We start from the raw sequence: 247,500 nt of genomic DNA, 5'->3' as shown, positions 1-247,500 counted from the left end.
TATTTTGCATTAGGCTCTTCACTTGGACGGGGGAGAAGAAACCTTGTCTAAGGCAGGCAGCGGCCAAGATGGGCCCACTACCAACCTGGGCACCCAATGTGTATATAAAGGGCTTTAGTATGGCTCAAGTTCAAACAAGCATTGGGGGTGGTTTTGAAACAGAAATTCATGGAGGCAACAAAAGAGCCGGGGTTGACCTTTGTGCTTGCAAAGTTTGATGGCATATTTGGGCTTGGATTCAAGGAAATCGCAGTGGATGATGTCACTCCTGTTTGGTAAGATCTTGTGTCACTCGCATAAAATTTTCAGATTGAAGGGGTAGGTTGCTGAAACTATGATATTTTTTCTTTGGATTCTAGGTACAATATGCTGGACCAGGAGCTTGTTTCCGAGCCTGTGTTCTCATTTTGGTTGAACAGAAATGCTGATGATGACATGGGAGGGGAATTGATATTTGGAGGGATGGATGCCAATCATTACATTGGGGAACATACCTATGTTCCAGTCACTCGCAAGGGTTATTGGCAGGTTGTGCCGTCAACTTTTGAATCATATTTTCTCAAAGCTTAGAGAGTTTTATCCTGACACTTGTGTGTGTTCATTTTGCAGTTTGACATGGGAGATTTCCTCATTGATGGGGAGACCACAGGTATTGTCTGCAGATTTCTAGGTTTACATTGCCTCAGGCATAGGACTTCATTTGTACAATATGAGCTACACGAATGCTATGCACATGAACATGACACATACGAGCGCACACTGCACATGGCATCCATGCACACCTACCCACAATCAACCATGCACATGCATGCACATATCGTGCAGGAACACATCCACCTACATCCATAGGCACACCCGTGCGTGCACACATGCACTCCCTACACGCCCTCAATGTGTGCACTCCACACGCGCCCTCGGATAGGCCCACATGCATGCACACACACCTGGACCCAGTGCTCATGCCATAGCAACAAGAAATTGTTGTTTCCTGGTCAAAAAAACTTGAAGATGCCGTTTCTCTTGAGTCACCATTGTTTTGGGTTCTGGTCTCTTGCCTTATCTTCTTGCTAATACACCTTGCATTAATTCTCTCCTCGCACTCATTTTCTCCTCACCGTCTCCTTTAAAGTATGATCTACCTCCAGCAAGCAAGAGAGAGAGAGAGAGAGAGAGAGAGAGAGAGAGCCCTGCGTCTGCTTTAAAGTATGATCTACCTCCAGCAAGCGAGAGAGAGAGAGAGAGAGAGAGAGAGAGAGAGAGAGAGCCCTGCGTCTGCTGCCCACCCCACCTGCCCTCTACGCCTGCTGCCCAGCCCCCGCCTCCCTTTGCGCCTTCTTCCCCAGCCTTGCGAGCCTAGCGTGCAGCTGCTCCAGCCCTCCCCTCTTCATCGCCATTCGCCCAGCCCCCCTTCCCCTGCCTTCTTCGCCTTGCCCTTCTTGTGCGCTTCTTTCCTCCAGCCATCCCCTCCTCCTTGTGGTGCCCTGCCGGCCCTCCTGGCTGCCTGCCCACCCCTCCACCCATAGTTGTCACGGTACGAAAATACGATACCTCATGGGAATCTTTGGTACGATATGAAATTTTTGGATACCGTATGATAAAATACGGTTTTTTTTAAACACTTACAAACTATGGAGCTTCAAGCTTGAATGTGAGGGAAGGTTGGGGGGGGGGGTGGAAGGAGTCTACAGTGCTTGAGGAACTAGAACATGGAGATGTGTCTCTCCGAGTTGGATCTCCCAATTGTCTCCAAAAAAGAACTGGCATGGGTAATGCAATACCAAAGGTCTCTCAGTGTAGCGTTTATGACTAGAATCGTCCTTGCACAATTACGAGCAGTGTATCTAGGGTGATAGGTTTAGGGACTCCTCTCTAGATCAAAATGGCCATGTCCAAATCTTCTCCTTCGTACATAACTTGAGGATCTGACTGTTTAGCTTACCTATACCAGGGGTCTCCAAGTGATGTAGCAAGATTTTCTCATCCTACCAATCATGTGTACACTACCAATCTACCTTACCAGATTTTTTAGGTCTCTCAGCAACCCCATATGGAATACTAAGTGGACACAAAAGTTGCGGAGTATTGTGGGCATTTGGGATCTTTGTTAAGCAAGATTTCTATATTTTTTTCTCAAGGTGGGGGGGTTTTAAAAAAAAATTCGTATCGTACGATACCATACGGTACGAATGGGTTCGTACCGGTTCGAGAAACAACTATGCCTCCACCTCCTCTTGCCATTGCTCAAGGAGTGAGCCCCCCCCCCTCCCCCCAAAAAAAACCGGCCTTCACAGACTTGACGGGCGGTGAGCACAACGTAATCACACTTAAAACTCTTAATGAACTGGAATAATAAACTTTGCAAGAGGAAAAGAAAAAGAGATGGAGCTAGAGTGCTCCTGAACAAGAGTCCAATAGGCCCCAAAGCGTGGCGCCCCCGTAGGTATTTATTTATCTTTTGAGGCCTTCACAGACTTGAGGGGCGGTGAGCACAACTTAATCACACTTAAAACTCTTAATGAACTGGAATAATAAACTTTGCAAGAGGAAAAGAAAAAGAGATGGAGCTAGAGCGCTCCTGCACAAGAGTCCAATAGGCCCCAAAGTGTGGCGCCCCCGTGGGTATTTATTTATCTCTTGAAGTTGGCGTAGCCTTTGTACAACTTCCGGGAAGAGAACTCCTTGTTTAACGTAGAGGGAGTCTCTTCGAAGCTTTCACCCAATTTTTCACGTGGGGTACAATGGGCCTTGGCCCCCTTTTTATACAAATTCTGGCTAAAAAGCCCAGTTTTTTTATATATGAAATCTCATTGGACACTTTTATTTTATTGAAAAGCACACACACGGGAGATTTTTCACGCTGCTTTTCTCTTTCTGCATTTTGGGCGCTGCTCTCTCTGCGTTTAGGTTTCAGCGCTGCTCTCTCTCTGCGTTTTAGATCTCAGCGCTGCTCTCTCTCTACGTTTTAAGTTTTAGCGCTGCTCTCTCTCTCTCTCTCTCTCTCTCCTTTTCTGCTGTAGCCTGGCGCCCCTTCCACGTGGTAGGGCCACGTCATCCGGACGGGCTACCTGGCCTGTTGGGCTGCACTGCAGGGCTGCCCTTTCTGTTGCATCATCAAGCTGCTCTCTAACCGCTGCCCTTGGCCACCCCAATGCTACCCCGCCAGGCTGCCCCTTAACTGCTCCTCATGCAGTCCTTTGGGTTGCCCTTGGGCTGCTTTTTGGGTGGCCCTAGGATAGCCCCTTGGGCTGCCCTTGACTGTACAACAAGAGAGAGATGGTCTCGGCTGCACCTGCAAAACAGTAAGAAAAACATACCAAAATACATACATACACATACACACACACATGTACATGTATATACATATGAGCATGCACACACGTGTGCACACACACCAAGCATGTATCTGCACCCACACACGTGTACAAACTTACTCATGCACATACAGAGTAAAACATGATCAGTGAATGTTAACATGCTTAAACATAATCACAGTGCTTAAGAAAAGAGGTAAAATACTCAGTCCTGTAACAACCCCCCCCCCCCCCCCCCCCTTCTTGCGCAGCAGAGGTTCCCTGGTTCTCTTGCTTCATTCGTGTAAAAGGCCTCCGAGGCCTGTCTAACCAAGATCTACTTAACACAGCCCAACACAAGATTAGAGAAAACCAAATAAAAGGGGTGCAGGCAAGCTCACCACCCAACAGTAGGATCAGTTCTTTGATCCACCTCGAGACATGGGCTAAGGTTCCACTTTACAGATACATGCCAGTTAGCATTGGCATTCCATACCACGAGTGCATGTCCCAAGGGCCCTCGGCAAGACTATCTCCGAGCACCTGCGGACACACTTGGATTCTCCGTTCTCTGACATGGAGCTAGTAGCCGCATTGAGGCCTTTGCACGTAGGAAGTGCCGAGGAGAGGATGGTCTGCAGGTTTCCCTCTTCCTTTACCGTTGGGACCTCATGGAAGCAGGCTTTTGGCCTGCTTTCATTGAGGTTATGTAGACATGCCTACTTAGCGAGCGCATGTCCGAGGGTATGATATGCCTTATCTTGAATGAGGGTGGTGATCGCTTGGAGATCTGACAGTGGAGACCCATCACCCTAGAATATAAGATCTTAGCCAAGGCAATCAGGCTATGCCTTCAGCCTCACCCTGAGAGGAGCTTCCATTATGATCCTCCGCGACATGGACTTTACCATCCCACCGGATTGGCTTCTTCATCCCCCCCCACCCCCCTCCCCCCGGCGGGACCCCCGATATCCCATGGATGGCCGCTTTCACCCGTGCCGGAGTTCCCCTGGCACTTTTTGGTTTTGCACAGGGCAGCCTCATCAGCACTCACAAGGTCGGACCTGGCGGCCTCTTGACAGCTTCCGAGTGGCAGATTGGCGATGACCTTCCCTCCTCCCCTCAGCGGGTCCCCATGGTGGCCCGGAGGAAGTGGGTGACATATCCCTCTCCTCTTGAGGTTAGAGGCGTCACATCTTGGCGCTTATGGCTTTGAGAGAAGAGTCCACTGGTGGGGCCCCAAAGGGTGGCAGTGTAGAGATCCATTGATTCAGGATCCCGAGGAGATCATCCCATTCTTTGATTAATCTGCTCGGCTTGGCGGTCGGATCCTCTTTGAGACCACAGATGGCACCCGGGCCCCAGCAGCGCAGCAGTATTGGCAGGCACAGGGAGACCCATCAAGTTTCCTCGAGAATTTCTGGTAGAGACTGAGGATTTCTGGCAGAGACTTTGGTGCATCTTCCATCCCTGGAAGATCTCTTTCTTTCTCTGGCTCTAGCCTCTTAGCCCAGCAGAGCTTGGCTGTGGGGCATGTTTGCAGGCAGACCAGGGAGCTGCTGCTGCTGCTTCGGCAACCCTGAGGAGAGCCAGAGACATTGCCTGTGGGACTGCCCCAAGGCACAGCAGGTTTGGCAGCGCATTTTCTGCCTAGTCACGTCCAATCCAAGCACTGCCCGTACTGTCACATGGGGGGCAGTAGTTTGGGTTGGAGAGGCGGGTGAGGCCTTACTTTACAAGGATGATGGATGCAGGCTTGCTTTGAGTCTCATTCACATGCGCATCTCTGACGATTGTAGCGGCATCTCCGATACGGCCCTCAAATCCGGAGTCACACACTAGCTCGCAATGGGAGATCATCAGCAGCACAGTAGCTTGGCAGATATGGCGAGCCCCATGCAGCGAGGCCATTGATGGCTTGATTATTTACCACCCCCCCCCCCCCCCCCCCCCCCGCAGCCCCTCCCCTTTTCTCCCTCCCTCCTCAAACAAAAAAAGCAGAGATCAGCCGTTCCATTTGTGGTTGATCTCATAATAAAACTCTCTGGGGCTGTTTTAACTTTTGAGCTCTTGACCGGTGATTCAGAGCGCATGCAGCAGCGATGTGAGGCTTTCTTCCATGTGTGGACCCCCGGACTCTTTCTATCCAGGGAGAACGGTGGAGCCACTTGGCACTACAGGGCCCAATGTAGATTTTCTCCCCATCTCCAGTTGAGTAAGTCAGCACACACGTGCCCCCTCGCACCCCTGTGCACTCTCACTCATGCACTGCTGACACAACTGAGCACACTTGCCCACATACATGCACACCACACCTGCGCACATGCAGGCTGACTGTTACAGGTATTTTGGTACAGCAAACCTCATTTGGAGGACTTTACTTGTGTTCAGGTTTCTGTGCGGGTGGCTGTGCGGCTATTGCAGACTCGGGAACTTCTTTGATGGCTGGTCCAACGGTAACTTCCTCCTAGGCGAGGATGCTATTTTTGTTGCGTTTAGTCACATGTAGTATACTAATTTATGCACTTTTTACATTTGCTGAATAATGTCTACCACTGCTGATGGCATGCATTGGTACATGTGATAATCAGATGTAGCGTACTAATGCATGCATTTTCTGCAATATGCTTGCAGCCTACATGAAGTAGTCAAGTGGGACGGTTTTTGGATATAGCATGCAGGCTGTATTGAGTTGTCAAGGACTGTTCTTGGATATAAACTTCGTGTAATGTTGGTGACAGGGAATAGTAACAGCCATCAATGAGGCGATCGGTGCAACAGGATTAATGAGCTGGGAGTGCAAGGCTATTGTGAGCCAGTATAGTGATACTATCATTGAAATGCTTCTACAACAGGTTTGATGTTAGTCGTTCAGCACCCTTCAAAGTATGTTGTCTCAGGAGAGGTGTGTCCTTTGTTACAAAGCTTGAAGTGTCGTTTGTTGCCTTGCTTACAGATGAGCCCACTGAAAATATGTACACAAATTGGAATGTGCTCCCACATGAAGCAGTTCAGGTGAGTTCATATGTGCACGGGATGGGGTTCGAAATTGCTTTCCATGTCCAACTACCCCCACTGGTGGTCAGATTGTAAGACCAGCACCACTTTTGGGGAAGATGTGTAAAATCGCCCAAGTCTATGATATACAAACCTTTTCGTCTCAAATGTGGGCTTTTGTTGTGCGGCCATGTTTGAAAGTTTTGACAGTGACGTTAAGTGTCATGATGCCCGATATGGTTTTTTTGGTGGCCAGCTCAAATCTAGCAAGTGTGGTTGATGGAGCCCGTGAAGGTGCCCATGGTTTCAGAGATGCTGGGTGCTCAATTTGTGAGATGGCTGTGATCTGGGCACAAAATCAACTGATGAACAATCAATCTTCCGAATATATCAAATCTTACCTCAACAATGTAAGGCAACGCGCACAATTTGTTGGTGACAGCCATGATGTTTCAGTCTCTCCATACCAAGTCTGCCACTGTGAGTCCGTTCCTTAATTTATTGAAATCAGCTTCCATTTGAGGTCTAACAAGTCAAACACTTGGTCAGATGTGCGAACACCTGCCTAATCCAAATGGAGAAGCTGTGGTGGATTGTGACAAAATTGCTTCCATGCCGGACGTCACATTCACTATTGGAGGAATGCAGTTCAATCTCACTGCAGAACAGGTTATTACTCCACTTTTGCTCTTGGTAAATTTTATTTGGGCCATCATGGAAGGGGGGGGGGGTGTGTGGGATGAGTGGGCTGGGGGGGCATGTGCAGGGTGTTGGGATGGGCATGGATGCATGTTTGCTTTTTTTGTTAGTATGTTTAACATCTGTTTTATGGCAGTACGTTTTGAAAGTTGGAGAAGGGGAACAAACACAGTGCATCAGTGGCTTTATGGGACTCGACATACCTTCCGGACCTCTCTGGTATGATTTCAGACTAAACCTGTGACTTAGTAGTAGAGGAGTTATTTCGGGGCTATAGGTGTAACACTGTAGTTTTAGTATCTCATCTCAATTTCAATTTCTGTCAGGATTCTGGGAGATGTGTTCATGGGAGCCTACCACACGGTCTTTGATTATGGAAACACTCAGGTCGGGTTTGCAAAGGCAGCATAAAGAAGTCTTTGCACTCGACAGCTATTACAAAACTCTAATATTGAAAACACCCCTATGTTCAAAATGCTGTACACAGGCTTCACTCTTTTGTACATAGAATCAACAATAATGATTGCTGTAGTATATAATAGTATACAGATGAATGTGTAAAGAATCATACTTGCATGTCATATTTATGCTTTCTTTATGACTTTTGAAATCCATTGTTTCTTGAATGGGGTATGTAGATGGTGCTTTCCATTTCCAAAGCAACTGTTGAAAAACAAGGGGGTGAGTTTCCTGCTGGTGAGTGGAAACATTTCGCATGTGGTGTGGCCTTCCTGCCTGCCCTTGGTGTTTGTTAAGTTTGGGAAATAACCTGAACTTTGGTATATCTTTCTGCTGCAGTAGCGGGAATGCATCTAAAGCAGTGCAGTTGTCCAACCCGCTACTGTTGTCTTTATCCATGCGCTTAACGCATGCTTGTTGTGAGGGTGGGCCATGAGGGTGTGCCTTTGTGCCCTAGTGCTAGCCTTCATCTTGACCGAACCTTCTTGAGAGCGTTTTTCTATGAAGATATGTCTAGCCTTCATCATTAGCTCTGAGGCTGCCTGGTAGAAACTCAGATGCTTATCTATGAACGTTTGTCTACTATGGAGACATGTCCTTGCATGATGGCTATGTACGAATATTTGTCCTTATGAGTGAACCTGCACACACTTATTCTTGGGTGCTGGTGACGTGTTGTAGTATTTAGTCTATGCTGTGCACTGATGATTTGAAGCTTTGTGAGACGACTCTCATGAAGTCAAGACCGCACTTTGGTTTTTGTCAAGTTTAGGAAATGACCTGAACTTTGCATGGGCATTTAATCTTTCCTGGCTTCCTGCTTGCCCAAGTCTACCAAAGCAATTTTTCGTCTAGGAAAAATAGTATTTTTCAGTCCCCCCCTCTTACTTTTTCCAACATTTCGATAGGAGTGCAGTTCAATGCCAAACCTGTACCACACACACACACATATGTATGTATGTATGTATGTGTATGTGTATGTATATGTATCTACATATACACATGCGCACACAGGCATATGTATACATGCATACATAGATATATGTACACAGAGATATATATTTATATTTGTATATAATTATATGTATGTATTATGAATTATATGTATGTATAATACGCACACGGGATATATATATATATATATGTATAACATGGAGTCTCTAAACCCGAGACATCCCCTCCACGAGGCCTCTGACCCTAAGCCCCCGTCTTACATGCGTGTGTGTGTGTGTGTGTGTGTGTGTGTGTGTGTGTGTGATACGCATGTGCTATTCTTGCACTTGATGCCATGTGGACATATCTTTACATAAAATGTAGTGATAATTAGCCCTTTTTGTGAGCTTTTGTTAGGTATAAGTTAGTCTACTGTAGAGGGTGTAGAGGTGTACTGGGCATTTTATTAGGCTTCCAGTCGGACGCACATGCATCAATGTAGCGTCATGAGACATGATTGGAAGAGCAAACCAAGGGCCACTAGGATCTACCTAAAAAGAGAAGATCTTGAGTAAAGGCATGGGATCCATAGAAATACCATTTTTAGACACGATGTGTCCTAATATAACTCTATTCTTCACTCAAAATTTGAATTTCAATGGATTTAGGGATATTCCATATAATCAATACCTTGAAATACCTTTCTTAAGCAAGCCGGATGTGGTCCCTCCACTTGGAATGAGCAAACAAATTAGCAATGAACACTTCAAATCATCAATGAACACTTTCAACTACTTTTGTAGGTAGCCCTTGAATTTGTGCACATAAGCCCTTTGAATGTTACGGTGGGAAGTCAGTAAATTTAAGAACTGCATGTTAAACAAGGAAACAACTTGCCTCATAACCTTAGAGCAAGGATAGTAACGCTTCAAGATCCATCCAAAATTCTAATCAATCAATTAGGACATTACTATGAGGATGATGACACAAATGCTACCATTTCTATTTATCATAACAGATATCAGGCAATTGCAATCCTAGGTGGCGGAGCAAGAGTGCATCATTACGGAAAAATGAAAAAAAATTATCTTGGAATAAAAGGATCTTATCATAAAGATGGTTGATGGAACAGTAGCAAGACCCATGGGAGTCTTACAAATGGCTCAAACTGAAAATGTTTTCATTCCGATATTATCACACATTCGTAGATTTGTACTATGTCATACTTAGCAGAACTTTCATGAGGGAAGCCAACTTATGCATGATTGGGCCGCCTTAGACCATTACAAAAAGATGTCCTTGGAAGTTCTAAAGGTAGACCTACAAACGTGGAAGACTCGTATGTCGACATTTCACAATCAAAGTTGTCAACAAGTTCAGATACCAAAGTATTACCAAAGGGAAGCACATTTGAAGATGGTTAAAGTGAAAGTGTTATTAGGGAGGACGTAACAACTTCTTGTGGAGTAAATTGACAGATGTCCCCACCATTGGCTAATATAGTCGAGGCCATAAAGGTGTGCACAAAGAGTTCTCCAAGAATTGGAGCAAGGAACTAGAGAGTCATTATCCTTGGTAAAACACAACGTAAGATCTAGAGCAGGTTGAGCCACAACTTTCTAGATCGGAAAGGCGCAACAGATATAGAGCTTTGGCAAAAGTTGAATGAAAAGCCAAGAGGATTGCACAAATAGAGGCAAAAGAGGATGATGGAATGGACCTAAGACCATCCTATGAACACTGTAAATTGTATATAGTGGATGACTAGACAATTATTTGCCTTAGAGCACAATGATCTTAGGAGGGTCAGGAAGGCGTTTCATATTACAAACCCACAGAGGTCAAGGAAGTAGACTTAGCCAAGCCTGGGAAGGAGCCCAAACCAATATTCATTGTTAAGGATCTGACCTCGAAAGAGAAAAGGAAGTTGGTGGACCTGTTAAAGAAGTTTAAGAATTACTTTGTCTAGAAATATACATATGAAGGGAATACCGCTTGAGGTGGTACAACACACGATTCCTATTATTGAAGGATCAAGACCAACAAGGCAAAGACCCTACCAAATAAATCCCAAATATTCAGCCATTATACAAGAGGAGATTGATTATTGCTATAGGATTCATTTATAATATCACCCATAGTCATTGAGCCGTATCAAGCGAAGGCTTGTTGTGGGACTAACGAGAGTTGTCACTCTCCACTTGAAGGGACAATCTTTGTTGAGAGTAAGAGCAACCATTTTGAGCAGGCACTCCACTAGTTGGTGAGGTCCTTGACAATGATAACATTGCAATGGGGCCCTTTGAGCAATTGCATCTATTTCTCTCCCCTTCCATTGAACAGAGCTTTAAAATAATGGCACTAGCGTAGCTCCTTGCATAATGTAAAAGCCAGGCACAATATCTTGTGGCTTCTCATAATAGTCATGGTTTAGTTTTGACTCATGAGGATACTCACTTTCCTCTAGTATTTCTTCAACCATAACTTGATTTATTAGAATTATGTTTAGTGGTTGAGGTGGTAGGATCAGTGATAGTAAAAGGGTACGTTGGGTACCCTATACATTCTCCATACAAAACTTTGTCCTTGTGTTTGCAATGGTCTAATATTACCATCGTGTTGGACCTGATTGATTGGTGTTATCTGCGATGGAGGTGGTAGGACAGGTGGTAGTAAGGGTACATCGAGTACCCTATCAATTCCCCATGTAAAACTTTATCCTTGTGTTTGTGGTGGTCCAGTATTACCATTGTGTTGGACTGGTGGTGCTAGTAAAGCTAGAGTTGTCTAGCTACTGGTAATTGCACTAGCAGTTGAGCATCATATCTACACATGGATGTATCATGGTTCCCCAAGCGTTTGCAATGGGCACCATTTCTACACATGGATGTATCGTGGTTCCCCAATCATATGCAATGGGCACCATTTCTACACATGGATGTATCGTGGTTCCCCAATCATATGCAATGTGCACCATATCTATAGATGGATGTGTCACGATTCCCCAAGCGTATGTAATGTGCACTATATCTACACATGGATGTATCATGGTTTCCCAATCGTTTGCAATGTGCACAATAGCGTAGTGGTCTAGTTTGCATATGAGGGCACTCTGTGCTACTATGGTTCTATTTGTATATCAAACACCAAACTAGCTCTCTCTTTGGATAGAGATGTGCATTGTTCAGAGATTCCCTTACCTCATTTAGCTTGACCTTCTTGAGGATGGCCAAGGTCAATTCATCGGTCATTATGTTTTCTACTTGCCTTTCCCTAGTTTTGAGTCATGCTGACTTGACACCCGGGACGTTGCAGCAGCTGAAGATGGAGTCTTATTTTCTTCAGGCTGGGGTAATTTCAGCATGTTACCTTCGAATTCAATGGCCATCTTGGAGCATGCATTCAATGTAGCTGGTCATAAGGTAGATAGTCATGCATTCAATGTAGCTGGTCATAAGGTAGATAGTCATGCATTCAATGTAGCTGGTCATAAGGTAGATAGTCATGCATTCTTAGATCTCGTACTTCCTTTTAAAAGCACGACAATAATTGTTCATCAATCAACCTCTCCCAAAACTTACACTGAGAGCTCAAATGTTTGAGACGACAGACATAATGTCTCATAGACTCATGCTCTTGTTGTTTGATATTGCAGAGCTGTGCCACTTGGCTCCAATTATCATCATCGCTTCTTGTGAATCTTGGCACAAATACATTCTTAAGTCAAGTAAAATTGACCTTATCCTCCACGTTTAGACTTCTATACCATTAGTGTGCCTGCCCTCCTAACGTTAGGGAGAATGAATGGGTCTTTGTGAGCTCTTCAATGGATCCACATGATTCACAAATGGACTCAAAGATTTCCACATGCTAGATGGGGTCACCATCTCCATTGAAGCTTCACATAAGTTTTGCAATGTGGTATAGCTTCATGGGGTTTCGCCTTGGGGCATGAACTTGAGATGTCCCCAACTCTCTTGCCACCCCTACCTATTTATGTTGCTATTCTTAACAAATTAGTCGTAGTTTCGCTGTGGTTAAGACTAGAGCTAGCTCATAAGTTGGTCTTATGGGGTGTGTTACTCCTCTTCCTCTTCCCCTTTCTCGGTGGTACTCGTCTCTACCCAAGGTCGTGGAAAAAGCTGGGAATTTCATGTTCAATGAATGGAACCCTTTTCCCTTGTGTAACAACATCGATTGCATGTAAGTGAGGAAATCAGGATCAATCATCATTTTATTGATGTCCTCCTTTGTAAAGAGTTGTTCCGTAGGCTCTACTTCCTTTTCTAGGTTGGGTCTTACTAGTTGTTCCCATTATCCTTGGAATCTTCCTTGATTAGCTCTAAGGTTAGCAAGGACTTGGGCTTCTACCCGTAGTCTCCATTCTAGGTGTATGAGTCTAGAGATGGCATCCTTTAAGATTTGTCTATTCTTAAAGGATTTGGATTTGCCTCTGGGCCTCTCTAAATTTTATTTCTACCTCCATCTCCTCACTCATGGGAAAAAAGATATCTTCGATCCTTGAGATGCCTTTTGTGTCTCTTAATAATAGGAGCGAAATAAATTTGGCCGTTTAGTTGTGAAGGTTTTCCTTTGCACAAATATTTGTAAGGGAGGTGCTTGCGTAACCCCTTTTCCTATTGAGAACTTTTGGATATTGCTCATTGCACGGCTAGCTGAGTGAGTCTCTTGATCCGTATCCAGCAGTAATACAAATAGATGTTCAAAATATTGCCATATATTATGGAGGAGTCTGCGACCAGATCCAACACTTCTCTGATGTGAAGATCCTTGGTAGTTTGATGCACTATCCTCTAGAGAAATTTCAACTCCCATTATTTTTTCAGATCTCAAGTGTATTGAAATGTTTCAGTAGGCCAAATCCCACTATCTAGACCCAATTTTTTTTGTTTATTAGTCTTAGGTTAAATCCATCATTAATATATATATATATATATATTTGGGGGGATGGATGTTATGGACTACCACATTCACACTTGGGCGCACAAAACTTACTAACTAAGGCCTTGGATGGCCAGTATCTTAAAATGTATAACTTTTATGGCGCCCTTACACGACACTTATTAATGTCCTCAATTGGAGGAGCATCTTTGTTAATCCAAAATGGGATTTGCATCCCATTTTGGAGGAGCATCTTTGTTAATCCAAAATGGGATTTGCATTCCCCCTACTTGATGTAGGTTCTGTCCTCAAAACCTTTATCTAGGTCGAAAGCCCTGGTTGCCAAACTTGCTATAGAAGTTACAACAGGAATGAAGCTTTTTAAGGGTTCTTTAGAATGCTAAGTGGGAAGTCCAGAACTCGGTGGTGTCGACCATGTCTTCGAACGTGACATGGATGTATCCTGGAAGACACCTTAGGCGATGATAATAAAGCATAATGCCTCTTTTAGTTGGCCCTCTATTCATGTCAAAGCAAAGCTGCTCTGCGTCAAATCCATCATGTCTAGTTGATTGATGAGGACTACAATCAACTTCAAGAATCTCGTAGTAGCTACTATATATGGATCTAGGATTCCACATCATGCTCTTATCCATGTGAGCAATTGTTGTCTTTGACTTGTTATATATTGGAATGTTGATGGCGAGGAATGTGGGAAGTTGAGAATCCCGTTTCTTTGCCTCTTGGAATTGTGGTGGAGTTAGGCGCCTTTTGAGTGGCATGAGTTTATGTCTTTACCTTTCCATTGTACTGTGTTTTGGAACACTAGCACTGGCATGTTATTATGTAAGACATAAAACTCTGGTGCAATCTCCGCAGCCTCCTCTAGTAATCATTATTGATTTCTATCCCGCGCATGACTTCACCCTTGTCCAAGGGTTCCTCAATAACACCTGGTTGATTTTAGCATGTGGAGGTTGTGGTGGCGGTAGAACAGGTGGCGGCAAAGACGATGTGTCCTTTATCCGAAACATCCCTCTTGGTAAGTAGGCTGGGTTTGGCTCCATAGTGGTTTGCGCTAGTAGGCTGGTAAGGCTAGCGGCACTCTGGGTGTGCCAACAGTTGTGCTACAGGTTGGACCCTCGGATACCTGCACATGGAAGTGTCATGGTTCCATAATCTCACACAATGAGCATAATAGAGTAAAGTAACTGCCTTACTTAGTTGAGGGCATTTGGTAGTGGTGTGATTCAGTCTGCAAAGGGAGCACCAAACTAGATCTCTCTCCGGGGGTAGAGATGAGCATGCCTTGATGCTTCTCTCTCCCATCCGCGACTTTTAATTTATCCAGTATAGCATTACTGAGCTCATCCACAATCATATTTCCAACTTGCTTGCTTCGGGTTCTTATGTCGTCCTGGTGACGAGACTCGCAATGTTGCTACTGAAGCTACCTCCTTGGCATCTTTAGGTTGTGGAAATTCAAGAATATTGTCTTCATATTCTATTTCTAGCTTATAGCATGCATCTAAGGTAGCTGGTAGGGCTAATACTAGATAATCATGCATTTATGATCTTAGACTCCTCTTCGAAAGCAAGGCAATAACTGAATTGGTTAGCCTCTCCCATAACTTGCATCTCTTGAATTCAAGTGCTTGAGATGAGATACATAATCTCGCATGGACTCATTTTCTTTTTGCTTGATATTATGAAGTTGAGCCACATGACTCCATTTGTCACCACTTTAAGAAAAGCTTGGTTTGAACACATTCTTGATCCGAGTGAAGTTGATTTTATCCTTTGGCTTTAAGGTTCGATACCATTGATTAGCCTTTCCCTCTAGGGTCAATGAAAAAGCATGGATCATGGTCACATCACTCACTGGCCCACAGGTTTCACAGGTTGACTCAGAGATCTCAAAATGTTGGATCGGGTCCCCATCCCCCGAGAACTTTTGTAAAAGCTTGGAAATGATGTGTGGCTTCATGGTCTGGATTCTAGAGTGGTGCCTAGCTCCGTAACCATTCCTCGGCCCATTCCCGCGACCATATTTAGCAGATCCGCACTTCTGACCGCTTTAAGATTTGCATTTGGATCCACAATTGGTCTTTGAGGAGCTACTACCTCCCCTACCTAGACCTCTTCCTCTTCCTGCATTGGTTCTTTATGTAATTCGGGTCTATGGCTAGGTCCGGCCAACTCCTCATGGCCTAGCTCATTATTAGCGGCCTCAGGTTACCTCTATTGGATTAAGAGCTCCATGCCCTGCAAGAATGTGGGATCATTGATCATTTCTTGTATGTCTTCCCTTAAACAAAGGCGATCCTCATCTTCTCTGCAGATTCCCTAGGTAAATTTTCCTCCTCATTTTGCGTATCACGGCTTTCCTCCACCCTTGACTCTTCATTGATGGGTTCTAGAGTTGGTATTGCTCCTTCAGTCATGCCCATCCACATGCTATCCGTGGCATTTCTAGATGTTTCTTGTTCCTTGCCACGTGATTGAAATGGATTTACATTCTCCATTTCCTTCTGTTTTTCCCTTGTTCATTGAGTATCGAGCTCTTTTTTTCTTAAGCTCAATAATCGTAGTTGTCGCTCCGCCTTAACCCTCTTCAAGTCTATTTCTATTTCCTCCAATGTGGGGAAGAAGACTTGACCTGTCCTGGCCACACTTTCCTTATCTCTCCTAACCCTGGACGTTCTTCCATTGATCGTCATAGTATTAGGCGGCATGGAACCCGAAGGTTGGGTTGGTAATTCTGGTCTTAGATAGTGTCCACCGCTGGTTGATGGGCCCGTGCTCTTCGCAGATTGCAGATTGCGTGTCATCTTCTGTGTTGTGTTGGAGACCAAAAAATCTGCTGGCTATATCAAAGAATCCATTGGATCTTGTTGGGGAAGATGGTTTTTCTTCCTCTCCAAAGAGAGTCATAGCCCTTCCTCCATAGATTCTTCACTACTTATATCAAAAGTGGTCAGATTCCTTTGGGCTCAAACACTCAATTGAGTGCTCGCCAAATGGCTTGAACCAACACTCTTTTGTTGATAGAAAGATCCTGGGTGATTGGATGCACTATCGTCAGGAGTAATATCATCTCCAATATGTTTCCCTAACCTTAATTGCATGAAAATGTGATTTGACAGGCTAAATCCCTACCCCAATTTGTTTTTTCATAATTTTCTGCCGAATTGAGTTTTTGGGTCATGAAACTGTAGACTGCGGTGAACTGTCAGAAACTACAGACTGTAGAGGATAGTTCACGTCTTAAAACCAGAAAATGGTTCACGTTGTGAAGTGCTGAAGGGTTCACGCCATGAAGTAGTCAATGATTCACGCCGTGAAACAGGTTGTGTTTCACGTCGTGAAACAACTTTCTGCTATTTCACGGCTTTCCTCCACCCTTGACTCTTCATTGATGGGTTCTAGAGTTGGTATTGCTCCTTCAATCATGCCCATCCACCGTGGCATTTCTAGATGTTTCTTGTTCCTTGCCACGTGATTGAAATAGATTTACATTCTCCGTTTCCTTCTGCTTTTCCCTTGTTTATTGAGTATCGAGCTCTTTTTTTCTTAAGCTCAATAATCGTAGTTGTCGCTCCGCCTCAACCCTCTTCAAGTCTATTTCTATTTCCTCCAATGTGGGGAAGAAGACTTGACCTGTCCTGGCCACACTCTCCTTATCTCTCCTAACCCTGGGCGTTGTTCCATTGATCGTCATAGTATTAGGCGGCATGGAACCCGAAGGTTGGGGAAGAAGACTTGACCTGTCCTGGCCACACTCTCCTTATCTCTCCTAACCCTGGGCGTTGTTCCATTGATCGTCATAGTATTAGGCGGCATGGAACCCGAAGGTTGGGGAAGAAGACTTGACCTGTCCTGGCCACACTCAACCCTCTTCAAGTCTATTTCTATTTCCTCCAATGTGGGGAAGAAGACTTGACCTGTCCTGGCCACACTCTCCTTATCTCTCCTAACCCTGGGCGTTGTTCCATTGATCGTCATAGTATTAGGCGGCATGGAACCCGAAGGTTGGGTTGGTAATTTTGGTCTTAGATAGTGTCCACCGCTGGTTGATGGGCCCGTGCTCTTTGCAGATTGCGTGTCATCTTCTGTGTTGTGTTGGAGACCAAAAAATCCGCTGGCTATATCAAAGAATCCATTGGATCTTGTTGGGGAAGATGGTTTTTCTTCCTCTCCAAAGTTAGAGAGTCATAGCCCTTCCTCCATAGATTCTTCACTACTTATATCAAAAGTGGTCAGATTCCTTTGGGCTCAAACACTCAATTGAGTGCTCGCCAAATGGCTTGAACCAACACTCTTTTGATAGAAAGATCCTGGGTGATTGGATGCACTATCGTTAGGAGTAATATCATCTCCAATATGTTTCCCTAACCTTAATTGCATGAGAATGTGATTTGATAGGCTAAATCCCTACCCCAATTCGTTTTTTCATAATTTTTTGCCAAATTGAGTTTTTGGGTCATGAAACTACAGACTGCAGTGAACTGTCAGAAACGACAAACTGTAGAGGACAGTTCACGTCTTAAAACTAGAAAATGGTTCACGTTGTGAAGTGCTCAAGGGTTCACGCCATGAAGTAGTCAATGATTCACGTCGTGAAACAACTTTCTGCTATTTCATGGCTTTCCTCCACCCTTGACTCTTGACTCTTCATTGATGGGTTCTAGAGTTGGTATTGCTCCTTCAGTCATGCCCATCCACATGCTATCCGTGGCATTTCTAGATGTTTCTTGTTCCTTGCCACGTGATTGAAATGGATTTACATTCTCCATTTCCTTCTGTTTTTTCCTTGTTCATTGAGTATCGAGCTCTTTTTTTCTTAAGCTCAATAATTGTAGTTGTCGCTCTGCCTCAACCCTCTTCAAGTCTATTTCTATTTCCTCCAATGTAGGGAAGAAGACTTGACCTGTCCTGGCCACACTTTCCTTATCTCTCCTAACCCTGGGCGTTGTTCCATTGATCGTCATAGTATTAGGCGGCATGGAACCCGAAGGTTGGGTTGGTAATTCTGGTCTTAGATAGTGTCCACCGCCGCTGGTTGATGGGCCCGTGCTCTTCGTAGATTGCGTGTCATCTTCTGTGTTGTGTTGGAGACCAAAAAATCCACTGGCTATATCAAAGAATCCATTGGATCTTGTTGGGGAAGATGGTTTTTCTTCCTCTCCAAAGTTAGAGAGTCATAGCCCTTCCTCCATAGATTCTTCACTACTTATATCAAAAGTGGTCAGATTCCTTTGGGCTCAAACACTCAATTGAGTGCTCGCCAAATGGCTTGAACCAACACTCTTTTGTTGATAGAAAGATCCTGGGTGATTGGATGCACTATCCTCAGGAGTAATATCATCTCCAATATGTTTCCCTAACCTTAATTGGATGAGAATGTGATTTGACAGGCTAAATCCCTACCCCAATTTGTTTTTTCATAATTTTCTGCCAAACTGAGTTTTTGGGTCATGAAACTACAGAGTGCGATGAACTGTCAGAAATTACAGACTACAGAGGACAGTTCACATCTTAAAACCAGAAAATGGTTCACGTTGTGAAGTGCTGAAGGGTTCACGCCATGAAGTGGTCAATGATTCACGTCGTGAAACAGGTTGTGTTTCACGTTGTGAAACAACTTTCTGCTATTTCACGGCTTTCCTCCACCCTTGACTCTTCATTGATGGGTTCTAGAGTTGGTATTGCTCCTTCAGTCATGCCCATCCACATGCTATCCGTGGCATTTCTAGATGTTTCTTGTTCCTTGCCACATGATTGAAATGGATTTACATTCTCCATTTCCTTCAGTTTTTCCCTTGTTCATTGAGTATCGAGCTCTTTTTTTCTTAAGCTCAATAATCGTAGTTGTCACTTTGCCTCAACCCTCTTCAAGTCTATTTCTATTTCCTCCAATGTGGGGAAGAAGACTTGACCTGTCCTGGCCACACTTTCCCTGGGCGTTGTTCCATTGATCGTCATAGTATTAGGCGGCATGGAACCCGAAGGTTGGGTTGGTAATTCTGGTCTTAGATAGTGTCCACCGCTAGTTGATGGGCCCGTGCTCTTCGCAGATTGCGTGTCATCTTCTGTGTTGTGTTGGAGACCAAAAAATCCACTGGCTATATCAAAGAATCCATTGGATCTTGTTGGGGAAGATGGTTTTTCTTCCTCTCCAAAGTTAGAGAGTCATAGCCCTTCCTCCATAGATTCTTCACTACTTATATCAAAAGTGGTCAGATTCCTTTGGGCTCAAACACTCAATTGAGTGCTCGCCAAATGGCTTGAACCAACACTCTTTTGATAGAAAGATCCTGGGTGATTGGATGCACTATACTCAGGAGTAATATCATCTCCAATATGTTTCCCTAACCTTAATTGCATGAGAATGTGATTTGACAGGCTAAATCCCTACCCCAATTCGTTTTTCATAATTTTCTGCCAAACTGAGTTTTTGGGTCATGAAACTACAGACTGCGGTGAACTGTCAGAAACTACAGACTGTAGAGGACAGTTCACGTCTTAAAACCAGAAAATGGTTCACATTGTGAAGTGCTGAAGGGTTCACACCATGAAGTGGTCAATGATTCACGTCGTGAAACAGGTTGTGTTTCACGTCGTGAAACAACTTTCTGCTATTTCATGGCTTTCCTCCACCCTTGACTCTTCATTGATGGGTTCTAGAGTTGGTATTGCTCCTTCAGTCATGCCCATCCACATGCTATCCACATGCTATCATTGATGGGTTCTAGAGTTGGTATTGCTCCTTCAGTCATGCCCATCCACATGCTAGATGTTTCTTGTTCCTTGCCACGTGATTGAAATGGATTTACATTCTCCATTTCCTTCTGTTTTTCCCTTGTTCATTGAGTATCGAGCTCTTTTTTTCTTAAGCTCAATAATCGTAGTTGTCGCTCCGCCTTAACCCTCTTCAAGTCTATTTCTATTTCCTCCACCAATGTGGGGAAGAAGACTTGACCTGTCCTGGCCACACTTTCCTTATCTCTCCTAACCCTGGGCGTTGTTCCATTGATCGTCATAGTATTAGGCGGCATGGAACCTGAAGGTTGGGTTGGTAATTCTGGTCTTAGATAGTGTCCACCGCTGGTTGATGGGCCCGTGCTCTTTGCAGATTGCGTGTCATCTTCTGTGTTGTGTTGGAGACCAAAAAATCCGCTGGCTATATCAAAGAATCCATTGGATCTTGTTGGGGAAGATGGTTTTTCTTCCTCTCCAAAGTTAGAGAGTCATAGCCCTTCCTCCATAGATTCTTCACTACTTATATCAAAAGTGGTCAGATTCCTTTGGGCTCAAACACTCAATTGAGTGCTCGCCAAATGGCTTGAACCAACACTCTTTTGATAGAAAGACCCTGGGTGATTGGATGCACTATCGTCAGGAGTAATATCATCTCCAATATGTTTTCCTAACCTTAATTGCATGAGAATGTGATTTGACAAGCTAAATCCCTACCCCAATTCGTTTTTGCCAAACTGAGTTTTTGGGTCATGAAACTACAGACATCGGTGAACTGTCATGAAACTACAGACTGCAGAGGACAGTTCACGTCTTAAAACCAGAAAATGGTTCACGTTGTGAAGTGCTGAAGGGTTCACGCCATGAAGTGGTCAATGATTCACGTCATGAAACAGGTTGTGTTTCGTCTCATGAAACAACTTTCTGCTATTTCATGGGATAAGATTCCTTCAGTTTTGTTGTGTAAGAGGTGTCAGGATAAGGTACCCTAATTTTGGCAAGGTAATCTCAAAATTTGGGGCACTGAATGCGCGGAAGGTGGTTCACGCCGTGAAGTAGTAGGAAATGGTTCATGCCATGAACCGTTTTTTGCACTTTCAAGTGTTTAGCCTCCATCAGGAAGGGGGATGTTAATCCCATTTTGGATTAACAAACATGATCCTCAATTGAGGACATTAATAAGTGTCATGAAACAGCACTATAAAAGTTATACATTATGAGATATTGGCCACCCAAGGCCTCATAAGTGAGTTTTGGACGCCCAAGTGTGAATAAGGGCCAAATGTATATATAAGGCCTTTTCTCATAATGAAAAGACACAATCTCCTTTGTGCTATATTGAGAGCACTCCCTTGTGTCTTGAGAGAGATTGGAGTGAGACCATTCTAGCATTGTGCCTCTTTCATGCTTGTGTGAGAGAGAGAGAGAGAGAGAGAGAGAGAGAGAGAGAGAGAGAGAGAGAGAGAGAGTTTTTGCCCTATGTGAAGTTGTGAGCAACTCCACGGTGACAGTGTGGAGGTGGAGCTTGGCATTTGAGCTTAACGAGCGAGCTTGGAGGCCTCAAAGGACTCAAGATCGAAGCATTGGTAAGCAGTAAGCACCCTACGACAGTTGTGATCTATTGCTCATCCATTAGGTGAATGTGTAGAGTTCCCTCTTGGAGGCCTCAAAGGACTCAAGATCGAAGCATTGGTAAGCACCCTACGACAGTTGTGATCTATTGCTCATCCATTAGGTGAATGTGTAGAGTTCCCTCTTGGAGGTGTGGTAGCCCATAACAACTATCTTTCCCTATTGTCATAGCCCCATATTCTACTAGCCTTAGCCAATCTTCGAGCCACTTGATCCATAAAATTGTAATTTCTCCTTAGTCCCGCATTCTACTAACCTTCCCTCATCTTTCAGTCACTCGATCCATAAAATTGAGCATTTTAAGCGGCATATCTCATGTGTACAAAAATTATCATATTTTTAAACACTTGTAAGGATTTTAAATATGTATAGAAAATAGGAAAAAATACACCCTAAAAAATGCTTGATAAATCTAGTTAATCACTACATTGTGTGAGTTTATAACATTAAAAGTGGAAGTTAATATGTAAAAATTATAAGCATTTCAAGGGCACACTATCTAGAAGTCTTACAGGATAGGAGGTATACACTAACTCTTTACATGAGGAAATGAGGACTTGTAATTATCCAATATTCGATCAATTTATATCATTAAGTGCCTAAATTTGAGTGTGATGTTTCGTTAAAAGACCTTGGAATTAAATTCCTTAGATAACTAGGAGAGATTGGCCACTAAATGTATGTTTTCAAGATAATTCGAGGGTGCCCAAGTAACCAAAACTAGGCATCCCATCTTGCAATTACTCGTAGAGCTAATGCCAATGGAAGGGGAAGGGACTCTATGGGAGAAAATCATAATAGGTTAGCTAACTCGCAAATGTAGAACTTGTTGAAAAATTGTTTAGTCACTTACATGTGCACAGTTATAGACATTAGAAGCACATGCATCCATAGCATACATGAGGGGGCTATGTAAACATTGAATATGATGGTGTCAAACCACCCCCCTATTGAAGCTTTTGAAATACAGGTAGCATGGCCAAAAGATTTTTGTTGCATAGAAGAATATGGTTGGATATACATGCATGAAATATTGGTGCTAAGGGTTGACCCTACCTATATGCATATGAAGAGAAGATACACTTTGTTGGAGTTTCAAGGTGAGAAAGAAAGGGATTCCCATTTGTGCTACAATCTTTCATATTTTCAGCTAGTAATGTTCAACATGGTACTACAAAATCACAGGCAACATATGCTACTATGGATTAGAGCTTGGTAAAGGAAACCCAATCAAGCAACAGTAGTCACATCACACACATTGATGAAGTTGATCGTGGTACTTAAGTAAAGGTGTTGCTATGACCCTAAGATTCTCTCCTTCGAGGCCTAACAGAAGAATGATGTACTACTAGCATCAATGACTTTGATGCTTGCCATCATCATATATTACTCAAATTTTTAAAGGCATGGTTTGACACCAGCTTTTGAATGTCATACCTATTTCACGAGAACACTTAAGCAATGTTTGCACAACTATTGCTAGCAACGATGGCAACTTAGGCAATGCGGCAATCACTTTTGAATGCCATACCCATACTTCACGAGAACACTCAGGCAATGTTGGCAACTACTGCTGGCAACTTAGGCAACACGGCAATCACTACCGATACAAACTTGGTGATCTACATCATGTATGGAGGATGTAAGCCCCATTTTGGCTTAACTAGACACTCTCTTCCATACCTGAAGTGTCATGAAAATACACTATAATAGTTGTGACCTTTTGAGAAAGCTAGCCACACCTAAGCCCATATGGTTGACTTATGAGTTTTGGGCACTCATGTGAATAAGGGACAATTGTATAAAGTCATTAGTCATAAGGAATACACATTATACCCCTTTGTGCTAAATAGCACTTTCTACTTGCTCTTGTCTCTATGTGTATGTGTATGTGTGTGTGTGTGTGTGTGAGAGAGAGAGAGAGTTGAGAGTAGAGGTTAGTTTGCTTCTTAGAACATGTTTCTATCTACACTTCATGTGAGGGAGAGTAGGTACTAAGAGGGCAGTGAGTCCACACACACATATAAATCTCTCTCTCTCTCTCTCTCTCTCTCTCTCTCTCTCTCTCTTTGACACTCACACACATATCTTTCCCTTTGTATCTCTCTCTCTCTCTCTCTCTCTCTCTCTCTCTCTCTCTCTAACATGAGCTTATGCCATCTTGTCATTTTGTAAGTTTCTTATGGCATGAGCATGGTTTTTTACACTCTCACACACATCTTGCTTTCTATCTCTGTGTCTCTCTTTTTCAGTCTCTTAAGATTTACACTTTAATAATTTGTCTACCACAAAATTACCATTACTAAAAATTTTGAAATTACCATATGATTTACCCTAGTGCTAACCCTAAAACTAGTCCTAACCATATGATTTACCCTAATCCTAATCCTAACCCTAACCCTAACCAACCCTAACTCTAACCCTAACACTACACCCCAAATGTGACTCTGACCCTATGTTTGGTAGTTTTCATTTTGGCTAGCAGACACATTTTAAGGATTATGCCCATTGACCCACCTTCTCTCACACTAAACTCCTTAATGGGCATATTTCCTTACTGTTCAACTCCTTAATGGGCATATTTCCTTACTTTTCAACTCCTTACTAAGTTGCATCATGGAGTTCCTTTGGCAGAGGGCAAAGCCATAGTTGGCAAGGAGTTTTAGATTTAGAGAGCATCTCCCTTTGGGCTACTCAACTAACTGAAGCAATCAAACATAAGCACTCGAGATAGGGAGATATAAGTAAGCCTTCTACCCTTTCAAGGCTTGGAAGGTAAGGAATTTTATATACTTAAAGTCTCATTTTACCTTAAGTAAGAATTTCATCTCTCTTTCATACCAGAAGCACCAACGAGTTGCACTTCCAAATTTCTCACCCCATTGGGCTTTCTTATAAACTGTGAATGTGAAGAGTCCACACTTACATCGTGTAAGGGGAAAAATCATGATGGAAACACTTACACTTAGATTGTGTAAGGGATAAAATCACGATGGCAACCCTAGTAGAGCCAGTAACCATAATGGCTCTGTCATGGACGATTGGTGGAAGTTGTTGCCTTTGATAGCAACATGCCAGATGAAGGAAGATTACATTTTATTAGTGGCAGAATTTGCTTTGGATAGCAACATGCTAGATGAAGGAAGATGACACAACTTCCCAAGGGCTATTTTTTAGAGTTTCTTCAACGAATTCATGCATACACATGGGTTTTAGGATGTAAATTTTTATGGGTTTATGGTCAATGAGGCTCAAGCAAATTGGAATGCAATCGGAGAGGTTTACAACAATGGTCTAGAGATGAAGGGACGAGATCACCCATGCTTATTTCAATGTGCACAATGTTTGAACATCATCATCATAAGAACATCACAGGGGACACACACAAGGACATGTGCGAGAAGTGGTAGAAAAAACCAACCAAGAAAGAAACATTAGCACTCATAAGGAAATGGTGGCATAACATCAAATTCAAGAATTCAGACATTCCAACCATGGATGCCTAGCTATGATCGTGGGAACTAGGAACCAACAAGTGGGCACCAATCTTTGCAATGATGTAGAGATGCATGCATTAGTGCACATGGTTAAATCTTTGTAGAGAGGGTTTATCACAACAAATATAGAGGCTAAAGGCTCATCACATAACAAGAAAAAGAGGTATGAAAGGGGAGGAGACAACTACCTTAAATACGGAGAAAAGTCCAAAGCACAAGATACATATCGAGCATATAAAAGGGGGCAACAAAGAGGATAAAAAGAGCAGTGGAGGTTAGTGCAAAAGTAACACATGAGTTTTTCACCATTGAGACATTATATGGAGAAGGACCACATGTCAGATGTTACAAACTGCATAAGCTAACCAACATACACTTGTCCTAGTTTCATGGGCCAAGGTGAGAAAAAACGGCCTTCCCTAGCCTGTAAAAGCACTTAAACTTTGTTTACTTGCAGATCATAGACCTTAATCTTAAAATGAACACATGTTTATTCATCAACACTATTGTCTACAATATTGGTGGAAAACTACCTTGCTAGGTGTAAGACTTACCCGTAGGTGGAGTAAATATCACTATGTATAAGCTATAATTTCTTAACAGCTCTCATAGATCTATCCTTTGGAAATGATGCCCGATGCATTTTACCAAGAATACACCCCTCACATACATGTCTAGTAGGGGTCTTAAGAGTTGGCAACTTAGACACCATATCATGCCTTTGAAGGCATAACAAACTGCTATAATTCAGATGGCCAAATCGTGCATGCCATAATTCTGCATCAATCATAGCACGAGTCGTAGAGACTGAGCAAGCATCATGCTACAACTTCTCAAACACATCCATCTTGTATAGGCCATGAAACAAGGTAATTGAGGCAATGATAGAATAGCTATCATTTCTATCATGAACTGTACATCTGTCATCCACAAATTTCACCGCCGTCAAGCCTAACAAGGCTAAGGCTAAAACTGACAGCAAGTTCTTCTTAATGCCTAGCAGATATAAAACTTTAGAAAGAGTAAATGCACCCCCATTTACAGCAGTGAGCACAACCATACCAAGTCCTTTGACAGGATATGAGGAACCATTTGCACATATGAACGGTTCCTGCAATTGGAATAGATTCCAGAGATGAGAACAAATTTTTTTGTGAAGTAATGTGCTTACTAGAACCACTCTCAAAGTACCAAGCATCCGATTTTGCCACTGACATGCATACATCATGAGAACAGAAGGATCATAACTGCAATGTACTGTCCATGCCCAATCATCTTGAGCAAAACTTGCAGATTCCTTCTTCTCTACACTTGGTGCAGATGCATCAACCACAGCCATGCCCGATTCTTTTTCTCCTTCTCTAGCCTTTTCTTGCACTCATTTATGTAGTGTCCTAGTTTCCTGCAATAGTGACACTTGCCCTTCTTTTTAGGCTTATCGTCTTCTTTCTCTACATACTTACCTAAGGATTCTAATTTTGACATATAGCCACCATACGAAGAAGCTTTACCTTTGCCTTTCTGATTGGCAACAAAAGCTTGGTTACCAACTCGCATAACAGATATGTTTTACCTATACTGCTCTTCTTGCAAGAGTACTGAAACCGACTCATCAAATGTAAGGGCATTTGGATTTCCCTTCATCATGAGTCTAAGGGTAGATACAAAACTCTGATAAGAATCCGGCAATGCATTGAGAACTGTGGGCACCAATGTACTATGAGGATATATCTCATCCATACTAACAAGCTGCTTCTTAAAGTCAAGAAGTTGTCCATTGAGTCTCCCTCATTCATGTGCTCAGACTCTAACTGTTTGCGTAAATATGCAACACGTGCTTCATTACGCACCTGGTATAATGTAGCAAGTGCTTCTTCCCATGCATGTTTTGAAGTCTTATATGACCGAATATAAGGAATAATGCTTCGCTTCACAAAAAGTGCAAGCAATGCATGTGCATGTGCATCTCTTCCATCCCATCTCGTTTGAACAGCAATGGGAGGTACTGATGGTGCATGTGGAGGAGCCACATTTGTATCAGATTCTACTTCAGATGAACCTGCAACACCTGGTTGCATTGGTAGTTGTGAAACACGACGAGTTTCACTACCACTGACCACATTCCAAAGGCCTTTAGCAACCAGTACATGCCTCATCATATAGGACCATAATGGGTAGTTAGTCCCATCAAGTTTGTCCTCAGCAGACAACATGTTAAATACATCACTATTGCCAGCCATGACTTTCTACCAAATGCAAAATCTTTGAACACACTGCAAGTACTCAGTATTCACTGGATGGCTGCAAACTGACTAAATCACCTGCAAAGTGTATGAAAAATAACACACAATAGAGAATAGAGTGTTACTGGCAAAAGTATGATGGTCGATTTTGTTGAAGACACTGTAAATGCTGCTGCACACCAAATCTTTGCCCCGCTACACAACCCAAATACCCAAAATCGGGCAGAACCAATCCGAATGACGCCTCTCCAGAATGTCTGCAGAGAGAATAGAGGGTTACTAGTGAAAGTATGATGGTCGATGTTGTTGAGGACACTGTAGATGCTGCTGCACACCAAATCTTTGCAACTACACAACCCAAACACCCAAAATCGAGTAGAGCCAATCCAAAATGATGCCTCTCCAGAATGTTTGCAAAAACATACGGACCCCGAAAACACTGTATACTTTGTATATAGCACACTACAGTATATACCTTCTTCTCCTAAGAGGGTATCTCAATCAAAGACAGAAAAACAGGGTCGTGAAGAGGGAGGCAGACTACTAGATCAGTGTCAAGGAAGCTAGCTCTGATACCAATGTTAGTATACACTCAATGCCCGCCTCTCAACATGTATCTCACTTTGATGTATAATGCACATTTGTTAGGCCCCCATTATGAGAAGTAGCCATGGTGTATATGTCTTTAGTGGGAACCCCGGCTTAGACATCGATGGGGTCATTATTGTGACCATTGATGATGGTTAGGAGATGGTTAGGGGTACGAGCGTTAGCTGGGGTCCGGGGCGATGACCGTGTCTATGCAGTGTCACCGACGGTATGAGGAATATTCCCTTAGATACTAGGTCCATCATTAGTGGGCAGTGGTCGGTGGTCGGTGGGCCGCGTTCTTGATACGCGGGCGGTGACCATGTCTATGCAGTGTAACCGCCCTCATTGTATACGCGTCTACCACACCGGCTACAGTACTATATACGGACATGGTTGCCACATGAGCTAAGGTATCCAATGCTTGTGAGTATCCACCCCCTTCTACACCTCGTACATACTCCATTCGGAGTCTGTCTAGATCGCCATCTAAGCTCTACTTGAGAGCGCACGGGTGGACAGCACCATCACTTGTACCTCTTTGGTATAATCAGAATTTTAAATTCTCTCCATTGTGTATCAATTACATTGTCTATTGTGCTTTGTCTTGCTATCTCTTTCCGATATGCCATATTCTTATAACCAATTGTTGGAATTAGGGTTAGGGTTGCAACAATGCACACACACAAGATAGAGAAGCTTGAGAGTACAAAACCTCACTAGATTAGAATGAACAAATGTGTGCCAGATACAAAGATAAGTACACACCCCAAAATGAGTAGATAAGAGGGTGTATATACACACAGGGGAAAAAACCTCCTAGTGAGGGAAAAAGTGCCTCGGCGGTCCTAAGTGTGTTCACACACATCACTACCATATAATGCTACAAGAGAAAGAGAGGCTAAGAGAGAAAACACTAGAGAGACAGAGAGAGAGAGAGAGCCAACACTTAAATCAAATCTCAAAAAGGAACTTCTAATATACAAAGTAGAACATAATACATTTATGAAGATTGCATATTAAATTGAAGATTGAAGGATATTAAAGATCTTGATAGATTATATACACATTACATACCAATAAATTAATAAATTTGGGATGCATGATATAACATTGGTTAAAGCGCTTTAAAAAGGTTCTTATTTGTATTGCGCTAACTATGGATTATGAAAAAGAAAAAAGAAAGTAAATCTTGACAAGCCTCAAGGCCCATGCTAGTGCTATGCCCATAAGATGAAGTCTATGCAAGGTGTATGCACGCACTAGTTGCACTCATGCACCCCCCTTGGCACACACACACACACATAGAGAGAGAGAGAGAGAGAGAGAGAGAGAGAGAGAGAGAGGATGGAGTAATATAAGGGTACAATTGTTATAAAAAGAAAGCATCATAGGCTCTACCTAAATAATATGAAATATCTCTTATAAATTATTGAAACAATCAAACAACATATAAAATATTCAAGGCTCTTAAGGAATGTTATAGTCAAAGTAATGTGATGTAAAAGGAGACAATGCCATTGCAACATTGTTGCCATCCATAAACCATAAAGATGACACATGTTATAAGAACAACAATGTTGGCATTGATATGACAAGTCGGCTCTCACCCATCTCTAACGGGGTTGACCTCTCTCTCTCTCTCTCTCTCTCTCTCTCTCTACAATACGGCTCGGTAAAATCAAAGTTACACTATGCATATGAGACAATCTCACCCTTAAGAGTCTTACATTTGAAGGTTGCTTTAAGCATCTGCCCTTGTGTGAACCAAGGTGTTGGATGGTTAGAGTCCACGTACCCATGCCTTGCTAGTTTTTAGATATCTAAGGCTAGGTTCACAATTGGGCGGTGCCTATAGGGGAGAATGATTAGAGCTAGTTGCGTGCCATGCAAGATTGCTTGCCAACTACTAGCATCATTTGGCCACCACCCTTTGGACACCTCGAAGCAGTATTGTGTGTGAGGCCAGATAAAAATCCATTGGAACCATGGCTTGTCATCTAGGAGGACATGGGTATGAATGTGAAGCTTCATGGGGTGAAGGGAATGCAATAGAATCATATGCACATGCTATGGATAGGTTTTCCTGTTGACTTGGATGCATCCATGTGGAGATGACATGGAAGCAATGATGATTATGAGAGAGGTGGGGTGGAGTATGGAGTTTGTGGGGATAAGGATAAATATCCCACCGTGGCATTTGTATCTTTCTTGAATATCTTCCCTCGTCTTCGTGGAGTTGAGTGACAGTTTGAAAGAAGGTGAAGTATTTCAAGGAAAGGAGCTCGCCCATGCCCTGATAAGAGTCCAGCATAAGCTATGGAGAGGTGTACTGTGATGAAGCGATGCCATGTGTCTGTGGCTATGGCGGGGCTTTCTCTTCCAAGAGTGCAGAGCCGGGGCAGGTGTAGGCCATCATCATGCTCATGGGCATGTTCACCATCAGCATGTAGGGTTGTGAGGGTGGTGGACATGTCCATGATGAGAGGGGCGGACCGCCTTCAATGGCAGCCTGTGTTTAGGTTTGATTCGGATGATTTGATGGCAGAGGCTCCTTACCTTCGCAGAAACTGCGAAGATTTGGACTGGAAAACCCAGGCAAGCCACCTCAGAGCCCTTGCAAACCTCTCTCTGCACAGCAGCTCCACCAACAGCCAAACCATAGCTCCAAAGCCGGAGGTAAGCTCCCCTAATCCCCCATTAATTCTCTTTAATTTGGAGCTTAACCATCGATTTAAAGTGGTTTAATTTCTCTGCCATGTCTTCTCTTTGTATTTATCTGTACAATTACTTTTCTACCCTACCTTTGAGAGCTGTTGATTTCTCTGTAGCCCAATGATGGTGAGGAGGGCAGTGACAATGGCAACCGAGATACATGGTTCGCGGCCGGCCTTGCCCTAGCTACTGCCCTCTTCCAGTGTGGTCTTTTTTTCAATGCCTTTGCTGCTGAGGAGTTTATGCTGAAAGCTGAAGCAGCCGAGGCTGCCTCAAGAGCCCCTGCTTGGCTTACCCCAGCCCTCCTCGCTTTCCCCGTCGTATCTTATGCTGTCTTCAGTGTGTATAGAGCCCAGGTATGCATCAATACTCATCTTGTTTTGCTCTAAAGATGTATGTTGCAATGAAATATCAAAGGGCATGCAATTGATGTGATATTAGCCTGTTGGCATGATCTTTCTTTCCCTTTTAAGCATCAAAATATCCTTGTTCATGGCATTATCACATGATATTTATATAATTTAGTCTTCTAAATCAAAACATACCCCCACATGGCAGGTGAACCCATATGCCAAAGTGACAGATTGGATGTTCGGGGTAGCTGCAGTAGTGATTATTGCAAACCTTGTCTTGATTTCCACAATTGGGGTGAGAAATTTGTTCAAAAGTGAGCATCAAGTTTGAATTGCGGTCGGCAGAGCATGGTCTCTACAGCTTCTTACTAATTAAGAAAGTAATGGTGGATTCATTATTAAAATGCGTGTGCAGGTGCGCTTGTATTGATTACAAACAAAGCCTCACTTAATGCAACCCTTGTCATCAAGGGACTGCTGTGATCAATGCGACTAGCGAGGAGTTTAAACGTCTAACAAGAAGAAAAAGCATTTGAACACAAATGCTTATACTGTAAAGCGGTGTTTGATCATTAGCTTTAGTGACTTTTTATCCTTTGATGTCCATGTTGAGGACTTCCATGGCTCTCACTGTAGAGTGTACGTAGGGTTTTCTTTTCAAAAACTTGATATTGTAATGCATGCTTTTTTCCTGTAACATGTGGGATAATCTTGGATGGTTCAGCTGGGGTGAAGATAGAATCTCCCTTGCATTTTGGATGGTGTTGTAGGGTGTCACGTTGAAGCGTTTGTGAAAGGCTTTTTGTATAAGCTCTTAACAAAATGCTTTGTAGCCCAGCATTAGTGCACCTGTATCTTATATTCACCACACAAGGTTTGATGTGCTACAATGAAGAGGTAACAAAAGTACACCCTCATGGAGTAACAAATAGGGACTTGTGAGCTCTTGATAAGTGAGGAACGTAAGCAGAGGGATCAGAACAGTAAATACGAGGGTAGGGTAGAGCAAGTCTGGGTGAGGAAACCAGAGATGATCGCTGCATTGTTGTGTCCCCGGTTCTGATCTTGAGAGGCAGGATACTCTGCAGAGCAGTGCAGACTTTGGAACAACTGGTTGTCCCCATGATATCTGAGACATGTAAGCAGAGGGGTCAAAACAGTAAATATGAGGGCAGTCTGGGTGAGGAAACCGGAGAAGATTGCTGCATTGTTGCGTCCCCGGCTCTGATCTTGAGAGGCAGGATACCCTGCAGAGCAGTATTTTGAAAACCAAAGATTACCATGACCGCAAATTTAGATAGATGCGAAAGCGCAAGCCTATGGGGTCACTTCTGCGACTGGATCACCATTCAAATGGATAGATTCCTGATTGGCAATCAGATTCACCAGTCCCTTTGGCCTGTTGAGGTTGAATCCAGGGGATCTGCGGCCAGATAAATACCTTTTGCTGCTGAGGACAAGTAAAATCATGGGGAGTCACAAGATGTGCTCCCAACATACCTTCTACTTTAAATTTCCTTCTGATGCATCAAGTTCAGTGACAATATCAAAATTTTTTATCATCTACTTCATTTTGTCCTTGCATGTAGGAAGATGCTTGCCAAGTGAGTATTAAGAAGTAGTCTTGTTTGAACACCAAAACATTAGGTCCTTCAACATACTTCGTGCCAGAGTCCCTCCTCAACGTAAGATTTGACTCTATTGTCCATCCTATCAATGCTTATTCATTTCTAAAGTTTTGAGATCTTGCCTTCACCCTGTGACTTATGCTTGATGCCTTGTGTAAACGCTGGTCCAAACGGGTGCTGCTTTCACTTAAGTATCAAAAGATTCAGCTGATCCAGGAAAATTTGTGAGTGCAGAATACGATTTGAGCCTCATGGGAGTCACCTTAATCCAAAGGCCATTCATTATGGTGATAAATGGGTGTGATAATTTTCATTTGACCTCTTGAGTTATAGTTGCCTACAACAGCACTTGCTTTTGCATACCCGTGTGGTAAAAAATTAACCATGGTCATCATGTCTTCTATGACTTGTATTGGTCACCTTCTACTGAGGTGACCATTTGTATGACCACCATACCATATGTATAAGAGGGGGGGGGGGGGGGTTCAAAGCTTGTGAGTTAGATTTCATGGGTTTTCAATGGAAGTTGCTACCTTCTAGGAAGATCAGTCAATTCCAAGCATCATTGTGAAGGTTATATCTTTTGTGAACTCTTTACTGTTGACTTTGTAGTATGTGGATCATCATACAGTAGTTTGGAAGATAATGTGGGCATCCAACTTTTTAGACTCAAATTTGCAAACTATTGGCAACTCGTGGACAAGGTTATGTGCAAGGAACATTGGTTTTTAACACCCCTAGAAAGTAAAACTTATTTTTAAAAAAAATTCAGAGCTAGATGGAATTTAGACTAATTCTCACCTCACAATTATTTGATGTTGGGCAATAAACCAGCTGATCACTCTCGAACGTATCTCACAAGCATAGAGAGTAGAGTGCTTTGGAGTGGGCATGCAGTGCTGTTGTGGCATTGTAAATTGAGGCAAGGAAAGACAACTTGGCTTGAGGGGAGGTGAGGAGGTGACTAAGGTGAGGCGAGGCAAGATGTATCTTCTCAAGTTCTTTATGTGTGATCCAAGAGTTGCATATTCCACTCTCCTCATTTTTTCTGAAAGGGCCATACCTTGTTGTCCTCAGTCCTCGAAGATACTCAAGAAGAAGCACAATAAAATATTCTTCTCCATTGGGACACAAACAAGCCCACTTACAATCACACACTAATCACACTCTTCTTCCTTTCACATCCTCATGATATTTGTTACCTCTATTATCATGCCCATCTCGCCACATGGGTGGCTATATTATTATGATGGGTTGTACAAGTTCTAAGGTGACCCACTAGGTGCTCAGTCGGTCTTTTCCTCCCTCTTCCTACTTGGCCTCCACCTAACTAATGTGGTATGATGGTTGTTGAAATATGCAAGTGAATAGGTGTGTGCGGGAACAAGCCCTTAGCAAGAGATTGTAAAAGGGAGTCTGTAATTGAGTGGGTAGCAGTGAAAAGGTGAGAGGTATCTACTGATGAGAGAATCAAGGGTAGCATGAATGAATATAGGGGTGTGGAAAGATTCTAGGAAAAGGTGCCCCCAGATTTAGGGGAGGTGGCACAAATCAAGGAGAAATCAATGGGATTAGATGCTTAGCATCTTGTGGATGTAAACCCTATAAATTGAGGCATTGGCCTAATGAGTATTTGCTGGTTTTTGAGTCTCCATGTCTACATTATCCTATTAGCTTAATTACTCACTAATCTCGTCTTAGTCATCTTAATTACATGCTAATAATGTTGATTCTTGCATTTGATCCACCATAGCTCATCACTTTGCTTGCATTTTATCATGGTATCAGAGCCAAGTTTAGGATTCATCCAATTTTTGAGCCTAATTATCTTGCTAATTATCTTATTAATCATAATTAAGAGATAGTCACTTTTTAAGCCTCTTTTCAACCATTCTCTGCACCCCCAGCTGGTGGAGGAGCTCCCTCTCCCTCTAGCCTTAACAATAGGCTACAAGCTCCTAGCCTTATCTAGCTATAAGCCCCACGCTCCAACCCACCTACTCAGCTCGTCAAATCGCCATTTTTCATTGATTAAGAAGTGCCAAGTTTCTGAAGGGTTTTTTAGATCTACACTCACACAGAAGGAATTGGTCTAATTCCTCTTAGCCCAGGGGTTTTCAAGGGTACTCTACATGCTAGTGATCTCAGATTTGTGAAATTCTTCAAGGAGAATTGGCATCAAGCTCTGCATCAAATCTGCAAGTGACTTTGGTAAAACAAAGATTAAGCATTCAATGTTTGGTTGAATCTTTTGTTTCTTGGCTTGATTCACTACTAGACTAATTGCTATTGATGCCTTCGAAAGAATTTGAGCTCATTTGAACTCTAAGGCACCAGATCTGGCCTCCCCGTACACTCTATTTTTTGCACATAAAATAGAATATTATTTCACTAATCAATGATTAATTAATACTAATCACTATATTTTGATACAATTGAGGGTTTAAATTTACCATTGGGTATCTGATACAGATCCCTATCACTTCAGATTGTAATTCGGAGATGGTTTGATATCCCAACCATTCAGTACATATCAGTTACCCTTGGCTTTATGTAATTTTTGGTGAATTCATGCTGATAAACTTGTTGTAATCATCATTGAACATCAAATTTGATTTGTAAAAAGATAGACACTGCCCTAGAATCTTGGATTGGATCAAGAGGTAATATCCCCTTCACATCATCATGAGCAATGCACAAGAAATAGCTAAATTTAATGGGGAGCAGTTCCATACATGGCAAACAAAGACCATGTATTTGCTCATGAGGAAAAATTTGTGGGGGCTAGTTGAGGGAAAAGATGAATGTCCAGAGGTGCATGGGGAGAATGAGTGGAAGAACAGGAATGAGAAAGCATTAGGACTCATTGCACTAAGTTTAAATGATGAAATCATTCACCACATTATTGCAGGGATACAACGGGCTAAAGATGCATGGGATGAACTTAATAAATTATTTGGCACTCAAGCAAAAAATTCAAAGATAAATCTGCTAATGCAATTCTATAAACTTGACATGAAGAAAAGTGAACCTCTAACCACACACTTGAACAAATACAAAAGCATTAAGCAACAACTAGTAGCCATTGGGAAGAAGGTGCAGGATGATGAGGCACTAGCAGTGCTTCTGAAGAGTGTGGACAAAGGAGAATATGAAAACATTATGGCAACCTTAAAGAATGTACCAGAATTGAAGCTACATGAGATAGAAGGAGCTCTACTAGAGCAAGAGACCAAGGTCAAACAAAGAGAAGAAAGGGTTGGACCCTACAACTAGAGAGAGGAGAGAGCATTCTACACCCGAGGAGGATTCTCACGAGGACAAGGACGAGGAAGAGGCAGGGGAGGAGGAAGGACCTTCACTTGCCACAACTGTGGGAAGCCAGGACATATGGCTAGAGACTTCTACAGCAAACCCAATGAAGAAGGATCGACATCGGCAAACTTCATGTGGAGACTCCTACGGAAGAGGAGTCAGGACATCTTTTCTGAGAGAGAAAGAGAGAGAAACCCCACAACCCAATGTAACTTGCCCCAACAGAGTAAAACCATCTCTGAGCCACCGATGATGTAGGCCATGTGGTAGAAGTATGTGTGAGCACTTTAGTCAAGGTCACGTGCACTTGTAGTAGCCTTGGACACATAGAGAGAGAGTGTCAAGGACTATGAGTTAGGTACTTGAGGCACTGGTCGCGGGCTACCAAGTAAGAGGGAAACTTGGTATACGGTCCAGGTGTGCTAGAGTTATTCACTTGAGGGGAGTTGTTGAAATATGCAAGTGAATGGGTGTGTGCGAGAACAAAGCAAGAGACTATAAAAGGGAGTCTGTAATTGAGTGGGTAGCAGTGAAAAGGTGAGAGGTATCTACTGATGAAAGAATCAAGGGTAGCATGATGAGTGAATATAGGGGTGTGGAAAGATTCTAGGAAAAGGTGCCCCAAGATGTAGAGGAGGTGACACAAATCAAGGAGAAATCAATGGGATTAGATGCTTGGCATCTTGTGGATGTAAACCCTATAAATTGAGGCATTGGCCTAATGAGTATTTGCTGGTTTTTGAGTATCCATGCCTACATTATCTTATTAGCTTAATTGCTCACTAATCTCATCTTAATTACATGATAATGATGTTGATTCTTGCATTTGATCCACCATAGGTCATCACTTTGCTTACATTTTATCAATGGTCACACGACAGAATTACCTACACCTACTCCTACTAAACTCCTTCCACTTGTACCTACTTACACTACCCAACATCTATTTTGATAAGATGAGACAAGGTGAGGCAAGACAAGCCAAGGCAAAGTGAGGAGATGAGGTGAGGCTAGGCGAGAAACAAGGTGACTTGACAAGGTGAGGGCAAGGCAAAGCAGGACAAGACAAGCCCCCTTGAAGCTATGTTTGTGCGATCCAAGAGTTGCCTATTCCTCTCTCCTTTTGCCTTCTCCCACAAGGGCCATGCCTCATTGTGCTTACTCCTCCTCCAGAAGCTATAGAAAAAGGCTTGCGAGGAAAATTTTCTCTCCATTGGGACAGAAACAATCCCATTGCTATATATATCCCCAATAGTGTAGTTTAGTTGGTAAAACGTTGAAAACCCAAGCACAAAGTTGTGGGTTTAATTCTTGCTCGTTAATAGTGGTGGACATGTGTTAAAACCCTAAGATCTCTCTAGATAATTGTTATGCATAAACATGCATAAATCAGGCATAAACTCAACCATCCGAGCCCAAGGGATGCACACATGAATTATAAATGAAATACATCATACCTCTACCTTGATGTCCCATACCATCAAGAGGTATAACTCTAATCCAATAGCATGTAGCTATAGTGTGAAATGGTAGGTGAGTAGATATGGACCTCTACACAAGAGACCATAGCCTAAGCCTCCAAGCCCCCAAGCCTCCCTTGAGTGTGCCCCATGCCCCTATTATATAGGAGGGCCCTCAAGTGACTCTTGACTCTCCATTTCCCATGTGTGACCCTTGGATGCCTGACCCTAACCTTAACCCTTAAGGTTAGTCCTAACCTATGCTCCACTAGAGCTTGTTCCCATGTTCCCATGCTCACAAGCCTAATGTGGGTTAGCCTCCTAGTATATGCACACATTATGTGCATATAACATACTTCCCGTCTCTCAAAACATTGCACTCTTGCAATGAAAAGAAGAACAACTGCACTGAATAATATCAACCGACTCCCAAGTCGAATCTTCTATTTCCCTATCTTTCCACCTAATTTTAACCTCAGGGATTTAGTCAACTAGAAAGTTTCCTTTCCCTGAATTCAAGTACCTTATCAGGTTCATGTGGAACATAGGATAAATCTTCGACTTCAACGAGTTCTTGAGGAGTAACTGTGTTATCCTCACCTCCCAGTTTCCCTTTCAATCTATTGATATGAAAGACTGGATGAACTCTAACATGTGGAGGTAGTTTTAAGTTCAAACGCAACCGTGCCAATCCGATGTATAACTAAAAAATGGACCACAATATTTAGGAGATAAATTCGAGCATTTTTCTATTGACAAAGTCTGAGAATCTTTAAGAACATTAAAATAAACCAACGCTCTTGGTTCAAAAGACCGAGATGAGCGTTCCCTATTAGTAAAAAATTGTACTCTATCCTGAGCACTCCTAATAGAATCCCAAGCTTCGATCAGCATTTCCTGCATATCTCGCAGCATATCTCGCAAGAAATCCCTCGATGTATCAAGCTCGATATCCTTAAGACCGACATCAATAGGTGCCTTAGGTTGATACCCATACATAAGCATTAACGGACTAAAACCAATAGCCGTATATTTAAAACTATTATAGGCAAATTCCATCATTGGAAGATATTTTTCCCAATTTGATGCTTTTCCAGAGACATATGCACGAAGCATATACTCTACAATCTGATTCATATGCTCTGTTTGCCCATCAGACTGCGGATGATCAGAGCAATTCACATTCAAAGTAACTTCCTCGTTGAACCATTCGGAATAAAGTAGGAAAACATGGCATTATAACAACAAAAAATAGGGATTCATCGGTGCCCCGACATACCCACATCTGCACATGGAATAATCGACATCCCGAGTTATCCATATCAACATAGAGAGTCATCAACGTGTTGATGAGTCACATATGCTCATCCGTAAACCATCAAGTTGACTGTATAAATCACCTAAAGTACGGAACTAGAGAAAGAAATGCCAACAAAGGAAAAATCCAAATTTCCTTAATCCGAATACAACAAGATAAACTCGTTGAACTTCTAAAGAAAAAAAATTTCAACAAGTGAAAATGCCGAGACGAGATTACACTCATCAATACATGCAGGCTATAGATAAAAGAAGTTTATCTAGAGAATGCCCACACTATAACTTCTAGTGAATTTAGAAAATGAGATTGTCTTTGAATGTTGAGGTCAACATGCTAAGTGATGTAAGCAAAGCAACAATCTTGACGAGATTACACTCATCAATACATGCAGGCTATAGATAAAAGAAGTTTATCTAGAGAATGCCCACACTATAACTTCTAGTGAATTTAGAAAATGAGATTATCTTTGAATGTTGAGGTCAACATGCTAAGTGATGTAAGCAAAGCAACAATCTTGAGCCCAAATTATCCCATAAGATAATATATGTGAGGGATCACTAGCGTCCCATACCACCATGATACCACCCATACATAACTTAACAATTTGAAACTCCTTAGTATGCCATCTAGGAAAATATGATTAAAATTCTCTATAAAAGGAATAAGATGGCCTTATCCAGACTTCCACATACTAAAACCTGTCTCTATATTCTTGAGACTACATCAAGGAATAACTCTTTCCGAGTACATCATTAGAAAATAATTTTGAATTATTGGCACCTTTCTAATGATAACTACCCAAAACACAATAAAGTTAGGGTAGAAAAATAAATCACCTAGATACATAAGCAACTAAGTATCCAAGTTAGAATATGTACAAGAGTACAAGGAACATAGTCCAAAATTACGTGCAAAAAACGAAGGCAAATGCTACCCTCAAAGCACATAATATTATCCAAAAGATCAAAAGATCCTTATAAAACCATGGATAAAAGCATAGAAGCTCCTTGAATCTATGAAAACCATAGTTGATCATAAAAATCAACGCATACCATCTAATGGTCATTAATCATGCCAAAAGAAGCATTAAAATTGGTGGCCAACTCATCAATCTAGAGTATATGAACGTGGTGTCGTCCATTGACAAGAAGCATTCCAGTGTGATAGTGGAGTACGCGATAGATAAGCTAGCGCACCCACATCGGGAAGTTACAATTTTATCTCCAAGGCAAGGCCCAATGACACATGCTTTGGCAAGGCTAAGGGAAGCTCTTGCCTTGAACATATTTAGCATCATGATCGGGGATAAGCTTAGGGCTTAGCTCTATTCATCCATCCATTCTAAGGTATTGGGATTGCCTAATATTGCCTGATGTTGATAAGGATGTCACACTTCAAAAAATATACATTTTTTTTTGCCTTGGACGTGTCTAGTTTGTTATTTTGGAGCCTTTGATGTGTTTACTTTATTGTTTTTTATTTCAATGTGTCTAGTTTGTTATTTTGGAGCCTTTAATGTGTTTATTTTGTTGTTTTTTATTTTGATTTGAAGTTTTTTCTATATTCATATCTTAGAAGGGAAAAAAACCATAGTTTTTTTGGTGATTTGGATGATTTTGTAGCCCAAAAAGTAGGTTTCATTTCATTGAGCCAAGAAATAGCTTTCATAAATTTTCATGAATGTTTTGGTAGCTTAGAAGCATGCAAATCTAGCAAAAAATAACCTTAATTACTTGCATAACCATCTCATTAACTAGGATTAAGATCCTTAATCACTCCCCGTCAAGTCTAAAGAATCTCAAAAACTAGGTTAAACCAAACGTGAACAGCCTAAAGACGTGAGCTTGGAGACGTGAGATGTGAATTTAGACCTATGAGCCATGAGTCTGGACACGTGAACCTATAGAAAATAGGGTGGATTAGAGTGGAATAGTGAATTGTGTTCATGCATTTCACAAATTTTCATAAAAACTTTCATGCATTGTATAAATTGGTAGCTTAGAAGCATGTAAATCCATCAAAAAAAGTTAATTACTTGCATAATACCCATTAACTAAGATTAAATTATTAATCACCTCCCATTAATTTCAAAAAACATGAAAAACTACTAAAAGCTAGGCCAAACTAGCTCTCGAGTTATGGACTTATAGTCCTGTGCAAAAAAATGTGAGTCTGTACACATGAGCCTACAGACTTAAATCTAGACACGTGAGATGTGATCATCGAATGTAAGCTGTGAGCTTGGACACGTGAGCCTAGAGGTAGGTATACCTAACATTGTATTACTACTGTAAAGACTCATATGGACATACCTACTCATATCCTTTGAGGATTTTCCTCTCATACAACCTGTATCAGTTACAAATTCAAGGGAAAATTCTTATTCTTTGTAATTATTGGGGAATTAAAGCACAATTAAAACCTAGTGGACACCAATATTGTGATATGCATGTTTCCTAGATTTTTGTGCCCCAAGGTCGACTCATTTTATAAAAGGAAAGTACATGAGTTGAGTTCATTAAAAAAAAGACGTGATCTTGCAAACATGAGCTTGAACATATGAACATGTCAACGTGAGTCTATTTCGTGAATCTAGAGGCGTAAAGCTGTACACGTGAACACGTGTAGACGTGAACCTGGATACATGTGCATACATGAGCCTACAAATGTGAATTTGAGTACCTAAACATAGACGCATGAGCTTGTAGACATGAGTATAGATGTGAGTGAGCCTGTAGACGTGAATTTGTAGATGTAAGCCTAGTAGCAAAAAAAGTGTGTCAAAATTCATTTTCAGACCTGCACCAGAAGCATTAAGGACCTTTGATGTCAACCCAATCTTGATGAATTGTTGGAAATGACATTACAGTCAAGTTTAGCGTATCAAATCACACTTCCTTAAACCCACCAAGCCTTCGATCCTAGAAAAATGACCATCACCACTAAGTAGAGTGCTCCCATGTTAAGAAGACTAGACTCCTTGGGATCCACGTCCAGTAAGGAGCTTTGGGAAGAAATGAGCCAATGAAACATAGATGTGAGCGGAGGAACATCTTAAAACAGGTTCTGTCCATAGTCTTTCATGTTTCGGAATCACCAACTGGCTCTAAAAACAACACTATAATTTTTTTTGAAGAAGGAATTAAACCAGCCTATCTTTGGGCAAAGCTCTAGTGAAGGAGCAAAGAGTAGGAACTTCAAGGTTTTCTCCCATACGAAGTGATCAAATGACACGCCACAATGTTTCAAACTTTTTGTGTTGATTCCAAGGTTGGGTTTATCCCAACCTAGCCACGGCCAACAAGCAACCCAACAAATGTAGTTATATAACAAGCTGAACATGTCTCTTTTATTGTACCACTAGGGATAAATATCCCTTAATACACATTGCAAGTGCCGCACACAATGCAAGGAGGAGTCCTACTCTTTACCAGAGCTCACTATAGAAGTGCCTTTACCAAACGGAACTAAGCTCTAGAGTTCTTCTCCATTTGGACGAGGAACATGGAGCATAGGGAAATGTAAAGAGCCAATTTTTTGCGACCAACTCAACATAAAGGGATCCACAAAAGCATTCCCATAATGTGTCCTTAGGTGTAAAGCAAGCTTGTAGCCTTAAAGCCAAGCCAAGAAGGACAATTATCATTTTGAAAAAACCACATATTCCAATCCCATAGGGCAAGAGATCTCATACCCCAAGAATTATGATTTTAATCACAACAGTGTGGCCACCATAGTGTGGCCACCATGTACAAACTACACGTAGTCATGAAAATTTAAGATAGCTAAACAAATATTTATTTATGGGAGTTAGCTAAGTCCCATAAATAATTATTATCTAAGATAGCTAAACTACATGTAGTCATGAAAATCTAAGATAGCTAAAAAAATAATTATGGGAGTTAGCTAACTCTCATAAATAATTATTATCTAAGATAGCTAAACTACATGTAGTCATGAAAATCTAAGATAGCTAAACAAATAATTATTTATGGGAGTTAGTTATGTAAGCATTTATTATTAAATATTATTATTAAAAATAAATTTTAGATTTTATATATTAATGACACTATTTATAATGATTGAAGAATGTTTTTATAATTGTCAAAAATAATATATATTTTTTAAAATAAATATATTTTTAAATTTATTCTAATATGTATAGATTTAGTGTTTAAAATTCAAATTCGTTTTCATTAGTTTGTTGTGTGTTTGTGAGTTGTTTTGTGAGATATAGCACTTTGCAAATAGACATCTCTTTCTCTTGTATCTTCTTTTAGTCTATGTTTTTCTTTATTAACATAAAGAACACAACTTTTCACATTTTTGTAGGAGGTTTAGAGAGTGATCCTATTGCTAGGACTGTGCAGAGATGTTTTTATATTATTAAACTTGATGATTATGTTGGGATGTTATGTACTCATTTTGGATTGAAAGTTTTTGCAATCAAACCACAAGATAATGATGTAGATCATCTTATATCTATCCAATCAGCTAGACCCGCCTGCAGAGGAACCATGTTATATCTATCCAATCAGCTAGACCCGCCTGTAGAGGAACCATGTTATATATTTGATAAAGATATAACAACAGAATACCTTATTGTTCCAATAGTAGGAGAGTCAAGCAACACTACAATCAGCTAGACCCGCTTGCAGAGGAACCATGTTATATATTTGATAAAGATATAACAACAGAATACCTTATTGTTCCAATAGTAGGAGAGTCGAGCAACACTACAATAAGCACCCCAAAGCAAGTCATTATTGATCTTACAATAGAAGATTCTCCCACAAGTACACCCCATCAGAAGAGTGTGGTAAAATACTTATTATTTGAGGAATCTCATGGAGGTGTTCTTCGTAGAATATTATTAGCAAGCACGCATATTGAGAAGGTGGAAGAGATTTCTCAAATTTACAATGGCAATATGGCTTTTAAGTTACCGAATGTATGTGATCCTTCAGCCTCTCTAATGCAAGGAATGGAGCAAGCACAATGATGGCCATTGTTGGGTGAAACCTACAGAGAGTCATGTAAAGTTTCCCATAGTAGTCCCAACGCTTGTTTGAGTGCACTTATGCCTTGTGTGTGGAAGCAGGACTATGAACAACACACCAAATACAACATTATGGATTGGTAAGCTTATTATCGTAGCTCAATTTCACTAAACCTTGATTAATAAGAGTATTTATTGGGACTTTGTATTTAAAAAAATAATATTCAAGCTCACACAGAAGCTTCCCTCGTCTCGTTAGGCTTAACATCGAATGGATATGGCCCTCTAGCTTGTTTCTACTACAAGAACAAACATGTATAAAGAAGCATGTGTAGTGCTACAGTGTACTACTAATGCTTGATGACCCACATATGACCAGATTGATGATACATCAAGGGGAACATTTGCATGAGGTGCAAAAAGGGGAACATTAAGGCAAGCATTGTAAAAGATAAGAGAACTTGTGCAAGAGGCAGTTTTAGAGGTGGCTACAAGTGGTCCAAGGAAGATACAAATGGATATCACCACAAACAACTTATATTGGATGTAGTTATTAGGAAGCATACAAAGGATGGATCAAATATTAGCAACATGGAGTTGTCACTATTATTGGAACACATGTATCCCCTAATTCAATGTCAAAGGTAATGTTAACTCCATATTGATTTTTAATTTTTTTGATTGTTCTTATCAACTTAATTTTACATAGTTTGTTAAGTTGTCCAATTCTCTTGTAGATTCAGGAGGATGGTACGTGTTTCTAGAATAATCAGTACCGTGCAAGGTGCAGAGTCCAGCATCCTCAAATTGAAGAGACAATGCACTTTTGAGTTCTTCCATGATAGTCATTTTCCATGGCAGGCTTTGAGTCAGAGCGATGTTATATGTTTAAAATGTCAACCTACATCGGGTTTATATGTTTCCTGGGCAAGCTTTGGACGAGTCAGAGCGATGTTATATGTTTCCTAGGCAAGCTTTGGATGAGTCACAGCGATGTTATATGTTTAAAATGTCAACCATAGGACCTGCATCGGTTGGTGAATCGTATGTGCCAAACAGGAGATGGTGATTTGAGAAGGGCTTGGGTTTGTTTTGATCATGTCAAGCATGTGCAAGGATGGAAAACAATGGTTGCACATGTATATGATCCAAGATACAGTTCAGTCTTGTAAAATTCTTAAAAATTTTGAACTTGTTTTTAGTTGATTTACAATTGTTATATGACTGCATATAGCTTACAAAAGAACTTATGACAATTGCGTCTTGCGAAATGAAAGAGGAAGACATAGTGGCACAGGTTCTATTCTGGGAGATGATTAACAATGTTGTGGTGCACAAAGGCTTTCCCAAACTAGATTTTTTGGCTTCATGGTTGATGAGGCTAGAGACAACTGGAGGGGAGTAGGGACAGTCTATAACAATAGACTAGAGATCATGAATTTTCAAGAAGAGCATACGCGACTATGCAGACATCAGTGGCATTGTGCATTGAGTGAAGAAGAGACACTTTTGAAATAGACATTAGATCATGGGTGGATGAACTGTAAAGTCGCTGATGCAAACTTACCAACCATGGATTATTGGCTTAGTTGGTGGCATACTAGATATTTCCATTGGAGGAAGTATTTTGTAGGGATAAGTATTACTTTCTTGGTTTTAAAAATGCATATCTTGCATTTGGAATTTTAATTGTTGAGTTAATCTTTTGTTATGGAATGTGGTTGGAGCTTACAACTCGGATTCTCATCAGTCAACTTAATCTCATATTATAAGAGGTGGACGATCCACTTAATCTCATGTTATAGGAGGTGGACGATCCACTTTGTTGCACATGCCGACCACCAATCTAGCAGAAACTAAACATGCAAGTTGGTTAGCAAGAGCGGGTTTCAAGGGAATGATCTCTTTATATGATGTTGTTGTTTCAGATCTCGCTAATTCCCTCTTATAATCCACAAAGAAGCATACATTCATGCAAGTAAATATCACGGAGCAGACCCTACAATAACAAAGTCGATGGAGAAGGCTAAAACATCAAAAGCTCCAAGTCTGTCCAACTACTAACAGATTGGTGGGGGAAGCAGTGAGTGGCACACCAATGCATGTGCAACCAAACTATATTGGTGATAACATTATAGCTAGTCATCGAAAACCCATAGTTATAAATCTTGAGGAATACAAGTGATCACATCGTTCAGAGTATGTCATAGAAAACCAGCCACGTAAGAAATAAGGTAGGAGATTAAACTTTCCACCCACTGCTCCTTCAGTTTACAGAAGGTGGTCAGCACAATGCAGAGGGATTAGTAACTGAAGCAGAGGTGACATACACAACTCAATGTGGGCTATACGTCGAACACCACTAGACAGCAAGGTCACTTTCTAAGGATGGTTAGGTGGCCAAGATGGCAAGTGTAATAAGAGCATCAAGAACTGTGGGCAAGGTGTTCGAGCTCCATCTTTCTATGGTATGAGATAGTGGTCAGGAGGCCAAAGGCATCAGTTCATGTGGTTTTGTAATAATAGTGTGGATCATACTTGGAGAGTATATAATACTATCTGTTAATCACCTGCTAGACCCCCGGTTGTATGGCTAGTTGGATGAGGTACAAACCTTACTGTGGATGAGATCCAAGCACTAGAGGCTAGTGGATTTGTGTTGAAAAAGGGACTACGCTAAGAAGAAAATGATGTAGCCCATCGGTCAACAAAGTACAGAAGTGGCATATCAGCGGATATGGTAGCCAAGAGAATAGATTTGACAATTTCAAACACAGCTATGGTCTTTGAGCATATGGCCAGCAAAGCTGACCAAGACTGGATCCAAATCCTATAGCTACAATAGATACACTCCAAAATCACAAACAAGGAACAACATTTGTGGTCCCAACCTACCAATACCTTCATGAACCCTACAAGCCCTCCACTTTGCTTAACACCATAAGTGTGAGCGTAGCTCACCCCAACACAAAATCGTAACCCTTAGGATATGGTTAGATTTTCCCTTTGGCAACAATATGCAAAGAAAGTGTGCCTTGCTATCTCCAACAGCTAGCCATAATCTTTTGTCATGGGAAACATGGGTCTCCCTAGGCAAACCATCTCTTCACAGTGCTCATGCCAAAATTCAGATGCCTAGTGGAAAATGGATACGTTTCAAATGTCAGACGAATGTGTCTAAAGAGTGTTGGGTATTTCTTTCCTAAAATATCCATTTTAGAAATAACTAGTTGGAGTAGAGATTTCATGTCATAGATGCAGGAGCACTCCAAGGCCGGATTATAATTGGGCAAGAATGGATTCATGCCACTACCAAATCAATTGGTGATGAGAAGAAATGGCCACCATGGAATTCAACGGCAAAAAAGCCACAGTCCTCTTGTGTCTAGAGAGGTAATCATACACATAGCCTCACCCTCAACTGACCTCCACATTCAAGTCCCATCCTCATCACCGCTAGTATCCCCTATTACCATATCCAGTGCCTCACCAAAGCTAGTTGGCTACCCAAGAATGTAGCATATGCTCATCCCCACCACAACAAATCCCCAAGGAGCTATGACCAAAGGCCCAAGGCTAAAAATTAAGCAAGCCCAAGCACAACAAAGCTGAAAATGATGGGTGCCTACCAATGTGCTCAAAGCTCAAGGCTTCCATGAAGGAAAATCACAACAACTGTGGCTCCCAAAGCCATAATCAAAAGCTTGTCCCCTTAGCATCGACAACTTACTCGTAGCTCAAAGCCCCATCGATGAAAAACCAAGAAGCCTTGTCAATCATGGGCCCTCATCACTCAGCAAAACATCTCTTAGAAGTCCAACACTTCAATGATGGAAACTCCATCATTTGGGTCCCAGAGTGTAAGATCCCTGACCCCACTGCACAACGAATTTGGGGGTGCTAGCAGCGGAAGTAGCACTTCTTGCACGGGTCAAGGTCCCACACTCGGGGCCTCGCCCACGGATATCCAGACAAGAGGCTAATCCATCGGTTCTTCCAAAACTAAACTCGGAAAAACTTCCCTTACCCGGAAAGCACGGATTCCTCCAGGATAACTTTTCTCTAACGTAGTCAAAAGCCTGAAACTAACTGAACTGATCTGACCGAACCCGTAAGTCCCATAATCAAATCAGGGAAAAGATTGTACTTGGATCATAGAGACCAACACTTTTTTCCTCATTGAGAGGCACAGCCATTGATTCTTTTCCATAGAACAATTTTTATCTAGGATTTACCTCATCTATCGTACTATACAGAAATTGAGTCTCAATTTACGGATCCATCAGTCCAGCCTAACCCCATTAGTCCCATGGGTTACCCAACCGCCCAACCAATGTAGTGATGGGATCCAATTAGGAATTTGGTTAGGTTTTGTCCCGAGTACTAGGGAAAAGAGTTCCCAGGCCCCCTAGCCACAAACATAAAACTAGTCACACCACTTACACACCCAATATGAACTTGTCTTTTTCACAGATTCAACAATCTTTAAAACAATCATTTAATGAAACCATAGTGTTACTGATCATAATCCTCTAATTATCCACTTGAATCCTAATTTTCAATTCCTTCCTTCATCGGTGTACCTATGGCATCATTGGCAACCAGAACGCTCACCACCTGTTCACTCAGGGGCTTTTTCAATAGTTCCTAGCTCATAGTACCCGACAATATAATCACATAAAAATATCCAGATGGAATCTCCGTTGAAGATCAGGAAGATCAACCAACAGATCCATATAAAAGAGCCATGGACTCATCCGTTGAGGACCAGCAAGGTCAATCAACTAGATCCATGCCCGAATTCAGAAAACAACTCTTACTCCTTGTTCCAATATCTTCCTCGACATACTCGTGGGTATCTTCAGTGACCCAGAGCCCGAGCACCGTATGGTCAGCACCCTCTAGGATCCTTCGCAGGTCACCTAGCGCTTCACTCATAGGCCGCTTCCTTGGTCCCTCATCCACTATACCGGAAGCTCACCATTTAATCAAACCGAGGCTGGTCAAGACCTCCGGCTGACCTTGCTACGCGAGACGTCCTTCGACGACTCTCCATCAGCAATTGCAACTTTAACAGATAGGACTCCACGACCTCATTCACAAGATGGTCAAAATACTTCCCCAGCATTCTTGACATAAAACAGTCATTTAAAAATAGATTTCACAAGCAAATACAGTTCCAACAATATTTCCATCTTTTCTCATTACTCCGCATCCTTTCACATTAGACCCCATCTTTTTTTCATCTTACCACAATTTTATTTTCATCATCGATCCCTATCACATCACATCATTCCTACATCAAATCACATCCAATCGCATCATCCACACATCAATCCACATCATCCATACATCCATCCACACGTCAATCCACATCATTCAAACATCCATGCACATCAATCCACATTATCCGCACATCAATCCACCTCATCCATACATCCATCCACATCATCCACATCAATCCACATCATTCACTCATCATACACACATCAATCCACATCATTCACTCATTATACACACACCAATCCACATCATCCACATCAATCCACATTATCCACACAACCATCCATATCTTCCATACATTCATCCACATCAATCCACACGTCAATCCACATCATTCAAACATCCATGCCCCCTCATTTCATAAGCATTCCCATTCTCATCTAATCACATCTTTTTCTATCTCATCACTTGTTTCCTCATTTTTCCTCATCAGATCTCACCCACTTGCATCTACCCATAAATCTCATCACTTCACATACATTAACATCTATCCAGTTTACATCGCATCTTATCACATTCATTTCACATCACATCTCATTCATTCACATCCTGATTCACATGCTAACAAATTCATTCATGTCTCTTATCGTTCATTCACATCCTGATTCACATCACATCACATCCATTCACATCCCTTATCATTCATTCACATCCTATATCATTCATTCACATCCCGATTCACATCACATCACATCCATTCACATCCCGATTCACATCACATCACAACCATTCACATCCCTTATCATTCATTCACATCCTATATCATTCATTCACATCCTGATTCACATCACATCACATCCATTCACATCCCTTATCATTCATTCACATCCTGATTCATATGCTATCACATTCATTCACATCCTATATCATTCATTCACATCCCTTATCATTCATATCTATCCAATTTACATCACATCTCATCGCTTCAATTCTCGTTCATATCCATCACATTTACATCCACATATATTCTCCCACATACAAGAATGTGATAGTATATATGTGGTGGTAGACCGCTTGACCAAAGTGGCACATTTTATTCCTTCCAAGGTCAAATTTTTCAAGGCTGATTAGGAAAAGAAAGTGATTGTTGCTCAAATAAGAAAGTGGTTGTGCTGCTCAAACAAGGATCCACTAGGTCCAATTGAATATGTGCACAATGCGGGTACTAAATCCCCCATCTTGATTCCCCCAATGGGGATATATTTTATGTTTTCTACACCACCAAATAATTTACAAGTTGAGTGGAAATCGGATACACTATGCTGTGGATACCACAAGGGAATTGAAAATTGGATATACTATGTTGAGTGCATTTAGTTTTTGTGTTTTCAAAAAATTCACAAATACTCTAAAGTTACAGTAACCTTCAAGTCCCTTGATCCATGTCTCCATTCCTCTTCCTGATTTAGTTGGATTTGAAAAGATAGACACTCTCTTAAAAACATTTGTGTGTCATGTCAAGTGGAGCTACTCTTCCAAGACTTCTCCTATGATGAAAACTTCCCATAATACTTCTTTTTATTGTAAAGATCAAGGGTGTAGGCTAGCTCATCCTTAACAATCCAAATTAAACAATGTTCTATTTGAGGCATCTTGAGAGGACGGGATCAAGACTGGGCAACAAGCCTCTCCATCACTCACAACCCAAATCAAACAATGTTGAATTTGAGACCATTTGAGAGAAGTGGATCAATGGTGCGCAAGAACTTACTATTTCTTAAATTTACTCATGAGCTCCAAATAAAACCCCCTTGATTATAATATGGTGGTTGAAATTTATGGGAGATTGTTAAGGCATTTGTGGGAGATTATTGGGTTTAAAAATTTAATGTAGGTCTAATTAGGTCTAATTAGAGCTAATGTCAAGCCTCATGATGCCTTTAAAGTCCCTTGATGGTATCAAGATGTGTAATTATTCTTGGAACAATTACTTTATTTAATTAATGTAGGTCTAATTAGAGCTAATGTCAAGCCTCATGATGCCTAATTAGAGCTAATGTCAAGCCTCATGATGCCTTTAAAGTCCCTTGATGGTATCAAGACGTGTAATTATTCTTGGAACAATTACTTTATTTAATTAATGTAGGTCTAATTAGAGTCGATGCCAAGCCTCCTGATGCCTTTGAAGTCCCTTGATGGTATGTGTGTCACAATTAGAGTATGTCTATCACAACCTTGTGACATGTGCTATGCCATGTTTGCTTTGTACTTTTCCCTTTCCTTGTCAATATGTATCGACATTAAGGGATCTTTTTGCATGGCCTTTGGGCCTTAATTGGGAATGATGTGGGAGCCCATGCCCTTTCATCTTGTTATATAAAGCCTTCATGCATTTCCATGCTTGCCCATACTTTATCAATCTTTACCAAAAATATTTACCTTACTAGTGCCACTTTGTGGTATTGTGAGTGTTGTGCTTATGTTAAATGCTTACACATGTAATTGTTCTTAAAACAAGGCAATGGTAAAAATTAATAGAAGAAAATAGAAAAGGTCTTGCAAATCATGAAGTGTGCTGTTTTGGGAGGTTTACTTTATTAACAAGGAGTGGGGGGTTATACATAAGATACATAAATAGAAAAAATGTTATTTTGGGAAGTATTTTATTAACAATGAGGGGGGGGGTATATAGAAGATGCATATGTTTAAGCAAAATACTCATATTGGTAGTGAAATTTTAAGATTTAGTGGGTATGGGTAATTTCAATGGTAGCATGAGTGCCGATAAAATTTAATGGGTTGGATATTGAAGGGCCATCACTAATTAAGGACCATTTCAATTATGTGCATAGGTGTGTTGCATGCCCACTGAAAAACTTGGGTTTAGGAATTGATGTTGATTTGGGCTTCTAACAAAAAAGTAATTTACTCATAATATTGTTAACCACTCTGTAGGTTAATATGGGTTCATATTGCTAGTATAATTTTAAGATGTAGTGGGTGTTACTAATTTCAATGGTAACATGAGTGCCCATAAAATTTAATGAGGTGGATATTGAAGGGCCATCACTAATTAAAGACCATTTCAACTATGTGCATGGGTGTGTTTCATGCCCAAAGATAATTCTTGGGTTTAGGAATTGATGTTGATTTGGGCCTATTAAAAAAAGTAATTTATCCATTATATTATTAACCACTCTATAGGTTAACGTGGGTCTGACCTATCGTAAGGTGCTTACCTACTCTTGAATGGGTTCTTATCCTTTGTAAGACGGTGCTATCCCCATTCTTCTTTATTTGGGTGGAGGAATCCGGAACACTCCATTGAGGTTGTTTACTCCCCATTCTTCTTCTAAGGTGATTTGAAAGGAGGAATTTGGAACTTCTTAACAAGGTTATCTACTCCTTGTTATTCTTCTAAAGTGATTTGGGTGGAGGAATCTGGAACATCCTCGATCTCACCTGAAAGGTCCTTTGGATCCTTCTCTTTTTTTTTCATTCTCACTTATTCTTTGGTTTGATTGGATGTATAATTCGAAATGACGTTGCCTTGGATTTTGTAGGGTCCATGTTTCGTCTAATTAAAATCTACATGTTTATACACATGAGGAAAATTTCAAAGTATTAAATGGTGCTGTTTTTTTATCAAATATCTGTGCATGATTATGCATTCAAAAACTATGAGAATATCTCATAAGAATCCTAAACAAAACCTAGGTACCAAATATATATATATATATATATATATTCGGGGTGCATCTAATGTATAATGGATTTCAAGATCACAAGCCATTTGAATAGAAAATTTAAGTCTCCACGTATGCAAACATCCATATACAAATCATAAGAGAAGACACAATTACAACCATAGCATAAAACATGGATAATACAAGTAAAAGATCATTTCAAAACTAGGTCTAATGCACTTGCTACAAGCATAGAAATTAAAGGTGTGAAATATCATCACTTTGGTTTTTACCCTTTTTTTTGTTTACTGAATTCCCTAAGAGCATTGAGCTATTTTTTATAGCACCTTTGGCGATGATGAAACCAACAGAATGTCATCTCCACATAAGAGGCTAGATATAATGGCTTATCCAAATAAAAGAGCCAAAGCCCCCCAAATCTCTCAAACATTTCAATCACCTCATTAATTTATACTCATCAATGCATAATCCAAAAGAGTTGGAGATAGTGGGCAACCCTACTTCACATAGTGTTGCTTCTAATATTAGTAGACATCCATGTTTAAGTTCTTATCCATCTAAAAGGGTTGAAGATTATGGAAAACCCTACTTTATCATAGTGTTGCTTCTAATATTACTAGACATCCATGTTTGAGTTCTTAACCATCCAACAAAGCATGCTTATAAAGAGCCATTAATGCTAATACATGATCCAATGCAAGGTCTAGTGCTCAAAGAATTTCAAAGAGCTTCTTGTGCGTGACTTCTTGTTGTTAGAATGTGAGCTTAAATCACTAGCGCTAGCTTTATCTTGATTTTTTTAACTAAGCTAAACCCTCATAATCCCTAAAGGTTTGATAGTTTATGGCATATGCTTGTTCCTCCAACTTTGGTGATACTTGTAGTTCCTCCTTGGACTTTGAATTCAATTCTACTTCATAGGAAAATATGACCAACTACATGTAATTCATATGCAAATATGACTAGCTACATGTAATTCATGGATAACTAAGTGGTGTTGACCTCTTAAAGAAAATTTATCTAATACCATTACGATAAGGTGTAGGCTTGAGCCATAAAATGTTTCTTCCCTTAATGGTTTAATCAACACAAGTTCTTCTTTAAATATTTCCTTATTGCACCCTCAACCATGTGATGACCATCTATATCTTTCCAATCTATCCCCTAGTAGTAGATAGTTGTACGATCAATAATATCTAGCATATCCATTAAATTAATATACTCATCAATATGTGGGCCTTCTTTGCTTCTATAAGAGCTCTAATGTTGGTTAAAAGTCCATAATTGCTATAGGCTTGCTCACCCAAGTGTGAGAATTGATCTTGATTTCCCTTCCTTGTTCTAGAGTTATACTTAGTTTTTACACCAATCGTCCATAACCATTGTTATCAAGCTATGGCTTACCTAGGATAGCATAATTTTTATATACCTAGGTCTTTCAATCCTTATTTATATATCCCTTCTTAGACCTAGTAGTTAAACCCTTTCTTGATTAGCTAACTTGATGATAAACCCTAGGTTTTCCAATGGTGGTTATCCCCCACTTAATATATAAATGATTTGTGATAATGTTGACTAGAGATGCTCCACCCAAAATGACTATAATCCTTGGGACATTATATGCTCCCCATCACTAAGGTTGCATTAGAAGAGTCATTATTATATCCTAAAGCTTTAGTTTGCCTTGATGCATATTGCCTTCCATTAAACATATCATCAAATCCTATCAATATAATACTAAATTCTTATTAATTTTTTTCTTTTCTCATTATAGAAATAATTCTACAACAATGAGGAAAACAACCCCACTGTAACACACCTAAGTGAGAGGATATGGGAACTTGAGCTGAAAACTCATTGCACCTAAAAGGAGAATGATCAATCAACATTTGAGCCCAAATGTGGTTTTTCTTTGGAGCCAAAAAGATCTAAAGAGCAGTAACATTTTATGTAAGCGCTCAATGCCAAGCTTCTATAGATTGATTAAGTTGTCTCATGATCATGGATTTAGAGTTGATTAAATTATCATAATCATGGATTTAGAGTTAAGTGGTGTAGTTGATTAAATTATCATAATCATGGATTTAGAGTTAAGTGGTGTCAATGGTGATCAATACCAAGCTGTTTAAGTTGATTAAATCATCATGATCATGGATTTGGAGTTGATTGTCAATGGTGTTGTTGATTATATCAATCTACATGATGAATCTTATCAAATGAGGATGAGAGCTAAAAGGATGCTAAGGATTTGGTAGAAATTGTATAAGTAAACATAATAGCTGAAGCATGATCTTCATAATACAAAGCACTAAATTGTAGAAAGAAGTGGAGAGTAAACAATATTGTTGCTTGCAAACTTTGATTACAAATTGACGCTTATTCACCCACTTGTGTGCTCCAAGTAAGGAGATTTGATAGTGATCTAGACAAAGTCTATGGGATAGAGGATATCTTTCTCACAAGATTGCTTAAATACAATGAACTTGATGATAAAAAAGGCTATCAAACTAGTCCATATATAGTTCCTAGGGTTGTCATACACGTAGGTGGCCACGCCTTGGTCCAAAAAATGACCAACCAAACATATCACTGGAATGAGACCATATTAGACTATAATAATATCATGTAGGAACCTCGTACAACTCCCATGACCATCTCTCTAGACCCTCAAATAATAGGCCTCCACAACTTGAAAATCACTCATAAATGCAATCATGTAGGAACCTCGTACAACTCCCATGACCATCTCTCTAGACCCTCAAATAATAGGCCTCCACAACTTGAAAATCACTCATAAATGCAATCATGTAGCCCGCACAAGCATACATCCTACCTGGCAGAGTGCTAAGTTCACATAAGCTATCTCATAACCATTTGCTGGGCACATTTTTTCACCATCCACTGTCTAAAATAGAAACAGAATGACTACTCCTCATATGGGGGGGGAGGGGCTTATAAAATAGAGCACATCTATCTTCTATAGAGTAATAACACAAGGGTGGAGCTTTGAGAAAATGCTTTTCCAACACCCCCACAGGGTGGAGTAATAACACAAGGGTGGATCTTTGAGAAAATGCTTTTCCAACACATACTCTCCCTCCCATAGGTGAACTATCTCTTTAGTCCAACACCAAGTCGATGAAGATATATCACTCCAACAAATATCTTCCAATAGCCATTGTAAAAATATTTGCACAATTATCTATTGTTGGGTAGTAGACAAGCTCCACCTCTCCATTTATAGTAATCTACTCACATAATAATACTATATCTTAATGCGCTTTATGCAAGTATGAAAGATTAAATTCTTGGTAATTGCCATGAAAATCTGACTGTCTCATAATAACATTGTCCTTACTTTTATGCAGCACCCATGTCTCCTAAATTCTTCTCAAAACGAGACTACTTCACATAAAGCAAAGTATGATGTTGTACTCAACCTTTGTATAAGGAAGTGCCACTGTAGGCTACTTCTTGCTAGTCCACGATGTAATTCAAGACCCAATAAGGAATCAATAATTAGAAACAGATCTTTTGCTATCATAGCCGCCTACCCAATTTGAGTCATAATATCTAGTCAAGTTATTACCTGATGTGTAAGTGATGCCATACTAAATGGTACCTTTAATGTATTTTAACACCCACATCCCTGCCTTTCACTTGTTCTCTTAAGGCTGACTTGAGAACCTACTAAGGATATAAACTACAAAAAGATAATGTCAGGCCATGTATTGTATAAAAAGATTGAACTCCCCACCAGCTTCATGTACTCGTTCATATTCATAAGTGGAGAAGCATCTTCCATAGAAAACTTCACATAAACCTCCATTGTCTTCTTAATTTCTCTTGCTGCATACTTTTGTTGAGAAATGAACATTCCAAATGACACTTGCAAACCAAATAGAAATATATAAGCCCAAGGTCTATCATTTCAAACTCTGAACTCAACATTTCCTACATCTACTTGATCTTCTCTTCATGGTTCCCCATCATAATGAGGTTATCCACATATAGGACAATATGTACTTGGTTTCCTGAGAGAAAATATATATATTTGCATTTGATGGTGGGATTTTACAAAGACCAATACTTACAAAAAGAATCTATCCAACCATTGGTACCATGCCCTAAGGGTCTATTTTAGCCTATACAATACCTTCTAGAGTCCCCACACTTTGTTTCTTGAACTAGATATCTCAAAAACTCAGGTGGCTATGCCACATGAACATCCTCCTTACGATGGTAATTCAAAAATGCTAACTTCATATCCATTTATAATACCATCATGTACCATGAGTGACCAAGGCTAGTTAATCTAGTTGTGTGGGGAAAATGTCTTGTGAAAGATAAACCCTTCGACTGTGCAAAACCCTTGCTCTATGAGCCTTACCTTATACTTATCTAATGAATCATCAGACTTGTACTTGGCCTTTCAAACCCACTTTAGTGCCAATAACTTTCCATTTTGTAAGACGATCCATATAAGATTCCAAGTGTAGTTTCTCATACTTTGACTACATGGCCCTCTTCCAATTTGGGTCCAATTATGCTTCCTCCAAGTTGGCTAGATCATTTACAATTATCCTCCAATTTGGATCTACTAACGCTTCCATGATGGCTAGCTCATGTACTTTTATTGTCTCAGCCATTAAGGCCATATTAACAATGTGAGAAGAGGCCGTCTTCTGCTCCTCTATCCTCTTAGATCTACGAATAATTGATGGCTCTTTTGTGATTATAGGAGCTGCTTCACCTATTTTGGATATGTCCCCCTTTTGTGGTGTTACAGGCTTCTCTTTTTCATCATCTGATGATTACACCTCTTGTAGAGTTGTCTCACTATCTGGTGGCTGTGACTACTAGGCTACTTCTTCATAAAAGGATAGTGTGGACAGAGCCTTCTCCTCCACTTAATGAGAAGTCCTCCACAAACACCATATCTCAGCCATATGACAATTATCTTCTTTACCTTCAGTTCATCTAGTCATACACATTTGACTCCATACTATATTCCAAGATGATACACTTAATGCTTTTGGAATTCCTCCTCATTTTGGATGAGTTTGGAACATATACAAACTAGTCACATCCAAATGTCCTAAAATATGCAACTAAAGGTTTCTTACTAGAATAAGCTTCCAGAGATGTTGTGCCCTTCATTGCCTTTGTGTAAATAGTGTTAAAGTTATGCACTATGTGATCTAAAACAAATTCAGAATTCCTTTCTTGTTAAGCATACTCCATGCCATCTCCACAATTGAGCGATTCTTTCGATTCTTGCAATTTAAAACACACAAAGTATGAGTAATTATGAAATTTCCCTTGATCCCATACTCCTTGCAATAGGCATTAAACTCACTAGATGTGGATTCTTGTCCTCAATGTATTTGAAACTTCTTTAGCCTCTTTCTTGTCTCATTCTCGACTAAACTCTACCATATTTTGAATTTTCCAAAAGCTTTATCCTTATCTCAAAGAAAATACACCCACATCTCCATCATTATCAAAAATTTATAAGAACCACCCATGTAGTGGTTGGAATTTCACCAAAAAGATCTACATCGACAAGCTCTAGAGGAGTCTTTGCATGCTTCTTACTTTCTTGTAAAAACGCATGTGTAAAAATATAGGTTGATAATACTTGTCCATTATACAAGCTTCACATACATCTAACATCGTAGAAAATGTTGGTATATGTGCCACAATCTTAGTCCTTCATGTCTCTATTAAGACTACAAAACTCACGCACCCAAATCTTTCATGCCATATATTTCTTGTCCTTGACATAAGCTTGGGATCTAAATGCTAATAGCTCATACAGGTTGCTATGTTGGATTCCTCTCCCTATGACATTTCCACACCATTGGCATCTATGATGACTGTAGGTGCCTTATTGATGAAGAGATCTTTTAAGTCACGCTTATGTCTGGCACATAAAGGACATTAGACAACGTTTTAGTATCACCATTTCTAAGAAACAAAAGAAATGGCACCTGTTCTAATGGCTTGGAATTTATTCCTAAATGCTACCAAGATGGACTCTCCCACATGCTTGAAGGAGCTTTTACTAGCTCTTTTGATTGAGCATATCTTGGGATGCTCCATTGTTGATGATGATCCATCAACCATCGAGTGCTAAGGAATGTCTTACCTTTGTACAAATTATTTGATTTTCACAAATAGCACTAATTTTTCTTTAGGACTATAATTGAACTCAAGGCTTCATCATTCTTCAAAGGCTTTATAGTATCGTTATCTTCTCATCTTCTTCCTTTAGTCTACACGATTTGATCACATGACCAGGATTGTCGTAGTAGAAACACTTTGCCTTTGATTTCTACCATTAAATGAACTTGATGATTAAACAAGGTTACCAAAATAGTCTTTATATAATGCCTTTGATTTCTACCATTAAATGAACTTGATGATTAAACAAGGTTACCAAAATAGTCTTTATATAATGCCTAGGTTTGGCATTATATACATACATTATAATGCCTATGGTTTGTATCCATGACATCTCTCCAAATAACAAATTGCTAAAACAAGCTTTTGCCTAGAGCATGTACAAATTTTTTAATAGAAGAATTAGGATCTTCATAGTACAAATCATGTAAGAAATTTTCAATAAAAGAAGTAGGATCTTCATAGTACAAAGCATTGAATCATATAAAGAAGTGGAGAGTAAACAATATTACTACTTTCAAACTTTGATTATAAACTGATGCCCACCCTCTACATTAGGTAAGGAGCTGCTCTGAACAGAGGATGTGTTGCTTACAAGAGCACTTGAACACAATGAACTCGATGATTAAACAAGGTTACCAAAATAGTCTCTATATAATGCCTTGGGTTGGCATTATATACAGACATTATAATTCCTAGGGTTTATATCCATGCCTAGGGTTAGTATGGATGTAGGTTAGCCATGTCGGCCAACCCATGACTTAGTCCAATATGATAAATCGACCATATCATCCAACTGGGACCATACTATAATAGAATCTCATAGGGATTTTGTAAAGCTCCCATGACCATCTACTAAGATCATTTGGAGCCTCAAATGAGTCATAGCCCAAGAATAATGTTTACTTCGGTTCACTATCCAAACGCTCACAAATGTGGTCACATAGCTTGCCCAAGCATGCATCCTACTTGGTTGAGTACCAAGTAACCATAAGTCATCTCCTAACCATTTGGCCACATTTGGCCACCACCATCTATTGTGTCTAAATGTTGGGTGTATGTGTGCTCACCACCGTAATGGCTACTCCTCATATAGGGGGCGTAACAAAATAGAGCACATCTATCACTTGTTATTAACAACATAAGGGCAAAGCATTAAGTAAGTGCTTTTCTAACAAAAATTTTCATAAGTGAATAATGGCTTAGGGAGATAGAAAATGAGAAATGTAAACTATAGCAAAAGTTAGTACAAAAGGAAACCTTGAGAGATTAATTATAAATTTCACATAAAATTAAAGCAATTAAGTAATTCAATTGAGTAATTAAATAAAGACAAGGTAAGATACCTAACTTGAGCAAGAGCTGACTACCAAAGAGAAGCTCGTATAAGAAATGGGTGGATTAATGAAGTAATAAAGTAAGCCAAGTTGGGATGCACTTGATCAAGTTGGAAGAATAAGTAAAAGTTTTTTTTTAGGGGTAGATAAGAAGCACTAGAATCACATCTAGAAGGTGCTAATAATCAATTTGTTCATCGATCACCTAGGATAGAAAAAATGGAGACCTACAATAAGGTAATGCTTGGGATAGAAAAAATGGAGACCTATAGTAAGGTGATGCTATTTGCTAAGCCTAGAAGCACTATGCCAACAAAGTTAGAAGTAAGAGAAAGAATATCTTGAAGACCATTTGAAGGAAGCTAGGAAAAGACCTTGTTAATATAAGAGAGTAGTCAAGATGGAAAATGGGGAATAAGGCAATATAGTAAGATATGTGCACACCACTCTATTTCCTCTAAAGTTCAATTTGAGAGTGTGGCATAGGATGCAAAATCTTGATGCTCAATCGGTGTTCCACCTATCTAGTACCTCCTATAATTGTGTTATGAGAATCACTCTTGTGTTATATTTCTTATTTTGTATCGGGACGCTCGTGTGCACTGTGCTACTAGGTACGCGCACTTTGATACTATGGTTTTCTATTTCTCAAGATAGCATTGAAATCATGTTCCAATGTTATAAGAATCACTCGTGTTATTAGAAATTATATTTCTTATTTTATATCGGGGATGCCCATATGCACTATGCTAGTGGGTAGTATGCACTATGCTAGTGGGTAGTATGTGCAGCTTGATACTATGGTTGCCTATTTCTCAAGCAAGCATTGGGATTAATTGATGTGACTTCAATTGATTGTTTAACTGACATGAATCATATCTATGAGTATAAGTGGTGAGATGTGCGAGGGTACCAATTGAGATGTCACACTATGCATGCATGGTGGACTAAAGACAAAGATCATGTGTTAATTATGACATTGATGCGGTGGTGTGAAGACAAAGATCATGTGTTATTTATGACACTGATTGTTTTGTAGCCTATTATGCAGTTAAAGATTATGTGTATCTGTGCACAACAAGATAGTTTAATGTGTGTGTGAGGACAAGTAAATTTGTAAGCATTGGCCCATTTGTATATAGGACCATGGTTTTATCATGAGGAAACCTTAGAACTTCAGACAAAGTTATTTACTGTAAAGCAAAAGCCCAAAACTAGAATAGGTGCTATTTATGGCTCTATGGGCTAAAAATATAAGATTTAAATACCATGTGTGGAAGGAGAGCCACACACATCGGGGGGAGATTGCACTAAATGCATTTGTTCTTGGTGTGGTTGAGTATTTTTCTTCTTTATACTAAGCTATGGTGAAGTGATAATTTTGTTTGTGCAATTTTTTTGTTTTTATTTGAGTGAGAAAGTTTATGTAAATTCTTGGAGAAAAGATTATGTTACAAATTGTGTTTCCTAAATGTTGGAATTAGGGTTAGGCTTGCAACAATGCACACACATAAGATAGAGAAGCTTGAGAGTACACAAACTCACTAGATTAGAATAAACAAATGTGTGCCAAATACAAAAGATAAGTACACACCCTAAAATGAGTAGATAAGAGGGTGTACATACACACAGGGAAAAAAACCTCCTAGTGAGGGAAAAAGTTCCCTAACGGTCCTAAGGTAGTTATAACACATCACTACCATATAATGCTACAAATCCCCCCTGGAGTGATGATGTGAACACATACAGGGTATGACTGATCAATCCTGAAAAGGTAGTAAGCCCAAAGCTTTACAAAAAGCTTTAAACTTTTCATAATAAGGAAGAGCCTTCGTGAATAAATCTGCCATGTTGTCATGTGTAGGCACATAGACCAAGCTGATCTCTACTAAAGAGAGTCTTTCCCTGACATAGTGGTAATGCACCTCCATGTGCTTAGTGTGAGCATGAAACATTGGGTTCCGCACAACTACTAATGCGCTTTAAGTGTCAGTGAAAATCGTAGTGCTAGACGACTGTCCAACACCCAAATCAGCCCATAAGACGTCTAAGCCACACACACTCAACTATAGCTATAAAAGCTACCCCTTACTCAGCTTCACAGCTAGAAGTGGCCACTATAGGTTGCTTCTTGCTGAGCCATGATATACATGAATCACCAAGGAAAAAGAATAACCCACTAGTGGACACTCGTGTGTTATAACATCCAGCCCAATCTGAATCATTGAAAGCATGCAGCTGTGACTCACCCCGATGACTAAAAATGTGTTTTTACTCCTCTTCACATAGAGGTTACTCTTTGTTGGGACTATTGCAAAAATCATTTGCAACCAATTATGCATGAATCTTCTCATACCATGCTCTAGGAGCCTGCTTAAGACCATAAAGAGCCTTTTTCAACCTGCATACTTTAGACTCTTCTCCTTTCACAACAAAACTAGGAGGTTGCACATAAATCACCATTCAAGAATGCAGTCTTAATGTCCAACTAATGTACATTCCACCCATGATGTGCTGCCAAAGCAATGAGACACCTGATGGTAGTCATACGAGATGTGGGTGTAAAGGTCTCATCATAATATGCCCTTTTGCTGGGCATACTCCTTTGCAATAAGTATAGCCTTGTAGTGATCAATGCTACCATCTACTTTGCGTTTTAACTTGTAAACCCACTTAGTACCAATGGCCTTCTTGCCATGAGGTAGATCTGTCAAATACCAGGTGTCATTTGAGTATAGAGTTATACTCATCTTGCATAGCATACATCCAATGATCATCATCATGTGCTTCCTCAAAGGAAACAGGTTCCTCCTCATTACATAAAGTAGAAATGAGAACATGATCCACATGAGAATAATCTGCATGATGAGAACCTGCACAAGTTCTACTAGGTAAAGGAGCTGCCAACTTGCTATCCCTCAATATCTGCACAAGCCATTTGTATACGCCTAGATTCTTCTATGTCTACTCTCTCCTCATCCACTACATCCTCAATAATTGCCTCATCAAAAGGTTGATTTTGCACCTGTAAAGATCATGTGGGCATACATTTTGCTATTTTTTGCATGAAAGCCTGGGATGAACTGAGTTTTCGACAAAAACAACATCTCTACTTACCAAAATCTGCTTTGAGGCTAGATGGTAGAGTCTATATCCCTTGCTTTCTGAACTGTATCCCACAAATATGCATTTAACTACCTTATCTCATCAAGCTTACTACATTGTTGCTCGGGCACAAGAGCATAAGCAAGACAACCAAAAACACGCAAATGAGCCACAGGAGGCTTCGTGCCATGCCAAGCTTCATAATAAGGAGTTTTAGATTGCAAGGCCTTGGTAGGGCTTTTATTCAACACATAGTTTGCGCACATAGTTGCCTCTAACCAAAAACCATGAGGTAAATCTTAGGCTTTCACCATACATCGTGCCATCTCCATGAGAGACCTTTTCTTCCTCTCAGCCACACCATTTTGCTGAGGTGTGTATGGCACTGTACATTGATGCCTTATGCCTTTTCCAGCCATATATGCATGAAATTCCTGGGACATATACTCCCCCCCTCGATCTGAACGAAGGGTGCCAACTTTACATTCACATGCATTTTTAGCCATGGATACAAAGTGCCTAAAGCACATAAAAACCTCCGACTTGTTCTTTGACGGATACACCCAGCTATATGTGGAGTAATCATCTATAAAAGTGACGAAGTACAGATATCCCCCAATAGATAGTGTACTCATAGGACCACATATATCACTATGTATAAGCTGTAATTTCTTAACAGCTCTCATAGATCTATACTTTGGAAATGATGCCCGATGCATTTTACCAAGAATACACCCCTCACATACATGTCATCACTATATATAAGCTATAATTTCTTAATAGCTCTCACAAATCCATCCTTTGGAAATGATGCCCGATGAATTTTACCAAGAATACACCCCTCACATACATGTCTAGCAAGGGTCTCAAGAGTTGGCAACTCAGACACCATATCATGCCTTTGAAGGCGTAACAAATTGCCATAATTCAGATGGCCAAATCATGCATGCCATAATTCTTTATCACTTATAGCACGAGTCATAGAGACTGAGCAAGCATCATGCTATAACTTCTCAAATACATCCATCTTGTATAGGCCATGGAACAAGATACCTGAGGTAATGATAGAATAACCATCATTTCTATCATGAATTATACATCCATCATCCACAAATTTCACCATCAAGCTTGACAAGACTGAGGCTGAAACTGACAGCAAGTTCTTCTTAATGCCTGCCATATATGAAACTTTAGAAAGAGTAAATGCGCCCCCATTTTCAGCACTGAGCACAACTCTACCAACTCCTTTGATAGGATATGAGGAACCATTTGCACATGTGACGGTTCTTGCACTTTGGACAGATTCCAGAGATAAGAACAAACCTTTTTGTGAAGTAATGTGCTTACTAGCACCACTATTAAAGTACCAAGCATCCGATTATGCCACTGACATGCATACATCATGAACAGAAGGATCATAACTACAATGTACAGTCCATGCTCAATCATCTTGAGCAAAACTTGCAGATTCCTTCTTCTTTGCACTTTGGTGTAGATGCATCAGCCCCCACAACCATACTCGATTCTTTCTTTTTCACCTTCTCTAGCCTTTTCTTGCACTCATGTATGTAGTGCCCTGGTTTCCTGCAATAGTGACACTTGCCCTTCTTTTTAGGCTTATCACCTTCTTTCTTTGCATCCTTACCCAAGGATTCTAATTTTGGCTTATAGCCACCATGTGAAGAAGCTTTAACTTTGCCTTTCTGACTCGCAACAAAATCTTGGTCACCAACTCATATAGTAGATCTGTTTTGCCTAGACTACTCTTCTTGCAAGAGTACTGAAACCAGCTCATCAAGTGTAAGGGCATTTGGATTTCCCTTCATCATGAGTCTAAGGGTAGAGGCAAAACACTGATAAGAATCCAGCAATGCATTGAGAACTGTGGGCACCAATGTATTATCAGGATATATCTCATCCACACTAGCAAGCTGCTCCTTAAAATCTTTGATTGTCCATTGAGTCTCCCTCATTCATGTGCTCAGACTCCAACTGTTTGCGCATATATGTAACACGTGCTTCATTGCGCACCTGGTATAATGCAATAAGTGTATCCCATGCCTGTTTTGAAGTCTTACATGACCGAAAATGAGGAATAATGCTTTGTTTCACAGAAAGTGCAAGAAATGCATGTGCGTGTGCATCTCTTCCATCCCATATCGTTTTGAGTAAGCAGCAACAGTGGGAGGTGCTGGTGGTGCATGTGGAGGAGCCACATTTGTATCAGATTCTACTTCAGATGTACCTACAGCACCTGGTTGCACTGGTAGTTGTGAAACAGGACGAGTTTCACTACCACTAGCCACATTCCAAAGGCCTTTAGTAACCAGTATATGCCTCATCATATAGGACCACAATGGGTAGTTAGTCCCATCAAGTTTTTCCTTAGCAGAAAACATGTTGAATACATCACTACTGCTAGCCATGACTGTCTACCAAATGAAAAATCTTTCAACACATTGCAAGTACTCAGTATTCACTGAATGCAACCCCAGATGGCTGCCAACTGGCTGAATCACCTGCAAAGTATATGAAAAATAACATAGAGTAGAGAATAGAGTGTTACTAGCAAAAGTATGATGGTCGATGTCGTTGAAGACACTATAGATGCTGCTGCACACCAAATCTTTGCCACCGCAACACAACCTAAACACCCAAAATCAAGCAGAACCAATCCAAAATGACGCCTCCCAAAACGTCTGCAGAAACCTTGCGGTGCCCAAAACGCACACGAATCGTGCTGCAAACCTTAAAATTCTATATATACAACACACTACAGTATATACCTTCTTCTCCTAAGAGGGTATCTCAATTGGAGAGACAGAAAAACAGGGTCATGAGGAGGGAGGCAGACTACTAGATCAAGTGTCAAGGAAGTTGCTCTGATACCAATTGATGGAATTAGGGTTAGGGTTGCAACAATACATACACACAAGAAAGAGAAGCTTGAGAGCACACAAACTCACTAGATTAGAATAAACAAATGTGTACCATATACAAAAGATAAGTACACATCCCAAAATGAGTAGATAAGAGGGTGTACATACGCACCCGGGGGGGACCTCCTAGTGAGGGAAAAAGTGCCCCGATGGTGTGTTCATAGACATCACTACCATATAATGCTACGCTAAAAACACTAATTGAGTATTAATAATTAGCCTTCTATGCCATGATCTCCATTGCAACACAATTGCAAGAGGTACTAGATAGATATTACCACCTATCTAGTACCTCCTGCAAAACCTAAGAAAACATTTGCAAAACTTGGGATGTTAGCCTACTTGTCGAGTCAACAATTGTGGCTATTTTTCTTGGAAGATATGGCCACCCACCCAAAAGTCATAAAGACCTAAGGATGGTTCTCACATCTTGTGAATTTCTAGCAAAAAAAAAACGATGTCAACATGATTAAAAGTAAAAGTGTCTTTTGCCAATTTAGACTTCACTCTAAAACTAATAATGATAGAAGTAAAGAAAAATGGGCCCACCTAAAAGTTATTTTTTTGCCATTTTAATTTTAAGACTCCTACCCCACTCTAAAACTAATAATGAGAGAAGTAAAGCAAAATGGGCCACCTTAAAAAACACGTGTGGGCAATTAAAGCCTACACTAAATGCCTCCATTTCTTTCTTTTCATGGCTTACTCAACTAACTATAAAGGATGAGTTTCCTTTGTAATTTGAGAGATACTAGGAAGAACAACTACATGTTTTTTCCCTTAATGTATGGTACTGTATGTTTTTGGTTGTTCCCAAGCTTTGTTTTTAATGCCACGATGATCCTTCATTTGTAATTGAGTACACACTTTGTCTCTTACAAATAGTTATTGATACAAAAAGTTTGGCTCTTTGTGTTTTCTATGTCAATTCTTTGATTTGCTTGTGATCTTGTTGCAAGATAGTAGTTTGAGATTTAAGGTAAGATATTTTTAGCCTAGGTTTGGATAATTTCATTTCTTGATTACAATAACCATCTCAAAAAAACTAACTTGAGAGTGAGAGGTGCTGCTATAACCACTTTTGAATGAATACTAAGTAGCTAGGTAGATGGACTACTACATATGTGGTTGATAGATATAGTTAAACACCCTTGACTCAAGGTTGCAAAGTAGAAAACTTACAAATAGTTAGTTGATAAGATTAGGATTTCCATTTAATGGTTAAACCAAGTCTTCCCACCTTGGACACACATACATTCAATGGTTAAACCAGTCTTCCTACCTTGGACACATACATTCAATGGTTAAACCAAGTCTTCCCACTTTGGACACACATACATTTAATTCTTTTGGTTGATTGGAATTTATGGCACTAGATTGCATAAATGTGTGAGTCTATTTAATCCAAACATGCATGAGCCTAACTAGACATGACTTGAGCTTAGCCAAATGTGACGTGAACCTATCCACAAACATGATGTGAGCCCACCAAACCCGTGTGAGCCCATGAGCCCAAAAAAGGGGGTTAAAAAATAAAAATTACAAAAAAAAATTACAATGTGGGTAGTACACACATTTTTGAATATGCTCAGACCTCCTTCTTCACGGAGGAGAGTTAAAGAAAGACACATTTTTTAATACACTCAGACCTCCTTCTTCATGGAGGGGAGTTAGACCAAGAGAAACTCTTTGATGTGCGAACTCAGTCTCAGCTAATTATAATCTAGTTGACTATTGAAAACAATAAATCGAGTTGATTATAGTGCATCAAACCATACAAACCCACATAGCCTTTGGTTTCATCATACAACTAGCACTCAATCATTTGCTTTCTTATTAAAAGAAGGTAAGACTTCTTTAAATCTACCTCAAGTGAGGAGCCTTGGGAAGACACAAGCCAAATAAACATTGATGTGAGTGAAGGAACCACGAGAAACTAGAGGTACCTTGGTTCCCCAAGCCCTAAATTCACCAACATGCTCAATAAATAATGCTATGAATATCGTGAAAAGGGTGATCGTCCTCTCTTTAGATAAAGCTCCAATGAGGGAGCAGGCACATGATGACCATGACCATCAAGGTTCAGCCCACTACATGTACTCAAAACATATCAGCAAATGCCACACTTTTTCAAACTTCAAGGGTTGAGACCCTTAGTTGGGAATACCACCAATAGCACCATCATTTCTCTTGCAGTAATTAATACATGTCTCTTTTATATAGCACCAGCATTAGGGGGGCAGGCTCCCCATAGCCCACCAATCCCTAAACCAGTCTTCAAGTGCACACAATGCAAGAGAGACTACCTCCTCTTGAAGGAACCCATTTTGAAAGATTTCACAACAATGATGTAATGGATGGGCCAATGGCCTTCCCCTGCAAGCCCTTCCTTCTACATCGGTGACATTTTCAGCACCATAGGTTGGTAAGGGCTGCCTGCGTTGCATGTCCCAATCTCACCAAACTTCAAAACTTGCATTATGGGCCATGAGCCGATTCAAAATCCTTGTTATCTCAAGAGGGTTGCTGCAAAGGCATCATGTCCTTGACTCCCTAAAAAAAGGTCAATGGGTAATTGCCAAACAAATTAGAAATAAAAGTCAAAGAAAGTAGAAGAGTTGGAGCTATCACATGTAGGAGAACACACACGGGCACACCATCTTCCCACATGACACCTATAATCACTAATGGCTTCACATCTTGCATAACTAGGCACTCATAATAGCTAGCACTTGCTCTAAGCCTCGTCATCAACACCCATCGAGGTGAAAATGCCTCTACTAGAGCCAAGGGTGGGGATAGACTCTATCCTATAGTGTGTGAGCCTAAGGGCCTGTCCATCAACTGTCTCCTCATAATGGAGGGCGGGCCTTGATTCTATTACCAAGGTGATTGATAAGTCAAGAGGCAGCCCTAAAGGTGGTGAATATCTTCTACCATACCTACTATGCTTTGGGGCAGTCCCAAAGGCAATGTAGCTCTAGTGACTCCCATAGGTGGCTTCATCTCATGCACTGCACTAGATGACCAGCCACATGCCCACTGCTAAACTCCTATGAGCCACCTGCCAGAGAAACACATTGATCTTTTGAGGGCAGAATCTATCCCAAATTTGCTTCCAATAGTATATGAGGAAACTAGGTGAGATTTCTTGGGAGGATCGATAATCTGCTAAAGCAAGTGTGTACCATCATCAATCTTCTGCATCTGTATTCGACCACCTAGCCTTGTCGAGTAGTGAAAAAAGGGGGTGGTAGGGCTTTTAGGGCTAAAAGGGTCTATCCACTCCCACTCACTAGGATCCCACTAAATTTGTGTCAAGGGTTGGATCTCCCAAATCCAGAGTCTCTAGGAACTATCCCTTGTTGGGCTACCTGCAACAACAGAGGGGATCAATGTGCTAGTGGTGCTCATTTGGGCGCCAATGATCTGGACACCCTAAAGTGAGCCATAATTGTACTCCTCTACTAGGGAAAGGGTTAGACACCCACACTAAAAAGATGAGATCTAGACACCCACACTAAAAAGATGAGACCTATACCCCCATCTTATCCTAAAACCTCTAGAGGGATGTCACGGCGCATGAAATCTCTCAACCACCACTAGGGAGGGGGGGATCCTTTAAGGGAGTCACCCAATCGGGGGGGATGGCTAAGTAGATGGTGAGAACTATCTGCTCTCTGCCTTGAATCTCAACGAGATACCTATCCTGAGCCTCCTAGGGAAGCCCTCTAAAGCTAGTCCACTCACCTAGAGACTGGGTAGGGCTCAAGCTGAGGGGGTCCTAGGCTATGTGAGAAAGCACACCCAAGGGGTGACCATCGGGTAAGATCCCTTGTAGAAGTGGTTTTAGATCAACAATAGGCAAAGTCTCTCCTTGTTTGAGGCCAAAGGGAGTTGTTGATTAACTGGCTTGACGATGTGACCCCAAGTTGTCCATCAAATTGGTTGCAAATCCATTCTTAAAAGTGTTGCCCAGGCCTTGGGATTAGGCCTCTGTGAAAATCCATTATACACTAGGAGTCCATGGGCCACCAAGTGAGGGAGTTCAAGCTAAAATCTTGTCCATCAGAAAAGCCTTGGAGGGTTCACCTCCTTGTAGAAGGCCTCTGATGATCAACTTACCTAGCAAGTATCTACTCTATACAGCTAGGTCTATAATGGCCAATTCACCCCACGAGTTCACATCTCATTCCACATATCACCCTCCAAGCCACCACGAGTTTGCAGCTCACCCTCCACGCCACCTTGGTCCATGCTATCCAGTTGTTGGTCCCGACTTTTAGAAAATTTTAGATCAGATAGTGAACCTGACCTAGGCATGCCTTGAAGAATGCCCAACAAGATGTAATATACCACATGGCTGGCCACAATCAAGTGGCTAGTGCTCCAATACAAAAGGTACTTTAAAATGCTAAAAAGAAGGGGGGCTAGCTCCAAATTGGAACCTAAGAAATTTGATCTTGGGGATTCACTCGAAAGGCTCAACTGGGTGCGCTAAGCCAAGGTGGGTGAAGGACCTACCCAAAAACCACACAACTTATGGGAGTTGATCTCAGCTTCTAAGGCTAAATAGAAAGTCTTGATGGTGGCGAGGAAAATCTATGACTGTTCCCCTCCTCTCTTAAGAGGTAGGCGACTATGTCATTTGCAAACTCCCGAGTCAGGATGCTCCTCCTAGGATCTGATGGGAAGACACAGTCCCTAGAATCGTGTCTTCTGAGAGTAGAGAGAAAACTACTCATCACCTCAACTACAAAGAGCAAGAGGAAAAGGGCAAGGGAGCATCCCTATTTGATTGATATGGAAATTGGAAAACTATCCTCCTTGGCCTCCTAGATGAGGAACAGCTTTATGAGCTACTGAATACATGGTAGAGCACCTTTGATCCATTCTGCCGAAAAGCCCATTTTGAGCATGGTTCTCTCCAAGAAAGCCTAATTGACTCTGTCATAGGCCTTCTCAAAATCCAGAAGTAGCACTGCCATGTCCACCCTATGAGACTTGGCTAAAGATGTCACACCGTGCAGAAGGTAAAGATCTTATCCAAGGTGCTCCTATCCTAGATGAAGGTGGTCTATGTGAATCATGTCAAGGGGATGAGGTTGCAAGGTGACTCTGATAGTTTTGGTGAGGATTTTATAAGCATTTCCTATGAGGGTGATGGGGCACCATTGGGACAAATCCCTCCTTCGGAATCAAATGAAGCATCCCCTTAGAGTGTCTCTCTGGCACATGTCTTGAGGCCACAATCTCATTGTAGGCGACGACGGCCGTGAAACCTCCTTCCATCATATCCCAGTGGCGATGGCATAGAAAAAGAGATACTTGCATGCCGTCCTCGCCTGGACACTTACCCCCCGCACTAGAAGGGCATGAAGTGAATCTTACAGGTCGATAAGAGAGAAACGAGAGCACAAGAGGGCCTCGAGAGGTAGGAGGCACCACCTCCCTCATATGATGCTGCCAAACTCTCTCCCTCATTACCTCCACCTACAAGGTGAGGGCATTTCTTGAAAGGAGGTCTCTAAAAAAGCCTATGGCTATGGGATCTACCTCAATGGTACCGTTTGGGCGAATCCCATCTTTGTGATGGTGAGGGTCTATAGTCTCAAAGAAATCTCGCGTGACTCTATCCCCATATTGAGTCCAAAAGGAGGCCGTGGCATGGTACCGATACTCCACCCTCCTCTCCTTGATGAATTAGATCTTTGTCCATGTGGCTTCCAACTAGGACTCCACCCACCACAGGCTATTCTAGGTCTGCTCTTGAAGTGGCATGGAGGGATGCAAGACCCTGGCTCCTCTTCTGCTTTCTAAACATGTTGAGTCTATCCTGCACTGCACGTTGTAAAAGCATGGCAAATCCATAGTCAAGCATTGTGCAACTTCCTCTCCTAGCATAAAAGCAAGGGACTCCCAAATCTCCTCGATTCCTCTAACAATCTCTAGGTCTTGGACCAAGTAATTAGGGATGCAAACACTCTGCTCTGCTACTGATGTTAATGGGTATCCATGTGTCATCTCCTCCATTCCTCTGACAACCTCCAAGTCCTAGACCAAGTAATTAGGGATGCGAATGCTCTGTTTGTTGTTTTGTTGATGCTTTGGTCTCCTTGTGTCCTCTTCAGAAGTAGGATAACTAGCAAGTGGTCTGATAAAGTGGTGCTTGTGAGAATACCAATAAAACCACCTATGTTGTTGCATACTGCTCATCCACATAAAATTTGTTAATGTGCAAGAGCTTTGGCCCCTACTGAATCCCCTAGTTTGATCTAGAAAAAGGACGCCTCCCCAAACTCTGATAAGTGCCATGGATCATGGCCCCTTAGGGAAAGGACCAGGTCCTCCCAAGTCATGTATTTTCTCCCTACTATGATAGTATCCGAGCCTCCTCCCATCCTGTCCTTTGGTTCCTCCAACATGTTAAAGTCTCCACCTAAGTACCAAAAATCTGCCTTGGGAAGGGCCTATCTCACCTGGGTCCAGAACTTAGTCCACCCTGCCACCTTATGGGGGCATAAACGCTAAGGAATCCCACACGTTCTTCCCCAATCGTGACTTTAATCCACTACGCTCTCCCCATGCACAATGATACTAATCGAGCACCGACAAAAGTAACTACTCTTTGACCAATATGCAAACCCCTCCTTGGTTTCGCTCAGGGCTGAAGGCAGGGAACCAAAAATTATGGTTGTGTCCAAGCAAAATCTTCTCGCATTTGTAGGTGTGCCCTATCAAGAGGTGATTTTCCTTGATTAACAAGAACTCATAATGGCCTGATTACATTCTAAAAGCAGTTTTCTGCACATCTTCCTTACACATCTTTCTTACACATCCTTTCTTGATGATATCCTAACTTAAGATAAATCTTATTAAATATTTTTGCTCCTCTTAATTTATCTAATAGTTCATCTACACGAGGGATAGGATACCTATTCTTGACTATGATTTTGTTAAGAGTCCTATAGTCAATGCACATTTGATATGTTCCATTTTTCTTTTTGCCTAAGAGAAATGGGGCACCATAGGGTGAGCTACTAGGGCGGATCAATTTATGCTCTAATAGATCTTCTATTTGATGTTGAATTTCCTTTTGCTCTAGTTGGTTCACTCTATAGGTGCTTTACAAGGAGGAATGCTACTAGGTATTATGTCAATCCTGTGGTCTTTAGGTCTAGAACTTGGTAAACCATGGGATAAATCATTAAGAAAACAATCAGAGAACTGGGAAGAAAAGAGTCATATAAATGATCCTTGGGAGATTATTCATGAGTTGTGAGATCATTCACATAAATTAAGAATGTTTTCTCTCTTTTCCTCGATGATCTATTAGCCTGAGTATGGCTAAGGAATGTAATACTCTCACCTTTCCTAATTCCATTAAGACACAAACTTTTTCCTTCATGCATGAAACACAAAGTATGGGTGTGATAATGGGTTATACTTGTGTCTCCAAGGAATACAAAGAATTACATCAATACCCTCCTGTAGTGGTGTAACCAGAAAAGTTATTTCCTCTTCATAAGGCGATATTGTCAATTTTATATTTCTTAATTCTTTGGTGCAATTATACTTTTGATTGTTAAAAGTAGATTTGATTTTGTATTTGGATGGTGTGACTTCTAAATTAAGTGCATTCACAAGCCTTTCATAAATAAAGTCATGGGTGCTACCATCATGGTGTAAGACTATGATTGACTTACCTTTTACCTTACCTTCCATTTTCAATAGCATGTTCATAGTAGACTAGGTATATAAGGGTTTAGAATTACCTCCTTGGTCTGAAAGATTGTCATAGTCTTGATGCGTCGGAGAAAATGCCAATTAATTGGAGCACCCTTTTTGATCGGTCCCGATGGAACACATGCTTGGATCAAAAAAATTTGTTCAATATTTAATGTGAAACCCGACAATTTGTGTCTTCTCCTCGGTGCTTTATACCCAGGGCTGCGGTTGCGGTCTCTTCTTTCTCGTATCCATAACCTTTTTCCTTCCGAAAGCTGGCAAATCGGAGTCTTTTTCGAGTGCCCCTGCTTATTTAAGCAATTCGGAACCTAGTGACCTTCAGGGCAACTGGCAAAAGTATGGTCAAGGACGAACTTAAGGATACCGAAAAAGCCTATAAGAGTAGAGACAATGCCACTTAATAGATGATTCAGCTATCGATTTCGGATTCGACCATCCCGGACCTGATACAGTGGCTCTCAGGCGAGTTACACTCTTCGGGCACATAGTCACCATCTGTATCATTTTCTTTATTGATCATGTTGACTTTAGCCTATGGTGTGTGTCTTCTCTCTAGATAATTGAAGTAATGTGACCTTCCTTGTTACACTTAAAGCACTTGATTCACTACTTTTGGTTGTCTTTCTTCACTTTGGAAGTATTCTCTTCCTTAGTTTTTGAATCATTACTCTTTTTATTGTTGAAGCATTTGAAAGTACTTTTTGACCCTTGATACCTGTCAAAAGATTTAGAAATAGGAACATACTTTTAAAATTTAGAGGATCGAGTATCTTGGGTAGTCTTAGCTTCCTTTGGTACACCATTCTTCCTCTCACAATTAAGAGCTAGGGAAATAGTAGAGTTCAAAGAATGAGGATGAAACATATTTACTTCAGCTCTAATATGAGGTCTCAATCTAGCTATAAATTTCCTTTTTTAATCTTTCTCATGCACTTTCTCTCTAGCTTTATGCTAAAGAAGGGTTACCAAAACTTATCTACATACATCTACATTGTCTCCTTCTCTAGCTGTCTAATGGTATCCCATTGCTGTCAACTTCTAGATTTATACTTTGGTGGTAATAAATTTTTCTTTATTGCCTTTTGGAACTCTTTCTAGGTATGGGATTTGTGACATTCTGTCTTAGTAGCGTTCAACCACAATGTAGCACTATCAACTAGATGGTTGGCAGTGCACTTGATTTCATCCCTTTCGAATAATCCCCCCCCCCCCCCCCCCCCCCGAAAAATAATCTTCAAGCTAACTTAACCATGAGAGTACCACTTTAGCGTCCTTTTTGCTATCATAATTTTGAAACAAGAATGATTTTCAACTAATCTTCTTCTCTTTTCTAGACTCGTGGGCTCTAAGGGTAGCTTCCATAGTTTTTGAACCATGGTCTCCTTTAGACTCTGAGGTATCTTTGCTATTGACTCCTCTACGCGTCTTCTTACGGGGTAGCCTATCTTCTAACTCCCTTCTTAAATCCTCTTCAACCAAGATTTAATGTTGAAGTACCTCGATTTTTTCTTAAATAGTTAGGGTTGAGGATTCATAGCGAAGAGAGGTGTAGATAGATAAAGAATGTGATTTTTAAATGTGAATAGTCTAAATTGAGATTGCTCAATAAATAATAATACTTATCACTTCTTGAATTTTTTTTGGTATAAAGTCAAGTCATATTATTGAATTCATGAAACTTATATCAATTGATTTTCCCTGGTTGAAGTAATATTAAGTTTGGGACTCACATGCCAATGAAGTCGCCCTTACTTTGTATATAAGGTGTTATGGCCTAAAAATTACACCGCCCTTGCTATGTATATAAGGCTTTAGGGCCTTATTAGTTTAAGGCTTAAAGATCTTAGGCTTTAACTTTTAAGCCTTAGCCTTACTCCAACCAATCGTCGGCATTCATAAGAGAAAAGAAACCACCGTCGATTGTCGAAACCGTCGTCGACTGTCAAAACCGCCGCGCAGTAAGAAAGCGAGAAGGCAAAGTAGCAGGCACGATGGTTTTGCAAAGGTTTTTTTTTTAAATTTGTGGTTCAGCCAACTCCCCGTGGGGTAACTGAATGATTCATCGAGGAAACAAAGCACCTGACCAATTGGAAACAAAAATGGATAGAAACATAGTTCCAATAAATGGAACCCAGGGATGATACTCTTCTTCCCCAATCTGGGTCCTAGTTGAATCCCTAATAGATTCGAGAATTTCGTAAACCTTTGTGATGGCTACACACATGCTTGACCTTTGCTTATTTCTTTTAGACACCAAACGCTACATGCTTGAACTTCCAACCTCTTTTGCTAATGGTCCCAAGATCTCTTGCTATTGGGGGGAGTTTTTCCATCCAATATAGACCTAGAACACAGGACTTTAAGGCCAAGAGAGGACCTCTCCCAAGGAAATCACTTCGAAACCAAGAAGCCCAACAAGCAGTGAGCTATTCCACAAGGGAAATGACCTACAGACCTGAAGCCGATGAGACAAGCTTCCCTCTATGTTAAACCTAATATACAAGAGAAACATTCATCTTCCACAGGGATGTAAACCATTAGGCAAAAGCATTTGGAAAAAAACCAGATCTGTAGTCCCAATTGAACTAGGAGTATCAATCTAATTAGGATGGGAAACCACGAGAGCTGAGAGCCACGAATATATAGCTGCAAACTGTACTAATAGCTCCTAGAGCACTGGTATATGGATACCCAATGACACATTCAAGTTTTGTACCCCTAAACGACAAACATAAGCATCTTTTAGGGTGCTAGCCTACGGATATGTGGGATCATCCTACACTCAAGTACCTCCCATAATAGAACCTAGGCACATGACCACAATGGCTTCCAAGGTAGTTGCAGAACAGACGAAGGTCGGGTTGGCCCAATGTGATTCTTGGATGCCCTTTTATGTGCCAAATGATGTTAATCCATGGTTGGGGAAGAGATGGCATCTACCTCTACCACGAGAATAGTACCATCAAGGTGAACCTAAAGAACCATTCTTACAAAGATGTGATTAGGAAGCTTATTAATGAATTAGGGTTGATATGACATCACATTTGGAGAGCTTAAACTTATGTTACATGAACAAGCATAGCTGTAAAAGGTCTGAGCATGATGAAGAAACTTCTATTACTTAACTATTGGACCTTGAAGAGGAGGAAAATTGGATGCATCTATTGGCTACAATAGACACGTATCCTAGAACCATGGGAACTCAATTATAAGATGAAGACAGAAATGACATTATTCCTATTAAAACTAGATCTTCCGTACTCTCAAAACCAAAAGGGGTCGAGCTAATTGAAAACTACAACAAAACAACTCCTAGGAAATGCAAAGTCATACCACTTAGAGACTTTAGTGCAAGCTTTGAGCCAAAGTTGTGCCTCGAGGGCAATAGATAAGGATAAAGAAAACAAGAGGTGTCAAAAGAACACCAAGCACTCCTTAGGAAATGCAAAGTCATACCACTTAGAGACTTTAGTGCAAGCTTTGAGCCAAGTTGTGCCTCGAGGGCAATAGATAAGGATAAAGAAGACAAGAGTGGTCAAAAGAACACCAAGCACTCCTTAGAGAATTCCTTGAAAGTAGAGAATTCCTTGAAAGTAGAGAAGCTTCTGTGAAAAAGCCAATACATGCTAAAAAAGCAGAGAAGCTTCTCTGAAAGCTAAAAACGCCAATGCATGTCAAGATAAGAGACCCACCTAGCCTCAACGATGAAGAGAACTATTTGCATTATGTCAAAGCCTTGAGAGCTACAAAGGAGTTTTGTTCTAATTGGAAGGATCTAATGAAAAAGCCATACCTTAACATCTTGAAAAATAGATCCTCAACCTTAGTCATCTCCAAAAAGACTTTCAAGTCTGGATGAAGAAAACAAAACAAAGCTATATGTGAGGAACAAATCAAGGAAGAATCCCAAGAAGTTGTTTCCAAGGATAGTGACCAAGAAGAGGATTGTGGACAAGTCCCTTCACATTTTAGGAACCATAAGATAAAAAATAGGAAGGTGTGTGCACCAATACCAAAAAGAGAGAGACCAAAAGAAACATGAGTGTCTTATGATGGACCTGAAGATACCAAACAAATTTACCTAGCACTACTAGGGAAAGAGCCCAAAAAGGTTTAGATATCTACTGACTTGACCCATGAGGAGGAGACCAAAGTAACGAAGTTACTAAAGGAATACCGAGATGTGTTCGTTTGGAGCTACTTATATCTTAAGGGAGTCCCACAATTCCACTGGTGTGGACGGTGCAAGGCCAATCAAACAAAAGCCTTACATATACAATTAAATCCAAGACCATCAAGGAGTAAGTCGACATACTTATCAGTAGGTTTCATATATGAAATTGAGCATCCTAATCACTTGTGGTGGTGGTCATAGTACCAAAAAAGAACGGTAAGATTTGTGCATGTGTAAACTTGAAAAGATAAATACAACCACAATGAGAGATCATTACCCATTGCCTTATATTGAACATGTGCTTGAAAGGGTGAGCATGTGCTTGAAAGGGTAGCAGAATAATAAGCTTATAGCTTCTTAGATGGATTCTCAAGATATAACCAAGTATCCGTAGATCCCAAAGACCAACATAAAACCACATTTGCTATAGATGATGAGATGTTTGCATACAAAGTAATGCCATTTAGATTTACAAATGCACTAGTTATGTTTTAATAACTAATGTCCACCATATATAATGATTTTTAGAAGTTCTTAGAGGTCTTCATGGATGCCTCCATGTGAACACAAAGTTGAGAAGAGAGCTTATCCCTCATTTACAACAAGTCTTCAAGACATGTCGGTACTATAGGTTGCTGTGCTTGAACCCATAAAAGTGTGAATTCATGGTTAGGAATGGTAGAATCCTAAGGCATGTGGTGTCCAAAAATGGGATCACAACCAACTAAGAAAAGATTCGAGTTATTATAGAACTCAAAAGACCAGAAAGCTCAAAGGTCGTCCAAAGGTTTATGGAGCACACGAGGTATTATAGAATATTCATATTTATGTATGTAGAAATGATAGACCTCTATATATGCCCTATCAATATGTTTCACATGGCTAAGGAATGCGAGGAAGCATCCCACAAGCTAAAACAAATGTGATCTCAACTCCAATCCTGAGAGCACTAAGATGGAATATTGTCTTCCATGGACGCATCAGCTTATACCATATGATGTATATTAACTCAACCAAGAGAAAAGAACACGGATTTCCATGTTTTCTATGCTAGTAGATAGTTGAACAAGCTAGAGAATAACTATATGACCACAGACAGAGAAGGATTATCAATGATTTATGTTGTGAAGAAGTTATGTTTTGGCAAACAAGTTTGTATATTTTACATTGACTATCAAGCCTTACTCCATCTAGTAAACAAATTGTACACCATGGTGAATGTTGCTTCTTCTTAAGTTTAATTTTATTTTCAGAATGAGAAAAGGGTCAATGAAAAGATGCAGGGGAGAAGAGAGCTTGAGCTTTTGCAAGCGCACACAAATCCTAGAAGAGAACACACTAAGAGGAGTAGGTAGGTGTGGACTAGTCGGTGTAGTCTAGCTGTAGAATCTCTAGCGTATATATGTCGGTGCCAGCTACCAAACCCGCCAGTGATGTAAATGTCAAACGGTCATGCAGGCGCCTCGTGAGTGTCAGCTTATGTTGAGCTTGACATCTCAACACTCCCCCTCAAGCTCAACTCTAGCTCATGAACTCCAAGCATATCTCGAAATCTGCGGAGCTTCTCAGCTCCCAAGGCATTTATAAAGATGTCAACGACTTAATCCTGTGTGCTGACGTAAGCCAAGTCAATGTCGCCTGCCAAGACTCTCTCTCTAATGAAGTGGTAATTTACCTCAATGTGTTTCGTCTGCGCATGGAAAACTAGGTTCCTAGACACATGTAAACTGCTAAGATTTGTCACAAAATATGTGACTACCTTTCTCTCCACATGCAATCCCAAATCAGCAAGTAGCTTGCATAACCACTCAAACGTTGCCACCGCAGCTCCTCTGTACTTTACCTCTATACTCGACAAGGCAACTGTGGGCTACTTCTTGCTGCTCCATGTCACAACAGCACTCCACAATGAAAACATAAATCCACTGGTAGATCTCATGTCTGAGATACTACCTACCCAGTCTATATATGTGTACCCATATAGCTCCAATGGTACACCTACTGCATAAAACAATGCATAATCAACAGTGGCCCTCAAATACCCAAGTGTGCATTGTACACTATCAAGATGTGGGTTACGTGGAACCTGCATAAACTGGCTCTCTTAGCCAACAGTGTAACTCAAATCCAGCCTGCTGATCGTGACATAGATCAAACTCCCCATAATCTTCCTGTACATTGTGGGATCCTCCAACACATAACTTGCATCCGCACTAAGCTTTCCATTTTGATCTAATGGCACCGAGATTGGCTTACAATCAGCCATCCCATACTTGGACAACATGTCCAATACATACTGTCTCTGTGACATCCAAATACCATCAGGTGTGCGAATGATCTCAATTCCCAAAAAGTAGCGCAGATCTTCCAAATCCTTCATCTCTAACTTCCTTTTGAGAAGACTTTTCACATGCTCAATCTCATCCAAGTTGGCACTCCCAACAATAAGATCATCCACATAGATGGTGATGATCATAATACCCTTATCACACTTGTGCACATACAAAGAGTGATCTGCATCTACCATATGAAAACCAATAGTGACAAGATATTCAGCAATCTTGTCATGCCATGCCCAAAAATAAAGCCCACACACCAAAAACAATGCATGGGAACTAGAGTACATAAAAAATCATCATTGTGCTCAAAGCCAATACACAAACTAGCCAAGCCAAAGCAGATATGGGTACCTAAAAGAACCAACAAAGGTAAGGCAAAGCTAGAAGAACTTTGGATTGAGGAAGAAAGGAAACAACTCTAAAGACAAATTCAAGACCTCCCTTTAACCTCTAGCTTGAAGAAGGTTCCTTAGATCCTAGCAAAAATGTCAGTTGATAAGAAAACCACACCTAAGTATGGCCCCGAGACCCTTAAGTCTCCAATCCTTACATGGGAAAAAATTGTATTCGTAAAGAGGATGCTGTCATCACTGACATGCCAAATTGCCGAACAAAAGAAATTGTATTCGTCGTAAAGAGGATGCTGTCATCACTGACATGCCAAATTGCCGAACAAAAGAAAACCACACCTAAGTATGGCCCCAAGACCCTTAAGTCTCCAATCCTTACATGGGAAAAAATTGTATTCGTAAAGAGGATGCTGTCATCACTGACATGCCAAATTGTTTCTTACCCACAAGTTGCTAGAGGCTAAAACATGCCAAATGCATAAGAGTCAAGAGTCAAGTTGTGAAAGGCCAAAAAGTGCCCAAGTGCAAATCTTAAGCATAGCACTCTATGTCATTCATAAGGTCTTTATAATCAAGTTGCTTATATTGGATAGACAAGTATAATTGTCAAGTCGATTCGCCTATGTGGGATGTGGTAAGCATAAAGGTCAAGTCCAAGTCAGGGTGGTTGATGGATTGAAGAAGTAAGTCCCACCCATGCACCGATCTCAAAACCAACACTTAAATAAAACCTTAACTCCAAGATCCACTCAGGTACATTCCTGGATGGGGGGGGAGAGAGAGAGAGAGAGAGAGAATGGAAGGGAAATCTTTCTTTTCTTGGCCTAGTGTATGACCCATCGCCTGAGACTTCCATGATAAAATCCTTTCTCTCCCACCATGACAAAGTCTCTAGGGTAAAATCTCACCATCAATAGCATTGAGTGTTTTTACATAGCATATTTTATGCATCCAATTGTATCCCTAGTTGTGACTATGTTACATAGACACATGCATTACCTGATATTGTTGAGACCCTTGCAGTAAGACCTAACCAGGGTTGAAGGAACCACAAAAAGTGAAAATCACAATAGCTACCAAGTTTCAGATTGCTGATCCAAATCCATCCGTAGTAGGTGTGCCTATGTTACAAAGACACGTGCATTACTTGATATTGTTAAGACCCTTGCACTAAGACCCAACCAAGGCCAAAGAAACCACAAACAATGAAAATTACAATATCTTCCAAGTTTTGGATTATTGATTGGAATCCATACCAACAATCCCAAATTTTGGATTGTCACCAAACTTTTGATTAGATCTCAATTCCTTGTTCTAGATCACGGATCCTAAAATCTACACTTTTGATCACCAATCTTAACTCTTTAATCCCAATCGCCAATCTTAACTTTAGTTGATCCTAACTTCACATCACCAACCAATCTGATTGTTGGTCCCAAAAATTCTCACATCGCCATAACTTCAGGTCACTGATCCCAATCCTTGGATTGTCTACTCACTTTTGGATCGAAGTATTTTGGATCATATCGTTGCATTTTTTGGATCGCTTTATTTTTGGATTTGCCTGGGTTCACAAGTTTGGATTGCAAACCCAACACGACCCAATTGAGAAAAGTATTTTTCATTTTGTCGATAATTCCGATTAAAAACCATCAGAAACTCTGCCAAAATCACATCCCATCATCAAAATTGATCACATAGAGCATTGGTGCATCTTCATGAGCACGACCTATAAATCAACGATTCACATTAGTAGGGAACACCAACTTGTAAATCAACGGCTTACACTCGTAGTAGGGAACACCAATTTGCATCACAAGAGTACACCCTAATTACAATCACCTGTAGAGGTATTTGAAATTTTGTCATCTTTACAGATTCTTGCATTGGCATAGCTCCCACAACTGGCGTGGTTGGAGATTGTGCTAGAAAAATAAGGGCCTTGCCCACTACAATATTGAAAAGGGGTAAGTCCCACAATAGAAATTATGCCAAAATCAGGGTAGAAGGCCCACAAGTCCACTTCCTATTATATCGAATGCAATAATTGCAGCAAGGAAGCCCATTGTAGATAAGTGCCTTACAAAGGCTACAGTGTACATCAAAGAAACAACCAGCAACACCCAAGGAGGCAGCTCCCCACTACCTCTCAATAGAGTGGGCTATTTTTGGGTGGATGAATTAGAGAGAGTAGTTGAAATTTCATGTCAAAGACGAGAACATAAATAAGGCCTATTATACCATGGTCCCCTCAGTAGGAGATTGCAGTAAGCTGATTTTGGAGGATGCAAATGCCAGTAGCACAACATGGAGGCTGCTCCAAAAAGTAGTATTCCTCAAATTTTTTAGATTGCCACCATGGGGCATGGACTACCCAAGATGTTTTTAGGCCATGGCCTTGTATGACTACACAACAAAAGCTTTTCATGTAGATCCCATGGAGGGCAAAGAGTAATCCTAAGACTAACCATGAAAGTAGTGTAGAACTCATTAAGATTGCCAAGAGTCGGTCATGCATGGGTTAAGCACAATGCTACAGAGGCAAAGCAAATGGCTATGTTCGGGCCGATTAAGATTACCAAGCCCTGCTGGAAAAATGTCAAGCTACCGTACCTAGTCACACCAAGAAAAAAACATTTGTATATATTTTTCTTTTCATAAACCAAATAAATATACTAAGGTGGACACAGGGGTGCTCAAGCTATACAGAGCCTACAAAGAACTTATTGAGCATGAATATTTTTAAAAGAGACATCTTCCTAGAGCAATCGACAAATATAGTTATATAATCAAAGAGTGCATCCGATTGTATCCAACTACCATAAAGCACTTCAAGCAAGTCTATTAGCTACAACTTATATAACCAATGGGTGTGATAATTCTTTACCACCTTACCATGGCCCAAATCGAACAGAAAAAAGCAACTAATGCTCTCTTTTTTGCTACAATGCAAGTGGCCCACCTGGCATTTGACATGGAGGGGGATGAGGCCCTGGACTTTATCGATGAAATAGAAAGGCAAGACTACTTAGACAAGCATAGTAAGTTGGGAGGACTAAGCCTTGGAGTACCTAGCAAGGATGCAAAACAAGGGGACAAAGAGCCACCCTCCAGCACTCTCACAAATGATAAATAGAAAGACATTGAAGCTGTCCAAAGAGCTGGAGCCCTAAGAGGTGGACTTCCCATATCTAAATGTAGAAGATTTTGAGGAGCCACCATAACTAGAAGGCAGGAAGTTGCAAGAAAGAGGTAAGGTCTTGACAGAATTAGATCATAGAACCACACCTTAGTGGCTTGCAACCCCTAGCACGACACTTTTAACCCCCTAAGGCTTGTTTTTTGAAGCAGAAGAGAGATTGCCTGAAGATATCCCTAAGGATCTCTCCTACCTACCTACAATCCCTGACTATGATGCCCCTGTGAGATGAAGCAATTTATAGGTTAGAGCAATGAATCTCCCTCACATAGAGCCTATTCATGGCATCCATAGACTTGAGGTTCCACTTATGGGGCTCTAGCTCGAGTAAACTTTCAAACAATGGATACAAAACACCCATGTTGAAGAGCGTGGTGGATACACGAGGCCAATAGATGACAAAGCCTTCATAACGCAAAAATGAAGAACCAACCAAAATGGTGGCTTTGCTACCTTTGAAATCTAGGTTGTTGGGCAACTTACTATGTGAGCCCAACAGTCAATCAATGCATCAATCCAATGTACATGTCATTGTCCAGGCACATGAGGTGGAAGGAGTACAAGGCTAAGAACCCTCTCCTCCTCAACTTCCCAGATCTTAGCCATTCAGCATGATCCCATTAGAATAATGGATGTGCGGGCTGATCATACAATTATTTATTACTTCACATCAAGATACCCCAGATGTCGCCAATCATCCACGTAGTCATCAAGTTCGTGGACACCATTCAATTTTTTTACTGGATTTCAAAGAAGAGAAGGGCCCCATAAAATGTCACAAATATGATGAATCACGTGTGCAAGGCCTTTCTTCCACATTAACCTCGGACTCACACTTGGACAAATCCATATTTTTTTCATGCGCATCCAATTTTCAAAAGCTTTCAGGATACGAGATGTTCTCATTTGCATTCATCTTTTCAGGTTACAACTTTGTATTTGTTCACCCACAACAATGGGAAGCCACTTCGATGCTTAAAGGTAGTGCAACACTTCCACATAACGAGGTCATCGCATGAAGATCGCACAAAGATAAACTAAGGATGCCACTTGTTGATGCATAGTTACCCTGCACTTTACAGCATCCTCTTACTTCTTCGAACACTCTTTCTACATGTGGCCCTTCTTCCCTTAATAAAAGCATCTAGAACTCTAATTTCATACCTCTCTCTCTCTCTCAAAGTACCCCTACCTCTAAAGCCATATCTGCTGCCACCTCTACCAACACATGAAGACTTTTGACGATGTTGGGTTTGTTGTTATCGTTGTTATCAACACAAGACCACTTCTCTTGAGCTTAACTTAGTGAGTTTCCAACCAAATGACCTCTACAAATCAAGCCTAAAATACTCTTCCGAGAGCTAAAATAGTTCCACAACCAGCCAATGGCATTCACAACATCAATGCCAACACATGAACAACCATACATTCAAAGATATCTAATGTGTAGTGTTTGGCTTCAATACATTAATACATATGCATTCCAAAGATGTTTGCTATGTAGTTGTGTTGCTATTTAATACATCAATACATATGCATTCCAAGTGCTTAATCCAAAGCTTTCCAAGATCTACAACGCTTTTTTGGTGTCAATCAAACACCAATCTCACATACATATACCTTCACTATTTGCATCATACATGGGATGGTCATGAGTTGCATGCAACTTGTATTTTTCTCAACTTTGAGCAGGCATTAATCACACATGCTTCACCATTTTACTGATCTATCTCACCACACCCACTTTGCCTATCAAAAGGCTAAACCTCACATAAGAGGGCTCTTGAAAAAACCTTAAGCAAGGCCCACCCCAAAATGATGACAAACTGTTCTATTTTTGTGTAAATTAGAGCTCAATGTTTGCTTGATTTTCCACCACCAATGCACAAAATCACTTGCTATTTGTCATTAGAGTTAGCTTAATACATTGCTAGCATTATGACCAAGTTCCCATGCTTCAATGACTTTAAATAGATACCTGATTTTTTAATTTAAAAACAACCTATTTTGTTGCATTTTTTGTTGCCTTACAACTGTAGCATTTTGGGGCCTTTGCCTAGCTCACCTAGCCTCATACAAAGCTCATATGAATGCTCTAAGAGTTACCTTTTTAGTTTGAAAAGGTAGTGCTAATAAGGACAAAATATTATTTAGTTTGAAAATAACAGAATTATTTATTTGCTTCAAAACTACTTCAAAAAATTAGTTGAAAATAAGAAAATCACAGTTCATATCTTTTAAGGGTTTCTTTTTTACATTTCTACTTTTTCAAGAGAAATTTGTCTCCCCTTTCTCCCCACTCTCTTATCCTCTCTCCTCTTTCTCTCTCTCTCTAAAATATGCAAAGAAAAAGATTCTCTCCTCTTTATTTGTCCTTACAATCTCTCTCTTTCTAGGTCTATCTTTTGCATAAGAAAAAGAAGCTTTTCTAATTGGGTCTTTATCAACAAAACCACACAATTAATGTTACTTTTATGAATTTACAAATCTACAATTTAAATTCATAATAGAAGCTTAACTACACAACTATATTACTTATAATACTAATGCCTCTACTCTTTGGAAAAGAAACATCTCTCTCAATTTAGAAAGAGATATACAAAAATAAAACCATACATATTTTTTTTTGTGTTGACAAAAATTCCCATGGATTCAAAATTGTGAGGAATATATTAAAAGTGTCATTTCTTGCATTCTCACATGATTACAATAGCACTATTTCTCTTCTTATACAAATAATATAATGTAGCTTGTGGATGTTATCTTCATTGTCTCATTATGTTAACTTTCTATATTGATGATTTCTTTCTCTACTCCTAGCCTATGTGTTTGCTCTTGCTTTATTATTTTAATTGTTTTCTTTGTAGTTTTGTTCACTACAATTCATCAAATTCATATTCATGCCTTGGATCATCAAATTTACTCTGATTTCTTTTCCACCTATTGATAAGCCAGTCTGATCTTAGATGTGAAGCATCATATTAATAAAAATATCATAGATATCTTCCATTGTTGTTGTGGATTGATATACCATTGTTGCTGATAAGCCAATCTGGTCTTAGATTTGAAGCATCATATTAATAAAAATATCATAGATATCTTCCATTGTTGTTGTGGATGGATATACCATTGCCCTCCGTAAACCATAAGTTTTTCTAAGCTCCATTCCTCTACCTTGGTATGGTGTTATCCAATTATCCAATTAGAATATGGATACTATTTTCTTTTCTTGATCATTTTGTGAATTGTAGTACAAAAATTATTACCTAAACGATGCTTTAAGTTGAACTTCCAAAACATCAATGCCCTATTAAAAACATTTATAGGAGTGAGGCATACTTTGTTCTGTAACTCATCCGCAAAATATTGCATGCAAATTTCTATTTCTAAATCAATATCTTCTTCACTAGTATTATGTGAAATATTTTTGTAATGGGGGTTATTTAAATCTTTCATGCAATAACCAATCATCCCATTAAATGTGTGCATGTTCTTTTGCTTTAAAGCTCTATTAGGATTCCACCAACATGACCATTCTTATCCCATTCAAGATAGTTTTTGATCAATTTAGTAATTGCAATGGTTGACTTCTCTCATGAACTCTAATAACCATTTGATAGTGTAGATGGAAAACTACCCCTCCTCTTTCTAATGAGCAATGCATTCTTTTGTGAGAAATTCATTGAGGTTAATTATTAATGCTTCATCAATATCACTCCCACCTATACTGATATTGTCACTCCCACCTATACTGATATTGAGGTTAATTATTAATGCTTCATCAATATCACTCCCACCTATACTAATATTGTCACACTTAAATCAAGAACTTTGAAGTTGACGTTTGCTTGTTCTATAATATTGTCCACATTTGACAACTTCTTAGGCCTACCCGGACTTCATTACTTTGGACATCAACATAAGGCTCTTTGGAATTAGAAAATCTTCCTATCTCCATTTCTTTTGCTCTCTTCTTCATTTTTGACATTATCCTGTGTAAGACCAATGTTTAAAACTTTGAATAGCTTCATAATCTTGGGAAAAAAACAACTTTGCCAAATGCTTTTTAAATGCACTAGGGAAAAATTATTTTGCTCAACATTCTAATGGCTCTAGTTTTTATGCTTAATATGATTCTACAAAGAATTCAGATGGCTTCACTTTCTTTGAAAATTTATATTCTTCCAAATGCATGGAAGAAAAGAGAGCAACCATATATTTTTACAAGTTCATGCCAAAAATTCATCTAGAGGAAAATTTATTCAATCTCTTTGCCAACTAATGAATATTTGATTTTCACCCTTACTTCTATAATTTTACAAAGGCTAGAGTATATAATATATGCATGAAGGGAAGGCTGTCAAAGTTGCGTGTTACCTCTGAACGAACTTGGATCGGAATGGGTAGAGGGCAAAAGTGTGACGGAAAGGTTTCCTTAGAGTCGATGTGGCACCTTCAATGGTACTTCAACTGACCAAATTATATAATATATCTCATGATTATTTGGGCTTCTATTAAAATCAACGATGAGGGCATGCAACTCACTTGTAGATTGTGTTTGCGGGTATGGAGGGTATTGGGAGTTGATGGACCAATTTATGTAAATGGAAATAAAGAGAGATAGATAAAGAGCGCCCTTTGCGTTTGGTTTGCGTTTGGGAGAGACACAATGTTAGCGGTTGGAGACATTTGATACTTTGTTAATAAAGGTGTAAAATGGCTGCCTAGACATAAGATTTTGTCTGAGTTTGCTGCCATCCGCCGTGTAGCCCCTAGGTATCGAACTCGGGTCCTCATCGTGGAACCCAACGATTCTACACCAGTTAAACTACACGCACAAATGCACCCTCCCCCCCCCAAAAAAAAAAGATTTCATCTGAGTCTTCCAAATGAATTTTATAATTTTCTTAAAAAAAAAACAAGCATGAGTCCCTATTTAATGATGTAAAATCAGAATATATTTTTGGCCTCCCTAATCTATCCATTTATCTGTTTCTATTGAATCAAACCTCTAGATAAAAAAAAGCAAAAAGAAGTATATATAACGTAAATATATTTTCTAGCAAGCAGAACGCACTTCTTATGTTCATTCCATGGGGGACTTCAGCAGCAGGGGGGTGGGGGCTGTAGTGCTGGGCCTGGTGAGCAGAGGCCATGCCCTCGTCGCAGAGCTTCTCAGGCTTTCTGATCATGTTCCTGCAGCCTTCGACGATGCACGATACGCCCCTCTCCTGTTTGATTTCAAGTAAGAATCATAACACCTCTAAACACACAGTTGCACACACAGTTTACCCTATTCAAACTGCATGAGTAAGTAAACCAGACTTGCGCACACAATTTACCTTGCTTTAACTAGCTCCCAGATTGTATGCTTGCCCAACTTGAAATTGGCCCTTCCCACATATACAATTTTCTATCTCTTTTAGTTTACTGCTTAAATGTCGCATGCCACTCCCTCCCTCCATCCTTCTAGAGGCTTTCTTTTAAAATACCGTAGGGGAGGTTTTGACCCATCTTTGACCACCTAGTGGAGTCTTTATGGTCTTGTAATTGTGTGGTTTAATCTATTATGCTTAAGGGTGTCTAATTAACTCAATGCTTAATCGACTTGAGATATACGCTCCCTGTTACATTGGTATCAGAGCTTAGGATTCATTTAACTAGAGTTGGAAGATGATCTTTTCTCGCCAATTGTTAATCATTAGTTTAATTGAAAACATAATAGCTAACCACTCTCCAAGGCATATGCAAGATGCTATTTCACAAAGAGCACATCAAGATGAGTATGCTTCCAAATTAGCAGAATTGAAGTGCTAGGTGGCTGAATTGAAGGCTATGCAAGAAGTATTTAAGAAGCCTCCACTATCGAGGGCTCATGAGCAACCAAGTGAGAGGGTCAAATCTGGAGTTCATCATGAAGAATACTTAGTCATGTCACCCCATCCTTCCAGACATGATGTACAACAAAAAAAGCAAGATATTGATGTGGTGTCCAAAGAACGGGAAGCAAAGCTAGGATTATACAAAGTGACTTCGAGAATCCTCTCCTCCCTGTGTAGATAAAGAGAAGCATTAAGTGGAAGACCATGGTGCATCTCACCGAAAAAAAGCTCCAAAAGGAGTTTAAATCCGGTGAGAAGGACATCAAGATCAAGTTCGGAGATTACCTTTTATTTTATAGTTTGAGATTACCTTTGTCATGTTGGCATGCATATGAAAGGGACTACAAGTAATTGGTGGCTTGCCCAAAAGCTTTCAGGTAAAGCTTCCACGAATTGGATGAACTTAAAGAATGCATTTCATGCACAATTCTCACCTCCAAACTTTGAGAAGATCAAACATGAAGAGTGGGATTGGCTCTCCCAAGTTTGATGTCCAATGCTCACAAAAGCGGTCGACCACATAACCTGCATAAGCATGCTTTCTACTTGGAAGAGTGCCAAGTCTACATAAGCCGTCTCCTAACCATCTGGCCACATTTGGCCACCATCCAATGTCTAAATTGGAAACTGCTGGTGCTTGGGTGCTTACCACAATGGCTACTCCTCATATAGGGGGCCTTACAAAATAGAGTATATTCGTCACCCACAGTGAAGCATTGAGCAAATGATTTTCCAACACACCTCCTCGATGTTTGTTAGACATCTTCATCCCCTTGCTGCTGGCTTCTTTTGTGGTGTCCTATTTTAGCCTTTAGGGCTGACCATGTTAGCTAGAGCGGCTGGTCACCCCTCGCATCTTTTTCCCACCTTTTTATTTTATGGAGTCATTAGGTTTTATTCCTAGTCGTGAGGAGGTGGCTTCACTCCCCTGCGCACCCCCTCTCCTTCTCTCGTCGGGTGCAACCAGTAGCCCCCTCCCTCTCTCACCTGATCCCACACCCTCTCCTTCGCCACCCCACCTGTCGCTCGCCTCTCCCTCACAGTGCCCACTGACCACTCACTCTCCCCCCCCCCCTCCCCCCCCGGTTGCTATTCGAGCATATATATAGCCAGGCCTTCCCTCCCTCACATTCATTGCCTTGTGTCTCTTGCATGCCTTAGTGCCTCTGCATATTGGCTTGTTACAGTCCCTCACATATGTACCAGCATGTGTTTCTTGTTTAGTGATATTGAGAGCAGGTATATACTTGCGTTTCTCTCCCTCTCTCTCTCTCTCACTCTCTCTCTCCTGTGTTTCCAGTTTCCCATCTTCTGTTGTGCATTCCTTCACGGTATTAGAGCGGTGGTGACTTGCAACATTAGTTGCTGTAACTTGGTTGAACACAATGCTAATCAATACACTTAAATACACTAAGATTTGATGGACACTTGCTCAAATACAAGAAGTAAATTGCTGAATTGACAAGAGACACACAATGAGCCGGAACGGCCGACCCCTCCCTCAAATAAAGTATATTGATCTTGGGAGAATCAAGTACATAGTGTCATGGGCATTTTTGACCAGATTTCCATACCAATGCATATGAATACAGTATTGCAAATAAGTGGTTGTCGTTGTAGACTTGCAATCCACACTACCCTCTCAAGTGCCCATGTTCCCTACCATCTGCTCTCTATTGTTCCACCAACACATGGTAGCAACAATCTGCAAGAGAGCACGTAGGACAAGAGAAAACTACACAGGGTATGTGATCTTGTAATCCGGTTCCTCCCTCCTGCTACTTGCTTCCATATTTAAGCATTAAAGCTTACCAATTGCAAGTAGAGTCGATGACAACGGAAGTCTTCGCGATGGAAGCCCTTGGAGTGAAGAGATCTTCGATTTGTCACAATTCTTCGCGACAAAAGTCTTCAAGAGGATAAAGGGAACCTTGGGAATTCCCCTATGGTTCAGCTTGAGAAAGGAGGGTTGAAATTAGGGTTTTCAGCAAAAAGACCAGAAATTACAGAAATAAAAAGAGCTGTTTTGCTGAATTTTAGTCATTGGGAGTGTGTATGAGAGTGATTAGCATCTGGAATCACTCTTGGAAGCTTGAAAATCACCTTAGTAAGCTTGGAAATGGAGTTGGGAAGGAGAATGTGCAAAAAATGCAGCTCAACCGCCCTCATGAGGGAGGCGCTAATCTCTAGAGAGAGGAAGAGGAGTGAGGTGGTGAGTTGTCCAATGTAGGTGGCAAGCAGGTGCTTTGTGGAGCAAGCTAGAGTGGACACATGGCTGGTTACTCCCTTTGTACAAAGGGGATAAGGTCTGGGCGGTGGACATTGGGTTATGTCCACCTCGGGACATCAGTGTGTGTGAACACCGGGTTGGTCATAATTTCTAAGTGAGTTTTGGTCGCCCAAAACTTAATGAAGTGTTCCATAAGCTAGAGTGGACACATGGCTGGTTACTCCCTTTGTACAAAGGGGATAAGGTCTAGGCGGTGAACATTGGGTTATGTCCACCTCGGGACATCAGTGTGTGTGAATACCGGGCTGGTCATAATTATAAGTGAGTTTTGGTCGCCCAAAACTTAATGAAGTGTGTACACACTCACCTATAAATTAGTGCTAACTCCTAAGGCTAGGTTTATGACCAATACTTACCACCTGTCACATGCCACATAATCATGTTAGCAGACAGTTTCACACGCACGGTTCGCGGGCGGGCATCCCCTTACCCGGAACTACAGATTGGTCAAGCAAGCATGAAAACAGCATGCAATTTCAATTGCAAGCAAGCACATAAAGATGCTATGCAATGCAGCATTGGTATGGACAATCCCCGTTCATGAGACTATACCAAAATAGACGTGCTCCAGGCAAGTACACGAGGTACTAGACCCAATGGAACACCAATCCACCAAGCATTTCTAGGCATGTACACGGAGGCACAAGTCCCAATGGAAAGCCAAGTCCACAATATCACATGAGTGGCATCTATTCACGGCATATACAACTGCCATGGACACCTCACTTTACCCATCCGTTTGAGGGTGATAAGCTGATGAGAAGTCCAATTTGGTGCCCATATTATCAAATAAGGCCCGCCAAAAGAGACTTGTAGTCCTGGGATCTCTATCTCCCACAATGGACTTCGGCATTCCATGATGTTTGAACACTTGTGCAAGATATATTTTAACCATATGCTCAGCTTTGATGGTCTTTTTGACCGGAAAGAAATGAGCTTGTTTGCTAAACCTGTCCACAATTGTCCAAATTGCATCATTACCCTGTTGGGTCCATGGCAAGTCCATAATGAAATCCATTGTAATACTTTCCCTTGGTTGCGTGGGAATAGGCAATGGCTGAAGCAAACCTAGTGCCTTTTGCCTATTAAATTTCACCTTTTGACAGGTGATACATGCACGTACATGTGCCTCTATGTCCTTCCGCATACCTGGCCAAAAGAAAAACCGCTCAATCATGTGCGTAGTAGGCATTATGCCTCTATGACCAGCATATGGAGGAGCATGGCACTCATCCAAAATCTTTTGCCTCATGTCAGACATCACACATAGGCAATTATCTTTCATGAGATAACCCTCTTTCACATATGAGGCATGTGCATGACCAGCCATCAAATCAGCCCAAATAGTGGCAAAATCAGCATCCGTATGATACAAATCACGCATGGTAGATAAGTCCCCATGAGAGGCAACTGAGATAGCTGCTACATACGGCTTTCGTGACAATGCATCGGCCCTTACATTCTTCTTTCCCGGGGTGTGCAAGATCTGAAAATGCAAAATAGAGAGGAAATTGGCCATCCTCATATGCTTCTCTGATAACTTAGTTTGGGTAAGAAAATACCTCAAACTCTGGTGATCTGTCTTCACAGTGAAATCGGCCCCAAGAAGGTAATGTTTCCATATAGTAAGTGCATGAATTACAGCCAAGAGCTCTTTCTCATAAATGCCAAGAGATAGCTCTGCATCATGCAATCTACGGCTCTCATAAGCCACAACATGTCCCTCTTGATTAAGGACAGCTCCTATGTAATTTCCAGATGCATCACATTCCACACAAACAGGCTTTTGCAAATCCGGAATGAACAACACTGGACCATGAGTAGTTGCATCTTTCAATTTGAGGAATGCATCCCTCTCTACATTAGTCCATTTGAACACGGCCTTCTTCTTTGTCAAATCATGCAAAGGAGAAGCAATCCATGCAAAGTGCCGAATGAACCTGCGGTAGTAAGAGCATAATCCAAGAAAACTACGGATCTCATGCACCGAACTCAATTCGGGTCAATTCCGAATTGCATCAATCTTTGGAGGATCCATCCGCACTCCATCTTTGGACACAATATGCCCAAGATAATGTATCTCTGACAAGAAGAACTCACTCTTCTTTGCATTTATGAAGAGTTTATGCTTACGGAGTTCTTCAAAAACAATGGCCAAATGAGCTCTATGCTCTTCTTCGGTCTTCGAGAAGACTAGGATGTCATCAAAGAAGACACCTGTAAATTTCCTATACCCACGGAATATGTGATCCATCATTCTATTGAATGTAGCCGGGGCATTTGTAAGACCAAAAGACATAACAAGATACTCATAAAGCCCAAATGCTGTCCTGAAAGCAGTTTTGTGTACATCCTCAGGCACTATACGCACTTGATGATATCCACTCTTGAGATCAATTCGGCTAAAGCATGCCGATCCATCCAACTTGTCAAGGATGTCGTCTATGCGTGGAATCGGAAACCGATTCTTGATGGTAAGCTTATTCAAAGCTCTATAATCCACACACATACGAAAGGATCCATCCTTCTTTCAAACCAAGAGGATGGGTGAACAATATGGGGAAGAGCTTGGCTGAACCAAACCCTTCTCAAGAAGCTCATTCACCTGCTTCATGATCTCCTCTTTTTGGGATGCACTTACACGATAGGCTGGCCTATTAGGCGGTGAGCTACCCAGCACAAGATCAATGCGATGATCTTCCGGTCGTATGGATGGCAGCACAAGATCAATGCGATGATCTTCCGGTCGTATGGATGGCAACTCATTTGGTAACTCATCAGCAAAGCAATCATTGCGCTCTTGCAAAAATTTCAGCCTATCATTACTAAGAGTGTTTTACATGTACATTATTTTCCTCAACACGATCTCGTACAAAAATCAAGTACACAAAAACACTCTTTTTCATTACTTTCTTAATTTGTACATGAGATACAAGGGGAATGGTATCACCCTCTTCACCAGCGTCAATTACATGCTCTCGGCCTTTATGCATGAAGGTGATCTTGTTGGTTTTGTAAGCCTTGCTCGGATCAATACGTGTATGCCAAGGCTTTCCAAGCAATACATCACAGCCATTCAAAGGTGCCACAAGAAAATCCTCATGATCCAAATAGCCTTGAATGTGTATGCGCAACTTGCCAAAAATAGGCATGACCTGCACTTCTCTACCAACAAAGGCAACCCTTGCTTCAATTTGAGGACCCATGTCCTCCACTTCAATACCCAACGCAGCTGCCATCTGTGTGGATATGAAATTTTCAGATGCACAACCATCAAACATGAACAAAGCGGGCTGATCCTTGAGCTGTCCCCAAGCTTTACATACAACCCTGTCTTTGCTATCATGTGAATTGTTGCCTTGCACATCCGGAACCATATGCACATTAGGCTTTGATGCATTTGCATTATCACGCTTCTTCTTGTTTGGGCATGCTTTTGCAATATGCTCGGTACTACCACAAATAAAGCATTTTCCCTCACTCATATATTGCTTTTTCTACTCCGGAGTGAGACCATAGTCTCTCAGTTTGAAGGGACGCTTCTTGGTAGTGTTATTTTCAGCCTTTGGACCATTTTTATCTTGGTTTCGGTCCTTTTTAGGTGGCTGTCTATCATTTTGCAGGTTTTGGACAGCCCTCTCTTTACCTTGAAATGAGGGTTTAGCCTTATTGGATTGACTCAATTTGAGTTCCAATTGCTCGGTGGCGGTGGCGGCTGCGATTAGTTGGTGTAAGGTATGACCAGGATACATTTGTAGTCTCGCTTTGTACATGGGTTGTAATCCCGAATGAAACCTTCTCTTCCTTTCCGCCTTTTCAAGACATGTGGGATGGTTGCCTTTTCTGCATAGGCATCCTCGGTACGAGCCAAGTATGCACGTGCTGCATCCCTCGGTTGTATGTGCAACCATAGTTACAAGGAATGGGAGACAGTAACGGGGGACGGGGACGGGGACGGCCATAAGTAGGGAACGGGGACGGGGGAGGGAACGGCACTCAAAAAATACTTTAAAAAAAAAGTTTTTCCACCCTCAGGTAACTACGCAGGCATCGGCTAACTCTACTTTGTGAGTCCCCTCTATATGAGGAGAAGGCATTTATGAGTAGCACGGGTCACCTGATAGGTCCCGGTTTAAACACCGGATGGTGGCCGATTGTGGCCAGATAGCATGAGATGATTCTGGAGAAGGTTGGCACACTGCCAACCAGGCTACATGCATATGCGGTGAGTTATTATACACCTACTGCATATGGGCTGTAAATTTTGAGTCCGTTGCGGCGCGCAGTTTCACACCAGCCTACTTGGGGGAAGGTGCGGAGGGGGGCGTGAGCCCCTCTCTGCAGGGGGTCCGGGGGGGAGATGACTCCCCCCCTGGCCCGAAGGGCCGTTTACGCTAAACTCCATGTTTGTAGCCTTGTAGCCTTGTTCTATATATAGATATTAGATAGGCAAGAGAGAGGCAAGGGCAAGTGAGAGAGAGAGAGAAAGAAAGAAAGAAAGAAAGAAAGATTTTATTAACGTCTTCCAAAAGACCGAACTCGGCCTATGAGACAAATCGGAGTACCTGTATGGGGTATCCTCTGTCATCCCAACAAAATGAAAAAGTACTGAATAAAAAAGCTGAATCTGGGTGTGCAGGGGATGGAGCTCTATTACTAGGAGAATGCAAAGCTATATGCATGGAGTATACAATCATGATATGCAACCTAGCTAGCTCCATCCTGTACCATACTGGGGGTATAAAATGGTATACATCAGTGAAGGGGGTGCCCACAGCTCCCTGAAGAACATGCCTGGGTGTGCTCTGAAGCGAGCCAGTCGCTCCGCACCCTCTCTGTGAAACTGAGCTCTGATCTCTGTCATCTCTCTTTGGTATAGGCGTGGTGTCCGAAAGCCAGGTGTCCTCTGTCTCCTGCGGGCTCTAAGTGTCTCTGCTCTCTGGAGAGTAATTCCCTGCCGTGTAGGGGCTGGGAGGGGTATGGATCTCTGAAAAAATGTAGTAATCTGTGTCTGTCGCCCCCCCTCTGGAGCTGTCTGAGCCTGTAATAATGTCTCTCTGTGGCGCTGTATGTCTAGAATGTATCTCCCCAGTATGCGCTGGTCTGCTGTCTCAAAGATCTGGCGTAGGGAATGTGGCTCTCTGAATAAAATGGGATATCTCTCTCTGATGGCTGTATATGCTCTGCATCTGCATACATAATGCTCCTCACTCTCCACCTCCTCTCTGCACAATCTGCATACCCTCTCCTCTCGGGGGATCCGTGCTGCTCTGCCAGTCTCAATCTCCAATCGGTGTGATGAAACTCTGAGCTGACCAATAGCCACTCGGGAGCCGTGTGGTAAAAAGCCCTCCATGTATCTAGGCCTCTCTATAAATCCATCATCAGTGATACTCATGAAGTGATCTCTGTAGTATAGCATCTTCGGTGGAAGAGGCTGTGTAGGCGATATCCATGTCTCTCGTGTATAGAGCTGCCATAGATCCTGTCTCAATACTCTGTTCCTCTCACTATGAGAGAGACGGATATGTGGTGCATCCCTGTCATACTGGAATGGTGGTAGATGATCCATGTCTAGGCCATGCTGTGAGAACCAATGTGTGACCTGTGCATACCATGATCCTCTGTCTCCTGCCTCAGCCAACTGTCTAGATGCCTGAAAAGCTCTGTATGATAATCTGTCATGTGGCATCTCTCTGAATCTGTCTAGCAGGCGTATAGTCTGAAATATGGCCTCTACCATCATAGGAGGCGCAGCAAACTCTGCTCGGATAATGTCATGAGGTACTGACGGTTTGCTGCGTATCATGCGTGCCATCATGAGGGCCTGTGGTCTCTCTATCTGTGTCCACCAATGAGTAGCAAGGCCTGATGCCATACTGCTGCTCCATACATCAATGCCGGTGTGACTAATGTGTCAAATAGCCACCCCTTCGTCCGGGGCTCCTGAAAATGCGCCTGGTGGCACTGTCTCTCTAGCATAGCCAATGCTGCATTCCCCGTGTCAATCTAGCTCTGGCTGCTGAACCCATGGTAAAGCGTGTGGCTACTGCAGAGAAGGTAACCCCTAGGTACACGTATGATGTCACCACCTCCACCTGGCATCCTGCGAGAGTGAATGTCAGCTGACTCCTGCCCTGTCTCGATGTATGAAAGACCATAACCTTGGTTTTCCCAAGGTTCACAGTAAGACCCCTCTGCGTGCAGAAATCATGGAGTGCATGTAGATGCTGCTGTAGACCACCTGGGGACTCAGACACTAATACAATATCATCAGCATAGAGCATAATATGTACTGAGGTACCTGCTAAATCAACTCCATCTCCGCCTCCCCGTGTAATGAAGTCAGCCACCTCATCAATGTATAACCCAAATAGCGTGGGGGAAAGTGGGCATCCTTGCTTCACACCAATGGTGCTAGCAATAGTCTCGGACATACCTCCTGGACATCTGACTCGCCCAAAAACCTGCTCATATAATGCATAGATGCCCCATGTCATATCTGCTGGTATGCCAAGAGACTGCAGGCGCTAAAAGAGCCTCTCTCGTGGTACTGTGTCAAATGCCTTGCGGAAATCCACAAAGCAGCAATAGAGCTTTCTCTTCCTCACTCTGGCCTGATCAATCATACATCTCAAAGTGAATACATGGTCAGTGGTAGAGAAAGCTCTCCTGAAGCCTGCCTGCCCTGATGAGCGTAAACCTGCTCGCTCAGCATATAAGCTAAGCTCCTGCTCCAGCACTGCACCATAGAGTTTGGCTAGCACGTGGCCAACCATAACCGTCCTGTAGTTGCTCGGATCGAGCATATCCCCTGTTTTGTGAATCGGCACAATGGTGTGCATCGTCCACTCCGCAGGCAAACCCTCTGCTAGTGCCCTGTTAAACAGGTGTGCAAGAAAAGGAGCTAAAGAATCTACTGCATATATGAGATGCTCACCCTGTAGGCCCATATGGTCGGCGGCCCGTCCATGCTGTAGGCGGCGGATAGCTTCCTGTACCATCGAGTGGGTAAAGAAGCTAGCTGTGGTAGGTCGACTCTCGAGGCTCCTGTGGCTGAGGTATAGGTGGCTGCTGTGGGGCATGGTATAGACCCTCTGCATATGTGTGCCATGTCTGTGGGTCTGCAATAGGTGTCGGGGTCCGGGGCTCTTTGAAGTGCCGCCATGAGACAGGGCTATCTCTACTCATGAAGAAATGAAAGATCTCTAGCTCCTGTATCTCTGCGAAGGCCCGCCTTTTGCGGCGAGTAAGTCTCCTCATCTCTCTCCTCGACTCCTGCTCTGTGATGGCTCCCAAGGCTCTCTGTATGCGGAGTCGTGAGTATAGGGCTCTGCACTCGTCATCATACCATATGTTCTGGGGCATAGTCCCAGGTCTCGTAGGCTCTCCTGAGTGTACACGATGTGGGAAGCTCTGTAATGCAGCCGTGTGTAGGAGTGATGCGAGCTGGGCTGTAATGGTATCCATAGATGCCAGGGGATCCATGAGTAGGAGCCCATCCTCTACTCTGCCAGTGTATATGTCTGCCATGTCATGTGTGAAGTAGATGGTAGTGTGTGGCGTCGGTATGTGGGGGGCTGGTGATACTGGTGATCCGGCTAGTGAAAATGCCAAGTATGTATGATCTGCCCCAATAGGACGAGGTGGAATGGAGAATGAGGTGACAAGCTGTGATGCCTCCAAAGACCCCATAATGTAGTCTACCACCGTGCCTCCGGTCCGTGTATGACCCCCATGTGGGAAGCATGTCAGCCCTCCTGATCCCGGCCACTGTAGCATCCCGTTATAAATAACGAGACGATGCCTGGCTCCCAACTCTAGTAAGTGGTCCCCATAATGCTCTCTGTCTGGTCCAGTGTCCTCTGATGCCCGACTAGCCCCTATCTCCTCTGGATCCACAGGGTGGAGGATCTCCATGTCATCATAGTCATACACCTCACACTGTCTGCTCTGTGTGTGGGCATTGAAGTCGCCCGTAAGAAATACTTCCCCTAGTGTAGAATAATGCATAATCTCCTCGACAGACAAGTGTATGGCGAGGCTCCTATCTCCTCCTCCTGTGGCATGTCCTCTGTAATGACGTAGGAGGATCCTGATGGAGAAAAGTAACATAGAGCTATGTATATAACCCTGTCCTGTGAGAGCTGTAAGCTGATCCACATGTATCTGGCCTCTGGATCCTGTGCTACCACTCTCAGTCTCCCCTGTAGCTCCCGTCTGAATAGGACTGCTACTCCCCCCGACCCTCTCGAGGTACCCTGGCGTGTGGTCCTCCTGTATGCTGACTCCCACTGGAATCCCTCTACTCGAGGTAGCCCTCTCTCTGGGCTCTGATGTGTCTCTGTCAGAAGTATGATGTCTCTCCCCACCATAACATGCTCCAGTCGTCCAGGCTGCACCCATAGTGAACCATTACAGTTCCATACTGCTATGTGTATCTTTGTCTGTGGCCTGGTCTGTGTCCCATAGGCCCCAAACCGCTAATCCATGGGCCGGCCATCAATGATGACCCGACCATCTCGATAGAAGGTCTTCTTGCCTTCTCTCCTCGCGTGTAAGACTCGTGGCATGCAAGTTCTCTTATGCTCAAGCTGCATCCTCGTGAGATCATCATCCAAGAAAATAGGAGCTCCCTCTAAACCCCGTAGTATGACCCTCTTCCTCATCAAGGTGACCCTCTCCGTCTCTCCTGCAAACTGTAGGATGAGGGCTCGCTTGCGTGTTGAGTCTTTCCCGGCTCTCCATGCTTTGGTGAAGGGGAGAGGCTGCTCTTCCTTGTAGCCGAGCTTCATGCATAGAAGCTGTCCATCTTTCTCGGGAGTGGAGTCGGGTGTCTCGGCTATACCTGTGACTCGAATGTTGAGGCGGCGGGCATGCCTCATCTTCTCCTCCTCAATGGTGGTGTGAATGATTTGGTTTTCTTCCCTTTGAGTTTCCTCCCTCACTTCTTTACGGATGTTCTTCTTCACCACCTCGACCCATCCTGACTGCTTGGCTTCGAGCTTTCCCTCTATGTCCTTTGTGATCTCCTTGGAGATCTCTTCTTTGATGGCCGTGAGAGTGTTGTCATTGATCTCCCCTTCTTCCTTCTCAGCATTCTTGATGGCTACCATTTCCACTTTCAATGCACTCACCTCCTCCTTGAGTGCCGTGTTCTCTTGTTCGAGGTTCGTGACCCGTGCTTCGAGAGCTATGATGTGCTTGTGTAGTTTGTTTTCCACCTCATTGAGGTTGGAATCGGATGTCTTCTTGTTCTCCTTGATTAATGCCTTCATTGCCATCTCGAGGGCCTCGAGTTTCTCTTGGAGACTCGGGGCCATTCCTCCAAATCACTCTGCAGTCCTTCCCATAGGCAGGGAGGAGAGAGAGAGAGAGAGAGTTATGTTGCTGCCTTGGGGGCCCGAGCAAGGGTGAGTGGGGAAAAGGGACAGAGAGGCGAACTGGCGAGCTGGGGGAAAAGCGGGCAGAGAGGCGAACTGGGCAACAGAGAGGCGAACTGGCGAGCTGGGGGAAAAGCGGACAGAGAGGGGAAAGGGGACAGAGAGGCGAACTGGCGAGCTGGGGGAAAAGCGGACAGAGAGGCGAACTGGCGAGCTGGGGGAAAGGGGACAGAGAGGCGAACTGGCGAGCTGGGGGAAAAGCGGGCAGAGAGGCGAACTGGGCAACAGAGAGGCGAACTGGCGAGCTAGGGGAAAAGCGGACAGAGAGGGGAAAGGGGACAGAGAGGCGAACTGGCGAGCTGGGGGAAAAGCGGGCAGAGAGGCGAACTGGGCAACAGAGAGGCGAACTGGCGAGCTGGGGGAAAAGCGGCAGAGAGGCGAACTGGGCAGCGAAGGGGCGAAAACCGCGCAGAGAGGCGAACTGGCAGGCGAACTGGCGAGCTGGGGGGAAAGCGGGCAGAGAGGCGAACTGGCAGGCGAACTGGCGAGCTGGGGGAAAAGCGGACAGAGAGGCGAACTGGCGAGCTGGGGGAAAAGCGGGCAGAGAGGCGAACTGGGCAGCGAAGGGGCGAAAACCGGGCAGAGAGAGGCAAGGGCCAAGCCTCAAGGGCCAAGGCCCAAGGCCCCAAAGCTCAAGCCTAAATGCCAAACCTCAAGGCAAGAGAGAGGCAAGGGCCAAGGCCCAAGGCCCAAGCCTCAAACTTAAGCCTCAAGGGCAAGAGAGAGAGAGAGGGCTAAACAAGCCTCAAAGTGCCAATAGCCATAAACGGCTAGAAATGGGAAGCGCAACGGCCAAAAACGGCAGGCGTCTCTTTGCCGTCCCCTCACAGTGCCGTCCCTCACCGGCGTCCCCGTCCCTGCGTCGTCCCCGTCGCCGTCCCCTGTGAGAAACGTGCCATGGGGGACGTCCGTCCGTCCCCGTCCGTCCCCGTTGCTGGTCCGTCCCGAATCGGCGCCCCCGCGTTCCAAGCTGCCGTCCCCTCCGTCCCCTGTGACGATGTGTGCAACTCTTGAGCAATCATTGCCATTGCATGATCCATATAAGATTCAGCTCTCTTGGCCTTCAAACGGTTATGTACCAATGGATCCTCGCGGCGGTAGAGATTCAATTCTTCTTGTTGTGCATGGAGAAGAGCCTGCATACGAGTAAGTTCAGCCCTCAAGACTATGGACTCTTCTTCTTGCATCTTCTCTTTGCCACGGGACGGCTGTCCCACATATTCATGTTCCCTATTGTGCACCACATGAGTTTGCTCATCCTGTAAAGCATTGGAAGTATGCATTTCATTGTCTCTGCCTCTTGTGTTAGCATCTCTAACATTCATTGTATGGCTATCCATAATGTTCTAAGTGTAGAGATAGCTAGTGTTCACGGTGATCGTCTCTCACGATAGAAGTGAAAGAGAACCGTATGCTCTGATACCAATGTAACTTGGTTGAACACAATGCTAATCAATACACTTAAATACACTAAGATTTGATGGACACTTGCTCAAATACAAGAAGTAAATTGCTGAATTGACAAGAGACACACAATGAGCCGGAATGACCAACCCCTCCCTCAAATAAAGTATATTGATCTTGGGAGAATCAAGTACATAGTGTTATGGGCATTTTTGACCAGATTTCCATACCAATGCATATGAACACAGTATTGCAAACAAGTGGTTGTCGTTGTAGACTTGCAATCCACACTACCCTCTCAAGTGTCCATGTTCCCTACCATCTGCTCTCTATTGTTCCACCAACACATGGTAGCAACAATCTGCAAGAGAGCACGTAGGACAAGAGAACACTACACAGGGTATGTGATCTTGTAATCCGGTTCCTCCCTCCTGCTACTTGCTTCCATATTTAAGCATTAAAGCTTACCAATTGCAAGTAGAGTCGATGACAACGGAAGTCTTCGCGATGGAAGTCGTTGGAGTGAAGAGATCTTTGATTGGTCGCAATTCTTCGCGACAAAAGTCTTCAAGAGGATGAAGGGAACCTTGGGAAAGCTTCCCCTATGGTTCAACTTGAGAAAGGAGGGCTGAAATTAGGGTTTTCAGTAAAAAGACTAGAAATTACAGCAATAAAGAGAGCTGTTTTGCTGAATTTCAGTCATTGGGAGTGTGTAGGAGAGTGATTAGCATCCGGAATCACTCTTGGAAGCTTGAAAATCACCTTAGCAAGCTTGGAAATGGAGTTGGGAAGGAGAATGTGCAAAAAATGCAGCCCAACAGCCCTCATGAGGGAGGCGCCAATCTCTAGAGAGAGGAAGAGGAGTGAGGTGGTGAGTTGTCCAGTGTAGGTGGCTGAGGCAGGTGCTTTGTGGAGCAAGCTACAGTGGACACATGGCTGGTTACTCCCTTTGTACAAAGGGGATAAGGTCTGGGCAGTGGACATTGGGTTATGTCCACCTCGGGACATCAGTGTGTGTGAACACCGGGCTGGTCATAATTTATAAGTGAGTTTTGGGCGCCCAAAACTTAATGAAGTGTGTACACACTCACTTATAAATTAGTGCTAACTCCTAAGGCTAGGTTTATGACCAATACTTACCACTTGTCACATGCCACATAACCATGTCAGTGGGCGGGCGTCCCCTTACCCGGAATTACACATTGGTCAAGCAAGCATGAAAACAACATGCAATTTCAATTGCAAGCAAGCACATAAAGATGCTATGCAATGCAGCATTGGTATGGACAATCCCCGTTCATGAGACTATACCAAAATAGACGTGCTCCAGGCAAGTACACGAGGTACCAGACCCAATGGAACACCAATCCACCAAGCATTTCCGGGCATGTACACGGAGGCACAAGTCCCAACGGAAAGCCAAGTCCACAGTATCACATGAGTGGCATCAATCCCCAGCATATACAACTGCCATGGACACCAGTCCAATGTACATACATGATAAGAAAGCACGGGTGGACCAATTGGGTGGCCAAATGGTGACAGTTGCTCCCTCCTCTTTCCTGTGTTTTTTTATCAGATATGCTGCTGGTAGCGAAAAAGCTGGGAAAATCCTCTTTTGGGCACTTCACCGTTGCAGTTTTGTGGATTGCAGTTTTGTGGTCGATCTTCATCCGCATCTGTCCCTGGGACCCTGTAGTGTTGTCAGCTTGCTCTGTGCAAGGCAGCAGCAGTGTATTTGTTGCATTTTTTCTCCTACAGGCTTGTTTGCTGCTTTCGGCTGCCCCTATTTGGGCATATATAAAGCCGGGCTTCTCTTCCTCACATTCATTCCTTTGTGCCTCTTGCATGCCTTAGTGCCGCTGCATATTGGCTTGCTGTAGTCTCTCACATACGAGGTCATCTTCCCCTCTTGCTCGGGACTTGTACCAGCATGTTTCTTGTTTGGTGATATTGAGAGCAGGTATATACCTGCGTTTCTCCCCCCCCCCCCCCCTCTCTCTCTCTCTCTCTCTCTCTCGTGTGTTTCCACTTTCCCATCTTCCACTGTGCATTCCTTCAATGTTCACCCCCGTAGGTGAACTCTCTCTTCGGTCCAATGCCGAGACAATGAAGATGGCGCTCCAAAAAATCTCTCCCATGAGCCTTTGTGAAATATATGCACAATTCTCTTTCGTCAGGCAGTGACAAACTCTGTCAGAATACGCAGCGGAGATGATGACAAAATCTGGAAACACGAAAGTGCAGAAAAAACAGCAATGGAGAGAGAGGCGTGTAACTCTACTATATACACACAAGATCCCGAATATGATACAAGATACAAGATTGGCAAGGGGCTGTGCGGCCATTTTATATGGCCCCCATACAGCAGTCGGCCAGCTAAATGACAATCGACAGGGGCATGTCCACCACGACTAGCATAAACACCAGTCGGCCAATGGTGTACAGTCGGCCAGCATGGAGAAAGGTGTCCACGACCTGTAGCACCCAGTCGGCCAGTACCAATAGACTCACAGCTACAGTCGGCCACCTACCAAGACCTCCTGCCACCACAAAATTGCCACCCAAGTCACACGAAAAATGGGAAAAATGGGGGGAAAATACGGGGAGTGAGGAAAAATGAGAACAACACCTACAAGGGCGGGCACACCCACAACAAAGGCCCTGGTGTCTCGATAAAGACAGGAGATGCACAAAAGCCGGAGTCTTCATGATTGCTGCTGAGGAATCTTCACCCTTCTCGGTCTTCCGCTTGGGACATTGCCTCCAATAGTGGCCTTTCTCGCCACAATCATTACAGGTCCTCTCTGCCTTCAGTTTCTTGCGGTTAGCGTCGGATTTCTTCTCAGAAGACTTCTCCGACGAAGCCTTTCCTTTGCCCGTGTTATGGTCTTTCGACCGTTGGCCAGTTAAGGCCTCCGAACCTCCACCCTGAGGAGGGTTCGAGAATCTTTCCTCCTGGTCCAAGACCATGGGCACAAGCTCCTCCGACGTGATGATGCTGAGCCTGCCACTGGTAATGAAAGACGAGTAAAATGCTGAGTATTGAGAGGGCAAGTGCGACAGCAATGTTATGGCCATGTCCTCTGACGATATCTCCTTCCGAGCCTGAAGAACTTCTTGCTAAAGAGCCTGCAGCTTGTTAATATGCTCCCGCATCGTCGACGACTTTGCAGGACTCATAACCTGCATCTGTACTTCCAAGGAAATCCTCTTCATGGATGATACCCTGTTGTAAAGAGAAGCCAAATGTTGCCATATACCTCTGGCCAGCGTCATATGCTTTACATGATTGATTACCTGCGTTGTGCAGTTGAGGAAGATAAAGGAACGGACCTTGGCGTTGACACGATCCCACAACTGTGCTTGTGCCTCCCGGTCCTTACGAATCGACGGTAACTCCCCTTCCTCTACTTCCGGCCGTGGAACCCCAACAACGATGAAATCAACGAGGTCGTAAGACTCCAGAACAGATTCCATCATAACCTTCCATATGCCGTAGTTGTTTCCGTCCAACTAACGGTCCACCGGGAACGTGGGGAGTGTAGGGATCTTCACATGCCTCTCGGCCATCTCTAACAAATCTGCCATTGCGGGAATGTAATCTAAAAAAGGGTGGGTGGGTGGGAACAAAGAAGAACTTACACCTACAAGTGGCTGTCCAGCAAATCAGCCCGCCGTCCTCTTGCTTCTCCTCTTCCCGAACAGTCCCGAATAGTCCACCAATCAGCAACACAACAGTCCCCCTCTTGCTCACACAAATCCCAAGAACTATCAAGAGCCTAGGGCTCTGATACCATGTCAGAATACGCAACGGAGATGATGACAAAATCTGGAAACACGAGCAAGAAAAAACAGCAATGGAGAGAGAGCCGTGTAACTCTACTATATATACACAAGATCCCGAATATGATACAAGATACAAGATTGGCAAGGGGCTGTGGGGCCATTTTATATGGCCCCCATACAGCAGTCGGCCAGTGGTGTACAGTCGGCCAGCATGGAGAAAGGTGTCCACGACTTGTAGCACCCAGTCGGCTAGTACCAATAGGCTCACAACTACAGTCGGCCACCTACCAAGACGTTGAAATCTTCAATGACATTCCATGTCGATGTCGTTCGTGTGTCTCCGAAAGACAATACATCGAGACCGCCCACTGCCAATGTCTTTTGCCACTCAAAACATCATTGACCTTACCAGATGCAATTCGCTTGCGTGCCAAACGGTGTTGGTGCCATCCCATTACATTCACTCCGGATTTATATTGTGGACGTCCACCACGTCTTCATAGAAGAAAAGCTCCCATGTGGCAGAACTACTAGCCAAGCCAACCTTCTCCTCCTTCCACTATGGTAGAGGTCCCCAATCCCGAGCCACCCAATGTGGCGAAACTAGAGGAAGTGCCTCCTAATGCACTTTGAAATTTGAAGACCTCTTTTGTAACTCCCCGCTTCGAAATGCTTATCATTTTAATACAAGCAATTTTTTTGAGTCATCCTAGATGTCTTCTCCTTTCTCTTGAAAATTGTCAACTTTTATTTTCTTTAAATTGTCAATCACTTGGTTGAACATGGTTACTCCTTCACTGCAGTCTCCATCTTCCATGGCCTCAAGCGCTTAGGCAGGGTCCAGCTCGAAGAGGCCCAAGCCATCAGAGTGGTCTTGGTGGGATGAGGTCCACAGGGGGTAGTCCTGTCAAATCCCCACGGATCCCCTCGTGATCGATCTTGGTTCGAAACTCGAATCCTGCAAACAAACGAACACCAAACAACAAAGGGGGTGCTGGCCTGACTCACCTCCCAACCATGACAGCCGTGGGCGAGCCCACAGTCTTGGCTGTCCCCACCGAGCCACGAGCTGAGCTAACTAGGTTGACGTACCGACCAATCTCCTCCTCGCGACGTCCCATACCGCCGCGAAGCTGCCCTCGCGGGCCTCGAGATTGCTGCCGGCCTCGGCTGCATAAAGCAGGTGCACGTCTGCACTAGATCCAGGCTCCAAGACCATAGAGCTCTCACAAACTCGCGAGACTCTCTATATTACAATAACTAACCTTGGCCACCCTTTTATAGGCTCTTGGCCGGTCATCGGGCGTCCACACTTGGCCGCCCGCCCGTCCATACTTGGGTGCCCGCCCGTTAGTATTTCCCTAACTCAACTCGTCAATCAGCCTGCCTAGTTCCAAGCTTCCCCAAGCCTCGAAACTAGTCTTGCATGCGTATAGCACACGGTAGATACGCACTGTGCACATGACATACTCCCCTTCCTCTAAGAGCTCACTCCTGAGCTCACAAAAAGCCAGGGTAATCTCTCTGAAGAGAAGTCAATGTCTCCCATGTAGCGTCCTCCTCAACACGATCCTTCCACTTGATCTTGTATTCCGTGATAAGCGTATGACGCAATCTTCGTTCACGAAATCCAAGAATCTTTTCAGGTTCGTGCGGAACAAATGTCATGTCCTGGACATCTATGATTTCCTGAGGAGTAACTAACTGATCTGCTCCACCCAGTACTTCCTTAAGTCTACTGACATGAAATACAGGATGAACCTTCACATGAGAAGGCAAGTCCAATTCATATGCAACTGAACCAATCCGTCGTGTAACACGAAATGGTCCACAGTATCTAGGGGATAATTTCGGAGATCTACCTGTCCGTAAAGTCTCGGAATCTTTCGGAACTCGCAAATACACCATCGTTCCTTAAGAGAACTCTCTGGGTGAACGATGTCTATTAGAATAAAACCTGTCTCGGTCTTGCGCACTTCTAATAGATTCCTTTGCAACTTGTAACATTTCCTGCATATCTTGCAAAAAATTCTGCATCATGCTGAAGTCCTGAGAATCCTACTGTAACAGGTGATCTTGGTTGAAAACCGTACATAAGCATGAAAGGACTAAACCCTGTACTCGTATGCTTAGTACTGTTATATGCAAATTCTAACATAGGAAGATAATCCTCCCATGAACTTTGTCTTTTGGATACATATGCTCGAAGCATATCCTCCAAAATCTGATTCACTCTTTCAGTCTGGCCATCGGATTGAGGATGATCTGAGGAACTCAAATTCAAAGTTGTTTCCAACTTCTCGAAAACAAGTTTCCAAAAGTCACTCGTAAACTTAGAGTCCCTATCACTGACTATGTCCTGCGGTAACCCGTACAGTCTAAACAATTGCTCGATAAACTGCCGAGCTAATTGCGTAGCTGTAATATTCTTCCGGGTCGGTAAAAATCTAGCCATTTTTGTCAAGCAATCTACCACAACCCAAATAGAATCGTGGCCTTGATGTGTTCTTGGCAATCAGGTAATAAAATCCATGGAAATACTTTCCCACTTATTACTTGGGATTTGCAAAGGATGCAATAACCCAGCCTGTCTAAAGCATTCAGCTTTATTTGCCTGACAAATCTGACACTTGAAAACATAATCTTCTACATACCCTTTCATCTTCGGCCAATAAAAAGTGTGTTTCACTAATGATAGTGTCCTGTGTACCCCAGGGTGTCCAGTAGAAGGGGCGTCGTGACACTCCCTCAGAATCTTGGACCTAATGTCCGGGATCTGTGGTACACAAATTTTGTCATTACGGAATAGCAAACCATTCCGAATCATCCACTGACCTCCTGCAGCCTGAATAGTAGACTGCGCAGTCACCGAGTCTTGGTCAATCAATGAGCTCCCGTCCTGGATCTTCTGCCAAAATGGACCAAAATAACTATCAGTCCTGCAAAGCCCTCTCAATGACTGAAATAAGTCAGTAGAAATCTCGGTGAACGACAAAGTATTCACCTCTCTAAGCGCATCTGCAATATTATTCATGGACCCTTTCCGATAACGGATCTCAAAATCAAAATCTTGCATTAACTCTGCCCAACGAGCTTTCCTACCTCTCAAATCATCCGCATCACACACATACTTGATTGACTGATGATCAGTCAATACCACAAACTTGGAGCCATATAAATAATGTCTCCAAACCTTGAGAGCATGAATCACAGCATAAAGCTCCTTCTCAAGGGTTGGCCAACGAGATTGAGTGTCGTCTAGCTTTTTACTTTCAAAAGCAACCGGTCTACCATCTTGAAATAAAGCAGCCCCGATAGCATAGTCACTGGCATTAGTTTCAAGAACATAAGGCCGACTAGGATCAGGCAATGCTAAGATAGTTGCTTCCTTGACTTTATCTTTCAAAAGTCTAAAGGCCATATCCAAATCGTTATTCCAAGTGATAGGCTGATTGGACTTACGTCCACGACCTTTCAATAAGTCGGTCATCGGTAGTGTGAGCTGAGAGTACTCCCGTACAGATTTCCGAAGAAAAACAACAAAACCGAGAAAAGAACGAAGTTGTTTCACTGTTCGTGGTATAGACCAGTCCAAAACCTTCTGAACTCGGTCATAGTCAATGCTCAATCCATCTCTAGTGATCTTGTGTCCCAAGTAAATGATGTCGGTCATAAAAAACTCACATTTACTCAACTTGGCATATAGTCGATTCTGTCTCAAAATAGATAAGACAATCATGAGGTGTTTGACATGATCCTCAAGAGTACGGCTATATATCAAAATATCATCTAGGAACACCACCACAAATTTCCCCAAATGTTCACGAAAAAGATCGTTCATCATTTGCTGGAAAGTAGCTGGAGCATTGGTTAACCCAAAAGGTAATACGAGAAACTCGTAATGGCCATACCTAGTCCGAAAGGCGGTTCTTTCGACATGCCTTTCATGAATACGTATCTGGTGATAGCCAGTACGCAAATCTATCTTCGTGAAATATTTCGCTCTTGCTAACCGGTCAATAAGGTCATCTGATCTAGGGAGAGGATAACGGTTCTTAATTGTCAGCTTGTTCAATCTTTTGTAATCTATACACATTCTCTAAGTATTGTCCTTTTTCCTCCTAAGCAACACAGGTGCACCCCAAGGTGATTTACTTGGACGGATCTGGCCCATCCTCAAATAATCTTCGAGTTGTTTAGCCAACTCATCTTCCTCAGCTTGGCTTATCCTATAAGGTGGAATACTCACAGGATGAGCACCAGGGATCAAGTCAATACGATGATCTACTGCCCGTTCAGGTGGTAAACCCGATGGCAATTCCTTAGGAAATACATCTTGAAAAGAATCAAGTATCTTCTGTAATTCTTTGCTTTCAAACACACTTAATTCATTCACATCCATGGAAGGGATGAGAAAAGAAGAAAGTGGAATCAAGACACAATGGAAAGCGGTGTACAAAGAAGAATTCATTATATTTCCAAAATCAATTGTATTTACAAGAGGTCCCTGAGAGGGATGAATACAATCACCTAAAATACTATACTTGGTGTCCCTATGCTGAAAAGAAAAAATATGACTAGACCAATCTATCTGGATGTCAAGAGTCTTAAACCACTCAATCTCTAATAACAAGTCTACATTTTCCAGATGCATAACATAGCATTCCAGAGTATCTTTGTAGTCCTGAATCTGGATTGGAAGCATCTCCACCTTGCGATCCCAAACTTGTCTTCCCGCAGGTAGACGTACCTCATAGGTATGGTCGCTGAGTGTCGTATCAAGACTCAATTTCTGCACAAGTTTGTAGTTAACAAAGTTATGCGAACTGCCAGGGTCTAACAGAATGTGAATTTTATGGCCATTCACTTCTCCATAAACTCGGAGAAGATCATGCATGCCAAATACCTTAGAATTGAACAGACAATCAGAACAAGTACTAGGGCGAGAAAGTATAGTAATTGACGTACCTGTCAAAGACAACTGGTTAGCTGCCTTTGGCTTGGGTCCTGCGTTTGACTTGGTACCCTTTTGCTTCGGGCACTCGTTACGCATGTGTCCTTTTTCTTCGCAGATAAAACAACGTCCTTCCTTCTTGAGCTTTAAAGCCCTAAGGAGTCGTTTCTTCTTGGTTGGTGTCGAACTTGTATTCTTCGAAGGTTGGTCCGAAGACTTGCCTTCAGTCGTGTTAGCCATAGGTGCGGAGAACTTTCTTTTATGCTTGTTTCCCTGCTCGGTAACGGGTTTCGACTTGGAAGAGACCATCGTATCATCATAGATACGAGCTGAATGAATGGCCTCGTCCAAAGTTTTACATTTGTTATTTTTAACCTGTAATCGGTATGAGTCTGGTAAACCAGCTACGAAAAAACCCAAAAGAGTAGTGGGATCCATCTTTGTAGCCTTCATCTGCAAGTCACGAAACTTCTGGAGGTAGACCTCATAAGTGAGGTGCTGCGAGGTCATGGTCAAAGCTGAAAACCGGGCAACAACATCGTAGTCATCCTCTTTCTTGAGGAATTCTTTCTTGAAAATATCTTCAAATTGTGCCCAAGTCGTTGGCTTTGGGTTCAGTTCCTTCCACCAAAGCAAAGCTTTGCCGGACAGGAAACCTGCTGCTAACTGTATCTTCTTTCCATCATCATATGGATGAAACTGAAAGTGAACTTGCCACTTATGTAGCCAAGTGTCCACGATCTCCTTGGTTCTCTGCTTTTGCTCGCCTCCGAACGGTTCAGGAGTAATATTGGGGCCTAAAGCTGAAGCCAAGGTATCCATTCCCGAAAAAGTAGAGAGGGTAGTGGTCAAGAGAGCAATGGAGTTCTGCAAAGCCTGCATCTGGGCTGCGATTTGTGCCTGACGTTCCGTCGAAGAAGCTTCGAGAGCTACTTTGAACTCTTGGAAATCTGATTTTGACACAAACTCGTCAAAAAGATCGGCATCAGTGCCTTCCGTAGCCGGCAAGCCTTCGCGTTCCATGAGGGGCTCCAACTCTGATTCTTGGGTCGACATCGTGAAGAGGGTACGTGGAGAGAAAATTTGGTCTTTGCACAACAAAAGTGCGAGCGAACTTGAGAGCTTGAGAGCTTGAAAACTTGAGAACTCGAGAACTCGAGAGATGTGTGGCAAGAAGCCCACGTGAGGGGGTTTATAAAGGTTTCCCAAAAGCCAAAAAAACTCGAAAAGCTAGGCTTAGCTTTTGCTTTAGCTTTTGTGTTTTTGTTTTTGTTTTTTTTTCGTGAATATATATATATTTATATATTTTAATATATATATATATATGGATATATATATTCTCTTGTCTTAAAAAATAAAAACCTTGGAAACCTTAGAGAGGGGAGGACTTTTAAACCTTTTAAAAAAAAATTTAAACTCCCCTAAAAAAAACAAAAACGAAAGCAGTAAAAACATATGCTTTCCTTGCGGTTTTTTTTTCGCTTCCCTCCTGGCGCCTGGATTAGCCCGTTGGTGAACTGCCGGTGCTTGCTTTTGACGTCACCGTTGGTTGCCTGCGCGAATCTTCCTGTCGGCGCCACCCTGCCCGCCGTCGGCGGCTGCCAGCAGCTGCGTTTCAGCCGGCGCCGCCTGTGTGCACAGGTGGCCTTTGCCAAACTTGGCCGCCCGCCTGGCCTAAGCGCCGACGTAGGCCTGGCCTGGGCACCAGCCCCCTGGCCTAGGCGCTGCGTAAACTTGCTGGCCGCCTGGGTATGAATGGCCGCCTGGCTACGTGGCTGGCTGCCCTCGCACACTGAGCCGCCTGCCAACTTTATCGCCTGCACAGGCTCGACCAAACGCCTGCTCACCAGCGTTCGACCAACATGCCTCACCCGCTTCTTCCTCTCTCTCTCTCTCTCTCTCTCTCTCTCTCTCTCTCTCTCTCTCGTTCAATCAACGAAAAGCAAACTTGCTTTTTCGTTTTTCTGTTTCTCTCCCTGCAAGTTATGCAACTGCACACAAAGCCTCTTCTTTGCAAAAGCATTCAACCCTACTTACACTACCATCTCCCATCAACATGGGGTTCTTTGATGAAGAAAAAACACATACCAAAACTGAAAACTGCAGTATGCACAGAAAAACAGCAAGCTTTTTTAACACATACCGTTCTTCGACCTCTTCTTCTCTACCTACCGACTTGCTCGTTCACGAGGTATGCTCTGATACCACTGTCAAATCCCCGCGGATCCCCTCGTGATCGATCTTGGTTCGAAACTCGAATCCTGCAAACAAACGAACACCAAACAACAAAGGGGGTGCAGGCCTGACTCACCTCCCAACCATGACAGCCGTGGGCGAGTCCACAGTCTTGGCTGTCCCCACCGAGCCACAAGCTGAGCTAACTAGGTTGACGTACCGACCAATCTCCTCCTCGCGACGTCCCATACCGCCGCGAAGCTGCCCTCGCGGGCCTCGAGATTGCACTCGAATTCGCGCGCATTTGCTTCATATCTCAGGGCATGAGATATCGTTCTGCTTGGGCATCAACGAGGCTCAGAGGGAAGAGCTTCGTTGCAAAGATGATGCGACTCGTACACAGGCATCGGCTAAGAGACCTGGCGTTGCGATCCACCTTAGCTCGTATGTAGGTGCTTCACAAAGCACCGAAGTATCGAGTGTTGGCAGCAATAGATCCTCCATGGGTGGCATGCCTTCCTTTTTTGGCCCCATTGCTAGTCCATTTGGACTGACACCACCGGTAGTTGGGGGAAGAGGAAGTATTCGATCCAGGCAGAGCACACTTGCCAACCGTTGGGACCCAAAGAAGAAAGAGGAAGTCGATGCGAGCGTTGCACGGTTCTTCTATCACGACGCAATAGCTTTCAATGCCGCACGTAGCTGCTACTTCAAGGAGATGGTGTGGAGGATCGCAGAGTTTGGGTCCACTTACACTCCATCATCAGAGGCGTTGAGGACCACCCTCTTGGTGAAGGAGAGGGAAGTTGTTGCAGCCGCTACTAGGATCGTGTGATCCTCATGGGATAGGAACGGCATCACGCTAATTGCTGATGGTTGGAGCGACACCAGGTCTCGCTCTATTCATGGTGTTGTTGCCTACTCTAGGGGGCAAGCGTACTTCATCTCCTCGCATGGGATAGGAATGGCATCACGCTAATTGCTGATGGTTGGAGCGACACCAGGTCTCGCTCTATTCATGGTGTTGTTGCCTACTCTAGGGGGCAAGCGTACTTCATCTCCTCGCATGACGCATCGGCTACTAGGAAGTCTGCAGACGTACTCTTGCAGGAGTGGTCAGCAACTGTTGAGATGGTGGGTGCAGAGAGGGTAATCCAGTTTGTAGCAGATGGAGAGAACGCCAATAAGGCAGCTGGTAGGTTGCTTTCAGAGGTACCCACATATCACCTTCTCCATGTGCATGGCTCACTGTCTTAACAACCTTCGCAAAGACATTGGAAAGCTGGAGAGGATTGCAAAAATCATAGACCAAGCCTAGGACATCGTCACATTCATTTACAGGCACACTTTCTTGCTCTCAGAGTTTCGAAAGAAATCTCATAGGGACTTGTGCAAGTACTCTGACACTCGATTTGCCTACAACTTTCTTATGTTGGAGTCCATCGAGAAGTGCTCTAGTGCCGTGAAGTTGTTGTTCGTCAGTGACAAGTATGAGAGGCATGCATTATCAGGCATAGTTGTAGGCAAGGCATGGGCTTCTTACGTCCTCGATCCTCTTTGGTGGAGCAGTTGAGACGCTTAGTGGCTTTGGGAAAGCCCATCATCCACTTGTTGAGGATGTGTGATGCACTTCAGCCATGCATTGGCGAGATATACGAGTCCATGGACAAGATGGTGGAGAAACTTAAGGAGATTGAGCCAAATCCAATACAGTATGAGGAGTTGAGGTCCTTATGTCAGGATAGATGGGATGGCTATCACTCTCCTATACATGTAGCAGCCTTTGTGGTTGACCCTCACTTTCAGCTAGGCAACTAGTTCTCAGATGATGAGGTCATGGATGGATGGGACATTGTCTTGGAGAGACTACAACCAGATGTTGTGAAGCCAATATTGATCAAGAATCAACTAGCTGATTATAGAGCTTGCAAAAAAGAAAAGATTTGGTAAAGCAAATGCATTGGCGGATCAGTTGACCACCGATCCGTGTGTGTGGTGGGAGGACTATGGGGCTGATGTTTCGGAGTTACAGGAGGTGGCCATCAAGATCTTGAGCCAAGCTGTGAGTTCTTCTTGCCTAGAGCAGCTTTGGAGCTCTTTCAGTCACATTGCTTCAAAAAAGCGAAACCTTCTCGGCATTGGAAAAACTGATGATTTGGTTTTTGTTAGTGCAAATTTGTGGCTTCTAGAGCGCTTAGAGAAGCCACAAGAATGGAAACATTGGTCAGAGGAGGATGAGAGTACTTCAGATGTGGAGGAGCAGTGTAGTGTACCCATGGACACAGGTGCTAGTTCTAGTGGTGTAGGCTCTTTTTCTTCAGATGATTTACTAGATCTAGACCTTGGCATTGAGATCCCCCTCTAGTTTATCTTCTTGTACTCATATGTAGAGCCTCATGATCTTGATGTATTTCACTGTTCTACATAATGAGATCTCATTGAGCAAATAAATGTCCACTTCTTTTAATGTTTTTTGAATACTTTGTGTATGTTTAATTATGTGAGTCCTACGACGTACTGAAGTATTTGTTTTTCGCGCATTAAGTTGTACACGTGTCATTTCCTGCCGTTTTTGTTTCCTTTAATCGGCCCGGTCTCGTTTCCTGTACCTAGCCCGGTCCCAGTCCGTTTCCCGGTCCTGGTGACTATGATGTAGGTCCAACTTGCGAACAATCAACTTGTTGATACACCGATTATGGTTAAAATTCCTCTAGTCACTCCCTCAGGGAGGCCCCAGTACTTGGAGAATGTTCTTTATGTTCCAAAGTCATCCAAAAACTTACGCTCGGTCTCTAAGAAAGCCCAAGAAGGCTATGGCTTATACTTCGATGATCAGATTTTGGAGATCATTCATAGAGATTCTCACAAGAGGGTGGTCTCTGAAAGAGTGCACAGAGAGGAAGCAAATAAGCACTAGAGTGTGGTGAGTAGAGAGTGCAAGAGAGAGAGATATGGAGCAACTATGCTGAATATACTGAAGTGATATAGTCCCAAGCAAGAGATAGAAATAGTCTCACAAGTGAGGGAGCAAAAGAAAGACTAGGCAAGATGGAAAAGTGAGAGGCAAGCCCAGCTATTTATAGGTAGGAAGGGCTGGCCGACTGGACATGATAAAGCTGGCCGACTGGGAAAATACATCTAGGCTCGGAAAAATCCAAGAAAAATATATAAATAAGGGGTGGCCAGCCCACAACCAAGGGCCATGAAAAAGGGACCAAAAGGACACCAAACATGGGCAGAAACTTGGGATGAATGTGCTAATAGTCTCTACAAGATCACTAGTTTTCAAGAGGAACCCAATCTTGATCACTCTCATCTGTTCCAACTTCTAGCCTCTCATCAGGCTCTTCTCATAGAGGAGGACACTACTCTTTGGCATGCTTGTTGCGGGCATCTTCTCTTCTCTTAATTGGAGCTTCTGGTCTCCCGCCATATGGTGGAAGGCTTGCCTCGACTACGGTCTACCTCGGATGTCTAGCATTTGCTCAGCTTGTCTTCAAGGCAAGCAACATCAGGTTTCATTTCCACAGGGGGCCTCTTTCAAGGCTTCCACCACTCTTTAGCTTGTCCATATGGATTTGAGCGGACCTATGACTACAGTCACACCTAGAGGAGCTGGATATTTTTCCTTATTGGTGGATGATTTTTCCAAGAAGGTGTGGGTCTTTTTCTTGTCCCATAAATCTCTGACATTTACAAAGTTCAAAGAATGGAATGCTATGGTGGAGGTTGACACTAGCTTCAAGTCGTCAAAGTGCGCTCTGACAATGGTGGTGAGTTTACTTCTCGAGCATTCACTGACTTTTGTACTTCTCACACGGCATATAGAGACAATTTTCTACTCCCCTCAGTCCTCAGCAGAACGGGGATTGTCTCTACTCCCCACAGTCCTCAGTAGAACGGGGTAGTAGAACGGAATAACATGACTGTGGTTGAGATGGCTCGATCTCTTCTTTCTCATTCTCAGCTTTCTCAAAAGTTTTGGGCTGAAGCAGTTAACATTGCTATCACCAATTTGGTCCCTTCACCAGTCTTGATCAGTGTTTCACACATTGAATGGAGCCAGGGGGTGAACGGGGATTTTCCACAGAAGAAGGCTAAAGCATTCACTGTCATGTTTTGGCCTGAAAGATGGCGACAGAGAATGAACTACAAGGGATTTTATTTGTTGGTTTGATCTTTAAGGCAACGGGTTCACACATCATTAAAGTGTGGTTGGACTTATTAATATTTTGGGCCTGGACAAAGGGAGCCACCTAGCATAAACTTGGCCAACAAGCTGGAAAAGCACATAAGTTGTTATTTTTGGCTATTTAGTCACTTTTGGCCAAAAAGGGGAAAAGCACAACTATTTTGGGGCTGTTTTGGCGTGGAGTTCGTGGCTGTTTTTGGCTCCGTACCAGGCTGTTTCATGGACTGTTTATGAGCTGATTCAAGGGACTGTTTTGAGCAAGTTTTCGGATGGCTTTTGGTGTTGTGTTTTTATCTTGGCACTGGATAGATATCTGGGCAAAAGATTTGTGATGCTTTGTGGAAAATCCGGTGTTGTATGCACCCGCATCTTGTTTTATTGTAAAAGCTTCTCTCTCAATAAAGAAGTACCTAGGGGGGCCGGCCGTTCCAGCTTAGTGCGGTGTTATTATATTGTTTATGGTTATTTCGTTGTGTTTTCATACTTTGTCTGGTATTTGAAGTGTTGGTCTATCGTTCCGGTTTCCCTTCTAGTTACAATGGTGTTCGGAAAAGTGACAACTCTGCCGAGTGTCCTATAGTTACAACTGCAGTAACTATTTGGCCTTCCTGGCTCTTTTTCACATAATGGAACTCATGCCTAGACACATGGAGAGATTGATGAAAGCATGGAAACTGTGACAACCCTGTGTTTTTCTCTGGACAACAAGCAGGTGGGCACGGGCACGGGATGGACAGTGTGAACGGCATCAGTTTGGATATGAAAAGGAAACCCATATGTGTGGCCAGCCCAAGTGTGAAAGGGGACAAAAGGGATTTTGAGTTTATAAGGTTTTATGACCTTTGATGATTAAAAATAATTATTTTTTTTTCCGAGAAAAGATCCTTTCATTAGTTATAAAAAAACGCCCGCTGGGCTACAAAAACTCTCCTGCTCATAAGAAGGCAGAGCAGAGATCCAATCAAGGCAGCTTTTCATACTTAATAGAAGTCTCCTTTCTGAAAAGAAAAAAAAACCCTAGTTTGGTGAGTGGAAGGGCTCAAAATAAAAAAAATCAGCATGTGGAGAAGGTAGACCATGTGTTAGGAGTGCGAGATAGAGAAAAGAAAAAACGAGTTTCTCCTTTAGTGAAAGATGTAGAGGTGTCAAAACATGCACACTTTGCTTGCCAAGCGTCTGAACATGCATGCATAACTTGATGAGTGTCTGAAGTGTTCACATACACTTAAAAATGGGCTTGGACACTCTCTAATGTCCATGTCACATGCACGCCCCTGCCATGGCTTAATCTTCAGCATGAACTGTGTAATCCTTGATTAGTGTAGCAGTGTCTATAGCATCAGCATCAGCATCAGAAGCATCTTCATCAACATTGACATCATCATCAGCATGGTCATCAACTTGATCATCATCAACAGTGTCGCATCAGCATCAGCATCAGCATCAGCATCATCATGATAAGCAGCACAACATCTTAATCATCGTCATCAGCATAGGGATAGTATGGGGCCTGTCGGCTGGCAGCAATGCTCTATACAGCAGGTGGCTAGAGCTTCAACAGTGGCTGACTTCTGGTCGGCATCAAAAGTGCAGCATTAAATGAAGAAGACAGGTGTTTGTCCAGTATTCTGGCCGGCAGATTAAAAGATGGCTGACTGCAGCATTCCCCATATATATATAGCATAGAAGTCTAATCAATTCAGTCAGTTAGTTCATAAATCATTTCATTCATCTCTAGCATCAATAGACTCACCCCTACGGGGCTGACCATAGGCCTGAATCATGTACAAGTATCAAGCACCTTTTTGTACCATAGTAATACAAAAAACCTAACACCTAATCTCCCTCTTCTTCTCTCCTCTGTGTCGTCTTAATCATATGATAATTAGCATCAATGTTCTTAAGTATGCTTAGGGCTGTGGATCAGTACAACAAGGCTTCCGCGCATGCAACAGTCCAAAAGAAGGTGCCTTGTCCATATGCCTTAAAAATGCCCCGTGCCCGGGTTGTGTGTTCACACCCCATAAATTCCTCCAAGTTCCAAAGTGAACCAAAAATTGAGTTTTTTGGCTCAACAATGGAGCCCTGCAACCACGACCACCACTTGTCAGAATACAATGGCATTGGCACGGTCTCGAATCCCGTAGTTCCAGGTGTCCTCGGTGACAGGAGCCTAACCCACGGCATTGCGTGCAAGACACGAAAACAAGGCACACATCTAGCAAATCATCTAGCCAGGCAAGCAGGTATGAGATGCATATGCATATGAAAACTTATAATTTTCTTGTTCACCATCCTTGTACCTGTCTTGGGCCAAAAGCCAAGCTAATAGACCAGGGGAGGAGATCACAAAACCAAGTTGGACTGTCCGTGCTAGCCAAGCTGGACTTTCCGTGCTAGCCAAGTTGGGCTTTAATGTTAACCTGTCCATAGGCAAACTGGATACACATCACGTGACCATCTCCGTGCCTGTACATAAGCAAACTAGATACATCTTCTTGGACATTGGAATCTGAATAATTTGGCCTATCCCATGTGTGGGAACAAAAGAGGCTCCAAAAGCTCGTAATTATAACTTCTACTTGGTAATATTACATAAATTCCAAGGGGGGAGCTGGCCCATTCCGGTCCTAGTGTGGTGTCAAGTTCTCAAGTTGTGCTTGTGATTTAAGTAGATGATTTAAGTGCCTTTAATTTTAGTGTTTAATCGCATTAATAGTCGTGTTTACACACACCGCGAGAACAGATACCTAAATTGTCATCCCATGGACTAGTCCTCACTTGGCAATGAGTCCAAACCTGGAATGATGAATTCCCTTAAGTGTGCCAACAAATGACTTATATAGTCCTATACATGGGGAGCTATAATTAGCCTAATTCCTCTTTAACCACTAGACCTCCCTTGTAGATGCGTTATCCTAGCGCCAGATTTATTTAACCCGAGGTTAGACCTGTTAAAGTGCCACTGGTTTGGCATGTAACAGATTGAAGGGCATTGCTTCTCATGAGCGAGGAACGTTATGATACCATAGTACATACATAATTGAATGGCACGATGACATGCTAGGAAGATCATGCTGTGTGTTATGGATGTTCTTTAGGATAGTTATATTCATGTACTTCATCCTTACAAGTTACAAATATTAAAAATGATATCACCTGTGGACATAATAAAGTATGCAAGGAGCCTTTGCTCCTTTGAGAGTTTGTGGTGGAAGGATAACTAGCCCCCTAAAAAGATGAGCCATGTGTGAGAAGGGCACCTTACTCTTACAATTTCTTGAGATACACATCAGATGTAAAAAAAGAAGCATTACAGTACTACCACTTGCAAGTTGACTAAGAAAACCTGTTTGCTGTGTTAGGGGAGTATGGTAACAAAAAGAACACCCGGGCAAAGTCCCTGACTCGACAAGTGGGTTGGCAGGGGCAATGAGAGATGCTGGCTGCAGACAAAGTCTTTGGGCCAACCATCAGGCATGCCGGACCACACTAGGCCCGGGGGTCACGATTTGTCTAAGTATGTTGCAGGTTGGGAGGAGCCACTTATCATATATGTCGACGGCTGGTTAGGTAACTCACGTAGTCCTTGTAGGTTATATAAAGACCCAGGCCTGCCACACTCCTCTCATTCATTTTCCACTCGGGTAGTGCATTACAGCACCTTCTACCCTTCGCCATCTCTAGGAGCTTCCACTCAGTCATCAAAGCTCCCAACCGAGTGCATGGGTGTTGAGCTCAGCCATCTAGGGTCTCAACTGTTAAGAATTTGTGATCGTGAGTCCATTGTTTTGTCCATCTGGGTTCAACATGTGTGTGTGTGTAAAGGTTCTGTCTTTGTGCATCTTCTGTGTTTGCACTGTGCAGTGCATTACTGAGGTGGACTTGTTCATCTGTTTTTAGAATTTCAATCAAGCAGTTAAGAGTAACCACTGATCAATTGTGCTGCTTTTGGCATACAAAATGTTGCAGATATTTCAAATCTCCCGATCTCCATGAAGAGCGTATCGAAACAACCACCGAACTACTCTCTTTAGATGATGAGTTTCGGGAGAGTTTCTTACATATATTACATCGTTTCTACATGTTCTTTCATGGAGTTGCTAAATATTATCAGGACTTATTGCAATATTTGGAGGATCTCCAGGTTAACTATACGTGCTCTGTATCAATCTTGAGCTAGGGTACTTGTGATGAAGCAACTTGGTCTCATTGCAAGCATCGGTTTTAATTTGCTAATGGTAGTAGTATCATGACAGTAACCTTTTCACTCTCGTTTTGGGAACACATCAGGAGGGAGGTTACATTCAGAGCTCTGTGGAGAGTGTTTTGGAAAATGAGGAAGGATGCCAGCTACTTGTTGAAGCTCTCACTCTTCATGGAGTATTACTTTTGCTTCTTGAACATAGAATCAAAGGAGATCTACGTGAAAAATTGATGGTCGCTTACATTAGGTGCAAAGGCACATCCGAATTACCAAATTTTGATATGATTTGTACCCTTTGTAGAGCCCTTCCGCCACAGCCACAATCAGCTTTCATGTCAATGTCTTCATTTGCACCGTTTTTTCAATCTTCAATGGTGCCCACTCTGGCCACAATGCTTACAACAAATAAACCGGAGGACCTTTTCACACGCCTCCCTTTGCCAAAAGCTGTTGTGAGCACCGTGATTGGAAGGTTACGAGCTGATGATATTTACCATCAAATTCGTCACTACCCGAATCCAGAGCACCGATGGGCGGCACTAAGTTCTCAAGCTGGTTGTTTATATGTGCTGCTATATCATTTCCCAGATATTCTTCAGAATGACACCAATGCTATGCATGAGATAGTCGATAAATTTTTCAAAGATAATTGGGTGATTCCTATCTACATGGGATTTGCAGTAGATCTCACACTTGCATGGGACCAATACAAGGCAGCTAAGTCGTGCATAGGATCGACTTTAGCTGTTTCTACTTTGAAGCCTCTGGTGAACAAGCATACTTCCAAAGTAAGCATGCCTTTAAAAAAAAAAAATGCTAATGTATATCAAGGAGCAGATTCTATTCCATACTTTACTGCTGTATTTAATTGTCTCGTCTTGATAATGGCAGGTTATGAACATGATTGCTGAGCTGAGTAGCTTCCTTTCAGAAGGTGTGTTAACACATGACTACGTCTTGAAAAACATTCAAGCTCTTGTTTCTTGCTTGAGGGACTGCAATGTGATCCTGCGTTGGCTTCTTCTGCACCGGAATGTGAGTGAGTTGACAACAAGATAAGCAAAACTGGAATTATGATTTATTTTTGGTGTTTTGTAATTATTAATTGCAATTATTCGGATTAGTGGCGTAATCCGGCAGGGTTAGGGGAGCCCTCGGATTAGGAGAAAGCAGGCTAATACGGGCAGCTAAGGTTATATCCATGTGTACTGGTGGCTATTATCCCGAAGATTACTACTAGGTACATTGAGTAGACTAACACCAAATCACGACCCCTGCCCTAAGTTTTGTCATCCCATTTCTCTAGAACCCACCTCGCAGGTGGTAGGCTTGAGCATGGCATAGGCCTGTTCCAGGTCTTGATTTCCCAAGGGTTTTCATCCCAGTTGGAACTATCCGTCAATTAAGAGATATCTTACTCATATAGCTTATTAAGTGAGAAGGCCCTCAACTTAAGGTCATCTGACACAGGGCCATTAGATCAAATTGCTTTAGGACATCACAAATTAATGTTGAAGTTACAAATACTCATTTATATTATTAATTCCTCATCAGGGCCACTAATTGGTATTATCCTAGCCTCATCATTAAAGCCAAGCTGGTAATGTCTTCTAAGGACATCAACCTAAATGCCCCCGCCCCCCCATCTTTTCCCTCGCTTCTCCCTTTTTTGGTGCTGGAAATGTAGATAGAGATGGTTGTGGTAAAATGCGGACACTTGCTTAAATCTTTGAAACATTTTAGTGACGTTTTGAGTGAGCAATGCTGTTTGGAAGGTGCTTTTTGACATCCTTTTTGCTGTGAGTCTGTCACTGATTTTATGCTTGAAATGCCCAGACAGCCAACCGTAAGCTGAGAGATTTGGTGATTTCAATAGGAGAGGTTCAGGGTGTTAACGAGGACACACTTTTCTCTCTTATTTTGGACACTTCTAGAGTAAGTGAAAAAACAGCTAGATTCTACCTTCTTTGATTGCAAGTTCAGTGGGTGGTTTTTAAGTTTGTATAGATCTCTAATTTTAAAGAAAAACCTTTTGCATCTGTTGGACTAATTTTTTCTCTTCAGAAGGTTCAAGGGGAAAGGCTATACATGACTTTTTCAGAGTTTGTAGGCAAGCTTTGTTTGTTTGTTTGTTTGTTTGTTTGTTTGTTTTTTTTTTTTTTTTGAGAGAGAGAGAGATATTAACGTCTGCGAAAGGCCAAAGTGGCCTATGAGACCAAAACATAGTACACAGCTGATGGTGTCTCATCAAAAGTAAGACAAAAAGGACTAAACAGCTATGAAAGGAAAATACTCCTACTGAGGTACAACTATGAAAGTCCTAAACAGCTATGAAAGGAAAATACTCCTACTGAGGTACAACAAAAGTGTATAATATCTACAACTAGCATAAGACTGGTGTAATCTGCTCATCTCAGTATCTTTCTCATGGGGTGCTGTAAGATAGAGAGACTAAAGTGGCGGGGCAGTCCTCTCCTGTGGCGGGTGTAATCCACCATAATGAAGCGGCCATGGACGAGGTCCTGGTAAGCGTGGGCGTCTCGCTCGACAAAGTGCTATGGCTCTGTCAAGGGTGACTCCTCCTGAAGGACGCTTGGCTCTTCGAGGGGGTAGTGGAGGTCCTGGTCGTATCTACCGAGGCGGTCCTGGCCCTGAAAAAATCTATCATGGCTCACTGGCGGGGTGGATCTTGGTGTGCTGTCTTGGCTCGTAGGAGAGCCTCTCGATGGTGTCTGAGCTCCAATAAGAAAAGCCCCAAACACCTCTGATCCTCAAACTCCATCACATGTCGTAATGGTCCAAAACCCTCTCGGAAGAGACACCAGTATCTCCCTCGTATCTCATAGTACAAAGTACATTGGCATATGTAGTGCTCCTCTGACTCCACTTCCTGGTGACATACCTGACAAATGCAGTCTTCTGGCTTCATCCCCTCGTATCTACCAGTCTCTACCCTCAGCTGATGTGATGAACTGTGGATCTGTCCAATGGCATTGCGAATGCCATGTGAGAGATGGGTGTCCATGTATGTAGACCGTGTCACAAAGCCATCTAGGGAGAGATGTAGAAAATGGTCCCGATAGTGGGCCATCTTCGTGCCTAGTGGTAGGGGGGGCTGGACCATGTCCTTTCTACATCTAGCGTCACGATGTCATCCTGATTACCCTATTCTGCTCAGGGTGAGTAAGGTCCAAGAAGGGGCAGTCCAGGCTGTAATCAAATGGAGGGACTGCATCAATCGTCATGCCATGTAATCTCAGCCAGGTACACATCTGGGTGTACCAACATCGTGTATCGCCGTCTGTTGCTAACTACCTGGAAGAGATAAGTGCTAGGTGTGGGTATCTGTGTCTGGGGAGCTCCCATATCCTCTGCAAAAATGTCACTAACTAGAACAGGGCTTCGGTAACCACTGGTGTGGCTCCTATCTCTGCTCTAACAATCTCATGAGGTACCGATGGTTTACTCTGAATCATGCGTGCGATCATAGTCACCAGTGGTTTCTCTAGTACTTGCCATCCATCATAGAAATCTCTCTCTGGTCTGACCTGGTCGACAAGCGGCTCCCTCCTTGTGTGGTAGAGGCTGGGTCCCCATATGGGTGAGCCATATAAGAGTGTAGGTGTGACCAATGTGTCAAACAACTAGAGTTTGGTGCGCGGCTCCTGAAACTGAATGTAGGCACATAGGTGCCCCTAGGGCTGCATATCCATGTGCCAATCTAGCCCTTGCTGCTTGTGTCATAGAGAACTGTGGTCCGCTGAATGTGACTCCTAGGTACACATGATCTGGTGTACTTCACTGATTCACCTCTTAAAGTGAACTGATGGTCGGATCTAGTCACCCAGGCATCCAAATGCTGTTGCAAACCCTCGGGGGAGTCTGCAATAAGTAAAATGTCATCAGCGTATAGCAGTATGGGTATCCAAACTAGATCCAAAATAGATCCGAATATCTTGGCCAAGCAATGACCAATCATGATGGTCCTGTAGTTCCCTGGTATCATGGGGTCAAAATAGAGGTACAATAGTATGTGCCGACCAACTGTCTGGGAAACCTTCGCAAATGGCCCTGTTAAACATGTGTACTAGCAGTGGTGCCAATACATCTCTGGCATGTGAAAAATGTTCTGCCACGAGACCATCCTGGTCTTGGGCTCTTCCATTACATAGTCTGTCAATAGCATCCAAAACCATCCGAATGGTGACAAAGGTACTATGATCTGGGCGAGTTGCTGATGGATGAGGGATGGGGGGCTGCCCTGGTACTTCATATAAAGTTCTTGCATATTCATGCCATGCCTCAGGTGCTGTGATAGGTGTGGGTGGCTGTCGCTCATGGAACATCTTCCGCGCCCTCTTACTGTCTTGCCCCAAAAATAGTTGGTATATCTCCATCTCAAGCTTGGCCAAGTAATCCCGCTTCTTCTTCCGCACAAGGCGTTTGAAGAGTGTTCCGGCCTGTCTATGTGTGTGGATGCCAAGGGTGATCTCCCGCTGCAAGCGGTTACGAGTCTCGCGACATTCATCATCGTACCAACCATTCTGTGGGGCTGTATGGCTAGGAGGGGTAGAAAGAGGGGGGGTATACGGGAAAGCATATGCTACTGAACCATGTAATTTATCTGCCAACTCTTTTGTAAGCTCATCAAGTGGACTTCTCGGGTCAAGAGCGAACAAACCATCATATACTGCACTGCCATATACCCTAGAGGTCTCTCGAGTAAAGTGATATCTTGGGTATCTGGTATGACTAGAGGGTGGTGTGCCTCTAACATATCCACAAGTCACAGAAAATGTCAAATATGCATGGTTTGCTGCTATCCCAATGGGTCTGCCCGAAATGGAGAGATCCTGTATATCATGTATCAAGGTAGGTGAGCCCATCAGGTAATCCACTGTACTAGCTCCTCCCTTTTTGTTCCAGCATGTGAGAGCATCTGAACTTCGCCAACGGGATAGGCCATTATAGATAACTAGCCCATGTGCACTCCCCAAAGCTAGGAAGTGTATCCCATATTTTGTCACCTCTCCTGTGTCCTGGGCAGATCTTTGCATCCCTATCTCATCCGCTGCTAGCTCGCGGTACATGGGCTCATCCGTAGCATAGAGAGCTGATTGTTCCCGGCCTGTACGTGCATTAAAGTCCCCCGTTAGTAGTACATCTCCCAAGCTCGCAAATCTCATGATGTCCTCGTACAGCGGCATATATGGTGATTCTCCCGGCACAACGTATCTGGAATGTGCCAGTGGGAAGTAGCATACTGCAATGTAAATGTCCCGAGGTCTCTTTGTGCTGCTCACTTTGATCCACATGTAGCATGCGTATGCACCTCTATGCATCACATGTAATGCCTCCCGTAAGTCCTCCCTTAACAGTACTGCTACCCCCCCACGTCCTCTAGTCCCCCCCTGCCATGCGTGGTTGGCGTCGACATACTGATTCCCATCTATACCCAGGAGCCTCCGGTAATTTACTCCCTGCACATTGGTGTGTCTCTGTATACATGGCAATATCTTGGCCTTTGAAAGTGTCCTCGAAGTACCCTGCATCTACCTATAGGGCTCCATTGCAGTTCCACACCGATAACTTCAAGGTCCCATAAGCCGCGCCCCATCAGGATGACTGGCGCTCCCGGATGAACACTTGCCCATCTCTATATACAGCCCACTTCCCCTCCTTATGTGCTTCGAACACTTGAGGCATGTTTTCCTTCCGGTGTGCTACTTGGGCCGGCGTAAGATCCTCATCTAGATAAATTTTCTCTCCCTTAAGCGCGGCCCTCTTAGCAAGAAAGGCCTTCTTCTTATCCATATCTGCAAATTTCAATATCAATGCTCGTGCTCTGGTGGCATCCTTTCCCACTCTCTAGGCCTCTGCTATAGGAATCTCTGTGGCTCCTATCTTTGTACTCAGTGTCTTAGCATCTTCTTGAGGAGTACCTTTCTCCCCCCACCCTGTAACCCGTACATGTAGGGCTTTGGCTCGCCGTTTAGCCTCTTCTTCGAGGGTTGCATTCATCACCTCCACTTTATTGTCAGGCATTCCCTTGTGCTTTTATGCTCTTTAGGTTTTCTGTACACATCAACATCTCACTATTAACCTTGGTAAAACCAAGGTCATGGTTTTCAATGCCTCCAGATTGCACTTCATGTATAGGGGAGCTCCAGCGGAGGTTGTCCCATCATATGTGTACCTCGGATCTATTTTTAGTGTCCCTGCTTTACCATGGCCACAACTGCACACACTTTTGTGACATGGAGATATGCAGCTTTGGCCCTACTTGAGCGATAGTGCGTCCAGGCCCACTTCTAGGAGCCCAGGACGAAGGGTTGTTGGCTCTTCGACACCCTCATCACACCAGCTTTGATGTATGGAGCACCTTTCTGGGATCAGATCTATCAAAGCAGGATTGGCAGCGTGTGGAGAGGCTCCATGTCATGATGTTCTCTCACATGATTTGCAGCAAACCATCAGTTCCACATGCGATCATTCAGGCAGAGTTTGCTGGAGCCCCGATGGTGGGGTGGATGCACCTTTTCAGACAGTCACCTACCTCCACCGCATCAGCACGATGAGCCTGCACAGATACCCGAGGCTTGCCTTGGGATGGTAATCAAGATTCAATATGTTTGCTCATGTTGAAGCACATTGGGTGCAATGTGCATATGATAGGAAAGGTGTACAAATACCAAAGGGTGAAAGCATGCATCTGTGTTGCCTTTTATAGCATGAAGGCATGGTACAATGAAGAATAGCACTATGAACAGCTCTTGTGTGAAAACAATGACCAGCTCCCAATGCATAGGCTCGTGGGACTCTGAAGGTCCAATCCATGTGCTGTGTATGTGGAGGCTAAGGAGGTCAAACTGAATAGTTTGGTTGATGTCCTCATAAGGGAGCTGGAGAAAACGGGAGTCTAGGATGTACTGAAGAGGTGGGAGGTGGTCCATCTAGAGCCCATGTCCTGAAAACCAGACATACCTCTCGCTTTTGCGAGTTTCGATAAAGGGAGGGTTCTTGGGAGCACATTTTTTACTCCACTTTTTTTATTATTCCGGGACTATTTAGTTAGCTTTCTGTATTTGAACTTATGACATGTGTAAGAAAGTGAGGGGCATGATACCCATGTTGTGGTATGGCTAGTGAGGCACGTTCATTTTGCTTCTCATTGCAGATAGTGATGCCCATGTTGTGGCATGGCCGCGGTCTGTTCCACAATGTTTCTAGTTCTCGGTCTTCTATGTTTATATCAAGCTTCGGATTGAGGGAGGGTTTCTTTGGACATTTGGTGCGATCCTGATCATAGATATATATTCTGCCTAGAATCATTTGATTTGGAAAGGTGACCAGCCCTTGCTTGCATTTTTGAAAAAATGATCAGCCCCTTCCGTCATTCAGAAAGGTAATCAACCCTCTCCATCATTTTGGTCCAAGCACCTCGCCTACATTGTTTTTCAGCTGTTGTGAACAGTTATTGACCCTTCTCTTGCTACACACAAGCTGTACGGCAAGGTCGGACTGCTGCCTATGTAATGTACAGCCATTTTTGAGTGATAGACTGCTGTAGATGCTTTCTTTGCTGCTGCTGCTGTTGCATGGTTGTACGACTGCATCTAGAAAGGTCGATTGCTATATTGGTTCCTATATGTGCTGATGGTTCCATAAAATCCTTCATGTGGGTTGTCTAGGGACTGTGTGATGCGTACGATCCCTTTGGAGTACATTTCTTCAATCTTTTCTTATTTGGAAGGCTGCCTGGGACAGTCGTGGGGAGAAGCTGTCCACATTGTTTTAAGGCTTTGGAGGTCTTATTGAAAGACTATTGAAGAGTTGTGAAGATTTTTGAAGACTCGCAAATCAAGTTACCAGCTGCATATTGGTTGTTTTGGCTAAAGATCAAAGGCCTAGGCTACATAAGGCTGAGTAAGCGCTTAACTACAGTTATATAATCAGAGTGTGGGATTGTCTTAGCACTCTTTGCATCATTGAAGTTGCTCGGGGAGTAGGGGAAAGCTGGTCCATGTATTGAGGACTGATTATATGTATTGGAGAGCCAGTCTATGAAATGGGGCCTGCATAAGCGCATGTTGAAGACTTGTGGAAGGATTTGTACATCTCCTGGATACTTTTTGAAGACTTGAATGCTAATCCTCTTGGCTTTGGGATCGCTAGAGTGCTAGGGATGCCATTGGAGAACCAGGGTAGAATACCTTCGTTTTGGATACGCATGAGGTAGAGAACTAGGGTATTCCAGGAGGGACTTCCTCCTTTTTCGAATACCCCTGAGATAGGCTCTCGTGGACAACTAGGGCATTGCGGGAGAGAGTCCCTCCGTTTGTGAATACTCATACGATAAGGATGCTCTTCTCTCTCTATCTCTCTCTTTTTTTTTTTCCCAAACTAACCTTAGGCCCAAAATCCTCCCATAGATAACATTTTTCACCGCCCGTAGGCACTTTTTTATCCGCCCGGGCCCTGTAGGTGATGCCGCTGAGGAAGCACCTTGTGGGGTTTTGAACCCAGGACCTCCTAGTCCTAGGCAAACACCTTTACCACTTGAGCTCTCACCTCATTGGCATGAGGAGCACTTTTTGGTAGCTAGCCCACAAGTATTCGAGTGATGTGCTTCATCAACATTCTTGTTTGATCTTGTTTTCATCAATACCGTTGTGCTAGAAATCTGGTGATTTAGAGATCACCCACAAGCTTGTACTTAAAGTACTCCTTCATAATAAAATACTTGGGTTGAGGGTGGGGTGGGGGTTGCATCGGCCTACTTCCACCACTAGTGTGGTGTTGTTGGTGCTGGTTTTGTGGCATTTTCACTTGTGGTTATTTGTGTGTTTAATTGAGTTATTAATGGAGTGTTTTGAGATCTGCACTCCCTGGTTAGAGCTTCTTGGGCTTCAATTATTTATATTTGCTTACATTTGTCATGCAGCTTGAATTTGAGCTGAAACATGTTTATGGGGAGTTGCTAGAGGGAAAAGAGACTCGATGGAAGCAATGTAAACAACAAGCTGCCGATTGTATGCAGGAACTTGCAGATTTCTTCTCAGGCTCTCAGGTAATATTTTGTGTTTTCAAATTGATGCTCTTTGGAAGGCCACTTCTGAAGGGTATCAACTGTTTGCTGTGCTTACGAAACACACAATTCGATCTGCCTTAAGTTTTTATTACTTCAGCACGTCTCTGTTTGATGCTAGAAGGCTATATACAAAAGCAATGTCCTATTGTGCCCATGCTCACTAGGTTTGACGATCACCACACTGCACAGGTTTTGGCTTAGGGTGTGAGCATGCCTGTTCTAGGATGGGATCTCTATGTGAAGCTTGGAAGTGTACAATGTGTGCTACATAGAGTGTTAGTGTACAATCTTTTTTGAAGCTTAGATGTGAGTTGCATGTTCCATAAGGTGTCTTTGACATATCCTTACATCCATTCATATGTACATCCATGCATGCATGCATACATATAAACGTATGTATGCATGCATGCATATGCACTTGTCCATACATGCATGCATGCATACATACATACACACTGACCTACAACTTAATTGCAATATGCTTTAATGTTTTAAGACTTGAAACATTTTTAACATTTGTTGTGCATCTCCCTTGCATGCTCATGAAAAATCAGGAAGGGCCTTGACAATTTGAAATGGGTTTATTGACATAAACACAATACAGTAATGAACCTTTTTCTGTTCACCATTCTGTTCACCAAATTCAAATCAACAATTACAACCACCTGAAAGTGGAAAGCTTTAATATGGTCTCAAATAGTGAAATGTCTAGTCTGGTTAACAGAGAATAATGGGGCTTTCTTGTATGCACAACTGATGTATGCGGCAGGTTTTATCTGTGAAAGTGAAAGATGAAGGCTTGCAGCGTTGGTTTGCCCAGATGGCTGCCCAGGTATACTTCTTAATTGACTTCCTACCTAGGTTCTTTTTGTAATGATCTGAACACTTAGGCAAGTAAAGGGCGTGTGAACAATACAGTATTCTCAGTAAGCTGAAACTTTTTTTACTGCTGAGCATCATCAATCTATGGTTCTGACAGCAATTGGTCCCCTCCTTAGGTTAGCTTGTTGGATTATAAAGAGGATTCAAAAACAGGACGAAAAGTGCAACAAATGATATCGGCTCTTCGCGAGGTCGAGCAATTTCATCAGGTGCTGATTGCTGCATTGTCTCCGTAGAAGTATGTGTTCTTATCACACAGTCCGTAGCTCTGTGCTGGTCAACTATACATATATATGTTATGGCACTCTTTTGTTATAACATCAATTTTATCAGGGACCTCCTAATCTCTTTTTGCCTTGTTTCATGGTTTTTATAGATAGAAGGAAGCCTACAAACAAAGCAGCATCTTTTTCAGACTAGAGGCCATTTGCAAGAGATGCTTCAATCGCTAAGTGTGCATGAGAGCACTCTCGCAACAATATCAGTGGTAATGGGTTTTTTAACAGGTGTAACCTTGCTGTGGTGTGCAGCCTTACCATATCTTCAACACCTCCTGTTTCACTTTAATGACGTGTCTTGCAATGTTGGAGTAAAGCTCACATTGGACTTTCTTCCATTGACCTTCATGCAAGATACACACCCCCCTCTCTACCCAACAAGTTACAAAACACGACCTAGCGTTGCTACATGGAAAGGGAAATTTTTCTGTTCTTGTAAGCAGAGCATATGCCGCCTAGAAAATTTGCAAAAAATGAAGACTTGAGAGAGCTTAGAACATGGTTTTTTTCTGTAAACCAATGGACTCAACTTCTTGAACACTTCCCACTGGAAATATTGAGCAAACTTGGATGTTAACAGAGTTATTGAGCAGGTCACAAAGACTAAATAAATTTTCTAGAAACAAGTGAGATAAATCTGGAGGAGTTATTGAATAGGCGATCAATTATCACCCAAACAACATCATGCCCTCGGTTAGTCCGCAGTAATTTTGCTAGGCTTTCAACTATCATGCAAATGACATTGTGCCCTCTGTGAGTCTGCAGCAACCCAACCATAGAGATGCTTTCTAATTTCTTTTCAATAACCATCGATGGATGCAATAACACCTGCTATTTCAAGCGTTCGAGTTTATTGACTTGGCGTTAAGGACAATTTGGAACATACAGCTCTACTTTTTTTTCCCCTAGAAAAGAGAAGTAATATAAAATCATTCAAAGGGAGATCTCAAACCAAAAGGTGGGGAAATCTCAACCAATCGGGGGGCACCATGCAGCCATAAAAGACCCGTAGCAGTGGAGGAGAAGAAAATACCATGGTTCTACTCTCTCATAAATCTGCTGCGTTTTGTTTGTGCAACTCTAGAAGATCCTTGTATACGGGCTTATGTGGCCAAAAGAGTTCGAATGATGTCACTCCTTATACTGCAAATTCACTGGGTGTCATAAACATGAAACCCTCGAAGGCCTTTGAGCATCTGGTCTTCCGGATATGCCACGCCGTGATAGTAGCAATAATCTCCCTAGTGGTGTCAATACTCAATGGAGGTGGTGTGCATCATAGCTTGGGGATATCCTGAAGCAAACGTCTCTGAGCTATGCCCCTACAGACAAGTATAATCTGCTCCCTTGCCCCCAAAAAGCTGTGGGTGAGACTGAGTCAACCATGTAATAGCACCCCAAGTAATATAAATAGGATTACTCCTCAATCTGCCCAAGAGCTACCCAGATCGTCTGTGCTTCTTTGCACTCCGACAAGCAATGATACATTTTCTCGGATGGAGGGACGAGGAATCCACGCCAAAAATAGATCTCCACTGGTTGGTGGGCATCCTACTGTGTAGAAACAACCAGAAGAAGTAGGATATGTGGCTCCTCCTGGACGAGTGCGAGAGTCTCTGCTAGAATCTCCACTTAAAAGGGAGTGTAATGTTATACGCCTCCCAGTGAGGCCTAAGAGTGGGCACTCTCTGGGTCTGTCCAAGCTTTAGCAAACCTGGTGTTACGCACAGTGTAGCTGAAGAAAGTATGCTCTTCATCATTCATGCGGTTAGTCACATTAATCCATTTCCACTCACCAAGGTCCCAATGTAGATATCTGATAGGGAATCCACCATATAGCCATAGGCACCACGAGGCTAAGTAACCATCACTAGGGCAGGGTCAGTATACCAACTCATAGCAACCCACTACTCTCACTGGTCGGGTAGTTGCCTCTCCTTATCATCTAAAAGACACTTAAAATTCTATTGGTCATGTATTGTTGTTCTCAGCCTGCTGGTCACTGCATATACCCTGGTGCACCCGGGGGTCTGCCAAGATCATGTCTGCTAAGGTCGTTCCACATAATTGGTTGATTGTCAATCTCTGTTGGGTATTCGGAGCTGTGTGTGTGAACCAGCTCTTAGTATGTGTTAGTGCGTTTATGTGTGTGAACAACCACTTATAGCTAGATATTATGTGTGAATGTGATAAGCAGTGATGTCATAGGTCTAGCCATGTGTCATTGCCCCAGTGTGTGTGATGTGCCAAAAGATAAGGCTATAAGCCTATAAAAGCACTATACTCTTTGAAGCTTTCATAACATCTAATCAAAATCATTGAGTCGTGCAAATTCTCTATGCATCTGAGCATTCTCTCCCTTTTTCTCTACACCCACACTATGGTCATTTCTATCTCCCATAACCAGCCTGTGCATCTCTCTATCTCTAATACCTTCAACAAGCTCATCAATTGAGCTTGGGGGTCTATGACGTAAAGCTATCCGCAAACTGTCCCAAGCCTAGATAATGGAAGAAATCAGTGGGGAGGATGGGGGGCGGTAATCTTCCTTAGAGAAAATAAAACATGTGCTATGTCACTACGGCTCTCAGGGACACATCTAAGAATATGGTACATGAAGAAATCCTTCTAGGGCTTAGTGCCAGGGAAGGACTGCTCTAACCACCAACTTGCAAATCAGAGCTTTGCACTGGATCTCTGGATCAATGATGTTCAATCCCCCTTCTCGTGCTTGCGAAGGATAATAGTTTCCCAAGAAACTCTGTCATTGGTATCTGATGTGCCATCAAGCCGCAACCATAAGAAGTTGTGGATCACCCTCCACGACTATATATTGCATCTACGATCATATCACCAACAAGAAGTGACATACCAAGTTGTGGCAAGCAATTCTTGGTTTACCACCAGGGCTCTAGACGTGAGATCGGGCTTCTTGGAGCTCCAATGAGGAGTTTTTTTCTTTATGCTCATCAGTACAGGGGCAAATTGCCGGGTAGGTGTAATGTCTATCCCATAGTCACAAGAAACGTTTGGAGGTTTCTAAGGCTTCAAAGGTTTTTTTTGAAAGGTTTTGTTCGTTGCTAAAAAAACTGCAGGTTTCAAAAAATTATATACATGTATACAGGTGAAAAGAAAAGTAGAAGAGAAGGGGAGCAAGTGGAAGAAGGAAGGAGCAGAAGAGAGGAAGGATAGGAAGAGGAGGAGATGGAGAGGCCCATGGGCACTCAAGTTGCTACTACAAAAGGATCTACTCAAGGAAAAGAAACATTAAAAAAACCCTTTTTTTTTTAAAATGTGTTTTTTTAGAAACAGATTTCGAGGTTTTTTTAGAAACGTTTGTCTTTGAAATGTTCCGTAGGTTTTGAAACGACAAAATTTGTTTTTTTGTGACTATGGTCTATCTCGACCTGGCATCCAAGGTATTTGAGAGTGTGTCCTCTCTCAATCCATGTGAAGCCAACAACTATGCCCCGAGCAATCCTCTCAAGGTTATTGACCCGAAATTTGATAGACTTATGCTAATTTATTAAGGCTGTGCTAGACAAAACTCTTCCAAGGTAGTGTGAGATGAGGAAAGACATGAGTAAGATGCCTCAAGAAACATCGCTGTATCATCAGCCCACTGAGAGTGCAAAAGCTCCTTTTTTGTGTGCAATGGCAATCTCAATCTAGATACTTTGGCTTTGGAGAGTGAAGGAAAATGCTGAAAGTTTCTCCAACAATGAGATACAATAGGGGAGCTAAGGGGCATTTGTGCTGTACGGAGGGAGAGATCTGGAAGTGCTCACCTCGATCTCCACAAGCACGCACAGTGCTGTGAGCCTCCCAAAAGGAAAAGATGTTATCAAAGATGAGGAATCCATTCCGTATGTCATGAATGACTATCTGCAACACTGGCTGCAATCTCATGCTCACTGCCTTGGCAAAGATATCAAAGATGCTGCTTCTCCATTCCGTGTGTCATGAATCACTATTAGGCAACACGGTTTGCAATCTCATGCTCACTGCCTTGGCAAGAATTTTGTATGCAGTCCCAAGCAATGTGATAGGTCTCCACTAGGCGATTTTAGTCTTATCACCACCCTTGGAATGAGGTTGGATAAGACTCTCAGTAAGAAAAGGAGGCATAGAGCCCGTGTTCCACATATCCTGTAATGCCACAGTGATCTCATCCGAAATATCATCCCAAACACTCGTGAAAAACGGGGGAGAGACCATCATCCCCAGGACATTTATCTTGTGGTAATGCGTGAATCACATGTCTAAGCTCATCTGCTGAAAAAGGGCATCAAGTAATGCACACACGTCATCCCAAATCAGCTCAGGCAGGGACTCCCAAACTTTCTGCGGTGCCCTATCCCTTTGAGGGGAGTGAGTCTTTACAGGTCACAAGTAGCAGTAAAAATGTGAGGGAATTCTCTTGACCATGTGAGGCTTTGAGTAGAGCACTCCATGCAAGTCTTGCTGAACACATTCCCTGTTATGCAGGAGGCCATGGGCAGCAAAGGAATGCCTGTTACATCTACTTGTCATTTGAATCTAGAATGACCCCTGTGCATGATAATGACACTCTGCACGTTGCTCAATAGAGTTGTGCAACTCAGCCCTAAGGGTGCATAATGCATCTTAGATCCACTTGGCATCAGGGTGTTTCTCAAGTTCCCTCTACAGAGCACACATTCTACGCTTGCAATCTACGCTTGATGGAGAAGATGAGGCATGCCCGCCGCCTCAACATTCGAGTCACAGGTATAGCCGAGACACCCGACTCCACTCCCGAGAAAGATGGACAGCTTCTATGCATGAAGCTCGGCTACAAGGAAGAGCACCCTCTCCCCTTCACCAAAGCATGGAGAGCCGGGAAAGACTCAACATGCAAGCGAGCCCTCATCCTACAGTTTGCAGGAGAGACGGAGAGGGTCACCTTCATGAGGAAGAGGGTCATACTACGGGTCTAGAGGGAGCTCCTATTTTCTTGGATGATGATCTCACGAGGATGCAGATTGAGCATAGGAGAACTTGCATGCCACGAGTCTTACACGCGAGGAGAGAAGGCAAGAAGGCCTTCTATCGAGATGGTCGGGTCATCGTTGATGGCCGGCCCATGGATTAGCGGTTTGGGGCCTATGGGACATAGACCAGGCCAGTGACAGAGATACACATGGCAGTATGGAACTGTAATGGTTCACTATGGGTGCAGCCTGGACGACTGGAGCATGTTATGGTGGGGAGAGACATCATACTTCTAACAGAGACATCAGAGCCCAAAGAGAGGGCTACCTGGAGTAGAGGGATTCCACTGGGAGTCAGCATACAGGAGGACCACACGCCAGGGTACCTCGAGAGGGTGGAGGGGAGTAGCAGTTCTATTGAGACGGGAGCTACAGGGGAGACTGAGAGTGGTAGCACAGGATCCAGAGGCCAGATACATGCGGATCAGCTTACAGCTCTCACAAGACAGGGTTATATACATAGCTCTATGTTACTTTTCTCCATCAGGATCCTCCTATGTCATTACAGAGGACATGCCACAGGAGGAGGAGACAGGAGCCTCGCCATACACTTGTCTGTCAGAGGAGATTATGCATTATTCTACACTAGGGGAAGTATTTCTTACGGGCGACTTCAATGCCCACACACAGAGCAGACAGTGTGAGGTGTATGACTATGATGACATGGAGACCCTCCACCCTGTGGACCCAGAGGAGATAGGGGCTAGTCAGGCATCAGAGGACACTGGACCAGACAGAGGACATTATGGGGACCACTTACTAGAGTTGGGAGCCAGACATTGTCTCGTTATTTATAACGGGATGCTACAGTGGCCGGGATCAGGAGGGCCGACATGCTTCCCACATGGGGGTCATACACGGACCGGAGGCACGGTGGTAGACTACATTATGGGGTCTTTGGAGGCATCACAGCTTGTCACCTCATTCTCCATTCCACCTCGTCCTATTGGGGCAGATCATACATACTTGGCATTTTCACTAGCCGGATCACCAGTATCACCAGCCCCTCACATACCGACGCCACACACTACCATCTACTTCACACATGACATGGCAGACATATACACTGGCAGAGTAGAGGATGGGCTCCTACTCATGGATCCCCTGGCACCTATGGATACCATTACAGCCCAGCTGGCATCACTCCTACACACGGTTGCATTACAGAGTTTCCCACATCGTGTACACTTAGGAGAGCCTGCGAGATCTGGGACTATGCCCCAGAACAGATGGTATGATGACGAGTGCAGAGCCCTATACTCACGGCTACGCATACAGAGAGCCTTGGGAGCCATCACAGAACAGGAGTCGAGGAGAGAGATGAGGAGACTTACTCGCCGCAAAAGGCGGGCCTTCGCAGAGATACAGGAGCTAGAGATCTTTCATTTCTTCATGAGAGTAGAGATAGCCCTGTCTCATGGCGGCACTTCAGAGAGCCCCGGACACCGACACCTATTGCAGACCCACAGACATGGCACACATATGCACAGGGCCTATACCACGCCCCACAGCAGCCACCCATACCTCAGCCATAGGAGCCTCGACCTACCACAGCTAGCTTCTTTACCCACTCGATGGTACAGGAAGCTATCCGCCGCCTACAGCATGGACGGGCCGCCGACCATACGGGCCTGCAGGGTGAGCATCTCATATATGCAGTAGATTCTTTGGCTCCTTTTCTTGCACACCTGTTTAACAGGGCACTAGCAGAGGGTTTGCCTGCGGAGTGGACGATGCACACCATTGTGCCGATTCACAAAACAGGGGATATGCTCGATCCGAGCAACTACAGGATGGTTATGGTTGGCCATGTGCTGGCCAAACTCTATGGTGCAGTGTTGGAGCAAGAGCTTAGCTTATATGCTGAGCGAGCAAGTTTACGCTCATCAGGGCAGGCAGGCTTCAGGAGAGCTTTCTCTACCACTGACCATGTATTGACTTTGAGATGTATGATTGATCAGGCCAGAGTGAGGAAGAGAAAGCTCTATTGCTGCTTTGTGGATTTCCGCAAGGCATTTGACACAGTACCACGAGAGAGGCTCTTTCAGCGCCTGCAGTCACTTGGCATACCAGCAGATATGACATGGGGCATCTATGCATTATATGAGCAGGTTTTTGGGCGAGTGAGATGTCCAGGAGGTATGTCCGAGACTATTGCTAGCACCATTGGTGTGAAGCAAGGATGCGCACTTTCCCCCACGCTATTTGGGTTATACATTGATGAGGTGGCTGACTTCATTACATGGGGAGGTGGAGATGGGGTTGATTTAGCAGGTACCTCAGTACATATTATGCTTTATGCTGATGATATTGTATTAGTGTCTGAGTCTCCAGGTGGTCTACAGCAGCATCTACATGCACTCGATGATTTCTGCACACAGAGGGGTCTTACTGTGAACCTTGGGAAAACCAAGGTTATGGTCTTTCATACATCGAGACAGGGCAGGAGTTAGCTGAAATTCACTCTCGCAGGACGCCAGGTGGAGGTGGTGATATCATACGTGTACCTAGGGGTTACCTTCTCTGCAGCAGCCACACGCTTCACCATGGGTTCAGCAGCCAGAGCTAGATTGACACGGGGATATGCAGCATTGGCTATGCTGGAGAGACAGTGCCACCAGGCGCATTTTCAGGAGCCTCGGATGAAGGGGTGGCTATTTGACACATTAGTCACACCGACATTGATGTATGGAGCAGCGGTATGGGTGCCAGGCCTTGCTACCCATTGGTGGACACAGATAGAGAGACCACAGGCCCTCATGATGGCACGCATGATACGCAGCAAACCGTCAGTACCTCATGACATTATCCGAGCAGAGTTTGGTGCGCCCCCTATGATGGTAGAGGCCATATTCCAGACTATATGCCTGCTAGACAGATTCAGAGAGATGCCACAGGACAAATTGTCATACAGAGCTTTTGAGGCATCTAGACAGCTGGCGGAGGCAGGAGACAGAGGATCATGGTATGCACAGGTCACACATTGGTTCTCACAGCATGCCCTAGACATGGATCATCTACCACCATTCCAGTATGACAGGGATGCACCACATATCCGTCTCTCTCATAGTGAGAGGAATAGATTAGTGAGACAGGATCTATGGCAGCTCTATACACGAGAGACATGGATATCGCCTACAGAGCCTCTTCCACCGAAGATGCTATACTACAGAGATCACTTCATGAGTATCACTGATGATGGATTTATAGAGAGACCTAGATACATGGAGGGCTTTTTACCACACGGCTCCCGAGTGGCTATTGGTCAGCTTAGAGTTTCATCACACCGATTGGGGATTGAGTTTGGCAGAGCAGCACGGATCCCCCGAGAGGAGAGGGTATGCAGATTGTGCAGAGAGGAGGTGGAGAGTGAGGAGCATTATGTATGCAGATGTAGAGCATATACAGCCATCAGAGAGAGATATCCCATTTTATTCAGAGAGCCACATTCCCTACGCCAGATCTTTGAGGTAGCAGACCAGCGCATATTGGGGAGATTCATTCTAGACATACAGCGCCACAGAGAGACATCATTACAGCTTCGGACAGCTCCAGAGGGGGGACGACAGACACAGATTACTACATTTTTTCAGAGATCCATCCCACTCCCAGCCCCTACACGGCAGGGAATTACTCTCCAGAGAGCAGAGACACTTAGAGCACGTAGGAGACAGAGGACACCTGGCTTTCGGACACCACGCCTATACCAGAGAGAGATGACAAAGATCAGAGCTCAGTTTCACAGAGAGGGTGCGGAGCGATTGGCTCGCTTCAGAGCACACCCAGGCATGTTCTTCAAGGAGCTGTGGACACCCCCTTCATTGATGTATACCATTTTATACCCCCAGTATGGTACAGGATGGAGCTAGCTAGGTTGCATATCATGATTGTATACTCCATGCATATAGCTTTGCATTCTCCTAGTCGTAGAGCTCCATCCCCTTCACCACTTATTGTACTTATTGCACACCCAGATTCAGCTTTTTAGTTCAGTACTTTTTCATTTTGTTGGGATGACAGAGGATACCCCATACAGGTACACCGATTTGTCTCATAGGCCGAGTTCGGTCTTTTGGAAGCCGTTAATAAAATCTTTCTTTCTTTCTTTCTTTCTATCCAAGGTCTCTTACACCGTGATAAAGATCATTGACACTGTCTAAGGTAAGAGCATTTCTTTGCCTAGAGTTAAGAGCATCACAAGCTCTCCAAACATCCATCACCTGCCAAGATAGCTCTACATCTGAGTAAAGAGACTCTTGTATGCGTACTCGGAGTTCTGGCTCCCTAGATCTTCGATGCACGACACTACAGGATGATGGTCTGTCTTTGAAGTGCTTGGGGCAATGAAGATAGTGCCACCTTTATTAAATGCCCAATCATCAACATAAAAGCGGTCCAAGCAGGCATAAATGGAACGTGCACCACTCTGCAATTACTCCAAGAAAAGAGGAGTGAATCGGGCTTCCTATGGAAGTCATCCTCTAACCAACATTCGTTGCCATGAAAGGAAAAGATAAATCTCTCCTAGGATGCCCTCTCAAGCATGTAAACGATGCCTTCATGTTGCCCCTTTTTATATGCGGGTTGCTCAACCATGTTGAAATCGATCCAATGATCTGCTTGAGGAGAGAGTCCGTGATGGGATTCCAGAAGAGAATTCTTTCTCCTCTGAGGTTAGGAGCATACACATTCAGGACACCAATTTTCAATCCACCTTTCATAAGCATAATCCTTTGTGCTCAGGTAGGGATAATAACTCCATGACCAATCATATAAGGAATAATTGGCATTGCAGCTATCACTGAAGTTTTTCCGTATGTTGACGCAGACAAAGAAGTGGGAGAGGCAGGAGGTGAAAGAAGTTTTATTCAAGACTACTACAAGCAATTTCGAATTAGGGTTTCCCTTAGGCTTCACGATAGTATTGCAGGAGCCTCTCACAAGCCTCTCACAGTCAACTTGGCTCTCTTCTCCTTATTGAAGCGCAAGCTCTGGAAAATCTGAAGGGAGAACCGGAAGCACCAGCTACAGCGGGATGCACTTCAGGTCCAGGATCAGAGAGCACACAGGCCAGAGTCACTGCAAAATTTCCTGTGGGAAAAAGAAGCTTCTCTGTTTCAGTTCAAACAAGAACGGCGATGTTCTTCATGCTATCAGAAACTCAGAGGAAAGCTTGATTGGGTTCTGGACCAAGCTGGAAGCTGTTTTTGCATCTCATGCTGGGTGAGACCTTTCCATACAGCTCTAATTCAGCCTGCATTTGAGGTAAATAGAAATTCGAAGCTTTTTGGATATGATGGCATGTCATGACATTTCCTCCCACTGTCTTGAACATCATGCATGTATACCTCCTTTTCAGAATAAGAATCCATTTCTAATAGAAAACTGAATCTTTACCTTCCTCTGGGAGGAGTGAATCCTCTTATCCATCAAGGGTGGCCTGACTTGGATCCTTTACCATATTTGGTGAAATATTGGCATCGTCAGCCGCGCGGATGTAGTGAAGCAGGTTTTCTTGGCCACCATTTGGTACATCAGCTCCTGCAGGACCGTCTTTTGCTCCTGTATAGGCCAGATTAAGCAGCTGATTCAAGGTTTCCAGAGGATGACAGTTGCTCAATCAAAGCAAAAAGGTTTCGTGGAACACCATCATTCTGCCTCCCCACCAGGGAGGCCTTGTCATCATTGCCCCAAACACATAGAACAGGACCTTACATGAAGCTTATAGATCTCGGACTCCAGCCAGGAGAAGAGCTGTTGAAGGATTTTCTAGGCTCTGTATAGCAAATTGTATCCCTACCAAGGGTGGTCAATGGCTGCCAGGTCATACATGGATCGCCACTCTAGCCACCCTCCCTCATCGAAGTTTTCCACTAGCCTTTTGAGCTGGTGGGAAAAGTTGGAACTGGTCCTCTTCAGGCTCCCACCAAATGTAGAGGAGAGACATCATACCACTGTTTTGGAACATACTGGTTTGCCTCCCCTCCTCCATCAGTTGGTTGAGCACACCTACATCATTTGAGGTGGTTGAGTGCTGGCTCTGCAGCCCTTAGCTCTTGGCTTTTCTTCTTCCAGCTTCTAGCACAGCATCAGTACCAGAGGATAGTCCACTTGTGGGGAGGGCAAGAAACCAGACTCCCAACTCCACCGTTTCTCCAAATTGTTTGGAGCCCATAGCCTCTTCCCATCTCCCCCACTTGGATGGTGATCTTGACCCTCCTTTACAACATGCCCCTTTAAATCATGGGCTTCAGTGACGACTCCCCCCCTCTCGGGTGATCTTTGGTAAAGCCCCAACCAAATAAACCCTACGATTAAGCATAAACATGGAAACAAAAGGACATGGCATCAAGTTCACCGGCCCAAATAGCGCCATTCAGGCTCACCCCCGAGCAAGGGGGACAGTAGCACCCGAGACATGGCTCCAGGTGCAAAGTCCTTGGCGTCCCATACCACCAGTACACACCCATCGGATGTAAGCACGGAGTAGTCTCAAGGCCTCGAGTCCAGGTCTGAGGAGCTCTCCCTCAAACTGACCCATAAAGTGACTTATATAGGCCTCCTATAAACCAGGAGCCAAATATAGCACATGTCTCATAAGAGCTACTAATCCCCCCCACTTATGATGCCTAACTGTGAGCTATGGTTAACCCAACCCGAGGGTCTTAACCCTAGTTAGCCCTGGGACGTAACATACTTCCCCCCTTATGAACCATTGATGTCCTCAACAACGAATTCGGGGAATCGACTCTTCAAACTACGCATTGACTCCCATGTAGCCTCGACCTCAGACCGTCCCTTCCACTTGATCAAGTATTCTGAATAAACTGTATTCTAAGCTCCTTTTCCTGGGTAGGGTACCTCATCTGTGATTTGAAAGCTTTTTACTTTCAAACGCTATGGGCCTCCCATCCTGGAATAGGGCAGCACCTATTGCATAATCACTGGCATCCGTTTCAACCACAAAAGGTTTACTGGGATCCACAATCAGCAACATAGGCGCCGAGGTAACAAGCTCCTTCTGTGCTTTAAAACATTGGTCCAACTTGTCACTCCAAACCACCGGAGGACTTGACTTGCCTTTCTTGCTTCTCACCCCCTTTAAAAGTTCAGTCAAAGGGGCGGTAATCTTGGCATATCATCTGCTGGAAAGTAGCAGGAGCATTAGTCAACCCGAAAGGTAAGACTAAAAACTCATAGTGGCCATAGCGCGTCCGAAATGCAGTCTTAGGCATGTCCTCAGGTTTAATCCTTATCTGATGATAGCCTGACCGTAGATGATGATAGCCTGACCGTAGATCAATCTTGGTGAAATACTTAGCACCTTGAAGACGATCCACCAAGTCATCCATCCTCGGTAAAGGATACTTGTTCTTGACAGTGAGCTTGTTCAAGCCTTTGTAATCCACACAAAAGCGCATACTACCATCTTTCTTTCATGACAAAAGAACGGGAGCGCCCCATGGAGACTTACTAGATTGAATAAAACCTTTATTGAGATACTCTTGTAGTTGCCGAGCAATCTCGTCCTCTTCCCTCTGGCTAAAACCGATAAGGTTGCCGGGAGACGGGATGGCTACCAGGCAATAGCTTAATCTCATGGTCAACACCCCGCTCGGGTGGCGGACCATCTGGTAACTCGTTAGGAAATACATCACTAAACTCTTTTAAAATATCGTCCAAAATTTGCTGTTCTTTAGTACAAATATTGCTTGAGATAGAATTACATTCTAAAGCAAATGATCTTAACAAAATTTCAGAATTGAAAAGATCATAGAAACAACAAAAAGACAAAATTTGGATCAAAAAGTGATTCATATATATCCTCGGCCAAAGCCTGAGTCGAGTTTACATCAGAAAATCCACGGGGGACATCACCCCAGATTACATAGAGTTCACCATCATGAACAAGCAAGAGCTTATGAGTCCGATAATCTAACATTATCGTCTTGCTCTTGTCAAAAAACCAAGACATTCCCAAAATTATATCCACCCTATCAAGGTTCATGATATGGAAGTCCAAAGCCTCCGGGTAGTTCTAGATCTGGAACTCTAGTCTAGGCACCATTCGATCCCACACTTCCACGTGTGCACCCTGAGCAAGGTTGACCACATACTGATGATCACTTGCCTCCGTGGGTAGCCGGAGTGTCTGTACCAAACGTGAAGAAATAAAATTGTGAGTAGAACTGTTGTCAAATAAAATCCGCACCCTTTGGCTGCCTATAGATCCCTCAACTCGGAGGAGATCATGCGGACTGAAAGCAGATGCACTTATCTGACGTCCACGGCAACTACTTGAGGCCAAATGATGAATTTCAACAGAAGAGATCAAAGAGTTACCTTGTAGTTCCGTAATATGTACCGAGGTCTCACCCCTTGAAGACTTCTTCTTCGGACAATCTCGATATTGATGACCGGGCTGGTTGCACTCAAAGCACAAGTTCTCTTTCTTCACCTTCGCTAACTGTTCTTCGGTTTGTGGAGCGGATCTTTTCTTGCCTCTCGAGTGCTTTTTGGGATTGCGCTGTGACGACTGACCATCCTGGGATGCTGCAACACTACCTCGTTTCTTGTCTTTAGAGGATTTTTGGTTCTTGCATGTAGACTCACCCACAAGCTCACCACCTCTTTTGACAGCAAGGGTGTCATCAAAATTCTTGGCATAGCAGTAGATGTCGTCCTCCAAAGAATGAATACGGTTCAGTAGAACCTCATTTTGCTAATTTGGAGGTAGTCGGAATAAATAAAGCATATAGATCAACACATGAGGCTCCTCAAGGGCCTTACAATGGTTCACCAAGTCTTTAAACTCCTGGGAATAGTTGTCCAGGCTCTTCTTTCCCATCTCCAATTTGAACAACTTACGAAAGTTTTCAATTTTGTTGATCGAGACAAACTGTTGCTTAAACACTTGCTGAAAATCAACCCATGTTGTCGGCTTTTCACGAAGGTCCTTCCACCAGGCAAACGCCTTATGCTAAAGCATAATTTGAATCTGACCAATACGCTGATCATCAGTGTATCTGTACAGATCAAAAAGGGCGGTCCACTTGGCAAGCCAGCTATCCAAAGCTCTTCACACTCTTTCTTCTCACCAAAAAACGATTCTGGATGAAAAGGCACTTGCAGAGGAGGAGGATTACTATCTGAAGCTTGGGGAGCCTGGGAGCGTAGCTCTGTGAGTTGCAGGAGGTATCCACTTGTGGAGATGCAGGAGGTTGAGGAATAGGAGATGGTTGTGTCGAAGGTAGAGTTGTACATAACCCTTATACTGAGAATACGGAGTAGCAAACTGTGAAAAAACTTGTAAAAATTTGGGATCCACACCTGTTTGTAAAGCGGGTATAGGTTGTCCCACATACTGAGGGGACACCTGTGGTATACTAGGTTGAACTGTATCACCGTAGTTACCCCAAGTTGAGTTGTTGCAGGAGAGGCTGATAAAGGTCTGGATACCTCCACCGATGAAACCAAAGTATCCATGTATTCAGCCATGAATCTGTCCAGAAAGAGTACTTGTAAAGAAAGTAAAAGCCTGAGGTGGAGGTGTAAACTTGTCTAAACAGGCAAAAGCAGAGGTGATGCGCACGAAAGAGACCAGAAACAGGCAGTTCAAGGTGTCAAAAGGCACAAATTCTGGTCGACTTCAGAATTCTATGTGCATAAGTGACCAAACACCCAAAAAAAAAGCACACTTGATGCCAAAAAAAGCATCTCAGATATGCGCCCACCAAAAAAACTCCAAATCGACCTGCTTTTATGGCAAAAAGCACCACGTGTGCTTTTTACACTCTCCACACACCTGTCTGCTAAAACTATAGAGCACTTGGCCCTTACTGATATGCGCCCATATTCTGGCCATCCAGCCCAGTTACGGGGCGTCCCCCTTCACACCCGGGCATGCCCACTCATGGGTACCATGGCCACACATGGGCAGTCACACAGGACAGCCTGAATCCGCTCACAGCAGTGCTTTTCCCCTCTCTGTGTGCTCTGGGCAGTGCCCGTACAGTCTTCTCTTCACGTCAAAACCTCCACGCAAGCTGATCGCTTCACACCCCTCTTTCCTCCAGTTCAAGGCGACCAGCAGGGCTGTTCACAGCAGCTCTAGGTCGACCTCCAATCTACGTATACCACTCGTAGACAGGGTGACCTGCCTGCACAGAAACCCTAACAGTTCAGCCATGGGGAAAAAATGCTATGGGATGAAGTCCAGAGACGCAAAAGTGCAGGTACAAACAGAAGGTTTTAGGGCAAAGAATTCCCCCGCATAAGACTCAAAAAAGCACCAAAAGCACGATGCTTTTCCCTCTGCTTTTTCACATGGATATGGAGTTCTTTGTAAAACTCCCACACATCCAACCACACCGATCTTCTCCCTTGAGCCGGTTACTTCCTGCCTTCCATCCATACCACCCAGACCTTGGAAAGCGAAAAAGCAACCCGACGACTTAAGCTCCCGAAGATCCAGGCGATGGATTTTCTCCTCTCCTCCTTTCGGAGAATTCCAAGCTTAATCCAAGTAGGTCTGGCTCTGATACCAATGGAAAGCCCCAACCAGATAAACCCTACGATTAAGCATAAACATGGAAACAAAAGGACATGGCATCAAGCTCACCGCCCAACCATAGAGCCATTCAGGCTCACCCCCGAGCAAGGGGGACAGTAGCATCCGAGACATGGCTCCAGGTGCAAAGTCATTGGCGTCCCATACCACTAGTACACACCCATCGGATGTAAGCACGGAGCAGTCTCAAGGCCTCGAGTCCAGGTCTGAGGAGCTCTCCCTCAAACTGACCCATAAAGTGACTTTTATAGGCCTCCTATAAACTAGGAGCCAAATATAGCACATGTCTCATAAGAGCTACTAATCCCCCCACCTATGATGCCTAACTGTGAGCTATGGTTAACCCAACCCGAGGGTCTTAACCCTAGTTAGCCCTGGGACATAACAGGTCTTGAGAGCCATCTGACCTTGCCCTTTGAGGTTGTAGGGGATGCAACCTGGCTACAGGGAGAACCGAACCCTTGCTCGCCTCTAGTGGGATGGAGTAGTGTGGCGCTGGTGCAATCCCGTGGCCTGACTGCCACACTTGGGCTACTCTTCCTTCAGCTACTCAGCTAGGCTTGGGGGAGACATTCAAATGTAGGCAAAAACCATCATCCGCCACGCTCAAGAGCACTGCCGGACACTGGGCATGTTGGCACCCATCATGATGGCTTTATGGAAAGGCCTGTCGAGCAGTTCTCATCCTCGCAAGATCTTATATTGTTTACGACTCACTGTTTGTAGAGGTTTGATCTGGCTCAGAGCCCCCATGGAGTCTCAGCGCCATCCTGTGCTTGTTCACTCTAGACCACTGTGTCGATCATTTGGGGCACGGGGTGGCTTGGGCAATGGAAGACGGGCCTGGCCAAACACTATGAGGAGGATGGCACAGGGATGACATCACATCATTCACACCAGTCGATTTCTGACATGGATGCACACGAAGTTCCTGCCAGGCCATGGCTCCCAACGGCTTCTCTAGGCAGTCGATCAACAACATTGGAGCTTGGCAGATCACGAGGGCTTGATGTTGCAAGACTATTGATGGCATAATGATACCAAGATGAAAAGTTGCCTGATCCATGTAGACTGACAAAATCAAAATGCTCTGCAACACTGGAAGTGCATGCCGGGGAGGTCTTGGGCTATGGAGGAGAAGCATTTGGCCTTTCTTTGCACTTGAAACCTAGGCCCTTTCCTGTCTAGGGGTAAGAGTGGCATCTTTGGCACCATTCCCAACCCCCCCCCTCCTCTCCTCTTCCAAACCCAGTGTGGCTCTTCCCCCATCCTCCCTCTCAGATGTAGTCCTCCCCAAAGAGTGGGCGTGTATGAAGGGGTATGAAGGGGGGGTCCCATCCCTTATTTCAGTAATCGCCTCCTCTATATGAGGGTTGTAATCCTAGCTTTCCAGATGTTTCCCAAACCTCGCCCCCCCCGCCCCCCTGTAGAAGGGTTTTGTATTTTCAAAAAATTAGTTGGTTTATGATCAAGATAGGTTTCTGACTGATGTGTAAAGTCCTCTATAGGAATGAATGTATTTTTTTGAAGTCTGAATACATCTGCATCAGTGCATTGAAGTTGATGATTGATTTTGCTAACATTTCCAAACAGCTAAAAATGTAGCTTCTTAAGAGCTATCGATATATTGCTTTTCAAAGAGTTCGAGGCTGTTTGAGCTCAAGTTTACTCCTCCTTTTCAAAGCTTGAATATCATTATGGCAGGTCAGTGATGCCGCGTATGCATGGGGTACAATTGGAGCATTCACAAAGCAAATCCACATTCGTATACAATCCGAACCTTCAACTGTATCAAAACTACAGTGTTTATTCCTCAAGCTTCGTTCCATCATGGATATTCCATTGCTCAGGATCTCACAATGTGGAAGGTAACGCCTTTCTAGCTACTTGGTCAAGTTACTGCTGAAGTGTGCATGTTTTCCTAGCTCAATTGTTGAGCACTTGCAAAATGATGGTCAGTGATGAACACACATTTGTGCTTTCTTGTATTGTTTATGTGGTGATTTTGTTAAGTTTTAGATGTCTTTTAGGAGCGGGGGAGTAGCCTATCATTAAAATGTTTGAGCTTTACTATGTGGGCGACAATCCCCCCTCCTCTGTTACGTCTCGAGTTCCGATAGGCTGAGGTTAGGGTTAGGGCTTAGCTGGGACGTTGGGACTCATACGTGGGCCAAGGGGGCTAGCAAGATGAGGTCTAGATTGGCTAAGAGCTTATAAATAATTAGCCTAGGACTAATAATGGCTAAAAAGCTTACAAATAAAGCAAGGGCTAGTTATAGCCAGGTTATTGCTATATAAGTGACCTTGGGGTCACTTATGAGATGTTGAGGTATCCACGCAGTAGACGTGAGGGCTACCAGGGATGTGCAAGACCTCATGGCCATGGAGCTGCAACTTTGGTGGTTCGGCCTGGTGGTATGGCACTCTAGGTGTAAGATTCCTCCCCAGCCTCTCAAGAAGTCCAGTATCTTCCCCTGTAATCAAATCCCTCTTCAGAAATATAAAAGATCTTGTTTCTTCCTGTTTTGGTCTAGAGAGAGAAAATCTTCTAGAGAGAGGTGATCTAGTTTTTAAATATTTTTTGATGGAAAAATATCTCATCTTATTAAAATAAATTCCTCCAAACAAAAGTTCAAAAAGAATTTCAGAAGGTGCATTAGAAATAAATTATAATCTGTTCAAAAGGCCTAATCCTAAGGGTCGAGATTTTCTGAAAATTTTAAATTAAGGTTCCTATGGACCAATAAGATTAATCCAAATGTAGGGAAGAGGTAAATTGAAGAAATAAAGAAAATCCTCCTAAAAATAAGTAGATACTCACATAAGATGAAGAGTGGACTAAGGACCAAAGGAAATACCAAAAAAATAAAATTTTGACACCTCAGAGTGGGGATTCCCCCTCATGAAGTAGGCGTCTTTTTCTCATCATTGCTTTTGAATTTTAAATCAATAAAATTAGATATTTCATCTCTTCTCTCTCCTAATTCAAAACTGGATCCAAAAAGTGAACTAAACTGATCAAAAAATGATAAAAAATTGACCAAATTGATCTAGAAAATTCTAGAATCAGTTTGCTTGGTTAGAAGCTCACTTTTTTCTATAAATAGAAGCCTCCTCTCTTGTAGAAGCTTAATAGTGTTTTATGCACTGTTACTCTACTCCTTCCCAGAGCCAAAAACAGTGAATTTATTGATAATTCATTAGTTTTTGACCATTTCCTCTTCAAAAGAATTAGTGGCCACCTTGTTGCAAACAAGAGTCGATCCCTCAAACCATCAAGCCAAAGGAAAGCTCATAAAAATTCATGTAAGCTAGAAATTTTACTTTTTCTTTATTCCATTTAATGATTTTTTAATTTTGTTTTCTTTAAAATGAAAAATGATGTTATGCCTTGTTGGAAAGGCTTTTCTCCTCTCTTCATTCTTGAATTCAGTCTTTCTTTATCCTAGATATGTAATCAAATTCTTAGAATTAAACTTTTCATATTGTTTCTCTTTAAAAAGTGGAATTTGATTAGTTTAGAATGCTTTAAACCATTTGGGATAATTTCTAAGTAACTTGAGAATAAAAAAAAATTAAAAAAATGATCAATCATACAAAGGAGGTTATAACAAATTTTTTTTTAAATTTGTGAAATAAGTTTTATCTTTTATTATTCAAAAAGAGTAATCCCCACCGTTTGTGTATTCTAAAAGTGTTATTTTTATTCTATGCATAGAAAAATGTATATTAGAAATATTTTTATTATAAAAGTGTTATTTCTATTAGAATTAATTTCTATACATAGAAAGATGCATATTGGAGAATTTTTTTAAATTCTAAAAGTGTTACTTTCATCAAAATTGATTTTATGCATAAATAGATGCATAAAAGATTTTTTTTAATTATAAAAGTGTTACTTTCATCAAAATTAATTTTTATGCATAAATAGATGCGTAAAAGAATTTTTTATTATTATAAAAGTGTTACTTTCATCAAAATTGATTTTTATGCATAAATAGATGCATAAAAGAATTTTTTTAATTATAAAAGTGTTACTTACATCAAAATTGATTTTTATGCATAAATAGATGCATAAAAGATTTTTTTTTAAAATTCTAAAAGTGTTACATTCATCAAAATTGATTTTTATGCATAAAAGAATTTATTATTATTATTATAAAAGTGTTACTTTCATCAAAATTGATTTTTATGCATAAATAGACGTATAAAAGAATTTTCTTTTATATAAAAGTGTAATTTCCATAGAAGTTGGATTTTATGCATAAATAGATGCATACAGTAGTATATGCCCTGAAGTTGGATTTTTCAGTAGTATATGTCCTGAGGTTGTGGAGACATTACCTACTGGGTCAAAGATTCACTTTGATGAGAGATCATCAGAGCTTAAAGTGGATCTTCACTCAAAAGGATCTCAACATGCGTCAAAGAAGGTGGATGCAGATCCTGCACGAATTTGATTTTTAAATCAAGTACCGCCCAGGCAAAGAAATGTGGTAGCAGATGCCCTCAGTAGAAAAGCCTCCTTGCTTGCAATTACTGTAGTGTCAAATCCTTTGATTATTGAAACAAGAGAGAAGATGATGCAGGATAGATTCTTTGATCCTATTGCTACCCTACTTATGCAGGAAAGCAAAACTGCACAGGAGTTGAACCGAGTTCAAGGATACAGCTGGATGATGGAATTATGTATTATAATCGCAGGGTATGCATTCCCAATGATGAGGGAACTAAGGGTCAAATTCTGAATGAAGCCCATGACAGCCTTATTGCAGGACATCCAGGTTTCATCAAAACCTACATGTCTGTAAAGAAAAGCTTCTTTTGACATGGACTAAAAAAGGATGTACTTAATCATGTACGTCAATGTCTGACATGTCAGAAAGTCATGGCCGAGAGAGTAAAAATGCCTGGAAAGTTACATCCATTAGATATCCCCCAGATGAAGTGGGAATGCATCAGTATGGATTTTATTACTGGATTACCTTCAGTGCAATCAGGTTACAACTCCATCTTTGTGGTAGTTTACTAACCAAAGTTGCCCATCTGATTCCAGTAAAAGAAACCTACACTGCAGTGGATATGGCCAGAGTGTTCCTCAAGGAAATCTTCAGATTGCATGGCCTACCGAGAAGAATAGTAAGTGATCGAGACCCCAAATTCACGTCAAGATTCTGGACTGCATTTTTCGAAGCAGTAAGAACTTTCTTGGATCTCAGCACAGCTTACCACCCCGAGATCGACGGTCAAACAGAAAGGGTAAACCAAGTAATCGAAGATATACTTCAGTCATACTGTGGCAGGGAATCCAAGAAGTGACTAAGTTATCTGCACCTAGTTGAGTTCGTCTACAATGCTTCTTATCACCGAAGTATTGGGATGAGCCCTTGTAGAAAATATGAAAGCAAGAGCAAAACTAGAAATGAAACAAGAACAAATGAAAGACAAAGAGTTACCTTGAGATGAGTGTAGACAAGACACAAGATTGATACATTCATTGATGTGACACCTACAATTTATAGGTGAGAAGTACAAGATTGAGTAGACTCACTTATGGGATAAATGTAGAGGTGCCACATGGCACTAGACTCAAGACACAAAGACTGAACTGAAACTAGACTAGAGAAATAGTACACCTAGTGTGCACTTATTTCCAACACCCTCCTTAAGTGGACACTTGGAGGAAGACAAAAAACAAGACTATGACATGACAAAAGATAAAACCAAGACAGAGAGACTAGATAAGGATTGAGAGACAAGCTAGACGACAAGATGGACAAGACTAAAAGACAGACATAAAGACTGATAGACTGAGAGACAAGACATGAGAGACAAAAGATCCTGAGACCCCCCTCCTCAAGTGATATCCTCATATGGGTCCACAAGGATAGGGACAAGATGGATCTAAAACAAGACACAGTCAGATTGATAGACAGATAGACAGACAACAGATAGACAGACAGACAAGACTAGATAGACAGAAGACTGATTGTAGACAAATAGATGGACCTTGAAGACATCCCCTCCTCAAGGGCAATCTCTGCCTCTTGGGTAGGGACAAGAGAGAGGTCAAAAAGCATAATGAGTAAGACACTAGAACCCCTTGACCTACATCATCGGTGGTCAAAGTGGTAGACAAGAAAGGTGAAGTAATCAGAAAGCCCACTCCTCATCATGTGAGGAATGAACAGCAAGATCTGCTGATGTAGATGCTGCAGCCACATGGGCTGAGGTAGATGCAGGGGCTGATGTAGAGGTTTTAGAGTAGCAGTCCCTCTCCCGGTGATTATCACGGCCACAAATGGTGCATGGATGAGCCTTGAAGCAGTCCTTCTCCATATGATTAGTTTTTCCACAATGGGTGCAAGGCTTTCTTACCTTAGAACCTCCTTTCTTTGCTAAAAATGCAGTGTCAGTTACCTTTTGTTGTTTTGTTCTTTCCTCTTCTTGGAGAGCATTGATGATACCTTCAAGAGTAGGATTATTGTGATACTTGAAGGTAGTGACAAGAGTAGCATAGGTGTCAGGTAAGCTTTTGAGAAGCACAGCAATAGCAATATCTTCGGAGATGGGGGACTTCACTGATGCAAGCTGAACCATAAGACTGCGAAAATAATTGACATGAGAGGCTATAGTAGCTCCCTCCTGCATATATAGATCAAAGAATGAGATCATAAGTGCAATCTTAGAATTTTTAGAGCGGGGTCCAAAAAGGGTATCCAAAGTGATCCATGCTCGAGAAGCAGACTGTATGTCGGAGATGTGATGAATGTAATCATCTCCAAGACCGAGCAAGATGATAGCATAGGCTTTGTCATTCTTGGCAGTGGGAGCATAAGTGATAACTTGCTCAATGTCGGAATCTTTGGGAGCAGCATGGTGAACAACGTCCCAAAGACTTTCTTTCATAAGATGGCACTTGATTTTGATTTGCCAAGTATGAAAGTTGGACCCATTGAATTTGTCGATAGACATGAGAGAATGAGTAGAAGATGCCATGTGGGAAGGTCTTACCTCTTGCTAAAATGCAAGGGCAGTGTCTATTCCCTTACAAGATTGCAGAAATGAATGAAAGAAGAGATCCAAACTGTTTTTAGAAGCCGGCTCTCTCACCACTTGTCAAGGCCATAGAGCATTTGACAGCCCATCGAAGCATGAGGAACTAGCAGTTTGCAGATATGAGGATAAGAAAAAGGACTGACCAGCAAAATTGAAGGAGACAATGCACAGTACCTTGTAGACTCTTCAAGAGGAAGCGATGGCAGAACTGAATGCAGCAAATAGCTCGTTAGGAGGAAAGTCGATCTGCAGCTGCCTTGAGATGATGCACACCCTTGAGTCGATGAAGAAGGCAGCCAAAGGAGAGCTTCAACAGTACAGCGGGCAGCAGCAGCTCCAAGAAAACGAGAGGAGTACGCAGCAGATATGGAGTGATGCGTAGCCTGTAGATGAAGAAACACTGCCTCCAGCAGATAGACGTAGGCTGTTGCAGAGGTGTAATACAGCTCCTGTGAATAAGCAGTACAAGTGCTGCTCATCCAGAGAGGGAGGCCGACAGTAGCTGTAGGAATGGAGTGATGCGCAACCTGTAGAGGATGAAGCGCCAGCAGCAGCAGAAGGTATTAAGTGATGCGCAGCCTGTAGATGAAGAAACACCAGCAGCAGCAATTTGAAAACAGGCCGGCGCAGCCTGTGCAGAATGTGAATAGCCTAGTCCTACAAGCTGAGCGTAGCTAGGGAGATGGTGGCCTGAAGCTATGGCGGGCAATACAGGGCAGGAGCAGCCTGCTCTGATACCATGTAGAAAATATGAAAGCAAGAGCAAAACTAGAAATGAAACAAGAACAAATGAAAGTTAAAGAGTTACCTTGAGATGAGTGTAGACAAGACACAAGATTGATACATTCATTGATGTGACACCTACAATTTATAGGTGAGAAGTACAAGATTGAGTAGACTCACTTATGGGATAAATGTAGAGGTGCCACATGGCACTAGACTCAAGACACAAAGACTGAACTGAAACTAGACTAGAGAAATAGTACACCTAGTGTGCACTTATTTCCAACAGCCCTTTCAAAGCTCTGTATGGACAAGATTGCTTAACTCCATTAACTTGGTCCCCGACCCATTGATTAGGGTCGAGATGTCCAGACAGATTCTTGACGACATGGAGCAGGAGATACAGTCAATTCGCAAAGATATAAAAGCTGCCCAAGATAGACAGAAATAGTATACAGAGAAGAAGAGGACAGACAGAAAATTCAAAGAAGCAGATATGGTCTTCATTCGAGTACGCCCCAAAAGAAGTTCTCTATCTCTTGGGAAGTATAAGAAGTTATCCCCCAGATATTGTGGGCCATATCTGATTACAAAGAAAGTAGGTGACTTAGCCTACGAACTTCTTCTGTCTCCTCATCTCAAAGTATATAATGTATTTCATGTCAGTCTACTTAAAAAGTATGTACCAAGCCCGAATCATGTGCTTGATGATGAAATCTTAACTTCTTCAACCCAAGGACAGATAGAACTCCAACCTGAAGAAATTCTTGATGTTCGAGAGAAGGTTCTCAGGAATAAAATTCTGAAGAATTATTGGTAAAATGGAAGTTCTATCCTCTTGAAGATGTCACCTGGGAGAAGGAAGCCGAACTGTTGCGGGATTACCCCCAGTTTGTGAGATGAGGACATCTCGCGTTTTTCCAAGTAGGAGAGAATGTAAGATTCCTTCCCAGCGTTTCAAGAAGTCCAGTATCTTCCCCTGTAATTAAATCCCTGTTCAGAAATATAAAAGATCTTGTTTCTACCTGTTTTGGTCTAGAGAGAGAAAATCTTCTAGAGAGAGGTGATTCAGTTTTTAAATATTTTTGGATGGAAAAATCTCATTTTATTAAAATAAATTTTTCCGAAACAAAAGTTCAAAAAGAATTTCAGAAGGTACATTAGAAATAAATTATAATCTGTTCAAAAGGTCTTATCCTAAGCGTCCAGATTTTCTGAAAATTTTAAATTAAGGTTTCTATGGACCAATAAGATTAATCCAAATGTAGAGAGGAGGTAAATTGAAGAAATAATTTTTTTAAAAAAAAAATGAGTAAATACTCACATAAGATGAAGAGTGGACTAAGGATCAAAGGAAATACTAAAAAAATGAATTTTTGACATCTCAAAGTGGGGATTTCCTCTCATGAAGTAGGCGTCTTTTTTCCATCATTGCTTTTGAATTTTAAATCAATAAAATTAGATATTTCATCTCTTCTCTCTCCTAATTCAAAACTGGATCCAAAAAGTGAACTAAACTGATCAAAAAATGGTCAAAATTTGACTAAATTGATTTGAAAAATTCTAGAATCAGTTTACTTGGTTAGAAGCTCACTTTTTCTTATAAATAGAAGTCTTCCCCTTTGTAGAAGCTTAATAGTATTTTATGCACTGTTACTCTACTCCTCCCTAGAGTCCAAAACAATGAATTTATTGATAATTCATTAGTTTTTGACCATTTTCGCTTCAAAAGAATTGGTGGCCACTCTTGTTGCAAACAAGAGTAGATCCCTCAAACCATCAAGACAAAGGAAAGCTTATAAAAATTCATGTAAGCTAGAAATCTTACTTTTTCTTTATTCCATTTAATGGTTTTCTAATTTTTGTTTTCTTTAAAATGAAAAATGATGTTATGCCTTGTTGGAAAGGCTTTCCCCCTCTCTTCATTCTTGAATTCAACCTTTCTTTATCCTTGATATGTAATCAAATTCTTAGAATTAAACTTTTTATATTGTCTCTCTTTAAAAAGTGAAATTTGATTAGTTTAGAATACTCTAAATCATTTGAGATAATTTCTAAGTAACTTAAGAATGAAAAAAAAATTAAAAAATGATCAGCCATACAAAGGAGGTTATGGTAAAATTTTCTTAAATTTTGTAAAATAAGTTTTATCTTTTATTATTCAAAAAGAGTAATCCCCACTGTTTGTGTATTCTAAAAGCGTTATTTTTATTCTATGCATAGAAAAATGCATATTAGAAATATTTTTATTATAAAAGTGTTATTTCCATTAGAATTAATTTCTATGCATAGAAAGATGCATATTGGAGAATTTTTTTAATTCTAAAAGTGTTACTTTCATCAAAATTATTTTTTATGCATAAATAGATGCATAAAAGTTTTTTTTTTAAATTATAAAAGTGTTACTTTAATCAAAATTGATTTTTATGCATAAATAGATGCATAAAAGAATTTTTTTAATTGTAAAAGTGTTACTTTCATCAAAATTGATTTTTATGCATAAAAGAAAAATTTTTAATTATAAAAGTGTTACTTTCATCAAAATTGATTTTTATGCATAAATAGATGCATAAAAGATTTTTTTTAATTATTCTAAAAGTGTTACTTTCATCAAAATTGATTTTTATGCATAAAAGAATTTTATTTTTAATTATAAAAGTGTTACTTTCATCAAAATTGATTTTTATGCATAAATAGATGTATAAAAGAATTTTTTAATTATATAAGTGTTACTTTCATCAAATTGGATTTCTATGCATAAATAGATGCATAAAAGAAATTTTTTTAATTATATAAAAGTGTTACTTTCATCAAAATTGATTTTAATGCATAAATAGATGTATAAAAGAATTTTCTTTTATTATAAAAGTGTTACTTTCATCAAAATTGATTTTTATCCATAAATAGATGCATAAAAGAATTTTTTTAATCATAAAAGTGTTACTTTCATCAAAATTGATTTTTATGCATAAAAGAATTTTTTTATTATAAAAGTGTTACTTTCATCAAAATTGATTTTTATGCATAAAAGAATTTTTTTTATTATAAAAGTGTTACTTTCATCAAAATTGTTTTTTATGCATAAATAGATACATAAAAGGATTTTCTTTTATATAAAAGTGTTATTTCAATAGAAGTTTGATTTTATGCATAAATAGATGCATACATAATTTTTATATCAAAATAAGAGTTCTCGTTAATTCTATGTTTAAATCCCATGAATATTGGTAAATGAATAAGTAAATACTCTGTGAGAGAAAATTCTATCGTTTCATATTCTCTAGGATGGTAATGAGAAAACTCAGAAAAACTATCGAAGTCGAAATTTTAGATAAACGAATAATTTATTCCTCATAGGATTTCGTGATTAGTTTTGAATTCAGTTAAGCAAATACTCAATGAATGAAATTCAGTAAAGTAGTAATTGAAATATTACCCTTCGAGAAAGATAGTTCAGGGAGAACCTTTCCAGACTTAAACCCTGAATCAGAGTATGACCAAGACATAACTCCTTCGTCAGTTTCAAGAAAAGACGATGTGACCAGTTCAAGAAAATTCACTGAAATCACCCACTGAATTTGAAATCAAGTTAAGACCCTTTGATTCGGATATGAGGATCAAGGTTACAGAATTCATGAAATTCTGTTGGAATTCAGACCTGCGATCTAGAATTATTGGGATACGGATTTAAGATATACTCATTATATTCAAAAGAAAATAAAAAATGAAAACTTGCATAGAAACCCTGTTTTCTTAAAGGACTGTCTTATGCCAGAATGCTGGAGGGAGCATTTGGTATATGTGTTTTTCTAAGGGAAGTTCGGTTGCAACAGCTGGCGGGGAGTGTTCAAAGGACGGCTCACGCGACAAAAACCTGCCTAGATCTTGACTAGTCTTGGTATGGTGAAAAATGGTGTGCTTCCGGTTGGATGGGCGAGGGCCGACGAAGCGGTCCCTGAGTGAAGTGCCAGGACACCTAAGGAGGATCTTGGAGGGTTCTGACCAGGCGATGCACGGGCTCGCGGTGCTTAGGACACCCATGCGTATGTCAAGATATATATTATATGATGGACCAATGTTTATTGTAATCTGTTACTGGATCTCGTTGCTGACCAGCTGGTCTCAACGGAGAGTCCAGAGTGATGTTGTTTTTTTTGTGAGAAATAAGGATTGAATGGAAATTTTGAGTTATGACATCTGCAACGAATAATTGTTTGTCAATGGATTGTTTTATAAGTTAAAGTTTAAAGAGGAGTGTGTGCGTATCTGTATTCTAAAGCAAAAGTTAAGAAAGGCATTCAATTATGGGTGGGTGAGTACTTGTCTGGTTCTACCAATTCGAGTGGTTTGGCGGTGGCTAACCCATGGGCCGGATGGAGTTAGGCTGGAATCAGTAGAGTTTTAATAATAAAATTGATTAATAGGAATACGTTTAGAACTCGAGTAGTTAAATAAAAGCCTGAAGACTTCTCTAATGAATAGATCAACGGCTGTGCCTGATTCAATCAGGAAAAAAGCGTTAATCCCTTTCAAGTTAAGTCTGTAATAGTTTCCCTTCTATCTGGTTTATTCAGATGAAGGTTAGTTCAGTATCTTGGCTTCGTTAGAAAAATTCGTTAAGAAAATAGAAATGGTGGAATCGTCCCCGTTTTCCGGGCATGGAAAATTTTCCCGCTTTCGGTTTTCGGAATGACCACCAGCCTAGTCTCGTGCCCAGACATTCGAGGGCAAGGCCCCGAGTGGGAAACCCTGCCCCGCGCATGAGGGAGCTGCTTCCGCTGCCAGCTATCGGGAATCCGGTGTGCGGAGGGGGTAGTGGGATCTCACACCAGGTTGGGGCGATTGGTACCAAGCAGGCTCGCGGCAACAGGCCTCATGCTCGGGGGTGAGTCCAGATGACTCGACGGTTGGGTGGTGACTGGTTTCCCTGCATGAATGTGTGGGAGAGAAAATGAAAAGAAAGAGGCTTGAGCATGGATGTGCATAGGGGTAGGAGTGAAGGTAAAAAAGCAGTGTTGTGAAGGCTGAGAATCGCCTCCGACGAGCACAAACCATGGCACAATTGATAGTTTTTGCTCCGTTTTTTTAGCCCTATTTTGTTGTCAAACAAGGATGGGTAGAAAAGCAACAGGTATGTGGCTGCGTCGCACAAGGAGCAGCGGCGCGGCAGATGGTAGCTTGAAGCACATGAAGGTAGCGGAGTCACCCTGAGGTAACCAGGGGCGCCTAGGGCTATGGCTCAAAGCCACGCCATAAGGGGTTGAGGGCGACTGAGCCAGTCCAAAGCCAGCCAAGGGGGGCCAGCCAAGGCGGCCAGACCTCCCCAAGACAGCCCCATGCAGCTAAGCCTAAGGGCGACCACCAACAAGGGGAGCAGGCTCGGCTCTTTTTGGCGGTGCCAAGGAGCCTGCGCACGGGCCAACCATGCGAGTGACCAAGATGGCGGCCAAGTTAAAGCTGGTCCATCTGTGCACAGGTTTACATAGCATAGATGTAGCCCATCAGGCCACGCAGCAGTGCCCAGATCGTGCACCAACATAGCGCATGTAACATGCAACTGGTTTGATCGTGTCACGTGCAACAAGACATTTATACCTTTATGTTAGTGAGCATGAAGCAATCGACTTCAATCTTTAGAGATGCATACAATGCAGCCAAATGCAGTTTGTATAGCAATGATGATTATCTAAGGGCAATCCAAAAGATGAAGACAAAGATTACAACCCTAGAGGAAAGCTTGGAAACAATTGCAGATGAAGCAGCCAAGTAAAAGGTCTTGTTTCAGATTGTAAGTAGCTTGATGGACGACGTGGGAAATGAGGACATGGAAATGACTGTCGCCGATGCCCTGGTAAATTCCTTACACAAGATCTTACTTTCTTGTACGTTTTTGAATTGGTTTAAATTACACATGTATACTTAGGTTTCGTGATTTAATTGTTAATTCTTAGAACTTGTACCATTCTTGTAACTAGCTAGTAAAGGATGCCACTTTGATGGCTTTCTGAACGTGCCACTTGGTGCAATCCTTCTTACCATGGCCTACTTGATGGTGGCAGAAGAAGCAATGTTTCTCTGCTGCTTGTGCTCGTCTGGTTGGAGATAATCCCAAGTAAGTCTCTCCTTGGCCTTCTCCCCAGGCGTGTTTTTAGTCTTGGCCTCTATGTTTTTCTTGCCACCTGAGTATAGTGGTTGCGTACTTTAGTTCGGTGTGGTACGGTATGCGTACGAGTACGTAAAGTACACATTGGGACAAGTACTTTAAGTACGTTCAGTTTTTTTAAATAATGTATATATAATAAAAACATATATATAAACCATTCATAATTTAGCAACATTGGTACACAAAATTGTGCAAAAAACAATTGAAATTCAAACATCTATGCTCTATAAATGTCAAATGAGCAGTAAGCATATAACATGAAGTTTTGTTGAATTTGAAATCCTAGTACAAACGCTAATAGCCAGATGGCTGACACAAAATAATATGACATCATACATGTCATAAATCATGAAAGTACAAGGCTAGCCGCTAGTAGCTACAAGCTGAATATGTGACTAGTCAGTGGTCACTACTGAAATAAATACTAATATGCTAATTACTAACTCGTAAGAGTGACTAGTCACCAAGAGGCCACTAGCTAATAAATCAAGTCTCATGAGTCACGACTCACTCATCATCATCCAAGCTTGAAGATGAGGATGATAAGTAGTCTCCATCTATGAAGAGATTTCCATCAAAATCATATAGTGGCTCTCGCTCCATCACATCACCTGGTACATCAGTACTCGGTATCTCCTTAATAATGGTAGAGGGTCCAGGTCTCTCCTCTAGAAGAGTTTGCTTTGGTGGCTCTCCCTCTCAAATGTGCATGATGAGTATACATCTTGGTGCCTTTAGAGGTGAATGGACAACTCTGCTGAGCTGAAGAAGTGAGGAAAGTGGTTGTGAGAGCTCAAGACTAAGCTCGGGTGACTCGTTTATCAGTGCCCTTGAGCTCTCTGTGAAGTTGTGTGTATATCTCCCTCTGCTTATCACGTACTATGTCGCTCTCATCGGCATGCTCTTGATTGTGATGTTGGAGCTCCTCAACATCAACCTACATACCATGTATTCACTAGTAGTTATTAGTGACTAGTCACTTTAAACTTTTCTTAAGTACAAGTACAGAAAGCATGGTACCGGTATGGTATGTATTGAAAGTATTGAACGGATGAGTACGAGTACGGAATGCAACTATGCACCTGAGTTGCTCTTAGACTTGACTTGTTGTCCTTACTATTATATGTTCCCTTAGCGGACGGGGATGAAAATTGCTATTGTTGCTGGGGTTTGGGCCTTGACTGGGCTTACTTGTTGGGATTGCCTGCGTTCAACATCATTTCTAGATTCTGAGCCAGAGTCAGAGCCCAGTTGTATGAGTCGGAGTCATGATTGGGGCTCCAAATTCCATACAGGAAACCAAATACTCGTATTCTACCCCTTGAGTAGTTGTTTCAGCTTCTCTTCTTCCAACTTCCCAAACTGCTATGCCATGGTTATGGCCTTGTTGGAATAGGTCAGCATCTGGGAGAGTTTGTAAAACCCATCCTCTAAATTGGTCATGTATTGGGGTGGAAAAAATCTAGCTTTGAGGCGGACAAAAAAGTATCCAATATATAATGAGTCATGCCTGTGGTTGGATGTGTATGAAGAACCGACCAATTCTGCCACCAAGTACCGGCTTCCTCAGTGAGGGGTGGAGTTGCTAGATGGACTTTATCTTGAAGGTCCGCAACTTCAGCCAACGGAAAATATGCAACAAATTGATGTATAAATTGCGGGACTTTTCAATGATCACATTTACTGTCATACGTACTGAAGTTTGGTTGAGTTCGAATGATGGTGGTGGAGGAACTAGGGCCATGTGCCAACTTGGGAAGTGTTGCCATCAGACTGGCCTGCAAGGCTACCAGTAACTGCTGACGCTGGAGTTGCATGGCTTTTCGATCGAGCTTATGTTGATACTCCAACGCCACGCATTATGCCTGGTGTCCCTTGGTCTTCAGCATCCCTGTGTTTGGCTTCCTCAATTTGTCGTTTCTTAGGAGGCGCCCTTCTTTGCTACTCCATGAGAAGAAGCATGTGTTGAAATATTTGGGGACCTTGCTTTGTAGGCTGCTCTATAAGCTTTTCTGCTTCTCTCGCTTGCTGTAGTTGTAACTTGAGTAGCGTGTTTTGTTCCATCAGTTCTTGAAGGAAAATGTTACTGTTTTGCATAAGTGTTTCTTCTTTTGTTGTGTCTTTGCGGTGGTGCCTTCTTTGAAGCTTCTTTCTTCTTCTCGTGACATGGTGAATGACTGGGTGGTTTTTCCCAACCTTAGGTTACCATTCATAGATGCTCTCAGTGTAGTTAGTCAAACTGGGTCATAACCAGAAGCTTTGATACCAATGTAACATGCAACCGGTTTGATCATGTAACACACAACAAGAATTCTTTATAACTTTATGTTAGTGAGCATGAAGCAATCCGCCTCAATCTTTAGGAGATAGAGTTGAAGACAAAGAGAATGTAGAGACGACACCAGATTGGGTCCCAATCTACCCACTTATTTCTTTTTTCTTTCAGAAAAGAGACTTCTATTTAGTATGAAAAACATTAGATTATAGACTAAGCAAGGGGGAAATGTCAACCAATTGGGTGCCATGTGCTGCCAACAAGGCCCCATATGAGAGAGCGAAAAAAAATGCCATGATCCGATTCTCTCATGAATTGGCCATGTTTTCTCTCATGAATTGCCCAATCTACCCACTTAAGAGCCCCCTCCCGCAAGCAAGAGTACTTGCTTTATTGCTTTGGAGAACTTATTTTACAATGCAAAAAACTTGCTGAAGAATATTGATAGAGGATTGCCAAACGCAAGGACGATGTAGACCAAACTTATGCTGAACCATCAAACTGGTTGAAGGCAACTTTGAAGCCACTTCGGAAAGCCTTATGCACACCCAGATGTGCTCAGGGAGATGCAATACTGAAGGCTGAATGCTGAAGATAGCTTCGGGCTGCCTTGGACTGTAGCACAAAGAGTGCTTGGCTCAATAGATGTATGCACAAGACTTAAGTCTCAAGCACACATGCTTCTGCAGTGTATGATTGCTGATTTCGATGAAGAATGAGATGATTTATGCAAGGGCTGAGGGAACTTATATATGCATATGTGATGCTGGTCGGTCATTTGTACTGCTGTCGGCGTGCTACAACTGCTGAAAATTAGCATACAATGCTTCTTTCTCACCATCGTTTCACACGTGTGAATCGGAGCTGCCGTCCTATTGCTCACCAACTGTAACTAAGGCTGCCGACCGGCTGTCTAAGCCTTGCCGACTGGTACAAGACACTTATGTGCCTTTTTGGTGACCCATGGTCGCCCTAATGCAAGGCTTCATAGGCTGGCCATTGGGTTGGCCTAGAGCCTTTAATCCTTTTGCTAAACATCTTCTATATGCTTCTATATGCTTGCTACATAGTAACAGGAAACGGCCGTTTCCTAGCCCGGAAATGTGGAAACACCGTTTCTCAAGAGTCGCCGTTTCTGTTTCGGTTTCTCTATTTCCTAATCTCCAATAAAAAATCACCCATTGATTTGTCTCATCTAGTGGTTGCTTAGTGATTTTCTACAAATTTTGCTTACTATTGATTTCAAATTATGATGGTGTACTCCTCAAACTTTTCCCAAGTTATTAATTTTCTCATTATTTCTCATACATCCACCGTTTTCTAGCCGTTTCGTTTCCTAGTTTTGAGCCATTGTCGTTTCCCAGAGGCCGGCCATTGCCGTTGCTGTTTCTGTTTCATGCAACTATGGCTTGCTATGCTTAGCTAACCTATATACACTAATTGTTCTCCAAGTGGGTTAAGTGACACCTAAGGCTTTGGAAAGACCTACGTACCTCGTGCCTGACATGTCCTTTGACTAGGGCTCACAATGGGGTAATGGTGTATGACAAGTATTCCTAAAAAGGTACTAATTCTGTACAAGTATGACACTATTGATGAGCGATTGTGTCACATTGCACCTAAGGCTTTGGAAAGACCTAAGTAGCTTGTGCTTGACATGTCTCTGGACTAGGGCTCACAATGGGGTCACGATGTACGACAAATATTTCTAAAAAGGTACTAATTCCATACAAGTATGGCACTGATGATGAGCCAGTGTCACATTGTACCTCAGTGCATGGGGCATGTGACAACAAGCATGGCACAAGTGTAGCGTGGGCACCGAACCTGAGCAGGACGGGTAGACAATTTGGACAGCGAGTAGTGGAGGGTTGCATACACGCATGGTTGCACACATGTGATTGTAGTGGGCTGTGATGGAGAAGGAAGGCTAAAAGATCCGCGAATGATTGAACGGTTAAAAACATGGGTAAAAAAACCATTGTTCTTAAGATCTCTATCAATGGGATCGTGTGGACTTTTGGTAACCTTAAGTTCATCTCAATTTAGTGGGGTGAAAAGTAGCTGGAAGCCATATGTTGTCTTTAGGCTGTTCTAGGACATGGGACATATGTAGAAATTGATGGGAAGTTTTATGCACTAAAGGTAGACGTGTTTTTTTTCTTCAAGAAAGAGATTTCTATTAAGTATGAAAAAAGCATACAACAATCACGGCTATAAGCCAGAATAGAATAGAATCACCTCAATATGTAAGGTGATCTCAACCACTGAGGAGCATCATGATGCCATGAGAAACATGTGGGACTAGAAGAAAAGAAAATGCCATGGTCCCACTCCCGCATAAATACGACGCGCTATGCCATTGTCCCACTCCCGCATAAATACAATGCGCTTTGCTTGCGCGGAACGAGAGGACCCTTGAATACGAGCCCAAGTAGCCATAAGAGTATGGATGATATCACCTCATATAGTACCAATGCACTGAGACTTAAAAATGTGGACACCCTCAATAGCTTCCGTGCATCTACCTCTCCAGATCTGCCATGCTGTAATACTGGCAACAATCTCCCAACTGGTGTCAATCCTCTGTCCGGGGGGTGTGTAATTAGAGTAAGGGACATCCTGCAATAAACCATGCTCGGCAATATCTCTACGAATGAAAATAGCAGAGTTTATATCACTGCCCTTGTAGAAAAGCTGCTGGCCACACTGGGATAGCCAAGCAACTGCCCCCCAAGTCACATGCATGGTGTGGCCACTCAATTTGCCCGTAAGTGGGGCTATAGAACCCCAAATATGCTCTACAGTGTTGCATCCCCATAAACAATGCTGGATAGTCTCTGAATTTGCCGCACATCTCGAGCAAGTAGGTACTGCTCTGAAATCCGATCTCCATTGATTGGTGGGGAGACCACCATGTAAAAATAACCAAAAGAAATGAGAGATCTGGCTCCTTCTGTATGAATGCCAAAGCCTATGCCAATATCTGTGTTGTATCATTGGAGAGATATCATAACTCTCCCAGTGGGGCTTGAGAGTAGGGATCCTATGCATCTATTGAGTGATGAGAAGCGTGGCATTCCGGACCATGAAACTGAAAAAGGGAAGGCTTTTCAATGGATTGAAGGCATCAATCCACTCCCACTCACCTGGATCCCTCAGAAGATATTTGATAGGACTGCCACGATACAGCCACAAACGCCAAGAGCCATGAGTCACTATCTGAGGAGAAGGATCAATGAACTAGTGCTTCCACGAATGAACAACAATCCTCACTGGACTAAGCCTAGTATCTGGGATGATCTCCTCCATGCTACATCTCCTCAATCTCCCTCCAGGCATGATAGAACAGATGATGCAATTTGTAGCCTCCTCAATCTCCCTCCAGGCAGGGTCTACAAGAGGAGTCTTACACTGGTCTAGGTAAGAGGCAGTGAGGAGGGAAGTATGTTACGTCTCGAATCCCGACAGGCCCAGGGTTAGGGCTAGGGACCTGGACTAACCGAGAGGATTAGGTGGGGCATGGGGACATGGAGGGTTTACATATGGGCTAAGGGCGCTAGCAAGATGAGGTCTAGATTTGCTAAGAGCTTATAATTAATAGCCTAGGACTAATAATGGCTAAAAGCTTATAAATGAAGTAGAAAAGCTTATAATTAAGGCAAGGGCCAATTATAGCCTAGTATTGCTATATAAGTGACCTTGGGGGCACTTATGAGTTATTGGAACCTCTAGCATGAGAGCACAATTCACAAGATTTTCCTTGGCTCTGTTTTGCTCCACGAGCCTTCAAGATCTACGAACATCTTGAGGCATGGTATCCTAGGTTCGTTGATCCAACCAAAAGTTTCTTATACCACTTAAGAAATGGCTTACCCTTTTGTCACACATCATGCTCTAGTTTTTCATCTTCAAAATCCACCTCCATTGGAGTGGCCTACCCTTTTTTGGGGCATATCATGATCTAGTTTTTCAGCTTCAAAATCTATCTCCATAGGAAATGGAGATGACTATAGGGACTATCCTCCTCCATCGAAATGCGAGAGTTTTTTCTGCATGTGGAGTTTATGTTTCTTTGGTGATTTTCTTATTGTACAATGAAGAAGGAGGCTCCTCCTCCATCTGACGTGGTTTTTCCTAGAGAAAACCACATCATAGCTCACCATGATCTTCTTTGCCTGAGGGTCATTGAGTGTTTTTATCCAAGAAGATGCATTTCTAGCTTTTGGCATCCAATTTGGTTCTCTGAGCATTAGTATCCACGTGGTAGACAGGAGGGCTACTAGGGGCGTGCAAGACCTCATGGCCATGGAGCTACAAGGTGGGTGGTTTGGCCTAGTGGTATGAGATGTAGGTTGGGGCCATTGGTACCAAGCAGGCTCGTAGAGCGGCAATTACACCTTAGGCTCTGATGTGGGTTTGGAGGACTCTACAATTGTTTGATGAGTCCCTAGCTACAATCTATGGCGGTCAGGCGATGCATACGATGTTGGGTTTGTGAAACATCGTTAGGGTTTCAGCTCTAGGTGAGATGATCCTTGGGCATGGTCTATGCAGACCTCACAACACCCACACACATCCACCAGGCCAAACCACTCTCCCCCCCTTTCCTTCTTTTTCCCTTTTAACATCAGAAGGTGTGATTAAAGAAACAAACCTCTCAACAAATAAAATAAAATAAATAATTAGGTGTCTTTTTTGACCAATATTTCTTTTTGAATTGCTAAACTGCAGCGAAGACCTCTTTTCAGTTTCGGAGTATTATTCTTCAGAGCTGATTGCCTATGTACGCACGGTGCTAGAAATTATACCGGTTAGTTCCATGTACTATTTACTTTCCCTCTTGTTGATAGCAAATTGTTTCCTTTCACTTGTGATCCTCAGACTGATCATCTAACAACCCTTTACTGTGATCTTCAGATTGATCATCTAACACTCTTTACTGCCAACTACATTCTCTCAAATTCACCTTTCCTCTATGCAGGCTAGCATTTTTACTATCTTGAAGGATGTGGCAAAGCAGAGTCAGGAGTTCTATGATCTACCTGTTCGACTTGAGAAGGAAACTCTTCGAGACTTTGCACAGGTATTGAAAGTTTAATGCAGAACATGTAGAATAAAAAAGAGAGTTTATGGAGGCACCTGAAGAATGCGTAGTCCACTGGGTGCTCCATAATCTGAGGGGGCCACAGGGACCTTTAGGAGGGAACTTGAACAGGGGAGTAGGCAATAATCGTCTCGGCAGGGTTGGAGAAGCATGGTATCAATTGGCGCTAGGCAGGGTTTTCCAGGTCATGTGCTGCCAGCGGCCAGGAGTAAGTCGGCTGGCAAGCAATCCGCAGGAGCTTCTTTGTTTTTTTTGGGGGGGTGGGGGGGAGGAAGGGGGCTGCCCTAGAGCCAATCGCGGGGCGCGGGGGGGGGGGGGGGGGGGGGGGGGGGGGGGGGGGGGGGGGGGGGGGGGCGCGTCCCTTGGTCTGATGACCCCCCGTCATGCAGGACTAGTGAGGTATGCTGGGCCCCCGTATGGGGACCCCATAACAAAATGCTAGTGACAGCCTGGCCCATCAAATCTGCTGGTGGCTCTATCAAAGAATTCTGTTGTAAACGCGAGTAACTGTTTGTCATGGGAACCATTACGTTGGGTGTTGCACCTGGTGAGCCACGTCCCCTCCATCTAGCCTGTCTTCATTGGAGAAGGTGACCAATTTATTTAGCATAAGCTTGGCTTCATGCACACGGGCATGCACGCACATGCACCCGCATACATGTGCACATATAGAGAAAGATCTCTTTCTTTATTCCTATGTTACTGATACCCTCATTTGATGTTCCACACAATAAATAAAATTTGGCCTTGTTCATGTTCCCATGCATTGAATGATCTTAAATAGTGTTGCATACATGTAGCCAGGGTATTATTCTTTCTTTTTACAATACCTGCATTTGTATCTTCCACACCATCAACATCTTTTGAATAGGTATCTACCCTTTGACTCGGTTTACATGTGTATGGTATCAACCTCAAAAACTTAATAGCTTTCAAAGAATGGATGCTGTTAAACTGAAATGGCTAACATGCATTTTTTTTGGATTTGGTAAAAATATGTTAATTGTATGATAGAAAGAATGCTTTCTACAAATTTTACACTTCTGACCTCTCATGTATCTGTTTGTACAGCTCAAAGATCGGTATGTGCTTGCAAAGGCAACACATCAAGTTTCGATCCTTTCTCAGGTGTTCCTTCAAATCCCAAATGTCACTAGTTTTAGGTTCAAGAATCTTTAGAATGTGACAGTTTACAGAATTTTTATTTTCCTTTGATGTTAGGACGAGTATACTGTTAATAATACAAAGGATCATGTGTGATGGTAGATCTCCACCACACCACCTCCACCTTCTTCACAAAGGGCATGGTCCTCAAGGCCATCCGTACGCTACGTAATGGGTGGGCCCAAGATCATGAGGGACTCACTACTGAGTACATCTCACATGCCGATGATACCTTGGTGCCCCTACTAGCCCACATGTTCAATAGAGCCCTTTGTGAAGGATTTCCACCCTCTTGGTCCGCTAACACCATCACCCCTATCCTCAAAGACGAAGATCCACTTGATCCTAATAATTACAGGACGATCATGATTGGCCACACATTGGCCAAACTCTATGGATCGGTGCTAGAGGCGGAGCTCAACTCATTTGCAAAGAGATAGAAATGCATAGTCTCACAACGGGCAAGCTTTCGGAGGAGCTACTCTACCCTTGACGAGACAATGTACATAGTGATGATTTAGTAGATTAGAGTGATGAGTTTGCAGAGTCATCCTCGCAGAAGGATGTTGCATCAGGGAAGAATGACTATGTTGAGTCCTCTTGCTTGGGATGTGCATAGAACACGCTGCCATCTTATGAGGCCTTGCAGGATGTACAACAAGATATATGCCACGATGCTTTGCAAGGCACCCATGCATTGCGCATGTACGTAGAGAGTGTGCAAAGTCGAGGATAGAGTGAACATGCTGACATTGGACTTTGCTCCAAGGATTATCCCCTCCTCCAGCATTATAGGAGGACTCCGGCCAAACAGCTGCTAAGGTCCGGAATCAAAACTACTTCTTTACCATGAGGATTATCTCATGGAATGTGCAGGGTCTAGGGAGGCTTCCCACCCGCAGTAGAAAGCGCCTTGTTAAGGATCAGCTTCACCCTGCCATTACAGGTGGACCTATGGATGTGTTGCTCCTAGAAGAGAGCACAAATTGGACATGCTTCAGTGTGGTAAACAGGTTTTTTTTTGGAGACACTTTTTGGTCCTGTGCACAAGGTAACTAAGGTGGGGTATGCATCTCAATGTTAGCATCACTTTTGCCTCATGTTATTGGCCATGGTACTATCATACTTGCTAGAGTACAGTGGTTATGGTTATGTAGGAGGGACAGAAGTTGGGCATCTTAAATATCTTTGCACCTAATGTGCGGGGAGAGAGGGTGGCTCTTTGGGGCACCATCACAAAACTGCTACCCCATCATTGGCTTGTTGGAGGGGACTTTGTAACTTGCGGCGGGTGCCTGGGGGACTAGGGTCTTTGACACACTTGTTGATACCATCAATGCATATTAAAACACTTAAATATGGCCATAGCCTTAACACTTAAATATGGCCATAGCCTTAACACATCCATCATCACTTTGCATAAAACATAAAAGCTGGACAAAACATCCACAAATGCTGAAAATGGATCTTGTACATGTGACACCACACAGAGGCCGGAATGGGTCAACCCCCCTCTTGGAGTATTTTATTACCCAAGGAGAATAATATCATGTACAAGCTTTGAGGGCCTTACTCTCCCCGCGGGAGATGCCGGATTATCCATATACAAATGCCATAACACAGCCCAACACGAGGCAACCAAGCCGGAACATAGGCTGTAGAAATGCCAAGCCAACAATATAATCCATATACCTCCGTGTGGGTATTGATTCTTCCCCAAAAACCACGGGTCTTCATGCAATAGAGCTTCAGTATTTTTTCGCGATGGAAGCCTCCAAAACAGTCCCCAACAGCCAGTATTCTTCATGGGCAGCCTTCAAGAGAGAGAGAGTAGCCATCATTAGGGCAGCCTTCAACGGTGGTAGAGGCTAGTGTGCAGGAAGAGAGCCTCTATTAATGAAGAGAGAGGGCTCCAATTTATAGATTTGGGCCTCCCATGAGCTAAAATAGCAAGAGAAGGCTACAATGACAAGTGGAGAGCCACACAATAGCTGAAGTGACAAGTGTGAGGCCACTTGTCTCACTTTGATCCACTTTTTAACAAGTGTCAGGCCACTTGTCTCACTTTGGTCCACTTTCTTGCCACATGTCCCAATCTAAGAGATGGGTCCTTCCATAAACTTTATCTCTAAAAATATCCCAACTGGTAGACATTCTGTCGTAGGCACTTTGCCAACTCTTGGTATCTGCTCAATTCTAGATGTAATGATGCGAACAGAATTTCCATCGGAGTCGGGCCAAAAATAGCAACTCTCCTAAAATTTTAGGAGTGTGGTCCTTTGTATTCTAGGATAATCCCCCATTCCCAAAGCTTGTACTTTCCAAATATTTAGACATCCTGGAGTCCACAAGTCCCCTTTCATACCAGGAAATGTCCAGGCTGGTGACATCCTCCCCAGCTTCTTAAAAGTTGTCCGCAACTTTAAGCTTGAATCCATATATCCAAGATATAATCATGTCCCATCAAGTGGGCGAGACGAGACAGTCTCAAAAATCCAATATAACTGAAGAATCCATGTCCCAAAGAAATCGGTGAGACTAAATAAGTCTCCATAATAGCAATATCATGTCCCAAAATAAATGGGCGAGACAAATCAGTCCCATAAGTCTAGATATCATAATCCATGTCCCAAGTAAATGGGTGAGACGAAATAAGTCTCCTGCCAACAAGGCATCGGTCCACATGACCCTTGGCATAGACATAAGTCCCGTGCGAACCAGGTGTCATGTCCACTTTACCACTTGTACTCCGTGTTGGTATTCTGACCACACACCTTGCATGAGAGGTGGGCTCAGGTAACAAGATAAAACAATCACTCGCAGGCATAGATAACCTGGTGTTCCATAAGCATTTCTGCTACACATAGTTTATAGGCATTTCGGCCACCAACTCACACTATCCTCTCAAGTGTCCATGTTCCCTTTCATCTGCTCTCTATTGTTCCCATGGTAAAAACAATCTTCAAGAGAGCACGTAGGACAAGAGAACACTACACACGGCATGTTGTGCTCGACACTACTCTCTGAAGTGCCCATGTTCCCTTCCATCTGCTCTGTATTGTTCCACTCTCACATGGTAGAAACAATCTTCAAGAGAGCACGTAGGACAAGAGAACACTACACAGGGTATGTGAACCATGAGTTCCATAAGTCCAATGCATCCCAAATAAAGGGAGCCAAAAAGAATAATCCATCCCAGTAAAAGGGAGTCATAAACATAATCCATAAACCTGAGGATGGATCCAAATCCCTAGAAAAGAAGTCCAGGAATCTATAGACCTGTATACGATAACTCTTACCACATACTCCGTGCTAACCACACACCTTGGAGTAGAGGTGGACTTTTATCCATAAAAGCATCATATCCATGAGATATCCAAATATTTCTTCTCTATAAACTGGGACAGATTCATCCATAGAAATTGCTTGTGAAGCCCAATATCTATATAAATCTCGTCCAAGAAAGAAATCTCCATAAATATAATCCATCCCAATAAAGGGAGCCATAAACAATGTTTCCCTGAAACCATCTCAAGGCAAACAACACCACCTTTCTCCTTGCATGGCTATACAAGGGTTAGTGAACATCAAAAACACTTCATAGTAAATAGTAAAAGCACCAACTTTGCAAACTCAAAGTATACTTAGCTTTTCTTTGCAGGTTGGTCATGAAGCCAAAAGAAATATCTCCTCACCATATCCTTAAGATATTCCGAGATATATCTCATATAGCTTGCCTGTAAGCTTGATAATATAATCCACAATATCCATATGGGAAGAGTGCTAAACGTGTGCACATAAAGCCAACTCCAGACTTCCAAGATAAAATTTTGTGAATTCATAAATCTTTAGATCAACAAGGTGTCTATTGCTCATGCTTCATAAGCTATGAAGCGGCTGGCTATGCTTAACAGCAATGATGGTAAGTGTGGTCTCCACTTGAGATCTTTTCTCTTCTTTATTGATAGAAGGAAGCCTCTGCTTCCAAGAAAGCCTATGCTCTGATACCAATGTAACTCGCGGCGGGTGCCCGGGGGACTAGGGTCTTTGACACACTTGTTGATACCATCAATGCATATTAAAACACTTAAACATGGCCATAGCCTTAACACATCCATCATCACTTTGCATAAAACATAAAAGCTGGACAAAACATCCACAAATGCTGAAAATGGATCTTGTACATGTGACACCACACAGAGGCCGGAATGGGCCGACCCCCCCCCTTGGAGTATTTTATTACCCAAGGAGAATAATATCATGTATAAGCTTTGAGGGCCTTACTCTCCCCACGGGAGATGCCGGATTATCCATATACAAATGCCATAACATAGCCCAACACGAGGCAACCAAGCCGGAACATAGGCTGTAGAAATGCCAAGCCAACAATATAATCCATATACCTCCATGTGGGTACTGATTCTTCCCCAAAAACCACAGGTCTTCATGCAATAGAGCTTCAGTATTTTTTCGCGATGGAAGCCTCCAAAACAGTCCCCAACAACCGGTATTCTTCATGGGCAGCCTTCAAGAAGAGAGAGAGAGTAGCCATCATTAGGGCAGCCTTCAACGGTGGTAGAGGCTAGTGTGCAGCAAGAGAGTCTCTATTAATGAAGAGAGAGGGCTCCAATTTATAGATTTGGGCCTCCCATGAGCTAAAATGGCAAGAGAAGGCTACAATGACAAGTGGAGAACCACACAATAGCTGAAGTGACAAGTGTGAGGCCACTTGTCTCACTTTGATCCACTTTTTAACAAGTGTCAGGCCACTTGTCTCACTTTGGTCCACTTTCTTGCCACATGTCCCAATCTAAGAGATGGGTCCTTCCATAAACTTTATCTCTAAAAATATCCCAACTGGTAGACATTCTGTCGTAGGCACTTTGCCAACTCTTGGTATCTGCTCAATTCCAGATGTAATGACGCGAATAGAATTTCCATCGGAGTCGGGCCAAAAATAGCAACTCTCCTATATTTTGGCCTTTGTATTCTAGGATAATCCCCCATTCCCAAAGCTTGTACTTTCCAAATATTTAGACATCCTGGAGTCCACAAGTCCCCTTTCATACTGGGAAATGTCCAGGCTGGTGACAGACTTCAACATGGTTGAGCATCCCTCTGACAAAAAGGGTGGCTGTGAGGGTAGAGCACACCCTTTTGAGAGAGCGTGTTGGGAGAGATTCATACGCTCCTAATATGTAAGGGGTTGTTGGCCAGAGGATGATTTCCAAAGGAGGCTTAACTTTTTAATTACTCATGGCATAACCGTAGAAGCAAGGATGGATGCATCTTTAGACAGAAGAGTGTACCTTGTGTTCGCATCCAAGACTCTCTATCAGGATGGAGAGACCTCATCGGAGGTTAGAGAGATTTGGAGGCCTTGTGATGATCCTGACCCCTGGCAAAGACTTGCCTTGGCTTTGTAGAGGTTTAGCTGGCATTGTCACTATGTTGCTTTCTCCAAGAAAGAAGAGGCTTTGTAGAGGTTTAGCTGGAACGAGCTATCAGACGTAGGTTGGTTGCGCTTTAGATGGAACACAAGAAGCATTTTGACTAGGATCCCAGATAACAATAATTGTTTGCCATGAATAATTTCAAAAGGAGCTTTGCCTGTTGAAGAGTGAACATTGTTGTTATAGGCAAACTCAACCAATGGCAAATACTTCTCCCATTGATCCTTTGCTTCGAGAGCATAACACTTTAGCATATCCAAAATAGTGAGGTCGGCAATCTCCCTTTGCCCATCTGTTTGAGGATGATAAGCCGAAGAAAAACTCAGCTTTGTCGCCATGTTGTCAGAAAGTGCTCTCCAAAAGAAACTGGTAGCTCGAGGATCTCTATCCCCTACAATGGATTTGGGTAATCCATGATGCTTGAAGATGTGTTGAATAAACAATCTTGCCATATGATCTGCACGGATGGTCTTATTTACTGGAATGAAGTGGGCTTGCTTACTGAACCTATCAGTAATAGTCCATATTCCATCATTTCCGAATCCCGACTTTGGTAATCCAAAGATTAAGTCCATAGCAATACTTTCCCATGGAATGTTGGGAATTGGCAGAGGTTGTAACAATCCTGCGGGTTTTTGTCGATCAAACTTGACCTTCTGACAAACCAAACATTCTCGAACATATTTCTCAATATCCTTTCTCATGCTAGGCCAAAAGAAATAACTTTCCAAGGCCTTAGTTGTTTTCATGCTACTCTTATGTCCCATATAAGGTGGGGCATGGCATTCTTCCGTTACTTTTGGTCTCAAATCCTTGGTCACACATAAACAGGTTTGCATCATAAGAAACCCTTCCTTGATGACATAAGAAGTCAACAAGTCTCCATTCTGCAACCTGTCCCAAATGTCCTTGAAATCTTCCTCTGCAGCATAAAGATCTTTCATCATAGTGAAGTCCAAATGATATCCCATAGAAACTGCATGGGTCATGGGTCTTCGAGATAGAGCATCTGCTACTTTGTTGTCTTTCCCATGAGTATGTATAATTTGAAAATGAAATTGGGCCAAATAGCTAGCCTTTTTATATGCTTTTCTGATATCTTAGGTTGAGACATAAAATACCTAAGACTTTGATGATCTGTCTTGATAAGAAACTCAACACCCATAAGAAGATAGTGCTTCCAAATCTTCAAGGCATGAATGATAGCCATCAATTCTTTCTCGTATGTGGGTGCAGTCTTTTCAGCTCCTTGAAGTCTTTGACTCTCATAGGCCACGGCATGACCCTCTTGGTTCAAGACCGCTCCAATGCAATCTCTTGAAGCATCACACTCTACCATGAATGGCTTCGAAAAATCTAGAATAATCAATACCGGTCCTTTGCTAGCATAAAACTTTAGTGCTTCGCTTTGGCCCATCGAAATCCCACGGCTTTCTTTGTCAAATCTTGTAGTGGACTTGCTACCACAACAAACCACTTGACGAACTTCCTGTAATAAGAGCATAAGCCAAGGAAACTTCGAACTGCATGCACACTAGTCAACTATGGCCATTCCACAATAGCCTTGATCTTTTCTGGGTCCATTCTTGCCCCTTCCTTGGACACTATATGGCCCAAGTAGTGAATCTTTGACAAAAAGAACTCACTCTTCTTGCCATTCACATAAAACTTGTGCTTCCGCGCAATTCCTGAAATACCATATCCAAGTGCTTCCGATGCTCTTCTTCATTCTTCGAATGCACAATAATGTCATCAAAGAATGTAGTTGCAAACTTTCTATGTGCTCGAAATATTCTTTCCATCATTCGGTTGAAGGTAGCTGGGACATTGGTAAGACCATAGTTGCACCCGGTTCGCGCACCGCCGCAGAAGTTCGATTCGAACAGTTCGGTTCGATCAAGTTCGTTCAGTTTAGTTCAAAAGTTACCGTTTTTTTTTTGGCCGTTTTTTTCACCGTATTCGCCCGTTTTTTCCTCCGTTTTCTAGCCGTTTGGAGAGCCGTTTAATGGGCGTTTTTTGGGGCTCTTGCTTGCTTGCCTTGGCCTTTGACGCTTGGCAAGTTGGCAACTTGGCCCTTTGGTTGCCAACTTGCCTTTGCTTGAGGCTTGAGTCTCTAGGCTCTCCCTATTATCTATATAATAGGCCCTCCTTCAACGCCATCCTCACAAGTTCTCATTGCTCAACCCTCCCCTCACAAGTGCTCAAGTCTATCCTCTCCCTTGAGTCCCCTCTAGGCTCTCTCGCTCTTCCTCAAGGGCCAAGGCTCAAGCCTCCCCCTCAAGGCTCAAGCCTCTCCCTCTTCCTCAACTTTCAAGCCTCTAGGCTCTCCCTCTTGAGTCTTGAGTCTTCCTCAAGCCTCCCCCTCTTCCTCAAGCCTCTCCCTCCCTCTTTTTTTCTGGACATCCAGAGGACATCGACAGTTGTACATTGATTTGTCTCATAGGTCGAGTTCGGCCTCTAGTAGACGTTAATACAGCTTTCTTTCTTTGTTTCTTGCTCCCTCTCTCCCCCTCTTCCTCAAGCCTCTCCCTACCTCTCCCTTTCCTTCTCCCAGGACCCTTCTCTCCTCTTTCACCATGAGAGAAAAGCATGAAGCATTTACTTTGCATGCCATTACCCATGAGAAGAACGAGGGGAAGTCGGGGGCATGGAAGTGGACTTGCAAGTATTGTGGCAAGGCCTACACTAGTAGTGCCACTAGGCTTCTTGCACATCTCTCCAAGATGGGGGGGCAAGTTGTAACTTCTCTAAGTTTTGCATCTATATTTATATTTTTTAGTATTTTTTAATGGACCGTACCTCCACCGTATTTTTATTTTTAAAATTTAGCGGTGCGTTTCGAGACCGTATTTGAACGTACCGTACCGAATCGAACTTTTCGTACATGACAATGGGTGAGACCAAACCAAATACTCTCAGACATAGTTGTTACGAGGCGCGCCTCTAACGGTTAGAGGCGTTCGAGGCATACGACTGACTGATCAAGGCATCCACAAATTTTATTTTATGTTTTTTTTTAAATTTGCTGGTTTGAGTCTTTAGACGGGGGCTTTAAGGGCCCAAGGCAGTCCCCCTCACAGGTACAGTTTCAAGAGCCACGCACTAAGTTGTGGCTTTTTGACACGTTGGTCACATCGGCTATGCTATATGGAGTACAGATCTGGGGGCCTAGCCTAGATCATCACAGTCGATCAGGACGCACATACGATGGATGGAGATCGATGGAGAGACCACTTGTGTCCATGATCTCCAGGATGATTCGGGCTAAGGCCTCGGTACCCCATGAGATTATCCGAGCCGAGATGGGAGCATCACCGATCGTAGAAGAGGCTCTTGCCATATCAGTGTCCTTCATTCATAGCACCTGGGAGCTTCCTCGGCACCGGTATGCACGACTTGCTTTAGAGTCCTCTCATCAGCTAGCCATGGAGGGAGACACTTCATGTTGGTATGCACAGATGCATCTTGGTTTGAGCTTCACGGGTTCAGCTTAGACAGACTTCCACCCTTCCAGTACTCTCTGGAGGCACCCCCTCTCACCTTGACACATTCTGAGATTAGTAGAGTCATCAGACAGGACCTCATTCAGTTGGACACTAGGAGGACATGGCTAGAGCCCTCACAGGAGTTGGGGACGAAGATGGCTTTCTATAGAGACCATCTTCTCCACACCACTGAGGATGGCTTTATACTTAGACCGAGCTACATGGATACCCATCTGTCTCATGGATTGAGGTGCGCCATTGGGCAGATCCGCACCTCATCACATCAGTTAGAGATAGAGACAGGCGGATTTAGAGGCATACCTCCAGGGGACAGGATTTGTCAGATTTGTCGGATGGAGCCAGAGACAGAGGAGCACTACATCTGTCGCTGCACAGCATATTATGAGATTCGAGGGCGCTACCATTGCCTTTTCAGAGAGGGATTTGGACCACTGGCTAGAGTCATGGACTATGTGATCAGCGATGCTTGGGTTTTTATCTCCTGGAGATCCGCAGGCTCAGAGAGTCCATCATCAGGAGCAGACGCCAGACTGGCAGGGAGTCCACACAGAGACAGATTACTGACTTCTTTAGAGGGACTACCCGGGAGGACACACAGCCGACAGCCCAGCAGAGCGAGCACCCCGTGGGACTCTAGTTGAGAGAGCTATCCAGTTGGGCAGATCTAGACGCCCGAGGGTTCGCGGATCCTCACATCAGAGACGGTGCCTACACCGGAGGATTCAGAGCATCATTGCGAGGCATCGGGCTCGCCCGAGCAGGCATCTCACTATGGCAGATATCCAAGCCATCCGGCAGAGACCCATGCTAGAGCTCCTAGGATGATTACGACTCCAGCCATATACTGTTGTACTCACTGTCACTTTTGCACTCCCCCATATTCATGTATTCATGTATCCATGTACTCATGTACCCCATTTTGACCAGTAGCATTAGCTTTCCACTCTCCCTAGTTGCTGCTTCCGGATGCCCCCCCTACTGATGTATTGTGGGGCTAGATACTTAGTTCTTTCTTTTCTTTTCCAAACTGTGTATCAGATGTCACATGGTTGTAACTTTGGTTTCACAGGTCACTTTGGCCTTTGAAGACGTTAATATAACATTACATTACATTTCTCCCTCATTCTCTCCCTCCCTCCCTCCCTCAAGCCTTTCTCAAGCCCCAAAGTTCAAACTTCAAACACACTAGGAGGATGATGTTTTTTATACCCACTTTTGGAGCTCTCTCTATACTCTACTGGTTCATTTCATTTTACTTTGTACCCTTGAATCTTGATGATGTATCCAGATGATGATGATGGACTATGTTCGTCTCATAGGTCATTTTGGCCTTTTGCAGACATTTAATACAGCTTTCTTTCTTTCACACACACACTCTCTCTCCCTCTCATACACACCCTCTCTCTCCCTCCCTCAAGGCTTATACATACACACTCTAGTCTCTCTCTCTCTCTCTCTCTCTCTCTCTCTCTCAACTTTCACTATATATATTATATCTATCTATCTATCTATCTATCTATCTATATATATAAAACAGACGCCTCTAACACGCCTCTAACGTCTCTAAAAAATACGAGTCTTTCGAGGCGCACCATACCCGCCTCCTACCAAACGCCTCTGATGCCTCTAACAACCTTGCTCTCAGAGTCTAAAAGTAGTCCTGAATGTAGTCTTGTGAATGTCATCTGGAACAATCCTAACTAGATGGTAACCACTCTTCAAGTCGATCCTACTAAAAATAGTAGCTCCATCCAATCTATCCAGGATATCATGAATTCCAGGAATAGGAAACTTATTCTTTATAGTGATCTTGTTAAGAGCCCTGTAATCAATACACATACGCCAAGAACCATCCTTTTTTTGAACCAATAAGATTGGGGAGCTAGGTCGAATCAAACCCTTTTCCAAAAGCTCAGTCACTTGCTTCATAATCTCCTCTTGTTGAGCTTGACTCACTCGATAAGGAGGTATATTAGGAGGTGAGCTTCTTGGCATGATGTCAATCTTATGATCTTCCGATCTCTTTGGAGGTAGCTCTCCGGGAAGAGTATCTGCAAAACAATCCTCATACTTCTTTAGGAAATCTTTCCTTTCATGATCAAGAGTTGAGAGTGACTCATCACCCTCAGATTCCTTTGGATCTCTTACATATATCAAGTACGAAGAAATAGATTGCTTTATTACTTTAGGAACTTGTACATGACTAATGAGTGGAATGGAATTCCCCTCAACTCCTGCATCAAAAGTTACATTCTTGCCTTTAAAAGGAAACGTAATCTTATTTCTAGGCCAATCAATGGCCGGGTCTATCTTCTTATGCCAGGGCATACCCAAAATCACATCACAATGTCCAATTTTGCTAACAACAAAGTTCTCATGATCCACACAGTCTCCAATCTATAAGCGGAGCTTTCCCAAAATAGGAGTCACCTCGGTTGACATTCCTTCAAAAGTGGCACCTGTTGTAATAGGAGTTCCGAACCTATCCGGAGGGAGGTTCATGGCTTCAACCACTCGTGGATGGATGTAGTGGTGGGTAGCACCACTATCGAAGTGGATAAGTACTGGTTGGTTTGCCTCTTCTCTGGTGGTGTATCATCTTGATGTTGAAGTTCTTTAGGTAATGCATTACTTTGCGGTAGTTTGGCTTCTTGGTTTGGTTCATCAGGACATTTTGTAGTCATATGTCCTTTCTTTCCACATTGGAAACATTTACCTTCTTTGACATAATCCTCGAGTTGCTTGCGGGATAGCTTCTTTTGGTACAATGGTGGTTTATCCTCATTTTTGTTCTTCTTTTCTTGTGGGTTGTTCCTTGCTTGAGATTCCCCTTTGAACTTCTTCTTTTGGGATGAGTCTCGATTCTCATTCTTTGATTTGCCCACCATCCAAGGCATATATAGAGCTTCGGTTTGCAAGGCTTTGTCTTGGGCTTCTTCCAAGGTTTTAGGTCCCATCATATAGACTGCTTAAATTGCAATCCATTGACAAACTTTCGCATTTCCATCAATGGTGGGATAGGAGTATATGAGGTAAACTTCAATGAGACGGCTGAAAAGTTATTAAGATATGTTGCCACACTTTCTCCCGCCTTTTGCTTTACTTCATCCCATTCCTTTTGTACATCTGCCTCGAAGGTTGCGGGAAGGAACTTCTTGTTGAACATGATTTTGAAATTAGCCCATGAGGTAGCCTTGGTCCCTTCTTGGACCACTTTTAGCCACCAATTCAAGGTGGCATCTTATAAGTGCATATGGACCATGCGGAGTTTGGAGTTTTTGGAGAAGTCCTCTTCTCCAATGGCGGCATCAAACTGTTTGATGAAGGATAGAGCTTTCTCGATGTCCCTCTTTCCATAAAAGGTATCAAATTTTACGCTTTTCTCTCCCGGCTTGAAGTCCACTATGCCGGTTGAAGGATCCTTTGCCTTCTTCTCTTTTGCTAGGCCAAAACGGCTGCATCAGATACAGCGGGTCTCTGTCCTCCACGGGTGATGGATCGGGTGGCTTTGGGTTCTTCTCCAGTGGTAACCCCTTTACCTCGTAAGTATGCTTTGGCGGCTTCCACACCTTCAGCTTCGGTGGTCTAGTCTTCGATAGTCTTTGAACATCCGAGCTTTTCTGTAGTCTTGTTTCTTCTTGGCTCTCCAAGCTAGGAACTCTTCTTCTTGAAGATACTTTTTGAACTTTTGAAAGTCTCAATATTCAGCTGATGTCATGACTGCGGTCTCATGAGAGACAGATTGGCAGCCTTGGATCTCTTCTGGATGCCCTAGGTTGGCTTCATAGTTGTTCCCTTCTTGTGGCCCTTGATCTCCCTCAACTATCGACATGGTTCTGTCACCCCAGAAAAGATTTCTTCAAGAGAAATCCTTGCTCTGATACCACTGTAAGCCCAACGGAGCGCGCAGTGATAGATGCAACCACGTGTATGAGAGATAAAGATAGAGAGAGAAAAGGGGGGGAGAGAGATGGGAATAGGGGTTTAACACAGTACACCGCACTGAGTGGGGAACATGCCCCGCCCCCTCTTCAAGAATTTATTTCAGGAACAATCCACGGGCTTTTCCAAGCTAGGACCAATACAACGAATGAATACAATATCGAGCAAAAGTGTCGATGTCGAGGTCGGGCCGAGGTCAATGTCGAGGCACAAGATAGCTGATGCGGAGCTCACCACACGAGAATGACCTACAAAAGACTTACACCAATATACAACGAATGAATACAATATCGAGCAAAAGTGTCGATGTCGAGGTCGGGCCGAGGTCGATGTCGAGGCACAAGATAGCTGATGCGGAGCTCACCACACGAGAATGACCTACAAAAGACTTACACTGGGCTAGTACCAATATCCAATATATGAATCAGATTTTGATGTTTCCCGCTCACCACACGAGAATGACCTACAAAAGACTTACACTGGGCTAGTACCAATATCCAATATATGAATCAGATTTTGATGTTTCACAAATACCCCCAAGAACTCTGCACCCAATATGGAAATGAGTCTCAAAAAAGGGCAAACACCAAGGTGGAGGATGTTGACAAGTCCAAAGACAATCCAAGGTGGCAGTGGCTGAGTGTGTGGCTGCCAACGACTGAAAGATAGGAAGAGGTGGTGCAAGGCAGTGATCTTCAGGCAATAGGCGGCGGAGCAACGTGCTGTACAGGGTGGCATAGCTGTGGCGCAGGCGGTGGCGTCGGGTGGCTAATATTGCAAGTGGTGGTGCTGCTATTGTAGCGCTGGTGATGTACATAGGTTGGCCGAAGCGGCTATGGGCGGTACTTCTCTGAGGACAGTGCAGGTGGTGGCGTCGGGTGGCTAATATTGCAAGTGGTGGTGTTGCTATTGTAGCGCTGGTGATGTACATAGGTTGGCGGAAGCGGCTATGGGCGGTACTTCTCTGAGGACAGTGCAGGTGGCACTAGGGGTTCTGCACAAAGGCAACAGGCGGCTATTGCCGTGGCAGCAGGTCTTACAGGGTAGTGACGGAGCAGGTAGTTGAAGGTGGCGCAACTAGCGTTGCAGTGGCGATAGACTGGCGGAGTTGGAGCTGATCCGTATATCAAGAGGTTGGCGCAACCGACAGATTCAGGCGGCACTGGCAGTGCAGTGGTGGAGGTGGGCGTTGCAGAGGTGGCTGCTGCCGACAGAGGTGAAGCAGTTGGGAGGTGCTTGAGGTAGAGAATAATGATGCTCTCCACAAGTTCTTCAAAAATCTCCACAAGTACTTCTATGAATCTCCAAGAGGGTGCATGCTTCTTTATATACTTGAAGGGGTGCTTGCTTTTGCCATGCTTTGCTTTTGCTTTATCTTCTTGCTTTTGCTTTTCGTTTAAATATTTTTTTAATAATAGCCAAACTTCGTGATTTGCTTTTATAATCTTCAAGGCCTTGCTTTTTGGCCGTGGAGCAGCCTTTTTGAAAAAGCGGCTTTTAGCTTTTTGATCCAGCTCTATGTCCTCGTTCCAACGGTGCCCTCAGCTTTTTGGTCAACAAAGTTTGACTTTTGCTTTTTCTTGCTTTTCAACCAAGACTGGTGCTTTTTCCAATGCCAGTGTCATGGCCCTGTGAAAATGGAACAGTACAAGTGTGGGCATGGTGGTTGCAGAGTCAGAATATTTTATGATTCACATGGGGGGTGCCCGGACATAGTTTAAGATGTGTGGACATCCCTAGGTGTGAAGGGGGAACTAGAAACATTAAACTTTAATGTTTATTAAAGTTTGCCCCTAGGCCTTAGTGGCCCTAGGAACTTATTAAAGTTTGGGGCCCTAGGGATTAATTTTGGGGAGGAGCCACTTTTGGAGTAGTGCTTCTCTCTCCTCCCTCTCTCTCTAGCTTTTTGGGAAGGGAATCGTGGAGTTTCTCAAGCGCATGTAAACAAAACGTGGAGAGGTGGAAGAGCAAGTCGACTGCAGATTTGGAGGGCTGTTGCTGTTTTTCTGAGTGTAAATCAGCCGTACAGCACTGTACGGCCAGATTGTGCAAGTACACTCTCTTTCTCTCTCTTTGGTACAAGCTGTGAGACTTCTTCACTGCTGGACTGGCTGCGCACAGGCCCTACACAGGCTGTACAGTGAGATTTTCAGCAAGTACAGTACTGTACGGCTGCCGTACAGTGTACGGGCAGCCAGGTACAGCAAGTACAGTTGCTGCAGGGGTGCAGACAGGTGCTGGACAGGCCTGGTTACTCAGATTCAGGCGACCAGAATCAGGACAGCAGACTGTTTGTGCAAGTACAACTCCTGGCACGTATCCCGAGGTGGTACAGACGGGTACAGTGCTGATTTTCAGATCTGTATTTTCAAGGACAGCATAAGAGTGAACATCAGGAGGAGGATACAGGCAAGTACAAGCACATGTGTGAAGCAGGGTTGTGGATACAAGTGCCTGCAAGTACAGATTGGTGCTGTTGCTGCCTCCAGTGCTGTTCCACGAGCTGAACTTGGTAAGCCTTGTTTCTGTTCATCTATCTCTCTTTCTACTGCTTGATGTTGTCACAAATCCCTATATTCTAGGGACATGCGGATGCGTGTCAGGCCTAGAAACATGCGGATGCATGTATGTATTATACCTGGGCATGTTTATGGATCATATGAGTGGATGCATATGAGCCCAAGGACATGGCAGGACATTTGTGGACTTTCGGGCAGTGCCCGTGTGGATTCCGGCCATGCACACATGGTGTGTTATGATGGCAGGCAGAATATTTTCAAGTACAAGAATGATGATAGGTGGTTCTCCAAGTTTACATGTGCACAATGCATAAATGATGCATGCCATAACTTTATTTTACTTTGTGTGACATTGTCTTGCTGTCTGGACAATGCTTGTTATTTTGGCTTGTGAAGTCCGAGGGACCGGGGACGCCCGGGCACCTTGTGGACACGTGTGTGCACTCCTGCTTGGGCCTAAAACTGTGGGCTTATGGGTTTTGCAGGTGGTAAGTGCGTCCACACTCAATTTACAGCTTATTTCATTTACTACTAAAGTTTATTGGTTTGCAGGTCCACACTCATTAATAAGTGGCCGGACAACTTATAATGCGTTCGCATTTGGTTGGACCAAAATTAATGAAGTCCGGACAGCTTATGGCCATTTCCCATTTGGTTGGACCTAAACTTATACAAACAGGACAAATGGAGCACTATGGGCTGGACACCTACCTGGACACCTTATGGGGGACACATGTCAGCCAGTTTGTGCACCCACCAAGCCCCTTAGGTGGCACTGGAGAAAGGCACCTCCCTCAAGAGGCCTTTTGGGCTGTTTTATTCATTATTCAACACATTGGAGAGTTGATTGAAGCTTTGGGAGTTGCTACAGGGCTGGTTGCTTGCTTCCCGGACTCACACAAGCTTGGATAATGATCCCCACACTCTTCTAAAGGGCTGGTTGGTAAATTTCAGACCTGTATTTTCTGGTTATTGCGAGTTTTGGGCTGGTTACAGGTGTCCAAAGTCAACTTGGACAATACAGGACAGCTCTAGGGACCTCCACAGGGCTGTAGGATCCTTTACAGGTGGATTTCTCGCGATGGAAAGTTGCTGTTTTGGATTGGTTATTGCATAGAACAGGCCAGACAGCAATGGAATATGTGAGCATGGATGTGTCTCAAGGATTCCTGGTGTAATAGGTGTTTAGGGCAAGCATTGGGAACACTTGCTCGCGGAGAACACAGGTTTCTGGATCAGTTTCTCGCGTGGAAACAGGGCCTAAAGATCCATTTACATCTTGTGCAGGGCGGAGTACCTGTGAGGATTGTGATACTCTTGTGTAGGGCGGATGTACCTGTGAAGAGGCTTGTGCAGGGCGGATGTACCTGTGTGTAGGGCGGATGTACCTACAGATTCTCTTGTTTGAGATGTATTCATACATGATGTATTTGGAAGAATCAGGTGCAGGCTGGTGGTGAATCCCTAGGCACCCATAATCTTGTACTTTGCAGACTCTTTTGGTAATATAACCTAAAGGGGGGGGGTCAGCCTATCATCGGCCCCTTTATGTGGTGTACTGTCATTTTCAGCTTTGTGGTTGTAATGCTCAATTGTTAAGTGCTCAGAATCTTGTTCACATTTATACGATTCCAATACACGCGTCCGCCTCCCGTTACATATTTTCCCCCCGGCTTCTAATCAGTTGACCGCAACTGAAAAGCCTCCAGATAGGCCTTCAAAAGATCTGGGTAATCCTCGAAGTAGGCCTCATCCATCCATTTCGCATCCAAAGCTGAATAATTCTTGAACTTCACAAGGTACCTACGAACAAGTTTGCCTCCCGCAAGCTTTCGTTCCTTGTGAAAAACAATCTGTTCAGGTTGAAGAATCTCTTCCAGCTCATCCACCTCGGGTGGGTCTTCCAAAGAGAGGCTACGTATTACCCAGGGAGTGGGTTGACAGTGCTGTCTTCAAGACATGCCAGAGTCAGCAGGCTACGTATTACCAGCAAAGAGATTGGACTCTGGATGGGAGATCATTGCTAGCATCATAGCCTGGCACATTTGGAAGGCTAGATGCACTAAGGCCATGGACGGCACATACACTGTGCATTTGCAGGATCTGGTGTGAGATTATCAACATGCTCATGGCCACTTGGGACAAGATTCAGGGATATTCGAGGGCTGCAGAGACAAGAGGTGGCTAGTTCATGAGAGAGTGGGATCATGGCATCTTTTTAACTACCTCTGATATGGGACCTTGCTGGCAGCACAAGGCACTAGATTGGTTGATTTCCCCCCTGCTTGATGTGAAATCTCCCTTCTTGTAATTTTTTTCATACTTAATAGAAGTCTCTTTTCCAGAAAAAAAGAAAACTGTTTACCTTGATCATTTGCTTTCCCCACGTCTATTTTCCTTTGAATGCGGTAGAATCAATCATATGCACAACGTAATGCAGAAATGTCCAAATTATGGAAGAGCACAACGATCTTACATGACATTCATATCACGTCACTTGGAAATTTGACATGGTTTGTATTTTCCTATTTATACAAAAATGGCTAGCAGTGTTCAATTGGGTGAATTTTTATTACTGTGAGAGGTAAATAGTTCAAACCCTTAAGTGCTTAAGATATTTTATAGCTGAAATTTTGGCATTTGTTAATCGTTTGTTCACTTCTTTCACTGTGAATGTTTTAGCACTGGGTGGAAACAGTATAACTCACTCTTTTGGGTTTGTATATTTGTGCAGGGTATAATGGCCATGACGAAAAGATTCATTGGTACTTTTGAATTGGTGCGCTATAGCTGTTTGCAGTTTGAGTGTCATAAATTTCAAAATATTTTTAATGCTCTTCCAGAATGTTTGATGTTTGAACAACATTGGTGTACTTGAAGGCTTTTGCTATTCTTGCATGCATAATTACAAAAAACATAGCTTTGTCTTGTTGGGGCTTTGGTTTGACCATTTTCTTGTGTTTTGAAAAGGTTCTGCAATATAGCAAACATTTTAGGAAGTAAAGAGCTAAATGCAGGATTCAAAGCAAATTTCCCATAAAGAAAGCTGGGATGATGGTACAAGGCTGGAGTAGATGACTGAAGGCCTTCCAAGAGCAGGAGAGGAGCCTCTGCTGCAGCCTAGCCTTACTGCAAAGGCTTCAGGAACAGACTCCAGAAAGTGCCTAGGTTAATGGCCAGTTGCAGGCTTGCTGCACTGCTTATTTAGAGAGCCTGGAGGAGAAGAGAATTAAGTACAGATACCATGCGAGAGCTTCATTTTGGACCCAGGCTGGGGTTTGGGTTTCCCGAGAGTTCTTCGCCGCTTCGGCTGTGGTATTTGTTGGGACGGGATCAGGGCTGTCCACTGGCCAGATGGATCTCTCAGTAAACATGGAGCTAGCCGAGGCGCTTCAGGCCCTCCCCCGCCGGAAGTACCCCGGAGAGGATGGCCTACTGGTATCCCTCTTCCTTTGCTTTTGGGATCTCATGCGGAGCGCTAAAAAATTTGGTAAGGTAGACTGGTAGTGTACACTTGATTGGTAGGATGAGAGAATCTTGTGACATCACTTGGAGATCCCTGGTATAGGTAGGCTAGACAGTCAAATCCTCAAGTTATGTACGAGGGAGAAGATTTGGACGGGGCCATTTTGATCTACAGAGGAGTCCCTAAACCTATCACCCTAGATGCACTGCCCGTATTTGCGCAAGCTACACTGGGAGACCTTTGGCGTCTATTGATGGATACTCTTTCAGATTTTGGGTTGGCATCTGGTTTAAAAATTAATTTTCAGAAATCAAAACTCTTACCTCTCAAGCATTGTGACTGGCATGCTATCCTGTGGCCCGACCAGATTATTTATCCGGAAAGCATAGTAAGACACTTGGGCTATCCCATTGGCTGGAAAATCAGAAATAAGCAACAAATATCTTGGGTGTTAAACAAAATTAAGGACAAATTAGAATATTGGAAGATCTCCACTTGGCCATTACATGTACGGCTTCGAATTGTTCAGTCCATTGTTCTGGCCTATGTCCAATTCTACCTTCCTCTCTTACATTAGTCACCTCGAGATCTTTCTTTTTTTATGTCTCAAGCCATGGAGATTTTTTGGAAAACTAACCCTCTTAGATTCAATTGAGGGGCTTCAGAGACATTTGTATGCCTTACAGGATTTTTGCACTCAGCGGGACCTCACTATTCACTATTCACCTTGGTAACCAAGGTAATGGTCTTCAATACTTCCCGCCCTTCACATCAAGATTGAGCTTCACATATGGAGGGGATCATGTGGAGATTGTCTCACCCTATGTCTACCTTTGTATCACTTTCATTGGCCCACGCTTCACCATGCTTCCGGCAGCACATTCCATAGTGACACAGGGATATGCAGCCTTGAGCTTACTTGAGCGGCAATGCTTCTAGGAGCCCAGGAGAGGGTTGGCCTTTTGACACCCTTGTCTCACTAGCCTTGATGTACTGAGCAACCTTCTTGTGGGGGTTGGGGGAGGCTAGATTTATCTGATGAGCATTGGTAGTGAGTTGAGAGGCCCTAGCTCATGATGTTCTACTGTATGATCCGCAACAAACCATCACTCCCACACCTGATTATCTCGGTAGAGGTTGCTACACCCCAATGGTAGTGGATGTACTCCACATACCTCCATCGCATCAGTCACATGGACCCCCATAGGTACTGGAGGCTTGCCCTAGAGTCCTTGAGACAGCTAGCACTTGAGGGCCACCCTGGAGTATGGTATGCCTGAGTTTCCACTTGGTTCTCAGGATACAGTGGAGGAAGGGGAACTGAATACACAGGAGGGTCTGATGGGCTGACTTGAAGCAGCTGAAGGCTGCAAGTGATAAGTTTTGGGAAGAACTGCAGGCCACCAAGAAAGATTGGGTGGCGGCACAAATCCTGACAAAGCGTCATACATAACTAGAAATGCAAGAAGGATAGGGCCTTTATGTGTGAGTGTAGGGGCAATAGGTGGCGGCTTCCCCCAAGGCAAATGCCATGATGCTTTGCTATATGATAGGAGTGGATGGATTGTACAACACGTCCCTGCATATACATGGAGGGCAGGGAAGAATATGACACGAGAGCGGCCCCTCATCAATAGATTCTCTGATGCCCCCAACAGATAGGCCTTCTTAGACAGACGGGCTGCCCTCAAGGGCACACGAGTGTAGGTGGGGGATGATCTCAGCCCAACACAGGTGGCACACCAGTGTGAGGGATGGTGACAGTTTATGAGGCCAGTAGAGCGGACAAGCGGGTGATCTACAAAGATGGCAAGGTCATTATCACCGAATGCTGTCCCAAATAGGGACGCAGGGTCTATGAGACCAAACATCTGAGGTTAGCACTATGGAACTGCAATGGCACCTCGTGGTCGAATCTAGAAGGTTTGAGCGAGATTCTCACAGGCAGGGATGTCATTTTCTATACTGAGACTCATTAAAGCCCTGAAAGGGGTTTACCATACATAGCCGTATTAGTGGGAGCCGACTTTCAGAGGCAAGACCCACATATCAGGAGTACGTGGCTCGTGAGGGGTAGCTGTCCTTTTTAGACCCAACCTCTGGCAGATTCTCAGCATCGTTTGGAAGGACAAGGATGCACGATATCTTTGGATTCGACTACAGCTTACAGGGGACAGAGTCATCATTGTTGTGTGTTATTTTACATTGAGCCACTCCCCTTATGCCACATAGCATGGCCAATCACTGGAGTTACCATTATATGGGGGATATTAGGGAGTTCTCATAGCTGGGGGAAGTCCTCATGCTTGGGGACATCAATGGTAGGACACGGAGTCAGCAGGTCCCACTAATTGATCTGCACGACCAAATGAGACTACAGGAGCTGGACATCACTAACAGAGGGTTACAAAGATCATCACATAACCGTGAGGAAGTCACGGTGTATGGGAGACATTTCTTAGAGCTAAAGCTCCACATGGTCTTGTTATCTATAACACGATGTCCCGATGGCCCTCCTCTAATGCCCTCACTTGCTTGCCTTACTCAGGAGGTACATGCATGGTGGACTACCCAATGGGATCTCCGGATTTGGCACACCTTTTCCCAGACTTTGCCATCCTGCCACCCCCCTTTCAAGTTGACAATGCCTACCTCTCTTTCACTCTTACCTGCACGCCACCCGCCCCCTGGCCACCACCCCCCTTTCAAGTTGACAATGCCTACCTCTCTTTCACTCTTACTTGCACACTACCCATCCCGTTGGCCACCACTCCCCATCTCACATTACACCCTGGTCCATTTTGATCACGAGCTTGACCATGTTTACTCCGACCACATCTACCGCCAACTAGAGGATGTGGATCCTACTGTCCCCCTACCTGCCCTCACGTCACAACTCACCACCATGCTTCAAATATGTGTCATCTTTTCTTTCATCTACATGTGGCGGTCTACTGCCAAGCCACCTTGTTGTTACATGGCCTAGAACTGTTGGTATGATGACGAAAGCCGAGCCACATGCTCTTGTCTTAAGCATGAGGTATGGATTTATTGGTCATTGAGCTATGGCAAGTACACCCAAAGAGAGATGGAGATGGTGAACTATGAATAGAAAGTGTGATCGCATGACTCATGACTATGATTGATGCATATGAAACTTTAGTCGAGTACAATGCTTTCTGTAGGCTTAGAGCTTTATCTTTTGACTCAATCAAACACACTAAGCAATGACACATGGCAAGGCTATTGACATCACTGCTTGTGTCACACACACACATAATACCTCAACCTAAGAGGCTATTCACACACACACTTACAAACATATAAGGACTGTTTCACACACATGAAGCTCCGAATACCCAACAATCCCCCTTCGGAGTGAAGGAGGTTAGACCCAACTCGAAAGAAAGACACTTTAGTCAGCCTCTTGGGTCTTGAATGGGATAAGGATATCACTAAGCCATTTATAACTGAAGGCACACACACATACATAAGTACAATCAGGTTTTAGGGAGACTACCTAGGGCCGAGAACCCTTGTTGACTTTGACACGCATAAAAGTAGCTATAATGTCCATTCATAGTCTTCCTCATTAAGGGATACTTGGGCTGTTTTGCAGCGGTTATTACTTAGGCTGTTTTGCAGTGGCTATTTCTTCATCTTCAACTGGCAGCTTCTCCTCATTTGCTATGAGATCAACATGAAGCTTTTCTTGCACTTTTTCCAACTGCTTAAAGCAGTTGGACTCTTTGTGTCCCATTCTTCCACAGTATTCTCCTATTATTCTTCCATTTTGTGCACCCACAAAGACTTTGTCGTAGTCTGTAATGCTGTTTTGTTTCTGATCTTCTTTGTTGCTCCTATCCCTCTCAAGGAGCAAGGCCACAAGATCTTCAAACTTAGTAGCTGTCACACGTAGGATCTCCAAGGTCTGCCCAAACCTTGTTATTCCTCACCTTGATGAGCATAGCCACTTTGTCTTTGTCCTTAGGTTAACATTTCAGGCTGGCAAGCTGTTGGTTATCCACCCAAACTTGGCCAAATGGTAACTCAAGTCTTCATTCTCATTCATTTCCAGATAATAAAGTATGAGTTTTAAAAAGACTTAAAGAGTTTCTGATTTTTTTGCCAAAAATACCTTCTTGTTTGGTCCAATTTTCTTTGCCGTGGACTTGAAATCAATATGATGCACTAGTGAGTCTGCAAGGCCGAGACCTATGGTTGCAATGGCCCTTCGGTTGGGTTGTTGCCATAGCTTGAGGTCAGGGCCCGAGGTTTCAAGGCCTGTCTTCTTCAGAGCTGACCTTTTGTATCTCTTCCCACATGAGAAGCGGCTGCATCTTTGTCTACCAAGTGGGGAACCCGCTGCTAGAGAACTTTTCAACTAATGGAGACATGGAAAATTTTGCGAGTACAATGCTTTTTTGTGGGCTTAGAAGTTAGAACCTTATCTTTTGACTGAATCAAACACACTAAGCAATGACACATGGCAAGGCCATTGACCTTGTTGCTTATGTCACACGCATATAATATCTCTGCCTAAGAGGCTGTTCACTTCAGAGTAGCAAGGGAACGTCATTTCCCCCCTAGGGATGGAGGAACGTGTTCCCCCATGGCAAAGGTTCCCAAAATGGGGGCAACGTTGGAAGGGAATGCTTGCAGTTGGTGTCGACTCACGTTTGTCCACGACGCGCATACCTTCTGTTGCCTCCCGCCGCCCGCGTTACTTCTTAGTGTTGTTGCCTCAGGTCTCATGTACTAGACAAGTGTACCTGCTGCAGGCTACAGTTTGTCGCATTTGGCCTGCCTGTGTAACAAGGTCCAGCAATGAGCGTACCTACTGTACTTGACTGTTGACATGACTCTCCACACTTGGCCTCTATCTTTCCAAGGCAATGTAGCAAGTGTGGTCACTTGTCGCTCTCTCTTCTCTCTCTCTCTCTCTTTCTGAGTTTGAAACTTTTACATGTCATAGTTTGCAACTTTTCAACAATCTGCAACAAATATTAAAATTTTAAACTCCTCTCTCTTTCTGTCTCTCTTCTCTTTCTCTTTTTCTCTGTTTGAAACCTTATATAGTAGATAGTAAAGGACTCACTTCTCTCAGAGAGAGGGTGCGGAGCGACTGGCTCGCTTCAGAGCACACCCAGGCATGTTCTTCAGGGAGCTGTGGACACCCCCTTCACTGATGTATACCATTTTATACCCCCAGTATGGTACAGGATGGAGCTAGCTAGGTTGCATATCATGATTGTATACTCCATGTATATAGCTTTGCATTCTCCTAGGAATAGAGCTCCATCCCCTGCACACCCAGATTCAGCTTTTTTATTCAGTACTTTTTCATTTTGTTGGGATGACAGAGGATACCCCATACATGTACTCCGATTTGTCTCATAGGCCGAGTTCGGTCTTTTGGAAGACGTTAATAAAATCTTTCTTTCTTTCTTTCTTTCTCTCTCGTCTCATGGATAGCTTTGAAAGGCTGATCAAGTTGTTGCCGGAATATGCCCAACATCGAAATTAACAGTGATCTGAGCATGTGGAAAGGGATTATACATTGTGTGGACAAAAGCTGAGGTATACATGTTGGCAGCATGGACATCCACGTGGCGGTCTGTTTGGACTGTATGCTAGGACGGTCGGCCTTTCTTTCTTACGCGACCTTTGTACGGGTGTCTGATGAAGAAGCTCAAGTGAGATAAGAATAGGCTGATCACATCCCTACATTGCATCTTTATATGTATCAGATCTTGGTCTCCTCGGGCTCAAAGTGATCAACTTCGAATGCAACTTGGTGGGACGAGGTTGAAAGGCTAGAACACTATTCATCTAAGGGAGGTGTAATAAGATGGAAATGTAAGCAATGTAACAAAGAGAAGTTAGGAGGAGCAAACCGTGTGAGAGCACATCTATGCCATGTAAACAATGAAAAAGTACAAGTGAACAAATGCCCAAGGAACAACACCTGAAATGCGTAGAGAGATTTTGGCAAAATACCCAAGGTAAGAGGAGAAAGCATGTGCACGAAAGAAACCAGCAATTGATGCATCTTACTTCACTAGACATGGAGAAGATGTAAGCATGGGAGATGGATAGCAATATGGGGGACTTGGAAGCTTTGCATTTTCCGAGGATTCGTAGCCTATGGGTGCAAGCTTTGGCAACTAGCGAACCTTGGGAGCAGCTTGGGATCCCCGCAAGAAAGAGAGGGTAGATGCAGCTGTTGCAAGGTTCCTTTATCATGATCATGTAGCATTCAATGTTGCCCGGTCCCTATATTTTATTGAAATGGTCCAGGAGATTGCACGGTATGGCCCAACATACAAGCCTCCTTCCTATGAGACACTACGCACCACCTTGTTCTGCAATTGAATGTGCTTTAGAATCTGTGCATGAAAGTTGGGCAAAGAATGGTGTGTCACTTATTGCAGATGGCTGGAGTGACACTCAAAAAAGGTCGATTCAAGGCATGATTGGTTATTCTTGAGGAAGAATGCAATTCATTTCCTCAAACGATGTTTTTGGGACAGGAAAAACTCCAGATCAGCTTGTGGAAGAGTGGGCCCAAGACAGGTATCCGCATATCACATTTAGTCCATGCTTTGCTCATTGTTTGAGCAACTTACCGAAGGATATTGTCAACTTGCCATGGGTTAATCCACACATTCAAAAAGGCAAGGAGATTATAAGCTTCATTCAAACATCAGTTTATTTTGAATGAATTCTGTAAGAGGTCGCCCAAAAAGGATCTCTTGAAGTACTTGGAGACACACTTTGGTTATAACTTTCTCATGATGAGGAGGTTATCCAAAGTGAACTTGCCTTTGAAGCAGTTGGTTGTATGCAATGAGTGGATGGGATGGGCTCCTTCTAGGTCAAGAGCCGGCATAGAGGTTGCGAGAGCCATACAAGACTTTACATTTTGGGATGAACTCAACACTATCAATGTTGCGATGAAGTCGATCATGCACTTGAATGCGGAGTGCAGATAGACGGGAGCCATGCATTGGCAAGGGGATGTCATCATTTGGTCTGGTCTTCTTTAGTGTGGGCAGTGTTCAATGGAGCCGGACATCAAGTACAGAGGTGAGAATGGGGGATTTCCAAAGGTGAACGGAGACCCAGATGAATAAAACTATCTTCCAGGCTATGAAATTAGATCTTTCATACTGATTTTTTCATACGGACATTAAATAATGTTGTATGGACCCTGGGGCCTGAATAGCATTCTATGATTAAAGGGACACATGTACATGTATATGGATATAGGTTATGGACAACTATATTTGGTGCAGAGTACTCGGCATGGGAGGAGTTGATCTTGGTGCTCAAGGGACAGAACCCTTGGCATCTTCTAGAGTTCGGACGGAGCCCCGAGAGTTTGTGTTTCTCCAAATCTGACAGGAGGAACACCGGCCCTAACCTATCCAGACTTGATCATTTCTATGTTGATAGGCGGGCTTGTGGGTGTGGCGGCATGATTGGTATTTTGGCTGGCACTACTTTTTCCGACCATGCTCTAGTTATCCTCTCCCTTGCCCAACAGGGCACGGCTCTGAATGGAGGGTCAATGATGCCCATGCCCCCTTGGCGGTGTGGCTGAATGATCACTCTCCAGGCCACCTTGGTCCTAGCCGGTCTCCCATCCCTGCCTGCCCAAAGGAAGTTCCAGATCAAACGTTGAACCTGACCAATACATGCCTGGGACAAAGACTAGCAAGAGGTAAGGTACCACATGGTGGCTAGAAGAACCTGGTTCACCATCTGACTTCCATGGGCTATCTGATGCACTCTCCTGAAGCCGTTGTAGAGAGACAGAACTCCTTCGAATACTCCTCTCTTGTGCTCGAAAGCCAGCCAATCTACTCTGCACTGCCTCCTGTAAAAGACTGCTAATGTTGCTAAGGCCAGCATCCAGGGCTCTTGCCGCTGGTCCTGGATGAAAATCCAGCCTCTACCAAATCCCCTCTATCTTGCTGCAGATCTCTGGGTCTTGAATGAGGCTATCTAGAATCCTATTAGTCATCTGTTTGTCCTGCCTCCGAGAAAGTTGATTGTTCATGGTCTTCTTTCGGGTGGTGAGCTTGGAAGGACTTCCTCTTGGCTAGGATCTCCGCTCGCACTCCGACCCTGGGAGGCTCTTGGCCCGAGAGCATGAGATGGATCTTCACAGAGATGTGGGCATGTGGCTTTAGCCCAACATTTGAGGATACATTTGCAGCTAGTCTCTTGCATGCTTGTGATCATCCCAGGCCGGCCCCACAGTAGTCATTCCTAGTAGCCTCGGAGGAGCGGCTCCGTCAGCCTCTAATTTGGAACCCTTTGGTCCATTTACTTGGTGGTCACATGCGCAGGCTCGCCCACACGTATCATTGGGAGCCTCACTCAGAGATTGGCTTGCATTCAAACAGTTACCCCTAGAGACTCAGGAGAGAGGCCTGCTTGGGATTTGGGGCAGAGACCGACGACATCGACTCTTCCATCGCTCCAGAGTGGCCGGCCCCGATATCGGATCCTTCTCCTCCGCAGTGGCTAGGAGTGTTCACGTCGCATGGTATACCTGTCATGGCCCTGTGAAAATGGAGCAGGACAAGTGTGTGCATGGTGGTTGTAGAGTCAGAATATTTTATGATTCACATGGGGGGTGCCCGGACAGTGTTTAAGATGTGTGGACATCCCTAGGTGTGAAGGGGGAACATTAAAACATTAAGTTTGAATGTTTATTGAAGTTTGCCCCTAGGCCTTAGTGGCCCTAGGAACTTATTAAGTTGGGGCCCTAGGGATTAAATTAAGAAGGAGTTTTCTCTCTCTTCACTCTCTCTCTCTTCCCTTTTTGGGGAGTCGTGTAGCAAAAGTGGAGAAAGCCCTCATGCGCTTGTATTCATGCGTGGAGAAGCTGAAGAGAGGAGCCGACTGCAGCTTGTGTGTGTTGTTGATGCTGTTTTTCTGAGGGAAACAGCCGTACAGCACTGTACGGCCAGGACTACGCAAGCTTTCTCTCTCTCTCTCTCATCTGCTGCTGGCGGCGCACAGGACAGCTGCTGGTTTGGCTGCGCAGAAGACCAGTACAGGCTGCACAGCCAGTTTTCCAGCCCAAACACTACTGTACGACTGCCGTACAGTGTACGGGCAGTCAGATACAGCTCATACAGGTGCAGGCGGCACTTTACTGGGTGCTGGACAGACCTGTGCAGGCTGATTCAGGCAGGTACAGAAGTGGACAGCAGGTTGTTTATGCAAGTACAACGCCTGGCACGTATCCCGAGGTGGTACAGACGGGTACTGTGCTGATTTTCAGATCTGTATTTACAAGGACAGCATAGGAGTGAGCATCAGGAGGAAGATACAGGCAAGTGCAAGCACACGTGTGAAGCAGGATTGTGGGTTCAAGTGCCTGCAGGCACAGATTAGTGCTGTTGCTACCTCCAGAGTTGTTTCACGAGCTGAACTTGGTAAGCCTTGACTCTGTTCATCTATCTCTCTTTCTGTTGCTTGATGTCTGCTACAGGTATGTGTTATCTGGCTCCTTGTGAGAGGAGGAGTATGGCAGATTGACAAGAGATTAAGACAGGGATTGAACAGCATATGTATGTTGAGCTGAGAAGATGTATCATGCTTATGAGTTATGCCAGATGTATGCCCATGGCTGGCCTGCTTTGTGAACTTGGCTGATCAGAGGGAGGCACAGTGTGTTGCTTGAAGACACAGATCTGTGTGCATAGATCCTCTGTGCTGAGAAGGATTTGTGGGCAGTCAGATTGGACTACAGGTGTAAACTCTTGGCTGGTTTTTGAGTTGTACTCAGCCATACATATTATTTTAATGGAATAAAGAAATACCGCAAGGGGCGCCAAGCTTTGGGGCCAACAGGTGTCGTTGTGTTTTCAGATTTGGGCACTCTAGCTCCAATCTGTGTTTTGTTTATCATCTAGACTACAAGTGGACGGGTGATTGCTCTTACCGCACTCTGGTTTTCTATCAGAGGCCGGTTTCAAGGTTCCGTCCCCGGGACCAATCATCAACTTTCTGAAGGGGGTGAGCTCGTGGTTGCTTTGGAGAAAGCCATCGCTGAAAATTCAGCAATCATGTCTGATACAGAGGAAGAGTACTTCTATCAAGAAGAAGAAGAGCAAGAGACTTCTCCTGAAAGAGATGTATCTGAGGATATTTTTGCAGGAGAACAGGCTGCAGATGTTGAGCCTTATGAGGATGTAACACAGCCAGAAGATGTGCATGGTAAAGAGGATGATGATGCTCGGTTCAAAGATCGCTTGGCTAGTGTTATGGATACTTTTATGCAGCTCACTCAAAGCGAGAGATTTGCTGAATTTATGAGATCTCGCTCAGAGCCCCGCACAGAGCCCCAGAAAAAGAAGAAGAAGGTTCGTTCGAAGAATCTTCCTCAGGGTCATAGTGGTACCACTCCACAGGATCCATCTCCTGCCCAGTTTCCGAATATGCAGCATGCTTTTGGTGCTAACCCACAGAGTTCCTTCTATGGACAGCCACCTATTCCTCAGCAGAACATGCATCCAGGGTACTTTGGTGGTGGCTCGGTGTTCCAATCCATGACTGGGGGTTATCCTCAGGGAGGCATGGGTATGTATGGGCCTTTTGGAGCCAATTTTCAGCCTGGCATGCAAGGGAATATGTATGGTGGTATGCAGTCCGGTATGCAAGGAAATGTGTTTGGAAGCATGCAACCTGGGATGCAAGGCAATATGTTTGGTGGCATGCAGCCAGGTATGCATAATGGAATGTATGGAAACATGGCTGGAATGTATGGTATGCCTGGTGTTGGAATGGGAAATGTTGACCCAATGATGGGTATGAATGTTGGGGGCAGCAATCTCACGAAACCACTTCCATATGATAATCTAACGCCTATGGGAAAGGCGAAGGATTACAAGGAAGGGGGAGCTGCAGTGAAGTTTGACACTTTCAGTGGGGCCAAGGATAAATTGAAGGCACTTACCTTTTTACAGCAGTTTGATGCTGCTTTTTCTGGTGGGAATTACACAGAGTCCTCGAAGGTGAGGAAAGCTGCCACTTTTCTCAAGGGCAATGCTTTGCAGTGGTGGTCTACTCTTCTTTTGCAGGGCATAGCACCCACCACATGGGTCCAATTCAAACAGGTTTTCTCTTCCGTATGGCTCACATCTACATTTGAGGTGGATGTTATGACAGCATGGCACAAGCTGGATGCTTCAAAGTGTGATAGTTTGGAGGATTATAACAAGAAGTTTTGGGAAGCTCTACTCCCAGTGACTTCTTATCGTGCCGTGCCATTATCTGAGCAGGTAGAGAAGTATTGTTGTGGGCTGCCCAAGGAGGTACGAGATTACTGTATAAAGACAAGAGTAACAAACATGTCACAGATGATTGAAAATGCTATGACAGCTAATGCGTTACTCACAGGTGGTTCATCTGGATTTAAAGGCAGTAAGAAGTTGGGCAAGAAAGCTGAAAAATTTGGGCATGCTTCTCGTGATGCTAAAGGGTCTACAGAGACAAAGTATAAGAAGTTGCCAATGCCCAAAAGGACTTCTGAGGAAAGACAGGCTTTGAGAGATGCTCAAAAGTGTTTTTACTGTACTGAAGAGGGGCATATGTCATTCAATTGTCCCAAGAGAACGTCCAAAAAGGACCCTGACAATAAAGGAGAGCCCAAGCCAAAGAAACCAAAGCCTTCTGCAGGCTTAGTTCCTGATCTTGTGGGAGAGCAGCTAAGTGGTGAAGCTACAGAGTTGTGCAGGGCATGGGGCAAAGTGAGAGATCAGAATGCTTTGATCTTCTTTGACACAGGTGCTAGAGCCAACTTCATTTCACCAGATTTGGCTGGCCGATTGGGGATTCGCGCAGAGGAGATGGGGCCGTTACATGAGGCAAATATGGCTTGTCCAGGGTATGCAGAACCCGTTACTCCTATTATTGGGAAGCTTCGGCTTCATTTGCAGGGTTATGTGGACAGCGAGGAGTTCTTCATCATGCCTTTGGATGGCTGTGATGTTTTGTTGGGGATGCCATGGTGCCACAGGGTACATGCGGTGGTGGATACTTACAATAGGAAAATTACTCTGACTCATAGAGGGAAAGAGCATGTATTGGATGTAAAACTCAAAGGGGAATCTGTTCCTATTGTATCCGCTTCGGCGATTTCATCAGTAATGAAAAAGCATCTTTCCGCGTACTTGATTTATGTAAAGGATGCACAGGATGATGAGTCTAAGTCTAATTTGTCAATGTTAGATAAGGACAGGGCTGATTTCTTAAGTGGGTTTCAAGACTGCTTTTCCGAGTCATTGCCAGGAGAATTACCTCCTGAGAGGCCAGAAGATCATGCCATAGATCTGATTCCTGGTAGTACTCCACCGAATAGACCGCCGTATCGTGTTAGTGCAGCCCAACAGGAAGAGATTATGAGTCAGGTGCAGGAGCTATTGAATAAGGGGTTGATTCAGCCTAGCTCATCACCCTTTTGCTCACCTGTGCTCTTAGTGCAGAAGAAGGATGGTTCTTGGCGCATGTGTATAGATTACAGGGCGCTGAATAAGAATACCATGAAGAATCGATTCCCCATACCGAGGATCGATGACATCTTGGACCGCTTACAAGGCTCCACAGTTTTTAGTCGTATTGACTTGAAAAGCGGGTATCATCAGATACGCATTAGACCTGAGGATGTGCATAAGACAGCATTCCGAACCACATTTGGGTTGTATGAGTTCTTGGTTATGCCCTTTGGTTTGACGAATGCGCCTGCCACATTTAACAGAATGATGGACAGGATTTTCAGACCTCATAGAGAGTTTGTGGGCACATTCTTTGATGATATGATTGTGCATTCACGAACTAAGGAAGAGCATAGAAGGCATTTGGCCATAGTGTTTGCAGAACTCAGAAACCATAGATTGGTGGTTAATGGCAAGAAGAGTGAGTTTTTCTTGCAGGAGATACATTTCTTGGGGCATATAGTGTCTGGTCATGGAGTCCGTATGGATCCAGCAAAGGTGGAAGCAATACTTAATTGGCCAGCTTTGAGGACTGTGCATGATGTACGCAGCTTTTTAGGATTGTGTTCCTATTACAGGCGTTACATACGGCACTTTGCTGAAATTGCTTCGCCTCTTCATGCTTTGACGAAGAAAGCAACTCCGTTTAGATGGGCTGATCGGGAAATTACAGCATTCAAAAAGCTCAAAGAAAAGCTTACTTCGGACCCAGTTTTGGTGTTACCGGACCTCCGAAAGGCTTTTGTTGTCCAGTGTGATGCATGTGGAAGTAGCATTGGTGCAGTTCTCATGCAAGAGGGACATGTCATAGCCTATGAGAGTAGAGTTTTGCAAGATGCCGAGAAGCATTTACAGGTGTATGAGAAAGAGATGTTGGCTGTAATTCACGCTCTTTCTACATGGAAACACTACTTGCTTGGGGCTGATTTCACTGTACAGACAGATCATCAGACCTTGCGTTATTTCCTCACGCAGACTAAGCTTTCAGAGAAGCATATGCGTTGGGCAAACTTTTTGTCAATGTTTCACTTTCAGATTGTGCATGTGGAAGGCAAAAAGAATGTAGTGGCAGATGCTTTGTCACGCAAGCCACAAGTCTCTGCAGTTTCACTTGCTTATCATCATGAGCTTGATGAAATGAAAGAGCAGTATGCCCATGATGAGGATTTTGAAAGATTGTATGATCAGATGTCTGAAGGTCAGCGGCATGAGCATTACACTCTCAGAGATGGGTTTTTATTGATGCATGGCAGACTGTGTGTTACCAGGCCATTGCGACTCAAGGTTATGATTGAAAGTCATGCTCCACCGTATGCAGGTCATAGAGGTATTGACGCCACGGTCAAAGCAGTGGAGACTTTCTTTTATTGGCCAACCTTGAGAAGAGATGTTGATGCCTTTGTGAGGCAATGCATCGTATGTCAGAAGGTAAAGTTTGACCGTCAGAAGACACCAGGGTTATTACAGCCTTTACCTATTCCGGATAGACCTTGGGAGAGCATTGCCATGGATTTTGTATTTGATCTTCCACGGACACAAACGGGCAATGATGGCATCTGGACTATCATATGCAGGTTCAGTAAGCAGGCACATTTCATTCCCGTGAGGAAGACAATTAAAGTGGATCATATGGTGAAGTTGTTCATGGCGAACATCTTCAAGTATCATGGCTTGCCTACGTCTATCATTAGTGACCGTGATCCACGGATGACGAGTTTGTTTTGGAGAGGGTTGTTTGACAACATGGGTACAACTCTCAAGTTTTCATCGTCATTTCATCCACAGACAGATGGTCAGTCAGAAGAGGCTAACTCTACAGTGTTGGATCTTCTCAAGTGTTATGTGTCAGAGCACAAGCAACAATGGGAAAAGTATCTTCCTTTGGTGGAGTTTGCATATAACAACACTGTACATAGCTCGACAGGCAAGGCGCCTTTTGAGATTGTAGAAGGAGGGAAGAAGGTTCCACCCATTTTGCATACAAAGGATAAGATCTTTGAGGCTGATCAGTATGTGGAGAGCTTGGATGAAGCTTATCGGAGAGTTAAGTTGGCCCTCCAGAAAACTCAGCAGAAGCAAAAGAAAGCCGCAGACCGTCACAGACGTGATTTACAGTTTGCATTGGGTGATTGGGTTCTTTTGCGTTTTGAAAAGGCTAGACTCAAGAAGATGAAGGGTAAAGAGCGCTTATTCCCTAAGTTGAGTATGCGATATTATGGGCCTTTTCAGGTTTTGGAAAAGATTGGTGAGGTAACCTATCGTTTGAAGTTACCAGATCACTGGAGGATTCACAATGCTTTTCACGTGAGTCTTCTTAGACCTTTCCGTGGGGATGTGCCTGAGGATGTATCAGATGAGGCTCAGCCGGAAGTTGAGGAACTTGATGAGGTTCTGATTCCAGAGCAGATACTGGCACATAAAGAAAGGAAGGTACGAGGTAAAGTTTCCCGTCGCTATCTTGTGAAGTTCAAGAACTATTCACCGATGGATGCGAAGTGGATGGAGGAAGGTGACTTAACAGATTCACCTCAGGTTTTGCAGCTTTATCTCGATGCCTTTGAGTTAGAGCCGACTCTTATTGTGGCTCATTCAGGTTCAGCAGAGCATGGGTCTGGAGCATTACCTGATGCTCAAGAGGGGGGTAGCACCTCCACTCCCTTGATACAGACAGGCTCAGATGACATCTAGAGGTCGCTTGGTGCAGATTTTATCTCATCCGAAGGTACTGAGGCTGACAGTACATCTGTTTATGGGACTTCTATGATATATGTGTACTAGTCACATGGAGATTTTTGTGGATATGTATGGTTCACAGTGGTATACAACTTGGACTATTACTATGCCATTGCTTTGCAGTGAATGATGATACATGTGTATGGCTCAGAGAGATTGGGACGCTGATCTTGCCATATTGTATATTTCACTTTGGATATTTTGATGCATCACCAGAATGCAATCGAGGACGCTTGCCATCTTTCAAGAGGGGGGTATGTCATGGCCCTGTGAAAATGGAGCAGGACAAGTGTGTGCATGGTGGTTGCAGAGTCAGAATATTTTATGATTCACATGGGGGGTGCCCGGACAGTGTTTAAGATGTGTGGACATCCCTAGGTGTGAAGGGGGAACATTAAAACATTAAGTTTGAATGTTTATTGAAGTTTGCCCCTAGGCCTTAGTGGCCCTAGGAACTTATTAAGTTGGGGCCCTAGGGATTAAATTAAGAAGGAGTTTTCTCTCTCTTCACTCTCTCTCTTCCCTTTTTGGGGAGTCGTGTAGCAAAAGTGGAGAAAGCCCTCATGCGCTTGTATTCATGCGTGGAGAAGCTGAAGAGAGGAGCCGACTGCAGCTTGTGTGTGTTGTTGATGCTGTTTTTCTGAGGGAAACAGCCGTACAGCACTGTACGGCCAGGACTACGCAAGCTTTCTCTCTCTCTCTCTCATCTGCTGCTGGCGGCGCACAGGACAGCTGCTGGTTTGGCTGCGCAGAAGACCAGTACAGGCTGCACAGCCAGTTTTCCAGCCCAAACACTACTGTACAACTGCCGTACAGTGTACGGGCAGTCAGATACAGCTCATACAGGTGCAGGCGGCGCTTTACTGGGTGCTGGACAGACCTGTGCAGGCTGATTCAGGCAGGTACAGAAGTGGACAGCAGGTTGTTTATGCAAGTACAACGCCTGGCACGTATCCCGAGGCGGTACAGACGGGTACTGTGCTGATTTTCAGATCTGTATTTACAAGGACAGCATAGGAGTGAGCATCAGGAGGAAGATACAGGCAAGTGCAAGCACACGTGTGAAGCAGGATTGTGGGTTCAAGTGCCTGCAGGCACAGATTAGTGCTGTTGCTACCTCCAGAGTTGTTTCACGAGCTGAACTTGGTAAGCCTTGACTCTGTTCATCTATCTCTCTTTCTGTTGCTTGATGTCTGCTACAGGTATGTGTTATCTGGCTCCTTGTGAGAGGAGGAGTATGGCAGATTGACAAGAGATTAAGACAGGGATTGAACAGCATATGTATGTTGAGCTGAGAAGATGTATCATGCTTATGAGTTATGCCAGATGTATGCCCATGGCTGGCCTGCTTTGTGAACTTGGCTGATCAGAGGGAGGCACAGTGTGTTGCTTGAAGACACAGATCTGTGTGCATAGATCCTCTGTGCTGAGAAGGATTTGTGGGCAGTCAGATTGGACTACAGGTGTAAACTCTTGGCTGGTTTTTGAGTTGTACTCAGCCATACATATTATTTTAATGGAATAAAGAAATACCGCAAGGGGCGCCAAGCTTTGGGGCCAACAGGTGTCGTTGTGTTTTCAGATTTGGGCACTCTAGCTCCAATCTGTGTTTTGTTTATCATCTAGACTACAAGTGGACGGGTGATTGCTCTTACCGCACTCTGGTTTTCTATCAGAGGCCGGTTTCAATACCCCTAGTAGTTCATGGCGCGGGCGAGTACTCCGCTCTACTCACCTTCTTTATTGGGCTTCACGGTAGACTCGAGAGATCATAGGCTTCCTCAGAGGACTTCAGGAGACGCACCTTGTAGAGGGTGATTGGTTTTCACACACATGAGTAGCACATCAACCGGCCAAGGTGGCCAGAGAGAGACTATGGCGGCTTTGGATGTGGGAGGGCCGACCTAGTACGAGTCTCCAGTGGGACTCGAGAGAGTGGACATGGTAGCATCCAAAGGACAAAGAGGAGTCGCCGGGTACCCCCTTCTTTGCTTACACTATGGGCTGCAGGATTCAGATGTCAGAGCTGGAGGGCACTCCAGCAACATATTGGCACTCCTAGGGTCTCCCGCCGCATTTTCTCTTTTTGGAAGCGGCTGGACAGCTTTTGGCCACAGTAGATCATTCTTTTCATGTGGCAGTTGGCACATAGGAGCCTAGCGGTTGGCACTTGGTTGACCACTGGCGAAAACCAACATTATATCAGAGGTGTGGCCATTCCTAGGAGTCTCGGCGTCACTGTCTTTGGGTTTGCAATCCCAACAGGTCTAGCAGAGGATCCTACGCATTTTCACTGTGGATCGGGCTCCCGCCCATATTGTTACGTGGGGCACTGTTGCTTGGGCCACTGAGGCCGAGATCATCATGTTGTATGAGGAGGAAGGTGGGCGACGAGCCCTTCAGGTCTCTCACCTTCGTATTTCCACTGTGCCAGTTCCAGCCCCTCCTACTACCCGGTGGACCCCAGGTTATTGCCATAGATGGGAGATTTGTAGTAGTATAGCGGCGTGGCATATATGGAGAGCTCAATGCAGCGAAGATATTGAAGGCACCCTCACCACGCCAGCAGAGTCTATCCAGAGCATCTCGTTTGAAATAATTCATACCTCCGTGGTGAGTGGGAGCAACTTCAGGGCGGCTCAGACTGCATGAGGAAGCGTCGAGAAGCCTTCCTTGGTTTCTTACAAATAGTGGTGCCGATCCCACTTGGCATTACAGACCACCTGAGTGGTTATTCAATGTATGAGAGAGCCTTCTCCTCCTAGAGCGGGAAGTGCATCCTCCCCTTTGTTCATCTTGGCTTGCGCCTCCTTTTGGGGAAGGATTTGTACTAAGCCATTTTGGCTGCTTGGTATCTAATAGAAAAATCTTTTTCCTCTGAGAAAAAAAAAACTTCAAAAAAATGGCATGTACAAGTGGGTGCCTTGCTCCACGTGTCCACACATGCTTATAAACATTGTCCCACATGTCCATAACGTATATCCATATATGCGTACATGTGTCGCTTTAATCATAGAATGCTGTCTAGGGTCCATAAAACATTATTTAATGTCCATATCAAAACAAAAACATGAAAGATCTGATTTCATAGCCCAGAAGATAGTTTCATTCATTTGGGTCTCCGTTCACCTTTGGAAATCCCTTGTTCTCACCTATGTACTTGATGTATGGCTCCACCAAACACTGTCCACACTAGAGAGTGGACCAAATGATGACACTTCGGTAGCCCCTTCTTCTCTCTTTGACATAAGACATGACACCTCTTCCCTCTCTCTCTTCGGCAGTCTCTTCTTCTCTCTACTCCTTCTTAGTTGCATTCAGTGGGACAATTAATCATTTAGTGGTGAGAAACCTGTAGCCCACTCCCAGACCATTTACCAGGTGTTTAGTGGAGAAGTGTTCAGCTGTTCAATTGAGAAAATGTTGACAAAATGCCATCCTAATTCTGGGCTACCTACTTTTACTGGGATCAGTGGCGCAGTGCAGCGACTTGCATGTTTGGTTGACAAGTGTTCAGCTGACAGGTGATTTCGGTTGACAAGGTATTCCGGTGTGTCCAATTGACATATGTTTAGTTGAGATAGCTAACAGTTGTAGCCCGTCAGATTGCCCGGTGTCCAGGTGACAAGTGCCCAGCTTACAAGTGTCAGTAGTTGAGTCATCAGCAAACGTGACAAGTGGCACTTCGGGCTGGTGATTCATTGATGGAAGTTCCTACCTACAACCAACCTCCTCATTGGCTACATGCGCTCCGTGGAATTTACTAGGTCTATCCCTTATCTTGGAGGGAACCGCCACTTCTACACTATCAACAAGTGGGTGGCGTGACTCTAATAGTGGAATGAGCAATCTTGGGACTCTCGAGATCAATTAGTTTTGGTGAATCAATGCAATTGTTCTTATTCCTCATCGTCTACGTACTGTGTGTATGTCTCTTCTCTTCAAGTGTTCCATCGAAGTGTCATTTTGCCAAGTGGTGGTTGTCAGTGTTGGGTGCGTGTTGAAAGTATTGGCTTGTTAGAGTTGTGTTGAGTGCGTAGTGGAGCAAGGCAATGTAGCCGCACATCTTCCTAGTCAAGTAGCAACTCCTGGAGGCATACTTCCATAGAGTGAACCCATGACACATTCCAATGTCACAAAACCTAGTGTTTCGGGCAGCTAGGTATGCTACACGTGAGGTAGTGACATGGAGACACTCCATCTGGGAGAGAATACGTGGGGATTTTTGTGCCCAATTCAAAGATGGTAAATAGATATATTCCATGTACATATGATAGCCTAGGGTGAAGCCTTTGTTGACAAGGATAGTCACCATTATTTGAAATCAAATGACCCAGACATGTAGATAGGCCATTCACTTGCCAAAAAGAGACGTTGTTCGTGTTGATGCGCATGGAGACCCAGAAGAACGCTTGCGACAAGGAAAGAAAGAGAATGGCGAGCTCTAAGAAATCGGGCGGCAGCTTCTTCAAGGAAGGTAAAAAGTCTTTTTTGGGAATGAGGAGTTGTCTTTTTGCTAGAGGTTGCAAGAAGGACCCAAGGTGAGTAGAAAGAGATCACGCAGGCAAAAGGAGAGACTTAGAGCAAAGAAGAACTCTAAGAAAGAAGCTGTCAGTGTAGTGTGAGCAAGTGTGGTTTGGACCAGAGCAAAGGGAGTGCTTGAGAATGAGAGAGTCAATTGAAGGTTGCAGAGGCAAGCCTAGTAACTCTGAGTGCATCTCTGTTGGAACTTGGTACAACCCAAGACTTGTCTCAACTGTAGATTGTTGTTTGAAGAAGAAGAAAACAAGTTTTGTGTTTGAAGAAGTAGAGCTCTGTTGAGCTGACTATAGAGTCCAACAGAATTTGCATACGAGTCAAAGATTGGTGTGTATGTACACCAACTTGTCAATGTTGAGGGATTCAACCTGCTCCTTTTTTGGGTGTGTATGAGGGAGAAAGTGCTCCAATTTCTCACATGGGGAAGCTGTACTTCCATGAGAGAGCACCCGAATGGCAAGTTGCTACATCATCCACTTGAGCATCAATGTCATTACCCCCATGTGCACACATTGCACCCACATGCAACTTCCTGCATACAGCTTCCGCACTCTGCAAAGCACTAGGGCATTTATCAACACCATGCCCAACAATGCATGAGATGTGGGCATGTATATGCAAAGGCCCCCCAATCCACTCGTGGGGGCAGTATTTGCACCTACAGTAATCCCCTTTTGTTCCAGAGTGGTCACATGCACCCACTCGAGGCCTTTGGGTCTCGTCATATTTGAAAAATGAAGTATGATGAAATAGGATGAGAATTAAACAAAGCCCCAAATTTGCCCCAATTCTGGCAAGGATCACAAGGCTCTAACATTGTGCAGGTCCTTGTGATTCTGTGAAAATTGGGGTTTTTTTTGCAATTAAGTAAAAAATTCAGCCTTTCCTTATTTCAAGAAAAAAGCCTCAAAATCTAACAGGGATCCTTACATTGTGCAAGTCCTTAAAAGATTTGGGGATTTTTTGGGGCTATGATTAAAAATTTCGGCTTTCACCCAAATTTTCAATTCCGGAAAGAAGCCCCAAATTTGACAGAGTTCTCGGCTTTCACCCAAATTTTCAATTTCGAAAAAAAACCCCAAATTTGACAGAGAGCAGCTCTCTGTCAAATTTGGGGCTTTTTTTCAGAATTGAAAATTTGGGTGAAAGCCGAGAATATTAATTCATAGTGAAAGAAAACCCTTCTTAAAAAAATGCCCCAAATTTGACAGAGAGCAGCTCTCTGTCAAATTTGGGGTAATTGTCAAGCACACCCTCCCAAGAGTTTGAAATGCCAAGTCTCCAGGCTTCTCAGCCATGGCTACTTCTCATAGCAGGGGGCGCTTAAAAACATGAGATAGCATCACTTATTTTTTAGCTGTTGTGATTTGGTTTATGAATGAAACATCAGATCTTGACACTTCACACTTTCTGTTAGTGACTGAAAGATATTGGGCTGGTATTTCAGGATCCAAGACAGCTTATAGAAGATGGAATCCGCAAGCAGCTAGCAATTGATCTTGCTCACATGCTGCACTCGATCTTTGTGTTCTCAACTGGTGTGGCTATGCAATACATCTTACTTGTGCATTTATATAATTTTCATTGAAGGGATAAAAAATGCTCGGTTTTGGCACAGTTGAAAAGGAGGAAATGGACTAGGGGGTTTCAAGGGGTTATCTAGAGAGACAAGAGGGGTGTCAAAGGTTCTTTTTAGACTGTTAGGGCCATAGCTTATAGAATAATTTAGGGTTTTGGGGCTTTAAAAGGAGGAAATGGATTAGGGGGTTTCTAGGGGTAATCTAGAGAGACAATAGGGGTGTCAAAGGTGCTTTATAGAGGGTTAGGGGGTAGCTTATTCAATAATTTAGGGTTTGGAAGCTTTAAAAGAAGAAAATGGATTAGGGGGTTTCTAGGGGTGATCTAAAGGTGCTTTTTAGTGTGTTAGGGGGTAGCTTTTTCAAAAATTTAGGGTTAATCAGGGAACTCAGAGCTGTTTTCAGAAAACTATTTAAGGGGATACTAGGTTGGAGGGCAGTTGTTGAAAGGTCAGGATAATCTGCCCCGCAGAGAGGAGGGAGGATAGGCATTAAGGGTCTAGTGAGGTGATGAAGTGGCTCTATTAGGGTAATGACGGGGTGATTAGAGGGTGTAGAAGACCAAGTAGTAGGGCATTGGGATGGTTAGAGAAAATTTTAGATCAAGTATAATAGTTATGGGGGTCATTGGTAGTGGGTGCCTAAAGAGGCTTTAGGGAGATTTACTTTTAGCTAACACAACTCTTTATAAAGCATCATGATGGATGACTGTAGGCCGGGCTGATGAGCTTGAAGAGAAGCTACAGGAAGCTCATGGATACTTACAGTCACAACAGCGGCTAATGGAATATTTTCAGGCAAAATACTTGTTGCTTACTTCTGCTAGCTCTTTTTTAGAAAAAATAAATAAATTGTCTAAATTGTACCATCAATATCCAATAGGAAATGTTGAGGTCATCCTTTCTTTTTCTGGTGGTTATGCCAACAGGATTACGTGCATGTTCACGGGCTCCACCTTTGGCAGGAGGAATTCTCCAAAATTGTGAACTTCAGTGTTGAACAGGTGAGATCACGACCTTTATCAATTATTACCAGGGTTTCTTTCCTTAATGAAGAATAATTGTTATGGTTTCTCTTGATTGGAATTCTGGCAGGAATGCAGTCACTATTTGAAGAAAAAGAGCCAAAATCGGGAAAACACTTATCGAGGTTATCCAATGCCAGCTGCCCAGTTTCATGGTTCTGGTGGAAAGCACAACGAATTAACATCATTCATGGGTATGCTATACATATGTACATACATACATACATATATATGTATATAAGCTTGGATTGTATCAAAACCTACAACTTGACAAAATAGTTGTACAGATTCAATAACAAACAAACACATAAGCAAAGAAAACACTTGAAAAAGTTCTGCAAAGAATACAATGGCATAAAGATGGTTTACATTCTACTCTAAAACCTTGAACCCTTTTGCAGAGATGTACTATTCCCCCCCCTTTCCCTGCGGGACTTGAGGATAAGTGGTTATTTCTATTAGGGGGAACCAGGTATGATGGAGCATGCCATTTTCAATGCCGAGCAGTCTACGAGATCAGAGGCCACTTTCACTGCATATTGAGAGGGGTTTGTCCCCTTTTGCCAATTTATAGAGTACAAAAAGGTCTCTGTCCTCAGGGTTTCCTAGTGAAGAAGAGGTCTTTGTCCTCATCATCCTCATCAATGAGGTTGAAGAGTGCAATGAAGCTGTAGACATGTATGTAAAGGGTGCATTTAAGGGAAAATGCAGAAGAATGTCTTCCCAAAAGGATGGATCTACAACGGCTGTCCAGCTCATACACAGTGATGTGTGTGGTCCCATGAGGACACCGCCACTTGGGAAGCATCTTTATTTTGTGACCTTCATTGATGATTACTCCAAATTTGTTTAGGTGTACCCTTAATCTTAGGTGTTTGTGTTTTCATCATTATGTAGCAAGAGGATGAAAGAGGTTGTAGGGGGGGGATGCAATACATGTCAAATGCATTCAAAGCATATTTGGCAGATAAAGGCATACCCTCCACTCAGATCGAAAGGGGGGGGGAGGCAGGAGGTGAGTACATGTTAGATGCATTCAAAGCATATTTGGCAGATAAAGGCATTAAACATCAATGCACAACACACCACAGCATAATGGTGTGGCAGAAAGAATAGGTCATTAATGGAGATGGCTAGATGTATGGTCAAACATAAGGGCCTGCCTCAGAAGTTTTGGATTGAGGCTATTATGTGTGCAGCACAAGTTTTGAACAGGTGTCCTACCAAAGGTTTAAGGACCGTTACTCTTTGAGGATTGGTATGATAGGAAGCCTAAGGTTGACTCCCTTAGGACTCTTGGTTGCTTTGCATATGCTCACATGCCTCCATAGCTAAGAGGCAAGTTGGATGACAAGGCAGTTAAATTCATTTTTGTGGGCTACAATAATGGTAGAAAGGGTTACCATCTCCACATTCCATGTAGTCAAAGGATCTTTGAAAATAGAGATGTTGTATCTGCTGAAAATTTGGCACAACCATTGACTGAATTCAATAGACATTTTGAAAATGGCTCGTAGGAAACGTTTGAGGGACTACTTCCATTGGGCATAGATGTTGAGTCAGTGTTTCTAGTCAACAGCATGTCATCCACGTAAAGTATGAGCACACGTAAAACCCCATGATCCTCTTTAACATAGAGGGTGCTCTCAGTTGGACTGTTTCTAAAACCTTGGCTGAGAGTGTATCTTCTCATACTGAGCTCTGGGAGCTTGTTTGAGACCATAAAGAGCTTTCCGGAGCTTACATACTTTGGCTTCTTGGCCACACACCACAAAACCAGTGGGTTGACTCACATGAACTTCTTCCTACAAGTCTTCATTGAGAATGGCTATCTTAAACGTCCAACTGATGCATCTTCCATACATGATGGGCAGCCAAAGCAACAACACATCTGATAGCAGACAGCTGTGAAGTAGGTGCAAAAGTCTCATCATAATTTGTCTTTGTTGGGCATTGCCTTTTGCAACAAGTTTGGCCTTGTACCTATCAATGGTACCATCGGACTTTCTCGACTTTATAAACCCACTTTGTACCAATTGGCTTCTTGCCATGAGACAGCTCCGCTAGATCCCATGTGCTATTTTTCTCGTCAATAGCATTGATTTTTCTAGTTGCATTGGCTTCTTGCCATGAGGCAATTCCACTAGATCCCATGTGCTATTTTTCTCGTCAATAGCATTGATTTCCAGTTGCATGGCTTCTTGCCAGTGCTCATTCCCATGAGCCGCCTCATAAGAATTTGGCTCATTTGTGTCATAAAGACTCCTCATGGAGGTCACATCTGCATGTTCTCTAGCTTTTCTGGAACCAACCTGTGTCCTGCTATGAAGAGGAGCTGAGAGTGCTCTCTCTTGCAAAATACGGACCAGCCAACAAGGCATTGTTCTAGCCTCTTCCAAAGTGGTTCGCTCTTCATGAACTACTCCCTCTATGCCATGATCTACAATGGGCTAATTTTCAGCACCTACATGCTATCCATTAGGCATTTCTAATGGCTGGTCTGCTTTGACATCATAGTTGCAAAAATGAAACGCGTTTCATTGCATCTGTATGAAACGAACGTTTCATACGTTTGAAACGCGTTTCATTCATTTCACCAGGGAAGATATTTGAAATCAGCGATTTTCTGATCTTGAGTCTGTTTTTCGAAAAAACACCTACATGCGCCTGTGAAACAGTTTGAAGGGAGCCCCTGCCTTGCACAAATTAGCCTCTACCAGCTCCGCCTGCACTTCCTAGGATCTGTGCCCGCCATCTCTCAGGTTGGTTGTTTTGATTTGTGCGCCTCAAGCTCTAGTATCAGCCCCAAGAACATCTTGCATAGGCTGTTGCAACATGGGACCTAGTGTAGAGAGGTGACAAGGCGGGAGACAGTCGTGCAGTGGTGGGAAATGATGGCTCTGATCCTTGTGGGGTGACGTGAGCGTGGTCTGCGGCCACTATGTGAGGGACGTCGGGTTTTGGATAGCTCGGTAGCTTTGTATAATGTTACTTGTTCGGTCGCGGGTCCTACATCAACCTAGAGGTCGGGGGGAGTGGGTGGATCTGCTCTCGCAGCTCAAGGCTGGAAGAAGTCAGTGAGAGCTCTCTATGCTGGTCCTCAGGCAAGTGCAGCTAATTTGGGCCGCAGTAGGGATTCCCTGTGTTTGCGGAGCTCCAGAAGAAAGAACCCCAGACATCTCTGGTCTGGAATATCCATGATCCTAGAGAGTGGTCCAAATCCCTCTCGGAAGAGTAGTGGAACCTCCCCTTGATCTCATAGTATACTCGGCATCTGCATGTGTGCCCTGTCCCAACAAGGCTGGTATTTGTTGTCCGTGCTGCGTGTGTTTGCCCTGTCCCAGTTGCGCTGGTATTTGTTGTCCACGCTGTGCGCATTTGCCCTCGGCCCCGCTTTTCCCACCCACCCTTGCTCAGGCCCCCAAGGCAACAACCAAGGGGAAATAGCCAGAATGAACCTTTAGGAGCTCGAGGCGTACATCAAGACAGTGGAGGACAACACCAAGAACGCGTGCGAACAAAAGGTGCTGGACAGGGTCGTGAACCAACATGAAAAACAATCGGAAGGCCTCCGCAAGGAGATTATGGGAAAGAATAACAAGATTGAAGAATTGGCAGCAAAGGTAAACCACTAGGACGAGGAGGAGATTCGGATGTTGAAAGAGACCCAAATGCAATAATAGGAAATGCGAGAGGCTGCGCCAATGATAGGGGAACTCCAAGAAGAAATGGAAGCCCTAAAGGCTATGGTCGAGGACCATACAGTGGAGGACGGGGAACTGAATATTCAGGAGGGTCTAAGGACGGACTTGGAACAGCCAAAGGCTGTGAGTGATAAGTTGCGGGAAGAAATGCAGACCACCAAGAAATATTGGGTGGAGGTGGTGAAGAAGCCCCTAGAGAGCATCATACATGAGACTCTTGAGGAGGAGAAATGCAAGGAGGATAGGACTCTCCATGTGCGAGTGCGGGGGCTACAGGTGGGGGCTTCCCCCAAGGTGGATGCCATGACACTTTGTGAGATAATAGGTGTTCACGGGATCGCTCCCCCTTTGCAGATACATGGAGGGCAGGCAAGGATATGACACGCATCATCAAATTCCCTAATGCCACCAGCAGATGGGCTGCCCTCAAGGGCACACAGGTGCAAATGGGAGACGATCTCACCCCAGCACAGGTGATGAGATATGCCATGGACATTATTGTATCACTTTGGTCTTATAGGCCCATTGGGTCTTTAGTAGACGCTTAATATATCTTTCTTTCTTTATTTTCTCTTGTTTTTTGCCCCCACTTCCTGCACATTCGGGTTAAGCGTAACCCAACAACACGTCATCTGAGATATTGAGGGAAGGGCAGGTTGGTCAACCATGTTGAAGTCCCATCCAGCAATCCAATGGTCTACATGAGGGGGAGAGTTCGTGATGGCAATATATCCTCTCCTCTCTAAGGTTAGGGGCATACACATTCAAAATGCCGAGTTTCATCCCATGCCGAATAAGAATGACCCAATGTGCTCTAGCAAGCATAATGACCCCATGTAATGAAGGGCAAAATAGTGGTTGTCACTGATATACATACACCACCTTTGGTCCCATCAGAGTGCCCTGATAAGATCTTCCCAGATCTATTACACCAACCAGAAGCAAGTCTGTTTCTGCAATAGCACGATGTCCATAGGATCTTCTGTGACTCTGGGTGTAAGGTCTCCATAGACCACGCCCAAGGAGCATCTGTCTAGAACTGAAACCCTAATGAGATTTCATAGACCCGACATCGTACGCACCTCATGACCACGATAGACTGTGGCTAGCGACTCACCACCAACCCTAGAGTCTTCCGGACTCACTCCCGAGGCTAGGTTTGATTGCCGCAAGCTTGCTTGGTACCGATGGCCCCAACCTAGCGTCCCATACCACTAGGCCAAATCACCTACCTTGCAGCGCCATGGCCATGAGGTCTTTGCGCGCCCCTGGTAGGCTGGTAGCCGTCCTGTTATCGCGTGGATACCTCAACAACTCATACGTGCCCCCAAGGTCACTTATATAGCAATAACCTGCCTATAATTAGCCCTTGCTTTATTTATAAGCTTTTAGCCATTATTAGCCCTAGGCTATTAATTATAAGCTCTTTACCAATCTAGACCTCATCTTGCTAGGGCCCTTAGCCCGCGTGTAAACATTCCAGGTCCCCACGCCCTAGCTAAGCGCTAACCCTAACCAAGGTTAGTCCAAGTCCCTAGCCAGGCCTGTTAGGACGTAACATACCTCCCTCTTCCATGTCCTCGTGAATGCATAAGGAGACAATCTGCAAATCCAGACATCCATCCCTAGCATCTACTCAAGTCTATTGTCTCTTACCTAGGCTAGTGTAAAGACTCCTCTAGTAGACCGTGGTACAAAGATCCAATTGCTTATTGTCAATCCAACTCTCATTCAAGAGTTGAATCCCAACAGGATATCCAATCTTAAGTGCAACAAGCTCTAATCTGAGACTGCCTTCAATATCATTTGGCAATCATGAGAGTGTGTGTGATGAATCATAAAACTTGTCACCGTACGAGTGACATGCCAATGCATAGACAACCAAGGTGTCTTATCTTGTTGTCACTCAGACTAGCATTGCTCCTCTTTGTTACCAAAGGTTAACTATGCCAACGCATAGAGTGTCCTAGACAAGAAATCCGTGAAGCCTCAAGAGATCCTACATGGGAATACACTTTGGCGTCCCATACCACGAGAGCACACCCCACATAAAACCCCGTTAAGCATGATCATAGGTGGAATGGCCCCCCTACAACCCAGCCTTGAAGCAACCAAATTCTTCCTCTATGAACACCAAGGTCAAACCCTAGGTCGATTGGAGGGTCAATCTATTCCATGGAAAGTCAAAGATGAAAGATACCACTATGTTCACACCCCAATCCTTCTCCCCGGCTTCCATAGTCGGCTCTATTGGCTGTCTATAAGCCATCCGAAAACCTTGGCCTAGGCATCTTGGATTATGACCATCACCACAAGAATGCCTAACTAAGCACCCTTGTGGCTATCCAAATAACATGAAGGGTTCATGGTAAAACTTGGGATGCTCTCTTCACCGTTTTGAAAAGAACTATCCACCCATGTGGAAGAGTATGAGCATGCAACAAATGAGATTCCATCATAGTTCGGCAAAGACCTCGAAGAATTAAAGATTATTAATTAATTAGGGATTTTACAAAAAGTACAAACTACTTGAACATAAGTGTCACGACTTCAAGTCTATGAAGTCGAGACTATTGAGCCATTCCTAAGCCCACGAATATGTGTGCGAATTCTGTCTTGAATCCGACTTAGCAAAAGCCTCCTACCGACACTACTTGACACCCCCCCATCATTAATTGGCGAAGGCATGGAGCACCCCTCAACCTTGGGCCCGACACTATTCTCCCTTAGGGGATCTTGGATAACACGCTCGTATTTATCTTCAAGCCTTGACTGGTGGCAGGTAAAATCCTATCCATCCTAGCGGCTTCACTTGCTCAAAGTCGTCACTCCATGCTGCCACTGCCAGACACTAACTCATATGTCCTGTGCACACCAAATGTTCGTGCTAACTTGGAGAAAAGAAATGACTGAAAGAAATGAAAGGTTTAGGGTAGATTAGCAAAGTGCGACGAGGAAAAAGTTTCTACGAAGGAGAACTTACAAATCCGCCTGGCACCTGAGAGTGAAGCATGTGTGTGCCCCCATAAATATGAGGCCAAGCGGCTTTATAAGAGAACTATAAGAATAAAAAGTATGGAAAAAGGCTGTCCCTCTTTTATTGTTTTTTTTTTTAAAAAAGCAAAGCTATTATTTGTAAAACTCCCAAAGTAGCCTTCTCTTATTAAAAAAATCAAACTCGCCCCACTTTATCTAAAAAAAGCTTGCTTGCTCTTTTTCTAGCACCAGCGAATCTCCCTCTTTCTTCATAACTACTGGTTTTTCTCTCTCACAAGGCACAATGCCAATTTTGATTTGACTTTGTCAGAAATTTTGATTGTTCTTTGTTTCCAGCTACCTAATGCTTGTGTTTTTACAAAATTCATACAAGATAGCATTTGGACTGCGAGTGAGTAATTTTTTTTAGAAAATATGGGATTTTCAGGCTGTATTGTACGGCAGCTACTGTTATTGTCTGATCCATCACGAACTATGTATCTTGCTCCAATGAGTGGATGGTAAACCCTTTCTCTTCTCTTTTCCTTGGTAACCTTTGCATCCCTTTAGTGATAAAGAGCCTTTGGAAGCATTGCATTGTAACCATAGCATAGATTTTGGAGAGTTCAATGGAGAAACATGTTTCAGATGGTGGGTGGTTATTATGTAGGTTTAGTGCTAGCGGGCAGGAGCTCGTGGGCTTGCGCACGTTCACATTGCTTAATGAAAGGTGGGATTAGTTGTTGCTGGAACCTTTTATCTTTAAAAAGCATGATTTATACCCCAGGCTGTGTGTGCATTGTGACATAAATGAATAAAATAAGACCAATGGATATTTATGTTGGCTTTTTTGGGCATATAAATGATGTCCAGGTTGTTTGTTGTGGACTGTTTGCAGTCTGGGAGCTGCAGGAATGTCTGGCATTGACCACATGTTAAGTTTTGAAGCAGCCAGTAGTTTGCAGGAATGCATGATAGCTCTGCAGAATCAGGTACACCAAACCTGTCTTTTCCATCTAGGTAAAAGTTTTGTTTTAATATTACAGATACGAGTTGTCTTAAAAGAGGTCTCGAGAGAAAGAGATTGGTGTGATGAGATGAAGCAAGGCAAGTTACGAAAAGGCCTGGGGGTTGAGTATGAAACTCTATGGTTCTAATAGCATACGTAGCTTGCAGAGAGTATAGTGCAACATTTATGCAGAAGCAGTGGAGGAGTGTATAAGTTCATGATGGGAAGGAGAGACGCTGAACCTGTTTATAAGGAAAGGGACCACCTCAAATGCTGGTACAGCCGACCACTTGGCCAGCCAGTGGAGTGTAAAAGTTCATGATGGGAAGGGAGAGACGCTGAACCTGTTTATAAGGAAAGGGACCAGCTCAGATGCTGGTTGAGCCGACTGCTTGGCCAGCCAGCTCCTTCACATGGAGAGTTTGTGCAGGTTACCACCTGGCCTGTCCAGCTGTCCATTTCCTTCCAGGAACTGTATTCCTAGTGTCCCATTGGGCAACTGAATCCCATATTTGTGATCGGTGGAAACTTGTCACCTGGGTTTTGGGGAGTGCTTAGTGGACCTGTCTCCCAGATAGCAAGTCTTCACTGACCAGAATGGTGAATTAATGAAGTCGGTTGGGTTGATTACCTGAGTTGGATCAGAACCCAAGGGTAACAACAGGAGCTTATGATTGCGTTTAGGCTAAACCTATCCCTGAATAGCCCATGGGGCTGTCACGGGGTTTCCATGCACATATTTACAGCTGACTGCACTCAAACCGTGTCAGCTGCTGGACATTATGTCAGACCTGCTACGCATCTGTTAAGATAAATGTGTCGCCACTATTTAATGAACTGGCTTTGTGACTAATTCCATTGACCATTTGGTGGAGGTTCATCCTGTATTTTGTTAGTGAGTCTGTGTTCTTTTTTGAAACTGAATCAGCCTTATCTGGTTCTCCTCACAGTAGAGCCTTACAAATGAGTATCTTAAAGAAGCTGTCCAGAGGGCGGAGCATTAGTCACTTTCTCAGTCGCATTAAAGTGTAGCAGTGCTTAGCTTCAACATTGTAAGATAGGAGACATTAACAAATCAGTTTTAAAGAAGTAGAACATTGTGAATGGATGTATACTCACTCTAACTATGATCTCACATTGATGCAGCAGCTTGACCCATCATGGACACAGAGGTTAGAGGTTCTGGAAGGTGCTCTAACCCCTTCCTCGGCTGTACCTAAAAAAGGGCTTTCAGTGTACAAAGAGGTTATCTGTTGTCCTCTCAAACTTTGAGTTTTATCACAGCTTTGTTTTCCTTTGTCTGGAATATCTAGTAAGATTGTTTTGGTCTTCTGAGCTCTTTTTGACTCATCTACAGCAGCTAAGCATGAAAAGCGTGGAATGGGAATCGTGGGTTGAGAAAATTGCGCATATTGGACGCATACAACTACTCCGCTGCCTTATTTCTTCCCATTTGCATGCTGCTGCAAAGGTATATTTCATCCTTGTTTCTGTGACATCCTTCTTTGTGCCAAGAAATATCCTTCAATGTGTCAAGAAAGAGTGCACCTGAGATCACAGATAATGTCCCTTTAATGAGGTAAAAGTCTAGAAGGGGGAGGGAGTGAGTTTCCTCCATTGCTGGCAGCTCTGAGAGGAAGAGGGTGGGCGAAATAGCCACATTTGGGCATGAAATGCCATGTCATCCCATCCTTGCCCCCAGAAAGGAAATTTCCCGGGATCAAGATGCATAGAAAAGCTGGCCTCTTTTCTTGCATAGCCATGGAGCTTCCCTGAAGGTATTCCTAGAAGCCATGAAGGGTGTGGATCAGCTCTATCCGGATGGAACAAATATTCTCTCTCAATGGTCTTGCAGGAGCAAACCTACTAGATTTTCCATGGTGCTAGTAAGATGTCTTTGGGACACTTTCATTCTACAAACTAGCCCTAGAGTCCCTCATTGAAGCATTTTTAAGCTCTTTAATTGGGGCTTGAGCCAAGCTGACCCAATTGCATCCAGAATTTAATTTGATGATATGGCTTGAGCCAAGCTGACACAACCCCAATCTAACACCTTTTTTTCTTTTTCTTTTTCCAAACTGGGGAGGGGTGATTCCCTCCATGGCTGGCTGCTCTCGGAGGGAAACTATCTCATGCAAGGGGGGGCACACTGACGGCCTGTAATGCCAAGTAATGTCGCTGGCCCAATTAGTGGGAAAGGGATCCATGCATCATCTGCGCAGGAAGGCCTCTTGCCGCCTACGCATGCAATCCGACCCACCCTGAAGCTTCTCCCCACTCACACCAGAGGGTATGAATGTTGTCAGTCCAAATGGAGCAGATGGAGTCTTCTGGAGGGGTGAGAGTACCCTCAATGGCCTTGCTGCAGTGGGCCTACCACATGCCATGCAGCTATGTTGTTGATCTCCCATCTCCCGGAGACTAGGACTTTGTTGACCTGTCGAGGCTGGGAACTGTATCAATCCTGCAGTGAGAGAGTCGGAGGGCATGCCCACCTGCTCAGCCGCACTCACCCAGGCTACTGCCCTTCATGTGATAGTACGTGGCGCAGACTGCACCGTCATGTATACGCCAAGGATCCTCCTCTGTCAAACCTGTGGCGCTTTGGGACAGTCCCAAAGGCAGTGCCGCTGTGACTCCATGGGGTGGCTGCATCACATGCACTGTGCCGGCCATCCTCCAATGGCCAACCAAGTGCCAACAATGAGGCTGCGGTGGGCTAACTGCCTGAGGAAGAGCGTGATCTTCTTAAGCCGATAGTTGTCCCACATTCACGTCCACAAATCTTAAAGGAAGTGGGAAGAGATGTCCTGGGTGGCCCAGTGGTCAGCCGCTGCCAGGGTACCATCAATCTCATGAAACTGGATCCTACGACCCATCCTCACCGTGTAATGAAAAAAAAGGGTGGCCAGGCTCTCCAGGCTGAAAGGGTCCTGCCACTCCCACTCGCCTGGATCCCACAGGACGCGAGTCAGAGGTTGGCTCTCCCAAAGCCCTAGGTGCTAGGAACTGGAGGGTCGATGTGCCATTGGTGATCATGAAAGCAAATGGGATCACCACCTCTATCGGTGAGAAAAGGGCCAGGCCGCAAGAGCCTCAGGAAAGCTTTCCGCCCGCTTCCACCACCCTGCAACTTCCCCCATTGGCCGTGGAGGGTATGGATGATGTCCAGCCAAATGCTCCTGATGGACTCCGTAGGCGGAGTGTGGGTACCCTCGATGGCTTCGTTGCATCTAGCTCGCCATATTCACCAGGCTGCAATGTTACTGCAAATCTCCCAGCTCTGACATGAGCCCAGTCTCAAGTGGTCAGTAGATGGGGCTTTGATTGGTATTGCCAAAATGCGGAGGTGAGAAACCTGAAGGGCTAGCCCCCCACCATCCTCTTCATAAGCCCTGACAACCTCAGCCTCTGTGGCCCAAGCAACGGTGCCCCATGTAATGATCCAGGTCGAGACCCTATCCATCGTGAAGACACGGAGAATCCATTGCCAAACCTGTTGAGCCTTTAGGCAATCTCAAAGACAATGTCGCTAAGACTCCTGAGGGTGGCTACACCTCGTTCAAGCTGCTAGTCGACCTCCAATGGCCAACCACGTGCCAACCGCCAAGCTCTCGTGTGCCATCAGCCAAAGAAAGAGGGTGATCTTTCGAGGCCGAAAACTGTCCCAGAGCCTCTTCCAAAAATCTGAGAGAGAATGCTGGGAGAGGCCCTGTGATTGCCAATGTACTGCCCCTGCCAGGGTGCCATCGCACTTGAATCATGTGGCCTAGCCGCGCTGTATATGCAAAAAAGGGGGCATCTATAGTCTTCTCCCAATCGCCAGGATCATGCCAAGTCCACTCTCCCGGGTCCCACTCGAGGCGCGTGAGAGGTTGGCCCCATATCCATAGCCACCAAAATCTCTCCCTAGCCACCTTGGCCGGCGGGTGGGTCAATGTGCCACTCACGTGACTAAAATCCGATTACCCTCACCTGTTGTAACTTGTAAGGTACAGGCACTGAAATCCTTCAAGGGGGGCTCGGATCTCTCTAATCTGCCATGTGGACTACCAAAAGAATATCATGCCTAGTAAACATGCCTAGCCACAATGGGGGGGTCCGGTATGGGATAGGTGTCAGCCACTCTTGAGGAATAGCAGAGTCGATGTTGATGCTGAGCTTGTCTCTACCCCGGATCCCTACCAAGCCTATCTCCTGAACCTCTGGGGGTAATTGCCTGTGTGCAAGCCAATCTCCAAGGGACCTAGCAAGTCCTATGCTTAACGCGCCCCATGATACATGAGGTCAGGCCCCCAACATATGGCCACTCGTTAAACGGATTAAGGGGTTCCATATCAATGGCTGCCACTCCTCTAAGGGAATTGGAGCTAGCTGCCTAAGGGCCGACCACTACCAGCCTGAGGTGATCCCGAGCTGGGCTAAATCCGCGGACCTGCATCTCTGTGAAGATCCATCTAGTACTCTACGGTCAAGGGTCCCCCTAGACTCGGGTTGTGGGCTGAAATCCGGGCCAAGAGGAAGTCCTTCCAAGGCTCACCACTGAGGAGGAGTCCCCTAACAATCAGCTTGCTAGGCAGGGCACAGCTCTGAATAGAAGGGTCAATGATGCCTAGGCCCCCTCTACGTCGTGGCTGAATGATCACTCTCCATGCCACCTTGGCCTTGGCGGGCCTCTTGTCACTGCCGGCCCATAAGAAGTTCCGGATACAAGCTCGGGAAAAGGCCCAACAAGAAGTAATGTACCACATGGTGGCAAGGACGACCTAGTTCGCCACCACCACTCTACCAGCTAGGGAGAGCCTCGCAGAACTCCAATACAAAGCTTCTTCCAAATGCTTAGAACAAGAGGGGTGAGTTGTTGCTCCGGAGAGATATCGATACCCACTTGACATCGAGTATAGTAGCGAACAGAGTGCCCCTAGGAATCCACTGGAAAGCCTGAACTAGGCGCCAAGTTGGGGTGGGTGCAACGCCTACCCAGAAACCACACGACTTGTGCCAATTGATTTGTGCTCTTGATGCGCGACAAAAGATCTCGATCACCTCAATGAATCTTTGGAGATTCCCTACATCTCGTGATAGGCAAGGTGCTGTGTCATCTGCAAGCTCTGAGTCCAGCAGCTCCACCTGCGTGCGGAGGGGAAGACGCAATCCCTGGAGCCCCGTCTCGTGAGTTGAGAGAAAACTGCTCATGGCCTCAGTGAGGAATAGGAAAAGGTAAGGTGCCAGAGGACAGCCCTGCCGGACCGAGCAGGAGAGGGGGAATCTGTCGCCACACGGGCTCCCTAAATGAGAACTTGACTGTGAGAGGCTGAGTAAAGTCCTGAAACACCATGGATCCACTCCACAGGGAACCCCATTTGACTCATCATGCCCTCCAAAAAGCTCCAATGAACCCTATCATAAGCCTTCTCAAAGTCTAGGAGTAGCATTATGAGGTCCTGCTACCGCATCTTGCCCGAACCTATCGCCTCCTGGAAGGTGAAGATGTTGTCCAGAATGCTCCAATCCTGAACAAAACCTGTCTGAGTGTCATGTATCAAGTCAGGGAGAAAAGGCTGAAGTCTCCTGCTAATGGCCTTGGCCAAGATCTTGTTGGCGGTCCCAAGAAGGGTGATGGGTCTCTACTGACAAATCTCCAATCTGTCACCACCCTCCTTAGGAATCAAGTGTATCAAACCTTGTGAAAGCCGCTCTGGCATGGCAGTTGTGATCATAATCTCATCAAAGGCAGCTCGAAGGCTGCCTTCCATGAGGTCCTAGTGGTGAGGAAAGAAAGATACCGAAAGCCCGTCCTCTCGCAGGCATCTACCCCTACAAAGAACCGTCAATGCCTCTACCGGCTCCTGTGCAATGAAGGGAGTCAATAAGGACTGAAGAGCGGGGGGGACCACCTCTCTCGTGTGCCACTAGATCGTCTCACACGCGTCCATCACCTGTGGGGATAATGGAGCACCCATGAGGAGAGATCGAAAAAAATCAATGGCGATGGCTCTCACATGGGGGGGATCAGAAACAAAAGCTCCATCCTGACCGCGGAATCTGCAAATACCATCTCTCCTCCTGTGGGGGGCCAGCTATCTCAAAGAAGTCCCTAGTGACTCTATCGCCGGCTTGGGTCCAAAAGGAAGCTCTGTCATGGTACCTGTGCTCCACCCTCTTCTCCTCGATGGTTCTGATCTCTATATGGGCGGTAGCAAGCTGACTCTCAATCCAAGGGCTATTGGGGAAACTCTCGTGAAGCTGCTGAAGAGAAGCAAGACCCCTCCTCAGACTCCTCTCCTGCTTACGAAATCCCTCCAATCTGCTCTAAGCTACCTACTGCAAAAAGCTGCTGATCTCACCAAGGCCAGTATCCAAGGTGCACGCAGCAGAGCTTGAAATAAAATCCAGTCCCGCCCATATCTGCTCTATCGTGCTGCAGATCTCGGGGTTCTGTATAAGGCTATCAGGAATCCTAGATGTCACATGCCTGTCCTGCCTTGCATAATTACCAGGAGTTTCGAAGTTTCATATTTTTTTGAAATGGCAAAAAAAAGTTTCAAACAAAAATGCAAATATATATATATATATATATATATATATATATATATATATATAGAAAGAAAGAAAGAAAGAAAGATATATTAACGTCCTGTCGAGGCCAAAGCTGACCTATAGGACAGATCAGAATACATCTTTGGTTACAATCCACTTCGGGGTATCGGTTAAAGAAAAGTGCATGTGGGATCAAAAAGAAACTAACTTCAAAGCTCTCATGACTCATGAGAGTTACATGTTACAATGGTAAAATCACCATGTGCTTAATGTGATTAGATATGTATAAGTATCAAGTTCATGTCCTTCAAAAGGAGGGTGGACCTTTAAAATCTTTGATGATAGCTTTTCCTCCTCTATAGACCGCCCACTTCCCTTGTTTCCTTGCTTCTCTGACTTTGGCCAGTTCCCCCGCTCTATTCTTTAGTTGTAGTGGGGTCAACTCATCAGAAATCCACACCGAGGTACCTTGCAATGATTTAGTCTGCTTCATTACCTTGATCTTATCAATCATATCATAGTATCGAACCCTAGCCTGTTTCCCTTTAATTTGAATGTCAGTTGGGTCACCAAGGTCTATAAAAGGTAGAGAGAGAGAGAGAGAGAGAGAGATTTTATATTTTAATACAGTTGCCAACACGGTACACCCATAGAATTTATGGGGCCAGAGGCTATAGCTGCACGTATATAGAAGCATATGCCCAAAAAAAAGGGCAAAAGGCAGCAGGCTAGAAACTTTTCAGAAGGATGCAGACATCAGGCTAGAAACGCGTTTCAGCTTGTGAGGGTGGACCATGGACAGCAGTCGTGAGTCGTGACTAGTCGGCCAACTTTACACAGGCGACAACGGCGGGTACATAGGCAACGGCAGCTAAGTAGGAGTCGGGACAGATGCGCAAACAGCAACTGAGCGGGAGTCGGAGCCGGGACAAATGGCTCAAACAGCAGCTTCAAAACGTGTGCCACAAACGAAAAGTCAACGCAAGCGATAACATTTTTTTTTGGGAAAACACACGAGATAAAAAACGCCTTTGTTTAAACAAAACTTTTATGAAACGTTTCGGTCCATTTCATACCAGCTGAAACGCGTTTCGTTGCTACACCGCTGCTTCCAAGGGTCCTCTAAGCACAGAATATGCGGAGCATGATCCGAAAAAGTAATGCCTGCCAAGATGCTGATCATGCCCCCACAGCCGCAAGCCCACTCATCCATATAAAACCTGTCAAGTTGAGAGAGGTTGGGGACGGTGCTCCTCCTATCAGACCGTGAGAAGCACAGGCTCCCAAGGCTGCGCCCAAACTCTGGAAGATGCCAAGGGTCGTGTCCCTTGAGTGCCAATATCAACTCCTTCCGTGCAAAGTACTCTATGCCTGAGATTGGGGCCGTGCCTCCTCCGAGTCTGTCCTCTGCTGCCTCAATCATGTTAAAGTCTCCACCCATGCACCAAAAGTCTTCCTGAGGAAGCACACGCAATCCTCTCCAATCATAATGGTAACCCACTGTGCTCACCTAGAGAATATGACACATGAGCCTGTCACTACCGGCAAGAGTTGCTCACTGACAAAAATACAAACTCCTCCCTGTGTCCCTAAGGGGGCGAAAGAGGGAGTCCAAAAAGTGAGACTCCTACCTGGCAAAATCTTCCCGCAGCAGCGGCAGGCACACCCCTTGGAAAGGTGGTGCTACCGGAGGAAAAGAATGTTGATGGGTCCCCCAACTCTAGCTCTGTGAAGCTCTCCTTTGATGACGCCTTGCCCCTGAAAGCATCGAGACCCCCCTAAACCCTTAATGTTCCATGAGGCTATCCGTATATCAAACTGTGTGGGAGGCAGAACTATCAGAACTGCCCTCCACTCGAAGAATCTTGGGCATGGGTATAGATGGGGAATAATCACAATCAGTCCTAGGGTGAAGGCGCAGCAAGTGGGCACGGATCATGTCCTCCATGTGTCGCCACTTTGTCTGAGTGTGAGAGTAGGCGTACATCGACCTCCATTGATCACAATGGAGGTATCTGTAAGAAAGGGGGAGGGGTACTGCGACTGAGATATGCAGGAACACAAAGAGCAGCACCTCTAGGCTGGAGGCCACCACCTCCTTGTCCTGGTCTCTATGGCCAGTTCCATCCTAGCCAAGGGCCAGAGGTGGGTGAGCATATCGGTGATGCGAAGATCGTGAAGATTGTGTGAAATCTGGACTGCTTGTCCCTAGATGGCGGTAGCCACCAACTATGAGTCCCACTTCGTCTCCGGGGTTGCACTCAAGGGAAAGGAGAAGATCATCGCGCCGCTCTCTGGTGTAGGTCTGGAGTGGTGAAACACCACACATATCGGAATGGGAGCTACTGCCTCCTCAAAAATATGTCCCTTCCACCAGAAGACATCAGAAGAAACTGTAATCCACAGGCAGAGGAAGGGGCCAGTGCGAGCTCAGAGGCAGAGGACTGCTGCGGGAGGAGTCGGAAGCGAGGGGAGGTGAGGATGCGGAGAGGAAGGAGAAGGGAGTGGCTGGAGTGATCCATCGGAGAGGGAGGCTGCTGGGAGGGGCTTGTCGAGGGTTCAGTGGGGCCAACCGGCCTCAATGGAAACTGAGAGCCTGAGGACGAATCTCGGCAGGGAAGCGGCCGCAAAACCAGAGGGGCCAGAGGACCCTCACCGTAACTAGAGGGGGCCCATCGCTGACAGGTGGGTGCTGTGATAAATGCTCGAAACCGTTCTCTGACATAACCGAATCCTCCTGTACTCTGCCAGCCTGGCATGCCCGGCAGCGGCGCTCAGCTCTAGTAGTTGGTTGATGGCCCTAGCGCCCGCCACTCTCCGGGAACGGGGTCATCTGCAGTTGGGTCCTAGTGTTCCGTTGCCTGAGAGCCTGCCTCTCTCTATACCCCCTGGTGAGGATCTGAAAGGGAACCCGTTGGGGGGAGGGGGGACCACCATAGGCGGTCTCCTGGACTGGCGTTGAGGGCAAGCTCTAGCAAGGTGCCCCATCTGCCTGCAAATGAAACATTGGCCCGGAAGGCTTGAGTACTCCACTCGTTGAATGATGGGGTCGCCCCGAAAGCATGGGATAGATATGACATGAGGCACAATCTCCGGTGAGGCAATACAAATGCGAAGGGATGGAATCCCGGCCGCCCGTGCAAGCGACGAGGCAGCAGTGAGGGGGGATTTCATCACTCTTCCAATGGCTCCACCAATCACTAGGAGAAGAGAAAGGTATTCCTTCCTGTGGCCTAGGAAGCAAACGGTCATTGGGAAGCCCTACACGCCAGCCAGAGGGTCAGACGCAGGGTTGGTTTATATCCTTAGCAGTGACATTATGACTAGACTTTAACAATGAATTTTGACCCCTAGTGCATCAAGGGCTTATCACCTGCTGGGGCACTTTCTTTTTTTTTATCGTTTGAATTTGTGCATGTAATCATCATGCCAGAGTGGATGCATTCTCATGTGGAAAGCTTCATTGAACATGCTACCTTACTTTATTGAATGTGTAGGTGGAATCTGGCTTGGTGTCATGCACACTGGAAGGCATGAACAAAGCCATTGTTTCTGAGATTCAGAAGTGTCATAAGGTAATCTTTTAATGCTTGTGTGTCAAATTATTTTTCTTGAGTGGGGCAGTCAGTTGTAAAAAACAGATTTAAAAAGTTTAATATATATTCACTTTCATATATGGTTTGGGCAGAATGACACCGCAGAGGGGCAAAAGAATTCTGAAAAGATTTTGAATGACCTGTGCAAGAAGCTTCAGACATGTGGCCTTCAAACTCCACTTCAGACGATTTATATTACCTCTAGTGTCCCCGACTTTTTTTCACTGATTGTCTTTGTGATAACAATGTCTCAGGTGGGTGTGGGTGTGTGGTGGTGCTTGTGCAGGGGGGTTATAGGCTTGTAAGGGAGTGTGTGTGTGTGTGTGTGTGCGTGTGCGTGTGTGTGTGCATGCGTGTGGTTGTAAGTCCATTATTCCTGAAGTACTGATTCAGAACAATTGCTCATTTGGTTTTGAAATGTAGCTTCCACGCTATGTCCTTGACAATCACTTAGGTACATTGGTGAGCCGTATGAAGAGGGCATCTCTTGATTTTTGTCCGTTGGTAAGTTGATTCTGTTAACTCTCTCTTTTCTAATTACCAAGTGCTTTGTAGTTTTCTTATGACGAGTGCTTTGTAATTTTCCCATCCTTTCCTTGAAAAAATATTTAGGATGTGCGTCGGGGGGGGGGGGGGGGGGGGGGGGGGGGGGGGCGCGGTGGTGTTTGGTTGGGTTGGGGTTGGGCCCTCTATGACATCACTGCATCATTCACACCAAACACACCATGCAGCAATGATGCTGATGAGCTATCACTTCTGTTAGCGGAAGTCAAAAGAGGTCACAGGGTACGGGGGATAGGCTATTGTGGTGACCATAATGCAATGGTACTTCTACTGTAGGTTGAGTCCCATGCACCCACCTTCCTATATGGGAAGGCTGGTCAACCACCTAGGTGCACCCACCTCCTTATGTGGGAAGGCTGCCAAGCGCCTGGGCAGACCCACTTCCTTGGTGGCCGGCCCACCCACTTGGAGGAAAACCCCCACCAAAACGATGTACATACATTTTCTGGCCTGGTTTCTCCCAGTAAACCAACTGTAAACAAACCACGATTACTTCCATGGGTGTCTGAGTTTGGCAATTGATCTGATACATACTAATATTAATTGCCCAAAAAAGAAAAACACGTTCTTGCCCCTCTCCTCCTAAAAGCTCCAAGGATGTATCACATTTGTTTGTAACCTTTTGTGGTCTCACTAACATCAAGTACAATTTCAATTGCAGGTTATGGGCCTGGTGACTTTGTTTCGCCAATTCCACCCTTCATACATAGCAATGTACATGCAGGTATAGTTTGTGGCACCAAATCTGGATTTGAGGGCTCAGTATATATGGGATTCAAATGAAAACGCAGATGAGTAAGATTTTAGATTTGCTTCTGTGCAGTACTTGGGACAGTATGTAAGGGCTCATATTGAGAACACGTCATTGGTGAACGACCTGACTAAAAAGGCTCTAGATAGTCACATTGAGGTGGGTTTCACCTAATCATTTCCCATAAGTACTAGCTGCCGTACATACTAATCTGGTGTTAAATGTAATGCAGGTGAACAAAATGCTGACATGGATTTTTGTACTGCTGCGATTCTTCAATATGCCTGCTGATGTTGCAGAAGCCTCCTTGCCACTGGCTACCTTCACTACCATAGTCAGCTGAAGCTTTGAATGTGCACTTAGAATGCTTTTGTGTCGCCCACATTCGGTGGGTTGGACTAAATCTGTGCCACCCATTTTGTGGCAGTTCGAATGTTGTATATCAAGAATGTTGAGAGGTTTTGCATGTGATGAACACTAGAATCACATGAGAGAGGCAGCTTAATATTGTGCCCAACAATAAGCACAATATTAAGCCCATTTCCACAGTTGTTTCCACCTGGTATCACAAGAGAGCCACCCCTCCCTCCTTCCCCTCTCCACCCCTCCCCCCCATCTCACTTCTCTGTAAAGTTGGATCATGCATACCTGGTGCAGCGTTCTTGTATATATAGATATCCCACAGCACGCATAACATGCATGAGAAAAACAATTCCACGAGAAAGAATTACGCAATGTGTAATGTAAGTTGTTTATTAAACCTTTCACTTACTCAGAAATGGTTTCCATGGTGGGGAGTGGGCTCATGGTTTCCCTATATACAATGTTCCAAAGATACTAGTGGTGCATGAGAGTCCTTCCAGTTGTACTAAGAAAAATCCGTACCTTTTGTCTCAGCCAATTCAGACCACCCGAAGAATCAGAGTTACTTCTGACGACAATATAAACAAATCTGAGAAGATGGTGTACGGTTCAGCATTCTCTCTCCCCAAAAGTGGGATGTTCAGCACGGCATTGTTTTCTTAAAGATGGAATGAAACTGCTTGGAATCGACATATGTGAAGGATCACATGTCAGCCCCTACCAATTCGATTTAGAGAGTTGCGAAGGTCAATTGCTAGACGTAACCACAAAACATTAGTCCAAGACAAAGGACAAGGATGGGCTGTTTAGTGATGGGGTAGATATCGGAATGTTTCACAGCAAAAGGACATTCAAATCCTTTTTGTTGCCAAGCTCGCCAAGTTTTTTATCAGCTAGCCAGTGCAAAAATGTTGGCATTCCTTCTGGTGTGGATGGTATGCTATACAAAGCAAAACAAGAACTCAGCAAGAGTAGCACATCTGATCTACACAAACCCTTGATTATGAGTTGATGTTGCTCCATTCATATCAACCTCTGGAGTGAATCCCAAAACAATGATCAGGAAGCCCAAATGCACATAGTGGAGCTCCTAAACTCCCTGGTAAAGTGGAACATTTGCTGCCAATAGACACATTATTCCAACCTATTATGGATCCGACTTCACACAACATATCACCACTAGAGAAACCACCAAACGTCTCCTTAAGGTTGGAATACAGCACTTGCTTGATATTTTTCAATTCTGACCTTAAGGAGACGTTTGGTGGTTTCTCCAATGGTGATATGTTGTGTGCAGTCGGATCCATAATAGGTTGGAATAATAATGTCTATTGGTATCACATGTTCCACTTTACCAGGGAGTTCAAGAGCTCCACTATGTGCATTTGGGCTTCTTGAATATTTTTTTGGGATTCACTCCAGAGGCGTATGTGGGTTTGATAAGAATGGAGGAACATCAACTAATAATCAGGGGTTCGTGCAGATGTACATGATCCATGTCTTGCCCACACTACCAAATGTCAATTCTCGCTATTGGATTGACATTGACATGAGAGGCTTCATCCATTGGTTGAAGTTGCATATTGATGACATACCCAACTCCTCGCCATGGCTTGCAAAAGTTATGGGAAAAAAAAAAGAGGGGATGTAGTGATAGTGCAGCTGCAAGTTGTCGCACTAAATGCAGGCATGGTTCTTGTTGCCTAGTGTGGATTTTGTCTTTTGATTATGTTCATCTCTCAAAATTCTTTTGTGTGATGTTGTGCAGGTCTTCAACACGCTGAGATGTATGTGTGTTCCTGTGGATTGCTTAGTGGGTTTGATTCACCGATTTTGTCTTGCCTTGGCACCAGCAGTCCACCTGACCATGGTCCTTTGGAGTTGCTGCTCTAGTGCTTGGACCTACGAGCCAACAAACACATTTTGCATCAGTTTCCAAATGTTGCTTTAGACTCTTAGAGCTCTCTGATTTTGAAATTTGATGGTCAAAAGTAACTAACAAACAAAATCAGTTGTGCAGTTTAAAAGCTTCAAATTTCAACACATATAAATAAACCTTTGACATAGCTTGATGCAAAACACTTCATTGTGGGTGCCCACTCCCTCCTCTCCCCCTTTTGTGTGCTCCTCCGTCCGCTCTCTCCTTTCATCCCACTAGAGAATGCTAGAGAGATGAGACGGATCCACTACCTTCTCTCCTCCTCTCATCACGCCAATGCGCACGTGCAAAGAGAGCTAGAGAGAGAGAGAGAGAGAGAGAGTTGTGCATAGAGAACCAGGCAGAGAAGGGGTCACGAACCCATGGTTTCGAGAGACCATGCAATGGGGAGAGAGAGAGAGAGCATGCAATGACACAACCTTTCAAGAACGTACTACAATTATGTGACATGTCCATCTTCAATAATAATATATGTCCATTTAATAGATGAATTTATGATCTTTTGTGGATAAAAATCAACAACCATAATAAACGAGTTGTTCTCACTTAGAATCTTAAAATTCTGAGTGCACATTTGAAATCTGCGTGTAATTTTATCCTAATATAAGATTTTTCCCTCTGGATCGAGCTTATACATAAAATTTAGTTATTTTCAATTAAAATACGATATACTTAAACCTTAATAAATGCATGCATGATCGGGTGTCCAATTGACGGACAGTCTGCATCCTTGCGACTAGGAAGACATCTCAGATATTTTTGAGGAAAAAAGGATCTGCATCGTCAAGCGCTTCAACATGCATATTAAGGTCAACACTCCAAATTAGAGTCCTTGTCCCAAAAAGATATCGTACACACATCTGGGCGCTCGTACAACGCTCGCGTAAGGAGTAAAGCTTGATCACCCTATCGTACATGTCCCACAGACCGCCACATGGACGCCCATGCTGCCACTAAATCGGAAGACATGTGTCTCAACTTTTGCTCGCGCACAAGTATTATGCTTTTTTCAGGCTCATGTAAGCCACAAGTCAGTGTACTTTCTCGTACACCGTCCTTTACATCCCCACTTTGCTCTCCGATGCTCATCAGTGAAATTTTGCTGCCCAATAGCGAAATTAACAGTGATCTGGAAACTTTATAGTACATGTACCTATATAACCTCCCAGTATCCAACGACCAGTTGTCCAACACTCTGTGCTGTCCATGTTCATACCCGGCACTCTGTACATGACTATACCTGATAGCCCTCTGTACCTTTCTTCCTTTTTGTCCATCTCCAAGTAAGTCCTTTGCAAAATTTTATGTTACCTCATCTCACTCTTGTGGATAGATTGTCCTTAGCTACTCTCCTCTTCTCCCTCCTTCTCTCCCTCCCCTCCTTCCTCCATGTGAATAGACTTAAGAGAGGACTCCCTCTGCTCTTTCTCTATGTAGTCTTCTTCCTTGAAAATCCAGTTTAAGGACACCTTTCCCTTCTCCTCCATTAGTGGTGACTTTAGTAAGGGCTTTTTGGCTCTTAGAGGTGGTTCACACCCAAGAGTTCTTTGCTCATAACTTGAGCAAATGAGCTCCAATTTGTGATCCAACTGAAGCGTTAGATTCTCGACGATGTGGGCTATAAGGAGGAGGGCAGAATGGCTCCTTCACGAAAGTGCCAAAATATTACCTTGAGAGACGCGCACAACAAGCCTAGAGAGGTTGCTTCAAATGCGGTCCCATCTCTCTCCTTGGGAGCCCCACAAGAAATTAATGGCCAGGTTAGCTTGGTCATCATTTAAAAAGAGATTTTTTATTAATTTTTAATGTTAACTTTAATAAAATAAGAAAGATGTCACTTTTCTTTATATAAAAAATGTTGTGAAATTATTGTTTTCTCAAAAAAGTGATGTTATCTATCGTATTCTATGGTTTAGTTTAGAAATTGTTGTCTTGATTAAGTTAAGAAGTATAGGTATATCTTCTCTCTGTCTCGATGTTAACCTCGTTTTCATCCTTGTGTAATCGAGCGACGACGTTAGCAAGGCTCGGAGTCGACCCAAGGTATTCCTCATATCACTGGGAGAATGAGGTTCGCCAATGGAGGCAAGTATTGTGATGTTGCCTAATTCTGCGGGTCCAAGCTAGTGCGGTGAATAAGCTCTCCCTAGCGCATAGATATCCCTCTTAGGGATGGGAGGATCAAGCGATGGAGCCTGAGAGGGTGATAGGTCGGGATTGCTCAGTCTATAGAGGCTGGAAGGCCGAGTTCTAGATTATCAGTAAAATAAAGTAAAGAGCCTGGATTTGGCTATGAATAATTTTGAACATTGTATCTATTTTTTTAATTAAATCCTTTATTTGTAAGCATTGTTGTATCATTGATAAAAACTATTTAAACGAATAATGTGTAAGGTCATTAGTTAATGAACTTGTTTATTTATGTCAAACAGTGTGGTAGGATTAATTAGAAAATAAATTGACACGTGAGTTGGGTGGAAAGTGAAAGAATGGAATGTCCATATGGCAACATCTTATGGACGGGTGGACTGGATTAGTCGGGTAGCATTTTAATAAATTAATTGAAGCTTCTACGTTAGATAAATAAGTCCCTAGGCAACCCTATCCTAGAGGACTAGGTCAGCGGTCGTGCCTTGCATAGATGAGAAAAAAAGCGTTGTTTTTAGAAGTCAAGAATAAAGGTTGCTCGACTTAAGGTCAATCACTCTATGAGTGGTTTGATTTTAGGAATCTTTTAGAAAGACCACGCTCCCCCTGTGGGATAGAACTAGGTCTTACCTACTATTCGTATCCTTGTATCTTACATGGTCAGGGGGTATCGACAAGTAGGAAATTATCCCAAGTTAGACTTAGTAGATTATCAGAAGGTTTCTCCTATTTATGAAGGGAGAAACCATACAATTGGTATCAAAGCCGATCTTAGTTTCTAGGACTTGTTATTTAAGATTGTTTTGAAATGTATGTTTTACCTAATGATGTTGATTGATAAATTAACTTACTAGAGCAATTTGAATTGGTGATTGAATGATTGTAGGAAGAGGGCGATGCTTACTCAAGATACTTAATCTTCTAGTGTATCTTCAAGATGGCTTGTCACTCTTCAAATTTTGAGTTCTGTGATACTATGGTGCAAATACTTGAGAGATTGTCCCTTTCTCATTCCTCTCGTATCCAAAGAGGGTGGGTTAAATCCAAAGTCTACCACCCTTGCCATCAGTCTTCTGTGTCTTAGAAACTACGACGAAACCCACATATTTCACCTAGGTGGACTGCTCTAGTTTCATATCTAGTTAAGCCTAGGATTTTCTATGATGACTAAGACTAATTATATTAGTCTCAAAATCTTTGAATAAAACGTGTCCTTGAAAAATTTTGAGAAATAAAATGATTTTAAAGTTTTACTTTTAAAAGCATGAGCGTAATGTAAAGTATGAATCTCGTAATCCTAAAATTTAATCTTACGATGATGGCCAGGACAATCAACCTCCACTCTCCAATGCACTATATACAGATGTTCAGGAGAAGAAGCTCCTACTCAAGCAATGCAACCTCCCTCCTTTAAGAAAGAAGATTCAAAGATTGAGAAGGATGTCGAGGTTTGGATTGAAGCAATGGATGATTATTTCTCAGCTGTCGGTGTACTAGAGCGACAAAGCAGTCTATGCTTGCATGATTTCATCCCGCTAGAGATGCTAAACTCTAGTGGAAGCAATGGTGTCGTGACAAGGGAATCATTGAATACTCCCAATCATGGAAGGATATCAAGCTGGCTGTGAAGGAACGATATCTTCTGCCATCTCATGAATCCATTAAAATGAATGAGTTTTTTAGTCTCAAGCAGCTCAATTTAACCTTAGAAGAATACTATTCGAAATTCATCACTCTCCGGAAGTATGTCCCAGCCATGACTACTTTCTAGTAAGTGGCTCGTTCTTGCTAAGGCTTGAATGAACCCTTTGATTCTCGCCTTGATTCTCGCCTCGAAGCAATGAGGCCAAGCACATTGCAAGATGATCTTATACGAGCAAAGCCTCTTGTGAAAGAGCTAAAGTCTGGTAAAGCTAAGCCTCATAAGAGATCTTACCCAAAAAGCCTCAACTGAATGCTCCCTACTACAACCAAGGGAGGCAAACCAACTCCTTTGTTCCTCGCTCGTATGTTGCTTCTTCTAGAGAGGCCCCTCTGTGTTTCGAATGCAATGAGCCGGGACACTTTAGGGCCAACTGTCCAAAGCTAGCATCATCTTTTCCTCAAAGTGGTTGAGCAACTTAAGGCCGTGGAACACCCATCCACCAAGGTGCAAGAGGTGGTCGATGTGGTAGAGGCCATGGAGCAATTGCTCGCACCACCTGTGCTATAAGTGAAGAACCAACTGTGGAGATGGCTGAAGAAGAACATGCCACCGTCCAGGCGCAACGACAGAACATCAAGGTTCAAATTAACAATTTGGTGTTATTCAAACCCCAATCACTCCACAGTAAGCCATTCCAGCTTTTGATTGATTGTGGCAGTATCCATTCATTTCTTTCTCCAAGGTGTTTACAAAAATCAAACTTGGGTTAAAAACCAGCTAGAAGAATGGTTGTAAAACTAGCTAGTGGGAAGGAAGTAGTGTCAACATTCTGTAGGAAACCTTGATTTTGAATTAGGTAACCGATGGCCATTTTAGAGTCCTGTCGTTAGGAATTTATGATGGGATCCTTGGGATGAACTATTAATTGCAAACTATGCTAGTATTCGCTGTAACCAGTGGAGTATCACTTTTAAAAATGAGCATAGCCAAGTAGTATCAGTTCAGGGGAAGGCAAGTAAACCTAAGTCTATGATAGTCAAGGCAAAGCATCTTCTCAAGGGAGCACGTAAGGGACAACAAGTTTTCCTAGTTAAGCTCAACAAAGCTGCTAAATCTAGTAAAGAAACATAATCCTCTTGGCTCTAAGAATTCTCTGACATCTTTCCTGAGACAAGCTTACAGGGCTATCGCCTCCTCCTCAAGAAGTCATCATGAAATCAAGGTGATCCCTAGTGCCCAACCTGTCTCAAAAACACCCTATAAAATGTCTCTTCCTAAAGCCATTGAGCTTGAGGAGCAACTTTCCCAACTCATTGAGCAAGGATTTGCACGCCCTAGTAGCTCTTCTTGTGGTGGGGAGCACCCATTCTTTTCCAAAAGAAGAAGGATGGCACTCTTCGTCTCTGCATAGATTATCAGGGGCTAAATCAAGTCACTGTAAAAAATAAGTATCCTATCTCTCGCATCGACGAGCTTCTTGATAGGCTTCATGGGAACAAAGTTCTCTCAAAAATAAACTTGAGGTCTGGTTACTACTAGATCAAAGTCAAGGAAGCAGATATATCCAAGACAGCTTTCAATACCCGTTATGGCCACTATGAGCTTATTGTAATGTCATTCAGGTTAACCAATACTCCTGCGACCTTCAACCACATAATGCAAGATATATTCTATCCCTAATTGGATGAATTTGTGCTTGTCTTCTTTGATGAAATCTTAGTATACTCAAAGTCGGTGGAAGAGCATGAGGAGCATGTGCATAGAGTTCTGCAATTGTTATGCAAACATAAACTCTATGCCAAGAAGAGAAAATGTACCTTCTTTACTCATCATTAGATTGAGCATCTTGGATTCATTGTCTCCCAATATGGTATCTCGATAGCTCTCGCCAAGGTCAAGGATATACTGGGATGGCCACCTCCTAAATCAGTCTACAGCGTTCGTGGGTTTTTGGGAATCACTGGATGGTACAGGATTCTCATCAAAGATTATGTCCTGGTAGCTGCACCCTTCACGGATCTTCTTAAGAAGGATTGCAAAATAGTGTGGTTGCCAATCCATCAAGTCAGCTTTGATCAGCTCAAAGCCATCATTACCTCAGCGCTAGTCCTGAAACTTCTTAATTTTACCAGCAAATTTGAGGTGGATATTGATGCTAGTAGTGTAGCACTTGGGGGTGTCTTAGGACAAGAACGAAGATCAGTGGCTTATATGTCTCGCAAGCTGAAGCAATATGAAGCAAATTATGCCATCCATGATTTGGAGCTCTTAGCAGTTGTTCATTGCCTCAAATTATGGAGACTATCTCTTGGGGGTAAATTTTAGCTTGTAATAACTGACCACAAGAGTCTGAAGTGGATCTTCACCCAGCCTAACCTTAACACGAGGTAAAGAAGATGGATTGAAATCCTACAAGAATATGACTTCGACATCAACATCTGTCCTAGGAAGGATAATGTGGTAGCGGATGCACTTAGTTGCAAATCTTTCTTGAGTGCAATTTCAATGCCAAATGATCCTATACTAGAGAACGTCAAAGATGTTTCATCTCATAATCCTGATTACCAAATGATGGTGAAGTTAGTAGAAGAAGGAGGAACTTCAGAGAAAGAGAAAAATATAATCAAGGGGTACTTCATCCATGATGGGAGCCTCTACTTCAATCACAGGCTATGTATTCTTAAGGATCCTGCTCTAAAGAAGCTAATCCTCCATGAAGCTCATGATAGCCTCGCTGTAGCGCATCCAGTCTATGCAAAAACATTGAATACTATAAGGAGAAGCTATTATTGGGCGGGCTTGAAAATTGATGTCCTTCAGTAGTTGAAGCAATGTCTCTCATGTCAAAGGATCAAAGCTGAAGAGTCAAGATACTTGTGGGAAGCTTCAACCCTTGGATATTCCCCATATGCAGTGGGAATGCATTAGTATGGATTTTGTCACAAGTCTCTCCACTGTATAAGGAGGATATGATTCCATTTTAGTGGTGGTGGACTTGCTTACCAAAGTAGCTCATCTTATACCAGCCAAGAAAACCTTTAAAGCTTCTAATGTTGTTCGGTTATTCATCAAGGAGGTCTTTAAGCTTCATGGTCTCCTGAAGGAGATAGTCAGTGATCAGGACTTTGACTTCACTTCAAAGTTCTGGTAGTCCTTATTTCAGGTCGCCTTGGGAACTTAACTTTGCTTTAGTACAGCTTATCATCCATATACCGATGGCCAGACTGAGAGAGTCAACCAAGTAATTGAAGACATTCTCAGAGCATATTGTGGACAAGAACCAAGAAGATGGATTCAATGCCTTCCTCTGGTAGAATTCACTTATAATACATCTTATCATCAGAGAATAGGAATGTCATCATTCAAAGCACTCTATGGACAAGAATGTTTATCTCCTCTAAATTTCTCTAATCCAACCATAAGAGTGAGCATCCAGAAAAATGCTCCGAAGAGATGGAGAAGCAGACTAAGACGATCCAAAAAGATATTAAAGCTTCTCAAGATCAGGAAAAGCATTATGCTGACACAAGGAGGTCTAAAAGGATCTTCAAGAAAGAAGACAAAGTTCTTCTACGAGTGCGATCCAAGCGTAGCTCTCTGACACTTGGGAAATATAAGAAACTCTATCCAAGATATTGTAGGCCCTATACAGTTATCAAGTGTTTGGGTAGAAGTGTCTATAAGCTCAAGCTCCTAGCCCATATCAAAGTTCACCATGTATTTCATGTAAGTTTGTTAAAGCCTTATATACTCAGTCGTCTTGATCATATTCTTGATGATGAGCAAGTTGTAATCCCAACTCAAGGAGTCCTTGAATTGCAACCTAGTAGGATCATAGATTCTAGAGAAAGGCAACTCTGTAGTAATAGAACTCTTGTAGAACATCTAGTACAGAGTGGAAAGATTATCTTGAAGAGGATGCAACTTGGGAAGATAAGGTTGCACTCTTAAAGAATTACCTCGAATTCATGACGAGATGAGGACATCTCGATTTCTTTAAGGGGGGAAGGATGTAACATGCCCATCTTCAATAATAATATATGTCTATTTAATAGATGAATTTATGATCTTTTGTGGTATAAAAATCAACAATCTTAATAAACAAGCAATTTCCACTTAGAATCTTAAAATTCTGAGTCCAAATTTGAAATCTACGTGTGTGTTATCCTAAGATAAGATTTTATAACATTCAAAATGGACACTGGATCAAGCCTATACATAAATTTTTAGTTACTTTCAGTTAAAATACGATAAACTTAAATCTTAATAAATACACGACCGGGTGCCCAATTGACAGGCGGTTTGCACCCCTACAACTAGGAAGATGCCCTGGACATTTTCAACGAAAAAAAAATTCACAGCGTCAGGCACTTCGTCACACATATCAAGGTTGAGACCCAGTCCCAAAAAGATGTATAAATCCCCCAGTATCTAACGACTAGTATCCCGACACTCTGTGCTGCTCATGTTCGTACCCAGCACTCTGTGCAAGATTGTACCCAACAGTCCTCTGCACCCCTCTTCCTTTTTGCCCATCTCCAAGTAAGCCCTTTGCAGAATTTGGTTTTGCATGATCTCACCCTTGTGGGTAGAGTGTCCTTAGGTGCTTCCTCCCCCCTCCCTCGGTGTGAATAGACTTAAGGGAGGACCTTCTCAAAGAGTCCTCCCCTAGTGTGTAGACATCTCTCTAAGGGACGAGAGGATCAAGCAATGGAGCATGAGAGGGCGACAGGGCGGCTTGAGTTCTCGTCAACTGTGCTGAGATGAGATGTATGGTCCCGTAGGGATTGCCCAGTGTATAGAGATTGGAAGGCCAAATTCTAGATCATCGGTAGAATAAAATAAAGAGCTTGGATTTGGCTATGAATAATTTTGAACATTGTATCTATTTTTATATTAAATCCTTTGTTTATAAGCATTTTGTATCATTGATAAAGACTGTTTAAATGAACAATGTGTAAGGTCATTAATTAAGGAACTTGTTTATTCAAACAGTGTGGTAAGATTAATAAGAAAACAAATTGACGCGTGAGTTGGGTGGAAAGTGGAAGGATGAAATGTTTTGACAGCAACATCCTATGGACGGGTGGATCTAATTAATTGGATAGCTTTTCAACAAATTAATTGAAGCTTCTACATTAGATAAATAAGTCTCTAGGCAACCCTACTCTAGAGGATTAGATCAGCGGGGCTGTCTTACATGGATAAGGAAAAAAGTGTTGTTTCTACAAGTCAAGAATAGAGGTTGTCTAAGTTAAGGTCGATCACTCTATGAGTGGTTTGATTTTAAAAATCCTTTAGAAAGACCACGCTCCCCCTGCAAAATAGAACTAGGTCTTACCTACTATTCGTATCCTTGTATCTTACATGGTCAAGGTATCGACGAGTAGGAAATTATCCCAAGTTAGACTTAGTAGACTGTCAAAAGGTTTTTCCTATTTAGAAAGGGAGGGGATCTTACAAAAAGTCATGTGCGGTCCGTCCATGTGTCAATTGATAATATATTCAAATCTATAAGTAAAAGTTTCTAAAGACTTTATTTTTCTTTGACTCTCTTGATAAGTTGATAATATGATCCTTTACACTTAACAAAAGTTATCCTATCCTCTATATCATGTGCATGAGTGGAATGCAAGCCATGTACAGAAAAGACACTTTTGTGGCTATTTTGTATACTTTTTAGAGAATCCATTTCTGATTCCATTTCTCTTAGATGATAGTAAATATCACAAAATGCTTTTAGAGATTTGTACTTTGCACGTGGAACTAGTTGAAAAATTCAATACAAAAAGGGTTCAAATGTCTATTTGTAGAGTCACCCATAAGGTGGTTTGTTAAAGAAACTTTGAGTATCCTCAGTTCTTATGAAAAATAAATTACGACATATGAATCCATCCATGTGGTATGATGTTCATTGAATAAAAGTTGACAACAAAAAATTTTAAGCCACTTTTGTGGATTTTTTGTAATACCAAGTTTTAAAATGAGCTAAGCTTCATCCAAAAAGACCACACACATCTTACTTGTTGATTTCAAATTGATTGATTTTATAATTTTCTCACATTACATGTGGAAGAATCAACAAATCTTGTCAAACCACTAGACTTCAGCTAAGAACTTAAGATGACATTTATGTTGGGGTGTGTCAACTCTTTTACATTATACGATCGGGTTTTCATATCATAATCTTTTTCTTTTGTTTTTTCCTATAAGGTAAAGCTTTCATGTACTTTGGGTTTCTTCTTTTTAATTGAACTAAGGGAGTTTTGAGTCTTGAGGATAAACTCTTCTTTAATTTACTTCCTTGTACTAGGAGCATTATTTAAAACAAAAGGGGAGATGTCCTCCTCATCAATAAAGCACACGGGATGTATGGAACTAAGAAGGTGGGATCAATGGTCCTTGATTGACGCACGGATCTCGAGGTATACATGGGTCAACCAGGTCAAAATGAGAATCGGTCAACCAAATCCAGCCCCAGCCCAAACTTGAATCCAGTACCTCCAGCATCAGACCCATGCAAGCTAACTAGCACACCCGCGCACATTCTGGGAGAATTCAAGGTTACTGTGTAGACATGGTTTTGTTTTGTGTCAAAGAACTATACATTGAAACTAATTATATCCTAGTTAAAATGCCTATTCATAGAGACTTAGGTGATGAAAGACTAGAGGACCATTTGGCTATTTTAGAGCCACCAAGGCCAACAAGAACATGTGAGGAAACTCATAGACCAAGAGTCACATGGAAAAAAGATATGATGACAAATGCTACCGTAGAGTGAGACCATCGACTTTGTAAAATTTGGTTAAGTAGTATGATGGATCGAGAGATCCATACACCCATGTGGCTACTTTTAGTCTGCGCCAAACAAGTCACTAACCAATATATGCAAGTAGAAGGGTTTGGACTTATTATTGAAGGGAAAGCTCTATCATGGTTTTAGAACCAAGAGCATGACGCTCTAAGAAATTTCATGATGCTTGAGAAGGATTTTATTGTATCCTTCTCTAAAATGGAGATGAAGGAGGCATAAAGCACAATGCAGCTGCTCAAATTTATGCTTTCAAGCAAAGAGCACAAAACATTGAGAGACTGTGCAAATAGGCTGAAGCAATACATTACCAGATGTCCTTTAGATGAGAAACCTAGCTATAGGAAAGACTAATATCAGTCTTCCTTGAGGGCTTAAGAAAGAAGACTTTGCATGCTCACTTATATGCAGCAAAGAGGCACACAAGCTTCAATGAGTGTTGCCTTGACGCCATGGACTATGATGATAACTTCGATATATCGAGTGTTTCTAGCCATGGGAGTCAAAGACGTGACAACAAATCCTCAAGCAAGGATTCAAAATCTGCGGTACCATCTGTCAAAGATGTAAACTTAAACGGGATTGTTCATCTGGTGTTGATGAAAATGGGCAACTTTACCGCCCACCACCTTATAGACCAATGCATACTCAGTAAAAGAACCCCAAATACTTTGTGTATGTGAAGCATGCAAAGAAAATCATAGAACAAAGCAATGTCCAATGTTCCAACCTTTGGTTAGGAATTCTCCTCTAATTTTGTGGTGTGATGCCTGTAAATGGAATTACACACATCACAAAGGATTGTAATTGCTACAAGGATGCAGCCAGAGCAACCAAGACCACAAGGTGGAAATGTGGAACAAGTTCTAGTGGAAACACAAGAGCAAGCTAGACCTATGTCAGGAGCTCAATCTCTAGCACCAAGCACTACACCAATTCGATATATGGATATGAGAAACCATGGAATATGAATGGAATTCATGTGTGTTCAACCTTACCATAGAGAGGAAGAGCCACCTTTGAATGATTTGTCTTTGAATGGACTCACTAGGCCACCCAATTCAGCTAGGTATGCCAACCAAGGAGTTAATCAAGTGATGTACATGGGAAATCAACTTTAGAGCTAACACACAATAGGAAAAGAGATATCTTGCATAGGAGATAGGTCCATGCTACAAGTGTAATGGTTATCATTGGGCAAGAGATTGTCCTAATAACAAGCCTCCAACTGGACTAAGTAAAGAAGCAAACGATCAATTTTTGCCTATTGTAAGGTATTGTTAAGATTGTGGGGAAACCCACTTATTTAGGGACTGTCCCTTTAAACAAGCAAAGAATGATGTAAAAGGAAAAATAGTGCTGAACTATGTCGAGGTAAATCCATCTCCTCAGACATCAAAGACTGAAATAGTCACAAGCAGTCTCATTGAGAGTTGTGACCAGAGCCCAAGCAAGAGATGATGAAATACAAATAGAGAAAACAAGAGTAAGCCTAAGAGTGAGTGAAATTAAACCCACAAAGAAGGTTACTTGAAAGTGGAGATGAAGAAGACCAAGCAAAAAGTCTTAAAGCAAAAATCTACTGAGAGTTCCAAACCCTCTATGGAGAACATCAATGAAGTGTTGAAATCTCAAGGAAAACACTAACCAACACTTGATGCAAATGAGAGCATATCAGTTTTAGACATTAGTGCAGGAGGACCAGTTTTGGTGAAAAAGGTTAATGAGCATTGTGATGCTATTTGAAAAGCATATGAAAGTTGCACAATGGCTCAAACAAAAATCCCAAAGAAATTGCAGGAATATCTGAATCCTAGAGCTAAAAAGATCAATCTTACTATTCATCAACAAATGCTACGTGATACTTAGACAATGTTGGAGGGACCTCCACCTACTTTCACTAGAGGACCTATGCCTTCTATACCAACTTTGAGACAATACTTGAGAGAACCTCAAGCATGGAATGCGGAAGTGAACCTATTGTTCCTTTGATAGATTTGTGAGCAAGATGATAAATGAACATTAACAACTACGGACTTTGGAGATGAAATTCCAAAGCCATAGGAAATGCTAGCTCGAGAGATGTGGAAGGCAGTGCCATAGAAAGATGATAATTCAACCTCATCAACTACATCACCACCCTTTTCTATAGTAGACTTTATGGGACGACGACCCTTTGAAGCTATAGCTAGTCTATTCAAGAGGAACAATGTTCTAAGGATTCATTTCCTAGTGTACAAACTCTGAGAACAATGCCCTCCTATCTTGGGGAATATGAACCTAATTCAATTGTTATGTGAGTTTTGTCAATGTGGCGAGCTCAAATTAAGAAGAAAGACACAACAATCTTGTAAGCGTTGTTGTCAGCTCCAGTGGCATGCACACTTTCTTTAACGGATCTCCTCAATATCAAACCAAAGTTATGGGAAAATTTGATAGAATGTTTGAAGGAACAAGGCCTTTGGAACAAAGGCTCAAAAGATTTTCTGAAGTCGAAGACTGCAATATCAAAGCTAAGAATACATATACAAGTTCCAATCAACAGAGTGGGCAAACATAGTGAAGACAATGAGGGTAATACCACACCGCCTTGCTAGAGATTAATAACATAAAATCTATAACTATCCTAGATAGCAAGGCAGGAGTGAGTGTTGTAACCTAAGAGATATTAAAATCACGGGGAAATCTAAAAATTCAAAAAACAAGAATGAGGGTTACAATTGATAGATGGGAGCTTAGAGACTTCCATTGGATTATTGGAAAACGTGATAGTTAAGTCATTAGATCTTACAAGATTTGGTTCCTCTAACTTTTCATCAAAAGATACTAATTGCTTAGAATCTATAATTCTTAGGCAACCAATGTACTATAAATTTTATGTTACTAACATGGGTGAGATAGTAGAAGATGCCATTTTGGATTGGCTTTGGATGTACCAAACAAGTTGTTGCTGACAAGAAGGCCAACACACACTCTGTGTAGGTAAATTCTCGTCCTTATAGGAGAAAGAACTACAAAGAATCCCACAAAAGTCAAAGAAGTGCCACCTTTCCAAGGAACTTCTTCAATGGTTGGGGCAACTTCTAGAGAAGAAATCCAAATGCCTTAAAAGAAGGTCACATTCATGAAACCAATACCCAAGACCATTCCAAGCAAGCTAGTGTAGAAGTGAAGAAGTCATTCCAGTAGCAGAAGGCTATGGAAGGGGGAATCCCAGACTTCCAAACAGAGTCACCAAGAAGTTAAGCAAACTTCTCTACGAGAACCTTCTACTTTGAGGACACATATGAAGGAGCCAACAAACATTAAAATCACCTACCAAGAGAAAGGTAAATCCAAGGAGGAGCTTATCACACTACCTCAACACTCACAAACCTTGCCCTCCACAATTACACATCAACTCACTAAGGAGTATGGAGCGT

General features: G+C 43.2%; 3 protein-coding genes across 12 annotated transcripts in view; all 3 read left to right on the top strand.

The window, feature by feature from the left end:
• LOC147625027 (phytepsin-like) overlaps positions 1-7,591 on the top strand; it is a 10,014-nt gene extending 2,423 nt beyond the window's left edge. Inside the window, exons 4-13 of the mRNA XM_086818256.1 lie at positions 163-275; positions 360-528; positions 610-649; positions 5,682-5,746; positions 6,032-6,145; positions 6,247-6,305; positions 6,544-6,697; positions 6,837-6,956; positions 7,123-7,205; positions 7,313-7,591. Of these exons, the coding sequence (XP_086674382.1) occupies positions 163-275; positions 360-528; positions 610-649; positions 5,682-5,746; positions 6,032-6,145; positions 6,247-6,305; positions 6,544-6,697; positions 6,837-6,956; positions 7,123-7,205; positions 7,313-7,397 (1,002 nt within the window). The 3' untranslated portion in view covers positions 7,398-7,591. The remainder of the gene's footprint in view (positions 1-162; positions 276-359; positions 529-609; positions 650-5,681; positions 5,747-6,031; positions 6,146-6,246; positions 6,306-6,543; positions 6,698-6,836; positions 6,957-7,122; positions 7,206-7,312) is intronic.
• A 22,615-nt stretch (positions 7,592-30,206) lies between these two features.
• LOC147625026 (uncharacterized) lies at positions 30,207-31,790 on the top strand. Its single transcript, XM_086818255.1, has 4 exons — positions 30,207-30,678; positions 30,831-31,070; positions 31,273-31,362; positions 31,483-31,790. Exons 1-4 carry the CDS (start codon positions 30,319-30,321, stop codon positions 31,495-31,497), a joined length of 705 nt encoding a protein of 234 aa, XP_086674381.1. The 5' UTR covers positions 30,207-30,318; the 3' UTR covers positions 31,498-31,790.
• Positions 31,791-89,155: 57,365 nt separating this feature from the next.
• On the top strand, positions 89,156-231,948 carry LOC147625025 (uncharacterized). Of its 10 annotated transcripts, none has more exons than XM_086818253.1 (30): positions 89,156-89,340; positions 122,197-122,371; positions 122,518-122,986; positions 123,113-123,219; positions 123,323-123,466; positions 124,268-124,366; positions 131,376-131,501; positions 132,292-132,354; positions 132,521-132,613; positions 132,781-132,891; positions 149,969-150,132; positions 169,219-169,297; positions 169,469-169,570; positions 170,663-170,719; positions 188,910-188,954; positions 210,876-210,966; positions 211,720-211,802; positions 211,934-212,008; positions 212,100-212,223; positions 219,158-219,230; positions 219,380-219,439; positions 219,608-219,701; positions 220,868-220,963; positions 221,079-221,189; positions 229,756-229,833; positions 229,947-230,108; positions 230,278-230,358; positions 231,080-231,142; positions 231,242-231,328; positions 231,402-231,948. In XM_086818253.1, the coding sequence occupies exons 1-30, from the start codon at positions 89,189-89,191 to the stop codon at positions 231,510-231,512; spliced, it is 3,375 nt and encodes a 1,124-aa protein (XP_086674379.1). In that variant the 5' UTR covers positions 89,156-89,188; the 3' UTR covers positions 231,513-231,948. The 10 variants fall into 10 exon arrangements, with proteins under 10 accessions (XP_086674379.1, XP_086674378.1, XP_086674377.1 ...); XM_086818252.1 differs by having other exon boundaries at positions 220,865-220,963; XM_086818251.1 differs by having other exon boundaries at positions 220,865-220,963; positions 221,076-221,189.
• The last annotated feature ends 15,552 nt before the right edge of the window (positions 231,949-247,500 follow it).

Source organism: Cibotium barometz, chromosome 24 (assembly GCF_041138505.1).
Source record: "Cibotium barometz isolate CiBa-2024 chromosome 24, ASM4113850v1, whole genome shotgun sequence".
NCBI lineage: Eukaryota > Viridiplantae > Streptophyta > Polypodiopsida > Cyatheales > Cibotiaceae > Cibotium > Cibotium barometz.
This window is presented reverse-complemented; position numbering and strand designations above follow the sequence as displayed.

Excerpts from the sequence above, each read along its gene's own strand:
- LOC147625026 (XM_086818255.1), top strand. The coding sequence starts at position 30,319 with ATGGAGAGGTGTACTGTGATGAAGCGATGCCATGTGTCTGTGGCTATG. Across the intron at positions 30,679-30,830 it reads CCATAGCTCCAAAGCCGGAG|CCCAATGATGGTGAGGAGGG; the intron begins GTAAGCTCCCCT and ends ATTTCTCTGTAG. Across the intron at positions 31,071-31,272 it reads TCAGTGTGTATAGAGCCCAG|GTGAACCCATATGCCAAAGT; the intron begins GTATGCATCAAT and ends CCCACATGGCAG.
- LOC147625025 (XM_086818245.1), top strand. The coding sequence starts at position 89,189 with ATGGGGGACTTCAGCAGCAGGGGGGTGGGGGCTGTAGTGCTGGGCCTG. Across the intron at positions 170,720-188,909 it reads AAGTTTCGATCCTTTCTCAG|GGTATAATGGCCATGACGAA; the intron begins GTGTTCCTTCAA and ends ATATTTGTGCAG. Across the intron at positions 211,803-211,933 it reads GGCTAATGGAATATTTTCAG|GATTACGTGCATGTTCACGG; the intron begins GCAAAATACTTG and ends TTATGCCAACAG.